At 38.4% G+C, this 223743-nt stretch overlaps 6 protein-coding genes and 1 long non-coding RNA gene across 13 annotated transcripts in view; 2 read left to right on the forward strand and 5 right to left on the reverse strand.

Annotated features, from left to right (window-relative positions):
• The window catches only part of RGN (regucalcin), an 11927-nt gene extending 38 nt beyond the window's left edge, over positions 1–11889 (reverse strand). The window contains exons 1-7 of the mRNA XM_034431399.3: positions 11564–11889; positions 8330–8497; positions 7870–8052; positions 5653–5868; positions 3349–3480; positions 1156–1310; positions 1–264 (exon numbers count right to left, since the gene is read on the reverse strand). The exon at positions 1–264 is cut by the window's left edge and continues 38 nt beyond it. Coding sequence (XP_034287290.1) covers positions 214–264; positions 1156–1310; positions 3349–3480; positions 5653–5868; positions 7870–8052; positions 8330–8492 — 900 coding nt within the window. The 5' untranslated portion in view covers positions 8493–8497; positions 11564–11889 and the 3' untranslated portion in view covers positions 1–213. The remainder of the gene's footprint in view (positions 265–1155; positions 1311–3348; positions 3481–5652; positions 5869–7869; positions 8053–8329; positions 8498–11563) is intronic.
• Positions 11890–21517: 9628 nt separating this feature from the next.
• On the reverse strand, positions 21518–67925 carry JADE3 (jade family PHD finger 3). 2 transcript variants are annotated; one of them, XM_034431398.3, is made up of 11 exons: positions 67486–67925; positions 42141–42200; positions 40443–40525; positions 38980–39137; positions 37820–38010; positions 36174–36385; positions 31584–31751; positions 29258–29374; positions 28155–28625; positions 27364–27481; positions 21518–24379 (listed from the first exon to the last, which is right to left on the reverse strand). In XM_034431398.3, the coding sequence occupies exons 2-11, from the start codon at positions 42187–42189 to the stop codon at positions 23487–23489; spliced, it is 2460 nt and encodes an 819-aa protein (XP_034287289.1). In that variant the 5' UTR covers positions 42190–42200; positions 67486–67925; the 3' UTR covers positions 21518–23486. The 2 variants fall into 2 exon arrangements, with proteins under 2 accessions (XP_034287289.1, XP_060542637.1); XM_060686654.2 differs by lacking the exon at positions 67486–67925 and adding an exon at positions 67161–67179.
• Positions 67926–72272: 4347 nt separating this feature from the next.
• Positions 72273–83819, reverse strand: RP2 (RP2 activator of ARL3 GTPase). The gene is made up of 5 exons (XM_034431397.3): positions 83492–83819; positions 79347–80012; positions 78092–78206; positions 75011–75096; positions 72273–74184 (listed from the first exon to the last, which is right to left on the reverse strand). The coding sequence occupies exons 1-5, from the start codon at positions 83624–83626 to the stop codon at positions 74101–74103; spliced, it is 1086 nt and encodes a 361-aa protein (XP_034287288.1). The 5' UTR covers positions 83627–83819; the 3' UTR covers positions 72273–74100.
• Positions 83820–89691: 5872 nt separating this feature from the next.
• SLC9A7 (solute carrier family 9 member A7) lies at positions 89692–153730 on the forward strand. The gene is made up of 17 exons (XM_034431395.3): positions 89692–90291; positions 113388–113587; positions 116655–116732; positions 118436–118512; positions 119899–120011; positions 120787–120892; positions 121084–121225; positions 121771–121876; positions 123474–123562; positions 125205–125318; positions 131720–131831; positions 134431–134584; positions 139576–139635; positions 144485–144548; positions 146881–146963; positions 147711–147816; positions 153375–153730. Exons 1-17 carry the CDS (start codon positions 90048–90050, stop codon positions 153615–153617), a joined length of 2091 nt encoding a protein of 696 aa, XP_034287286.1. The 5' UTR covers positions 89692–90047; the 3' UTR covers positions 153618–153730.
• On the reverse strand, positions 101491–109964 carry LOC117673775 (uncharacterized). 2 transcript variants are annotated; one of them, XR_004593566.3, is made up of 5 exons: positions 109693–109964; positions 109170–109236; positions 105284–105585; positions 103266–103386; positions 101491–102169 (listed from the first exon to the last, which is right to left on the reverse strand). It is a non-coding gene; the product is annotated as an uncharacterized LOC117673775 (long non-coding RNA). The 2 variants fall into 2 exon arrangements; XR_015734525.1 differs by lacking the exon at positions 109170–109236 and having other exon boundaries at positions 109693–109941.
• A 5614-nt stretch (positions 153731–159344) lies between the features above and the next one.
• On the reverse strand, positions 159345–173742 carry CHST7 (carbohydrate sulfotransferase 7). 2 transcript variants are annotated; one of them, XM_087895322.1, is made up of 2 exons: positions 171064–173742; positions 159345–160709 (listed from the first exon to the last, which is right to left on the reverse strand). In XM_087895322.1, exons 1-2 carry the CDS (start codon positions 172447–172449, stop codon positions 160650–160652), a joined length of 1446 nt encoding a protein of 481 aa, XP_087751448.1. In that variant the 5' UTR covers positions 172450–173742; the 3' UTR covers positions 159345–160649. The 2 variants fall into 2 exon arrangements, with proteins under 2 accessions (XP_087751448.1, XP_034287285.2); XM_034431394.3 differs by having other exon boundaries at positions 170943–173742.
• Positions 173743–187712: 13970 nt separating this feature from the next.
• On the forward strand, positions 187713–216203 carry TUBGCP5 (tubulin gamma complex component 5). 4 transcript variants are annotated; one of them, XM_034431393.2, is made up of 23 exons: positions 187713–188106; positions 189449–189502; positions 189584–189692; positions 191157–191249; positions 191763–191839; positions 192490–192622; positions 194018–194132; positions 194983–195072; positions 195770–195863; positions 197095–197341; positions 197442–197644; positions 199081–199196; positions 200294–200562; positions 204201–204399; positions 205897–206085; positions 206847–207029; positions 207534–207618; positions 207706–207826; positions 211684–211862; positions 212602–212727; positions 214079–214167; positions 215270–215370; positions 215677–216203. In XM_034431393.2, the coding sequence occupies exons 5-23, from the start codon at positions 191795–191797 to the stop codon at positions 215721–215723; spliced, it is 2631 nt and encodes an 876-aa protein (XP_034287284.1). In that variant the 5' UTR covers positions 187713–188106; positions 189449–189502; positions 189584–189692; positions 191157–191249; positions 191763–191794; the 3' UTR covers positions 215724–216203. The 4 variants fall into 4 exon arrangements, with proteins under 4 accessions (XP_034287284.1, XP_034287282.2, XP_034287283.2 ...); XM_034431391.2 differs by having other exon boundaries at positions 187714–188106; positions 191153–191249; XM_034431392.3 differs by lacking the exon at positions 187713–188106 and adding an exon at positions 188199–188826 and having other exon boundaries at positions 191153–191249.
• Positions 216204–223743: the final 7540 nt, after the last annotated feature.

Consider the following 223743-nt stretch of genomic DNA (forward strand, 5'->3'; position numbering starts at 1 on the left):
AGAAAGGAAAAACATTTTTTTACTTAGCTATAATAAAAAAGCAAATTGGGCACAATTCAGATCTGAATTCATGGCTTGGGAGTTTTTTCCTGTACTTGTTGGTCGACCATCCTTTTATAGCTTCTAAAAAAGAGACAGATAAACTGTGCAGTGATGCAATGCTGTCATTTCCTTCCATCCTTGTTTTGATACTTGCGTCTTCAAGGGTATGTATTAACCTGCATATGAATATGGTGGGATTCCTTTCACCCCAAGGCCAGTAATCTGTTTTTAAAAAATGAGGATATGAACATGATACTTTCAAAATTGTCTCATCTTTCCTAATAAACACAAAGCATTTATTTCAAAAGCAAATATTTGCCTGCATATGTTCATTTGTTTAATTAGATTTGGAGAGTTTCTGACTCCCAGATAACATTTTATGCCTTACATCCAAGGACAAGACACAATAACACAGTAAAAAGAAAAGAAAAAAGAACCACACAAAACATCCCAAAAATCCAACAAAATAACCATCAGGAGTTCAACAGCCGTTCTAACCCTAAACCCAAAAGCAAAGCTAGGTATCTAAAGACATAGCATTGAATCTGAAATGCTCAGTTTGATTCTTCACAATACCCAAGCTGCTTCTTTTTTATATACATTTTTTAAAAAAATCATATTGGAACTTTACTTTTGTTAAATATACTTTTTTTAAATGAATGCTGTTTTTTTTTAAAAAAAAAAAAGAAGAAGATGTTAATGGAAAATTTAGCTCTTAAATCAGTCAGTTACAGAGATCAATAGAAGAGAATATTTGTAAATCAGGGTTGAACTGTGAGGTCCTTGACTCTGAGCTTGGTTGTTTTCTTGCAGACTTTTCACTACTCAACTAGTAACATTATCAGCGCTCTCCCCTCTGCCCTCTGCCTTAATGTACTGATGATGCCTAGTTGTGTAATGAAATCTCTGCAAGAAAACAACCAAACTCAGAGAGCACCAAGGACCTCACATTAAATCAAAAATGCTGGAGGTGGGAATAAACATTATTAGAATAGCTGCCATCTTGACTTTATTGATCCCCAGATGCCCCTTGGTTAAATTAATCAAATGCTGCCCCCCAACCACCGTATCATGCATATCATGATTTCAAATGCACTGTAGCTCTCAGATTACCTTGAAAACACCACCAGCCTGTGGTTGATGTATGAGAGACGACTCATCCAGTCCAGTAGAAGCTGAAGTGACAAACAGTTCTGAATAATCATATCCACCAAAAGCACAAGAAGTTGTATTGTCTACAGGCAGCTTCACTGTCTGAATTCTTTTTCCTGTTAAAATAAATCAGGTTGTTTCCTTAACAAAGGGCAGCGGGTCAGCAGAGTGGAACCAGTACATTTCCCTCCTTAAATTTGGAAAAAAAAGTAAACACCCATCCACCATAAATGAGGGCGCAAGAGCCTCAAATGGCGAACAAATCTGCAGGTTACACACTCCATCCTAAAGAAATAAAAGATAGGACCTAATGCTGGAAAAAAGAACTTCATAGTCTTTGCAATTTTTCGAAGGCAAAATACTGATTGGATTCATTGTGCATGAATGTGATCCATTTGTAGGTCTTTTGAATCAGTTGTCTGATTGTTCTTTCACTATGGAAGGTAGGAATATTGTATGCTGTATGCCAGACTACAGAATGGGATAACTCACCATGGACAACTCGCCACAGGACAATTTAACAATTTAATTTAATTATTTAAAATAAATAAAAAAATATTTTAATTTTTGACATTATTTTATTCCGTCCTTCCTTTTGCATTGTCCCTTTAATGATTCTACTCCACCATTTCTTTGATATTAGTGTAACTCTTGTCCCACAGCGAGTTGTTCCATGGTGAGTTGGCTGGGGCTAGTTGTCTGCAGTGAGTTGGCCATCGTGAGTTAGCCACAGTGAATTGCATAGACCCTCAGACAATTTATTTATTTATCTGGCAAAGTCTACAGAATCTCACTGGGCACAGAGAGGACTTTCAAATTCTTTGATCCTTTTACCTGGCGATGTCGGGGATTGAACCCAGGGCTGTTTGCACCTAAATCTAGCTTCTGGATCACATGCAGGAAGGCATGACATTTGTGGGATGACATTATCACACCAATCACTGAAGGTTTTCCATTTCCATTAACAAGTAAACTAAAGTATGGGCTACTTTGCATTTCAGATGAGATAAGGTCTTTTTATACATTATATGTTATAATCAGAGGTGGGTTCTAATTTTTTTTACTACCGGTTCTGTGGGCGTGGCTTATTCTTGGGTAATGTGACTGGGTGGGCATGGCCAACTTTTTTTTTTTACTTTTACTTTTAAAAGCATTTTTTCTGCAACCTCTTCAGAGGTTGTAGAAAAAATGCTTTTAAAAGCTTCTGACAATCAGGCAAATCTGCTGGGATCGCCAGAGGCTTTTAAAGGGATTTTTTTTTCCTACAACCTCTTCAAAAAATCCCTTTAAAAGCCTCTGATGATCCAAGCTGTTGCCTAATTGGCAGGGGCTTTTTTTCTTTTAAATGGCTCTGACGATCCAAACTGAGTTGACTAATCGGCAGAGGCTTTTTTTCTTTTAAAAGCCTCTGGTGATCCCAGCAGATTTGCCTGATCGTCAGAAGCTTCCAAGAGTATTTTTTTCTGCAATCTCTTCAAGCTTCTGCCGATCAGGCAACTCAGGATCATTAGAGGCATTTAAAAGAAAAAAAGCTTCTGCCGATCAGGCAACTCAGCTTGGATCGTCAGAGGCTTTTAAAGGGATTTTTTGAAGAAGTTGTAGGGAAAAAAATCCCTTTAAAAGCCTCTGGCGATCTCAGCAGATTTGCCTGATCGTCAGAAGCTCTTAAAAGCATTTTTTCTACAACCTCTGAAGAGGTTGCAGAAAAAATGCTTTCAGAAGCCTCTGACAATCCCAGCTGAGCCGCGCGATCATCAGAGGCTTTTTTTTTTAATTTTTAAAAGCATTTTTTCAGCCGTGTAGAAAAAATGCTTTTAAAAGTAAAAAAAGGAAAGCCACTGATGAGGTGGGCGGGGTACGTGAGCAGCAACTGGGCCGGGGACCGGTTCGGGGGCTTGGCCAGCCAATCTTATTACCGGTTCTCCGCACTACTACAATTTTTTATTACCAGTTCTTGCGAACCAGTGTGAACCGGGAGCAACCCACCACTGATTATAATATATAAGCATCTCTACATGAGCAAAGGAATGTTCTGGAACTAATAAAACACACATATTGTGTTTGCTCCAGATCCCTTACACCAAACAGCTTGATCTCAGGGAAGGAATGTGGACTATCAGTGGATTCCCCAGCCCACTCCCCACAATTGCTAACCTGTTTCAGGATCTATACGGATTACCCGTCCTCCACCAAAACAGGCCACCCAAAGCTTCCCCTCTGTATCAATACACATCCCATCAGGAATGGACTCTTCCTTTTCCAATTTGTACATGCTCCTGCGGTTGCCTGAAAAAAGCCATTGAAAGATATTACATGCTAAGCCACACATTTGCCAAGTAATATTTTTACAAGAAGAAATGCAAAGGGAAACATCATAAATTTATTTATCTTGGAAGGAGTCCTTGGGCTCATGCTGGAGAATATTCTAAACTGTAAATCAGAGTCTTAGGGAACCAGGCTTTTATTTGTAATTCAATATTGTAGCAAAAAGATGGCTAGAGGTCGACTTCTCCGAATTACTGACATTATCTTCCAGCATGTATATTTATTTTAAATGAGTAAGATTAACTGAACTATATAGTTAGGAAAACAAATATGGATAAGAAACATGTTTTTGGATATCAAGTTCAATTTAGCATGGATGTGCTGTATCTATGAAAATGGATCCATTGAGCTGTTCCTGAGATGGGGAGATCTAGATGAATGTTTTCTCCTCATAGCTATGTTATTTATTTGTTTGTTTATTTAATTCTGATGCCACCCATCTCTGGGTGGCTTACAGACATGTTACTGGGCTCACACAGTAGAATCCCAACCCATCCACCTAAAAGAGGATAGAAGTTTTTTTCCTCATTTTTTGATTTTTTTTCCAGAATAATTTATATTGGTACATTTGTTTTGATTTTTTTACATTTTTACTTTTATAGTACAGAATTTGTACTTTTTTACTTTACGTTTTTACTTTTATACTACAGAATAAAACAATGTTATTATTGTAAGCAATCAAAAGATAGAGACGGCAAAATAAGACTTATATTGATTGCTATATTAATAGCAAAAGAGGGAGAAGAGATAGAGCAGACATGACACCATCAGCTCTGAAAGGGAAAAAAAATAGAGCAGTGATATTAGTGCTTATTGCTTTCTTTATTAAAGAGTGCAAGTTTTATTATGGCTGCACCAAGCATCTTAAAGAGGCCTATCACAAAATGCATAAGTGAAACATTCCTCCTCAAAATATTAAAACACTGAATCTTCTGAAAGGCTCAGAATAGCTGCTTCAAAGGCTTCTCCAACTGTGTGCATGTGCATGCTTGCAATGACACTCTACTGTGGCTACCAGTGAAGTGAAGCCATTGGGTGCATGAACAACCAGATGGCCACAGCTGGGGAAACCTTTAGAACCAGTCACCTCACACTTCTGGGGTTAAGGAGTTGCAAGCAGATGTGTGTTATGTTGTGCTTTATGTTAATGTTGTGTGGTGTGTCTTGTAGTGTGGTGTGTTAATACACACAGATTATATTTCATCCCCTATCCTTTTGGGAACAGAAAACTATGTTGCTGAAACTACAGTCATTTGTAATACGCCCAATAAAAGTTAAAGCTGTGTTTTAAACATGTAAAATCAATTTGAATTTTACCTAAAATTACTTGTGACTCTAGGCATTCTACTATAGTAGAATGTGTGTATTATGCAGGGGTGGGCTGCTGGGGGTTCACAGGGGTTCGGGAGAACCTCTAGCTAAAATTCTGTGCAGTTCAGAGAACCCTCAAATCCCACTCCTGGCTGGCCCACCCTGCCCCACTCCACTCCGCCCTTCCCACACGGCCTGTTTTGGATGCAGCTAAGTGCAGGGCGCACATGGAGGCTGGGGGAGGGTGAAAAACGGGCCTACCAGAAGTTCAGGAAGGCCAGAAACGAGCCCATTTCCGGCCTCCAGAGGGCCTCCGGAGCCTGGGGAGGCCGTTTTCGCCCTCCTGGAGGCTCAAAGAAAGCCTCCAGAGCCCAGGGAGGACAAAATGCCCCCCACCGCCATGGTGCAGAAGGCTGACTAGGCCACACCCACCATGGCCATCCCCACCCAGCAACCAGGCAGAGAACTCCTTGCTATAATTTTTGAAGCCCACCCCTGGTGTTATGTGGGTGCACGTATGTGTGCACACCCCTTCAAGTCAGTGCTAATTTCTGTCAACAGCCTGGATTAGCCCCTACAGTTTTATTGACAACATTTCAGAAGTGCCTTGCCACTGCCGCCTTCTTCCTCGAATGGAAAGTGACTGGCCCAAAGTCACCTGGTGGCTATGGGCCTAAGACTACAACCCATAGTCTTCCAGTTTCTAGTCTGGTCCCTTAACTACTACACCAAGAGTGGGAGAGAGAGAGAAAGCAACAATTTTAAAATGATGATCAAAAATCAACTTTGGTACACATTTCAAAACATGGAAAGCAGGCATACAAAGCTCCCCGGTTTGCAGGTCATAATCAAAGGCATCAACGTGGTACGAAAGGCTGTCGATGTAGAAGAAGGTTCTGTGATCCAGAGACCAATCCAAACCGTTGGAAATGTCCACCTTGTCAAAATGTTTCACCACAGAATGGTCGGAAAAGAGAGTGTAGAGTGAGCCCTGGTGCCGTTCAACCACCGCAGGACGAATCTCCTGAGACATCGTACCTATGAGAACCAGAGAGTTAGCAGAAAAAGATAACAAAGCACCACAGAGACCAGTCAGCTTATTTTCTTCTCAGTGGCCTGTCCATAATAAAAATACAAGTAGTCCTTGATTTACAGCAGTTCATTTAGTGACCATTCGACATTACAATGGCATGGAAAAAAGTGATATATGACTATTTTTCACACTTATAACCAGTGGTAAAATCTAAAATTAGTTACTACCGGTTCTGGGGGGGGGGGCGAAGAGGTTGTAAAAAAATGCTTTCAAAAGGCTCTGATGATCCCAGATGAGTTGCCTGATCGGCAGAGGCTTTTTTTCTTTTAAAAGCCTCTGCTGATCAGGCAACTCAGCTTGGATCATCAGAGCCTTTTGAAAACATTTTTTCTACAATCTCTGAAGAGGTTGTAGAAAAAATGCTTTTAAAAGCCTTTGACGATCCCAGCTGAGCCGCGCGATCAGCAGAGCCTTTTTTTTTTTACTTCTAAAAGCATTTTTTCAGCCGAAGAGGTTGTAGAAAAAATGCTTTTAAAAATTAAAAGAAAAAGCTTCTGATGATTGTGCGGCTCAGCTGGGCATGGGGGGGGCAGGGATTTTTTGCTATCAGTTCTCCGAACCACCCGCCTCCATCACTACCAGATTGGGCATCTGGTCCAACCCGGGAGCATTTCATCCCTGCTTATAACCATTGCAAGATCCCCATGGTCACATGATCAAGATTCAGATGCTTGGCAACTGACTCATATTTATGACGGTTCCAGTGTCCCAGGTTCATGTGACCATCTTTTACGACCTTCTGACAAACAAAATCAACGGGGAAGCCAGATTCACTGAACAACCATGTTACTAACTTAACAACTGCAATAATTCATTTAATAACTGTAGCAAGAAAGGTCATAACCTGGGGCAAAATTCACTTAACAACCATTTCACTTAGCAACAGAAAATTTGGGCACAATTTTAGTCATAAGTTAAGGGCTACCTGTATGCATATGATGTTATCCTTGTACAGCATAAATATGAAAACTGAGCCTGTCTTTTAATCTTTCAATATATATAAAATTCAGCAGTTAGGTAAGGAACAGTGCTATTAAACTGAAATCATAATCAAATTGGAAGACATATTTTAAACTCCACAAATCCAGAGGAGTCTTGTAGTACTTTTTCAGACTGTGACATGTTTTATTAAAAGAACTAAGCTCCCATGAATGGTAGCTCATTTAATCATATGCAGGGATTGGATAAACTACAGGATTTAAACCAGGATGAGGTGGGGAGAAGGGAAGATGGGTTTGTTATACAGAGATAGATTACTTGTGAGACAAATTACAAGTACTTTGTAAATTAACAATTTAATGCCAAACAAATATTTGCTGACATTTTCTGTGGTGCTGGATATAGTCCCTGGTTGAGAAAAAAAAATGTACTAGGAAGATTTTAAAATTAAAAGAACTGATTTCAAAATACAAGCTACAAGCCAGTTAAAAATAAGTTTTTATGGACAAAAGAAAAATGCACACATATCCATTGCTTGGAACTTGGTAGGCAGATAAGATCATATGCACACACCCCAGCAAGTAACTATAATAGGGGGAGGATTGATACAGCTCCTGAACATCAGTGTGAGATGATCAATGAAATTTGCAGCAAACCACAGTGACACCAAAAGGATGTCACAATGACATTTTCCTAAAACGTTCAGTTATATGACTGAGTCTTATAGTCTGATGCAAGTACATAAGCCACAACATTTGACTTAGACATTGTCATACATTCTTCATCATTTGCCCATCCCATCCCTCAAATAACCCAGGTGCTTAATGGTATGGAAGTATAAATGTAGGACCTCATTTTATCCTCAGTAAGTCAGCCCCCGCTATGGAAGGAGCAGCAGATATCAAGATTCTACTACATGGAACTAGAAACTATCATCTTACAAAGGATACAATTTGTTGAGAAAAAAATGAATATTTTTTTTATAGACTGAATTAAGACCTAGTTACCTGCAACTAGTCTTCCTGCAGGATCCACTTTCCCATCATTGAATCGGTTGTTGGGTTTTTCGTTCTCCACATCAGTAATGGTGGTAACGGACTTCTTTTTCCAGTCAAGAGCTGCAAACTGGGTTCCCTGTGTAATAATGTAGCCACCAGATTTACGAAGTGATATAATGCTCACGGGGGCATCTGGAAACCATATTAAGCAGATTAGGAGGGATTAAGGAGAGAAGAAACGGTAGTAACAAAAAATAATAACTGTATACCTAACAATTTTGATAACTTTCTTTTGAAAGTTATCATGTAGTACTTCAAAACAGCCAGCCTGATCCTCTACTCACGATACCATGCTGGTTTTTAGTGGTATTCAACTTTAACATGCTTCTATCACTTAAGCTGTAGAACATTAAATATTCAAGAACAAAGGTAAACATTTGGCTTATTAAAATGAAACAGTTTTACTTACCCACGGAAATACTTTGCACTTCTTTAGTGAGATAATTCCACCGACAGACCTTTTGGCCAGTTATATCTACATAATGAAGGGAATTTTCCTTTTCCTCCCATAGAGGTGATTCTCCAATTTTGTAGTTCACTGGCACAATGCATTCAACTTTGACAGACGACATTGTGTCTTGTTTTCCAAAAACAATCAAGGAATAAATGCAAATGTTACCTTAAATTGGCCAAAACTGGATATCCTTATAGACTTCAATAGCAGCTAAATATAGAAGGTCTAGACTTTTGGTTGTTCAGCTCAGCAGAATTTCAATCATTAATCTGGTGAGTTAAAGTGCAATTCCAAAAGTTTACCCAATCAGTTGCCTCTGCTTTTCCCTTGCTTCCAAAATCTCCCCAAACTTAAAGCAGCTGGTATTGCTAATCTTTATTGGCAACTGTATCTTCACAGTTAAACATTGCCAAATTCCTGCTGAATACACTTTTTGTGTGTGTTTGTCTGCCTGCAAATACTAACAAGTAGGTCAAACTTCAAAAGATCTTTGGTCAGCATTCTTTTCAAAATGCTTGCCTGCTAAGGAGAAGACAGAGAAAAAGAAAGTATTGCATACTGTTATGATGTTAGTTCAGTGGAAATGTTCTGTGTAAACGCATGAAAAATAACTTAAAAGAGGCAGCAGACATTGCACTAGAAAAAATGGCCACATGTACTGCAACATCTAACACTACTAACTATGTGATTTCATTAAGCTCAACATGTTTGCTTTCTCAATAACACTTTAGCATAGAAAAATTACGGGTAAAAACTTTACTGTGTCAAACGTATGTGGCAAAAGCTATATTGACAAAAAAACACTGAGCCAGAAGGATTTTGCAGAGATCAAGATTCAAAGGGCAAAATATTATTCTGAGTACATTGAAGTACACATGTAGTGTCTTATAAGGAACCACCTAAACCAGTGTTTCTCAACCTTGGGAACTTTGGGAACAGCCAACATGGGGAATTCTGGCAGTTGAAGTCCGCACCCTTAAAGTTCCCAAGATTGAGAAATACTGACCTAAATCAAATGTGTCTTTCACTGGGGTTATATAAGCATCCTTGGGGGCCAGCCAAGGATGCTCAGGGAAAGTGCAGCTAATATGTTTATTATATGCACTTTGTTCTGGGCCTCTGTACAGACCTACAGTATTAGCGAATTGTTCAGTGTGTCCTGAGATCCTGATCTATGGATTGTGTTATGGTTCCGAGAGTCATGCAATCACAGAATATAGGACTCTAAGATATGACTATGACTAGATGTAATGCAAATATGAGAGTCACTCTGTTGCAGAGATCGGAATGGGACCTTCAGGCTCTAAAATCAGGAGACTCAAGAGTTCTAGTACTGTATTGGGCACAAAGGGTGACCCCATGATCAGTCACTTTCTCTCAGTCCTAGGAAGGAGCCAACTGCAAACCACCCCTAAAAATAAAACTGCAGGAATCCTGGCAGAGTCTAACAATCAGGAAGTGTTAGGTATTGAAATAAGTATCTTAAACTAGTTGCTGAAGTTCTCACTTAGGTTCGCTATTGAAGGTGGGGAGGGAATACTTTGTTCTAATTGGTTGGCCAGCTGACAGCCTCCTATAAAAGGAGCCAGGCTAGTAGTTGTTGTTCTAAATAAAAATTTAGTTGTATGAACTGAATAAAAAGAGCTTTGCTGAAATCGCTCTGGCTTCGCTTCCATTCTCACCCCGAACTTAACACTTTTATATACACTGCTCAAAAAAATAAAGGGAACACAAGCAGAAGACATCCGAGATCTGAATGAATGAAATAACCTTATTAAATACTTTGTTCTTTACATACAGTAGTTTTGTGTTCCCTTTAGTTGTTTGAGCAGCGTATAAACTACTGTATGTAAAGAACAAAGTATTTAATAAGGCTATTTCATTCATTCAGATCTCGGATGTCTTCTGCTTGTGTTCCCTTTATTTTTTTGAGCAGTATATATGTAACAAATATATACTTAACAAATATATATATAGACAGGCAATCCCAACAGAGTACACATGCACAGGGCTACACTGATATCGTTTTAATGTATTTGGTATATCCTGCTCGGGAATTCTGCCGGGCAGGAAGCTTAGAATATATGAGCGCTCTAATAAAAACCAGGATTGTTTTCCATGGCTACTAAAAAATTAAATACATCGGTTCGGGCTACCATATAGCGCTGAAATCCCAACGATCAGTAGTAAGCAAAGAGGTACTTAAAACACGCGGTTTTTCTTGCCCAGCGACGGTAGCCAGACAATCCGCTCCGAAGGGGGCAAAAACGTGGAGCCCAAACATTATACACAAATATGTACATTGGACTAAAGTCTACCCCTTTAGTTCCTCCGGGGAATTAGGAGGTGTTCTAAATTCAATTATTTCTCTGCACTGCGGTGAATGCTCGTGTTGATGCTTGCCGAGAGAGAGAGAGAGAGAGAGAGCAAAACGCTGTCCTTTTTAAACCGAAGCTTTTATTCTCCGCGAGTGGGAAGCCACATAAGTGGGAGATTTTAATGGATTGTTTTAGTAGTTATTTTGATTGTTTTCATCGTTGTTTTTCTTGTTTTCATCGTTTTAATTTTTGTGAGCCGCCCCGAGTCTTTTGGGAGAAGGGCGGCATATAAGTATAATAAAATCAATCAATCAATCAATCAATCACTATTCCCGCTTTTCACTAGCGACAAATACACGCGGAGTACGAAGATCGTCCCTGCTTCAACTTTGGGGAGAAAGCGAATTGGAAGTCACATTGAGGATGGGACGCCCACCCTATCACCCATCGACCTCCAGGCTGAATCTACAGGTGAAAAGAAAGCCTTGAAGCGCCTTCCTTCCCGGGATCCCGGAAAGTAGGAACAGATGGCCTAGTTCAGGGGTCTCCAACCTTGGCAACTTTAAGACTTGTGGACTTCAACTCTCAGAGTTCCTCAGCCAGCAAAGCTGGCTGAGGAACTCTGAGAGTTGAAGTCCACAAGTCTTAAAGTTGCCAAGGTTGGAGACCCCTGGCCTAGTTAGGAGAGACTTGTGGACTTCAACTCTCAGAGTTCCTCAGCCAGCAAAGCTGGCTGAGGAACTCTGGGAGTTGAAGTCCACAAGTCTTAAAGTTGCCAAGGTTGGAGACCCCTGGCCTAGTTAGCCTAGGAGGAAGCGCAGAGAGGAGTCGCCGCCTTCGTTCTGTGCTCCCCGGGCTTCCCATGACTCACCCGCGACGAGGCTGCAGTGGTGATGAAGTTCCGGATAATCTCCGAGGACAGCGCCTGGGGAAGGCCCGACCGGCTCTCCTTCTCTGTAGGCGCTGTTGAGTTATTTTTGTTGCAATGACGCCTGGGAGCAGAAAGTATCGATTTTCCAACGCCGCGATTTCAACTTTGGAACTTATTCTTACTCCCGAGGAAGAAGTGACTCTGCTAAAGTGCATCAAACTGTGACGAAGGTGGATCCCGACGTTTCCAATCTCTGTCCCCGTCCCTCTTTTCACTAGAGACAATTACATGAGTACGAAGATCGCGCCTGCTCAATTTTGGGGAGCAAAGGAATTTGACGCTGATCCTATCACCCATCAGTCTCTAGGCTACTTATAACTTGATAGGCTAGCACATTTTTAAAAATACCGGTTTGCCAACACAATTATTTTCACCTTCTTAATTATACTCCTTAATTATACTCCTTAATTGGTTCCCCTTTTTAATTACATTATACTATATAATATGATTATATATTATATTTGGGCGGGAAAGGATCGAAAACCCAAGAAAGCAGGGGCAAGTTTAAGCTGAAGAGCTGTAAACTCTTTTGACATTTAGAGCAAAATCTTAGCTCATCATTTTGTAGTTTGAAATGCATAAATATGTCCATAATACTCTGGGTTGTGATTGTTAAAACTCCGGCTGGTAAACAAGACAACATCCGTAAGCTGCTTACTTATCCTTTATTTGGTAACCATCCTGCAATTTTTTTAAAGCAGCTTTGCAATAATTATAATGCTGAGTAGATTATATTGCGATTGTATGACTGGATAAACAAATATATTTAAGTAAATTTGCTTGCTTAAATTACATTTCTGTATTGACCAAGTTCAAATAATGCACTGAGTTGAAATCAAATGTACCCCTTAAGTGAACTATTCCAGCGATTTGCCTTTTGCCCCATTGAAAAGGGCCTGGTGGCTCAGCAGACTGATAGCATTGTGATTAACACCAGCTGTCTGCAAATATTGTCAGCAATTACTGTAAATTCGAATCTCACCAGGCTCAAGGTTGACTCAGCCTTCCATCCTTTCTAAGGTAGGTAAATTGAGGACCCAGTTTGTGGGGGCAATAAGCTGACTTTGTATAAATATACAAAAGTATGAAGGCTACTGCTTAACGCATTGTAAGCCGCCCTGAGTCTCCGGAGAAGAGCGGCATATAAATCAAATTTTAAAAAAAAATTGACCAGATTGGTCCATTATGCTAAGTAATGGTGCCTTCAATTGTGATTCAATACACTCCTCAATTGTTGAGTTTGCATAATAAAACTATAAACCATGATTTAAAACCATACTGTTTCAACCAATTACATTATAGTTTAGGAAAATGTGTAAACCAGGTCACTTAGCTGATTTCTAGATCTAGACCAAGAGGAAAACTGAAGCTAAATTAGCCAAAATCTTTTTTTCTTTCTTGGAGGTGGAGAAAGCATCTTACGGATAGGCCAAACTTGCTTGATCTGCAGCATTCCCAATAATTTTTGTACCCTAATAATTATGCAAAGAAAGCCAGTACCATGTTTAAAAGAAGGACAAAATAAGTAGTTTCCCTAAATCATTAAGCTTGAGTTAAGCATTGGAAATTAATGTGGCATACATGTGTTGTTATGCTACTGCACCTACTAGTGAGGTTTGGTAGCTTACCTGGTGCTTATTGTCCACGCCTGAAATGACTGACATTTTGGATTTGTGAAACTGGAATTTGAGACTAAGGCATGTTACTGTTCTGACCTAGCTCCCCAAAAACGACAAACCCTCTGATGTGAACTCAAAAGATTCCTTTATTAGGAATGCCGGCAGTCCCAGCAAAAAGTTTTTCTCGCAGGATCACACATCTATTCATCTCTGCCCACTGCCTTTTATCCCCAGAGCTAGAGTGGAATCTTGTTAGCAGCGGTGGCTTTTCCTTCCGCAGGATTGGCCCATAGCTTTCTATTGCTCTCTTCTTCTCTGCCTTCTGCACAGCTGCGCATCAGACACTGGACTCAGCTGTTCTTCTTCTTCATCATCAACTACCTTCAGACTTGGGGGCTGTTGACTCTCCATCTGAGAGATGACGGAGGTCCCAGACTCTGCTTCTCTCTCTCTCTCTCTCTCTCTCTCTGCCAGCTCCATTCCCTCTTCCCCCTCGGAGTTCCCAGGTTGCCCTGATGATGACCCTGACTCCCACGCCTCCTCCTCCTACTCTGATTCGGTTCTAGAGGGCCTGGCAGCCAACAGGCCGCAACAGTTACATGGAAGAGTGTGAGATGGCTATGTGCATGGTCCTAGGATTAGGATGATTTGAAAATTAGCAATCTTTTCACTGCGCGTGTCATTAAAACTATTTGGGTTATCTGTAGCTTGGGATGGACTTAATGTAACATGAGGCTGGGACATCTGTAAGTTCTTCTGAAACAGGAAAACAGGCAGCAAACTAGTTGATAGTAGATACTAAGAGGTTTGATATTAGTCTTTCTTTATACAGGATGAATGTGCTCCCCTGTGATATTTTACAAACCATCTACTTTGAGACCTGAGAAGTCTACTACTGGCTTTAAACTTTCCATTTCCAGTAACTTTTGCCAAATGGCCAATGAGAAAATAACCTGAGAGTTGTATTACAGCAGTAACTGTAGAGTCACATGTTCTTATCTTTGTAGGATACAACCCTTCCAAGGTTAGAATTTGAGAACAACTGCACCGCACACACTTCCAGAAAATTAGTCAGAAATCATTCAAGAGTGCAAAATTCAACATGTTACTAACCTAAAAACCAGAGATCAGCATTGCTTGTGTTGTTTGTTTTTAAAAAAACAACCCTCACCTCCAATAGCTGCTTTATGCACCATTGAACTGTAACACAATTTCCAATTTCTTTATTCTGATACTATGCATTTTTTCCCCTTAGCATGAAGTTTCCTTGGATAGAGCCAAGTGATCAGAAAGAGAGCAGTCTGAACTAGCAAAAAGAGCAGATTTTTATCAAGTAGCCCATTCTAGTAATTTAATACTGTATTACACAACTGTTACATATAGACACAATGTGTACTGTATGTGTAACCAAGTTAGAAGAAAACTTCTAATTTAATGCAGGAAACCACCAGAAAAACAGAACAAATTACAAATATTCTGCTTTTATTTCCATTAACAGACTATTTATTATTTATTTATATTTCATATTTCTAAATGACCCATCAGCCTCAAGGTAAAAATTAACATTAGAAATTAAAAATTAAATTAGGGTTAAAAAATTCAAAATTAAAAAGACTAATGACAAAAATAAAAAAGGGGGTGGAATACTAAGATGGCCATATGGTGTTAAGATTATTACAGGAAGGGGGACTCTGAGGGGACTAACCAGCCCCATGGTTGCATAGCCCTCTGTACTCCCTGCGCGAGGCCACAACGTGTTTTGACCCTTTGCGAAAGGCCAAGTGATTGGGGGCTTTTCTCACCTCTTGGGGCAAGATATTCCACAAAGCAGTGGCAGTGGCAGAGAAGGCTCTCTTCCTAGACACCACCAGTCAAAATTCTTTGGCTGATGGGTCTGTAGCAGTGGTGGGTTGCTACCGGTTCTCCCTGGTTCGCAAGAACCAGTAGTGGAAATTTTGAGTAGTTCTGAGAACTGGTAAATACCACTTCTGCCTGGCTGGGCCCTCAGTCTGTTGGCTGCCTCCCAACACCCAGCTGATCGGCTAGAAGGAAAAAATCAGGGCTCACTTGACAAAGAAGAGGAAAAAAAACCAAGACACAGTTGCTTTAAATTGAGAAGCCTCCCAACTGATCGCTTCTCAGCCAGGAGGTCACTTGGCAAAGAAGAAGGAAAAATTAAAAAAAGACGCCGTCGCTTTAAATTGACAAGCCAAGACGCAGCTGTTGAAAGGAAGTTTTTGCTTGCAGAAGCGAAGTGACATTCAGCAGTTCGTTTCTGGGTCAGCTGAACCACAAACTGGATAAGAGGAGGGATTCTTATATGGTTCTATGTTTTTGAAGTTTTTGAGGTTTGTGCAACATGGGCTTTGTGTTTCTAAAAAGGTTTGGGCGATTTCCATTGTGAAATATCGTGTCTTGAATGAGTTTTCTGCCTGCTTGTAAATGGAGCCGAACTTATTTCTAAGCACCGGTAGCTGTTTTCTTCTTATAAAGTTTCCTTTATGCAGCTGGCAGGAATGTGGAATGAGTATCAAGCAGGTTTCTTCTTAGCAGCTTGATTTTTCCTTGCTTTTCTTATGAGTAATATTTTATTTGGGGAAATGAAGAGTGGGGAGTTTGATTCCTTCCCAGAGCAGGTTAGTGGGGTGGGGAGGGAATGGGGATTTTGCAGTAACCTTCCCCTGTCACGCCACGCCCACCAAGCCACACCCACAGAACCAGTAGTAAAAAATTTTGAAATCCACCACTGCATAAGTCCATCTTAATATGCTATTCCTGGTATGTGATGTTTTGTATACATACAGAGAAAGAAGCACTTTTAGGCTTGTTGTCAAACATCAGCAGGGCCGGATTTAGATGAAAAGAGGCCCTAGGCTATTCCACTTATGAGGCCCTTTCACCTATAGTGAAAGTGTAATTTTAATTTTGCTAACAATTTGAATGTAGGCCCCTCTTGATCTTGAGGCCCTAGGCCGAAGCCTAGTTTGCCTATAGGAAAATCCGGCCCTGAACATCAGCCATAATACTAATGACTGTTTTGAACAATAGGCAGGTTGTACTACACATATGGCTATTTTATATGTGAAATTATGACTGAAATATTTCTGCACCTATATTAGTTCACACTGTCAGGAGGTTTCTCTTTAGTTTTAGGTTGCTTCCCTCTTAGTTCAGTTTCCATCCATTGCTTCTTGTTTTGCCTTCTGGTGCATTGGAAACTACATTGCCCCCCTTCTTTCTAGCAGCCCCTTAAAAGCCTGTTGCCTATCACACTCTTGGGCAAAGCATGTGAGCCATTTCCTCCTTTCAGTAGTCCATGAAAGTGCATCCATAGTGTGAAGATAATAAAGTTGAAAAAAGGTGAACAACATTTTTACAGAGTCAGGGTGTGACAAGGAATGGCTGGGAGGGGAGGGGCCAGGTGAGGCACAGCTTGATGTGAGTGACATTGAGTTGGCCATGCCTACCCAGTCACATGATCATTAAGCCATGCCCACTGTCATATGACCATCAAGCCATGCCCACAAAATAAGCCACGTCCACAGAACCAGTAGTAAAAAATTTTAGAACCCACCCCTGGTCTGTAGCATACCTTCCATGCTCACCAGCTAGACAGGCTGATGAGGTTTGGCAAAGCCGGTTTTGTAGGTAGCTTTATAGGTGATGGCCAACATGTTGAATTAGACTTGGAAGCAAACTGGTATCCAGTGCAGTTCACAGAGCAAGGGTGTTATATGTGCCCTTATTTGGGCACCCAGGATGACTCATGCAGCCACATTCTGCAGCAGCTGAAGCTTCCAGATACTTTTAAGGGGTAGCCTCGGGGGTGAAATCCAGCCGGTTCTATCCGGCTCGGGTGAACCAGTAGCGGCAGCTGCGGGAGGCTGCGCCCACCCACGCAGATGTCATTATGTCACTTTTTTGCAACATTTTAAGCCTCTGTGCATGCGCAGAAGGGTTTGCACATGCTGTAAGGTTTGCATATTGACAAACTGGTAGGGAAGGTAAGTAAATTTCACCCCTGGGGAGCCTCATGTAGAAAATGTTGTAATAATTCAATCAGAATATGACTAGGGCATGAGTGACCAGATATAAACTCCCAGTCCAGGGAAGGATGTAATTGGACACAACATGGAATTGGGCAAAGGGCATCCTGGCCACAACCACTTGTTCTTTGAGCAGGAGCCATGAATCCAAGAGGACCCTCAAGTTAAACACCTGGTCTGTCTGGAGCAATGCAATCCCATTCAAGACCAAAGATAATAAACTCCTGGGTATAGAGGGCCCCACCCACAGGCACTCTGTCTTATTGGGGTTCGGTTGAAGTCTGTTGTTCCCCATCCAGACCTCTATAGCCTTCATACATTTCAACATTTATTTCACCTGGGACAGAGATATATGTAGATGTGTATCATCAATGTATTGGTGATATGTCATCACCAATATTTCATATTTCATGCACTGTGCCTGTAACAGTTTTTTAAAAATAAAACTGCATCTCTATAGGAGTGCCTCAAAAGATGATCGTAGTATAAATGCCCACTTCTGCTACATTTTTCTCCTTTCCCCCAGTTCACTTTGCAGGATGCAATATTTAACTGACAGAACTTTCCTAATAAAAAGTGATGAGTAATCTATTTCACTGTTTGCTCGTCTCACATCCCTGTTAATGTTTACTGTCTGGGTAAAACTGCCTGATGCAGCTGCTAGTCAGCCTTGCAGAAAGGAAACCTGAATATTAGCACAGCTCTTTTCCCAACTGACAAAGACACCAGTTAAGGTACAAAGTAGAAAAAGCAAGCATTTCTTCCACCATCTTCCACATATCAAGGTTATTATCAGCCTAGATCATCTTTCCCAAATTAAAAGTTTCCAGATTAGTATCTCCAATTATTTGTAACCAGCGTATTTATTGGTTACTACAGTACAGTGGTGGTTTGCTACTGGTTCGCACCAGTTCGGGAGGACCGGTAGTGGTAATTTGGGCTGGTTCACCGAACCGCTAGTAATCGCTGGCTGGCCACACCCCCGAACCCGTTCCCGCTCACTCGCCCCACCTCCCTCCACCCAGTCACTCCTCACTTATACTGTGTGGGTCCTCGCAGCTTGCCTGCCTGAAGCACTGCGCCCCAACTGAGCAGCTCTGATCTGCCTGCCAGGTAAGCCTGTGAGTTGCAGCCTACCTAGCTGCCCGTGCCCCCCACTGTCCCAGCCTGCTTCTCCTACACCCTTCCCCGCAGCCCTGCCATGCTTCCCTGCCTTCCACGCCGCCTTCCCAGTGTCCCCAGCTTGCGAAGGCAGGCAAGCGGGCCTGGCCATGGGGACTGCCGGGAAGGCAGGCAAGCATGGCAGGGCTGCGGGGAAGGAGCTAGCAGCTTACTCCCTTCCCTGAAGCCCTGCCATGCTTGCCTGCCTTCCCCGCTGCCTTCCCGGCATTCCAGTGGCCAGCTTGCGAACCCACCACTGCTACAGTACTATATTTACGTACTACTGCATTAAAACTGTTGTTTTCTATTGTGCCTATTACAATTCTGATATACTAATAACTATAAAAAAGAGAACATCTGAGAAAGATCTCAGTAGCTACATGTAGTTCTCAGAAAGTATATAGAAAACAAAGGCTGGGGAAAAAGAAGCAGGAATCATATAATTGTAATCCTATTTTCCAAGGATCCTTTGGAAGAAAGTACAATCCAATTAGTATTGTCTTGCAAATCAAACCTATGACATCCACGTAGTGCAGTGCAGACACCCAATGTTTTTAATGTAACTATGACTAGTCAAAAACTGAAACTAATGTTTGGCAAATCATTTGATCAGTTGCAACAAAACAAAACAAAACACAACTGTTACTGCTTGAGAATAAAGACTGTAGCTGAACTCTTGATGCCCCACATGCATAGCTATCTTAAAAACCAGATCCTTGGGTTGCATATAGCATATGTTAACAGAAACTATTTCACATACTTTGTTTAAATTAGGATAATGTGAATTCTAATGCTTCTGAGTCCAAGAGGGGTTGGAATCAAATGATCTGAAAGGCCACTTTCTACTGTACTGAATTTGTTGTGTGCTGCATTTAACCACCAACCCTCTGTCCCCTGTAATGCATCTTTAAAAGTCTGCAGAAGTATCTTTAGAAGTATCTTCATACAGGTGGTAATATTTTATGTTAGAATTATATCACCTGCTCTTTCTGTCAAATTTAGGAGAGCAGTACATTATTATTATTATTTATATTCTTCCTGATTTGCAAAGACTCTGAGTGGTCAACAAATTATGAAAAACATTTAAAAACAAGAAAACAACATTAAATAAAAAGGAACAAAAATGGCAGAAATAACAGATCCAGATGGGAACAAAGGAAAAGAAGAAAAGGGGCTTAAATCACACTTTGCCTGGGGAAAGAGCCAGGTTTTCAAGGCTCTTCAGAAACACCCAAAGGTGTGGGAGTCATTCAAATCTGGAGTAACCTAATTCCAGAGTACTGCTACAGAGAAGGAGTGCTTCCAGAATCTCAGTAGATTGCATTGTTTTAATCAAGAGAAACCTGGACTGTGCCAACCCTGACAGATTGAATCCGCCAGGCAGATACTATGGAAGACAAGTAGTCCTTCAATAAACCAGTCCAGATGCCATGTAGAGCTTTATGAACCAACACCTTGAATCATACCCAGAAGCAAATTGGAAACCAGTGCAGCTCATGGAGAGGTGTTACATGGCATGCTGAGGCATGCCCATCATTGTCTGTGCCACGGCATTCTGGATCAGTTGAAGCTTTGAGGTGGCCTTCAAGGACATCCTTTGTGGGGCACTTTGCAGTGAAGCTGTGAAGTGACTGGATCATGAATGTCTAAGGGTCCCCAATCTAGGAAAGGGCACAACTGGTCCATCAGATGAAGGTGTGCAAAGGACTTTCTGGCTAAAGTTGCCACCTGTTCATCAAGCAGGAGCTGAATCCAGGAAGATCCCCAAATTGCACACCACTCTTGAAGGGGTAAATGATATCTCATTCAAGGTCAAAACTGGAATACTCCAGATCTTGGTGATCCATACACCCATAGCCACTGGGCCTTGGATCAAGTCAGATAGTTCCTTTCCATCCAAACCCACACAGTCTCCATTAACACCTCAATGATCAATTTGGCCAGGCCAGAGTTAAAATACATAATTGGTCATTAGTGTACTGATGACACCAAACCCCAAATCAGTAATCTCTCACCAATTTCACATATATGTTGAAAAGGAGAGAGAAAATAAACCCTGTGGCAGTCCATTCTTTTTATTTAATATATACTTTTTATGTGTGGTTTTAATCAGTCGTTTCTTAGGGCATTATAACTGACCTATTTTATATTTAATATATTCCTCTTTTTTAATCAAATATTTAGCTTACTCTAAATTTAGAAGCTATCTGGGGATCCCTTTGTTAGGCCAAAAATGTATGTTACACATTTCCTAAAAGAAACAACAATGCCATGAACTTAAAACTAATTGCAAGAAATAGTAGTATGTAGTGCTCCAACATTCCAATGTTAATTGTGTAAAAGCAAGCAAATAAAAAGTACTGTGCTAAACTAGGCAAAAAGTTGCATGTTTTTCTGGAAAAAAAAGTTATCAAAGACTGTCGTAAGAGGCATTCCTACTCCCCTTGTCTTATATAACATGGGATGCCTTTGGTCTAGTAGTTAAGGCACCAGGCTAGAAACCAGGAGACTGAATTCTAGTCTCATCATAGGTATGAAAGTCAGCTGAGTGCATTTTGGTCAGTCATTCTCTCTCAGCCAACCTACCTCACAGGGTTCTTGTTATGCAGCAAACAGGAAGAGGAAGGACTATTAAGTATATTCACCACTTTGAGTTATCAATATAATAAATGCAATAAATAAATGTTATTTTCTAGGGTAAGATATTGTTAAAATGTTTGATTCAGAACTTTTGTTTGATCCCCATACTGATTTAATAAAGGAACAAATTAATCAAATGCACAGATTCATTAAAACTCATACAAACTTATTTATATTTATTTAATCTGATTTTTAGTCCTATAAAAATTAAGAGTCATACATTATCAAATCTTTATATGGAGACTATCCTGGATTATGTGCAAGTTCTTTAAGATCCTCAAGGCCACTTACACACACCTGGGGTTGCCCATGTGCTTTTTTTTTTTTTTTTGAGGAATGTTACTAGTCCTTCATGAATTAACTAAAGCACTAAATGCAGTCTTCCTAAGTATTACAGTCTCCAAATGATCACAATGGAAAAGGTAAGGTTAGCAGTTTCATAATTTAATGAAAAAAAGTATTGTAAAAAGGAGACGTCTGAAAAAGACAGTCCATTTTTTAAAAAAACTGAATTTGGGTATGCATATGTGTCAAAACAAGAAAACAAATTATAAGGTAACACTGCAAAATTAGCTACTGAACACTTTGTGAAAACTAGCAATTATATTTTGGAGACAGATACTTGAAATTATGAAGTTAAAAAGTCCTTTGTGTATCTGTGGAAATCATATAAAAGTATTAAGGAAAAACACTATTGCCTGATGAGATTTATTTTAAATCATCAACCTAAAATTTGCAAAACAGTTGTAGCTTGCAGAAGCACCATTTCTCTTTTTCTCAATGCATGAGTCATTAACTGTAATGTTTTCTCCCCCTGGCTGCTGAAAAATTGTACCCCCAATTATTCAGAACCAGTATGTAGAGAAATAAATTTTCTAGCACCATTCTGAATGGCTCAAAACACAAAGGCTACCTTTTCTCAACAAACTTAAAATGAAATACAATTGCATATTTACACTAAAGGAAATGCCTTAAAAATACATCGTTTTAAAGACAAAAAATAGATACAAAAGTTGACAAAGCAATTTTAAATATGCCTAAAACAAAGAAGCACAGACCTGCCAAATTTATTATATAACTTTCATGAGTCAATTTATTCTTCCTAAGTAAATTGAATAGTATTAAGGCTTTCAAGGACATCAAGGCCCTCATTTGTTGTTATTGGATTCCAAATGTACAGCAATTATTGTTGTTTCACATTATGGCATTACATTACCAAACTAAATATGTGATTGCTCCAAAAATAAAATGATTTTTATTCTGATTAAAAATCGGATATGCAGCAATGTATGCAGCAATGAACAAAATAATAAATTATGTAATGATGTTATGTGTGTGCATTTTATAATATTATGTTAGTTTTAAAAAAATTAAAGTAGCTATGAAGATGTTTGGGAATCAAAAATACGTTATGATTTTTGATTATTTAAACCTAGAATTCAATGTACACAGACCTTTGCATAAACTGATTTTAAACATTTTGGCTCAGAAATCTGAACATATTTGTTAGCTTACAAAAAATACTAACATGTTGGGAAGGGGGTCAAGTTTTAAGAATATATGGGAAAATTTGGCATCACCGGTGATTGCCTGAATATGTTAAAGAAATTAAGTACTTCTAGTGTTAAACATTATCCACACACCAGCCATTTTTATTGACTGGTTGCATAACCTATTTTACAGGTGCAATGCACAACAAGTTACTATGTACAAAGGGATTAAAAACAATTTAAAAATACTAGAAGTTAAAAGGTATTTACAGAATACAGCAATTTATAATAATGAAAAGGAACACAAATTTGAGACGTTTACTATTGGGAAAAATCTAGAGGTCAGTGTGTGTTTGGCAGCATTAACTGTGGAGTTTATAAACCTTCCTCAATAGATTAGGAGGATATATGATATATTCTGATGATATATAATGTTTATTTGAAAGTAAGTCCCACTGAGTTAAAATCGGTCCTACTTCTAAGGAGTTAGGCTCATATAATTTGTTCTAATATTGACTGAGAACATGATTTTTTTCCCCTAGTAGTCACTTGACTCAATTCAGAAAAACACTTTAGCAGACATTATTTCAAATGTGACAATTCTTCCAAAAGCTGAGCTTGAAGTGTTTTCATGAAATGAGAATCTATTGCAGCTGCAACAAGAATTATCTAGTCACTTTGTAGATTGTCACAGGATGATGAAAGAGCTTTTTGAACCCGGCCCCCCAAAAAAAAACAGTTGGGGGGGGAAGCAATCTCCTCAAAAGAGCAAACCATTGTAGAGTTTGGAGAAACATTGTCACTTCCTTGAGGACCCTGCACTCTAACCTGGAGATTTCCCAAGGTTTATAATCATTACTCTTAGATACCCACAAAGCTGAGCTATTTTCATTTTCAGGGATTTCTATCACCTTTGCACTGAACTATGAGAAATCAAGTTTCTTTTCTTTCTATTTTGACAATCTCTACTGAAGTCTTTATTCGGGCTTTCTCTGCCTGAGCTGCTTTTCCTCAATCTGATCTGCCCTTTATTCTCTTCACTCTCTGCTTCAGAATCACTGAGTTCCAGATCAGGGCAATACCCATCATTGTCTTGATAGGGGGCACTCCCCATTTGATATTCAAAAGTCTGCTTGCCCCATGGACGCTCTCTCATTGAAAGCTTTCTTGAGGGTTTTTCACACCTGAGATCTTCGGTAGTTCTCACCAAACTGTTGGTTGCTTCTTTGAAGGACCTGCTAAAGTGTTCCATTGTGGATTTTCTGAAGGTACTCTGGCTAGCCTGGTGGGCAGAGAGTACAGACTGTTGTTCATATGTTGTTTGGCTGGAGCTGTCTCGCTGAGTGATATCTCCAACTCTGCTCATTAAGCCATTAGATTTTTCTAATTTAGAATTGTATTGAATTTTCCCATTCCCAACAGAAGACTGTCCATGCAATGCAGCTTGAAGTGCCAGGGGTTTGCCAGATGATTGCCCAGGATGGAAAAGTTCTGATAAGTTATCGGACCCAGAATCCTTTGCTACAATTCTAGCTTTTGTAATGCCTTCCAGTAAGCCATTGCTTCTGTTTTCATGCTGAAATCTTGAGTAGGACTTCATATTTGAAATAAATGTTTCCTTGGATAGTGAAATACCTCTTTTATTATAAATCATGGCATTGTTATCAGGAGAAAATGTTTTGGTACCAGTTTTTAAGTTGCTTTTGCAATCTCCCAATGATTTTGGCATTTTTAATTTTAAAGTGATTCGAGGAGGAGGGTAGAACAATGTATTCTCTAGTGCACTTGTCAGGGAATGACCTGAAAGAGATAAAGATAAGAGAGAGATATTTAAGACCCAACCTTTATCATGAAAACTTGTATCCTTTATGAAACTGTTACATATACAGTAGCAACCGCACATATTTATAATGTAAATTACATTTTTGAACATTCCCTTTTTTTCTTTTTTTAATTATTTGTTAAATTTATTTGCTGTCTATCTTGCTTTGGGGGTTACTCTGGGTGGCTTGCAACAATAAAAACAGAGGAATTAAAAGTGTAAACATAACAGTAGCAAAATAATGGAACAATACAATAAACAATGAAAAAGAAAACAATGAGAACACATGATATGAAAATAAAAGATGGGTAGGTGAGGAAACAAGAAGCGAGGGGTGGGATTTGCAATCAATCTGGTAGCCATCTCCACCATAGTAAACCCCCCTCCTAATTGTGTTCCTAAGCCAACCAGCAGAGCCAGGTCTTCAGGCTTTTATGGAAGGATAGGAGGGTAGAGGCAGATCTCACCTTGGAGGGTACAGAGTTCCAAATGGTGGGTACTATGGCAGAGAAGGCTGTTCTATTGGATCCCAAGTTCTTTGACCGACGGGATCTACAGTAGGCCCTCTGCCAGCACAAATGGGGCAGGCTTGTCTTAGTGGGATGAGACAGTTCATCAGGTAGCCTGGACCTATGCCATTAAGGGCTTTTTAAAGGTCATAACCAACACCTTGAACTGCATCCAGAAGCAGACCAGTAGCCAATGAAGTTCAAAGAACAGAGGTGTGAAAAAGGGGCATTCTAAGGGCCCCAAAGCCTGCCACACTGAACCAGCTGAAGCTTCAGAATGGATTTCAAGGGTAGCCCCATACAGAATGCATTGTAGTAGTCCAGATGAGAGATGAGGGTGGATCTCTCATTTCCTCTCAACACCAATTGGTCTGGCCTTGTCTAGCCTCAACTTGCATAGCCGGCCCAAAAGGAGACCATGGTAGATGGTATCGAAAGCCACTGAAAGGTCAAGGACAGCAAGAATGGTTGTACTACTCCCATCTTGCTCACACCACAGATTGTTCATAAGGGCAACCAAATCTGTCTCTGTTCCACAGCCAGGCCTAGTTGAAAAGAGTCCAGAAAATCCGTTTCATCCAAGACCCTCTGAAACTGCCAAGCAACCTCCTTTTTTACCATCTTCTCTAAAAAGGGAAGATGGGAAACGGGAAGAAAGTTGTCCAGATATGTGGGGTTGAATGATGGTTTTTTTAAGGAGAGGACAAACCAAGGCTTCCTTAAAAGATCCCAGGAATGTCCCTTCCTGCAGTGAGGAATTTATCACTGAATGAACTCACCTGCTGGTCACCATCCTGGAGGCTTTCACCATCCAGGACGGACAATGATCTAACTGATAGGTACTTGCACTGACAGCACAGAGGACCCTGTCCACTTCCTTAAATCCAACAGGACCAATTGTTCCCAAATTACAGAACAAGACATCTCCCTAAGCATGTCATAAGGACCTGTACCATGCATGGGTTCTAACTAGAAACGAATCTAAGCAATTTTATACAACAGGCATTCAACAAATTCTTCTGCACGGCCCTGAAGATGATAATTCAAACTCGCCTGGCCTAGGAGGGATTAGATGATCTGGGAAAGGGCCAATGGGCAACACTGTAGAAGCAATAAGAATAGAGAACTAGCATTGTTTTGTCATTTTTATGAGATAGGCCTTAATAGATGTCTAAATCGTGTCCAGCTGAAGTCATCATTCATTTTTCTCCAGTGACACTCTAGGCATCTCTTAACCCATTTCAGAACCCTCAGTTCCTCCATGAACTATAAGAAATGATGGATGCAAAGAGTTGAGAGTGGTCACATAGGCACAATCCTGTCCAAATTCTCAGTGGCCTTATGGTTCCAAGCCATTACTAAGGCTTCAGCAGCACTGCGCAGCAAATATTTAAGGATATCCCTCGGTTCCTTCTGGGACCCATTTGGGTTCATCAGTCTCCAAGGGCAGACTGCTCAAATGAGTCCAGTCAGAGTGGGTGGTGTAAGACAGCCTCAGGGATATCAAGGAGTGATCTGACCATGGTCTTTTTGCTCTCCAAATACTGTTTATTTGCAGGTATTAAAACTGTTCAGTTTTGAGAACACAAATGTAATCCATAACAAAAAATATTATTTTAAAAAACCAAATACTTATGTACTGCTTGTACAATTGAATGTAGATTTCTGTTGGTATCTGGACTGCATATGGGAAAAATTACACTGTACAATCAAACAAAACCAAATTATTATACTGTCTGAACCTGATGGTATAGTGCTGCTAGGGGCTGTTAGGAGGCTCACAGATTACCAACCCTCTTCTGATGGCTAACTACTACAACTGCCAGGACAACATTCTTGTGTGGCTTTTTTTCTTTACTTTCCCACTGTCTTTAGTTATGGCTTGCATTACAAGCAAAAGAAAAATCCAGATGTAACAGTCAACTGCTTTCTTTCTGTTAAGTTCTAGTTTAAAAGCTAAAAGACTAAAAGGATTGATGCCAATGTAAGTGCCATTTAATATTATTTTATTTATTTTTATTTTATTAAATTTTTATTTTATATAATGATTCTGGGGGTAATTATGCAAAAGGAGAATATAGATTTGGATAAACTTTGAATAAAAGAATTAATTTGAAGAAATAATTAGGGCCAAGCCTGGGAAAAACAGTAAAACAAGGTAAGATTCAGAGAAAAGGGATGATTCCATATCCAGATGTGGAATCCTATAGATTCTCTGAAGCAATGCAAGCTTCACCAGATGTCTATTCACACATTCTAGTATGTGCTATAATCATCCAGTTATTTGCACAGTGAATGTATTACAATTACATAAACTGAACTATAGCATGTAAATATTATATAACTTATTCTCATGAGAAAGAATTTTAAGATTACTATCCAGTGAAAATAAGGTTTTAAAGGTTGAGAGAGATACTAATATATAGAAAATAAGTCTGTTATGCATTCATTACCTGCAGCAATTTCCTGATTAATAAGTTGGACTTGTAAATTGAAGACCTGTTCATGTGCTTTGCTATGAGAAAGTTTTATTTTTTCTCTTCTGCTTACCATGTAGCAAAGATTCCTTACCTACAGAAAACACAAAATCAAGCACCTGAAAAAGCTTGCAAAGTATTTTTTTAAAAAACCATTAAGAATAAATTCCTTGACAAAAGTTTATTTATATCTGTATATTTCATTTACAAAAATGAAATCTAAAGATTCAAATTATATTGAATTAACTTGGCTTAAAACAATTCTTTTTAGAATTCCAGTTGTAACTAACCATGCATAAAAAACTGCTTCACCTGACAATGGACACCCATCTGGTTACAGAGGACTATAAGAATCTCAGGAAGATAACTTTCATTCATCATCTTTGCATCTTATCTTGCAGTTAATGTTGTATAGTTTTATGTTCACCTGAGCACTTTATGATCCCTTTAAAATACTCCAATTTTTCAAAGTATTCCCCTTTATAACTCTAATCCCATTTTTACTATCCATTCACAAATCATTCTTTTGGATACTTTAAATGTCCACAATGAAAAGATTATCAGTGGCCATCATGTCTGAGAACCAGATTAGTCCCTTTCCTGTTTATTGGAGGTAGTTTTTAAAACTAGAGTTAAAAGGGAAGTCTGTAAAAATCTCATCAATGATGCAGTATCTTCCATTTTAATTATTACTCTATCCCTCATTCTCCAGTACATTTTTTTTTCTTATTGCAATAGCTTCATTTATAACAGCATCAATTACTTACCCTCTCTAAATCCTGTCTTAAATGCATAAACATTCTCATTCGAGTATGAATGCTGTCTTCTTTTGGCTGAACCAAGCCATTTTCTTCATCCTCCTTGGGAGGAAATAATGGTTTATTAAAGTTACTCTTCCTTTTTAATTTCCAGTAATTAAAGGTCAAGTCCACAGTGAGTTTAGGAAGCCCCAGTTCTGCTGCAACGTCATCTATTCTCACAAGTGAGTAGAACTCTTCCTCCAATTCCTGAAGTTTCTGAGCACGCAAACTGGTTTTCTCTCTCTCAGATTGCTTCTGGTCTACTGTGCTCTTGAGGTTCTCTGTATCAGGCATCAAATTTTGCTTGGTTTTGCTATGCTTTAGACAATATGACTTGAACTTGACTTCATCACCATCATCCAGGATTGTTTTCATTTCTAAGCTATGCTCAAAGGCACATGTGACATGAAAGGCAGTGATACAGCTCTTCACAGAGCACTGTTGAAATGAAAACAAATCAAGCATCAACAGACACTGAAAATCCCCTTAATAAAGCTCTCATAATTATAGTGGCCCAATGTCCTCTATTACAGAAAAAAACTCAAGAAACACTGCTTCCAGCAATGCGCTTGTATCTCCCCCACTCCCCCAAAAGCCTTTGACTATTTCTGGAGTTCCTCCTAAATTGTCCTTCCCAAAACTAGACCATCTAAACAATTCACCACTTCCTGACACACAGTTAGTAACAATTCAAGATATTAACAGAACTTTTAACCTCCTTAAAGAAGTTACATGTTTTTCTGTATGTGATCCACAGATCCAAGAAAAAAGCATGTACCAACAGTGAAACGTATGCACCCATGCACATGACAAATTTCTCCCCCACCCCCATCAAATTGGAAACTTCCACAATCCTACAAATGCCTAATTATCTTGTTTAATGTCTACTTTTTTATCCGAAGACCAAAGCTTTCTAAAAACTGTTTACCAGGGAACAAAGCAGCTGCTAAACTTGTATTCTTTCTTCATATTATGAGGAAGATATTTTATACCAATCAGAATGAAATATGACTAATGAACCATTTCAATTCTTTAAGATCAAAGATTACAGCATAGAAATCAGCACATACCTGGATACAAGCACCAGTTTTCACTTTGCATAAACTGCAAACTAAAGCCCATCTACTTGGGGGAATGTGGGACACTTTTGTAATCGGTTCCATCCTTTCTGGACAAGCAATGCTTACCTACAATGTAAAACATTTAATTAAATTTCTGATAAGGTTCTCAGGATAGCTAATACAGTAAAAATATAATAACATACTATAGCTTTTTTGCTCTGAAAGAAGCAGTCACAAGAGGGAACTGATGGAATAATAATCATGATACAAATAGCGCAAATGCTATACTAGCATCAAACTACAAAGTTTCCAAAGATGGGATTTGTATCATGATATGACCTGCACTGTAAATTTTCATCAGTATGGCTCTCTAGGTGTAACACTGGTTTTTAAAGGAAGTTGAGGTTTTGAGCATCACATGTGTCCAACAAAAGATGAGGTTGGTTGAGTGTGGCTAGCAGCTGGAGAAGACCCCAAGGTGAACCAACTGGACTCACCCTGACCCAGGTTTTTTTGCTGATGTCTGTCAATTACTTTTAACTAATATCCAACTAATTGGGCAGATTAATAATAAAAAAGATGTCCAAGAAGGGCAAGTCTCAAAATGGCAAAGGAAGTACGGCTATGAATTGAAGACTGCTGAGTCAACCCTGAACTAGTAGTAAAATGATGGGAGAAAGAGGAAAATGCCCCATATTCTCTCTAAATCCAATCAAATGCAAAAATCAAGAGATATACTTGTAAGGGTTGTATTAAGGTAAAAGAAAAAGCATAGGACTAAAAAAAAAAAGATAAATTACAATGGAGACAAACTCTTCTTTTTCCAAGATAACAAACTTGTCACACTACAAAGAAGAAAGGCGTTCAAACCTCTAACAGAAGAATTACTTAAAAAAAAAAAAAGATAAATGGGAGGTTACTTTCATGCCAACTGGATTTCAATCACAAGGAAAATAGTTAGTTTTATACTCTAGAGATTAAACTGTCTTAATAAACCTAAATAATGCTTCATAAAATTTAATAAATAACAAGCTATGAGGTTTAAAAGATTCATGTAACTTGAGAAGATATGACAATGGAATAATTCAGTTTATATCACTCATAAATTGGTTGCTGTTTGCAACAAAATTATATGATATTGTTTATATTAGTTGGCAAATACTTAAGATAAAATAGAGAGGATAGAAAAGTATTATTTGGAAGTTAAAATAAATATTTGGAAGTTAAAATAAAGATGAGTTGGGAAGAAAGAGATGAAAGGTGAGAGCTCAACATAGCACTCACCGTAACTAGTTAGAGCAGGGCTGTCAAACTCGTGGCCCATGGGCCGGATGCGTCATGCGCTGGCCATGCCCACGCCCAGTTTGGTGAAGGGGGAAAAAAGTCCCGATACATCACATGATGCCGCCGTGACTTTGACATCCCTGAGTTAAGAGGATCTGATTCATCAACTCTGAACTCTATTCACTTGTGTTCTGAATAGTGAGGGTGGGAGGAGTAAGTGGAGAAGGAGATTGGGGGAAGCTGTGAAAGAATAGGGGATGAAAAGGACAGCTAGTCAGAGTAGGACAGTTGGGGTTTCATTGTTGGTAAGTTGTTTTGTAGGAATGATAAAGAAAACAAGAAGTATAATAGGAGAACAATAGGATGGTTTCATTAAATGCTAGGGGATAAGCTGTTTCAATAAAAAACTATAATTAATAAATACTAAAATCCTTCAATTTAACTGAAATTGTCTTACAGGAAATATATATCAGAAGAATTAGGATAAATATATTGGAAAGAACTATAGAGGTGGCCATTCTAATAAAGCAGAAAAGATTCAAAAAAAGAGGGAAGATTTACTTTTATTAAAGGGAAGCTCAACAATTGGAGTTAGAAATCTTAAATAAAATTAGCCTGGGAGAATTTTGTTCTAGGAGATTTAAATATTAATGTAGGTACAAATAGAGCATTCAGAAGATTGCAGGCTTGGATGCAAATGCATCAAAGAATTGCTCAAAACTGGAATATTCTAGATAAACGTTCACTGAGTAATTAATGCACTAAAGTATGGCCAATTGCTCTTATGAAAAAAATTGCCAATAATATTCATTGCCAATAATACTGACTTCTTAGGGAATTTTAACTGTATCTGGAAAGATTATATATGTTTTAAATAAGTTACACTAATAATTTCTTTTGATAAATTGCTGAAATTGTTTCTTCCTGCCCTATAGAATATTAAAAAAGAAAAATAAAACAAAACAAAAACTAGGGTTCTTGTATCACAGAAATTTTTCCTTGTATATTAAAGTGTAGATAAAAAGACAGCATGTAATTAATATAATCATACCTCTGGAATCCAGAGAGCACAACTCACATGTGCCCACTTAGTACCCGTTCTTGTGGCTTTCATAGCTCCACCCCTCTTTGGACACAAGAGACACTGAGGATGTATACCTAAAACACAAGTACGGCAAAGCCAACTCCCCTCAGGAACCTTTAGGATGCCATAGCATGCCTGGAGATAAAAAAAGAAAACACTGTTTTATATAAGAAAGAAGTATATATTATTTACCTTTATCCATTTTAACTACAGTAAGTTTTTACACAAATTTATTTTCAAAGGAGAAAAACAATGATCAGGAAAAAAAAATCACCTTTTCATTAATAAATTACATTTTATTTTATTTTATTCTCAGTGATAAAAACAGAATATCCATCAAGGGCACAGGTGTGACTTTTCAGAAGAAAAGGGAACTTGGGTAGCAACTTTTCTTCACTCCCAGCCCTTTTTTCAATTTAAATACATACAAACAAGGAATAGACTATGAATATAATGAACAATTCCTTTTGTAAGTATTATTGATTTAGGAAAAGAGCTTTTTGACACCTAACGATCTTTTTTACATGTTTACACCATTTATAAAATAACTTGGGAAAGTACTCTGATTGGTCTTAGGAGTAAAGAATCTCAAAAAGACTGTTTATAGGTAGTTGTATCAGGAATGTACTATTTTTATCCAGTAGGGGGAACTCTTGGCCAACCATAAGTTTTAAAAAATGAACATCCGTTTTCATGAGTGCTCTAGTGTTATTAACAAGAATCATTCTATGGTTTAAAAACTCATTGCTTTCTGTCCTATTGCTTTCTCATTGTTCATATACCTTTTTAGAAGATGATTTTCCTTAATAACTTTACGAATTCTTAAAAATATTAATAGAATCAGACATGGAAATCTAATTTCTTATTCAATGTAAGAATTAATTTAAACCTTCTCCAAGAGATGGCTCCCCAGCCTCTACTTGAATGCAGACATCTCATATGTGCAGCTAAGACGCATTCAGAAATACTCTTCTTTCCTCTGTGACAAGCATAAGATTGATTATTACATTGGCTGCATTCAAGATTTGAATGCCCATCAATATAGACAGTGCAAATCTAGGCATATCTATTCAGAAATCCTGGGTTATTTCCCAAAGCACATACTTAGAAGAGGCATTTAGCGACTTCTCCCCAACCCTAAAAAAAGGACAAAATCTTGTCTTTTTAGGTCTGATCCAGTTGTGGACTGTACTCATCTACCCTAACATTCACGGGAAGAAATAATGGCTATTCAGATCTCAATTTCTGGGAAGAGCTAAAGCAAGACACAGAAGTACTCTACTGCTGATTTCCAAAGAATGCCTTCTGTGACTCTTCTTGCTTGACCCTTCTCCTGGGGCCTGGAAAACATGTAATGCTTTTTACAAGTTGCATTGCTAGTTTAGTGACTAATACTAAAATAGGACAAATGGCAACTGAACATTTGTACATTACTCTGCCACACATTCTGGAATGTGATTGGTGGACAGACAATGCGGAGTGCGAGGACACTATATGCCAGGGAAGGAATCTTGAACTCAGTGGACCATCCAGTCAGAGGTGCGGCAAAGGTTAAATTGTGGGGAATATTAAGGTAAGATGTTTCTGTATCAGCATATTTTCTATCCTTTCAAGGACGGAAGAAAAAATATATTGCAAAGGATGTGAGAAGCAGCCATTTGACTCAATTTTAATACTTCTTTTCCTCCCCCTATATCAGGGGTGTCAAACTGGCGGCCCGCAGGCAGGATGTGTCACACGCAGGCCATGCCCACCCCAGATCCGCGAAGGGAAAAAACATTGTGATATGTCACGTGATGGCAATGTAATGTGGCAATTTTGACACCCATGCCCTGTATGAGGACCTGAACTGCAGACTGCACATAAAGTAAGATAACGTGCACATAGTAAGATGAAATTATTACTTCCAATGATGGAAACGAGAAGTTCTAGTGAGGTAACTGAAAGTTGGATTTGAATGCTTTGTTTGAATACTTTGAATGCACTATTTTTTTTAGTGCCATCTCCTGCTGAAACAGTCAGCAATAATCAATGCTGTTTGTTATTTGATGTTTTTGTCCAAAAAGCTGTACTTTTGCTTAACCATGGATGTAGACTTTTTTTTAGCTAGGATGTTGGTCATTTTGATATTTTATACATTATACCCTCAGCATGTGCTTTTCTGTACAGTAATACTTAGTTCAGAGATTTTATTTATAATAATTACTTTTATTGTCTTCTGATTTATATTTAGTCCACAAATTTTGATTAACATTTGTAAACATTGCTCAATATTTACTAATAAAACAGTATCTGAATAAATTATTACTGTATCTTCTTGGCATGCTTCTGAATCTTCTTTGAAAATAACTTCAGAATGTACCGTATTTAAAGATCAACAATGGCAATGCACATTCTTACCACACATAATCTCTGAAATAATTTTCTTCTTTTTCTTCAACTTTAAAAACTGCTGTTTGTTTCCAATATAAATTCATAACGATGCATGTGTCTCTACTATCCAACCCTGTCTTTTTCAATATATTTAGTTCCACTAAATTAAATGCATTTCCATACAATTCTCAATACAAATAAATATCCACTTTCATATCTCTAAAATGTTTTACTACTTTTTCATATGCTAAAAAGAACATTCCTGCTACCTAATACATTCCTGAATCCAAGTTATCAAAACAATTTCACATTTCTGAAAAATCCTCTTGTTTATGTTTGGAAGAACATTTAAAAATATCACTCACCAAGGCTATCATAGAGATTCGTTACATCTGTATGTTTGTCTTAGACTGGACTGGCTTCCAGTGTGCTCACAGATACAAGTCAAGGTGCTGGATCTGTATGGCTTGGGATTGGGTTATTTATCCAATCTGGCAAGGGATAGGCTTTGGGTACCAATAGCTGAGGAATTTCAGCTAGTGGGGTCCAGGCAAGCCTTTTCTGCTATAGTGCCTGCCTTTTGGAACATCTTCCCACAAAGATCAAATTAGCCCTGACTCTGCTTGCCTTTTGTAAGACTTTGAAAAGTTGGGTTTGTATCTGAGTGTGGAGTCCCAGGTGTGTGAGGGAACTAGTTCTAGTTATGTTAATAGAAGCTGCTATGTGTTTCTATTTTTGTATTATGTCTTTTATCTGTTTTATTGTAAAATATCCCAAATGTAACCTATATAAAACAGCTAAACAAACAAACACAATACAATACAGTACAATACAAAAAGTTATTCCAGGTATATTTCCAGGTATGTAATATATTCATAGTTTGTGTATACTGTAATTTCATTTATTTTTAATGCATATATTTAGCTTCCAATATTTCAGTTTCACTACATCTATCACTTATCAATTTTTCTTTGCACTTCAAATTTTTCTCCTGACTTCTCCTGGTACATTTTTGAATATTTTCACCTGTTTTTTGTTTTTAAAAAATGTGATTGTTCCCCTTGTTCTAAAATTTTGTTTTGTCATAACATCCCTTCTTTTATGACAATTTACATCAATGATTTACTGTAAGTTTTCCTTCACTTCATTCATGCTGTTGTTCATATTTTTCACGTTTCATAATAATCTTTATATTTTCTATGATAAATTTTGGATCCTTGGAGTCTTCTCCTTTTATTGCTAATATTTTCTTTTGTCCTCTATCAGAGATATTTCCTGATGGCAGATTTCATCAGAATATATTTTTACGTAAAATTGGAAGTGTCTTGGCGACGTTTCAATGAAGTCTCATTCGTCATCTTCAGGCTGGTGTTCTCAGCTTCGTGCTTCCAGGAGCAATGTGAGATCGCAGCTGTCTCTTCCTTTTAACTGCTAGTGGGGGTGTGAGCTGATTGGGTGGGAACTTGGCTGTGTTCTGATTGGGTGGAGGTGTGTTCTGATTGGTTAGGGGCTTGGCTGTGCTCTGATTGGATGGGGGGTTGGTTGTGCTCTGATTGGCTGGGGGTGTGTTCTGTTTGGGTGGGGGCTTGGTTGTGCTCAGCTTAGTCTGAGTTGCAGGGGGATTTGAGCTGGTGAGCTGCGTTGTTGTTGTTTGGCTTCAATCAGAACACAGCCAAGTTCCCACCCAATCAGCTCACACCCCCACTAGCAGTTAAAAGGAAGAGACAGCTGCGATCTCACATTGCTCCTGGAAGCACGAAGCCGAGAACACCAGCCTGAAGATGACGAATGAGACTTTGTCAAAACATCGCCAAGACACTTCCAATTTTACGTGGGAGAAGACCCGAATAACCAAAGACCTACATACAAACACCCGCGAAAACCTGAGAAAACATATATATTATTTATTTGTTTGTTTGTTTGTTCAATTTATATGCCGCCTTTCTCCGAAGACTCAGGGTGGAGTAACATTTTGCTAATGTTACCATTAACTGTCCAAAGCTACTGATTCAACAGAGCTTATACTGTACCACTGTATTATACGTAATGGTCATCTGACTACATAACAAAATCTCATGTTTCCTTATACTTAGCATATTTTCAAAAACTACTTAAAAATCCTTACTCTGAAAAAAAAAGGCTGAATGTTGCATTTATATTGGCAAAGAATTAAACCTAACAAACCTGATGCACACAGATGTTACATTTATCACAAAACACCATATCATTTCCATCTTCACTATCCGGAGATCGGCATACATCACAGATTACATCTTCATCATATTCTATACCAAGCCCTTCCTCTGTTTCAATGGCATGGTTCATATTTTCATGACAGTGACGTTCCAGGACTTCTACCATTTTCTCCATGGTATTTTCATCAAGCTGCCCATATCCTGCCAAATGGTAAAAATTACCATTAAAAATGGTACATTGAATATTGCCCCAATTAAGTTTCTTCAAATCTTTCATTTTTGAAGCATAATGATGCTGATTTTTACTTTAACATGAGCTTATCAGAGTGGTGTTTTTCTTAAATATAGAATTAGTTTTGTTCTCCACCATAATCATGGGAAGAAAGGTAAAAAACCACAAACAATGCCAAAAATAATAAAGAAGATATGATATCAGGGAAAGATTTTTTTAAAAAAGGCAGTAGAAGACAAAGGAGTTCTATCTTGAGCCAAACCCCCCCAATACACAATATTCATGATATTTCTTTCTTTTTTTAATTTGTAATCTGACCTGATCAGAGATAATTCACTGTTCTATGTTTCTAACCAATAAACTAAGAAACTTCATGTAAATAATAATAAAATATATGGTTCAAATTAGGCCAATCTACATTTAGTAGATATTTTCTAAATTCCACTTAAGGGGTTCAGCAAGCTTACATTCTGGTTTTATAAAAAGAGATGACTCCCTTATACAAATCTTATTGTGCCTTATAACACTGCCTTGAGTCCCAAAGACTTTTCCAATTAGGAATGGAGGAAAAAGGGCCGTTTGTGACAGATATAAATGCAGGTAAATTTAGCTTTAGTCAGGAGGCAATCTCATTAAAATAACTTGTCACTAACAGATGCAAAAATCAGAATTGTGCATTACTACGTCAGTTTGCATTATTGCAAACTAACGAAATAGGCTTTTAAGCACATGACTGTAAAGAATTATGATGTACTCTACTGGATGCCACTAATTTCAAGCTAGATGATATATTATTAGTACAACTTATCCTAATTTTACAGTTCATGCTAACATCTTTACATATGAAACAAATTCTAGATCTATATACTACTAAACTATCATTTCTGTAACTATTAACTGGGTGAAATGGATAAAATGTTTTCAACCAAGGTACTTCATATGGGCTAACTTACAGAATGTGTCAAAAATCTGGGACCCATGAAGCCTGTGGAACTGAAATCTGGCAAATTTTATAAAATATGTTATGTTCTAAAAATTATCATACAACTGTTTATGACACAATACAAAATGTCATAAAACATTTCTTGTGCTGTTTGGATGTGCTATACAATTCAACATGGACTATTTTCAAGACAGATACATCTCCAAATATATCCCAACTTTTCCAATGAGGCAGTACAACAGAACTTCTGTTATTACTGAAGGCATTGAGGAATCTGGTAAGGAAATATCTCTGAAAGGATGACTCAACAGATCAGAAATTATCCAGTATTCTTTAAAACTCTACAAACCTATAGTACTGGGAAAGAATGATAGAACCAAATATCAGTGTATGTATATTTTATTTCAGAACATTTGTTACATTATCAAATGTGAACAAATTATTACTTTTGCTTTCTCACCCATTTCAGCAAGTTCCTCATTTACTTCCTGAAGCCAGATGATATCCATGTCATCCAAGTCATATCGACACATTGATTCTGCCAATTCTACAATGTTGATGTACCCAGGTTCAGCAGACTCTTGGCTTGAACAACGGATGTACTTTCTGGGCCGTGTATAAAGTACTTGCTTTACTTTTTCTGCTACAATTCTAAGCAGCAAAACACTATAGTGAGCTACAAATCCTCTGGTGGAAGAATTTTTGAAAATCAAGTAACAATGACAAGGTATTCAATTTCTTAGGACCCTTAAGTCAAAGGACAGAGTGTTCACAATTTTAAATTTTTCATAATATTGTTATTTACCAAAGAATCACCTATGGATAATTTATTTGATCGGGAACAATTTGTTGGTTCATTCAACCAGGACCAGTAATGGTGCTGGTTGAATGACAATAGTATGCTTAAACAAAAACGTAACATAAGCAAAATCAATACTGAATTACCATAAAGAGAAGTACTTCCTAAAAATCTGCCTTGAATTATGGCCATTAAATACATACAAAAACATTAGTTCAGCTTTGAAATAATAAAATAAAGGATTGTAATGATCTGGTGTTGGTACATCCTAGCATCTAGAATTGTTAAGTCTGTTTAGGTGTCATCTGTCAAAATAGAACTACCCTGGCATGCCTAGATGAAATGGAATTAAGACTAGCATTCAGAGGTTTTCTGGATATGACTGCAGACCAAACTGGTTACAAAAATGGTTTTTTAGACATCCATAGGCCACATGCAGTAACAAGGTGCTTGGAGCCAACAGCCCAAAGATTTCACAAAATGCTTTTTTTTTTTTTTGGAAGCACCAGAAATTCTATCTGACCTAAAAACCACTGCAAAAAAGACCTGCTGAAGTAAACTGTATAAATTGCTGCAGTCAGTTCTGCTTATCAGACAGCATTTCTCGGCACTCCCTCTGGGTTAAAATTTAAAAACTGCATTCATTTATTTTTTATTATTTTCTGCTTACTAAAAATGGAAGCAATACATGTTTTATTTCTACAAAATAGAATATATCGCAGCTGATAACCATCATAAGATAGTAAGATGTTAATATTACTTTGGGATGGAAGCACAAAAATTATGTGCTTTATTAAGGCACACATGTTTAACAGAAATACCTGAGAGAAGGTTGGGGAATAGTTTCTGGGCTTGCAGGGACTTGCACACCCTTTTCCCATTCTTGTTTCCATGTATCTGCAAACAAGTAATATTCATCTGGGTTAATATGATGAGAGTCTGGGAGTTTCATGGCACTGATGAGGTCTTTTCGAAACACCTGAAGGCACAGTGAAAAATAAATAACCCATTAAAACTTCATTTTTTAAATTTAATGATAAAAATCTACTAATGTATTACACAAAAAAGCCTTCAAAACCACATGATTAAGCTTGTGGCAAGCATGGCATCCTAATTAATGTTTGTTTGTTTTTTACTATCTCTGCATTACAATTTTAGCACAAGAAATATAACTACCATATTTTTCGGAGTATAAGATGCACTTTTCCCCCCATAAAAGAGGGTGAAAATTTGGGTGCATCTTATACACGAATGTAGCCCCGCCTACCCGCCAGCCCCCCCCGGAAAATGGAGGGTGCGGAGGCGGCAATAGGCTATGGCAATCCCTGCAGCCTGAAACAGCTGATCTTTAGGAGGCCGATCCAACTGACAATCAGCTGCTTGTGCTAATCAGGATGTGCTGAACCTGAAATTGAAACGGGCTGTTTGCTGTAAGGAGGCAATTTGCTGTGAGGCAGAGACAGATTTTTTGTTGTTGTTGTTTTCTTTCCCCAAAAAGGTAGATGCGTCTTATAGTCCTGAATTTCTTATACTCCGAAAAATATGGTAATATTTATTTATATTTTCATAAGTTGATCCAATCTATGGGCATGCAACCAGAAAAATAAAAAACCAAAAGTAAACAGGAAATAATTAACCATCCCAACACAATGCATGGAGATGTGGTTCCAAAACAATCAATCTAACAAGATTCAAAGCACAGTGGAATAAAACTGTTTTGGCAGCTGTACAAGGAATGGTGTTGCACAGGCCTCAAAAAAGAACAATGTGCCATAACATGCAAGCTCTTACAGACAAGCCCTGCTGTCTTGCCAAGCCCTTGTGAATTTTCTATGGGAGAGGATTTGCCATCATCATAAAATATTTTTACTGAACTAGCAGATTTTATTTGATAAGGCAGTGCCTTTTATCCTGTGCTTGCCATTTACTTATAATCAGAACTTTGAATTAAGCCCAGAACTTTACAACTAGCAGATAGTCCTCAAGTTACAACTGTAATGGAGCCTGTCCATTAAGGTTAGAAGTCATAACCATCGCAAAATGGATTGGTCCCGTGACTGACCCGATTTTATGATGATTTTTGCAGCAACTATAAACCAATGTCTTTCATTTAGTTTGGCATACCTGTCAGTATCCTGAAATAAACTTTATAAATTGTAAGTCTAAATAAATTGATCGTTCATTCATATTAATATATATTCAACAGTAAACAAAAATATTGGGATATGAAGAAGCAAACATTTAGGTATACTAGTAAAATATTATGAATCAAATAAAACCTTACCTCAGCAGGCTTCTTTTGTTCATTTGTTGGTGTTTTTGATTTGCTTCTGTATTTAGAACAAAAGGAGAAAGAAGTAGAAGGACCTATATGAACAGCAAAAAAAGGAAGAGAATGAAAAGGAAGAAAATTGAAATTTGACCACAACAGAGACTGTTAAAGCAAAATTTATTAAATATTTGTTTAATAAATCATAGTAACGTTTGCAGATAAGAAAAAATGTACTGCCTTCTTTGCTCAATTTCTGATTTTTCATCTAGTTTTTGTAGAAGTACAAAAGCAAGAATTTCTAAATAACCCAAACATATCAAAATATCAATTTATGTTCGCTGAAAAAAGGCAACACATATCTGACAACACATTTCCCATACCCTGGGGTATATGGGAAGTTTTCTCAAATATAATTTTTGCAGACATGTATATTTTAGATGACGACAATATGTGCATAATTTTTATTTATGAAATGGGGGAAAGGTGATGTTTGTGTTTCTGGATACTTTTAATGGAATATGCATTTGTCTGCATTTTAAAGGTTTATTCTTCCATGAGATTTGTGATTTTTTTTCCCTAAAATATGTTTGTGAGGGATGATGTTGTGGTTTGTTGCAACTATGTGTGAGGGGCAAAGATATTCATATTCATTTATACTTTTCATTCTGTAAACCGGGCATTCTGTTCAGCTTTGGCAAGGCATGCATATATGCCTTCAGATTTGGAAATTAGGGGCCTGACTCTTCCTTGTATTCAGAGGAGCAGAGCAAGGGGGGAAAAAAAAAAAACATCTCAAGAGGAAGAGCCAGAGAGCACAGTTCAGCCTTTTTAAATTTTTTGGCTTATATCTCAATTGACTGCCAAGAGGCTTGAGCATTCCACAAATCAGAAATGAGTCATCGACCAGCTTCAGAAAGCAAATTATAATAAAAGAAGCCTTGATTGGTGCATCAAACCTCTATTTCAAACATTGGTATTTTGCCAGAACTACACTACAGTTCATTGTCCGAAGTGAGTTCAAATATTCAAATAAATTAGACAACAAAAAAAATTGTGTTACCGTTAAATGTAAATTAGACCAACATATACTTAAATTTCCTAAAATTATCGGAAATATGCACCATGTTCTAACGATGTTGTCTGCTGCAATCATAACTATTTCCATTGTTAGGAAGCAGATAAACAATTAGGTAAAAGTTGCCCTAAAATCATTCTTTTGTTATAGATTCAAGTGGTAAATGGCTAGTGAAAGGAAATATTCTATAGTTCCAAACTAGCAATTCTTGACTTCCCTACATCTTGATTCATTAACCATAAACAAGAATATCTATAATGTACTGTTCTGGGTATATTTTGGGTATATATATTTCTGGGTAAACCAGCAAATTTCCTTTGGAAAACAGAAGCTTCAGGATTACATATTAGAAAACATGCAACCTGTTAGAATTATGCAGCTTTTTACATTCTACAAAGGCTCTGAAGAAACTGTATTTAATAGTTACATTTAACTTCACTTTGTAATGTTTCTAATTTTGTTTTGATCCTCTCTGATATTACTAAATACCACAGCACACAAAAGGAAAGGAAATCGGACAAAAAATGCAATTCTCTTTATAGCTGAAGAAAAAGTATAACAGTTTGCCCTCAAACCAAAGAAAGAAACCACAGGAAGAGTTACAGATCAAAGGAAGATTAGATCACTTTATTTACTTTCATTGTCTGAACTGTCACTGCTGCTTAGATGCCTGTGGCGTTTCATCCTGACGCATCCTATAAAGAGTGAAAACAAACAGTTAGCAAAATTCTTCCTGCAAGGGAAGTATGCAGCCAGATGCCTTAATTCTGCACCCAGAATTAGTTTTGCTGTGCAATAAAATACAAAGATATCTTATTTATTTATCACATGTATACAGCTGCTTAATAACAAAGTAACTGTAGTGTACAGTATTAAAATCAAATTAAGAACAATAAGGGAGAAAATAGTAAACATTTCAAAAGAATAAAAATATTTTCTCAATCATACTGCATAGCCACAAGGGACTCATCCCCCAATCTTACCGAACGTTTCAGGAAAACCCATGTTTTAAGGTTCTATTTGAATGAAACCAAGATAATGGTAATGCAGATCTCAGGGCAGGGGGGGAGGGGAGGGAGGAATGCTGTTCTAGAGTCCAGGTGCAACAACAGAGAAGTTAACATTCTGGGTCACAAGAGATAACATTGTTTACAGACACTGTCCAGGCAAACTGTATTAAAGCATCCATTTAAACCAACTGCATCAGTTAAAATACACATTAAGATGAAGTAAATTCCCCCAGATTCCTGTTAATAACAATTATTTCAAATACAGATTTCCCCCCCTTTTCCCCCCCCTCCTCCCTAACCCCCCTCCCCCTCCCCTCCCCCTGTGGCTTCTCCAAAATAAAACCCAAATTAGTAACAGATTATATAATACTTTACCATCCTTTTTACTCCACCCCCCATATGCTGACCCTTTCTTTCTAACAATATTATTATATCCCCCTTATACTATACATTTCAAAGCAACATTCAGCTGTAAAATTATATAATAAATCCTGATTTAGCAATTTCTACTCATAATCTATCCATTTCCTCCTCCCCCATGCATATATCTCTTAATTCAAATCTTTTACGTATATTAATATAACATAACATCCCTTTTCCTAAACTAAACAATCAATAAGCTAACCTATCTCCACCCACTTTCCTACAGGTCTACCATACATAATATTTTCAATATCTTTGTTCTTCTGCCCACACCACTAAAAAAAAATATTTCCATATATAAATAAAATCCTCAAATGACTTTAAACTTGTAATCCATATGATATCTTCTGTAATGTCTTTCAACTGGATTGTTAATTCCATCACCCATGTTAGGGTAACATCAAATTCTAATTCCAACAGTATGTTCGGTATCTTCAATTACCATCTGCTCCCATCAATAATAAATGTTTTCATATATCAAAAAACCACCCGAGTGACTTTATATTTATATTCCATATAGTGTCTTTTGTAATGTCTTTCATCTAGATTATTCATTCCAACCACCGTGTTAGGGTAACAATCAGATCTTCTGCATGCCCCAATCCCATAGTTCTCTTGCCTTGTAGCTCAGCATAAACGTAATCCATTTGTCAAAGAGTCCAGAATAGAAAGTTCCAATCCACTCAATTTAAGGCCATCTTCCACATCCCAAAAGTACAGCACTGCAGAGATCTGTCACTCTCCTCAAAATAGTATAAACCAATACTTTGCCTCAGCTATATTTTCATGTATTTAATCGTCTCTTAAGTAACTGGCATTACACTGTTGTTTAGTCTAAAAGTTTTTATTTTTGTAGGACCTGCTTCTTCTCTTCTTAACTTTTTGTGGCTTAGATCTCCATCCTGGTTGCCTTTCTATGAGTTGTATATCAACTGATTGATTTCCATGCTGGTCTGTAACTTGATAAGTCATCACATTAGAATCCAAAGCCGCCTCTCTTGTATTTATAGGTAATCCAACTATAACCTCTGAAGGAGAATCCAAAAGCGGCTCATCCAAAAAGGCCTCTATAACTTGTTGTTTTTCCATTACCTCCACCTCCATCTGCTTAGCCTGGGTTTCAATCTCTTGTTGATTTTGCTTTTGTTTATTCCCCGCATGTGTTATACATGGAGATGTTGAATCCATTTTAAGAACCTTATAATAAAATTCTTCCGCTTTTTCAACGGTATTTAGTTGATATCTTTCTCCTTGATATCTCAATATTATTCCAACTGGAGCATCCCACCTAAATGGGATTTTTTGTTTCTTTAGCTCAGTCACCAAAAATCCAAAATCCTTTCTATCTTTTAACATCTTGGGCGGCAGCTCTTTAAATATCCAAATCTTCCTTCCATGCATTTCAAGAGTGGAGTTAAAAGACTTTTGCACAATATCATTTCTTATTCCTTTATCGGTAAAGTAAATCACCACATCTCTAGGCAACTGCCTTTGCTTTGCCAACCAAGAATTTGCTCTGTAGGCCTTATCAATCTTACAGGATACCTCTTCAGGACTAACCTTTAAAATCCCAGCCAGAACTTCAGCAGACATCTTTCTCAAATCTTCTTTTTTATTTTCCTGTATTCCCCTAATTCTGACCGCAAATTCCATAAATCTGAATTGCATCATTGTGACTTCATTTTCAATCCTTTGTTTTATATTATCTGCATTGTAAGTCTTGTTGTCAGCTTCCTTTATTTTTGACTCTACTTCTGAGCTATTTTCTTGAATCATTGTTAAATCATTTTCAATTCTTTGTATTTTATTATCCAAATTATAAATCTTATGATCAACTTCCTTCATTTTAGACTCTATTTCTAAATTAATCTCTTTATCCATCTTTATCATTGCGTCTAAGAAATTTATCATATGTTGCTTGAATTTATCATACTTTTGTTGAACCAACTCTTTAATTTCCTGTCTAAATTTTTCAAGATTCTGGTTCACAATCTCATCATGTCTTGCCATCTCCTCCAGAACAAATTGCGTTAGATCTTTAAAGCCATTCCTCTGCATCTGCAAGCTCAAAACTTGTTCATGTGGTTTATAAATGGGGGAGCCTCCCCCCCCACAGCTTGGTTGTCTGGCTTTGTCAGTTTTAACGCCATCCTGCCACACAAGCAGATTTTTTTTCCCTTTAAAGAAGAAAACTTCTCTCCAAACAATATCAATATCAAGTCTCTAAGAAGGAAGAAGCATGAAATAGGAATTTTTCTCTTCACTTCTAGCCAGCGCTGTTGTCTCAATTATTTTGTAACATATTGAACTAGTCAAACAGAAGGACTTTCGCTTTCGGCTTTCTTCTCAAGCCTCAGCCAGTCGCCATTTTAAACTTTCTTTTTTCCCCCCTTCCACTCTTCTTTACTTTTAAAGTCAGTCTTAGGGTTATTGGAAATACTTGCAATTTAGGGTCCCAGGTCGGGATTTCATCCTACTTGTTCAGAGAATCTGTTAGTTTTCGTTAGTTGGTCTGGTCCCATCGCCTGGCTCTGCAAAGCGCAGAGTTCTCTCGAAGCCCGGAGCAGTGGCGAGCGAAAATAGGGAGCCTCATCCTGCTTCCTCCCCAGAGACTAATAACAATTATTAATTCGGTAGAAAAGCGAGAAATCAGACTGTATAATTACTAGGAATAAATTACACATCTCTTGATTCAATTTTTGAAAATATTCACCACTTAATCCACATTTCAATAATTGTTCAGTAGTTATTTACTGCTTTCTCTTATTTAACTAGCTGCCTATAAGAGGATCTCTCCTCTTATTCCATGATGCTATTTTTTAAATCAGTGTTTTCGAAAAGCGTTTTGAAAGTCCAAGCAAGCAAGCACATTTCATGAGTGTGCTTCATATTTCAAAAAATTCCAAGAAATTAGCAAGGTTGACTCAGCCTTCCATCCTTCCAAGGGGGGTAAAATGAGGACCCAGATTGTTGGGGACAATATGCTGAAGGCTGTAAAAGCACTGTGAAGCAGTATATAAATCTCAGTGCTATTGCTATTTTTGCTAATCCCAATTCATTCTTAGCAGAAGCCATGGTAATTCTTCTACATTGGTATTTTTTTGCTATAGGCCCATTAATTTTATAGAAACTAATGGTTTTATAGTTTACTTTAAAGTGATATTCAAAGTACCAGTATTCGTTTCCATTTTTTAAAATCAGATTTCAGTGGACACCTAGGCAGATCTTAGGGTTATTATATACTTTCTGTTAAAAGATCAGTGGTTCTTTTATTTTAATAATTTAAGAATTCTCACATGATACCACATGGTCTAGCATTTTTAAGATCTTATCCCCATTGTTACACTTAATTTCTTGGATTTGTTTCAAGAAACTGTTCAGAAAAAATATCTGGTTGCTTCTATTTTCCTTTCCAACAGCTGAGCAGGCTTTCTAGATAGCTACATGTTTGTGATGCATTTTTAATTGTTCAGTCTTTGGGTTTCTTTAAAAAAAAAAATTTAGATCTGTTCTCATCTGCACACAATATGCTAATGATACTCAACTTTACATCTCCATCCTGGTGACCCAAATGATGCTCCCTTCTTGCAGTGTTTGGAAGCTGTGGGGTTCTGCATGGGTACAGACTTTGGCTGAATCTGGTTCCAAGTGGCTTTGGGTACACGGAGCTTTGGGATCCAGGATTTTAACATCTTTAGTTCTGGATGGATGTAGTTGCACTGCCCCAGACAGACCTTCTGCACAACTTGAGGGTTCTCCTGAACTCGTGACTCCTGTCAACAAGCAGGTGGCAGTCATGACCAGAACAGCTTTTTGCAACTTTGTGTTGTGCACCAGTTGCAACTCTTCCTGGATCAGGAATCCTTATACTAAAGCCCTGGTCATCTCATGCTTAGACTATTGCAATGCGCTTTAGATCGGGCTACCCTTGAAGAGTATCCAGAAGGTAAAGCTGGTGCAGAATGCAATGGTGCAGACAGTTCTTAGAGCCCCTAGAGTGGCCCATGTTACTCCATTGTCCTATGAACTATATTGGTTGTCAGTTTGCTTCCAAATCCAATTCAAGGAGTTAGTTATCACCTTTAAAACCCTTCATGGTATGGATCCAGGTTATCTGAGGAATTATCTCACCCCAATGGGATTGGCCTGTGCTAGCATAAGGAGCATACTGTAGACCCTGTTGGTCAACGAATTCCAGATGGTGAGGTCTAGGAAAAGAGGCTTTTCTGCTGTGGCTCCTGCCTTTTGGAATATTGTGCTTCCAGAGGTGACAGCCATATCCATCCATCTGGCCTTCCAAAAGAACCTGAAGACCTGGCTTTGCCAACTGACCTGGGACCACAATGGAAGCACAGTATTCTGGAGGTGGTTAACCGACTATGATAAAAACCACACCTCCCTGTCATATCATCTTGCTCCCTTCCTACCCATCTTTGTCAATTTTAAACTAAATTAATGCTGCTATTTATTGTTTTAATGGGTTTTAATGGTTTTTAATGACTGTAGGCAGCCTAGAGTCACCTCCAGGCAAGATGGGCATATAAAATGGATAGACGGATGTGTGGCTTTTTTTGAGTAATTAAATGATCATATAAAAATAGACCAGAGATTTTTTTAATCTGCAGATAATAACATGGATTTTTTTAGGCTCTACTGTTTAACAAATTGGAAGCAGCAAGTAGAATATTTCCCCCTAAAATAGAAATAGGAAATAAAATAACATTTCAGCTTTACATTAACTTCATAAATCTGTGAATAGGATAGAGATTTCAACCAGATGGAAGAATAGTAATGACAGAATAACTGTTCATCTAGATTCTAGAATATCTGAAGAAACATGAATATGACAAATTGGAATTCTTTATTTGTATTTACATCCCAAGCTTTGAATATCAGACTCCAAAATTCCAGCAGTTGAATCAATCTATCTATTATAACTCAGAAGCCTGAATAAATCTCCATTTGTAAAGCTTACTGTATTTATCTGCACAAGACAGATATCCCAACTATTCTGTCATAGTTCCATACCAGTTATATTGGGAATTTAAAATGCCTAACCAAAAATTAATTTTTATGGGGGCAACAACCGTATAACTCTTTGCAAATTAAAATCTTTAATAAAAACTGTGCCTGCCTGCATGTGAAGTGTTACATGTGCAACAAGGAAAAATGTTTAGTTCTGATCAGTTAGAACCAATATCCAACAAAACAGGTCTATGCTAATAAGTAGACTATCAAGTGCTGTGCAAAGATTTTAAATACAGATTCAGCAACCATCAACCAAAAGTAATTTTAGGCAAAACTAATACTATTAAGCAAGCTAATTACATTCTTTTGAAGTATTATAGCGAGCTCTCTGATCTTACATGAAACTTCCTGCCATTTCTCAACTAAAGAGACAGATGAATATGTTGACTACTTTAGAACGTGGAGATCACTTGATTAAATTACTGTTTAAAACTTTGATGGTCATAGCCAAAGCCTAAGGAAATCACACATTAAGAGCAGATCATATTATATATAGTCATATAAATATTCACAGTACTGTATTGAAAATACAGTAATTTGCAATTATTCTTTTTGTAAAAATGTAATAGATCAGTTGTTTTTACAGCAGATTATTTATATTCACTATGTGATTTAAAATGAATTACATTAATCCCACTTTCAATCATACCTTTCACTGATTCAACTTTTTAAAATTTCTCAGATTTTCCAATGTTTTATCTACTAACACTGAAGCAAAAAAATAAAGCCAAATTCTACTACCTCCTCCACCAGGAAAAAAAAAAAACCTATCCTAGTTTTATCATTACAGTTCAATAATTTTCTCTCATAACAAAAAATGAAGAAATTCTCATGCTTACTTGGAATCTTCTAATATAAGTACATGAGTAAATGAGAATACACCAATTTAATATAGTGGTTAAGATGTTGGCCTAGAAACCAGGAGACTCTGTTCTAGTTCTGCTTTAGGCACGAAAGCTGGCTAGGTGACTTTTGGCCAGTCATTCTCTCAGTCCAGCCCACTTCACAGGGTTGCTTTTATGGTAAGGTGACGAGACGTCCCGCTTTTGGCGGGACAGTCCCGCTTTTGAACAATTTGTCCCGTGTCTCGCGGCATTTTTAAAAAGTCCCAATTTTTAGAAAGAATGCAAGGCGCAGTGGTGGGTTGCTCCCAGCTGCCTCCTGAGTTCCAGCTGATGGCTAGAGGAAAAAAAACTGTTTAAACTCTTGCCACAGGGCTTCAAAGGGCCGCCCTACATCTGATCAGTGTTAAAAGAAAACAAATGAGTAGACAGATGCCTGCAAAAATAGAAAAAACAGCCCCTTAAAGCTTCAGCATAGGTTAATTAGCACAAGTTGATTAGATCGGCTTCCCCACTCTCAGCTGATTTGCTCTCAGCTGTTTTGCTCAGGGCTCTAGTTGCTAGCTGCAGAGTGCTGGAGATTTTTTCCCCCTAACTATGCTTTAAAAGCGAAACTGAAAGTAAAGAAGGGTCTTTGCTGCAACGTGGCAAAATGCGGCAGAGAGAGATTTCTTTTTCTTTTTCCTCACCAAAAAAGGTAGGTGCAAAACTGCAAACAATGGGAAATTTAGGGCAAAAAAGGAGAATTCAAGATTTTAAAACACAAAAGAAAAAAAGCTCTATTTAACTAGTGAATTGTAATAATTGAGATACTACTAATTGTATATTGTGTTGAAAGCAGGAATGGTTAAGTTGTGGTTGGAGGAATATATGGGGGAAATTATTTGGTTTATTATTATTGACAAATATAATTAATTGATTTGTAAGAAATTGGATTGCATGGAAATAATTGGAATATTCATGTTCATATTGATTAATGTACAAAAAAGATAGTTATATAACTAATTGATTTATATTAAAATGTTGAATTTGTATTAAACAACTGTATTACATAATTACATAATTAACCAATGTGAGGATGGATATAAAAATAGATGACAATGGGAAGGGGTATAATATAGAATAGAAGGGAAAAATTGAATTTGATTAAGATTAGAGATGAGGATGAAGGGTAATATTGGTTTTTTAAAAAAATAGATGAGGAATAAATATGGCAAAAAGGAAATATAGAAATTGTAAATTTAATTGAAATGACTATACACTGTTTAAATTTGTGAACCAGCCAAATATTCTGTTCAAAGAAAATACATTGTATGTTTGTTTGTATGTGTGTTTCTAATTATTGCTATTTATTCATATTTGTTCTCTTTTATTCTTTAAAGTTTAACAATTCATTCTTTATCTTAATATCTTTATATTTGTTTGGGGTTGGCTTTCTTCTCTTTCATCTTTTTTTTTGTACAGCAATCTTTCTCCTCAAACCTACCACCTCTCTCTTTTCTTTCCTTCTTACTTTCTCTTCCTCCCCTCTTCTTCTCCTCCCTACTTCCTCTTCCTTTCTCCTTCTCCTCCTCTCTTCCTCCCTCTCTTACCCTCACTCCTCTAATTTCCCTTCCCTTCCTTCATCCCTCTCTATTGCTTTATCCTTTTATGCATATGGACTACTCAGAGGGCTGAAAAAGTTATTTTTGACTGGTCTGGTCCTCACACTTTTGACCAGTCCTCGAACTTATGACTGTCCTCACCTTTTACGTTTTTTGCCCTATCTTATCACCATGGTGAAGAGAAGCAGTTGTGAAATGAGTGACATGGTTGTTAAGAATGCTGCACGGACATAAATGTAAGGATGGTCATAAGTGTGAGGACCAGTCAAAAGTGCGAGGACCTGTCAGAAATGACTTCTTTCTATACACATAGCCATGGCCACCCGGTCACATGACCAGCTAGCCACGCCCACCCAGTTACATGACCTCCAAGCCACGCCCACAAAATGGTGGGTGTCCCGCTTTACCAATGTTAAAATCTGGTCACCTTATTTTATGGGGAAAATAGGAGAAGGAAGGAGTATTATCTATGTTGGCTACCTTGAATTATTATAAAGTAATAAAGGGTGGATAAAAATCTAATAAATAAAATTAAATATCAATCACATTAAATTTAAATACTAATCAATTCAAATATCATTCTAAATCAGGAGTGTCAAATTGGCGGTCCATAGGCCAGATGCATCATGCACAGGCCATGCCACCCCACCTTTGCGAAGGAAAATAATATTGCGATACGTCACATGATGGCAACATGACGCCGCAAGTTTGACACCTGTATTCTAAATTGTAAATATCATTTTAAGAAGACTTTATTTCATAAACACTTCTCGTTTGAAAATGCAATAATCATATGAAAGCTGAAGCCTTGTGCTGAACAAAATTTGAATGGAAACCGAAAACAAATAAGCATCTCTTTGCTACTGCTCATCTAGAAGCTCAAAACAGCCTCTTAGCAATGATCTGCACATTGGTTTTCCATTATGTCTGAAAGCAGCTGCGCTCTTATTCATTAAATGCAATGTTTATAGTTAAAATAATAAAATTACCATTTCAGTACTGATAGTTAGAATCTTCCTATACATATATAATAAAACACAGTGATATTTCCACATGTTGACTGAATGAGCGTCAGGTTTCAAGACTAAACACGAACTCACAACATTTGATCCTAGGTGTAAAAGAAGGCCATTAGAGGAAAAAAAAATATCTATGGCAAAATCCATCTGAAGCAAAAAATACGTTATCAAGATTAAAACACCTTCTCTTGAATCTATCCAATGATAATATATCTTTATGTTATATTTCACATAAGTTATAATAAAAATCAACTCAAATCTTAGAATATTTTGAATAAATGAGGGAAGAAATAGCCATAGTCAAATAAATGATTAATGAGGATAATAATACAAAGATATATAATAGGTCAATGATATGAGAATTTAGGTAAACTGTAAATTGTAAGCTATGAATTTGGTGAATGATGCACAAAAGATTTGTAACCAACTGACACACTATTTGCAATTGAAGATGGTTTTATGTATGTTTTTAAAAAAAATTCAAAAAATAAAAAAAGATTAAAACACTTGATTTCTTTTTACATAGGTAATTGGTACAAAAATACCAAGCATCTGGACAGATTATGAAGACATAAGAATACATATATATATCACAGTAAACCCAAATCTAAATAGAGAAAGTAACTGTTACAACTTCCTCCAAGGAAATCTATGTTTCTGCCTTGAACTCTGGAGAAAAGGATAGATATGAAATTGATACATCAATATGTATCCTATTCCAAAAGTGAAAATTGTTCCATTAAAAATTGATAAGCCTTGGAAGTACCCTCTTGGTCTCACAATAGCTTAAATCAGTGATGGCTAACCTTTTTGCCATCGCGTGCCAGGAGAGGGGGTGGGTGGGGGAGGCTTGCGCATGCGTGTGCCCACACCCATAATTCTATGTGCCCTGCCCTGTGCGCGCAACACACCCACCCACCCACGCTCCTGGCACATGATGGCCCAGTAGGCCCGTTTTTCTTTCTTACCTGGCTCCAGATCCTCTCTATGTATCTGCAGAGGGCGAAAACAGCCTTTCCCACTCCCTCTGAGGCCCTCCGGAGGCCTGAAAGGGCCCATTTTCCAACTTCCAGTGGGAGAGGAAGTGACATTTTTTGCTGTCCCCAGCCTCTAGAGCCTCTCTAGGAGTCTCTGGAGGCTGGGGACAGCAAAAAATGTCACTTCCTGTCCCACTGGAAGTTGGGAAATGGGCCCTTTCAGGCCTCCAGAAGGCCTCCGAGGTAGTGGGAAAGGCTGTTTTCACCCTCTGCAGATACAGAGAGGATCTGAAGCCAGGTAAGAAAGAAAAATGGGTCTTCCCCACTCCCCTCAGGCCCTCCAGAGGCAGGAAACAGCCTGTTTCCCTACTTCTGGTGGGCCCAGAAGGCCCAAAAATCAGCTGGCCGGCACGCACATGCGCGCCAGAGCTGAGCTGCTATGCCCACTGCTATGGCTACGTGTACCACCTGTGGCACGCGTGCCATAGGTTCGCCATCACGGGCTTAAGTCATCTATCCTATTCATATTATGGATATCTGCTTTAACTAGCCTGAGTATGTAGCTGTAAACTTCAGCCATCAATACTGAGGACCTCAGGTACCAATGCTGAGAAGATGAGCATTTCTGAAGCTCATCAGAAGTAAGCACAGGATCTGTGGATGGTGGGGCCCTAAAGTTTCCAGTCCTGGAAGGCCCCAGCCACCATTCCTTTGCTCCACCTTCTGGGGCCCATTTCTCCCAGTGGAGAGAGAGACAAATATCACATTGATATTCTGCCTTGAACTCTGGAGAAAAGGATAGATATAAATTTGATACATCAATATGTATCCTATCCCAAAAGTGAAAATTGTTCCATTAAAAAATATGGAGACAACACCGAGGAGTTGGAGGACCTCAGCCTCTTTTTGGCCTCCCTCCAGGAACAAACCAGTTCCCAGCAGGCGGAGGGGGAGCTGCTGGCTGTACGACAAAGAGGAAGGCCTGTGAAAGAATACATACGAGAGTTCCGTCGTCTGGCAGGCAAGGTACGGGGTTGATAGTACACCCTTTCAGGGAGGGGTTAGACCGGACCCTATGGCAGGCTTGCCTATGCCAGGGGTTGCCTCCCCGCCTGACTGCTTGATACCAGGCTGCTACGGAATTAGGGGTGGAGTTCAGGGAGGACCAGTCAAAGGGGCCAGTCTAGGATCAGAAAGCCCCGTTTCGTCCTACTGGCTTCACTTCAAGAAGCTAACCCACGGCTATAAAGCCCCAACCGATAGTGGAACCAAGCCTGCCTGCGCCAGCTAGGCCACCCCTGATCTGCTTCAGATGCGGAAACCGGGCCATCGAGCAGCTGAATGCACGGAACCTGGGCAGAAAAAAGCAGAAGGAACCCGCAGTGTATGGCAGGGGATGGCCAGGAAAAGTATCAAGACCACGCCAGAAAAATTACGGAGGGCTCAACAGGCTGTACTCGTGACCCAAGCGATGTGATGCTAAACCCAACTGAAGGACCAAACAGCAGCAGCGAGGGGGAAGCGGAGACGGACCCAATGGTATGCCCATTAAGTCTTTCGTAATCCTGATCGTGGTAGAGGCCCAGAGGTGGAGAAACTGTACCGCTTTAGTGGATACAGGGTGCACCCACTGCTTGATAAGCGCGGGGGTCTCCAAGAGTTTGGGTGTGGAACTCAGATGGCTGTCTCATCCCATAAGGTTCAAACAGATGGACGGGTCGTTGCTAGGAGGTCAGCCAGCCACCCATGTTACGATTGAGGTGGTTTTGGAGATGGATGCCCATCGGGAGACCGTGATTTGTGGTTGTACCAAAAATAAGTCTTGGGCCGGACTTCTGGTGGCTCCGCAAAATGCCGACGGAGCTCCTTTTAGGAGCTCCAGCCCCGTGACTCCGTATAGCCGCTAGAACAGCGAAAATCAGCTGTCTAGAGGCTTAAAAACTCTCCCCCAGGGAAAAGGGGGAGAGAAGAGCAGAAGGGTCTGGGTAGAGCTCCCCTAGACCCCCAGGCTTTTTTTTTTTTAGCCTGGGGTTTGCAGAGTGAGAGTTCCCTGAAAGCCCTTTAAGAGCTCCGGAACCGGGATGAGTCTGCTTAAAAATAAGCAGACTGAAGCGTCGCGATCACACCAGCAAAGTAACTAGAAAGATTATAAAGAATTTGGACTATGGATTTTGGATGCTGGCAGAGTTAATCCAGAAGACTAAAAATGCAAGTATTGTATGTTAACTCCGTTTAAAAAGGGAAAGATGGCGCCTTAGGGCGTGAAAACGAAATTTATAAGTGAAGTGAAAGTCCTTGTTAACATCAGTAATATTGGTAAAGCTATCAGGTTATTCAAGAAAAAGATTTAAAGTGGAAGTGGAATGGAAAAGACTGTGGTATTGATTTTAACTAACTTACATCCTTAATTTGCGTGGAAAATAATTGGATTTAATGACCTGACAGCCGAATTAATACAAACATAAAGAGACAATTGAAAAATGGCTGAAATTAAAGATGGATTATATGAGTCAGCAAATTTACAAGTGGTAACTGCGAAGGACTTAAAAGATTTTTTAAAATCTTTTACTGTTAAGACAGATAATTAAAAAAAACTATTCAAGATTTTAAATTGGGGAATAATAATGATTTGCTGGCTGGAAAAGAGGAAGAAATTAATCAGGCTAATGTGCCTTTGGAGGATAAAAGAGACATTGCTGGGGCTAAAATGGAGATTATTATATCGAACAGAGGTTCTGGAAGAGGCTTCCATTCAATTAATTGAGAAACAGCAAGAAGACTCTTTACTGAAGGTTGATAAATATTTTGACAAGTTTTGGCTCTATAGACAGAATCAATATATAAGGAACGAACTGATGGTCTACAAATGCAGGAAGAGTCGAAATGGGGGCTTCAAATTAAAGGAAACAACCCCAAGAAGAGAACGCATGCCAAAGACACATCAACTACAATCTCAAACCCAAAAATTTTTGAAAATAAAAGCAGAGGGAGGAGCAAAGCTGAAGAAGAAAGTATGATTGAAGAAAGACTGGAAAAAATATAGAAAGAAAGAATGACTGGTTATATTTTGGAGATTGTCTCATGATGTTAAAAGATTTAATTAAAGTTGGATAACTTCTGAATTTTATGGTAGTTTTAAAGTATTGAAGTTTAAAGGTGGATAACTTAAAATTTAATGGATAACTTTTTGAAAGTTTTGAAACTTATATTTTGGAGAATGTTCTGCTAATGTACTAAGAGATTTTAAAATGTTTAAAATAAGATTATGGGTTTTTTTTGTTTTTTTTTACAAATGTGAAATGTGATAAGAGAACTTATAAAAGGAAGGTTGAAGTATAATTTTTAAAAGGGGAGTTAACAAGTGTGAGAGAGTTTTGAATTCTGTAATAGTTAGCATATTTTAGTCAAATGCTATATCCTGTTTTTGCTCTGGGAAGTCGGGGGGGGAATTGGGGAGGGGGGGTTGGGTGGGGATAAAATGATGTATGATAATTGATTGTGTAGTGTTTGGTTGTTTGAATATAAAAAATAAAAAAAACTTTTGTCTTAAAAAAAAATAAGTCTTGGGCCTAGCCTCGCTGGACCAGTGGGGCCTGCCCATTTGGTGATGGGGGGGGGTTGTTGTAGACACCCTAGGATAGGTCTGGGGCCTATTCCACCAAGGCATGAAGAACAGCCTTGAGCCCCGACCGCAGACCAGGGTGCACTGGAGGCCATAGCCCAATCACAGGAGAACACAGAGTTGGGCTATCCCGGGCTATATGCAGATCTGAAGGAGGTATTCAGTGATAAAGAATGTGACTCCTTGCCTCCCCACTGCCCCACTGATAGAGATAGAGATACTCCCCGGGCTGTATTACCAAAGCCCAAGATGTATTCCATGACCCCACCAGAGCTGAAGGAGGGCGTACATCGAAAAGAATCTGAAACGGGGGTTTATTCAGCCCACAAGATCCCAGCTGGCCACGCTTGTCCTATTCAGAGAGAAGATGGAGGCTTGCTATTATGTGTAGATTTCAAGGGAATTAATGCAGTATGCATGGAACACCTGTACCCCCTTCCGTTAATGAAAGATATGTTGACCTGATTGGCAGAGGGACAGGTGTTTATCAAATTGGATCTCAGAGAGGCATATTACAGGGTACGCATAAAAGCAGGGGACGATGGAAAACCACCTTTAATTGCCCCCTTGGTAGCTAACAGTTCAGAGTAATGCCCTTTGGCTTACAAGGTGCTCTGTGGTGTTCATGCAGCTTATCAATGAGGTTCTGCATGAACACCTGTACAACGAGGTACTAGTATATCTCAATGATATACTTATCTACATAAAGATCTTGGAGGAGCACATCCCTCTGGTACACCAGGTCTTAAAGAAACTGTTAGCCGCTCACTTGTATGTGAAACTATCCAAGTGTGAGTTTCACTGGACTCAATTGTATTATCTAGGCTTCCTTATCTCACCAGATGGGGTGGAGATGGACCCCACTTTCAAAGCGGTGATAGATTGGCAAGAACCCAAAACTCAAAAGCAGTTTCAAAGCTTTCTGGGTTTCTCCAACTTCTACCGCCAGTTTATCCCATTGTTTGCCCAAGTGGCCCTACCATTCACTGACCTCCTAAAGACAAAACACCTCCTTAGGAAACCCCATCCAGGTTATCTGATACAGTGGACTCTCGAGTGCCAGGAAGTGTTTGAGTGCCTAAAAGCACTGTTCGCGAAAGAACCAGTGCTCCAACACCCAGATCCGGCTAAGCCTTTCGTGGTGCAGGTTGACGCGAGTGATGTGGTGGTGGCTGCAGTCCTCCTACAAAGGAATGCAGAGGGGAGATTGCAGCCATGTGCATATACGTTACCAAATTTAATGGATACTGAGCATAACTGGCCAATCTGGGAGAAGGAGGCCTTTGCGGTTCTTTGGGCATTGGTAACATGGCAGAACTTCTTGGGGGGTGCCTTTTGAAGTGTGGACAGACCACAAGAACCTGGAGACCCTCCAAACCCCCCGACAGCTGTCGCCAAAACAGGTGAGATGGGCACTTTATTTCAAGAGGTTTAATTTCACCTTAAAATACATACCAGTGGGAAAGAGCTTCTTGTATTTCAGAATCAGAGACAAACTAAATATAAAAATAGCAGTAGTTCTAACAGTGATTGAAAAAAAGTGCCATTTTTGCAACAAAATTCAGCAACTGCTTTCACTTCCAAAAGAACACAATAAAAACATGAAGTGAACAGTTTCAATGATTGCCATAAAGAAAGTCCCAGTTTCCTTTTTGATCATTTTCCATATCACTTTTCTACCAAAAAGAGTTCTTGTAGAACAACAATTTAGAATGTTCTGTTAAGTTGCTTTAAAACTCAAAAATTTCTAATCATGCAATTGAATTATTTCAGTCAATAGCAGATTTGTATCCAATGCCAGTATGTAATTTGGTGCTATCTGAACAAATTTGGAACACTAATTTCTTCCCTTTTCCACTGCAAATCATTCTCTACTTTTTTAAATTTCTGGTAAACCAGAGCTTACATCTGCAATTAAACTTGAAGATTACAAAAAAAAAAAAAAGAAAAAAAAATACTGCAATACACAAAGAAAGGAGAAATTCAAGAACTCAAGTTTTTCTATGTTCAAATTATGAGGCTGCCTGCTTCCCTAACCATGAAGAAAGATTAAAAAATCATAACACATAAAAATCAAATGAAGTCCCATATAACAACAGGGCTAAGTCACATACCACAAATTAACAGTTGATGCAACTTCTTGACCGTGTGCCAAAAAGAACCAGGTCCAAATCTTTCTAAAGGCTAGCACTACTGGTGCCATCCATATTTTGGGGGGCATGATGTTCCATAGGGCAAAGACTGTAGTAAAATAATTGAGAAGGCGTGCTATCCGAGTGATGTAAAATGTTTGATAGATGAGTCTTGGAGCGTGTCCAATCTTGTTGAGTAGGCAGATAACTTGAGGTAGCCATTTCTTGGCCCTGTGCCATATATGGTTTTAGGGTGATCACCAGCACTTTGAATTGCACCCACAAGATCACTGGTAACTACTATGGCTTGTGCATTAGTGGGGTTATTCATGGGGTTCCGTAACTACTCACACTAATGTGCTCTGGATCAGTTATAGCTTCTGATCTTCAAGGGCAGCCCCATGTGAAGCACACTGCAGCAATCCATATGAGAAGCAATCAAGCGATGATTAACTATGAAGAGTGCTTCCTGATCTAGAGAAGCAACCAAGCGATGAGTAACTATGAATAGTGTTTCCTGATCTAGGTATGGGCATAACTGGCACACAAAATAAATTTGTATAAAAACCATTCTAGCCATCCTACTATTATCTCTTTGCGAGTTTAAGAGGATTTCCAAATTGCATACCAGTTATGCTATGAAAAAAATATGATCCCATCCAGTACTAACCTGAAAGATTTCCAGCACCAGTTCCCAACTATCAATAATCTTCAGTCTTGCTAGGATTGAATTGGAAGTGTATTTCTACAGTCTATAATAGACACTGAGACAGAATCTTGATGGCATCACTTGGGCAGAATTTGATATAAATAACTGAGTGTCATCAGCATACTACTGAAAATATCCAACCCTAGGCCACCAGATAATTTTGCCCAGTAGCTTCCTTAGTTATAAGATATATAGATTTATGAAACAAAAATTAACTCTTTCATTTTTCAAGTTCTCTTCTACAGGCTGTCGTTCACTTATAAGACTTTGTTTAAAGTGACATGACCATTTTTCACTCTCATGATCATTGCAGCATCCCCATGGTCACATGATTTACATTTGGATGCTTGACAACTGATGCATATTTATAACCATTGCAGTGTCCCGGGGTCACGTGATCACCTTTTACAACCTTCTGACAAGCAAAGACAATTGGAAAGCCAGATTCACTTAACAACCATATTACTAACTTAACAACTTCAGTGATTCACTTGAGAAACGTGGCAAGAAAAGTCATAAAATGGGCAAAACTCACTTTAACAAATTTCTCTCTTAACATAAACTTCAGGCTCAATAGAGGTCGTATGTTTTGTAGAACAAAATGTCCAAAAAAAGAACTACAGACATACATACCAAAAAATCAACAATAACAAGACAATTAAAACATTTAAGATATATAATTCCAAAATCCATCTTGTTAAAAGAAATAAAGTGGCATATTTTTACAAATTCTACTTTCAGTTTATCCCGAGGTGAAATCCAGTAGGTTCTGGAGAACCGGTAGTGGAAATTTTGAGTAGTTCAGAGAACCAGCAAATACTACCTCTGGCTGGCCCCAGAGTGGGGTGGGAATGGAGATTTTGCAATATCCTTCCCCCAGGAGTGGAGAGGGAATGGGGATTTTGCAGTATCCTTCCCCTGGAGTGTGGTGGGAATGGAGATTTTGCAGTATCCTTCCCCTGCCATGCTCACCAAGCCAAGCCATGCCCAAGCCATCCCCACAGGACCAGTAGTAAAAAAAATTGGATTTCACCACTGGTTTATCCGAATAGGGATGTAATAAATTATAGTTATAACATTGGTTTATTTTAAGATCTGAAATTCTATGTTGCTTTTTGCAGAAATAAATTGCAGAGATTTCTACACAATTAAATTGGGCCAATTTTATTTCTAAGTCACATTTAGAAAGTAAATAAAAGAAACAGAAACAGATAATAGCCAAAAACATTTAAATGAAAGAAATTCATTTACTTTTAAAATACATTGTTTGGTAAAGTACAAGGCAGTATGAGAATCACAAAACAGTACAGCAATATATTTCACAAAAAAGCTTAAACTACTGCATAATTTAACTATCCCATTGAAGTTTCCAATTTCTAAAGAAGAAATTGCTTTTCATAAAAAACTTCATAGCACCCACAATTATGCTTTTAAAGAACAAAATTGAAACATAGTATTATATTTTAAATATTTTATTAAATTATTACATAGCTGTTTCATTAAATAATTATTGAATGTGAGATAATACATATATTACTCTATCTTAATAAGTTGTGATTTCGATGAGACAACAGATTTTATTATTGCTGTTGTTTTGTGCAAATCTAATTTCCATTTTGCTCTGACACCTTGCTATATTTTAGACCTGAAGTGACCAACGCCAAGAATTTACCAAATAAATTTAAATTTGTAAAATATCCCCAACACCATTTGCATTCAGAACACAATTGCAGCTAACAGAAATCAAATTAGTACATTTACATTTTATTTAGATAGCCATACATTGTTTCAACTCTGTTGTTTAAATACTTGACAATATTTACATTTGTCTTTGGAAGAACTCGCTTTTCATTACCCCTTCTATTCAGTTACATGCTAGAAAGAAGGACTTCTCTGTTCATATCCTTCCGGACCAAAGCAAGTTAACACTGTTCTTTTTTTACTCCTATGCTGCCTTTGAGCAGACATCCTTTCAATGAATAGGTACGCTGTATCTAGCTGGTGGGAAAGCTGTGGGGAATAGCTAAAGAAGCAAAATGATTATTCCTGATCCTTGTCTGTTTTTACTGCAGTCTGCAAGGTCAGTAACAGTTTCCATTAATTCCTTTTCTACCAATAATTATATAAAGTATTATATAATCACAGACATGCTTGCTTGAAGAGTTTATGAGAAAATTTTATTCAGTTCAGAAACATTTCTGAGCATGTTATGCAGGCAAATAGAGAATTCCCACAATGAAGGCTTGAGAAAATAATTTTAAAATATAGAGCATATTAGACCTACAACAAAAGGGAAAAATTGGGATATAGATTTTGAAAACAGACACCTTAAAAAGTGCATTGCACCCATTATACCCGTGATGGCGAACTTATGGCACGCAGAGCCCTCTGCGGGCATGCCAGCCATTGCCCCAGCCCAGCTCCAGCAAGCATGCACACGCGCCTTCTGCTAGCCAGCTGGTCTGCATGGTGCATGCAGGAAATGCACACGTGCATGCACATGGGGGCAGGGCACATGCGCAGGGGGTGCAGGCGGCTTTCCAGGCTCAAAATGGGGTGCGGGGGGGCCTTATGCACCACCCGTGCCCCCATTTTGTGTTCCAGGTTGGTGCAGGCGGCTTTCCAGGCCCAAAACAGAGCGTGGGGTGCACGCGCAGGGGGGAGCACGCATTGCATTTATGGGATAAATATAGAGTTCAGATAGAATGTTTAAAATAATCATCTAGTTTTTGCTTTATGAAAATGTAATTAAGATTGTTTATTTACAATATGAACTTTAAAGTAGAATTTTTAAAGGAACGTAAAAAAAAACCCTGCCTATTTTGGAAATACTTCAAATGCATCCACTATTCTCTTATTGTCTTATCTATTTTCTGCCATAGAGATGCTTTGTGAAAACTAAGTAAAAATCAGCTAACTACATTCCTTTATCTTTAATGGCATTTTGTTCTCTGAAAGTTTACAAAGAAATGCAATAACCATTATTCCATATCTCTTTGAAAAGTATAACCATCTCCAAGCTTGCCCTTTTAATTCTTTTTTATGTGCTCTAACAATATATTTATTAAAAATATTTATACCTCCCACAAATATTTATTCTAATTTCTTAATTAATCAATTCATTTATATTCTACTTCTATATTTAATAAGATCTTCATAGATTTTAAAAAGGGAAATGAAAAGCAATGTTTGGAAAATGAAGAGGACACACCAAAAGCTTTTCACTTTTTTACATAAAGGTTTCTTGTCATCATAAATAAGACCACTAAATCTCTTTTTAAAAAGGAAAACCACCTGCTATAAAAGTATACTGCCTTATAAAAGGTAGGAATTTTCTCCTTAACTAGTCTAGATTTTTTTCTTTTTTCTGCAGGGTATAATACTTCAACTTTCAGGGCATACATTTCAACTATGTTTTAGTTCAGCATTTCCCAAATTAGTTTTTGGAGCTTTAGTGTTTCCCAGGAATGTAAGAGGTTTTCTATAGGGGAACCCAAATAATTGATTGCCTGGTTTCCTAGCAACTGGAAATTCTGAGTGGATGACTGACCAAATGAGATGGGGTATCATATGATTTTAACCTCCAAAGTGTTGTTCTTGCTTTAACAGGCTGAAATTTTCCAAATGGTAGCTATTTTTATTTATTTTTGATTATTATTATTTTGTCTCAAAAAGGAGATACAGAAATCAATTTGATGCTCTGTGAAATATGAAGATTCAAATTGTTAACATTACTGTGAATATTAAGCAGATTTGTTATCAACAAAACTGAAACATTATTTCCATTAGAGAACTTTGCTGAAGGAATAAGTAGTCAACATAGAGCAATTTTTGTCTATAAAATAAAATGGTTTTTGCATCGTGAAATGTATATTTTTACTGACTCAGAATATCAACTTTTTAAAAATTATTACTATTTTTTTAAAAAAGATTTGTGCTACAGTATGACTATGGGTACAGTCTTGTCCCTCATTCAGACTATCAATTCACACCCCCTACAAGGAAGTTCGGGCTCTAATGTCAGATGTTCTATATGTATTCTGAAGCAGAGATTATGCTGGTGAATTAGAAAGAGATATACTCCACTTCTTTCTTCTGCTAAAGCCGAGGAGTTTTGGGTTTTTTTTTTTTTTTTTAAATAAGGAGCAAACTTGGGAGCAACTCCACTGAAGCGTGGACCAAGACAGGGAAGAGATGAAACTTCACGACACCCAGTAGTTTCTGATAAATAGCGAGAACTTTCCAAGTAGTGGTGAGGTCCAAATGAACAAAGCAGAGCCACTGTTTTAGAATATTTATATTTTACAGAAATAGATAACATTAATCTCCAAAAAATTATACTGAGCTTTAATTAATGTTTTTTCCGTGGTACTTCAGTCTCATTGTCTCAGCTTCTTATTTGTCATTTCTCTGTATCAGTTACAGAATTGTTTTGATTCTCACTTCACGGGCATTCATAATTTTTTTTAATCACATTTTTCCTTTGGAGTTGCCTTATGATTTGTAATATACTGAGAACTTTTTTTTTATTTTTAGCAGACCAGTACCTTCTTGTGAACTACTTAGAACACCGCATTAACTTTTGAATATTTCTTTTTAATCAGTATTTTGTGATCTAGGCAGCTCTGAAATACCTTTACCCAACACTTATTTGCATTTTAATATTTAAAGCTTAAATTAATATTTACATTTTTTCCTTTTTTAAAATAAGGATTGTTTTTCTTCTTTTGTGAAAAGGCTTATGGCTCTAGAAACAATTCCTCTAAATTCAATGGCCAGGACCAATTTACAGTCAGGTCCATAAATGTTGGGACATCGACACAATTCTAACATCTTTGGCTCTATACACCACCACAATGGAGTTGGAATGAAACAAACACAATGTGTGTTAACTGCAGACTGTCAGCTTTAATTTGAGGGTTTGTACATCCAACTCAGGTGAACGGTGTAGGACTTACAGCAGTTTGTATATGTGCCTCTCCCATGAATATACATAGGGCTTTACAGGAAATATCCAGCATTTTGAATTGCTTCTAGAAACCTACTGGGAGCCAATGCAGCTCACATAACAGCAGTATCATATGAGTATACCACAGTATGCCCAAAACTGCATGTATTGCTACATTTTTTAATTTATTTCTACTTTTAATAGTTACTAAGGTAGCACAGGATATGAAAATTCTGTCTTTCAGGTACACTGGAAGCAGAGGCTCAATGCCCCTGGAACAGGAGTCAAAGTGGCAGCCCATGAGCCGGATGCGTCACGCCCACCCTGGCTCTGCAAAGGCAAACATCACGATACATCATGTGATGTGATCGAGTTTGACACCCATGCCCTGGAAGATAGCTGAGGGCAAAGAGGACTATCAAACCACTACCCAAAGCAGAAGGCAGGATCAGGACATGGAAACAAGATGATTTCTGGAAGGCCTTCAACTTTCCATTCTACAATCTCAGCTATTAATTACATACAGTCTAATAATATTTTTCAATATCACTTCATTTTTCTGAGTTACTATTTATTCAAAACTCCTGAATATTCTATTCAATTAAGTCTACTAATTTGCTTTAATTAATGTAACTTATTTTTATAGAACAAAAGCAAAATTTATACTCAGGTTTAGAGCAAAATTTCCTCCCTAAGGAAAATATTTTCACCTTATATACAGTAAATGCAGTTTTCTTGAATCTAATCTTCTTCAACTATATATAATATAATATAGTTATTTATATATAACTATATAAATTTAATAAATAAATAAATAAATAATACATAACTGCCTTATCTCCAATAAATATCTCCAATAAAGTTATATAGATATATAAAGTTATATATATATATAGACAATTCGTATAGAATGATAGGTAGTTCCAATATGACAGTGAGTTTTAAATCTTCCGATTCTATTTTTAAAAAATAACTGCACCAGTGATTCTCAACCTGTGGGCCGCAGACTCCTGGATGCTGCAATGTCATCACAGGAGGTCCGCGAAGGCTTGAAGAGATCTTATGATTTAAATCTTGAGTTAAGTCTTGGGGGTCCAGGCCATGGTCTGTGGTGACAAAAGATATTTAAAGGGGGTCTGGTGAAAAAAAGGTTGAGAACCACTGTTCTACAGTGTTGAAAATTAATATCAAAAGGAATATCTTCAATATTCTGTAATATTTTAGGAAATCTCTAGTCACAAAATACTTCAAATCCCCAATTAGAGTTTTCATTATTTTTTTAGATATTTAATATGCTGTCTTTTCACACAGCATTAGTAAATTTTAATCTTTAAGCATGCATCTCAGTTAATGTATAAAAGCTTCATTCTTCAACAATATACATTTACAACTCTCATACTTTATTAAACCTGAGCAAACCATTCCTGATGGCTTAAAAGATCAAATAAAAATCAAACCTTCCACAATTATAATTAAGTAGTAAGAATGGTTTTATCAGACAGGTAATATTTTTATTCTAAATATCCTTCTTCACTGAAATTAAAAAAGGAATTTAGCTATTCCAGTTCTTGACCCAATTAGATTGGTTTTAGTGGCAATCTTACATTATTATTAGCTTTGTTTGCTGCCCATCTTGCTTCAAAGCAACTCAAATTTAAGAGATCCAATCTTACTCTATTCCATTTAGGAGCTTTATGCTAAAGGAGATCTACTGATAGCAACTTCTAAAAATGGAACTGGGCTCATGGATAAGCAGAACCAACTCGGTAAATATTTCAACTGTTGTATGATACAGTAAGTTACATTAAGATAGTAGACAACACCAAGTAAAAGTTATTCTAGTTCTGCGGTAACTGATATAATCTTTTACAAATGGACTTTCTACATACACACTAAAAAAAACTTAGTAGCTGACCAAATATTTGCAACCCAGATATGGTAACCCCAGCTGCATCTGCTTAAATTATATTTTAGATATGATACATTCACTTACCAAAGCACAGTAATTTATTTTCTGATCATAGCACACTGTGGCTTTGAATATATACGTGGTTGGGAGTAGCAATTCAAGAATTCTTATCTCATAAGACTATCTCTCTAATAATGTCTTCTTTTGCTTGTACACAGAAGGCATAGCAATCAGATCCTATTTGGCACAAGCCAACAGGTCCCAGCAAAAATACTAGAAATAAATCCAGTCTCTCACTAGCTAGCAAAACTAGGAATGAAAGATAAAGCTTAACTCAACTGGACATTTAATACAGAAATAGGAATTATTGCAAAAGTGCCAGACGCATGTGAAATGTGTCTCAGAGGCAGGTCTAAAGTGGGAAAGATGGAAGGAAAAGAAACAAGAAGAGCAAGCAGCAAGGTGGAGCGATTCAGTTACAGCAGCAATGAGTGCAAGGCTGGAAGGGCTGAAGAACCGGGGTAGGGATAGATCACCATGGATAAAATCTATTTATGTGGTTGTTAAGTCTCGACAACAACTGGAGGACAGGAGAACAACTTGACGGCACATAATCTTCCTCCTCAATTGAAAAAAGGCCAAGGGAAGCTCAAAGGATAGTATAACTCAAAACATGCTGGCTTGTTTTACGTCAAGGCAAGAGTTACTGATGGTGATAAAATTAAGAGTTACTGATGGTAATAAAATTACCGGTATATCCATCGAGTCACCAAAAAGTTGGAAGCGGCTGAACAACTGTATAGAATAACAGCGGATTTCAACTCTCTGGATTCAAGCTACTAACGGGACGGAAACTGTCTCTGGGCCGTAGCGGATTCAGAAAAGCTGAAAATCACGGTTACAAATCCCCAACATGCAACCGTGAAGTGGGCGCTACAAAGTCATTCATAGGAGCTACGGCAGAACCACAACGGAACGAATCGATGGAACTCATTTCTTGCGCGCGTTCATCTGGCAACCTAGATGAACGGCAACAATTTAGTAAACCACGGCAGACGTGTAACTCGGCCAAACGCAGCGTTACGGTAGACCCGATGGCAGAAAATAAAACATGGCAATAATTAAAAAAATAAATAAAATAAAAGCAAATCAGAAACTAAAGGGAAGGGGGTTCTACATCGCTTGTGGGCATATCGATTCTGAATGCCCACATAAATGGAAGGCCTGAGTCGCTGCGCTAAAGCCGCCCCCGCCCCCAGCCGAGGAGGGGGCGATGAAGCGAGAGGAGAAAACTTATCCCTCGCCCCCCACCTCACCCTCCGGGCCGGGAACAGCCAACGACCACCCGGCCGACCACGTGTCCCCTCCCAAACACGGGCAGCGGTCCCTGAGGCGGCGCTTAGCACGGCGGCTCCTCCCCTTCCCCGCTCACCTCATGGAGGCTCGGCCCCTTCCCGCCCCGCCAGCGTGACTCCAGCGGCCAGGCCTTGGCGCCAAGCGCCGCCCGTGCGTGGGTGGGTGGGTGGGGGCGCGCGGCGCGACTCGGTGCAGCGGCGGGATCGGCAAATGTGGGTAAAGCGCCACCCCGAGCTCGGCCTGGAGCCGACTCGGCCCTTCAATCGCGCCGGCCAGGGCCGGGAGCTGCCTTTCGTTCCATCTCTTCGGGCGCCCGGCGGTGTTTCCGGCGCACTCGCGACAGCCTCGGCCCTACCCGCAACCTCGCCGCCGCCGGGGGCCCCCTGTCTTCCGCAGCTCACCTTGTGGCTCTGAGGCAGGCGGCGACCACGGATTTTCGCTCCGCCAGGCCTGGAGTCTCGCTCGGGCTGCTGCTATCTGGCGTCGCTCATCGGTGTCCTCTTTTCAGTCGTCGCGGCGCTGCCCCGGGGCCTGCCTGTCCTGACTACGGCCCGGCAACATGCCGCCTGCTTCCCCCCTCTTTCCTCTGGCGCTGTGGGGGAAGCGGGCCCTTGTCCTTGTAGTCTCCCTCTTGGCAGGCCAGGCGGCGGTACAAGAGCCCTATTGTATTATTGACACTACTGCTGCCGCCACCACCACCGCCGCCTCTCAGGCTCCGCCTCTTCCCCTTCCCTTCTCTCCCACCCTGCCGGCAGTGGCGGCGGATCGGCTCTTCTCTCGCGGTCGAGTCCGGTCGGGCTGCCTGGCACCTGCATAGCAAAACGCTCCGCCGCCCCCGGGTTTCTTAGCATCCCCCAGCAGCGCAAAGAAAACTTTCAGAGGCCCATTACCTGCTGTTGCTTTCCAAAGCTTGGGTAATTTTTGTTCTTAAATTCCATTTTTTTCCAACCTCAAATTGTTGGGAAAATCGGTATATGCCCACTGTCCTCACTACACTCTTGGTTTTTTTTTTTTATCACGTTCTACCCACCGCGTAAGTTGAAAATAAAATGCTTTCTTCCACCAGAGAAATTTTATCATACCTATGTACACGTTACAATTAATATAATGCAAAACAAAACTACTTAATATATACATGGAAGCGGCTAACCTGAATAAATGCATTTGTTTTGCTGATAAATAGCCGTGGAATTCACCCAAAAATATTCAGGCAATTTTGGAAAGAATATGCACCATATGCCCAGCCAATCGTAGCTAGTATTTGAAAGTAAGCATATTTAGTCCTACACTAGTTACGGTATTATTTGGATGGTTGGGTGGCATGACGACTTTAATGTTACTGTGCCTGAGAAAGTGAAAAAAATCCAAAAAAAGACATAGTGAACCTCCTGTGTAACATTGCTAAGAAAACTGTATGGATGTAGTCACCAGGAGTTGATCTTTGCTTGAGGTTATCTTTATGTAATTGACAAAGAAGTAGAAAAAAATGGTTAGAAAATCAATAAATCTACCTTCAATCTCTGAAGTCACATTTCATGAAAGGAATTTTAGGAAGAATCAGGATGAGTTGGGATAGAGCAAAAATTTACATGTCAACTAGCCAGGTCATCCACAATGGGAATAAGGGCAGGAAATCTTATTTCAATACAAACAATACAATTTTCTCTGTGACAATCATATCATTTCTACAATTAAATGGTGTGCAAACCATCGTTCTTATATAAAAATGTTTCAGATGCTTTCAGTTATAAACCCATATAACCTTAATTTCATTACCAATTCAGATCTAGCATAGGTTTTAATGAAGTTTGTATGAAAATAATAACAAATCCAGAAAGTCTGAATAAACAAACCATTTAATATTGTAGCTGATATGCATTATCCTAATACTGATGAAAATATATTGAACAGCCTGATAGTCAATACTTGCACTTTTCTGTTAACACAAAACTTAGCACAGTTAGGGAAGCGCTATTATATCCCAATACAATGCAATTTTGTCACATAATCTGTGTGAGATGCTAGAATAGCTTGCAGCATGGTGCCAATTTCATAATCCCCATTTTGAACAAAAGTTACGACATGGAAAAGCTGCTGATTCAATTATTTGTAGAAAAGGAGACTCCTATGTATGAAGTCACTTCATGCATAAGGAATTTACAATAGCTGAATAATAAAAATACAGCAAATTTATCAACCTAATTTGGAAACTAGATAAAATTAATCCTGTTTGATGTATGGGCAATTAAACTGAAATAACACTATAGAACTCTGAAAATGAAATGAAACTGGTAGTGATGGAAGACTTTAAGTGAGGCAGAAAAACTATCCAGTATGTGCTTCTCTGGCTAGATACATAAAGCAAGACGACAATGGCAAATCACTTCCAAAAACACCAAGAATACCCTATTTTACCAGGAGTAAATACTGACTTGGACACATTCTCAAAGCCATGTGGATACTTATTGCAGTATTGTTTTTGTATTCAATATCCAAAGTTGTAGAACTTAATGTGGAAGAACCATTTTCAACCTAGCAAAATTCTCATGATTCTCAGCCATTCTGAGTGATGATTGATAAAGAAGAGCTGAAGCTGTTTTAACTACTTCCCCATATGGTAATTTTTATACTTTCATAAAATTGTATTTGCAGCTTGATAGCATACAACTAGTGTTCCTGATAAACACATAGTTCTATTCATCATACCATAGTGCTACTATTAGAGCAAATATACCATGTTGAGATCACTTTGATATAAAAAAGAGCCTTGGTACTACAGTGGTTTAAAGCACCCTGTTATTAACACAGCTGCCTGCAATTTACTGCTGGTTCGAATCTCTCCAAGGCTCAAGGTTGACTCAGCCTTCCATCCTTTCTAAGGTAGGTTAAATGAGGACCCAGTTTGTGGGGGCAATAAGCTGACTTTGTATAAATATACAAAAGTATGAAGGCTATTGCTTAACGCACTGTAAGCCGCCCTGAGTCTCCGGAGAAGGGCGGCATATAAATCAAATTAAAAAAAAAACATAAAAAAAAAAATTTACTAACCTAAATGTGAATGGAAGTTTAAATGCCAAAAGGAAACAGCCAGATCAAAGTAAAAGTCTACCTACTACAGCTTTTGCTACACTACTCATCTAGGAAACAGTATATATCCATGATGGCGAACCTGTGGCACGCGGAGCCATATTAGTGGGCACGCCAGCTCAGCTCTGGGGCGCATGCGCACGCGGGCCAGTTGATTTTCGGGCCTTCTGGGCCCACCAGAAGTAGGGAAACAGGCTGTTTCCTGCCTCTGGAGGGCCTGGGGGTGGGGTGGGGAAGGCCCGTTTTTCTTTCTTACCTGGCTCCAGATCCTTTCTGTGTATCTGGGAACGACGAAAACAACCTTTCCCACTCCCGTGGAGGCCCTATGGAGGCTGAGAGGGCCCATTTCCCCACTCCCGGTGGGACAAGAAGTGACATTTTTTCCTGTTCCCCAGCCTCCAGAGACTCCTAGAGAGGCTCCTACAGACTCCTAGAGAGGTTCTGGAGGCTGGGGACAGCAAAAAATGTCACTTCCTGTCCTACCGGGAGTTGGGAAATGGGCCCTTTCAGCCTCTGTAGGGCCTCCAAGGGAGTGGGAAAGGCTGTTTTTGCCGTTTCTAGATAAACAGAGAGGATCTGGAACCAGGTAAGAAAGAAAAACGGGCCTACCAGGCCATCATGTGCCAGGAGCGGGGGGAGGGGGTTGCGCACACATGCGCATGGGCATGTGCGCATGTGACCCTCCCCCGCCCCCCCTCTCCTGGCACGCGATGGCAAAAAGGTTAGCCATCACTGGTATATATCCTCAAACAGGATATAAACATGGCAGTCATCTCCCAATCATACTTGCTGGTAAGTAAATTGTAGGACGATATATCACCAGCGTGAACTTATCTTCCATAAATCTAACCAATCTATTAAAGAAATATAAATTGGTCTCTAGTTAGGCACATGCAAAACAACTAGCTCAGACTGTCTTGTTTGAAGTTTAAAATACTCAACACATCCAGATCTAAAATACAGTAAGTTTTTATTCTCTCCCCTGCATAAAACTCATTGGTTTTGTACCATACTGAGAAAAAACCATCAGAGGATTATTCTGAGTGCTATGTTCACATTGTCATTTTATTAACTAATGCTAGGAAAATTAAGAGCTGTAGTACCATTCTGTTGCTTTTACCAAGTTGAGCAGAGATTTAAAATAAACTGATGTTCTGACATAACCTTGATATCTACCTAGTAAATTCATTGCTTTTTCATTTTTAGCTTGGGAAAATTAAATGAATAGACAAGACTATAATTTTTTGCTGGCTCATATGGTCTGAGGACTTTATGACAAGATTATTGAAGTACAGATAGCCCTTGATTTACATTCATTCATTTAGTGACTTCAAAGTTACAACAGTACTGAAAATAAGTGACTTATGATCATGTTTCATACTTAGACCTTTGCAGCATCTCTATGGTCATGTGATCAAAACCTGGACACTTGCCAACTGGCATGTATTTATGATGGTCTGTCCCAGGTCATGTGATCACTTTTTGTGACCTGACAAGCAAAGTCAATAGGAAAGTCAGAATCATTTAACAATTGTGTTACTAATTTAACAACTGCAGTGATTCACTTACCAACTGTGGCAAGAAAAGTTGTAAATGGAGGCAAAACTCACTTTACTACCTTGCTTAGCAATGGAAGTTTAGTGGTTGTAAGTCAAGGATTACCTAAAGTCATTTTCCCAGTCTCTAAGGAGCTTTAAATCTCTGCCACCTACTCATCTTCCCATTAGACTTTTTGTAAGTGAGATTATCAGCATCAGATCCAACAAAATCTATCTAAAATAAACACAATAAGATTACAGGTAGTCCTTGTTAAAAAAACGGTTAAATGCCCCTTGGATATGCTGGATACACTTAATGGCCCATGTGGTGCGCTTAACAACCATGCTGACTCACTTTACCACCGTTGTAAAAACAATCATAAAATTGAGCCCTGTCACATGGTTCCTTGATTTACAACAGCAATGACTTACAACTGAAATTCTGGAGTATGTTGTGATCATAAATTGAGCCTGTATAAGATTAAAGATTTAGGAATTAACCATGTGCAATACTGACCACGGTACTTTTTTTAAAATGCAATATACCATAAATAAAGGGAAGCTTTCATTTAAGTATTTATTATAAAACACATTTCACAAATGCTAGACAAGTTGTATATAAAAGCTATAACATACCGTATAAATTTTTCTTAAATTCTATAATATGGTACCAATAAATTCAATTCATAAACAATATCAAATACATAACAATTCAGAAATTAATTCGTGAGTCCTTCCATTTTGATAATAAAAAAACAAGTAAATGTCTGTGATGCTTTCATTGATTAAATTGACTGCCAATGCACAATGCAGAAATTTTCTCTTTTTCCTCTTACCGTTGTTTTCTGTTAAAATGTACAAGTAAAAATTCTATACACAGTCTTTAACCAACATAAAGTGCTAATATAAGAAACCAGTATTTACATATCAAACATTAACTATACCAAAAATAATTTTACAGTTGTGTAACATATCAAACTTTCATATACCAGTAAATTTGCAGTATAATCCTTAAACAGCAACATTTACTCTATTTAAAGGAAGCTCCTAGGCAGCTACAGCATGGCTAAAAGCCATTTTGCTACACTTTGAACAAGTGATAAACTGATTGCATTATTATTTTTTAATTCTCATAATCTATATTTTACCATTCTAAACCACTTCAATGGTACATAATATATCTGAGGTACTGAGAAAGGATTTGTGTAGGCGCTTCATTTTAACCATTATTTATTAAACAGGAAATTTGTGAGGAAATTTTGAAGTGGCCTCTATTGAGTTGAAAGGATCATGTTATTCAATTATGTGTATATGGGTTTTGGGTGAAACAGGCTGTGTGATATGCCTATATTTCAGTTTCTTATTTGTTAATGAGCGGATGTTGATATTAGAGTTCCTCTGTGACCTGTGTTCTGCCTTACATGTCTTCTAAGAATCGCCATTTTCTTAAAAGTTATTCTCAGTTTTTTGCAGTCAAAAGCAGTTTATGAGCTCCACCACTTTCCTGTATTTGGAGAGGAACTTGGCATGTAAAACAAAGAAGAAATCATTTGAGAAAATAAGATAAAGTTCAGCCTGGGGAGAAATGCTGTTCTAGCTGTTAATGCCTTTCATCTCTGGATCAGAAAAAGACTTGTAAATGGGAATCAGACCTACAGGTAACATCCATTTCTGTAAGATCTGCATTTATGAATTGAATATATTTATAAAAAATATATACAAAAATCTGAAGCAGGACTCCCAGAGAAATACAGCAAAAGAACAATAAAATCCCCTATGTTGGAGATACTCATCAGAAGCCATAGCAAAACCTTCCCTGTTTCCACAAGTGCTTTTTCTTGAACTGTTATGTCATTCAAGCATAATCGAACAATTGAAAGTCACTCTTGGACTGAGAGCAAAAGTTAAAATAACTATTTTTCTCATTGTTGCTAATTTTATAGTAATGAGACAAACCAGCCAGAATTAAAATCTTTTGAATGATACTGATTTCATGTGAAGTGTTTGGAAATTTCAGGACATATTAATTGTTAGTAATGCTTGTTCAATGTTATAAAACATGCCATTGTCAAAATTGAGTTTATGCTCAAAGATACAAACATACATAAAAAATCTTCAATATGCACCAGCTTTCTAATATCTATACTTCCATCTAGTGTACCATTATAACTGAAAATGTTATATTATTAAAATATAATATGCAGGAAAGAATCACATTACAGTTAAGAGGGATTAGAGTTACTTCAATTTTATAGTATTACTGAAAAATCAGTATTATAAGGAAAAAGGCAAAAAAGGTAAAAAATTCACTTAATTCAGAGTGTTGAACAAACCTAATGCTCAACTCAACTATCAAGGTAGATATTTTTCAGTAAGGTGCTTTTGTTTTTTTCACATTCCCATCTGCATATCAGCAAAATTATAGAAATTGTCTATTTCTCTTGAAGCAGACAACTTGTCCTCAGATACAAAAACCTGTATTTTAGGATAAAAAAGAAAGCACAATTAAGATTTAGAACTCAAGTGCTTTATTCCAGAATTTTAATTTGTTTTTTTAAATAAGCCAGTCAACCGGTTCATATTAGAATGCTAATCTAAAACTGCAAATTGAATGACACAAGCATAATAGAAATATATTCTCATTGTCAAAAGATCGTTGAAATTATATTATCTGACTCTTTAAATGATATAGACTTGGTATCTTCTAGCTATTACATAAGATAATTCAACTCAAGAATTCATTTAACAATTAAATTAATTTGGGGCCCAGTAATTATGGGCCCACAGTTAATTGAATAATACTGACACTCACCATGTATTTATTAAAAGTATTTACATCTAGATTCATAAAATATATAATAAAAATGCAAAACATATTAATACTGTAAAAATTTAAAACAAAATTTTTCATTGCCCCAGTCACTAGGGCATATTGACAATATAGATCAGGGATGTCAAACTCGCGGCGTCATGTCGTCGCCATATCGCCATGTCGCCATGACATATGACTTTTCTTCCCTTCACTAAACCAGGGGTCGGCGTGGCCAGCGTGTAATGCATCCGGCCCGTGAATTTGATATCCCTGATATAATTAGGAAAACATATGTGACTTTGTAGAAGCAGAATGGATATATCTTTATTTATTGCCATCACCAAATAGAACCATACATGTGCCCTAACTTTTTCAAGTTTCTAGAGAAAGGACAGAATTAATTTCATTTTTAAAAAGTAAAATTCTGTGGAGAAAATAGTACCCTAGAAAAACAGGCTACAATTTCCAGAAAATCTCCACACTACTCACCTGAGCTCCACTGAAGACATTAACAACACTGTCTTGACAGGCTGCTATAGAACCATCTCCATTAAACTCTAAAGCAACAACAGGACCTAGAAAAGGAATAATGAAGAATTAGTATTTTGATATTGTCTTCAACTCTGTATGCCTCTGAGTACAAGAAACTGAACAAAATAATCCTTTCTGCATTGCAGACTTCTCCCAAATCTGCTCTGGAATATTGGGAAAATATACCAGGTACAACCCTTTATTTTTCTGATGGATCTATTAACTTTTCATATTGTCAACTATGGTACCTTTCTGAATTTCATAAATTGAGGATACTGTGTTAACTATATCTGACTCCTACTTGCATAAAAAATATTAAATGGCTGTATTTCTGATTCTGGTAGATCTGTTGTGGAATGTCATAAAGCACTAACTTAATACTATTTAACATTTATATGAAGCCACTGAGAATAATCTTCAGGAGCTTTGGAACCACACCTCATTAATGTTACTTTATTTTAAATTATTTTTATGACTGCCAGACTTGCAAATTATTACTTGGGGACAACTTACATATGCAAATTTATGCTTACATCACTACAATGTAAGTGAGGTTTTCCTTCCATTTGACCTAGAAGTGACAGTGATGTAGATTGCAGTAATCATATTGCTGAGTAAGGTGTATCATCTTGTAACTTCTGCTGAAGCAACTGAATTAGAATCTGAACCAAGTGCAGCGTTTTGCTTAAAATGTATATGTTTGGACCAGAATCCTGACACCATTAGTGTTACAGATCTGATCAAATGCTGAGATTATGGGGGAGGTTCTGCTATGTCTGCCAAATCCACGGTAATTTTGCATTCTCTCAGATGGGCTTTTGATCTGGTTGCACCTACACTATAGAATGATCACCCCTGGAAGTTTCTGAGGCACTCATTTTACAGTACCAAGACATTTGTTGAAGAAGCTCTCTTCACAAAGACCTTTTCTAGTTGACTTTTGGAAAAGTGTGAGGGTTTTTTTTTTTGTTTCCACTTCTGTTTTCAATTCCCCTGTCACTTTTACATATATAATTTTATATGTTTTATTGTATAGTTGTTATTGAATATTTTATATTCTGTAAATTGCTCAAATATCCTGTATATAGCACAGGGTGAGAATTAAAACATTGTAAATCCCTCATGTCTGTGAAAGAAAAAAGAGACTAATTATAAAAAGTATATTTACTAGTAGGAACCATGTCCTCTCCCCCCAAATATTACCTATACGTTGATTCTACAGTCACTGAGAATAAGCTATAGCTGAAATTGAGCAAATGGGTAGAGAGTCAAGTGGCTGAAGACATCAAGATCAGTCTTTTAAGATAACCACCACTTGGAAGGGGCTGCTTGCCTAGTCAATTTAATTTTTCCTGTAATGCTGAAAGATGGCATCTTTTTTTCCCTTCCCTATCCTTTTCTATATCACTATCCAGTTTTCTTTCCATCCGGCTTCTCTTTGGTATGCATAGTATAGTTTATTGAATAGCCCGAAGGCCTTTTCAAACAAAACAGAAAAGAAAAAGGGAAAAAGATAAAACAGTTACAAAAATAGCAATCTAAAAATATATGATAGATGACATTAAAATTTTACCATATCAAATTTCAATAGCTAAGTTGCCAAGACTAGAAGACTAGATAACCCAAATAGGATAGCTCCTCTCTAACTGAGCTCATCTTTCTTACAATCGATAAAATTTTCCTTGATATAACTGGCTCGTATTGCCGTCAACCTTTTAAGGTATCGAGTGATCGCTCTTACCAGGGGAGGAGAGTCAGCCCTCAACAGAAATCCTAATTTTTGGCTTATATTCCAGTGGGGAAATTTATTTATAATTGGGGACAGATATTGATTTCTAACTTCCTGATAGAGACTACATTCGAATATTATATGCGCCGTGTCCTCCACGACGTTTACCCCACATATGCATATTCTTTTGTCATACGGGATTTTCCGATAACAGCCGAATCTAACGTTGGTATCTAGAAGTTCGAATCTAAACTTAACAAATAACTGTCTCTCCACTGATGGCATTTCTCCTACCTCCAGGTAGCTTTTTCCCCATTTTATGATGGAAAGAGAATGTGACTGCATATGAGAATATTCCATTTGACAATATGATTGTATAGTTGGAGGAATCTATTCCATAAATAATGAACCTTATTCTATAGACCTACTGTATTTTTCGGAGTATAAAATGCACTTTTTTCCCTCCTAAAAGAGGCTGAAAATTTGGGTGCATCTTATACTCCGAATGTAGATTTTTCGAAGCTTTTTTTCAGCCCTAACGAGGCGCTAGCGATCTCGGTGCTTTGCCTGCTCCCACCGACTCTCAGCTGTGCTTTAGAAGCTTTTTCAGTAAAGCGATCTTCTGTGCTTTGCCTGCTCCAACTCTCAGCTATGAAGTTTTTTTTTCAGCCCTAACGAGGCGCTAGCAAGTGAAGCGATCTCCCTGGTTTGTCTGCTTTTCTCATTGCTTCTCTTTCCAAAGATCAGTTGTGCTTTAGAAGCTCTTTTTTATCCCCAAGCAGGGGATACAAATAAGCAAACTAGTGTGCTGAAGCTGACCAGACTAAGGACACTAGCCAGATACCTGGTAGGCAGAATTTTTTTTCCTATTTTCCTCCCCAAAAACTAAGCTGCATCTTATACTCTGAAAAATATGGTATATAAGTAGCTATTTATACATTATTTTCTTGACTTGGGTTTTCTTGGAATGCAACTTCTAGCAAGTATATAAATGGAAATACATGTGTACGTATGCCTGTGTACACATTTGTTGAGAGTAGTTCTCCATAAATTATTTCAGCTAGAGTTGACTAGCCTAGCTTGACAAAGTACAGAAAGTGGACATCATACTGGATATTGTCTGTTTATACTTATTCCCTGCTTACTTTTTTGATTTGGGAAGCAAGTGAAATGTGCCACTTGATGACAAGGCGTTTTTAAAAAGATTTATGTACAGTATAATTTTCATTGCTCTCTGCCTTAGGAATTACATTCAGATTTAAGAAAAAAATTTAATTTTTCAAGGTTTTTAGTTTTTCAAATAATTATACCTTTGTCAAGTAATGGGATGAATTCAGATGTTCTTTGCTGGAACACTCGTTGAGCATCATCGGCTTTCATTGAAACTTCTTTTGTCTGTATCAGCCAAAAGCCTTTGCCAGTCATCTATTGAATTTCAGTAAGAATTGGAATACATATGAAGTATGTAAAATTTTAATAAACATATGGAAATAGTCCTTAAAAAAACCAAAATATTTATTTTTATGCAAATGTTTCTTCCTGCACAGCAATTTCCCCATTATATAAAGCCATCTATATCTTCTAAATCATAATAAATTGGGGGGGGGGAGACACACACATAACACTGAATCATATAAAAACTCCGCATCATTATGTGATTCAGAAATAGCTTGAATGGGACCTACGTCAAGAAAATGAACGGTGAGAAAGATTAAGTCCAATGGAAAATAATTTATGACAATGTATAACAATTCAAATTTAAATGCCAGATGATTTAATTTGGATTTTGTCATAAGCAGGATGATTAACTCAATGGAAATTTCCAATTCCTTCTAGATCTTGAAATAAGGATGCACAACTTCTGCTGGTCTGAGGTCCATTCCTGCTATGTGTAAAATATAATGTAACCTAACAAGCAGCATCAAAGCTCTTTCAGGAAAGAGATTTAAGCATTTGCAAAGGCTTAAGTATCTATTTTGTGCCTTAAGACTCTTTAATAGGCAGTGAAAATCCAACATACAGATCCTCCCACTCTGGATGCTAAAGAAATTTTCATGTGTCTCCTGGACTCTTTTTCTTTTTTGTACTTCTGCCCTAACAAAACACACTTTCCTATCCTAACAAGATTCCTATCCTAACCGTAGATCAAAGAATTGGCTGGACATTTTTTGCACAGCCACTGATCTTTTCTGAATTAAAAATGAGATATAGAAAAACATTTACCATGAGGATATTACAAACACCTTTTTACAAGATTCTCTTTAATGCTGTACCAGCAGACTTCAATTTATGAAGTGGGATTCTTCTCCCTCTGCAACTTTCATGTGTATTCTCAAATTTTACTCTGGATTATTCTCCTGTTGCATCCTACAGGGATATTTTCAAACTGCAAAGCATAGGCAGTCATATAAAGGAACACATTTCAAAATTGCATTATGTCAGGATTCAATTATGCCTTATAAAATCCATTTAAAAGCTACAGATTTGTAATACTTTAATTTCTAAAAAGGTAAAATAGTTTTCGTTTTAAACCCAAAACATAAAGTATAGCAAATTGCTTCTTACCTCATCAATTAACTTCCTTGCATTGGCAGTTGTATAATCTCCAGCAAAGAACACTACTAAGCAAGATTCCTCACTTTTTTTTGGTCGTCCTCCCAGGGTTATTGGAATTATGCTCTTGTTGACATCAGTTGAAATCCTCATGGCTTTTAATTCTTCAGTAGTCGGCAATGGTACATAGTCTTGAACTAAAGCATCCTCAGCTAGAAGACCCCAATTATTTTCTTCTGAAACTGGTGTGAAGTCATGGATATTGCTCCATGTGTTGTTAAAGATGCTTAGCCCAGCATCTTTAAACTGCAAAGCCAGCTCTGGATAATAGTATTGGAAACAACCAAATTTCATACCTGTAGAAGATTCAATAATGGGCTGGGTGGTACAGCACAGAAATACTTCTATCTTTCGGCAGTCTCGAGTACGAAACTGTTGGCATGCCACAACACACTTACAGTCTTTGCAGTCACGCAAAAACACACTACCTTTTACAGGTCCTAGAAAAAATTGGCAGTTTATACAGTCGTCAACAGTGATTGTAGCAGAATGATCAAATATATAAATATTGCAATTCTCACAGTCCTGAATGACAAACTGTTGCCCTGCAACTTTCCCAGGTAAACGTCCAACTGTTTCATTCTTGAGTCCAGAAAACATGTAATCTTTCGGATCAATCTACAACAAAAGCAATATTTTATAGTCAAGATATATTCTTAAAACTTATGAAATGTTCCCCATTATTTCAAGTCTGGGAAAAATTTAGAATCAATATTTACTGTACTATATTATGCAAAGTACCTAGTATCAATGTTATTTTATTTCCTCTCTTAAGATAGTCACCATTTCTATTCCATTGATGAAGAGACTGAAGGAAAGGTTTTTTTAGTCAGAGAATTTCTATTAAGAGCTTACAAATTGTTAATCAATACAGAACAGTATTCTGTAGGATAGTTCAAATATGCTATTGATTGGTGAAATACTATTCATTTACAAAGCGACAACACAGCATAAAAAGAAAATCAAATATTTTGTAGAAAGCATGGGAGAACCTGGAGGCACAGTGAAAAGGGGGATCATCTTAGAATCCCTATGTAGCCACAAGCAAATTAAGTCCAATCATGCTTAAGTGCCACTTATTTATGTCTAACCAGTGCTGACTGTTAGTTGAGAAGATTCCTGTGCATAGGCTTTTAGCCATAAATCACTTTAACTGAACCTTCATGTGTGAATCTGATCTTTTGCACTTGTCATTTCTAGTGGTTTAAGTTTACTGATATCAAAGATTTCTTGCAAGATGGTAATAGAATTATACTTCTGAATATAATATTGAAGTACTGCATTAAACATTTACATTTAAAAATATGGATTTTATCAGAAAAGCACAATTTGTCTTAAAATGTGTTATTTGATTTAATTAAGTAGTGAGCCATAGTTACATAAATATATAGGTTCTAGACCAGGGGTGTCAAACTTGCAGCCCATGGGCCAGATGTGTCACATGCTGGCCATGCCCACTTCAGTTTTAGCAAAGGGGGGGAAAGTTGTGATATGTTACATGACATGATGAGAGTTTGACACCCCTGTTCTAGACAATGCACATAAGTCAGGATATGTCCTCATATATGTCCTCATATAAGTCACATATTCCTCATATGTGATATGAGGAATCATATCACATATTCCATTCCTAGACAATACTGAAAAAATATTTAGCCAGATAAAAAATAAAATTTATAGTTTCTTATACTTTATTGCACATCCAAGATATAAAACAGGAAAATAGTGGGTACTAATTAAAATTAAGCCAAATGGAATTGAGAAGCTGTGTCACAATTGACCTAATCTGAAAAAAAGTTGTTCCGCTAAACTTGGCAGGATTGTGCAAATAATGATAGAACAGTATAATTCCACATGCTATCATCTTTGAAAGCAGCATTTCAAATCATCTTACCGTAGCTTCCTCGAACGTCAAAATGTTCCCCATCATTTCAAGGGGAAAAAAACCTAAGCACACCTTCAAATGATATCACAACCAAAGTTAAATTATCCATTGTATAATATTTGTAGTCCCCATTAAAATGTTTTATTATAAGGCCTCATCTAACTTAATTTCAATTCTTCCTAATGTTAGAACAAGTTAAATTTATTACTTGGCATAATCCATTCTAAAGCACCAGCTGATACAAAATGGCATTTGAAATATAAAAATTGAAAGTTATAAACTACTTAAAAGATACAATTAATTCTGCAATTTGTTTTTAATTTTAAATTCATTTATAAATCTAAATATTGATATTACATCCATAATCAGGGCCAAGTGTTTAAAAGTTACCGGTAACATGTATCATATAGGGAAAATAGGTGGCAGCCAGTTTAAAAGGATTTTGTTAGAAAATCAGAAAATACTGTATTTTTCAGGGGAGTGGGAATCTCATATTTCACTTTTAAACATTCTGCGCTCCCACAATTTTAAAAAATAGGTGAAAGAAGTCACTTAGCCTTGAAAATTATGCCTTATGTGGCCTGATTGTCCCTGGAAAGGAAATCACCGGGAAATCCCAAGGTGATATGTTCAATTCAACTCAATGGAGCAAGCAACTCATAAATACAAGTAAAGCTATAACCCCACCCCAAAATGCAGATGGAAGTCCCTAAAAGTTTCAGCCTTTGGTCATTGCAAATTATAGAGAAGTTATTTTCATAACTCAAAGGAAATGAGTCAAAAAATATTTCAAAGTTTCCTTAGGCACCAAATGTAAAGGACAATTGAAGGTGGTTCTCTCTTAAAGGGGAAAAAACCTCTTGGTTGTGTTGTATATTTTGAAAGGGATGCTTCATACAGCTTCACTTATGAAAAAAAAGAGAGAACCCTCTGGGAATATTAAAAGCTTGTTTCACTACCTGCAGTCTCATTCTTTATACACAAGAGATACCTAGATGGAAAACAATGAAAGATCATTATATCTTAGATTATGTACACAAGAATAGATTGATGTGCTGTGAACTATCACTATCAGGTTTAAATATTTACCAAGTCCAACACAGACTAAATTATAATTGATAAAACAGAAGTCAACAAGAAAGGTTATGGCAATGCTAAACTAATTGTGATAGTTTCACCAACTTGCCTACACTTCAGTAATATGGGCTAACACCCGTTTCCTCCAAAGGCTTCCTGAATTTTTTTTTATTTTTATTTCAATATCTTACAGTATCTCTAACTTTGCAGCTGTATTGATCTATGACATCCATGCACCAATACATTGTAATAATCTAATTTAAATACTATTTATCTGCCCAAGGAAGCCAGAATCACTGCTTCCAAAGGCTGGAAAGCTCCATACCACACAGAATTGCTCACCACAATTCAAATTCACCAGGATGGTTAAAGGCTGGTAAAGAATATCTAACCACACATCTTTTGAGATGACAGGAATAACCAACCTCTCAAATCTTGAAGAAGCTGCAGATAATGCCTATTCGCCACACAAGCAACATCTGCCGTTTACAGAAATAATCCGACAAGGCCAAACGGGCAAGCAAAAACATTGTGAAAAGTGATGGTGGGGTATCAGATGGGCCAAAAAGCAAAGTTCAACACCCAGAATCCACATTCAGCATAATCCAGAGCTGATATTTTTGAGAGTTCCACTCCCAACAAAGCTAGAATGGTATCCGTTTGAGTAAAACCATAGTTAGGAAAATCTCCTTGGAACGAGAGAGGAAACAGTTTCTGGAAGAACAGGACAAGACAATTCTGCTGGATGATGTTACCTAGTCTGGTAACGAAACGTTCAGAAAGTAAATTGAAACAAGCTTGGAGAGCAAAACCAGTGCCAAAATCTAAAACCCGAGCTACAAATATTTCTATTATTTCAAAGGAACGGTTGGGTGTTTGTTCTCCCATTATACTGTCTCGCAGGAAACGGGATTAACTCAACTGATTGGGTTCACACGATACACTGATCCGTGATCTAGCCAAACTGGCGAGGGCTCGCGCAACACACCACCAGCCAAGCTCCACGTATCCCAATGTGTTGTGCAAACACAGTCAGCCAAGAAGAGGAAGTAGCCTCAGCAGCGCTCAGCAGCGAACCCCCCCACCCCACCCCACCCCAAGGACAGCCGCTTTCAAAGGAGGAAATCGCGGTTACCTTGGCTCGCTGGTCCCAACTATACTGTGGCTGTTTGTCGGCCTCGGCGGACAGAGACCCATTCCGATCTCCGCTCTCCGCGCCAGCCTTCGCCTCTTTGGCCTGCTTCCGCCTCTTGGAGAAGAAGCAGCCCATAATCTGTTCCTTCACCTCAGAACACCAACACCCACGCACACAACGGGCGCCGCAAACACCTTCCCTTCGCTGCGCCTCCCTCCAGCCCAAGCAGCCCCAGCGGCTCCCGCGGAGGAAATATAACTGAATACGCCCCACCCTCTACTTAAAGCGCCTGCTTCCGGCTTCTCCCTCACCCGTCTCCCATGGCGACCGCGGCTCCTCCCTTCCCGGCATTTCTCCCAATCAGCATCGCCTATCAAAAGATTTCCGTCAATATGGTTCGCTGACAAACAACGAAGCGCGTCGTCGGCCCCGCAGCTCGCCGTGAGCCCCGTGGGCTGGAAAGCCGGGAAAAGAATTGTGTGTGAAAAGAACGGGGCGTTGTCGCCATTCTGCGCGCGCTCCCAGATATGTTGCTTTTGCGCGAGGGGGGGGGCGCTCCAATGAAGGAGTTGAACCGTAATGTCGGTGCTGAACTGAAGCCTCGAGTAGGGTTTTCACACAGGTTGTTCAGTTGTTGTGCTAATGCACAAGGAATATAGTGTTACCAGCAGGGGTGAAATTCAAATTTTTTTCCTACCGGTTCTGTGGGTGTGACTTGGTGGGCTTGGCAGGGGAAGGATACTGCAAAATCTCCATTCCCACCCCACTCCAGGGGAAGGATATTGCAAAATCTCTATTCCCACCCCACTCGGGGGCCAGCCAGAGATGGTATTTGCCGGTTCTCCGAACTACTCAAAATTTCCGCTACCGGTTCTCCAGAACCTGTTAGAACCTGCTGGATTTCACCCCTGGTTACCAGCCTTAAAAGATCATCTGCACGTGAACCTACGAATCCCTTCTTTTCTGGGTGTAGTAAAAGTATTGTGGATTATGCTACTAACTGGAATGGTCGGCTATTTTATCATATATTTATAAGCATGACCTGTAAAGATTTAATCTTTTGTCTAGAAAGTACCAGCAAGTTTTTTCTTACCAAGGCGGATGTTCTGTTCTGGTTCTTAAAAGTATAATATTTTACTCTTTAAGACGAATGTTTTTTGTAATTACACAGGAAAAAGCAGAATACTGTCAGGAGAAAGCTTTTTTATGCCTCCTTACTTGGTAAGAGGCTTCTGCTGAATATGATGGGACTTCTAAGGAAATATACAAAGTTGTTCTATATAGATTAAAATAAACATTCCCCCCCCCCCAGTTCTCACGAGGCACAAATGATCAGGATCAAATTATCCTACTTTGGCCCATTATGTGAAGACCCAGCTCTCTGAACAAGGTTATGTGCTAGAAAAAGTGGAAGCAAGGAGATCATCATCACCAGCAGTAAACTGAATGGATTCAGTTACAGTGGTAATGGATGGAAGATTGGAAAGATCAAGTTAGGGACAGATCATGGAGAAGAAGCTAAGAGCTAACAATGACTTAATGGCACATAATCACTCAACAGGAGCATAGGTTTTAATTTGCTTTGTACCTTCAAGTCAGTCTTGATTCCGGCAACTGGCTGGACAAGTCCCTCAAGTTTTCTTGGCAAGATTTTAAGAATTGATTTGCCCTTACTTTCTTTCCATAGTTCACAGGGTGACTGGTACAAAATTTCACCGCTGGCTTTGTGCTGGAGGCTGAACTGGAACTCACTGTTTCCTGCTACTCTAGTAAATCTACAGAACTAAAATCCCTTGCGCACACTTTATTTAGTCAATAGCATCTGCCAATATTTTGCTAGGCAGCTGAGATGATTGGACAGTGTTTTATTTATTAAATTTGTATGCTGGTTAGCTCTCAATGATTTTGAAATATGAAGTGCCTATTAAAAGTGTGTGAAGAGTTAAGAAAGCAGTCCTGTGTATACTTAGCCAGAAGCAAACAAAGTAAAAGCCTTAAGCTAAATCTCAGCTGCTTATCACAATCTAAATATATCCACACAGTCTTCTTGCTATTTCCTTCTCCAGAGAAGATTTTGTTCCCTCTAACATATGTCTCTAGCATTTCCTGGTGGTCTATCATTCAAGTACCAAGCAAGTCTGATGGCTCACTTTCAGTTCAAAACAAGTTATTAACCATGATAAATACATCTGAATTCAAGATGTATGTGTGTGTGTGTGTGTGTATGTATTAAAAGAAATAATTGAAATATTCACATCTGCTGTGGTAATTTTCTACCTATTTTTTTTGCATGTTGAGAAGACTAACATGAAAAATATATTTGAATCATATTAATGCATTAACTTTTAAAAAGTTGTTTTTAATCCTTTTCTTGTTGCAGAACAAATTACAACATCCTATATGAACAGCATACAATTTATAATTTAGTCCTATTAAAATCAAGGAGAAGAAAATTGTAATAGCTCTTAAGTGCAATATTAGAAAACTGGTTTGTGTCAAGATACCCCTTCTCTATGATCTACATAGGTTTTCTTTTGTAAAGCAGCACCTTAAATAAATAAAAAAGGAGATGGTTTGACTTCCAAAGCCAAAGGAAGAAAACAGTAATCCCAATCTCATGGTATTGTAGTCCCAGATCCCACCCTCTTTAGTCTAATCCCATGGCCCCCAACCTTTTGGATGTTGTGGACCGGTTCCATGGAGAAGTTTTTCCACAGACCGGGTGGGGGAGTGATTTCATCATGGTTCCACATGTGCATGGATGGGGGCTTTGCTAGCTTGTGCAGACTGGTTCCTGGCAGTCTGTGGACCAGTGCCAGTCCATGGACCAGGGGTTGGGGACCACTGGTCTAATCGACATGTTCAAAGGATGTACCGGTAACTAAATATGCTGATTATTCCCTTTTTCTGTGAATTAATTTCAAGATGATCCAAAAATGCGAAGTTGTTTTTAATAGAAGGAAATTGTCTCTTGATTATTTGTGACCTTTCTGTTTTTGAAATTAGAATTCCACTGCAGCTGTTGAACTCAGTCAGATTGGATTGAAGATGTAGCCCTGGTAATAAATACTTTATGCTTTTGTGTTACATGTATTATCTCATGGTGCCAAGTATGTGATCAAATATTTTAGCTTCTGAGGAAAAAAAAACTGCTAACCTTTATGATACACCGTAGCATAAATCCTTGTGTAATTAGGCAAATAAAAAACAATTATTCCAAAGACCATATAAACCTATTTTATGCATGTTTAATAAGTAAATGCTACTGGATTTAATTTAACATATATCAAATAAATGTACATAGGACTTGTGGCAGTTGATATTGGATCACTGTATTAAGTCTTTATTTCTTAATTTTGCACTTGCTGGCATTTATAGAATTTAATCAATTTTAAATGAATAGATACTATATTCAAATTGTATGGCTACCATCTCACCTAAGTAACTCTGGACAGTTAAAAACCACCAATTAAAAACAGGTTAAAACATAAATATAACACACAAAACCAATAATCACACTAAAAACAAAAATAAATATGATCAGCAGCAAAATCCCATCTCAACACACACATTGTAAAAGTTCCCACCAATTGCCAAACCTCCATTGCCAAAGCCATGTCTTAAAGGCCATCAGGGTTGCAGCCAATCTAAGATATGTGGAAATGATATTCCAAAGGGTGGACACCACAGCAGAAAAGGCTGTCTTTCTGGATCCTGCTAGATGACACTTTCATAGATGGAGCCCATAATATGCTTCTCCTGAATCTGATGGGACAGGTGGATGCAACTGGGGAGGGGCAGATATGAAGCTGGCTATTTCCAGCATACTGATAATACCTCATCAAATGAGTTCATATAGATCAAGGGTGTCAAACTGGTGGCCTGCGGGCTGGATGCATCACGTACCGGCCATAGCCACGCCAGCTCTGCGAAGGGGGAAAACATCACAAATCACATGATGGCAATGTGACACTGAGTTTGACACCTGTGATGTAGATGTTGAACAGGAGTGGAAAGAATATCGAATCCTGAAAAATCCCCACCAGGCAGGGGATGAAGACGGGACCTCTCATTCTCAACCAACATTGATTGGAACCAATCCCAGAGAAAGGAGGGAAAACAACACAGGATACCCAATACAGTGCTACACATTCCCAATTCCCAGAACTGGTTCAAAAGTATGCCATGGTTTGAAAAGGATGCCACGGTATCAAAAGCCACTGAGAAGTCAAGGAGAATAAGGATGGAAGTGCTATTCCTATCCTGCTCATGCCAGAGGTCATCCAAAAGTACAACCAATGCTATTTGAATCCCATACGAATCATAGTATGATTCTATTGCTTATTTGTACCCTATGACTATCATTAAGTGTTGTACCTTATGATTCTTGATGAATGTATCTTTTCTTTTTATGTACACTGAGAGCATATGCACCAAAGACAAATTCCTTGTGTGTCCAATCACACTTGGCCAATAAAGAATTCTATTCTATTCTGTTCTCTAACCAGGCCTGAAATCAACTGAAATGGGTCTAGATAATCAGTTTCATCCAGGATCCTCTGAAACTATTGTGCAACCTCCTACCCAATAACTTTCCCTAAAAATAGAAAAATGAATACTGTCCAAAAGTATTTTAGTTAGTTACATCTAGCAATGGCTTCTTATCAAGAGGGTGAATTTATATTTATTCCTGGTTAATATGACTGTTTTCAACAGACAGGGAAGTAAACATTATCATTCTTCTCAAAAAAATAAACCTCTGAGGAATTAATTATACCAGCTGATGATAATACAAAATAATCAAGAAGTTTAAAATAACATGGGAAAAAAAAACTAAATCTGAACTAGCTAAATTTACCTAATGGTGGTTCTATTTACACTTACCAGAAAGCAGACTCAATGATACTTATCTCAGAATTGCAATCAAAGGAGTGTACTATGAATAATATTTTCCATTTGTCTAATACTTCGAGTGTTTAGATGTCTGATAATTATTATAGCAAAACTCTTGGCAATTATATCCTCTGAGCATAATTATTCTTAAGTGGTAGATCAAGACTGAAGCTGAGACAGAATAGTTGAACCAAACCCTTTTCAATAACTACTTGGGAGTTTCTTCCTTAATGGAGTATTTACTTTCTCATCACAGTTGGTATTAGGAGAAAACTTAAGATATATTATGTGCAGTTAGCATTGCTTATATTTACTTTTCAAGGTACTGCTGTTTTGAATAATTTTATTTACAATGTTAATTTGTGTAGTTATGTACGCCATTTAATCATTTTAGCCATTGTCTATCCACTGCAGGGTGAAGGCTGCTTCTGCATGTTTCCAACCAATACAGTCCTGAGCTTTCTTTTGCTAGTTTGTTTTAAATATATTTTTATAAGCCACCATGTGAAAATACTGCACCTGAAAAACAAGTTAGAAAATTTCCCAGTACTTTGAAGAGACTTAGTGAAGCAGAGACCTCCTTTAAGGACTGTAGTACACAAATCTATGCAGCAAAATCCCTTTTATAGAAGTCTTAAATGTTGCCTACTCCCAAGTGAACGTGCTTGCAAAAGGGACAATCTTGTGCCCAATGGTGATTCCTATTAGTCTCCGCCACTAATACAATACTAATTGCATTCACACAGCCCGCTTGCCCAGAATAAACCATGGTTTTCCACAATATTTTGGGTTTGACCACATAGATTGGATGAACACGCAATGAAATCAGCTACAGCTTGGTAGTCTAACTTGTAACTAGGTCATGCAAACACAGTCATGGAGCAGAAGAATTGGAGATGACCAACTCTTGTTTTAAGACCTCGGCTTGAGGCTGGGTTATTAACAGTCCCAAATTGAGCTGCCGTAATTCCCTGGTTCATCCGCGTCTTTTACTTTTCCTTTGTAATTGGGGAAAAGGGCAAAAGCCGCAAGAACAGAATCCCCTCCGAAGTAGCAGGTAAAGACGAGTCTCATTCGCAGCCAGCTTATTCCGAACTAACAGAGCTCCGTCAGCCGAATAAAAGAGGTTTGGTTGGGGGGGGATTCTATTTTGAAACGTGACTACAATTCTTTATGTAATGCAAGCGACCGGTGGTGCAACGATCGAAGAGCCCTTTCTCGGACTCGCCTTGTACTAGCATTCCAAGTAATCATATCGCTTTGAAAAAAGGGATCCACCTCTCCCGCAGCCTGCAATGGTGCAGCCCACTCTATCGCCTCTTTCTGCTGCAAGCACAGACCCCGCCCCTGTGCAGTGGGAGGGGAGGGGGGCAAGGGGGGGAGGCGGCGCGCTGCCCTAAGCGTGGCCAGCCTTTAAGAAACGAGGCGGGAGAGAGCCTCTCGGCAAACTTAATGCCGGAGCTGCGACGCCGAGGGGTGGAGTTCGGCGCTTCTGCCTGCCAGAGCCGCGTTCGCCTGCCTTGCCAGGAGCGGCGACTTGCCTGAGCGCCCAGCACCGTCGCCCGAGCGGAGCCTGCCCGGCTGCTGCAGTGGCTGCTGGCAGGAAGCTCGGCGCGCCGAGAGGACGCAGGCGGGCACGAGCGGTGCTCCAGGGGAACCTGCCATGGCGCGTCTGCGGCTCCTGCTTCTCGTCCTCTCCCCGGTCCCTGGGCTGTGCCTGGGTGAACGGAGCAGCAGCGCCATGGAGGAGATCGCCACGGAGAAAGAAGCGGAGGAGAGCCACCGGCAAGACAGCGTGAGCCTCCTGACGTTCATTGTCCTCCTCACCCTGACTATCCTCACCATCTGGCTTTTCAAGCACCGCCGGGTCCGCTTCCTCCATGAGACCGGCCTGGCCATGATCTACGGTGAGTGAGTCGCAGGCTCTTTTGAGAACCGCGGCATCTGGGCATTCCCGCTGCTGCAGTCCGGCTCTTCAGGACCGCCGCTAAAACCCGGTACCAGTTTTCCATTTAAAAGTAATCAGTGCTGGGCGGGCATTTAAATACATGTGCGCACGTCTCTCTGTGTCTCTAGAAAGCCTTTCTTTACTTCCTTTCCCCCCCTTTGGCTTATTTGACAGATGGCAGGGGACAAATGACAAACGGGGTTTTTTTTGTGTATGTGTGTGTGTGTGTGAAATGCCGGTTCACGGTCACTCCTGTTCCTCCCCCAAACACTTGGTGTGGCTTCATTCTTCACTGATGACTTTTCAACACATCCATCCGTATTAATTTCAAGATGAATATTTTCCAGTTCTACCTGCTGTGTTCGCCTTGCCTTGGCCTTTAAATAGGAACTGCCAATATGATCTCTAACAAGGGAACGGGGCAACCCAACCTCTTGCATCTTTTGCTTTGTTATGTGCACAAATGTTTTATCTGTCTGTATTAGGAAGATTAATTGAGATTAATATTCTACAGGAAGGATAAACGTTTCTCATGGTCACATGATTTTCCTCTCCATCTTTACTTGGAGATTAAACTCTTCCCTCCACACCTTTCTGCTACAATTCATTTAATTCACTTGCTGCATCAAACGCAGTTTGTTCCTGTTCAATATTTGGCTCTCTTACAGGTTTGAGAAGAGGGTAGAATGGCCTAAAATTTGGGTATTGCCAGATGTTCTTTTGCTCAAGAAAACTCAATGGCATGATTTTTGCTGTCATTATTGGGTGTCATTTCCCCCCCCTTCCAATATGTGAAAGGTTGCTCTCTCAATGCATATTCTATTGTTTCTTTCTTATGATATTCATTTTATATTATATCAAAGGATCATCATTCTTTCCTTTTACATAATAAAAAGTAATATGAACTGTATCTTTTTGGATGCTGTTACTACTTAGTTAATCTTCTTATGGATGTGTTATAGTATTCTAAAATATATCTATATTGAATTTTCAAGTCCTATCATGAAGGTTGTTCATTAATGGCACAAATAAAGATGTGGGGTGGAAGTTGTTGTTAGTGCCTATAGTTAATATTTGAATTGTGGCTTGTGATATGCTGCTTTTGACTACCATGTACCTTATTTCTGTACCATACACACGGAACTTTTTTTTTTTTTGTTATTGATACCTTGAAATTTGTAGAAGGTGAAACAAATCTTTCAATGGGGATGCCTTTTTCTAGATCAACTAGCTCTGTGTGTTTATGTGTTACTCTTTGGCTTTTAGTGCTGTTTTTTCCCCCTCTGATTGTACTGGAACTAGATACTAGGAAAGATTACACAATGTATCATAAGTCCATTGTGAGTGATTAGGCAACCAAATAAACAGTGTACCCTTCAAAGGGTTTCAGGATGCACGACAAAGTAAAAATGAGACCAGGGATTTATTTGTTCCTGCCATCTGAAGTAGCCCAGGCTTGTGATCAGTTCAGTGCCCGCCAGATTTGATTAATGAGTGGTGCAGAGGGTTATATGTGAATCTACAGTGACAGCATGTAGCCTTATGATGATTTGCTCTTTAAGACTTACTTGCAGTATTCAAATTTGGGTCACCTTTTAAGTTTTGTGTTTAATGTTGGTAGCTGGCATAGGAAAAAAAGACCTAAGAATTGGCAACTGTCTCCGTTTAACTTTCTCTGATAGAGACGCATATTCTGGTAAAGATCCACCAATGGATGTTTACCCAGAGCAAAAAAGCATGTTTCTTTTCCAGTGGCTACTCGGTGTCTTCTTAAAAGTTAACTGCTTGAAAAGTTATGGAATTTTCCTCTTTTGGAGGAAAATTTCTCAATTTTGACTGTCTCCTTAGTCACTTCCTTGCTGCATTGCTGTATGATATTGTAGCTGCTTTTTTTTTTTAATGCCCCAGATCCCTGCAGATCTTGAAAGACAGATCAGAACCTGCTGTACACTATAATTCTGCCTTATTTTGTTTTAGAAATAAGCACCATGAGCTCAGCAATACTTTTCTTTTTATATAACCATTTTCATCTCTTGTTTTTCTGGCTTCGTGTGTACAACTTTGTAGAAAACCACATAATTAAATTATTCATGCACTGGATTTATATCCCATTTTTCCTCAGGAGGTCAGAGGGCATATGTAGGAATCCCTTTTCCATCATGATCACCGTGTGGCTGAGTTGAGTATAACTGACCCAGTGTCCCCCACTGAGATTTTAGGGCTGAGGGTGAACATGATCCTAGTCCTTAAGGTGATTGCTTCATTACATGGACTTCCTATAATGAGCAATCGCAAATAATAAACTTTTTTTCTCCTCCATTGAAGATTGGGGACCTTCTTAAAATTGCTTTTTTGTCCATTTTTTAGAGAAGCTGCTCTTCTGGGATCTGATTAGAATAATCTGCAACACAAGCTGCACAGCTAGTAAAGGAGAAAGGGCCACTTTGACATTTTTTAAAAATAGCAGTGGGCTGCAAAGGAATACCTGTCACACCGATCAGCTGTTTTGGTGGCTAACACAATAATGGCAGCACTGGAGCTAGCAGTACTGGTAAGTCCTGGAGGCATTGGATGTGCTTGGCAGTATGTCTTTCAGAGCAGTGGCAGATCGTGCTTGGCAGCAGTAATATTTAGTGGCAGCAAACTGAGTTTTTAAAAAATACTGGTAGGCTTCCCAAGGCTTTTTGGAGGGCCCCATGTTATGCAGGCCTAGTTATAGGTTTTATTCTACACAAGAAGTTTTGAATTTAGTAATATTTATAGAATGCACAGATAGCTATTAATAGGCTATATATTGTGGGTATTAGTCTATATCTTTACTGAATTTTTTTTTGAGTTTTCTTCATGATTATAACACACTCTTATTATACTGTCTTTTCTAACATTTTTTTTTTGTTAAGCTTTTATCATTATAAAATCAAGAAAATTGGCAGGTGCTTTATATTTTCATAAGGAAAGGGTTGCAAACAGGAACAATGTTCACTTTGTTTAGGTAAAGCCTTCAGAGTATATTGTACTTTTAAATTACATAAACAAAAACATGTTTTGTCCTGAGGTGCTTCAACCTAAATTGACAATAATATCAGGAAGGCAAGTGAGCAGGTGCAGTTATACAAACTTAAGTTTTGTGTCCATTGTAGACCAAGAAACTAATTCAGCCTTCCCCTATAAAATAATATCTAGGTCAACTGGACTTAATTCTTTAGCCGTTATCAGTTATGTGATATACTACAATATCAATATCAAAATATCTGGCTTTCACTGTAACATAAATGTACAATTATTATGATTTGAAGCTTGAAATATAGTTAATGTCCTCTTTCAACTGTTTGTGCCAGATAAAGGATCTCAAGATTGTGGGTTGCCTTTCTTGGGAACTGGATGGCCACTGAAAAGTTGTATTTACTGGTATGTGCATGATAAATCTATACTGAATCACAGGCTCATGACTTAGCTTCAAATTGACTCATTCACTTAATTAAACTAACTTTGTGGGTCCTTTTTCATACAATTATAGAATAGGAAGAGAACTGCAGAGTTCAGCTACCTATCCTGCCTGTTTGGTACAGGATTTGCTAGAGCATTTGGGATGGAAGGTTATCCAGATTTTATTTGAAGATCTCCAGTGACAGGAACCTATCACTCCAGAAAGCAACTGATTCCAATAGTGATATGTAAGAAAATTCCTCCAAATATCTAACCCAGGTATACTTTCCTTTTAATTTCATCCCATTTGTCCTGTCACGTAGGACAATAGAAATCAGGTTAACTCCTCTTCTACAGATAGTTATCGACTTACAACCATAATGGAGCCCAGGATCTCCATCATAAGTCATGACGGTCATAAGTCGAAGCACCTATGTAACCAACTCATTTTTATGATCTTTTTTGCAGCAGTCATAGAGTGAACACAGTAGTCCGAAAGCAAATGTGGTGTCTATAAAGCAAGTTCATTCCTATAATTGTTTTTTCTTTGCTAGAAACCAGCCAAAATGGCTGGAATTTGGAAAAGAACAGTGTTAATTATGCTCATATGACCATGGAACACTGCAACTAGCTGTAAAATTGAGCCAGTTGCCAACTACTCAAAATGGAGTCATGTGACTGTGTGTGTGCACATGTGCACATGCCACTGTCAGAACTCCACAACCAGGTTGTAAATTCAACCTGGGGGATCTGTCATAACTTCCGTCGCAAAGCAACCAGTAGTTAAGCAACCTGTACAGGTAGTCCTCAGCTTACAATTATTCATTTAATGACCATTCAAAGTTACAGCGGCACTGAAAAAAGTGACTTATGACTATCTTTCACATAATCATTACAACATTCCCATGGTCACATGATCAGAATCTGGTCACGGCAACTGGCATGTATTTATGATGGTTGCAGACTCCAAGGAATCATGTAAATCACCTTTTGTGATCTTGTGACAAGCAAAGTCAGTGGGGAAGCCAGATTCATTCAATAACCGTGTTACTAACTTAATGACTGTTAAGTGATTCACTTAACTGTAGCAAGAAAACTCATTTTAACAACTGTCTTACCAATGGACATTTTGGGCTCAATTGTGGTTGTAACTCAAGGGCTAACTGTATATCGGTGTTGCTCAACGTTAGCAACTTAAAAGGTGCTGACTGAGGAATTCTGGGAGTTGAAGTCCATACATCTTAAAGTTGTCAAGGTTGAGAAACCCTGCTCTATAGGACAACCATTTAAGATACCTGAAGAGTTCAACAATGTCTTTCCTCAGTCGTCTTTCTCTTTTGGTGACTTAAGGCAAGCTCTAATTCCATTTCTTTGTGGGGAAATCTTTTGTCCTCCAAATGTTGCAGCATTATAATTCCTACCATTTTTATAGTGAAATGCTTCTTGGAGCTACTGTCAGTGTAGGTCAGCAATGTCCAGAGGGTCATAGGTTATATTCACCTACACAAATGTCTAAAGCCATGATATTTTGGTGATTTGAGAAATGTTATATTCTATTGTGTAGTGTTTTCTGGGCTGTATCTTGAGCATGACAATAACAACTCTCTTGGTTTTGAGGCACTAAAAGGCTTTTTTTAATTGGCAATCAGAATTAATGTTCCTTGTGTTATAATTCTAGATATGATTTAAACAGTGAAACTAAGCTTGACTTCTGTAACTTCATGGACACCACTGAACAGTGTGTTTGCAACGTACAGAAATAGTTGGTCATTTGGTTCTTTGTCATGTTTGAAAAGCACGGTTTAGCCTGTAGCCTTGGACTTTACAGATGCTTTATCATCCTGGCAGAATCCTACTCAACTTTCTAGATCAGCCAGCCGATTAGGTGTTGCATAGAATAAATTTCTTAAATTTACTGTGGCTTGCCCCTGCATTTTAAAATTGCTTTCCCATTACAAGGGAACAGCAGAAAGCACAGATTCAACGGCCACGAGTGTTCATTTATTTATTTGAACAAAAATATTTTTTTGAGTAAACGTAGTTACACAAGGCCAGGGCAGCTTTTATATTTAAAGAAAAAAACTGCTAGGAGACCTTAAAATAATTCCTTGTTTTCTAGTTTATTTGGCAGCTTGACCTTGTTAAAAATGTGTTGTTAATCTCGCTTGTTTTACCTTGATGTGATATACACACCCACCCCTTGTGGCAACTAAACCATTGTTTTTGTTGGAGGATGGGCTCATCTCTTATGTTAAACTAAAGCCAAGCACCATGTTATGGATTAGTGCCATGTGTAAATCAGGTTTTATTCTTACTTGTTAAAGACTTAAGGTATTAAAAGTATTCAGTTCTATTTTTTTCCCTTTTAGATTTTAAACTCTGCAGTTTTCTTCAATAGCTCCCTGTAACCCCAGTCCCCATCTTTAAAATACTATACAAGTTTACATCTAGGAATTGGAAATATTTTTTACGGTAATAATGGGATAAGAAGATTGAAGGCAAAATATGATTTATTTTTTCAGGATTAATAGAGAAGACTGGGATAATAGTTGGCTCAATTCCATGAAAACCATGACATTTGTTAAGATAACACTGCTAGCTTTTAGTAAATGCCTATAGAAGAGAAAGCAGTGCCTGATGAAAAAGCGGCTGAAATCTCAGAATTGCAGAAGGCTAGAAGATAGTAGAAGTTGGAAAGAGCTGTCAGGGTTGTCTGGAGGAAGAAATGTGAAGTGTTATTTCTTTTCCCTTTTCTTGCTGTTAAGGAAGAAATGGTAACACTTTTCTCTGCAAACAACCAAAACCTGATATTACTATTATGCTGACTGAAATTCAAGCAGGAAGACTTGCCATTCTGATTAGTGGTGCACAGTTGCAGCTGGTTAACTTACACACGTTCATATCATTACTTTCCTATGGGACAATCCAGGTAGTCCTAGACCTACAAGTTTATTTAGTGACTGTTCAAAGTTATGAAGGCACTGAAAAGTATGTCTTATTACCGTTTTTCATAGTTACAACCGTTGCAGCATCCCCATGGTCATGTGATCAAAATTTGGATGCTTGGCAACTGGTTCATATTTATGACAGTTGCAGTGTCCCAGGGTCATGTGATCCCCTTTTGTGACCTTGTGACAAGCAAAGTCAAGTGGGAAGCCAGATTCACTTAACAACCAGGTTACTAACTTAACATCTTCAGTAATTCACTTAACAACTGCACAAGAAAGATCGTAAAATGGGGCAAAACACACTTAACAAATGTCTCACTTAACAAAAAGTTGGGGCTCAGTTCAGTGGTGGGATTCAGCCGGTTCGTACCACTTCAGGAGAACCGGTTGTTAACTTTCTGAGCAATTTGGCAAACTGGTTGTTGGAATAAATCATTAGGGCAGAGAAGCGGTTGTTAAATTACTTGAATCCCACCACTGGCTCAATTGTAGTCGAGGACTACCTGTAGTAGACAATTGATTGTTTTTATTTGTCTTTGAGCTTACATAGTATCCTAATGAATATATCTTGGATTTAGCGTGTGAACATTGCACACATTAATGGTTAAATGCATTGCACAGTTCCAAAGGAGGATGGTGTAGAAATGTATCTATTTCCCAAAATGTGATTCAAAGTCACAACCAGGACTGATAGTTTCCATTTTTCTCTTCCTTGCAGGTCCTCAGTATGCACTTTGCTGGCGATATCACACTCACAATATACCAATGCAGAAACTTGCACGCTTCATATAGGGGTTAGGTAAGTCTGAATCTTTACACCAATATTGTATTTTTTCACTTCTCTTAATATTCTTATTTTATAGCTTGTCCATAAAATAAGAATATTTTTAAAGGAAAATATGCCATATTGAACAGCAATGCAAAAGTTTCATTTATAGCTATGAACAGGCATTCCATCGGTTATTGTTGAGGGTGTGATGTCGCCAGCAGAGTGCATCCTGGGCTGGCTTGGCCTGGCCAGTCACTGAGTACCTGGAGATTATGTTGAGGTCTCAGTTTTGTGGACATTTTTGAGAACATTACATTTATGAGAGGGAGAAGGCAAAGGTAAGTTGCTATCATAAAATGCCACTTCAACCTCTAGTCTTTAAGCATTTTCATTGCACCATATTGAAAACCACTAATTCTAGTGTGTAGTGTGATGACTCCCCTGGACATATCCCCAGATACCTCTCCAGGTGTCATTTCAGAGGAGGATGAACCAGTCCCAGGTGTATCAGGATTGGAGTTGGTCAATGAGAAGCTGTCTGAGAAGGATTTGGCTAAAGAGCAGCTGCAGCAGGGCAGCCCTCTGGCTTCAGGTGCAGAAAGTACACAGCTGCAGCCAATCTGATGAGGAAGAGGAACTGCCTTCTGCATCTGATCCAAGGGCAGACAAAAGGCAGGAGCAGCAAAGGTCATCCTGATTACTCATGAGGAGGCAGCCTCATCCCTCTTGATGGGCTGTACCAGAGCCTGGCTATTTAGCACAGCAGACAGAGGGAGACGATGGCGGGGACAACATGTTCATTTCCTAACTGCGTGTTTCCTGGTTGTTGTGATTCCTGCCTTGCTTTGGATTGCCAGAGTGCCCTGATTTTGGAACATGTCTTGTGATCTCTGGATTTTTCTTGCCTTGTGAATCCTCTTGTGTTGTGAATTTAATTTTACCTGGTGGATTTGTCTTGTTTGGGAAACTTTCAGATGCCTTGTGGCCATTGCTCTGTGGACTAGCATTGGTCTACTTTTGGCTGGACTTAACTGGGACAGTTCTGGGTGAAGGGAATTGCTGGGAAATATTAATAAACTTACTAAATTGTTATGTGTGTGCACGAGTGAGCAGGACAGCACATGGACTAGCTGTAAACTCTGAAGCAAATAAAGAAACGAGTGCCAAGATCTTGGGAAAATAAGTTTCTTAACCTGTGTTTTTGTTCGATGTGACCAAATCAAGTAGGAAGACCTATGAAGGGGAGCTGTGGAGAGTGAGAGGAGAGATACTTAATCACTCACTCTCCTATGATCTCTTCATTGCAACTTCTTTCTTTCCCTAACCTTTCCCTCTCGGGATATCTTATCTGCCTTACTGATTGTTCTGTTTTTAAAACTATTTTTTTCAGTGAAGTAGTTGGTAAGGAGAAGGATTGAATGGAAAAATTAAGTATCATCCATCTTTTTACAGCTAGTCCTCAACCTGACCACAATTGAGCCCAACATTTCTATTGCTAAACAAGGAAGTTAAATGCGTTTGCCTCAGTTTATGACTTTTTGCCACAGTTGTTCAGCAAATCACTGCATTTGTTAAGTGAGTCACGGCAGTCAGTATGCATATCTGGCTTCCTCCGTTGACTTTGCTTATCAGAAGCTGTCGGGAAGGTTACAAATGGTGATCACATGACCCCAGGACAATGCAACTGTCATACATGCCAGTTGCTAAGCATATAAATTTTGATCACGTGACCATGGGGATGCTGCAACGGTTGTAACTGTGAAAAACGGTCATAAATCGTTTTTTTCAGTGCCGTTGTAACCAGTGGTGGGTTTGGAAATTTTTTACTACCGGTTCTGTGCGTGTGGCTTAGTGGGTGTGGCATAGCTTGGTGGGCATGGCTTGGTGGGCGTGGCAGGAGAAGGATACTGTAAAATCTCCATTCCCACCCCATTCCAGGGGAAGGATACTGCAAAACCTTCATTTCCTCCCAATCAGCTGGGACTTGGGAAGCAGAGAATAGATGGGGGCGGGGCCAGTCAGAATTTTTACTACTGGTTCTCCGAACTACTCAAAATTTCCGCTATTGGTTCTCCAGGACTGGTCAGAACCTGCTGCAACTCACCTCTGGTTGTAACTCTCAACAGTCACTAAATAAACTTGTAGGTCGAGGTCTACCTGGATTGTCACATAGGAAAGTACTGATATGAATGTGTGCAAGTTAACCAGCTGCAACTGTGCACCACTAATCAGAATGGCAGTTCTTCCTACTTGAATTTCAATCAGCATAATATTAATATCAGGGTTTGGTTGTTTGCAGAGAAAAGTGTTACCATTTCTTCCTTAACAGCAAGAAAGTAAGTGTAAAACTGCTCATAAATCACTTTTTTCGGTACTGCTGTAACTTCAAATGATCATTAAACAGATGTTTGTAAATTGAGGGCTATCTGTACTGTTTCTCTGCTGTAAACACCTTTGTCCTGTTCCTCTTTTTGCTTTTGTGGGGGAAATTCTGGGGGAAATTTCATATGAGCTACATAGTATTTTGTTTGCTTCTGAAGATGGGCAGAGTTTCGGTACAGCTAGGGACATGATGCAGGGATCTGCTATACAAAATCTAAGTCCATAATCTTTGGGTTGTCCTAAATCATCTTGGTTGTACAAAGTGAACTCTGATTTTTAATTAAAAAACTTCTGACAAGGAATGGTTCCATTTTCAGTATACACTGTATGTTTTTTCACATGAATAATATTATCTCATCATTTGGTTTGTGTACCCTAATTACGAATGATTGTTACAGATAGTCCTCAACCTTCAACCATTACGCCAGTGACCATTCCAAGTTATGACAATACTGAAGAAATGGTGGTTACATGGAACTGTCCTAGCATCCTAAATGGTCATATAACCATGATCTGAGCTTGGTAACCCATTTGCACTTACTACTGGTTGCCAAAAACTCCACAATCATGTGATAACCATTTGCAATCTTCCCTTCTGGCTTCCCCAGTCAATAAGAAAGTCAATAAAAGAAAGTCAATAAAAAAAGTCAGTAAGAAAGCCAGCAGTGAATGCCACAAGTCACTAGGATAGCTCTTCCCCTACCCACACACTGTTCCCCAAATCCTTCTGTGCTTGAATTGTGTCAACCACTCACATCCCTCTACACACCCTCCTCAATCCATGCAGAGCCTGTTGTACATGGTTACACCTGACCCCTACTTCTCATACATCCCTCTCACCCTCATGTACCCTCCTTAACACTTCCCTGCATCTCCATGCACCTCACTGGTTTTGGTTGTGGGAAGTCTCCTGGATGTTGCCTCACATAATTACTATGCAATTGAGTTAACAATGGCAACCGAGACTTCAGGGATTGCCATCGCCAAGTGATGCAGTCAGATCCACCAGCTTCGGCTTGGCGCCTTGCTGGCATTCTACCATCCATCAGGGAAGGACGAGGGGAACAAATGGGCAATAAAGCTGTATGCCTTTATTATGGGAAATTGGGAGGGGGGAATTGACAGTTGAGGAAGAACAGAGCATTTTGGAATCCAGTTTGTGCTGGTGTGCTGGCATATTCAAGGCCATTTGCCCTGAGAGTAGAATTTCACCAACCTGATCACTTCAGTGTTTCCCAAAACATCTTGGCAGTGCTGGATTTTCTACACATGGACGAACCTCGGGGGAAGGACTAGGGAAACCAGGGGTTTAGTTCTGTATTGACATGCAGGAATTTTAGATTCCGTTTGACTTTTAATAAAAGTGCCTTTTATCTCTTAATAAAAGTGCCTTTTCACTTTAACCAAATGGAGTCAAGAGTTTTACTTCCCTCAGGGATCAAACTTGGGCAGGTCTGACAGATGCAGTTGCACTTTATAACCACATTGCTTATGATGGAAATTCCAGTTCCAATTTGTCCATAAGCCAAGGACTACACATACCACCAAATGATAATGGGAATTACTCAAAACCCCTTTTGATTTCATGGCAGAGGACAGAGCAAATAACATTTGAAACAGAGATGACAACTGGTTACTTATCACTGAAATTACAATTTATCTTTTTCCAGACAGAATTCTGGATATTTTAAATTAGTCTAGTACGGAAATAATTTCCAGAATACTGCTTTTTGAAGTGTAGGCTTCCTTCGGGAATTACACTTGGCACTGTTTGACCATTTGGAAGAAGAAAGGAGCCATTGATGAGAACAGCATCTGCAAAAGATGAACTAAGAGTAGGAGTGATAGAGAATGGCAATTCATGAAAAGACTGATTGTCTTGTTGTTCGTATATTTAGTTGACAATATCTTGCATATTCAGTAAGAATTAAGTCTCATATACTTGGACAATTTGATAAACTTAAAATAATGGACTGCATTTAGGATATGTTGTTGAGAAAAAAAGAATTTTTTGAAATGCAGTATTTCTTCCCCTGCCCATCACTGGCAAATCTAAACAATAATAGAGTTTGCCTTGTGTCCTTGTAACTGTATGTTATGCTGCTGTTGATGTTATCCATTCAGTTGTGTCTGACTTTTGGCCAGGTCTCACCACATCTTCTGATCTTGTACTGCTTCTTTACGTTGTTCTATGATTTGGCTGCTGTCAGCTTTGATGGTGACTAATAACAACTATATAAACTTACTGTATGTAAACCATCAATGCACTAACATGGTGATAGAGCACTTAGGCCTTTCAGCAGATGTCCAAACTGGAAGAGAATGAAAGAGAATAAATAATGCATCATTAACTTTTCTTGCAAGCATCTGGGAAAGAAATTTTAGGTAATTTCCTCCTTCAGTCTCATTCTTAATCAGCGAAGTGGAAGCAGATAATATTTCTGTAAGATCTCTAGCTGTAGAACACAGATTCTCTCAGTTTTCAGTTTATTGGCCTAATGAGAATTTTCCCACTTAGAAGGGATATTTGGAGAAGGTGTAAGCAGAGTGGGCAGCTCAGTGCACACAATTCTATATGTAGCAACAATTTTAAAAAATCCAAGTTTCTTGCAAGTGAAGAGACAAGATGGCATAAAGCACTTCTTCAAAAATATGTAGTGCATTCATTTGTTAAATGGGCTATTCAATAGTCATTTTCCCTGCAAAGAAAAGATCGCCATTTGGCAAATTGTACCTTGAGGGGAGGGAAGCAAAAATGAACTGTTATACAATGCATACAAAAAAGTGACTTATTAAAAACTGCATACCTTAGACCAGGTAGGCAAGATGCTACAGTGCAAGCTTGTGGTTATGCTAGGCTTCCCAGGGTCTCCCCTACCCCTGAGCCACCCAGTGCTCCACTTAACAACCCAAACGGTCACTTAAAAATCACAGTGGGGAGAGCAAGGATTGAGGTCATTAAGCGAGACAATCACATTGGTACCTTGTTTAATGACCAGTATGATTTGTGACAATAGTTCTAAGGCTCCATTATGATCAAAATTGAGGACTACATGTAATACGATGTCAGGTTCTTTAAGATAACTCATTCCCACCATCAGTAAGTGTACAAAGTTCACCCATTGCCACAAGATGCAGTGAGGGTCATCAGTTTGATTTGACTAAATCCATCAAGGTATAGGATGTTTAAGTCATGGCAATGTTCTGAGTCAGTGTATGGTTTGAGGGCAAGTTGCTGCAATACAGACTAGATTTCCATTTTGATTTAACTATAATTAACTATGAATAAACCATACTAGGACAGGAATGGGCAACCTTTTAATGGATAAGGGACATATTTTGGTTTGGGGGAGCTGCAAAACAGATAGGACTACATAATTTCATTTAAAAAAAAAGAACTATGCTTACTTTAGGGTTTGCTGGATAGCTTTTATGTGAGCTTAAATGGACTCCAGAGGATGGTAGAGGACAGGAAGGCCTGGAGGAATGTTATCCATAGGGTCGCGATGGGTCGGACACGACTTTGCAACTAACAACAAAAAATTCAAAATTATAGAAACTGAGATCAGCTTGGTGAAGGTGCTCTGGGTATTACACATGCAGCACTCTTGTTCTAAGACATGATCTGCTCCTTTGAATTTGGCTTCCCATTGTAAATCCAGCCATAGGGCACTGTGTAGCTGGTTGACCTGAAGCTTTTAGGGTTCTGTTTGCAAACTAAAATAATAGAGTGGATTGGCCCAGCATCTGTGTAATAAAACATACAATGCCAGGAGTGGTTAAATATTATATGTTGTTTTAGCAGGTGTTCAATAGTTGTAATATGGAATGTATACTATTGAAACAGCATTATTTTAAGTAGATGATAATGGAATGAATTAAAACTGAAAGTACTTTGTGTGATTGACATATTCCTTCAGAACAACCACTCTATGTAAGTTATATTGACAGTATTCAGGTTACATATACTTAACGCATTAATGAATCTCTGCATTTTGTTGTCCTTGGATAGACAGCTTTCTAGAAGTTTCTGTACTATTGAATCTTTTGCATAAGTAGGGATTGAAACTGACAGATAAAAATTGATGAAAATGTGTATTCCATTATGTACGAAGAAGATTAATGATATGCTTGAGATAGTTTCCAATAGTTTATTACTGGACAGTGAAATATTTTGTTATAGTGCTATGCTTTTACAGAATGAAGAAGACACTGACTCATATCGGTTTTGACACACTTTCTTAAGTATTACCATGTTTCCCCGAAAATAAAACCTTGTCTTATATTTTTTTGAACCCTGAAATAAGCGCTTGGCCTTATTTTCGGGGAGGTCTTATTATTTTGGGGTGAGTGGAGCAAGAGGGGTGTTCCTCTTGCCGTCTTACCTGATTTCCAGCTCTGTCTCTAACCCTAACCAGAGGAAATGGTGGGGACCGGCTGCTCATGCCTTTAAATATTTGCGGGAAGGGCTTATTTTTGGGGGGGGGATTTTTTTAGCACATGCGTTCAAAAGCTCAATTGGGCTTATTATCAGGGGATGCCTTATTTTCGGGGAAACGGGGTAGAGTAATTAGAATATTAGTAATATTATATTGTGGTATTAATGTTTTTAAAAAGATATGCTTGAGAGTCAATGGAACATGATTCATATAAAAAACTTGGGCCAAAAAGCTGAGGAGTAAAGTGTTTTCTTTACTACTACTTCTGCCACTGCCCTATGAATTCTAGGTAAACCTTCCCCTCTTTAGTGCCCTCCAAGAGTGTTGGGATCTTCAAGCAATGGAAGAGGCAACTTGCCTGATGCAACTTGCATCGTAACATTATGACACTTAGATACGGTATATGTATTTATGTCCAACATCAGGCTGCAAGTACACAAGGTCCTATTTGCATTTGTGACAGTTGTTTTTTTTTTTTTGTCATTTTAATCATAAAATAAAAAGGTGCTTTCAATTGAAACTACAACTCCCAGAGCTTCTAGATGAAACGAAATTCAATACCAAGAGTATATTAGCTTCGGGAAGGAGATTCATAGCACAGGTATTCCTCAATTTACAAAGTTCATTTAGTGAACATTCAAAATTACAATATCATTGAAAAAGTGACATATGACCATTTTTCACTTGCAACCGTTGCAGCATCCCCATGATCATGTGATTTACATTTGGATGCTTGACAACTGACTCACATTTATGACGGTTGCAGTGTCCTGGGATTATGTGATCACATTTTGCGAATTTATGACAAGCAAAGTCAAGGGGGAAACCAGATTCACTAAACCACCATGTTACTAACTTAACAACTGCAATGATTTACTTAACTACTGTGGCAAGAAAGGTTGTACAATGGGGCAAAATTCAACAGATGCGTCGTTTATCAACATAAATTTTGGGCTCAATTGTGATTGTAAGTCGAGAACTATCTACCTTTCTGGATCACTTTATAGAATTAGACGTTGGTGGCAAAGGTTTTTGATCTGGGTTCATATGTTCTTAGAAGATGGAGATTGTACAGTAAAATTTGTATGTCTGACAGAATTCAAACTTGATCCAAGATTTAATTGTTAAAACTTTCTAATTTGAGGAAAAGGAAATCTTCCTTTTTTTCTGAGATCCACTGTCAGTTGGTGATTCAGAGGGCCAAATTCAAAAGAGCACGAGGCCACCCTGTTCTCTTCTGGTCTATTCATATGTGCTCTCACTTTCCATAGATTAGAAAAGGAGATAATCTGAGAAAATAAGAGATTGGGATCAACAAAGGAAGGCAACAGTCTCACATAGAAAATGTCAAATAAAATCGCTACAACCTAAGCAAGTTACATATATCTACTTACTGAATTTCAGATTATATTGTAGAAAAGTTAATTGTGATTGGGCATACTTTTCTTCAGTTTTTCATCCTTGTGAGAGCAATAGTTTTAGTGTCATAGAACTTAGGGCAAAGACTGTCTCTTAAGAGACACTAGCTGTTGTGCTACTCAAACATTGCAGTCTGCAAGTTTAGCCACAAATAAAAAAATGTATTGACTAAAGTATTCTATTCATTCTGTATTTGAGTCATAAAGAAATACTTGCAGTTTTCTTCAGATAAAGTACTGCTAATTTAATAACATAAATTAATTCCCCTGTGTTCCCTTATAATGGGGAACATAGGTGTGTTCTGATTTATTAAGTATTTCCAACTCAGGGCTAACTTGCCCAATTCTAAAAAAATATCAGTATATTAGGGTTTTTCATTCTCTGAGGATATAGAGGTCTGATTGCCAAATATAAAGACAAGTCAAAGGAAAATAGTATAAATAATATTAGTCAAATGGTAATATAAATAATATTAACCAAATTGTAGAGTGCTTTGATTCAGATTAGATTTATCTTAAATTGAGTTTTGTAAAATAGTTGTTACATTTCTAAAAATATCTAAATAAATGGATGTCCTATTGATTCAATTCATGCAATTAAAATGTATGCTTTGAAGAAAGAGAGGGCCTAACTATTCTTTAATCTTTCTTAGTTGCTGTTTGTATTAGAAGAATGCCTTCAAGAGAATAAGATCCTCTTAAGGTTTATTTGTTTGTTCTGTCTGCAATAAAGACAGGTATCATTTAAATGTTTGAAATGTGAGACATCAGATTTAATCTCCGGGCTAACAGAAGACTCCTGCTTGATATTGGATGAATCATTGATGGATTTCCTAACCCATCTCAGAGGAAGGTTGCTGTAGAGATGAATGCTGATAGGGAACAAAATGAGTTGCTCCAAGCCTTGGAGGAAATCAGGAGTAAAGTTCAAATTACAGCTGACACTGTGGACAGCAAATTCCAAGTTTCATTACTTTTTAAAAATAAAATGCTAAGATTGCATCCAGCTTTGTTAATGGATCCTACTCTTGAAAATAATGAAATAGATCTAAATCTGATCTTTTTATAAATGCTGTATTTATAAATGCAAAAATGTTTGCATTGTGATATATCAATTTAAAATCTGTATCAACATTGTGATAAATTTGACAATGATAAATTACACATATAGGGACAAAATAATTTAATTAGGCTTAAAGTTTTGTACTCTGACTTGATGCTATGCCAGCTACAAGTAGTCCTCAACTTACAACTGGGTAACAATGGTTCAAAGTTACAACGAACTTTGAAAAAGTGACTTACAACCTGTACGGTCAGTTATGAGCGTCGCTCCACCCTCATGGTCATGTGAACACAGTTCAGCACTTGACAACCAGCTCGCATTTACAAGTGATTGCAGTGTTTTATGGTCACATGATCACAATTTTCACCTTTTTTTTTGTTGATTTCCGCCAAAAAAAAAACCCATGGGAAAGCTGGATACACCTAAGAACCAAGGGATTCCCTTAACCACTACTGTAAAAAGTATTGTAAAATCAACTTTGACTTATGGCCGCAACAATGGAAATTCTGGTCCCAATTCTAGTCATAAGGACTATCTGCACCTTAGATCTTTCCTGAAAATGGATTAGAGATCAATTACATTTAGTCAGCATGTAAAACAAAACTAACCGTTTTATGACTAATGCAATGTGTAAATGCAGCCACTTACGCAGTTTTCTTGGCAAGACTTTTGAAAGTAGTTGTCATTGCCTTTTTCTTAATTCTGAGAGAGGGGAACTTGTGCCTAAGGCGGGTGGGCAAATGTGGCCCTTTTACAACCTGTGGACTTCAACTCCCAGAACTCCCTGAGAGTTGAAGTCCACAGGTTGTATAAGGGCCACATTTGCCTACCCCCTGTCTTAAGGCATACCTAGAAGTCATAACTATCTGGTTCCTATTTCAGGGCCTTTAACAATTATTACAAGCTGGTTCTCCAAAAAAGTACATGCATGGTGCTTACTTTTTTGAACAATGTTTATTTGCATTTAGAAAGCCATTGGTAATTGAATCTGACAATAAATATATGTGATTTGGGTGCTTATAGGCGCCCAATGCACATGCATTTTACTGTTCCAATATACACTTGAAGTCCTTGTTATGTGCCAAACTCTCTTCATAATGCTGGACATCTACAGAATATATCAGTTATGATATTGAAAGAATGAGGGTTTATTGAACCTGTGGTCCTACTCTTTTGCCCTGGAACATTTTATATTATACTTTTAAAATGTTCAGGGTCTTGAGCCCTTCTCATTAATCAATTTACATTCCAATTAAAATGTTCAAGGAAACCTAGATAATCAATCTGGACCTGTATTAGGTTTTGCTCCTGAATAGACACGACAATGCTACCAGCAATAATTATTTTCTAGTTTTGGAATGATCTCAGGTCTCACCTGAAGTTTATTTTTAGGCAGTTGAGAAAAAAGGGAAAAAAAACATGTTTAAAAAACTAGAAAAGCAAGTATATATACTATGCACTGATTGTGAATACTTTTTTTTTTAAAAAAAGAGGAATGTCAGTGGAAATGTCTGTATAGTCAATAGGGAAATTATAGCTTTAGTATGTTGAAGGAACATAGTTTCTCCTTGACTAGAGATAAATGGACCTGTTCTGATAACAGGTTTATTTCAAAAGTTATTAAACCAGTCAAATCTCCTGGGTTTAAGCATGACCGCACACAATCTCATCAAATTAAAGAAAAAAAATACAATATGGGGAATATGGAACAAGGCTATATTACATCATTGGCTCTTTCTCATATGGTTAGAAAGGCATCAATAATGTTTGAAGATTATGAGGTTAGTGTGTTCCCTGGTCTTTGTAGCAAGTGCTCTGTTTTTTCAGCTGTATGGTCTTTTCTAGCAATTTTGCTTTGAATAGATATGAAAGGTAGATGAATGGACCGTTTTAAGTATTGCTATGACACAAGTTAATTAGTTTAACCCTGTGCACTGAGTCCATTTTAACTGACATTTAAATGAATTGAGTCAATGGATCCTTTTTTAGTGACATCATCTTTTCATCTCCCTTTGTTGATTTAATTAGGCATCTTATGGAAAGGAAAGTTTTTCACTTTGGTAGAAAAGGAAAATGGGTTTAAGAGCATGATATACAGTATGGCTAAGTGAAACTTAAAGGTGGTAACAGACATCAACCTCTGCAAGTGGGAGGAGGTGGGAGTGATGGTATTATGACATCACACAATGATATGGATTATGTAATATGAGCAAATTACAGAATTTACATCATTTGTATGGTGATGACATCACAATGGCTTGCACCAGACACCTGTTAGATAATAGATAAGCAGTGCATAAATTCTCTGGTTTAGGTTTTTCAGAATTTTGCAGTTGTGACTAATGTGTTAAGACTACCAGAAAGAAAGAAAAACAATGTTAAAGCCATTTACCCATGAAATTCAGAGGGCTGGTCACTGTCTTCTTCCTCATCAGGGTGTTGCAACAATAACTTACAAACTATAAAGAGAAATCCTTGTGTGTCACTTTGAGCCTCCAGAAGAAAGACAGGGTAAAAATACAACAAGATAAATAATTGCTGCTCTTTTTCTCTACTTTTACTTGGATCGTTAGTTTCATAAGATGGTTGTTATTTAATAAAGCCCATAGAAATATATTTCCTGTTATCCTTTGGAGAAATCCTAATACTTCATGGTTTTTTACATTGCCCCTTTTTAGATATGCTTTTTTTAAAATGTTTTTTAGAATGAAACAAGTTCCTTATTGATTGGTTTCTGTTTACTTTAGTGCAGACAGGGATATCAAGCAAATGGAAAGATTAATTCCCTTCTGTACATTGCATCATCCTGTTGTCCTTGTCATTTACCTTTCCTGCCTCCCTCTGCTTCCCATATTGAAGACCAAATACAAACAAAAAGACCGGTTGAACAGGAGAGGCCATGAATTCGAACAAACCTGCCAGGTTATGCATGGGTAGAAGCCAGTCTCTTCTCTGTCAGTTCAGCAGAAAAAAGCCTCAGGTGCTGCAGAGAAACAAATGTTATCTTTTCAAGCACTGTTTGGATTTGGAAGCAAACATTTCAAAAGGATATTCCTTCTCTTTGGTTGTTCATTTCTGAATGTGAATAGGTCTGCAGACATGCTGGGCTAATACTGTCATCTTGATAAAGCCCCCCTGTGTCACCAGAGGGCTGCTGTTTGAGCAGAGCAAAGGCTGCCCTCACTCTATATATAGGGTTTCCCTGTGGGAGCTTGATTGGCTGAGACGCCTTTGTTCTTTATTATGTAATCACACTTCTGCTAAAATACCTATGAAGGTAGGCCTTAAAAATTCAACTAACCTAGAAACCTAGCCCACATGTTGGAAGTGTGCAATTAAAGTGGCCTCTTACAGTGGCAATTGATTGCCTTAAGAATGCTTGCCAATATGATGAAACAGGGTCAAACTAGGTAGAGTTCCATTATTCCACAGGGCTTTATATGAACAATCAGCGAGTCCCTAAAGAAGATCAGAAGTGAACTTCTGTGCAGATTCTAACTTTCATCCTCCCACGCTTCAGTCATTCATAACCACAGCCTTAAGGATTAGCACCATTTTTCTCATACCTCTCAAATTCTTAGCTTCAGCATGCCAGCAATAATTACAGAAAAATTCTAAGTTCAAAATATCCATCTGCAGCTCATGGTTTTTTTCTTTTTCTTTTTCAGAATTAGGTACTTTTGCAAAATAATAATAATAATAAAGCAAATATTTCTTTTCTTGCTCTCCAGCTTATAGTTTAAAAGCTATCCACTCATTAGATGCACTAATTATTCTACCTAGGTTTTATTTTTAGAGGCAGAGCTTTTCTGGATTTATGTTTGCTGCTAATTCATGTGAGCAGTTTAGCAAGAAAGTAGAACAGGATTGCAATGCATTTCCCCAACCGTTTTTAAAAGGGTTGTTTGCACATTGGATTGTTGAGGTGTTGTTACCTTTTTAGTAAATGTAGCATGCAAGGAAAATGCAAGCTCTCTACTGACATTCTTTGAATCCATTTAGATTATGCATTTTTAAAATTCACTTGACTGAAGAAGTCTTTCATACAAATATAAATGTCTAAGATGAGTGTTTTGAATTTTATAAAATAATTTTATAAAAACCAAAGCTCATGTCAAATTATTGAATGGGTGTTATCCTTTTGTAACAGGCATTCTTTTGAAAAGCATTGTTCTCTAGTTAATTCTTCTGATCTCAAAACTGCGCTACAATAAATAGCCTTGTGATCCAAGCTTATGCTTTCTCTTGACCAGGCTAGTGTCTTACACTGTTAGAATCCTATGTTTTCTTATCAACTATGGTTTTTAGAAATATAATCCATGTTGGGTTGTTCTATATTGGTTATTCCTAATTTTTCATATGTTATGTGATTTCCTTTGGAACTTCTATTTCTTTTCTCTATTGGTAATAATAATAATAATAATAATAATTTTATTTCTATACAGCCCTTCTCCCGAAGGACTCAGGGCGGGGTACAGCCTATTTAAAAACACAAGACAAAACATCGATTAAAAATTTAAAATAATTAAATAAATTTGGCTCAATTTAAAACCCCACAAATTTAAAATACCCCAGTTTAAAATTATTACGTTGATAGCCCAGCCTGGCGGAACAACAGGGTCTTCAGTGCGCAGTGAAACATCCGGAGGTCGGAGATCTTACGTATTTCCGGGGGCAGTTCATTCCACAGGGCTGGGGCTCCCACAGAGAAGGCCCTCCCCCTGGGTGTCACCAGCCGACATAACTTGGCTGATGGCACCCTGAGGAGACCCTCTCTGTGGGAGCGAACTGGCCGGTGGGAGGCTATTGGTGGCAGAAGTCGCACTAGATATCCAAATGTAATAAATACTTTAAAGATATATCTGATAACATGATTTATCTGGTACTATTGAACTACTTTGCCTAAATGATCATAAAAATTTGTAGTGCGATTAAGAGAATTCTGTGTTTTGTTTTGTTTTTTTTAACAAATCTTACCTTTTCATTCTCTCCAAAGTTCAGGTCTGATATATGGTACAGCTATTTTCAAAGATCTCATGTCAATAATTTATCAATAAAAGTTTATGCCATAATTAGCATGCTTATATTTTCCTCTGTTTTTGGAATAACAGATTTACTCATCTCCTTTTGGAATACTGCTTATTGGCTACTTCAGGACAAAAAAAATTGTCTCTAGGTGATTTATAGTACAGAGTGAAATTAAATATACAAATAGCAAATACAATAAAAACAGATCAGCTCTAACTATCTTTTGAGACACTCAGTTATTGGATGTTAAGGAAACAAATTTCATCTATCTCTACCTGCTGATAATCCATGTTAGGTGAAATATGTTCCTTGGAAAAAATGTTCGGTCAATCTCTATGGCATAGAAACTGGACTTTGATCAAATGGATTTAGATATACTTGTTTTCAGTAGAAACTGGTTACTGACTTTCCTGCTGTTCTTGATCTTCTGTTATTGGAAGTATTAAAGTATCTCCTAGAAATGTACCACCCAGATTTGCTAATTCTGTATCTAGTTACAGTTTTTCTACATTTAAATTCTATTTATGCAGTATCTGTATGTGAGTGAAACAAATGCAGGATATCTGTTTGTTTTGTATGTTCTGTCATATTTTTCTAAGAAATGTATTATTTTGGCTTAGATGTTACTATTCTCTCCTTTTATTTGCTGCTTCTGCAGGTGCATTTTTGTGATCAAGTTTTAGAAGCAACTATTCAGAAAGTATACTGACCACTCTTATATTCAGTATAAATATATTCAAGTCAAAACGTAGACCTATGATGAGATTTGTTTTGCTTGCTCTTCCTGTGTAGGGTTTTGGCAGAATGTTTAACATGATGAGAATGTCACAAATAACAAAACCAAATACATTTGGACTTAGATTAAGGGCTTTGTGAAATTTTTAAGTGAGCAAACTGATTATTTAATCCTATTTTACAATACTTCTTTAAAACAAAAAAGTGGAATTCATTTTGAGGCTGGAAACTTGTCAAATCAACCTGCTGGTTACTGCAATCACTGCAGAACCCAAGGTGCTAAAGAAAATGTATTCATTTCAGTTTCCAAATTGATGTTTAATTGCTCAGTGTGTTTTGGGCTTTGGCCAGTGAATTGCTCAAGCATAAGTCAAATAAAGATAGGACATTTTAAGGATCAAATACTTGCATTTTATGTGGGTTTTTTTTAGAAGTTCTGAATGGTTTGGGAGGTCATCAGAAACTGCTGTATACTGAATCTAAGAAGGGTGAATGACTCCCCGCATAATGTTTTAGAAAAAAATCTAGTATGTTTATGGACATGAGATTATTTATAAATAGAACTTCCTCATTTTCCAAATAGGAATTAAAATGTCAACATATGGCAGTACTGCAGTTCTAAAATGATGCCCCACTGAACCTATTAAGCTTGCTTTGCACAATGTTGTGATTATAATTGTACTTACAATGATGAGAAAAATATCTGTATACCTATCCTCCTTGTGTAGAACACAAAAACGAATATAAAAATTTAATCAGTCAATGACAAATCCTTCTTAAAAATAAAACATGTAAAAGCTTATATGGCCCCAGTAGGATGTAACTCGTGGTCCTATTTGTTTTTCAGGGTTGATTGTTGGAGTAATCTTGAGATATGGCATACCTCCTGCCAGTGGTCATGACAAGCCTTTCAGCTGTTCTCAGGAAGACAGGGCTTATTCCACTCTGTTGGTCAACATCAGTGGGAAGTTCTTTGAATATACTTTAAAAGGAGAAATAAGCCCTGGAAAAATACACAATGTGGAACAGAATGATATACTGCGAAAAGTGAGAGCTGCCTTTTGTTGACTAAGGTTCCTTTCTTACTGAACTATACTATTTGACAAAAGATTTTTTCAAAGCTAAAAATGTGAAATGCTGTGTAATCTTTCCTAGTAGTAGGATGCAGTTTGTAGTGTTGTTCAAATACATAACAACCCATCTCTTCTGCATTCTGTGATCCTTAGACATGATTATTGAACTTTCCATAGCAGTTTGATAGTTTATTTTCTCTCCTCCCACCACCTAAGGTACTTTCTTCAGATAACCTCAAAATCTTAGGGTGTGTGCAACATATACTATTAAATAGTCAAGTCATGATGTGGCTTGCTTCTTCTGTTATTTTTTTATAGATCAGGAACTAAATGTAAGGGGTAGATTATCTAAAACCACTTACCCCTTATCCATATCCTTGTCCCTAATAAGGATATGAATCCAAACTTCTTCTTTTTTCAAGTTCTTTATTTTATTTTACATATACATATCAATGTGTGAACAGTGTGGCACCTGGGTGTTATACATTTTAATACATATAAAATTAGTAATATTAATCATAGTTGTTATATTCATCCATCTTATGTATTTCTAATAATAGTACACATTTATATTAAGTTATAGTCTTTCATTATTAAATTATTCTATGTTTCAATATATTGTTCTAATGCCAATCACCATATTATTTAAACATAATAATACCATTCAATTTCTAAACTTCCCTCTTGTTATTGCTTTCATTTTATTATATAAAAATGTGTATATATGTGTGTATATATGTGTATTCTCCCTTTCTCTTATTTCTATCTCTATTCTAACTTTTAATCATATCACTCTTATATTAAAAGACGTTTTCTTTCTATCCAACATCTCTCACCCACTTTGGTGCGGTTCATTTTTAACTTATCTCCCATATTTCACTCTTTGCATCTATTTGTATTAAGATACAATCATTCATTATTTCATTGTTCAATGTTTCAATACACAGTTCTAATACCAATCACTATTATTTAAACATGCAAGGTTATTCTAATAGTATTCTTTACAATCATCAAATCTATATAATTCTGATAGTAATACACATTTTACATTAAGGTATGTTCTTTCATTTAATTGCTCAATATTCCAATATATTATTTCAATGCCAAACGCAATATTATTTAAACGTTCTTAATAATACCATCATTCAATCTCTAGTTTTCCCATTTTATTATTGCTTTTGTTTCATTATATAAAGGTGTGTGTGTGTGTGTATATATATATATATATATATATATGAATGTTCCCCCATTCTCTTATTTCTAATCATGCCACCATTCTAAAAAAGGAGGGAAAGGGAAAACAACAACAACAACAAAAACCCTTTTCTTTCTATCCATTATCTCTTCCCTGCTTCAGTACTTTGATTCTTACTCTTTTTCTAACCTGCCTCCCATATTCCTCTCTTGGGTCTTTATCTCTATCTGCATCTACATCCTAGTTATTCAGTCTAGGTGTTTCTCCCATCTCTACCCTCTTCTACTGCCTAGCTTTCAAAATATTTGCCTGGAGCCCTATCTCCCTTTCAAAAGTATCTTTCTGTGTCTCCAATTCTCTTTTTAACTAAAAATATTTTCCCCCTGGTTAATTTCATCAGTCATTGTTATTTTTATTATTATCTCCTCCTTGTCGTCTTCTTTTGTTCGCTGGTTCCTCGGTTCTGTCTTTTCCTCCATTCCTTCTGCTAGCTCCTCCCTTTTCTGGGCATCTTGATTTTTATTCATTGTCCCTCGTATAATATTTTCCATTTTTTCCATAATCTCCTTAAATCCTTTTTCCATAATGTCCTTTGTGCTTTGAAAAATCAACGCCATCTCATTCAAAGGTCCACTCATTTCCTCCTTATGGGGCATCTTGTTTTGTTTTAAGAAGTCCCACTTTTGTCCAGTAGTCCAAGAACTATTTATTCAGACCTAAAGTTGCCCTTCAAGAAGTACATTAATCACAGTTCTTTGTATCCCATAGGTAATCAGTCAGTTCCGTTCAAATAGTCCCGGGAGTTATCCAAAGCCTCTTTGAGTCCCCTTTATAGGTTCAATCTTCTAGCATTACATTCAGAGGTCACTTTAATTGAATATCTGCCTTGTTATTCCTTGTGCTTCCGGTTGACATTGCAGTGAGATTGGACACAAAGAGTGGGTCTCCGCATTCCCGTTCCAAGTTCTCCCCATCAGTGGGCTGTGAAAGGAGCCAAAGCTGCCCCGTAGGGGCGGTGAAGCAAAGAGAGGTACCCTGTGAGGTTGCGGAGAGTCGCAACTCTCCTGTCTGATCTGGGGTTCTCTTTCCCTCTCAGCCACGACGAGGAGAAGAGGCAGCCTAAAGATGGCTGCCACAAGACTGGAACAGCCGAGGAATAACTAAGGCTGGTGCTAGAGTGAAGTAGGCGAACAGTGACTGGAACTGGGGGAGAGGATTCCTTTTTACTTAAAACCTAACCCCAAGGGATAATCTAGAACTATTTGCTCAGAATTATTTCTTAAAGTGGCGATTAAGCATTTTGAGGAGAATATCAGACCAGAAAGAAAAGACTTAAAGACAGAAAAACAATAAACTTCTAAAAATACCGAAAATTGGACTCTTAAACTGGGAAGACGTGGTAATGGGAAGGCATTTTAAAATGCTTAAATTATTTATTAAAAAACTTATCCTGCTTCTATAATTGAATTACAATTAAAATTATGATTAAAATAATTAAAATCAGACTGATTAGTGGCAACACTGAAATTTGAGAGCACCACCTGCTGATGAGAGGAAAATATACAAGTCTGGGAATACTTATTTGAAGGACTGTGAAAGTCACCATTTTGCTATGTAGGTTAAATGAAACTTTTGTTGGGAAAGATAAATGGTCGCCTGAATCATCTTGCAAAGTGGAACACACACTTGTGAATTAGAGCGATGTAAGAACTTCTTGCAATAAAATCTGTTTCCCGAGGCAGATATCAAAGTAATAATTTCAGAAAAATTGAAAAATATGTCCTGAGAAACTATCAAAAATATAGCCACATAGGCATAACATATTCTCTCTCTTTTTCTTTTAAAGGTAACTTTTGACCCAGAAGTATTCTTCAACATCCTTTTACCTCCCATTATTTTCCATGCTGGCTACAGTTTAAAGAAAGTAAGCTTCAAGTATTCCTATTTTCACAATCTGGATTTTCATCCTTGTGTTCACATAAAACTGACTTTTTCTTATATTATGTTCCAGTTTGTAGGATTTACTTTTGGAAACTACTGAAATGCTAGAATAGCATGTTCTGGAGGAGAAATTGAGCATGCTGGAGTTCACAGGCATATTCTGTTCTTTAATTTGTAACTTGTTCATATCCCTACTATAAATTAGTCACCTAACTATCTGGCCACTCACTTAGATCCGGTGGGCTGATGTGCAGACCTCAAAATTTATTGTAATCTCAAATAATGTTCTTTAGGGTATCAACCAAGATCTTCCAAGTTTTAGAAGGTTGATTGGGTTATATGGGAATAAGACACTCTTGGGAGGTTTTCAAGCTACATAACTGATATAGAATTTTCCATATAGTCTTCATGATAAAGACCATGTCTTACACTGAAAGTCCTGTAGTTTATTTTCAGAAGAGTAGTTCCACTTAGAAAATAAGGCAGTCATCTTCTAAATAGCATTCAGAGAGATCTAACATGGCAATTGATACCCATTTTATTTTTTTCTTTGTCTCTTAAGTAAGATGTGTGTTTATAGTGTACAGCTAAGAAAGCTGCTTAAATAAAATAAATGCAAAAGTCTTTATTATTTTTTGTGTGTGTGATTATTGTGAGAGTTCACTATAATCAGTGGAAATTAGGGCTTTAAACTCAGCCACAGCTGGATTTCACTTAATAATTTCTTTAGTTTCTCCTTTTACATAAAAGCCTGCCATGCTTTTTTTGCAACTTGGTAGGTATGATAACTACAGATGTTTTGTGTACATCTACATTTATGATTTTTTTTAGCCCAGAGATAAAATTAGAATGATCAGATATCCATTGAAATTGGTGGGCCAGATTTCTTGACTATTAAGGTAAAGTTAAGGTAGGATATCTTTAGCAAGGATGCATTCTATATTCTCATCTAGATTACTTGCTTTGTTCTAGTCATAAAGGATGAAATTATAATATTGTATTTTGGCCACTCCAGAATGACTTGTAAAGCCATTTGGGATTGTAAACAGCTTGTTGGAATGATAGGCCTGCATTCAAAGTAGATGAACCCTCGTGGCCTGTAAAGTGTTGATAAATATTCCTCTACAGCAGTTTTCTCCACCACGGATTCAAACATGACAAAGTCATTTTCAACCATTTCTTAAATACAGAGAAGACTATGTTAGTAACTGGAGTGTTGTAATTAACTTGCATGCTCCATTTGTGTGAGTGATGTGTGTGTGTGTGTGTGTGTGTGTGCTCACCACTCGTGCAAATGGAGCTGTACTTGCTCTTGCTCACCACACAAGCAGAACCATTCCTTCTTCCCCCCTCGCCAATCTGCAAAGAGAAAAAGGTTGGGGAACTCTGTTCTAGAGGGTTAACTTATGAAGCAAGTGAGAAACTATGCACTTCTCCATCAAATAACTTCATTTTTTGACGTAGCCTGACTCAGCCAAACCAGAACCCTGAATGGACACCCTGTTATATTAGATAGACCTCCAAAATGATTCAGAGATGATTGATGTTCTAAGTAAAGCCATTCTGTTCTTTGGCCGACATTTCCACACTCACATTACCAAATGTACTTTTTTTTTTTTTTTAGTTTAGCAAAAATTCTGAAGAACTCTTTCTTTGCAACTAATTCACTTTTCCCTCTCCCTACAGAGGCACTTTTTCAGAAATCTTGGATCAATTTTAACTTACGCTTTCTTGGGAACTGCAGTCTCTTGTTTCATTATTGGGTGAGTTGAGTATTGCAATACTTTTTAGGCCTTGTGGGAGATAATTTTGGAATCAACTGATTCAGTAAAAGAGCATGCAAGACAAGATATTTGGCAAAACTAATAATACAATTTTTTATCTTTATTTATTTTTTTTTGCTTTCATTTCTGCAATTTGGTTTAAAGCTTTAAAGTAAATTCTCCCCCTCTCTCCCCCCACCTTCCTTCTTCTTTTTCTATGTGTGATGTATATGTGAAGAATCAAGGCAGGGGTGAAATGCTCCCGGTTCGGACTGGATCACCCGATCCAATAGCGATGGTGGAGGGTGGTTTGGAGAACTGGTAGCAAAAATCCCTGTGCGCCCCCCCCATGCTCAGCTGAGCCGCGCGATCATCAGAGGCTTTTTTTTTAACTTTTAAAAGCATTTTTTCTACAACCTCTTTGGTCGAAAAAATGCTTTTAAAAGTTAAAAAAAAAAAGCCTCTGACGATCGCATGGCTCAGCTGGGATCGTCAGAGGCTTTTAAAAGCATTTTTTTCTGCAACCTCTTCGGCCAAAGAGGTTGTAGAAAAAACAAAGCCTTTAAAAGCCTCTGGCGATCCCAGCTGAGATCCCAGCTGGGTTGCCTGATTGTCAGAGGCTTTTAAAAGAATTTTTTTCTGCAACCTCTTAAGGTTGTAGAAAAAATGCTTTTAAAACTAAAAAAAAAAAAAAAAGGCCACGCCCACCCAGTCACATTAAAAAAAAACCCACCAAGCCACCCCCACAGAACCGGTAGTAACAAATTTTACATTTCACCACTGAATCAAGGGCAATGTCTCTTCTTTTTTATTTGTATTTAATGAAAACAGAGAAGTCATGAATATAATCTCAGGCCCATCCCTTTCATTCATGTAACCATATATAAATTAAGTTCAATACTGCAGTGGTTAGAATGCAGTACTGCAGGCTACTTCTTCTGACTGCCGGCTGCCTGGAATTTGGCAGAACAAATCTCACCAGGCTCAAGGTTGACTCAGCCTTCCATCCTTCCGAGGTCGGTAAAATGAGGACCCAGATTGTTGGGGGCAATATGCTGACTCTGTAAACAGCTTAGAGAAGGCTGTAAAAAGTATTGTGAACCGGTATATAAGTCTAAGTGCTATTGCTATTACTTGAAAAACAAAAATAGCTGTATATTTTTAAAAAACACATAACAGACTAAATCTAAAATAATGTGGTTTGTGGCCATTTCATTGTTGTTTATATTTAATATTTCTCTATACATTTTATGTGTTTTGTTATATTTTATTGAATTTCATGTATTTTTAATTCTGTGTAGGGCTGGAAAATATCTAAACAAGGCCAGAGAAATAAATGAAAATACTGAAAAAAATAATGTTTCCTTGCATCCTCTTATTCTTCAGGAATCTCATGTATGGTGTGGTAAAACTAATGAAGCTGGTGGGACAGCTTTCGGATAAATTCTACTACACTGATTGCCTTTTCTTTGGAGCCATAATATCTGCTACTGATCCAGGTACAAACTTCAGTTTTTAAAATTAGGTTTATACATGGTTATAGTTGTTTTAATTCATGATTCAATTACATTATAATTGGCTGGGTTCCAGGGGTAAAATCCAGTAGGTTCTGGGGAACCAGTAGCGGAAATTTTGAGTAGTTCGGAGAACCGGCAAATACCACCTCTAGCTGGCCTCAAAGTGGGGTGGGAATGGAAATTTTGCAATATCCTTCCCCCAGGAATAGGGAGGGAATGGGGATTTTGCAGTATCCTTCCCCTGGAGTGGGTTGGGAATGGAGATTTGCAGTATCCTTCCCCTGCCACGCCCACCAAGCCACACCCACAGAACCGGTAGTAAAAAAAATTGGATTTCACCACTGCTGGGTTCATACAATGTACAAGGCATAAAGCATACTTTACATATGCAGTGGTTTCACAAACACACTAATCAAAAATGTGTTTGCTTACCACAATCAAACTTTGTGTCTGTATGGTTTTGTATAACTAATAAGGTATAGTGACTTTGTAATAAATTTAATACATACAAATCAAGTTAAATATTTATTATAGTCTTAGACCAGCATAATTCATGTAAAGTAAATATAGAAATTACAAAAATGCTTGTAAGTCATTTCACTAACACTCAGCCTGGCAACATCTTTGACTACATGTTTGTATTGCAACATGAAAACCTTTTCCTGCATAGGAAATGTAAAGAAAATGTTTTCTATAAAGAATTATATACAACTCAATGTTTTTTTTTCTTTTACTCTTTTTTGCTTCCTTATTTTAGTCACTGTCCTGGCAATTTTTAATGAACTTCATGCTGATGTTGATTTATATGCACTGCTGTTTGGAGAAAGTGTTCTAAATGATGCTGTTGCTATTGTACTATCTTCGTAAGTAAAATGCTCAGGGGTTTTGCTGTGTTTTGTAATGTCATCACATGGGAATGTCATTGTTCTTGTATTTACCTGGAGAAATTTGGGGATGGATAAATAGGTGAGAGCTGCCTGATGTCTAAAATGATGAATGATGTAGAGCAGATTTTGGGCTGACTGCTATTTCTCTTTCCCTTCTCTTTTTACAGTTCTATTGTAGCATATCAACCCACTGGGGAAAATGCCCATGCCTTTGATGCAGCAGCCTTTTTTAAATCTGTCGGTGTCTTTCTTGGAATCTTCAGCGGTTCTTTCATGATGGGAGTAGTGACTGGAATTGTGACAGCTCTTATATCCTTCTGCTAAAAATGCCTTCCAGCTGTTTGCATGTGCAAACCAAGTCCTAGTTTCCCTTTTTGGCACAGGCAATTTGTTTTTCTCTTCTTCGCAGCTCTTGTCTCTGGAGAATTGTGGTGGGTAGCATATAATCTTCTAAAGCTGCTCTGAATAAGGGAAAATTTTGCACCACAGGAGAGTTGGTTTAGAGACAGGATCTATTGTGGGTCAAGCCTAAATCAAACTTTTCATTCAGATAAGGCTAAAATGGGAACATTATATGCAAGAAAATTTAAGGAGGAGGCAGATAGCAAGATACGGAGGGATGCAAGGATATGAGAGGGATGAAAGGAGTTCAGAATCTGGCCATTATGCAAGCAAAGATTTAAGGCTAATCTAAAAACATTTTTAATCATGCTACATTAGGATGTCATGAGAACCAGCAATTAACTGCATATTTGCTCTATAATTCTTCTGCCTCATCACTAATACCTTTGAGACAACTCTCAGTAATTCTTAAATCACATAGAGTCTTTGTATGGCCTTGACAAAATGTTCACGTGACAAAGTTTACCAAACTACACTGCTTTCCCTTGCTGGAGACAGCCCTTTTTTTCCTGATGTCTTGGAGTACATTCTTGTTGGCTGAGGCTTGTGGTTTTACAGGTAAGGCGCTTTTATAGAAAAGAAGAATCTAAGTAATGTCATGCTGACATAGCAATTCCTATTGTTGGAACCCTATAATTGTTCCTGTCATCAGATGTGTGTGTTTATTTTTGAGATAAGTAAATTAATTTATTTTTAGCAAGTGTTCCTGCATGGAGTACATACTTGAATAGACTTCTGCAAATATTTTAAATTCAGTCTGGGCTTTGAATCATGTGCAAGAACAAAATCATAGTATTTGCTCTCAGTATCTAAAGGCAGTGATACCTTTTCCCAGAACTGTGTGTGGTTGCCTTAAATATGTTGTGAACTGATACTAGATTTACACGGATTTGCCTGGAAATATTGTTAGGATATTGAATGTGAAAAGATATGCAATCCATAATTTAGTTCCTTGCCCTTATTCCTGCATCCAAATAAGTGCTAAAAACAACAATGTATACTTTAATTGAGAATGACTTTTGCACATTTCTTAACATTTTGATGATGTATATGTTCCTGGACTAAGCTGCCTTAGTTTCTGTCCTTTAGTGGTGTTACAGAGTTCAAAATCAGCTTGCATTGTACCAAAACAGGAATATCCTTGTATATTTTGAATTAGCTACTAGACCATAAAGCAGCTTTTGCTAATCAGATATGCAGACCAACTCCCAGAATTCTAAGCCAGCATGACCATTATTGAAAATCCCGGTAGCTGAAGAGTTTTTATTTATAATATTGAGATTTTCTATTTTATAGATTTGACATTAAAAATACATTTTTAAGCATTATTATAGAGACTATGGCTTTTTGAAAAGCAAACTCAAAAGTTCCAATCAGAGCCAGAAAAGTTGAAGTTGATTCCTTAGCTCTATATTTTGTTTTCATTTAAGTAAGATTGTTAACATTTTTAATAGCCTGAATTTTATATAAATACAGAATTATTTATATTGAACAATTCTAGACAAAATATGATCTATTTATATTCTTTTTGGTTCTAGTAGGCTATTTACAATTTTCTTTATCAGCAGGAAATAAATCTTTAAAAATGTTGAAGCATTGTATAAACTGAAATGTAGCACATCTAAGCATCTAAGCGATAAGTTTCAAATATCATTGAATTGCTGAAACATAGTGTCTAGTTGTAATTTTGTCTTTTGTACCTTGATGGGTGTAGACAAAATGCTTGTATTCTAAAAAAAATACTGATTTCTTAATGCCAGAATGAGACTAGTATTTTATTGCAATCTCACCAATGGTTTGAAGAATCGGAAGCTGTCAAGGTTCTGTCTAAAACATGGAATATATATGATAGTGGGCATCTGAAAAGATGCTATATGGCAGGCCCTATTTACGGGTAGTTTCTTCGTACTCCTGGGAATACAGAACTACGAGTCCAGGACCTATGGTAATATCTTCAAGTAAGATTAAGCTCTGTAGCTTTTCATGGGGATATGTGCCTTAGAAAAGGTTAACCTACCAGGTCCTCTTAGGCAAGCCAGATATTCAATACTTTAGGAATGAAAGAAAACATACGGTACTTAAAATCTTAATGAGCATAGAAAAGAGACAATCTATAGTTGCTTAATGTTTCTTTTTATTGCTGTTTTCTTGACAGGGGTTGTATCTGTTCTTTTCTGTGGTATAACACAAGCTCACTACACATACAATAATCTATCTGTTGAATCAAGAAGCCGAACCAAGCAGGTGAGGGGGGAAAAAAATCTTGGCTTTGCTGTGTAAATAGGCATGATTTGTATTGTTTACATGCATTTATTGTGTCAGGTTGTTCTTACTTAATAAGAACAGAAAATGCTTTTTGCAGTTAACAAAAATTGATGAACTGAAATATGCAATTGGGAAAACAATCAAGTGCAGTCTTCTTTGGATTGTAACCCCAACGGGGGTGAAATGCTCCCGGTTCGGACCGGATTGCCCGATCCAGTAGCGATGGAGGCGGGTGGTTCGGAGAACCGGTAGCAAAAATCCCTGCCTGCCCCCCCATGTCTAGCTGAGCCACACAATCATCAGAGGCTTTTTTTTAACTTTTAAAAACATTTTTTCTACAACCTCTTCGGCCAAAAAATGCTTTTAAAAGTAAAAAAAAAAAAAGTCTCTGATGATCGCGCGGCTCAGCTGGGATCGTCAAAGGCTTTTAAAAGAAAAAAAACCCTTTTTTTCTTTTAAATGCCTCTGACGATCCAAGCTGAGTTGCCTGATCGGCAGAGCCTCTGCTGAAGAGGTTGTAGAAAAAATGGTTCTAAAAGTTAAAAAAAAAAAATTGGCCATGCCCACCCAGTCACATTACCCCCACCACCAAGCCACGCCCACAGAACCGGTAGTAACAAATTTTAGATTTCACCACTGAACCCCGACCTCAGGGTTGTAGAGTTGTATATTGAAATGTAACTCTGTCATGTCCTCCAAAACATCCTTAGGGCCACAGAACTAGGGGGCTGGAACAAAGATTCTTGGCTATTCTTCTACTATAATTTTCCCTGTGCGTGACTGATGTATTACCATCTTTGCCACATGATTCTGCTAGGATACCTTTCATGAGTTATGGCAGGATTGGGACCTCCTTTTATTCTGTGGTTTCAGCTGTGCTGGGACATTTAAGGACTAAAATGATGATAGCAGTGACAACATGATCTGTTCTTCCTATATGACTAAATGATTGTGCGGCAAGGCCCAAACACTGGTATCTATAAATATGGTGATACACTGTTTAACGTTCAGCTAATGGAATGCTAGGCACCTCTTATGCTACTCATTGTAGTATATGAGATGATACATATAAGACTTCTGATTTGTAGTTGGCTTTAGTGGTTTAGTTTTTAAGGAGGTTTGTTTTATGGCGCTGAACAGGAATCTTAGGTGCTTCACATGTTGCTCATAAGATAATTATCATAAAATAGGAATTCCTTCCTGATCTTGCTGGACTACAACTCTCATCATCAGCTGTGCTGCTGGGATTGCTCTAGATGTTGCACAGATGTTGTTCCAGCAAGATCAGGGAGGAATTCCTGTTTTACGATATTTATCTTTACTACATTGGAAGACCATTCAAATTCAATATTTATTAAGAAAAGCTGAACAGATATGAATTTGGGAATTACCTTCTTGACATTATACTATCTCGGGTATATAATTTCAGATAGTATAAAATGATAATAATTGGTAACAAACTGACATATTTAACTTTTAAACCCATTATTTTCTATGATTACATGTATTTTATTTTACTTAGCATAAGCTTTATGGAAGACAGGAATACATAGATATTTATATAAAATGTCAGGTATATTGAATGCAACTGGCAAACTAATCTTTTCACATTTCTCCTCAGCTCTTTGAAGTTCTGCATTTCTTGGCTGAGAATTTCATATTTTCTTATATGGGCTTAGCTTTGTTTACTTTCCAGAAACATGTTTTCAGCCCCGTTTTCATAATTGGAGCTTTTGTATCCTTTCTTCATATTTCAAATGTATGTTTCAAAGGTTTCAGAAGTTTTCTCTGTGTTTTTATGGAGTTGCAATGAGATATTTTTAAAAGTGTACTTCTATTGAAGTTTACTTAGAAATAAGTCCTACAGAATTCATAGGATTATCTCCTAACTACATACAGTATGTTTAGGATTTCAGCTGTATTTTATAGCAGGTTGGAAAACAGACTACAGTAGCTTTTGCTGCAGTCTCTTTTATAAAACCATAGCTTTTGAATTTTGTGTTGCTATAATCCAAACAAGAGGCTGGAGCTTCTTAAACTATAATCTATATTATATCTAGTAGATTAAATATTAGAAAAATCATTATCTCTGTCCATGAGTCAAAGTATTGTGTGGGATAAAAGATCTCTGAAACCTGCATATTTATCAAGGCTAGTATGAGATTTGAGAAACCTTCAGAAGAAGATAGACAACGTGTATTAAAGTCAGATGACAAAAAGTCAAATTCTGATATCTTCCGAAGTTCTCAAGCATCTGAGATTAAAACTGAAGGAGAAGCAGTTTGGCGAGAAGAAAAAAATTCCTGAAATATAATTTCGAAAAATTATATTTTTTCATCTTTCCTAGAATATGAAACTAAAATAACTCTAATGTAATTAGAGTTATTTTAGTTTCATATTCTAGGAAAGATGAAAAAGAAGAACATGGTATTTGCTGAAAACTAGAAAATGGAGAATTATACCTTCAGATGAAAACTGAGAGAGAGGAACTTTATTGTTCCTAAATATGTCATGCAGGAAGAAAAAAACCCCAAATTTAATCTTGCCTTCAGAATTAAGTTTAAAAAATCCTTTTATTATGGTACCTTTGCTGATTCTGTTACACTTCTGAGACTGTGTAGTAAGCCCTAGAGAGAAATTTACTCTAAACCAGAATCTACTTTTTAATCCCTCTCAATCAGTTTCACACAGTAATGGCAATATCTTAAGTTGTACTGATTATTGTTAATATTTATGATGCAGTCTTCAGAGAACTGATACTAAAAGGTTTCTCTTCCTCTTCTTTTTGCTGTTGTGTACTTGACTTCTCCATGGAGAGCATTAATAGTGTCAGGTTTGGTTGTTATTCAGATGAGAGATCTGGAGGAAATCTCAAGAATATAGACTAAACCAGTGTTCCTCAACCTTGGAAGCTTGAAGATGGGTGGACTTCAACTCCCAGAATCCCCCAGCCAGTGCTACTTCCCACCTGACTGGATCCCTACAGGCCTTGGGGCCTGCTTCCCCCTACACTGGGTCTCATACCCTTGGGCCTGCTTTCCAACCTGTCATGCCTTGCTCCACCTACTTCTTCCAAAGGTTCTCTTTAAGAAAAAGAATCATCCTATGTCCCAATCAGCCTTTCTATGTAGAAGCTGCCTCATGCTGTTTTGGAATTGGCTACAATTTTCGCATTCCAAGAATTAATTAATAATTAAATTTCCTTACCTTCTTACAAAGATCTATTGGTTTGGAGCCTGCATAGTTTGCTCCGAAACCTGTAACAGAGGTAGAAATTCAAAGTATTATTTTGTCCTACAGCATTGATGTTTCAGCATGTAAAGATGATTAGGAAGCGTATTTATTTATGGATTTCATAAATTTGCCTTCGGGTTCAGTTTTATTGATTCAGCAACAGTAACATTCTCTGGAGTGTCCCTGTGTCTCTGTTTTCATTGAGTGGACCAATGTCCTTTAGGAAGGCTCTTGTAACATTCACATGTATGCTAGAACTGACAATTAAGGTTGGCTTTATTTCAAAGAGACCTTGTACTTCCTCTTTATCTTAAATCTTCTAAACCCATTTAGATTAGCCTAGTGCTGAACATCTGTGGAGCATCTCTTCCTGTTAACTTTTATATAGAAGCTCAGTTTTAAGTGTTCATAAGCATTCATTAAACACCACTTCTTAAGCACTTGCAAGTGAGCAATGTACATAGGCAAATGAGCACTTGAAAATCAAGCAGGTGAATGCGATATGAAGTATTCTCTGTATGCAAGGATTTTCCCACTTGAATTGACTTGGCAAAGAAGTGCAATTTATCTTCTGCCTGTTATCCCTAAGGATCCATTCAAGTGGCTTTCATGATACGAGCGGTTTCTTAGTGACCAGTGCAGGAGGAAGATTGACTGGCTGTTAATCCTATTTTTTTCTCAATAGCAGCCTTATGCTTACTGCAGATAATGAAGAACAAATAGATAGCAAGAGATGTTGGGTCTCTTAGTATTGAAGTAGAGGCTTCCCTTGTTCAAACCGCACGACAAACAGATTTCAATGGAACGGAGGCTCTCTCGGAAGGGGTTAGGATGTAAATATTACATGTTTAAGAATAAGGAAAGGGTTTGTTACATGAGAAAGAGAAGTTGTAGGATATTTATTCTTAAAGTTATTAAATTAAACTGTCTGAGTTTTATTTATTTATTTATTATTATTTATTGAATTTCTATACCGCCCTACTCCCGAAGGACTCAGGGCGGTGCACAGCCATGAAATAAAACACATAGATATACAAAATTTAAAATCGAATAAAATGAATTAAATAAATTTGGCTGAATTAATACCCAATTTAAAATACCCATATTTTAAAATCCATTAAAAATTTAGAATTTACACTTAAAAGGGAGAAGATTTAGGCGAGGCCAGCTTGATGAAACAAAAGCGTCTTCAACTCGCGGCGGAAGGTGCGCAGATCCGGAATCCTCCGTATCTCTGGGGGGAGCTCATTCCAGATCGTCGGTGCCCCCACAGAGAAGGCTCTCCCCCTAGGGGCCGAGAGCCGACATTGTTTGGCCGACGGCACCTGGAGGAGCCCCTCTCTGTGGGAGCGTACTGGTCGGTGGGAGGCTGTTGATGGTAGTAGGCAGTCCCGTAAGTAACCAGGTCCCAAGCCATGGAGCGCTTTAAAGGTGGTAACCAGAACCTTGAAGCGCACCCGGAAGACCACCGGGAGCCAGTGCAGCTCGCTCAGGAGAGGTGTTACATGGGAGCTCCATGTTGCTCCCATAACCACCCGCGCGGCCGCACTCTGCGCCAGTTGGAGCCTCCGGGTGCACCTCAAGGGGAGCCCCATGTAGAGAGCATTACAATAGTCCAGACGAGAGGTGACGAGGGCATGAGTGACTGTGCGTAACGAGTCCCGATCTAGAAAGGGACGCAACTGGCGAATCAGGCGAACCTGATGAAAAATCCTCCCGGTCACGGCCGTCAAGTGCTCTTCTAAAGACAGCCGTGAGTCCAGGAGGACGCCCAAGTTACGAGCCCTTTCCGTGGGGGCCAATGATTCACCCCCAATAGCCAGCGATGGCGCCAGCTGACTATATCGGGACGTCGGAAACCACAGCCACTCGGTCTTGGATGGGTTGAGCCTGAGCCCGTTTCTCCCCATCCAGATCCGCACGGCCTCCAGGCACTGGGACATCACTTCAAGGGCATCGTTGGGGTGGTCCGGGGTGGAGATGTACAGCTGGGTGTCATCAGCGTACAGATGGTACTTCACCCCGAAACCACGGATGATCTCGCCCAGCGGCTTTACATAAATGTTGAACAGAAGGGGCGAGAGAACCGATCCCTGCGGCACCCCACATATAAGGGGCCTCGGGGTCGATCTCTGCCCCCCTGTCAACACAGACTGCGACCGGTCAGAGAGAAAGGAGGAGAACCACCGTAAAACGGTGCCTCCCACCCCCAACCCTTCCAGCCGGTGCAGCATGATACCATGGTCGATGGTATCAAAAGCCGCTGAGAGGTCTAACAGGACCAGGACAGAGGAACAACCCCTGTCCCGAGCCCTCCAGAGATCATCAACCAACGCGACCAATGCCGTTTCCGTGCTGTACCCAGGCCTGAAGCCCGACTGGAACGGATCTAGATACGACGCTTCATCCAGGTACTGGGGTAGCTGTCGCACAACCACACTCTCAACAACCTTCGCAACGAAGCAAAGGTTGGAGACTGGACGATAATTAGCCAATACTGCCGGGTCCAGGGAAGGCTTCTTGAGGAGAGGCCTCACCACCGCCTCTTTCAAGGCGGCGGGAAAGACACCCTCACCCAACGAAGCATTTATAATCCCCTGGAGCCAGCCTCGCGTCACCTCCCGGGAAGCCAGCACTAACCAGGAGGGACACGGGTCCAACAAACATGTGGTCGCGTTCAATCTACCCAGAATCCTGTCCACGTCATCTGGGGTCACAGGATCAAACTCATCCCAGATAACAGTCTCAAGACCTGTCTCCGTCACCCTCGCTGGATCTATCCCGTCAGAGTCCAGACCTGCCCGAATCTGAGTGATTTTGTCATACAGATATTGAACAAAATCCTCGGCTCTCCCCTCCAAGGGGTCCTCCCGCGCTTCCTGGTGGAGCAGGGAGCGGGTCACCCTAAACAGGGTGGCCGGGCGATTATCTGATGATGCAATAAGAGCAGTAAAATGAGTACATTTTGCTGCTTTTATCGCCACTAGGTAACTCCTAATATAAGATCTTACCAGTGTTCGGTCAGATTCAGAAAGACTAGCCCTCCAACAGCTCTCTAGGCGTCTTTTCCGGCGCTTCATCTCCCTCAGCTCCTCGGTGAACCAAGGAGCCAGGCGAGATCGGCGCCGGGTCAGAGGCCGCAAAGGCACGACTCGATCCAGGGCTCCAGCAGCCGCCCTATCCCAGACGGCCACTAGGTCCCCAGATGAGGCGTGAGCCAGAACCTCCGGGATTGGCCCAAGCTCCATCTGGAACCTATCAGGTTCCATCAGGCGCCTGGGGCGGTACCATCTTACCGGTTCCGCCTCCCTGCGGTGGGGTGCTGCGGTTCGAAGGTCAAGGCGAAGGAGCGAGTGATCTGACCATGACAAGGGCTCGATGACTATCTCCCCTATCTCGAGATCACTCAACCACTGTCCAGAGACAAAAACCAAGTCCAGTGTGTTTCCCCCAGTGTGCGTAGGGCCATGAATTAGTTGGGTCAGGTCCATGGCCGTCATGGAAGCCATGAACTCCCGAGCCACCTCAGACGCCTCACCCACGGATGGCAGGTTGAAATCCCCCATGACCATAAGTCTGGGGGTATCAACCGCCACCGCGGCAATAACGTTGAGTAGCTCGGGCAGGGCTGCCGCCACGTGGCAGGGAGCCAGGTACGTGATCAGCAAACCCATCTGAACCCCATGGCCCCACTTCACAAGGAGGGACTCACAACCGGCTGTCTGAGGTACAGTGGTCTCCCTCGGCCTAAGACCTTCTCTAATAATAACCGCTACTCCCCCACCCCTCCCCTGTGACCTTGGCTGATGGAATGCGTGGAAACCTGGTGGGCACATTTCTACCAGAGGGACCCCTCCCTCTGGGCCCAACCAGGTCTCCGTAATACCCGCCAGGTCCGCTCCCCCCTCATAAACAAGATCACAGATGAGGGGGGCTTTATTTACTACAGACCTGGCGTTGCACAACATCAGACGAAGGCCCGGGCCCTGAAGGTCTGTACTACCTGGAGAACGGGTGGAGCCTTGGGGGCCGGAGCACTCTACCGCTTGAAGACAGCGGGTGCGTGCTCCCTTAACATGATATGGCCCCCTGCTCCCGCCATATCTACCCCTCCCACACACAGTACCGATGGTGAAAGCATAGTCTGGACCAGCTCGACCCCCTCCGGATCCCCCACCACCCCCGCCGAACGTCCTGGCCAAGCCCGACTCTCCCCCTAGTGGGTTATCCCCCAAACCCACAATCCTAATTCCAATCCCACCCCCCTCCCCCCTCCCAGAACCCCTTAAAAGTTTAAACAAGGACAATTTTAAAAAACCCCGCAGCCCCCTCTTTGCGGCATGCCACCTCTCGGGACTCCAGAGCCCGTCATCGAGGTAGGCCCTCGATAGAATGGAGGGCCAAGCCTGCGAGAGGGGGGAGTCTCGCAGACCAAGAAGCTCCGCTGCTGAGTACATTAATCATAATGGGTAACACGACCATATCCTGAGGGTGTATATAAAGGACCGAGGAGAAGATAAAAGAATGGGGGATCTCAGAGACATATTTGCAGGACCAAGTCCCCTGTCCCCTCACAACAGAGGACATAGTCCAAAGCCAGGGCGACCACAGTTCCAGTTTTAGTCTTAATAAGATGTTTTACCATACTATTTTATACTTCTGCTATGTCCCAGTGTTGTTTAATAGCACACATAGATCCGATATTCCCTGCTTTGCATTTGTTTTTTATGAGTCATTGCTTTGGTTTTTATTCAGATTTTGTGTTTTATGCTAGTCATGAAATAAAGCATTTTGATATTTCATGTAATATTTGATATTCTTAAAATTAATGAAATTACTTGGAAATCATACAAGGGATGTATATATATGCCTGTTGGATTCTTAACCAAAAATTGTGGTTAGATAGCGGTTTTCGTGGGACGAGCTGCACACATCTATCCACTCTCTTTCTTCCTAAATTTGGGAAGAAGGCACAAGATCTCCTGGAATTTTCAACATATGATGATGTTTTCAGGTAAATCAATAAATTGAAGCCAATAAAGAGGGTTTCCTTAGATAACAACAATAACAACAATAATAAATATATTATAATATTTTGGTAGTCCTCAACTTAAACTATTCATTTAGTGATTGTTCAAAGTTACAATGCTACTGAAAAAAGTGACTCTTGACTGTTTTTCACACTTATGACTATTGCAGCATCCCTGTGGTCATGTGATCAAAATTTGGCCACTTGACAAACTGGCATGTATTTATGACGGTTGCAGCCTCCTGGGGTCATGTGATCACCTTTTGTGACTTTCTGACAAGCAAAGTCAATAGGGAAGTCAGATTCACTTAACAATTAAATTGTAATTTAACAACTGCAGTAATTCATTTAACAACTGTGGTAATAAAGGTGATAAAATAGGCTGAAATTCATTTAACAACTATCCTCCTTAGCAATGGAAATTTTGGGCTCAATTGTCATAAATTGAGGACTACCTGTATTCATTGGTCATTCTTATTTTTCCCCATTCTTTATTTTGGCTTCTCTGATTTTTTAAAACTTTTTTAACTTCATTGGTTGTTAAGTTTGTACTTTTATTTGTTCTTCCCTTCTCATCCCACCCCATCCCAAAATGAAGAAAGATAAGACCATTTAGGCCATGTAATTTGTGGGATGTTCCCATGGCAATATTAACACAGTTCCAATTGTTTTCTGAACTACATATCATTCATTTCACCCATACTGAGAGATGGAGTGACAATGTATTTCTGTTTCCATTCAAGAAAACAAAATAACTGCCCCATTATACTCCATGAATGCTGTTAATTGCTCAGTAACCACAATTTATTTGCTGAGGTGAACCCAAATAGTGGCAGTGCAGTGATCCTGGGAAATCTGTAGCAGGACACTCTTATGACCTCACACTACTGCTTCTTCTGAAGAAGCATCAGAGTAAACAAATAATTTTAACATTATTGGGAATCTTTATTTTTTAATGGTTCTATGTAATCACAAAAGTAATGTTAAAAGAAAACAATTCTAAGATATTATTATTCTTCCTGTAGCTGGTATATGCTCTTAGAATAATAGAATAACAAGTTGGAAGGGGCCTTGGAGGTCTTCTAGTACAGGGGTGTCAAACTCAAGGCCTAGGGGCCGGATCTGGCCCATGGGATGCTTAGATCTGGCCTGGGTGGCCTCCCTGGAAACAGTGAAGGACCGGCTCACGGTGCCTCTGCCAACCAAAATGAAAGCTCCATTTTCCCTGGCAGAGGGTTGCAGGAAGCCGTCGCAGCTGAAAACGGAGTTCGTGAGCCTGTTTTCTCTGGCAGAGTGCTCAGGCCTCCACAGATGCCCCCAACACGAGTGACGTCGAACTGGCCAGTCCCACCCTGACCACGCCTACCCCGGCCCCCCAACGTCAAACACAATCCTGATGTGGCCCTCAATGAAATCGAGTTTGACACCCCTGTTCAAGTCCAACCCTCTGCTCATGCAGGAGACACTATACCATTCTGAACAAATGGTTTTTCAGTCTCTTCTTAAAAACCTCCAGCACTGAAGCTCCCAGCTCCAGGAGGCAAGCTGTTCCACTTATTAATTGATCTGTCAGTAAATTTCACCTTACTCCTCGGTTGGATCTCACTTTAATGATCTTCCATTCATTACTTCTTGTCCTCCCCTCAGGTGCTTTGGAGAATAGATCAACCCTCTCCTCTCTGTGACAGCCCTTCAAATTTTGGAAGACCACTATCATGTCACCCGTAGTCCTTGTCTTCGCTAGACTAGACATACTTAGTTCCTGCAACACAATGACTCCTGGCCTGGGAAAATGGTTATGAGAGATATTTTGACCTTCTCTTTCAGTAGAGCAAAATTTGGAGCAGGTCTTCAGTATTTGGAATATATGTCTTGGTGTGATTGACATCTTGAAAAATGATAGATCTATTGTGACTCTTCCTGTCCTGTTCTTTGAAAACAATAAGATTTTTTGTTAAAGTAAACAAAATTAAGAATCCTAAAGTCATGTCAAACCTCTAAATAAATCACAATGTTTATCTCTGGCAATTAAGGCAAAGTTCTGGAAATCTGAAAGAACTACCAGAAGGGAAAAAAAATAAGTAGTTAAAAAGTGGCAGTCTCGAGGATTCAACACTGACTTGTATGGACAATACACACAGAGAGATACAGAGACTTAAATATGTCTTAAAAATATATTCCACAGGTCAAATGTTGGGATGTCAACAGCTATTGCAATTTGGGTCCAACTGATAAATCCTTCCTCAAGTTTCATAACTTTGGGCTTTCCCACCATTTACTGTGGGCTTTTTTCCCCCAAAGCTTGATTTTACAAATCACCAATTAAATGGTGGATTTCTTCTAGCTGCTTTGTTGATTGTTGAGAGGCTTGCATAATCTTCAACAGATACATACTGGTCTTGAACAGGATTCATATTTAATCATAGTAACAGGTTCTCTTTCCTGGAGCTGAGAAACTGTGTATAGTTGGTAATTATAGATTATGTCAAGTATTAAGTGCTGGCCTTCTGTTGGATGGAGGTATTCAAAGCATCTCTCCTCTACTGTGTGACAGCCACCATCTTTTTGTCACTGTTGCCTACAGGTCTCCGTGGAGCCATGGCATTTGCTCTTTCCATCCGAGACACTGCAACTTATGCTCATCAGATGATGTTCACCACAACTCTACTTATTGTCTTTTTTACTGTCTGGATCGTTGGTGGAGGCACAACACCCATGCTGTCCTGGCTAAATATAAGGTATCCGGTCTGAATTTGAACCAACTTGTTCATAATTGACTTTTAAAAAAAATCAAATCAGTGTTAACATAGGTATTCAAATTAGGGCCGGTTTGGTCTAGTGGTTAAGACACCAAGTTAGAAAACAGGAGACTGTGAGACACCCTTTCCAAACACTTAAGATTTGTTTGGAACTTTGGGATCATTCTCTTTCTTACCCAAAGGTCTAGGATAATTTTCTAGTCACTCCTGAGCTAAATCATGGATAAAGAAATGTGCTTCCTAAAGAGACAAGCTTTTAAAGATTTGCAGTGTTAACCCTGTCTCCTTTTAATTAAGCTGAGTCTGTCTGTATGTATCAGATAGAAAATGATAGAAGCTGCAGGACATAAAACAAGCCAAAAGGTGGCAGTCATGGGCAATTGTAATAGGAAGAGAAGAAGAGGAGGAGGGATCATAATACTGTAGTGTTAGTTGATTAGCGTTTCAGGCACTGCCAGTTAGTCAAATTAGAGGATACAGGTAATCCTCATTTTACGACCACAATTGAGCCCAAAATTTATGTTGCTAAGTGAGTTTTGCCCATTTTTATGCCACATTTGTTAAGTGAATCACTGAAGTTGTTGAATTAGTAACACGGTTGTTAAGTGAATCTGACTTTCTCATTCTCTTTACTTGTCAGAAGGTTGCAAAAGGTGATCATGTGATCCCAGGACATTGCAACCATCATAAATATGAACCAGCTGTCAAGCATCCAAATCAGGGGTGGGTTCTACTTACTTTTACTACCGGTTCGTATCATGCCTGCGCGCAGATCACTTCTGATGATGTCCGGGTCAGTGGGTAGAGCCTTCCGCCGGTTTTACTACCGGTTCTTGCGAACCGGTCTGAACCGGAGGCAACCCACCACTGATCCAAATGTAAATAACATTACCATGGGGATGCTGCAATGGTCATAAGCATGAAAAATGATCATAAGTCACTTTTTTTCAGTGCCATTGTAACTTCGAATGGACACTAAACGAACTGTTGTAAGACGAGGACTATCTGTACTCTCTCTGCAGTTGGAGGATATTCTAGTTGAGGTTAATAATACTGTACTTTGGCACAGTAAGAAACATAGCCATTACTGATCTTGCTTGCGTTCAGAGGCAATATTCAGAGGAAGGATTCTGTTTAACTGAACTTCTAATTAGAGTATAAGGTGTGATGTGCATTTGAGGATTACTAGTGAAAACAAATGGTACTTGGAAATCTGATATGGTCATTTGTTATCAGGCAACCTTCCAATACAATTTTTGTGTTTACCTTATTCAGTTAGATATCTTTAGCTAGTATTAATGTCCTGCACAACTTTGGCTTAACTGCTTTGAAGATTTCTGAGAGCATATGCACCAAGACAAATTCCTTGTGTGTCCAATCACACTTGGCCAATAAAAAAATCTATTCTATTCTATTCTATTCTTAAAGGTTCTTCATTAGTAATGCTTGAAAAGAGGAAGTCTTTGTTGCAACCATCTTCAGTAAGATGGATGATTTCATTACATTTAAGTCATGCATAAACATGAGCATTTAGCATCCAGTTATCTTTCAGATCTTATGCTGATAACCGCCTTTAGAGAAAATAATGCTTGAATCAGGATATCCTAAACCACTATGATGCAGAAAAGAGCTGATCAACTTGTTTTGCGTACAGTTCTGACAAAGGAAATGGATGCAGCAGCAAAAATGTTTTCTGTAACACAAAGTTTGCTGTTTAAAAATCAATAATTTGAAATGTCTTGTTTTTCTTAATATATACCAGAGAGTCTTACTCACTTAGGAGCAGTTCCAAGAATCTGTGCTAAGCGCATAATATTACCCAGCCACTGAATGGGTTTATGTGGTAATAGTATAAGATAGTGCTGAGCAGTTTACAATATTACAATTTCAGATCATGGCTAAAGAACCAACGTAGGCAAGAATTTATTGTGGCTTATTGTGATTAACTATCCAGCTAGATAACAAAACTAACATGATAGTTTTGAAATGGATTTATAAACCTGGTTTAGTATGATTTAGAATCTTAATTGACCAACCATAATTATTTATGTATTTATTTATTTAAAACATTTATGTAGCTGTTCATCTTATACTAAATTCTGAGTGCCTTCCAATCAATTAGTATTAGTAAATACTTCATTTTAACAAGTTATTAAAATTATGTGCGACTATCTTTGTGCATGCTGCTAGAGACTGAAGGACAAAGTAGATGAGAAAGGGAAAGTACACAAACCACTATCATCTGAGTTTCCCTTTGATAACTATTAATCTTTTTTTTTAATTGAATAATAGTTTAGGCTCTAATTTTATGGCTTGAAAATACTGCATGTCTGAGTTGAGTCACAGTTTCATATAGTTGACGCATCAGTTACTAGCACGTGGTTGGGTAATTTCTGAAAACTTCTGACAGCTGGAACTTTGAAACTGTTCAAGACAGCCTGGCAAGAATTATTCAGTCAGTGAAGAACTATAGGAAAGGCTTGATCCATATTTTGGAACTTTTATTTAGTAATTTTAAAACAAAACATTCCATAATTATAGTTCTTTCTAAGACCTCAAGAATGGTATCTTGGATAGATGGTATAATGCCACATAGGTTTTGCATTGCCCCAGGAACATTGTTCCAGAATTTTGAAAATAAATATAACCTGTTAAATTTTATATGTATGCTATATATTTTTTATGTAATTGGAATTCTGGTAGCAATTTTATCCATAATGATCTACAAGCAATTGTGTGCAAATGAAAAGACAATTCTCCCTATCTTTCCAATCAGTAAACCTTGATTCAGGTATGGCTTCACAAGAGTATGAGTCAAAACTTATTCCTTCTGGGTTTTTTCTCCACACAACATTCCTTCAAAGAAAGCTTCTTAAAAGGAGGAAGATTGTTCTAGAAATGATGAGATACATTGCAAAGGAATGGGCACAGTGGTGAAAAAATTAGCTAAGACATCTGATGCAAGCAGAACTTTTCTTGGCAAAACACTCAAATTACGATCACAGAAAATGCCACAATACTCCCTTGTTGCCAGATGTTTCCATTTCCATAGCGAAAACATCAGGAAAGCGAATACAAATAGTCCTCGAATAACAGCCATTTGTTTAGTGACTATTCAAAGTTACAACGGCACTGAAAAAAGTGACCGTTTTTCACACTTACAATTTACAACTGTTGCAGCATCCCCGTGGTCACATGATAAAAATTTATACACTTGGCAACTGGCATGTATTTATGATGGTTGTCCGGCAAAGTCAATAGGGAAGCCACATTTATTTAACAACCATGTTTACTAACTTAACAACTATGGTGATCACTTAACAACTGGGGCAAGAAAGGTCCTAAAATGGGGCAAAACTCATTTAACAACTGTCTTGCTTAGCAACAGAAATTTTGGGCTCAGTAGTGGTCGTAAACCAAGGACTACTTCTGTAAATCATATAGCTTGGACACATTGTGCTGCAATGCAAAGATGGGTTGCATTCCTTCTCTACATTTTTGGTGTGACTGCTGAACTCTTGAGTCCTGAGTAATAAAATACTATGATGTTATATTGCATCCAAATATGCACCAGCTGCCACATTATAATCAGTCTCTGGATTTTAACCAATAAAATGTAATTCTTGGATGAGGATCTGGCCTGCATGAAATAGAAAACTCTTGCCTTTAATGGTGCATTGCAGGGTTCCTCGATTTATAAGCACAATTGATCCCAAAGCTTCTATTGCTAAGTGAGACAGTTGTTAAATGAGTTTTGTCCCATTTTATGATGTTTCTTGCCACAGTTGTTAAGTGAATCACTGAAGTTGTTAAGTTAGTAATATGGTTGTTAAGTGAATTTGGCCTCCCCATTGACTTTGTTTGTCAAAGGTTGCAAAAGGTGATCACATGACCCTGGGACACTGCAACCACATAAATATGAACCAGTTGCCAAGCATCTAAATTTTTATCACGTGACCGTTGGGATGTTGCAATAGTCATAAGTGTTATTGTTATGGTTATGGTTACCATAACTTTGGACAGTCACTAAATGAACTGTTGTAAGTCAAGAACTACCTGTATTTGAATGATCGTATGAGGGTCCTTCAGCAGTCCAAGCTGAAGCTTCCTCTCCAGGAAGTATCTATTGAGTGACTACTATAAACACAATCAGATTTTTTAAAAGTTCACATTTCACTCTTCTTAGTATTGTAAAGTTAAGGAGAAAACAGTAGAAAGTGCTTTGATGTTGGTCAAGTAGGCATCCAGAGGAAAAGGTTACTGAAGAAACAAATGATGAAATCACAGAAGCAGCAGAAAAACTCAGGAAAGTAGATTACCACTACAGGAAGCAAGGACCTGGAAAGAAAACAGTCACATTCCATAAAAGCATAAAGAGAAGGATAGAAGTGACTCTGAAAAGAGTAGAAACAACGTAGGAATGAGAGGAGGAATGATGGGGAAACTTCTCATTATAAGTACCTCTGATTAATTATTACAACAGGATTTCTATATACATTTCAGCTCCAGTTTGTTTTTTGTTTGCTTAGTAGGGTTGATGAAGACTTGTAGTGTTTCATTATGTGGAAATTTGTAAACTTAAGGCAGGAAGTCATCAAGACTTCCAGCTTTTATCTCCATCCTTGCTCTCCACATTCCATTGGAGCAGAGGTGGGTGGCAGGAAGAGGGGAAAACGAATGAAGGAACCCTGGTTATGGATCAAGGACACTTGAAAGGGAAGGTTTGCTTGGTGCCCTTAATTTCTTTTAATGATAATCATAATAATGCTTGTTAGTTTACTTAAGTGAGTTACTTAATATTATTGCCTTTTTTCTTACTGTTCTTTTTGATTTTCATACTTTGCACTCTGTTGATGATATTTTGTTTCGGGCAAAGCAGTCCTAGAAGAAACAACATGGAAAGGCAATTTCTTTTTTCTTTTTCTTTTTTAATGTATAAGTAAATCAATCCCATTTTTGTGCTATACTAGAGTCGGTGAATATATTCCATCGGTGGAAGAGATGAATGAAAGCCGCTGGCTGTATTTCAGGTGACCAAACAGAATGACCTTTACCTGGTGCTTGGCTTTCTTCATTTTCCTAACCTCAAGCGTGTGCATTCTTTGTCTGCCGTTGCATGTCTTTCTCTTAATGCTGCAGAAGACTTTTTACCATTCTTCGTTTTTCTGCAAATTTTGCTACATGTGAATTGGAAAAAATACTATTGTCATTCTCCATGATGTTCTATCTAGCAACTGAAAAGAGTGCAGAAACTCACAAGCAACCATAAGTGTGTTAGGAGCCAACTCCTTCTTTGAAAATCAGATTGCATTTATTATCTTGTCCCAAAACCCACTTCAACTTTACATTATCTGGCCTTTGCCAAACTGGGCTATTCTTCTAAATCCTGGTGAGGATTGGATTTTACATTTTTGCATGAAGAATTTATCCTTAAATAAATTAAGTCAATTTGTAGGTGGAAGTGGATATTCTAAAGAAATGTTTGCTAGAAATGGATTTGGGAATAATAATAATTCCAATTGGCAGCCACAGATTAAAAGTACATAGGTTGCAGATCTAATTGGTTTTTGAATATCTAATAACTAGATTTTTGGAAAATCTAAGTAATGTTCCACTGGTTTGCATTTTTTTATGTCTGTTCATTTTTTTCTTTTGCCTTAAATGCTGTAGCTCTGGGTTAGTATGGATGTCACACTGAAATTTAAAACCCTGCCAAATGTAAGGCTTTAGAGACTCAGTTTTGCTTATCCTTGTTGTGAGGAAAACATGAAATAACCGAGCTGTTTGAACAAACTATAGTTTTGTACTGATTATAAATAACTATTATATAAATAAAAACATTCTTTGCTTGCCAAGCATCAGAGAAAAGAGGTAGGAGTTTATGATTTTGGAAGGCTGTCTTCCAAATTTTTGCCAAGTATGTTTTACAAGCAGATGGAATGGAGAGAAAGCTCTCTCCAATTTGTATTGGGGGATGCTCTCATTCAGATAACCTCATTTGAATTATGGAGGATATTGTTACTGCTCAAAGTTTGGGTTTTGATGTACAAATAAAACCAGAGTTTTATGGTCCTTGGTTGTGATCTACAATTAAAATCATATCCACCCAGAGTCATTGTATACAAGATGGGCAGCCAATAAATTTCATAATAAATAAAATTGCTAAAAGTATCCTGGAATTAGAATAGAAGCATAGTAATACTTAACAATTGTTATCTTACCAGACACTTTCTCTACTTTGCATCTTCCCCTAAGTAGTTGTACTTAAATATGAATTCATAGAAGTTGCTAGTTTAGGAGGCCCAAAGTGTCAAGACCGTGGTCTGAAAAAAGAGGGTATGTTGTCTTCCTCTCTACAGGTAAAACTGCAGCCTAACCTAGATTAAAATCCATTGCCTGCAGTTGTGTATAATAAAAGATCCTAACTGCTCCCTTGGGCCTTTCCTTGTCAATACAGATTGCCACTCAAGGCCTCAAGAATTAAACTGTCCCATAGATCTCCATACCAGGGTTGCAAGTCAAATGAGGGTGTCTTGCTCTTCAAAGAAGAACCACCTTATGTTTCAGTTTCATGTTCAGTAATTTAGCTGGGTGGATGTGAAACAGTGGAAAGCTATATATGGAAAAACTGAAAATATGGCTTGTTCAAAAGAATTAGGGCGGTAAAATTAATAAACAGAAAATCATAGTGGGAAGTTTTGTTTGTTTGTGATGAGTCATAGAGACCCAGAGGAATATAAGATATATTTTACAATATTTCACTGTATTGTAAGTTAAAACATTACTACAAAGAATCCTCAAGAAAAAAAAAGAATCCTACAAGAAAAAAGTCAAGGAAACAATTGGTCCATTCGTGGGAGAAAGTGGCAAGAAGGTGACAAGCAACAGAGAGAAAGTAGAACTACTTAACTCATTTTTTGCAACTGTCTTTACACAAAGGGAAAAAACAATCCAACCTATCAAAAACAGCACTACAAAAAACAGATTAGGAACACAAGTTAAAATAGGGAAGAAAATGGTAAGTGAGCACCTGTCTAGACAAGTTCAAATCACCAGGACCAGATAGATTACACGCCAAGGTTCTGAAGGAACTGGTAGACGAGATCTCAGAACCACTAAACTATATCTTTCAAAGATCCTGGAACACCGGGGAACTGCCAGAGAACTGGAAAAGAGCTGGTGTAGTTCCCATCTTCAAAAAAGGGGGAAAAAACCAGATCCAGGAAACTACAGACATATTAGCCTGTCCTCAATACCAGGGAAGATTCTGAAAAAGATAAGCAATGAATCAGTGAACATTTAGAAGCAAACAAAGTAATAACCAAAAGCCAACATGGATTTGTCAAAAACAGATCATGCCAGACTAATCTTATTGCATTCTTTGACAAAGTGACAAAATTAATGGACCAGAGGAATGCTGTCGATATAATTTATTTGGACTTCAGTAAGGCATTTGATAAAGTAGACCATAACATACTACTAAATAAAATAGAAAAATGTGGGTTAGACAGCATCACCACCAGATGGATTCGTAACTGGCTGACCAACTGCACTCAACATGTAGTCCTCAATGGAACTGCATCTACATGGAGGGAAGTATGCAGTGGAGTACCCCAAGGCTCCGTTTTAGGCCCAGTACTCTTCAACATCTTCATCAATGATTTGGAGGAGGGGATAGATGGGGAACTCATCAAATTTGCAGATGACACCAAGCTAGCAGGAATAGCCAACACTCCAGAAGATAAGCTTAAAATACAGAAGGATCTTTTTTATTATTATTTTTTTTTTCCAAACATACAAATTACATCCTTTCAGAACAGAGCTTTGATCCAGTCATCACTTTGTTCAATTTTTAACAAAATCTTTAACAAAATTTTATCTATTCTATTTTGCCATAGCACTTATTTCTAAATCTTAAATCACTTATACAACTAATACCATCTTTAAAAAAAATTAAAATACAGAAGGATCTTGACAGACTTGAACATTGGGCGCTATCTAACAAAATGAAATTCAATGGGGAAAAAAAGTAAGGTTCTACATTTAGGCAAGAAAAACAAAATGCACAGGTACAGTATATGTGGTACCTCGCTCAATAATAGTAACTGTGAGAGGGATATTGGAGTCCTAGTGGAAAACTATTTAAATATGAGCCAGCAGTGTGCAGCAGCTGCCAAAAAAGCCAACATAGTTATAGGCTGCATAAACAGAGGGATAGAATCAAGATCATGTGAAGTGTTAATATCACTTTATAATGCCTTGGTAAGGCCACACTTAGAATACTGCATCCAGTTTTGGTTGCCACAATGTAAAAAAGATGTGGAGACTCTAGAAAGGGGGCAGAGAAAAGCAACAAAGATGATTAGGGGACTGGAGGCTAAAACATATGAACAGCTGCAGGAACTGGGTATGTCTAGTTTAATGAAAAGAAGGACTGGAGTGACATGATAGCAGTGTTCGAATATCTCGGGCTGCCACAAAGAAGAGGAAGTCAAGCTATTCTCCAAAGCACCTGAGGGCAGGACAAGAAGCAATGGGTAGAAACTAATCAAGGAAAGAAGCAACCTAGAACTAAGGAGAAATTTCCTGACAGAACAATTAATCAGTGGAACAACTTGCCTCCAGAAGCTATAAATGCTCCAAGACTGGAAGTTTTTAAGAAGATATTGGATAACCATTTGTTTGAAGTGGTGTAGGGTTTCCTGCTTAAGCAGGGGATTGGACTAGAAGACCTCCAAGGTCCCTTCTAGCTCTGTTATTCTGTTTTCTGTTTTCTTTTTTCTTTCAGTTAAGAATGGTATCAGCCATATTCCTTACCTTTGCCTTTACTTGGCCACAAATTTGCCTTGGGTTTGAATTTTTCATTGGGTTCTAAATGTCACTGATAGGGTGTACTACTGCTGACTGATCTTTTCATGCTTACAAGATTTCTACTGCCTTAAAAAAACTACTTGCTTATGGTATATTTTCCTGCAGGGTTGACGGAACTGTTGGCTTTCTATGCAATTGGTTCTTCAGTCTTTATTTCACTTCTGATAACTGAATTCCTCAAAGACGCCTCTACAGAATTGATGTAGTCACTAGAGACTTCCTATCACATTCTTCTAAACTCTGGGGACTGATTTAGAACCATGGTATATGTGCAGGAGATGGGGCGGGATCATGGTGAACAGGGTGAATTCAGTAGAGTTGCTGCTTCTCTCCTGGTTCTCAAACCCTGATAACATCCAGTCCATGCTGTAGGTGGCAATATCAACCCCTGGAGGCAGATTTGGTTCTATGCTCCTGATTTTCACTTTCTTCTATTGATTCTCTACAGCAGGGGTGCCCAACCTTGGCAACTTTAAGACCTGTGGACTTCAACTTTCAGAATTCCCCACCCAGCATGGGAAGTTGAAGTCCACAGGATTTAAAGTTCCCATGATTGGGCACTCCTGCCCTACAGTCTTTCAAGGCCAGATAACTCATTTCCTTAATTAATAGCAATAGTCATTAGAAATTAAAATCCAGATAGGTACTCAGTTGAGGATTCTCTTAACAAATCTGGTTGTTTTATTAAAACAGTGAGAAAGCTGATGAAGCTTTCAGGGTATGCAATAGTCAAGCATTCTATTTCTACACAATTTTGATAGCTTCAGCTTTATGGAGTGGCATTTTACTGAGGTTGTTAAAAAAATACACTACTATCCTGAAATTAAAGTATTAGAGTAGAAGCACAGTAATATTTAACAATCATCATATTACCAGACACTTTCTGGTACTCTTTGCACTATGCATACTTACAGTATGCTACATCTTTTCCACTAGCCTCAAGCCCAGTGGAAAAAGTATTAATTCAGTTAATTATCTCATGCTCTTTGTTTCCCAATATTTCTACAGAGTTGGAGTTGACCCAGATCAAGACCCTCCACCCAACAATGACAGCTTCCAAGTCTTACAAGGAGTAAGTAGTTAACTTTTTCAATAGGTCGGTGATGTTCCTATACAAGCATGTTTGAGCAGCATTCATATTCTACATTCCACCCCCCAAACTTGTGCTTAACTCATGTAGTTGTGAAATTCACAGGTAAGATTCAGCCTTGTATTACAATATACAGGTATATGGGGCAGCCAAGTTCTTTGTTCGTTAGGAAGTTTTTTATGTTTAACCTTCAATTTTGTTTCACCCTATACATACATAGGGAAAGGGAGAGAAAGAAGGAACAATTACATTATAGTGCCTTGTATTCTTTCATTTTTGTCCTCTACTGCTGCACCTTCTCACCTTGTTCCCCCATATCTATTTGATGTATTTCTTAGCAAAGAAGCTCCAATTATGTATGTATGTATGTATGTATGTATGTATGTATGTATGTATGTATATATGTAAGGAAATTTATATTGCTGCCTATTCGCAAATGGCGACTCAAGGCAGCTTACAAGAATATAAAAACCTCATATAAAAACAATAAAACTAATAAAAAAGAGAATCATATAATAAATTAATAAAATAATCTAAAAAGTAGTTCCCCACCCCCCGCCCTGGTGAAAACACATCACACGAGCCATTTAATGGGCTCCATCCTGCTCTGCATTCCCCAGGCCCTCTGCAGAACAAGGTCTTCAGCTCCTCCTGGAAGAGTGTTAGAGTGGAGGCCATTCTAATCTCTGGGAGAATTATGTTCCAGAGAGAGGGAACCACCACGGAAAAGGCCTTTCTTCTGGGTCCCACTAGGTGTATTTCCCAAGGGCAGTGATGGCTAATCTTTTCAGCACTGAGTGCCGAAACTGGAGCACACGCGTGCCAGAGCACCAGAACCCAGAAGAGAGCAACTGGCCGGTGCGCATGCGTGCAGGACCAGCTGGCTGGCATACATGCACACAATGGAACCTGGAAGAGCAGCTGGTGATAGCACGTGCCATAGATTTGCCATCACGGCCCTAGGGGATGGGAGCCACAACATTCCTTGCCTCCCTGCTCTGGTGGGTCAGGTAGATGTGACTGGCAAGAGATGGTCCCTCAGATAACCTGGTCCCAAGACATGAAGGGCTTTAAAGGTGACAAATAGCACTTTGAATTACACCCAGAAGCAAATCAGCAACCAATGCAGCTCCCATAGGAGAGGTGATACATATGTACACTGAGGCCTGCACAAAATCATGCAGGCCGCTGCATTTTGCACCAACTGCAGCTTCCAGATGCTCTCCAAGGGCAACTCCATGTAGAGCGTGTTGCAATAGTCAAGACGGGAAGTGACTAGGGCATGAGTGACCGTGAGTAGGGATTGTTGGTCCAGGAAAGGGTGTAACTGGTGCATAACCCGCAATATTTCTAAATTCACATTTTTAAAATTAGTTTTTACATATCAACACAGCTAAAGCTTAGTTTCCCACACCCCTGACGCCTGGCAGTCACCATATCCATTACTGCATTCACCATGACATATGTGAAGGATTAACTTCCTTAAAAATTTGGAGGGAGAAATGCAACGTTCCTTTTGAATAACCTTACTTCCTTTTCAGATATTTCCTAGGAATCTTTCCTTTTTGTTACCTTCTGTTTTCAACTGCCCTGACTGAATCTTCTAATTATCAGCAATTGTGCAAGCTCATCTAAGGAAAGAAAATCATATAGCTAGTCAAATTATTTATTGAGAATATTTATTTATGTTTATACAAACATTTCTCATCTGATCTTCTCTATAACAAGAATTCCATTTTGACAGTTTTTATTTTGTTTAGAGCTATATAACTAGGATAAAAGGCAGGATGCTATCCTGATACTCATGCCCTAAATAGGAGTAGTATAAGTTACTATACATCTTCCCTTTATGTCGTATGGAGGGACTCCATATTTGTGACTAGTTGTCCTTGCTTCATATAGCTCATATAGCTTAAGTAAACTCTGGATCCAGTTGGTATATTTAGTAATTAGGTTCTGTATTCTGCACATTTTCATAAAATGGACTCCAGTTTTGTATGGATATGGTCACTTCAACATTCTTGTATCAGAAGTTAAACTGGCAAAAAGGACACCCTCTTCCCCAAGATGTCCTTTATTTGACTTTTTTGACTTTCTTCTGGCAAGATGGGCACATTTCCAAACAAAGTGCAGCCCTCATCCAGTTTCCTTTTCTAAACATGTCTGTAGGTGTTATGTTTCTGCCCCCTTTGAAAAGAAAAAGTCGGCTGGAAAATTATTGCCATTGATCAGTTTTGTCTTGCGCACACTCGGGTTATATTATTTCTTTATTTGATAATGTTCTTTGCATAACAAAATGGTCTTTCCTGCCCAGGATGGTCCAGATGCTGAACGAAGGAATCGGACAAAACAGGAAAGTGTATGGATCTTCAGGTTTTGGTACAGCTTTGACCACAAGTATCCTTTCCAGACTTTTAATAGGCAAAATTATATGCAATTCAAGAAGCAATTGTAAAACTGCCAATTCTTGTCTGGTCTGAGCAGGACATGTTTTCCAGTAAAAACAACTGCTAAATGAAGTTTCTATTAAGTTTCTCTTATGCTTCAGAACAGAAATGAAGTAGCCAAATGAATCACTCTTATTGTGAGCAAAAACCAATATGGCCTATCCGTCCAAGTGAAGAATATGTGAAGAATTCCTATTAGAGCAGTGAGCTACAAGGAAAACATTCTGAATATGTTATTCTACATCTTCCATATTTAGTTCAGAAAGTTGGCCCAGGCCATGATATGGTTGTTGACTGTATTTGAGTACATCACCGCTGAATTTAACTATTACACTCCGGATGCCTATATTAATCTTGAAAGTAACATTTATTCTTGGAATTTGATTTATAAATAGTTTTTACAGATGGTTTCTTCACTAGTTTCACAGTTTGTTTTTACACTGGAGATAGTTAATGTGCTCTGAAGGCTTCTTTATTTAATCAGCTCTATGATCTGGCTGATGATTGATTACCTTTTGTCCTGTGAATTCTTCATTTTCCTTTTTCCTTATGATGCCGGATACCTGGTGGCTAGTGCTATTTATAATTCATACTTCAGTACAAGAACAGGCTGAAATTACTATATCTATTAATGGTAGTTTTAATGATTTGCATATGGTTCCTTGATAGGTTTATTTTCCTTAATGAAATGTGCCAGATACCTCAAGCCCATTTTGACCCACAGCGGTCCACCTCTCACAACAACTCTCCCAGGTTGGTGTGGATTGATAGCTCGTTGTTTAACTACTCCCCAGGTTTATGAGGTAAGTGCATTTTGTTGCCTACCAAACTCTTAAGTAGCATCAGATTGAAGGGGGGGGGGAGAGAAGAGAATGAGAAGGATAAATATTCCAAGAAATAACGATGCAATTTTAATACATTTTAATAAAGTTTGCTTGCACATCTGGAAATGGGATGTATTCAGTGGTGGGTTGCTCCCGGTTCGCAAGAACCGGTAGTAAAAATTTGTAGTAGTTCGGAGAACCGGTAATAACATTGGCTGGCCACACCCCCAAACTGTTCCCCAGCCCAGTCACCGCTCGCTTACCCCGCCCACCTCATCAGAGGCTTTTTTAGAGCAGTTCAGCTGGGGCTCAGCTGGGATCGTCAGAGGCTTTTAAAAGCATTTTTTCTACAACCTCTTCAGCCAAAGAGGTTGTAGGGGGAAAAAAGCCTTTAAAAGCCTCTGGTGATCCCAGCTGAGTTTCCTGATCCTCAGAAGTTGTAGAAAAAATGCTTTTAAAAGTTTTTTAAAAAAACGTTGGCCACACCCACCCAATCACATTACCCCCACCAAGCCACGCCCACAAAATAAGCCACGCCCACAGAACCATTTGTAAAAAAATTTAGAATCCATCCCTAAATGTATTGAGTATCAACCCTTTGAGATAGGTGAGGTGGAAAAACAGGCAAGGTAAGGATTCCAAGTTCTTTATTGTTGTAGGGTAGAAGAACAAATTTTGAAAGCCTATCAGAATTTGTCCCTAATCAAAATCAAGGTGAGGTTGTTTTGAGGGTTTTTTTCTCTCATGTTTTCCTCTTTCTCAGGACTGAGTCATATTTTCAGAAACTCTCCCCCTCCCCTTAACAATTCACACCTTCCTTTCCCACTTCCAAAGCCTAGTCTACATTTCTTTCACACTGTGTCTCCCCATTAGAATCATGCATATATTTTGCCCTAGCTGCAAAATCTTTGTTTTGATGCAGAATAGGACATCAGTATGGAAATTACGCATGGCTAATCTGGTACTGTTTAGTTATAAGAGTGTGTCAGTCCAAAGAGTGTTGTTATTAGTGAAGCAAATAGAACCAGATACTTCTCAAGTGAATTAGGAGATCTTATCTGCAAGAATGTAAGGAATCGGAGAGGCCAGGGTCAGGTTATTTTTGGAACATTTTCAAGTCCCCTGGGATCCAGATGGATTGTTTTTCTCTGCCTCCAAAGAATGTTTTGGATTACTGGGACTCCATGTTAAGTTTTTACATGGTTTTTCTAGTTAATATTGAATATGGGAATTAAGTGAAGAATTTAGTGTACATGTATAAAAGAAAAAGATGTCCCTACGATTACACTATATTTGTGAAAAAACTGTAACTTAATCTAAAACAAAACACTTTTAGGAAACTGGAAACTTAATAAAGAATGCAATTTTAGGTTTCCTCTTCATGTAAGTACATTGGGAAGAAATGAGGAGAACAAATTTGCTGTCCGTTGGGGCAAACAAGGAAAGAATCTTTAGATAATAATACAATGCTATTTTTTATTCTTTTTTTTTACTGGGACAGTTAGAAATTTAGCGCATAGAGCATTAATTAAGACATCCTTGAAAATATTTATACTTTGCTTTATCTCATACAATATTGTAGAAAGCAAGGTGCTTGGTTTTGATTTTTGGCCTATAGCTACCTTTGGGGCATGGAATGTGCATATGACAGATGCATATGACAAAATTAAATGACCTAATCTCATTTAATATGATTACAGTACAGGTAGTCCTCGACTTACGACCACAATTGAACCCAAAATGTATGTTGCTAAGTGAGAAATTTGTTAAGTGAGTCTTGGCCCATTTTACGACTTTTCTTGCCAAATTTGTAAAGTGAATCACTGCAGTTATTTAAATTAGTAACACAGTTATTAAGTGAATCTGGCTTCCGCATTGACTTTGCTTGTCAGAAGATCACAAAAGCGGATCACATGACCCTGAGACACTACAACCAGTGGTGAAATGCACTTACCTTCGCTACCAGTTCGGGAGTGTGAGCGCGCATGTGTACGTGCTCACTATGTTCATGTGTGCCTCATACGCAGAGCCTTCTGGGCATGTGCAGAAGGTCAAAAATAGAACGTAATGATGTCCCAGCGGGTAGGCAGAGCCTTCCGCCACTGGCACTACCGGTTCATGTGAACAGGATAGATCCGGCTGGATTTCACTGCTGACTACAACCCTCATAAATATGAGTCAGTTGTTGAGCATCCAAATGTAAATCATGTGACCATGGGGATGCTGCAATGGTCATAAGGGTAAAAAATGGTCATAAGTCCACTTTTTTCAGGGCCGTTTTAACTTTGAACAATCACTAAGTGAACTGTTGTAAGTCAAGGACCACCTGTAACACTGCAGTAGCCATTGACAATTGGTTCTGGGGGGTGCAATGAGTACCAAAAATGAGAGTACCAAACACATTTTTCCCATAAGGGATAACATATTCAGTCACAAGGTAGCCAACACTCACAAGTTCAAGCTTGTGCGTTGCGTACCAAACAAACAATGAGTCTATTTTTAAATGCTGATTTGATTTGATTTTAGTAGGTAATTGAAGTGGCATCTGACTAATCAATCAGCGAATGATCTATTGGCAAGTGTCCTGCCTCGGGCCATGCATTCACAGATACATAGGGAGGTTTGCAAATTTACTATGAAGTTTCCAAGCAAATAAACAAGCAGCCAAAGGAAATATACATACAAACACACCCACACCCACACCAATGAAATCAAGTCCCTTAAAGGCCAGCAAGTTTGCCTTTAAAGTCTAAATTTTGTATCTGTGTATTTTATTTGCTGGCTGTTCACCGCCCCGAGTCCGTCGGGAGAGGGGGCGGTATATAAATATAATAAACTAACTAACTAACTAAATGCAAAACGGCAGGCACAAGAGTGGTCAGAAGTCCAAGAATCCAATGTCATAGCAGGGTCATCAGCCAATCCAGATCCAGAATCACAGTGACTAGATATTAAGTCAAGAGTCAAGGGACACAGAATCTAGGTCAACAAATGGTTGTCTCTAATGGAGGGTCTTGAGTTTGCTGCACTTCTTAAATAGAAGCAACGTTGGTGTAGCTCATATGGAAGAACATTCCTTTCTGGCAAGCTGCCTTGCAGGGCGCCTTTGCTCTGCTCTGCTCATTTCTCTGGAGCAGGGGTCTCCAACCTTGGCAACTTTAAGACTTGTGGCCAGCTTTGCTGGCTGAGGAACTCTGGGAGTTGAAGTCCACAAGTCTTAAATTTGCCAAGGTTGGAGACCCCTGCTCTGGAGTGCTTGCACTGAGTTGGGTGACAGCTCAGAGTCCTCATCTTCTAAGATTGGTTGCAGCTGCGTCTCCTCCAATAGCATAGCTTCTGCTGCAATTCCTCAGGCAGCAATTTGTCAGGCAGCTCAAGAACTGAGTGTTTATTTTTAGTTTCCTCATCATCTGAGGTGATTACGCAGCAACCTCTTTTGCATTCCATTTAAGGAGCTCCACACAAAATGTAGACTGCACTAGTTTAGACACACTAGTTTTGCTGGCTAAGGAATTCTGGGAGTTGAAGTCCACAAGTCTTAAAGTTGCCAAGGTTGGAGACCCCTGGTTTAGGAGATATTTCTGATTGACTCCCTCCAATGACAATTTTCATAAATTCTCTGCTGTTGTAAGCCCAACAAGGTAGACCAGACTAAAAAAAACCAATGCCATGTAGGACAAATTCCTTTCATTTTAATAGTTATGGTATCAGAGTCTTGCCAATAAATCAGGGAGGCACTCTGAGATGTTTTCTCAAGTCCTTTTCTTGGCCTTGCCTCAAGCCACTTTTATCTAACTACTGTCTTGATATTGTCATTTCTTCCTGTCCCTCAGAGTGATTTCCTATCTATTTTCATATCAACCTCTTTTTTAATTTAATAAAAGCCTCATAGAGTTACATATGAATATGCATTTCTGAACAGATTTTTCCACCAAAACTGGTTTTTATCCAAAGGTATTATTCCAAACACACAGCTGGAAACCTCATTTATCCTGTGATTTTATTTATTATCTAAATAGTGATGTTCAAAACAGGCCAGCACAAATCAGATCAGTTTGCTGAAAAAAGACTGAACAGATTATTTAAGTATACATATGGTATCCTCTAGAATGCAGTAGAGGACAAGTATGATCACCTGTTGGTGAACATACCTCTAGTACAAAATATATGCATGAGAATACCTGAATCATAGTACTTTGCAAAATAAGTACAGGTAGTCCTCGATATATGACCATTCATTTAACAACAGTTTGAAGTTATGGTGGCCTTGGAAAAAATTACTTATGACCTGTCCTTGAAGTTGCACCATCCCTACTGTCAGGTGATCACTATTTGGATGCTGGCAACTGGTTCACATTTATGATAGTTGCAGTATTTTGCAGTCCTATAATCATGATTTGTGACCTTCCCAGCTGGCAAACAAACAAAGTCAATTTGGAAAGCCGGATTTGCTTAGACCATGGTGATTTGCATAATGACCATTGCAAAAATGCTCACAAAATTGGATCTGATCATGTGATGACTCATTTTATGACTGCATCGATTGTGGTTGTAAATTGAGGACTACTAGTAGAGCAGTGGTTCTCAACCTGTGGGTCGGGACCCCTTTGGGGGTCGAACGACCCTTTCACAGGGGTCACCTAAGACCATCCGAAAACACATATTTTCAATGGTCAATGGAATAATTTTATGGTTGGGGGTCACCACAACATGAGGAACTGTATTAAAGGGTCGCGGCATTAGGAAGGTTGAGATCCACTGTAGTAGAGGTTTACTATAGATGGAAAATTAAACGAAAAGGGATGTTTATAAGATATGAAGCTACCATATCTATGTAACTTCTGTCATATCTGGGCTGCCAAAATTTTAAAAAAATAATAACTACTAGATGGCAGCAAAGAATTGGGGTCTCTGATGACTTTGCTGACATGTCACTTGGATTTTTGCAGTCCAGATATTATAACAGACCATATTGTTGGATTGGACTCTGGTAATAGTTTTATTGAAAGGCCACCTTTCAATACCATTTAGAACAAAATATAAATCAATAGAAACAAAAATAAATCCCCAAAGGAAAATTCCTCTCAGTAACTGTAGTGGGATGTGAGAAATAAAGAGACCACATGATAGTAGCCAGATAGGAGAAATGGAGTCCAAAGTTGGAATGGAATTTGAGAATGTCTTAGAGCTAGCTGTCTCTAGATTTCTGAGCTAAAGGCAGGGACGGAATAGGTGCATTCAGTCTTTCAAGAATCTTGCTCCAATCTTTTAATAAAAATATTATTAGCATTCAAAACTTTGATTTCCTGATCTGGACTATCTCAAAGAGCTGACAGTATTGACAATACATCTCTAGTTGGTGGAGGGGGACGGAATAAATGGAACTATTAAACAAGTATACTCCAAAGCTACCTCCCAAAATATAGCCTCTTCCATATGAGGGATGTAGCTCCACAAAGTTTCTGACAGTTCTGACAAGTAAGATGCAATGGATGTTTCTGCTGTTTTCCTTAAAAACCTTCTTGAATACATTTCAGAACCAAGAACAGCTTAGAGACGAAGATTCCGATTTTATCTTGAATGACAGTGACTTGACACTGACCTACGGAGACACAACAATAACTGCTAATGGCTCCTCTAGTTCCCATGGTGCTGTTATCAACCTGGATGGCAGGAAGGCAAAGTGTAGCTCTGAAGAAGCCTTGGAAAGTGATCTGGGAACAGAAGCACCTGAGGTGATGAGCAGAGGAACTCGACTCGTGTTTCCGATGGATGCATGAAGATTGCTTGGCATATGGAGCAGTAAAGGATAGGCCCAGTGCCCCCAAATCCACACTATCTGCAGGCCAGTTGTCAGTGGAGACGCTTAGCGAGTAAATTAATGTCTCTTGTACAATGTAAGTTTTTTAAAGTCTCAAGATGCCCTTGCCCCCCCCCCACTCCTGTGTCTTTCTAAAAAAAAAAAAATCAAGATGCTGACAGTTTCTAAAATGGGGTGAATGGAAAATAACTAAGATGTCTTATTAAGGGAAAAACGCAACCTTGAAACGAAAAGCAAAATGTCATAGTTCCTCTAATTCTATGCACTGTGGGGATATTAACCGTCCCGGCGGCTAAAATAATTCTGACCCACAGAAGGCCTTTTTGTCAGAAGTCTTTGGTCACTTTTGTCAGGGACAAAAGATGCAGTGTTGACTTATATGTTGACTTATATGTGAGAAAAAAGTAGTTGGAAGAAAGGATGTAATTTCCATATGAACATTTTCTTGGACTTGTTGCAAAAAAAAAAAGAAAAAGAAAAAGAAAAAAGGAAGAAAAAAGTCCCTTCTCATTTCAAGAACATTCGTATTAGTAAAGTTTGACATTAAATTATTCTGTATCTGAACAAGGAAAGAAAAAAAGCAATATATATATACATTGCTCGTTGGACAACTTTTTGAGACTTTCAGTGTGAGTCCTGTGGTTGCATCACAAGCTGAGCTGTTGCTGTCTAAAATATATGTTTTCTGCCTCGTGCCCTTAATATTCTCCAGTAGACAACTGTAGACAGTAACACTCTTCTATTACAAATATGAAGAATATTGAATGGGTCTAGTGAAGTTACAAACTCTGTACAACTGCCCAAGAAGTATTGATAGAATCTGTCTCAGACTATTGTAATCTTTCCAGGCCGATGTCTTCCAGATGTGTTAAACTACCGTTATTAACATCCCCAATCAGCATGGCCAAGCTAGAGATCATCGGATAAAAGCCATTTATTTGGATTTAAGCGGTGTATCTTTTGTTTAACAGAAGAAGACTACTGTAAACTGTACCTGTTTCTCTGATGTTTGCATCAGAACGAAAGGTGTAATCATAATCAGTTAGAAAGACAGTGTTGGTGTGTTTGTTAGTGGCATATGGCACTATGATCCTGATGTTTAAAAATGGCACAGTGCCTTTTATGTAATAAAGAGTATCATGTTGTGACCGAACTAGGGATACTTTGTCTAAGGCAGTATTTCTCAACCTTGGCAACTTTAAAATGTGTGGATTTCAACTCCCAGAATTCCCCACTCAGTGTGAAGTCCATGCATCTTAATATTACCAAGGTTGAGAAATGCTGGCCTAAGATACAGCAATGCTCATTTACAAATAAGGCATATGCAATTCTAATTATAAATGAGCATCTGCTTTCCATGCTGTAATTTGGCAACTCTCTACAGCTTTCTTTGTCAGGAGGTTAGCTGTTAAAAAGCAAGTTTAATAATACTGTAGTGTAAATGATTCAACTCGGGCACTATTTAAATGGGATGCCCTATAATTTAAAAATGTTTAGGAAAATAAAAATATGCTCTCACATTGTTGTATTTTTGTTTCCTATTCTGAATACATTTTAATTGATTTTTCACTTTTAGTCTGTTTGTGAAATGAAAACTACATTTGAACCTACCTATGTAATAAAGTCTGTTACTTTACCATGACTCTTATGGTGTCACTGATCAATATTTAATTAAGAAGATTCAACTTTTCAAAAAGTAATATTACTTTAAATTATCCTTTTCTATAGAAGTACATATAACTAGATTAGTTGTGGAGAAATCAAACACATCAATTTATGCTGAGTAATAATGTAGAGATTAAATGATTTTCATTTCACAATTCATTTCACATGTCTGATCCTATGAATTATCAGCCCTCCAAGGTAAACCAGACAGGAAACAAGATTAGATGAACTAATTGTACTAATTAATTAGTAGAACAGATCCATGTGCCATACTAGCCCTCTTTTTCCTAGGAAGTAGTTACAAGTTTTATAGCAAGAGAGTGAAAGGTATCAAGCTCACAAAACATAAATGGAAATCTACATTGATTAATATTCTTTACTATTTGCATTTTCTAACTAGAATTAAGGATGTAAAATGGGATATGAGAATGACCTTGGGAGAAAGAAGGAAGAGCTACAGCCTAGACAACCATCAGGTGAAAGATCTCAGCACCCAGAAAGAAAGTGGGAAATATTTAAGAAGAGACCCTCCCTGTGTTTCTGGAAAGTAAAAGTAAGGGCAGGGAGAAGTGTTTTTAAACTTGTAAGTTTCTGTTAATGTAACCGTACAATAAAGTAGTCTTAGTACCCAGGATTTGTGTTTCTTGTTTGGACTGCCTCAAAGGACTAACAGCAGAGATGTTAGAATACAGTTAGGATAAAGATTGCTTTGACTTCCAGTGGAGGCACAGCAAGCTAGACACGTCTCCATGGGGAATGGAGATGACCACAGCAAAGACTAAAGAACCAATGAATAGACTGTTTCCTCAGAACTTCACTGGACAATAAGATGATAGAAGATCATCCACCTGTACTTGGGATGGCTGCGCCACATAAGGAGACTGCAGGACAGTGGTGAAATCCTGCCGTTTCTGTCCAGTTTGTGCGAACCAGTAGTGGCAGCAGTGCAAGGCTCTGCCCACCTGCCCGGACGTCATTACTTCCTGGTTTTAATCAGGAAGTAACCTGTTTTTGACCTTCTGTGCATGCACAGAGGGTCAAAAATTGGATCTGACGGTGGTGTGCGCTTTTCTGAACTGGTAGGGAATGTAAGTAGATTTCACCCCTGCTGCAGGACATTGGACATGAGTACTGGGAGATTAAGAGATTAACACTACAATTGAGGCAGAGCCTTTAAAGGCTACAGAGTTTGTTAATCTTTCTTCTAATCATTTTTGCAAATTGCTTATCTAACCATCTAAAAGTTATTAGAGATTTTCAAAGTGACAAGCTTGAAAACCTACCTGGTAAATGTATTTTCATTTCTGAATAAAAGAAAAATTATCTATAAATGTAAAAATTTTAAGTTAAACCATTTTCTTGGTTCAAAATCTTAAAGCTAAATAAGATTTTGAACCAAGAAAATTATAAACAAATTAAGGGTCCAGATAAGCATAGAATATTGAAACTTTTACAACAAAATTATAGAATAATTTTGAAAACCAGAATTACTTTGTCTACTGTAGTCATAAAACAAATTAAAAAGCTTATAATTTAATTGAACACTAAAAGGGATTAGAGATTCCAGATAAAAAGAACAAAATAACTGCCTTTGCTTTTAATTAGGATCTGTAAAATAACACAAAACATAACATTTGAAATATTAAAGGTCTTTGAAGATGAGGCCAGAAATTAGTAACCACAAGCAATGACAGATGTGAAACAAATAGTGAAAGTAGTGGAATCCAAAACATTGGATTAACAAAAAGTGGATTATAAGCATGAATTTACGATGGTTGCAGCATCCCAGAGTCACATTATCAACATTTGCAACATTCCTAGCGGCTTCCAACAAGAAAATTCAATGGCAGAAGCTAGATTCACTTAATGACCTATGATGATTTGCTTAACAACCGTGGCAAAAAGGTAAAAAAAAAAATGGATGCAACTCATTTAACGACTACAATGCTTACTGATGGAAGTTCCTGTCCCAATTGTGATTGTTAATTGAGGATTACCTGTATAGCAATTATAAGACCAATCTAGATACATCAATGAAATAGAACCAGCCTCTAAAACAATAATCTCTCAAAAATTTCCTGGCTATTCTGTTATGGTAATTTTATAGAAACCATATCTGTAATGCCCCACTTGATGCTAGTGCCAACAACATGACGCAGAAAATAGAGAATGCATGTGGCCTGTGAACATTGTTTGAAAAGTCAATAAATTTGCTGTTTCTATCCCAAGAATGCTACCAAGCATTTTCAACTCCTCCACTAGTTTCAAGCTTGCCACTGCTTGGTTTGCTACTGTACAGCTGATTGGCACACCAAGTATTTGCAGCCTGCTCTCTGGTATTAAGTATTCATTGCACATTTTATCTTGCCTTGTTTCCAGTGTATGATTTCCAGATAGTAGTAGCCACCTCTCTGTCTCAGTTTAGCTCAAAAGGTTAACTCTCAAATGGAAAGATCCAGGACCTGATAACTGACATTCAAACAACTTTCTAGTCACCTTCATTTTAGGAGGAAGGGGAGTTCTCAGCATAATTTTGTAGCTTTACACTATTTTCTTCTCATTCTATTAAGTTCCTTTCTACTAGAATTGATTACACGCAGTCTCACAAAAGTGCTACTATGAGGTAGTTGCTACGTAAAACCACAACTGTCTTTATGATCTTACTTTGTTTTTTAATTGATTAATTTGGTGCTGATTGAGAAGAAGCAAAGTTTGATCTGCATACAGCATATAAACGTTGGTAAATGTTGGTCTCTAGTACTGTAATTAAAAATAACAGTCTCTCCTATAATAAATTTTACATGAACTTGCTTCTTCGTAAGTACAATTGTGCATCAAATGCAATATAACAGATTGACTGTACCTTAAACTTTGTTTATGAACTTTGTCTCAACTTTCTTGCAAGAACATAAAAGGACAGTCTAATAGAGATAACCATGAAAAGGCCAGCTAGGAAAACTCCTTTTTTGTAGCTTAAAATATCAAATATCACAGAATGAATTTAGGGATTAAGCCAATGCTGCACTACACTCAGTCATCATTGTTGAAGCTACAATTGGGTTCACAGATTCCGTGTAAACCAAACAAACATTATTATGGTTCAACACACAACCTGTGATTATAGCCACCAAATACGACCTAATTCTCTCAAAAGATTTCAGTGTCATCCCTGCCTACGCCACCTCTATATTATGCTCTTACAGAATGGCTGGGTTCATGTATTGCTTCGGTTGGATTTGACTTATTATGATATGGAAAACTACCAATTAGAAATTAAAACTTTCAACTTTAGGCTATGTTAAAGCAACACACAAAGGAGCCCATAATTTACAGACTTCAGGGCCTAAGGCAAAAGTACAGAAAGCTTTTTATTATCTCATAAAGCAGGACCATCATAATAGTTTGTTTGGCTTAGGTTTGAATATAGCCATTTGGTTTGCAATATAACATTTGTATCACATGATGTCTACCCACCATTTTTATCATATTGTGTGAAGGCAGCATTAGATTTGAAGTTGGTTTTCTTAGTCAAGATGACCTCCCTTTCTGGTTACAAAAGTCCCCACTCCCTAACTCCACCCCGAAACCCTGCCTACGATGGAGGGCTCCAGCTGCATTTTTCTTGGGCTAGTACTTAGCCGCAATTAGTCCGGGGCCGTCGGGACCGTTGCGCCGGGGATATGCTTGGTAAGCCCCAATTAATGTTATTGTAGCCAGCGTGGCATCTGCACAGGCGTGGTCCTGTCCGCCTCTCAGCTGAAGGACGGTAGTGCATCTGGTGGTACTAGAAGGGATGGTGGCCCTGGGAACAGTGGGCAGAAGAGGGATCCACCAGCCGTCATCAGGAGGAAGCAGGCGGAGACAAGGCAAGGCTTCCTGGGTTGGAATGTGGGGCGGTACGACCTGTTTGCCTCCGTCCCCGCCGGAATAGCAGCCCGGCAAAGTGGGGCTGACATGAAGTGTGTCAGTTTAATCCCTTGCCACAATTTCTGTAGTAATAATAATACTATTGACAATAAAAATCAGTCCATATTTTAATTTATTGAACCAATGGCCATTTTCAGACTTTAAAAAAAAATAGTTGAAATTAAATTCAATACAGAGTGCATTTTCTTGTATTATATGATCAATTTCATTTAAAACAATAAAAAGGCACATCTGCTGCTTCAAGTCATCAGCATAGTAACAGCAATAGTGTAATCTTGTTGATGGTAAACTTTTAAGGAAAGGAGAGAATCAAATGAGAGAGAAGAAATGGTAAGGGAGGGCTTTAAAAACAGCCAGAAGATATTATTTATCTTATACCTTCTTTAGTCAGAACTCTTCCATGATATCAGTCTAAGTGATGCACTAACTAGGGCTGCTTTGAGGGCTTTCTATGGGCTTTTGTGCATGCATGCAGAGAAAGTCCTTCAGTCAATACTTTTGGTGAAGTGAAGTGGTCCATCTCAGGCACTGAGGCAGAAGCACCTTGGCTGTGCCTTAAAACAAATTGTTCTTTCAATTTAGTTTGATGTGGCTTCAGAAGATAGCACCATTTTGCACAAGTCTAGAGTTGAGGCTTTATGGTTATGAAAGAAGGTACAAAGATTTTGATATGACTATTCTACTAAAATCTATATACGTTGGGACAATTTCCAAACCTCTAGGTAAATTGGCTTACCCCTTATGAAATCAAAAAATGAGTCAGACTTTCTTTCTACTCCTCCACACCAGTTTCTATTTTTGATACTGGAAATTTCTGTTCATTGTATTAGCTCAAAAGGGGACAGATGCAGGGACAGCAGAAGAATGTTTAGGTCCAAAAGATACAAGGTTCATTTATTCCCAAGCCACACTCCTGATTTGGAAAAAAAAATACATATAAATATAAGTATGCTATTACTTTGTAAGAATATGCATTTGTTTAAGGAGAAAAACCAGAAAAGAAAAATGATGACATTTTTAAGGGGAAAATGTGAGAGGAGTACTCAACAGATCTTTAAGATTTCTGCTTCTGTTGTTGACAAGTCTTTCGATTGGTTGAAAAGGTCAAAAGTCATAGCTGGATTGCCTTGCCTGAGATTCTAAGTTCCACTCTTGTGTTTTTACTTGGTATAGTAGATGGTTTGACGGTCGCAAGTATGATAAAAACAGGTAACACACTTGTTGACCGAAGATAAACACTTCAAAGCCTAGAGGGGCACATATATTGCACTGTGACAAATGTAATATTTAAAAGGTTTTTTCTTCATAATAAAAATAATTTCATTAAAGCTCGTCAGTATTCATTCTGCCATGCAGAATTTACAGTAGAAATTGCAGTTCATTGATGGTTCCAGTGTCTTTAGAAGGCAGAGCTCCATCCAGAGATCTTCTGCCATAAGTGAGCAACTGGTCTGTTAGCCTGTGGTGATGAGAAAAACCCACAATTTAGATTAGGATTTCTCCAGTTAAGTTCTTCAATTTACCTTGTAAATAAAGGCACACATAGGTAAGAAGATAGCATTTTACTCTTAATGATTTTTTTTAAATTAGTTGGTAACACACTTCAATTAATGAATTATATCATTTGCCAATAAATAAGCTAAATCCCTCACCACTCACCCCCAGCATTATAGGGAGAATTATTAAATTGCTAGCATTTTGTAATATTTTAAGTCTTGATAATTTTAAGTTTTTTAAGTTTGATGCAATGGTTAATGCATCAGGCTAAAAACTATGAACACATGAGTTGTAGTCCTGCTTTAGGCATAAAGCCAGCTGGGTGACTTTGGCCAGTCACTTTCTCTCAGCGCGAGGAAATAGACAATGGCAAACCACTTCCAAAAAACCTTGCTGAGGAAACTTCAGGGACTTGTTCAGGAAGAGTTCAAGTGTCAGACACAATTGACTAGAAGGATAAAATAGTCACTTCATGATTCTGAACTAGACCTAAGATGAACTAGCTGTGACTGCATCTTATGTTTCAGTAACTATAGCAGAAACTATTAGTTGCATTGATTATAAACTCTGTAATATGTAGGCAAGCAGTTCCATAATCCTTCCGTAAAGCATTGTATGTTCATCTCCAAGAACTAGACTAATTTTCCTCAAGAAGTAATGCCAATGAGGGCTGCCCATTGGGGGGAACTAAATTAATTCTTTCTATAAAAAGGCACGGGGAAGGAATGGTGATGTATTGGGAGAGGCTGAGTGAGAATGTTTTTTGTTTTTGTTTTTTTAATTGATCTTGTGCCAAGTACATTGGGAAAAAAGAGAAAAGAATATGGGCTGCAAATAATAACTGGGAAAGAGATGTAGGTGATAAAGACTGGCTAAAATATTCTGGCCCATATACCTGATGGTGCTTGGGTAAATTATCACAACATCTATCATCATTATCTACAGACTCCTCACATCCGAGACATACATTGTTTCAACTTCTACCTCAAAACGATTCTATAGGGCTCTGCACACCAGAACAACAAGAGACAAGGGCAGTTTTTCCCAAATGTTGTCACTCTGCTAAACAACTAATTCCCACAACACTGTCAAATTAACCACTAAGACTGTATTACTATTCTTCTCATCCTTACTAGTATCTATCTCTGTTCTGTCCCCAGCCAGCCAAGGGTTAAATAAACTTCTTCAAACACTCCACGTCAGTGATAAGGAACTTGGCAGCAACTCCGTGGCTGCCTGCCAAGAACTTTTTACTCCGATAACACAGACAAAAATACACAGTTTGAATAGTCCAGTTTGTAATTAAATCCACAGCAAATAGGCATTGTGTCCAAAGGTGCAAAGTGACTCGCCAGAGATTAGCTTTGTCCGTCACAGAGTCCGAATGGCCACCACACTCCCTTTTATAGCCTGTGGGGTGTGGTCCAGTGACTCAGCTTAATCTCTGGCACGCCTCCTTTTCTGCTGCGCATGCTTGTCTCTCTGACGCTGGCGTGGGTCCAACCACAATGTTTCTTCATCACTATCCGACGGCTCGGAAACACCTGGCTCCTGGCCAATCTCTTCTCCTTCGGGAGACACCTGAGGCATTGCCATTGCCTGGAGAGGGAGGCCTGGCCGTCTCCTCTCCTTCATGTTCGGAGCCTTCTTCCTCCGATAAGATAGGCTCGGAGGACGGAGTCACAACACTCTCTTCCCACTTATGGCTATATCAGGGGTCTGCAACCATAAACACTCAAAGAGCCATTTGGACCCGTTTCCCACAGAAAACACCCGGGAGCCACAAAACCTTTCCCATGCCTGACTATTTCTTGAGCGGCCACAAAACTAGCAATTCTATTCTATTCTATTACGTTGAAATATTGGATGACATAGATGTGTGGCCTATGTGGCTGATACTATAACCTCTGACACCCACCTCTGGCATCCTGGCTTAGCAGGGATCAATGATGAGGTTACATAGAGGGCTAGAGCATAAGTGGAGATAACAAAGAACATACTACTTGGGCCTATTTTAAGATGCAGGTGAAATCTAAAGAATGTCTACAAATTTTAGTTGGCATAAATGCTGTAACCAGGCTGCTAACTGGTATAGATTATAGGGATCACATGATAACCATGCAGAAAGACTTTCATTGACTGTCAATTCCATATAATGTATCTTTTTCACTAAATGTTTAATTCTTTTAATTTTACTTATTCAATGTCAAGTTTTAAATCTTTTTGTTTTAAAAGTTGTATGCTCTTATAATCATTGTGTCAAGCATGAATTTGATTGGGGTGTGGGATTGTTGATATCCTTTGACATCCTAGTATGAATTCAGCTTGACACAGTTTGGGACTGGAGGGGGATGGAGCCTTCAGTCAAAACATCATTTCTAGCTGATGAGTCAGCCACATTCCACTGTCTGGCTGACCAGAAGAGGAGAAGGAGGAGGAGAGATGTCGCTAAGCAACCAGCTCCCATCTTGGTTGGACAATGTGACCAATGTTTTGAAAACTTGAGAAACTGAAAACTTAAATTTAAGTGAAAAGCCTGGGAACGTTAGTACTGGCTTTTCATCAGTTAGTGCCAATATGGAGTGTCCAAATAAATTTGTACTTTGAGAAATCGGAATGTCTCAGAGTTCGGTTTGTGATGGTTACATTAGTTGGAACCTAACACATTGCTTATATAAACTGAAGCAGAAATTACATTTTAAAAAATGTATGTGGTTACTTAAAAAAAAACAAATTGCTGGATGAGCTCATAGCACCAACTGATTCACAAACTAGTCAATTGCAATTTAGTCTAATATGTTCTACAAATCCAGCCAATGTAGGCTAATTTGAGATTTAATGTACTATCCAAGATTTTTTTGGCAGAAATATTGTTGTTAAGAAAGGCAAAAGGTTTACTCTGTAATGTAAAGGATTGTAACCTGAGGCTAAGGGATTTTGAAAAAATAAAGTTATAAAAGTGAACAGTTACAGGGACACTATCAACTATGTTTTTAGAAGGAAGATTAAGCTAAATTGCATTTTTATTCTATAGTCTAAGGAATACTAAAAAGGTCTGTACATCTTGGGTTAATTAGTGCCTCATGTTTTCTTAGTCTTTGAAAAAATCAGCATATTTAAAAAGGCTGTCTGTGGGTCATTATATATATTTTACTAAAGTTACACAGACTTAAGCATATCTATATATATATTATGTAAAAAAGTAGTACTAGGGGAAGTTCCTAATTTAATATTTCTGGATGTTCCATGATGTACTTTACTATGAAAACAGCTACCGTGTTTCCCTGAAAATAAGACCAGATCTTCTTTTCTTTTGACCCCCCAAATACCGTATTTTTCGGAGTATAAGACGCACCTTTTTCCCCCAAAAAAGAGGGTGAAAATCTGGGTGCATTTTATACTGCGAATGTAGCCCCGCCCAGCTTCTCAAACGGAGGTTTCAGAGGCTGAAAAAAGCATCAGAAACAAAGCTTCAGAAAAGAAGCCCCCAAACAGAGCTTCAGAGGCTTTTTTTCTGAAGCTGTTTCAGAGGCTTTCAGAGGCAGAAAAGAAAGTTTTTTTCTGAAACAAAGTTTCAGAAATTTCAGAGGCAGAAAAAAAAGCAAAAAAAAAAAAAAAAGCAAGGCACAAAACTCAAACCAAAGAACCTGTTGCTAAATTCACCTCTGGGAACAGCTGATTGGGAGTATTCCAGGAGGCCGATCCACCTGCCAATCAGCTTTTTTCTAATTTTCCTCCCCAAAACTAAGGTGCGTCTTATACTCCGGTGCATCTTATACTCCGAAAAATATGGTAAGTGCTTGGCCTTATTTTTGGGGAAGTCTTATTTTTTCCTTATGTACCAGGAGGTGGGGGGTGGGAAGCTGCCCCTCTTACCAGCAGCTTGGTCCGTGGAACAGCTGATCAGCGGGTGACCTTCTGCCGCTGCCTCGAAGAATCCCGGCCAGGCTTGCAGCTGATTTGAGGCTGCAAAAGCAGCAGGAGGCCCCAAGCGCCTTGTGCCCCCTTCAAGAACAGTGTTACCTCAATCGGCTGCAATGGCCTAAGTTCTTGGCATGCCCCAGCTTCAACCTGCCCTGCTTGCTGGACCTGCTGCTGCTGGGACATTTTTGGCCACTGGCAGCCGAGCAGCTGCCTGTGCTGCTGCTGGCCACACAGGGACTCTTCGCCCTCCTGGCAGTGTTGCTTTCAGCCAGCCTGCTGGACTGCTCCTGCCTGATGTGGGGCGAGCTGTCCCAGATCTACCATGACTACCATGGGTGGGGGGGGGGAATGGAGCTGCAACCATTGGAGCTGATGAGTCCAATGATGAGTGAGGCTGTGGCTGTGGCCGGGTCTGGCTGTGAATGGCACCGGCAGGCAATGAGGTGTGTGGCTGGCGTGAAGGCAGGGAGGCGGCGACGGGACATCTGGTCGCAGCGGCGCAGCCTGGCTGACGCCATGGTGCAGAGTCCCGGGAAGAATGGCTGGAAGTGCGTGCACGGCTGCAAGGGTGAACAGCTGATGAGTGGCTGTGTTGCACTGCCGCCGGAAGTCCCGTTGCCACCGTCAATACACTATTCTTTGCACCAGCCGTGCACCTCATTGCCTGCCGGTGCCCCTCACAGCCAGATCCAGCCATGAGAGCAGCCTGCTGATGAGCAGCTGGCCGGTGCTGTCCTAACATGTCCTGACTTCGCTGCTGCTGCTGCCTCCCTCTTCTTCATGCCGGCCACACACCTCATTGTCTGCCAATGCCACTTGCGGCCAGGAGAGCGGCCTGCTTACGAGCGGATGGCTGGCACTGTCCTGACATGTCCAGCCACTGCCACCTCAGCCTCGCTCGTTGTTGGACTCGCCAGCTCTGATGGTTGCAGCTCCGTGCCCACCCCCAACCCCAGGTATGGCGAGCCCCGGATCGGGACTCAACAAGGGGCGCTCGGCTGAGAGGTTGCCTAGTGCTGTAGCAAGGCTAGGGGTGGCAAGAGTGTTCAAAAAACACCTCCAAGAGCCAGAGAGATAGAATGAGAGGCAGCTCCTGATCAGCTCAGCTGATCCGTGGGTCACGATTAAGGGGCCCAGCTGCCATTAGCTGACCGGTGAAGGGAAGGGCTGCCTCCTGTGCTGGCCATGGCTACCCCTTCACTAGGGCTTACTTTTGCGGTAGGGCGTATATTAGGCCCACCCCAAAAAATCAAGATAGGATTTATTTTCTGAATAGGTTGTATTTTTGGGGAAACACGGTATTAAGGAAAAATTAATTTACCTGAACATTAAATACATTTGAATTTGTGTCTAAAAGGCAATAAAAACTTTTATAATTTTAAAGATCAGTACCAGCATCTTACATTGTGCTTGATATGCAATATATAAATTTGACTTTGAAGAAGAAGGATAGAAAAAACATTGGTGCTTTCAATGTTTAACTAGTGTTAAAGAAGATACATGGAAATACTATGAATATCCAAGAAAATGAATACCTAGATCATCAAACAAATCAACCCAGAGTTCTCACTAGTCATATAAATGACAACAGTCAAATTATTATATTACAGATATATTTCGGTATATGAAGACCTCTAATGACATCACCATGCAAATAATAGTGCTATCCTGCAAAGTATTGACTCATGTGCTAAATCATAGTTTGCTCATTACAGTTTACCAAATAAGTGATTTGCAAATCCTAAAGTTGAGTTTATAACGTGCTAAAGCAAACCAATGACATAACCAATCTTTTCTAAAGATATCCTCCAAATAGTACTAAATTTTAATAGTAAACTTAAACTAATACTAATTATACTTTGACCATGATCAAATGAGTTATAGGATTTGAAATCTAATACTTATGAGACCATTACATTGCCATAAACTAGTCTATACAATTATAAGAATGGTTCACCAGTGAATAACTAAAATTAGCCCAACAATTCAGATTATGGTTCAATGAGATTTGTAAAACAACTCATTAAAATTTGTAAAACATGGCATAGGGTCCAAAATGCAGACATCCAACAATAGTTAATTCAACAAATCATTATTTAGCTCGATGTGTGGTCTAGGTTTTAGATGAGTCCTAAAGGGTCCAGAATGCAAGAATAGCTATATATTAAAGAGCTAGCAGAAAATAGGATAAAGAAAAGAAACACAGCCGAGAGAAAAGAGCATTTGTGCGCTCTACTGATAGACTTCACAAAAGTCTGTGTTGTACACAGCACTTAAAAATAATCCTTGGTTAGAAGCCATCAGGAAATACCAGAGTTGTAAGATATACTGAAAAGTTGAAAAACATTCTAGAAGAAGGCAATGGCCAATCACCTTCAGAGCTGTTGCCAAGATCAATACAGAATTATTTTCATGTGGCTACCAGCAGGGCATCTTCACTTTTTAAATAACCAGTCAAAACCTAGCTGCAGACTAAATCATACTGTAGTAGGCAAACAACTCCTGTTTTGTTGGGGGGGGGGACATTTTGTTTTTAAATGTTTTCCCTGCAGGCCTTTCATTACTGGGGCTCACATCCTTGCCCTAAATTTTTTTGGAAGGCTACTTGATAGCCTTATCAAGGAACTCAAACCAGGCCAGCTGCTGATTCAGGGTTAATTTCTTTTTCCAGTTGCAGATAACTGAGCCAGAATGTTTTCTATAGTTACTTCTCAGCCTTATGGATGAGAGTCAGAAGGGCCAGGGCTGTAACATTTTAGTAATGTTCTGGGAGGGCTGTCCTCTACCAGGGGTGTGAATTGTTACTCATTGCCTATTGCTGGCTAATATCATATGCCTTTGCTTTCCAAAAGTGTATAGAAGGTATGCCAATTTGTATATTGGGGGCTGTTAATTACAGAATAAACAAATCTCAGTTGCCTGCCTTGTGTGATAATTAGCTACTTCACACCAGGAAAAAACAAAATCAGCATTTGGCTGGACCAATTCATGATTTGACTATCAATACTGATAGAAGACAGTCTTTCTTTAGGTGTATAATTCCTCTCTTTATTTTAAAACTGTATATGGAAACCAAGCTTAATGTATTTTCAGTTATGTCACCAATAAAAGGTATACTTTCACCTCAGCTAGGTAACTATCAGAATGTAACATTTTGGTGCCTCCTTCATGTGAAAAATGAGTTAAGTCTCTCAATAATATAAGGTTAATTATACAACTGATCAAGTGAAGTCAAGGTCTGAAAATACAACATCTGTCCAAGGCCTACAAAGAAAGGGGATGGATTTATTCAGCATACAAACTTATAAGACATTTATATGAAAGAAGACAATAAATGTTAGGGATGCTAGCTCTGTACTTCAGATTTTGGTAATGTTGTTTCAACTTTGGTATCGAGTAGGTTTATGGCCTGTATGGCTTTTACTATCTACTTCTGCTAGACTGATCTTTAACTCATTATCAATCTGCTATTAAATTCCACACCCAAAAGCTGATTATATATATAGACTAGCATTTAAATAAACCTCATGTTAGTGGCTATATAGGTTTGAGGGTTTGAAACCTTTAGGATACAACCTTTAAGTTAACATTGTGATCTTAATAATAGTTAATTATCTGGTATAAGCCTATATAGATGAGAACTAGACTAAGAAAATATGAAAGGATATTGCAGGCCATGATTAATTCTGTGCATAACTCAATCACATAAAATAAATAGTAAAAGATCTACTTTGCACCAGAAGAAACTGGAGAAAACATACATTTTCTTCTCTTCAGCTTTCTGCACAGAGATTCTAATGTACAGCCCTTCTCTAACTCATATTTCTATTCAATTCTTAAGTAATTACGTGAAAAGTACCATCTCAGCTTTGCAAATCAAATACAATTCAGTATTCAGCCTTAATAGTTTTATACTTTTCAAGATTTATCTACTGTATTTAATAATATACAGTATATAGAAATCTTTGTGTCCCATTTTATAGACACATGTACATTGTTTAGTACATGTTCACTAAGATTAAACAAACCAAATTATGATTTGCTGTCATTTGTGAAGCCAGCCTATATTGGAGATAATGTATTATTATAATATACATAAAACTCTGAAAAGATTCAGTGGAAAGATTCAGAAAATCTGAAATACAGCAAATACTTTTTCACAAATCTATATACGGAATCACTCTCAGTCCTGATATTACTTTTGTGGGCATTCATGTCCAGTAATATCAAAAGTAACATTACTAAGTCTGCACCCACCTAAAAATATCTACTTATGAAAGAGAAATGTGCTGTTGAGATTCTTATCAAGTATACAACTTATAAATGTCTACAGCTGTAGACATTTACAACAGTAATACTAACCTCTGGAATAATATCTGAATGTATCTGCATACAAAATCAGGAATATCAAAAGCAGGACAAGTTTGCATGCTCCTGTTTTTCCTAAACGACAGAAATGGCAACTTCAAGATGTCTAATGCTTGTTTCCAGAATGTTTTTCTTGATTATTTTATTGTTTTAGAAAATAAAACTTACTGGGCCAAATTTCAAACTAAGCAGCGTAACTATTTTCTAATTTTAGCATTGATGTACAGCTTTAGGACTCTTGAGGTTTGATGTGTCTGTACTCAAATCCCAATTTATGAAGTAATCTGTTTGTTTCAACCATGCTTTGTACATGCTTCCACGAGATTTTATGAGATGTTCCTGCAGCTGTTCTTAAAACTATCTGCTCTTCCTTGCAAGAAGAATGATTTTCCCCAGAAGCTGATTTAAGAATACACTTTCAGCAAGAAAGTTTTATAATGGCCTTACATTATAGTAGTTCATTACCAGTCTCTTGGCATTATAATTTTTGGCATTTTAAAACAAGTTGGCTCTCCAGACAAAACAACTCATGCAAGTAAATAAGAAATTCTTGATGGCACAATGCCTTTATGTGGGAAAACTAAGCCCATTTACTCATTAGAAATGAATGGTAAGATAATTTGAGTTTCTCAGGTTTTATGCCAATGCAGAAGTTACATATGAAGCACTTCATTTTCTGTACTTTTTAAAACCTACCCAATTTCAAGACAAGAATGTTGCTGGCTGAGACATAGTGGCATTATAACACATTTGCAAGCTTTTTCTTTCTCTGCAGACCAAAATTATCACTTGAATGATTTACAGTGCATTTCTTGTTTCAAGCATGTAAATAGGGTCCTTTCAACTGGTTGCAATAATCCCCCTTCAGTAATTACCCAAAAGCTCTTTATTATGTTCTGTATAATTGCCACTTTATAAACCAGTTTCTCCTTTTAAAAATCTTTTGGCTGGAAACTTTTGAACATAGCAATCATTAACAGCCAATTATTCTTGGTATTAAGAAAACCTAAAGTGTAAAAAGATACTTGAGGTAGAGAACACATTGAGAGATAAAAAAAAAATTAAAACAAAATTACTGTGCAGTCTCCTATGCAGGAAAAGAAAGTACATAATGCTTCTTTTATGATGGCCATTTACATCTTTCAAGCTTTAAAAAAAGTAGCCTTTCATTCTATATTAGGCCGAGGATCCTCAAAGTGTTTTGTTTGACTATCCATATGGATTTTGTTTTAAATCTGACCATTACGAGGAACCATTGTAAGGATTGTTTAAGACTCAGCTTTAATAACTTGCTTTACAATCTGATTCATGTTCAAGAGACTAAAGTGCTCATTCAAAATACAGGAGTTGGTACTCACATGTCAAAAGTAGGGAAGGAAACAGCTACTAGCATGCAATTCATACATCTTACATCTTAAGTCTCTACAGTGCCACTCATTTTAAATAACCAGGAATCATATAAAAAAATCAAACTGGTATTTCTACCTCCCCTCCCCACTCCGTCAGTCTCTCTCTCTCTCTCTCTCTCCATCCATCCATCCATCCATCATCTGCCTATGGCTATGATTCCTTCTCCAAGCTGATAAATAAAAGAGCATGTAAGGCAGCCTTCTCTGGGCAGATATTGCACCAATGCACCATACTAGCTTGGGTGATAGGTCTTGCCTCAATGGCACCAAGATGGGGAAGACTGAGGCAGAGTAAATACCAGAGTGGGATGGACAACCTTCCTCTTCACTTTAGTGACTTATAGAATCAACGGAAAAAACCTGCCTAATTTCTGTCGGGATGTCTAGGTGCGGAGGTGCCCGCTGTGAGCACAAGATGGGGGTCACCCGAGTGCTCCATTAAGGCGGCATAGACTTCGTTAAGTAGGTTGTGTCAGGAGCGACTTGGCGGCTACCTGGATGAGGAGAAGCGCCGGAGCGTCCCCTAGCGGAATCACGCCGAACGCCCTTTTCGCTGCTCAGCGGGTAGGAGAGGAGCCTCATGGCCTCTCCGCAGGTAGCCTCCACTTGGCGCACCTGGTCCCGGCTGAGCCGCTCCCGCCAGGCGTGGATGGCTTCCCGCGCATCGCGGGCGGAGATGAGGAAGGGGCGCTCTGAGGAGTAGGCGGCCCCGCGGGTCATGTTGAAGACGAAGGCCTCGAGGGCGGGCAGCGCGGGAAGGTCCGCGAAACGCAGCAAGCGGCGCAGCTGGGCGCGCGGCTCCAGCACCAGGTCCTCGTAGCGCACTTGCGTGTACCGGCGGCGTAGCCAGGCGGGGGCCCGGCGGGAGAAGATCAAGTCACGCAGCCAGGCCTGGCAGATCACGTCCAGGGCGCCGCCCAGGAAGAATTCGGCTCGGTGCTGCGGGTGTGTCCGGACGGCTCCACCGCCGACCCCGGCAATGGCCGCGGCGGCCGCGGGCGGGAGCTGCCGGCGGGGCAGTCCTCGGAACTCGGCGTGATACTTGCTCCGCAGCACCTGAATGCTCTCCCGGAGCAGCGCCTGCTTGGCCTTGAGCCGGGAATTATGGACGGCGCGGGGGTCGCGGAAAAGCTGGATGACGTGCAGGTTGAGGTCCGGGTCCCGCAGCAGCGGCAGGAGCGCCCCCAACTCCAGCAGCCTCACGTCCTTGATCACCATCACCGGGTACTTTCGGCACTCGGCTTCCAGCTCCCGCAGCGGACGCGGATGGCAGCTCCGCTCGCAGGCGGCGCTGTCGACGAGGCCCACGTCGGCGCGGGCCCTGGCCGCGTGGGGACAAAAAGGCGCCGAGCAGATCACTTTGTTGGTCCGCCAGCCGAAAATGCTCGCCGTGCTCAGGTTGCCGCTCCCGCTGCCCGACGCGGCCCCGAAGGAGGCGGGCAAGGGGATGAGCGGGTCGCGGCCGGCCGGCGGCGTCGCGTAGAGGCGCAGGACCGAGAAGTCGCAGCGGAAGAGAGAGCGCATCATGTCCCGGAGGGCGCCCTGCAGGCTCAGCGCGTCGCCCGGATAGAGCGCTTGCCACAAGTGCCACATGGGCTCGTACAGGTAGAAGACATCCGGGTGCTGATTGAACAGTTCTCCCAGGAAAGACGAGCCGGTGCGCCAAGTGGCGTGCAAATAGATGTGCCGTTTCCCGCCCGCTCTGCTCCCCGGGCTGGGCTCCCTCCCGGTCCCGTTCCCGCCCTCAGCTTCTCCCGCCGCCGCTGGCGGTGGTGGTGGCGGCGGCGGCTCTTCCCAGCCCCAGTCGCCGAGCGCCTCCTCCAGGCTGGGGCAGTAGTGGGGCAGCTGCGACTCCTCGCCCGCGCGCCCCCTTCTGGCTCCATAATCCAGCGTGTAAGACACGAGCAGCAGGAGCAGCAGCGTGTAGGCGGCTAAACCCAGCGCGAATCGCCGGTGGAGCTGCCATCGCCACCGCCACCGCCATCGCCCCCGGCTCTTCATGGCTCCCTCGGAACCACGCCTGAGGCAGCTGCCCTCCCCGCCGCTGTCGCCCGGTTCAAAAACAAGCTCAAACTTGAGAGGAAGGCGGAGGGGAAACCAGGGAGGTGGTGGCCACTGCTGCAGCGGCCGCCTTCCCGACGTAGAAACACGCCCCCAGATGCCGGCAAGAGGGTGCAAGCGATCGCCAGCCCGCCGTTCCTTCAACTTAGGCTGCGGCTCCGCGCTGCTTCGGGGTGATGCCAACGCATCCCGTCCTTTTAAGTCCGCGGTCTAATTGTTCCGATTACTTGGCGAGGGGGAGGGGGAGGACTGTCGGAGTGGCGTTTTCCCAGACAGCCTGTATTTGCATAGGATGAAGTTGAGTGACAGTTCCCTCAGCATTCAATAACCTCACAAATCTAAATGCAAATTAAGTCATTTAAGTTAAAAAGAGGTTTTTGTTTATTTATGGACTAAAGCACTCAGAACTTGCCCTTATCTCCTTCTCCTTGCCCTGGAGATGAGGATAAGTACTGAAGAGGATAATCCTTAAACCTAAAAAGGGTGTACGCTAAGTATTGATGTGGCAAATTCTACTTTGCCTTCTCACCCTGTAATCCTCAAGGTGAGTGTTGGGCATTCATAAACCAAGACACATAAATAAGCCAATAAACAATAAACATTTAGCCAAAATCCATGATTTGCAAATGACAGCTGAGTTTGCACAATTAGGTAATGGCATCTTTTGAAGTCTGAACCCAACAGCAATACAAACTCTTAGTGAAGGAATAGACATTATTTGATTGGACTGAAAGACTCAATTCCCAATGCTACTCAAAGGAGTTCAGGGTGATTCCAGCTACCTGTAATCTAACCAACTTTATAGCATTGTGAGGCCACAACTAGTAAGTTGTTTTGGGAAGAAACAGGAATGTTTGAGTTCCTTGGAAAAGAGATATCTAGAGAACAGGAAAAAAATCAAGCTGTAGATTTCTCTAAATGGGTCACTTTAACTGAAGATGTATATTGATGAATAAAATAAAGTTTGAATTCTTGGTTTCTGTTGCAGAGAACATCCGGTTCCTTGATTTTAATAAATGTACTGTAATATATAAATAATAAATGCAATATATAAATCATAAATGTATTCCATGAGACAAGCAGAAGGGCAACTTCACTTGGTCACATAAAGCTAAATAGGGCCATATGAGAAGGTTTTTTAAAATCCATTTAGATTTTTAAAAGTAACATTTCTCAGCATTCTGAACTGTACTTGGAAATGCATCATTAATAACAGTCAATAAAGTTTATATAAAATGAGAAGAGATTCTTTTGTCTTTTGGGGAAGAGGATGTCACTCCTGATATACTTTCTCTACACAGAAGTGTTTGCAAGCATTTGGGCATGGTGTGCAGGTACACACACAATTAGGCTTTAAGACTCCAGTGATAATAATGGAAATCACGTTAAAGGCTTGATTCTGATTGTTTAAAGGCTTCTAATGTAGATACAAAGCAGTGGTGGGTTTCAATTTTTTTTACTACTGGTTATGTGGCTGTGGCTTGGTGGGTGTGGCTTGGTGGGCATGGCAGAGAAAGGATACTGTAAAATCTTCATTCCCTCTCCAATCCAGGGGAAGGTTATTTTATTTATTTATTATTATATTTCTATACCGCCTTTCTCCCGTAGGACTCAAAATTATTGCAAAATCCCCATTTCCTCCCAATCAGCTGGGACTCCGGAGGCAGAGAATAGATGGAGGTGGGGCCAGTCAGAATTTTTACTACTGGTTCTCTGAACTACTCAAAATTTCTGCTACCGGTTCTCCAGAACTGTTCAGAACCTGCTGAAACCCATCTCTGATACAAAGTAATTAGTTCTCCCCTACTTTGTAACAGCCCTTCTTTAAAACTGCTTCCATGTGGGCTTTTTAAAACTTCATAATAATGCAGAAGAACAATTTTTCAAGGAAGATTATAGCACTGGTCAGCTCTTATAGCACCCTTTATGAAGATGTAAAATGGTGTCCATTAAACATAATGGATCTTATTTAAGGAGTCTTTCTCAATGATCAGCTGTGGATTGAAGATGCTCAAGGGAAGCTCAAATTTGTGAGCTGACTGGAAAACCCTGCAAGGGCTGCAGATGCCAAAGGCATAGTATTTAATAAAAGTCTGACAAATATTTTGACTCATATAACATCCTACATAAAAATGAGTGTGTGTGTGTGTGGGCAGTTGGTGGCTTCTTTGTTGTGTAAATGAGCCAATGTGATTTATAAACCATGTTTTATCCCTTAGTTATGGAAATTACTATTGGATGCTTTTAGTTACTTTTTCAAGTCCCCTTTAAGTAGATTATTTTACAGTAACCCAATATGGATGTAACTAAAGCACAAGTAATTAACCAGATGCATCATCTATAGGTACAAGTAAAGGTTCCCCTCGCACATATGTGCTAGTCATTCCCGACTCTAGGGAGCGGTGCTCATCTCCGTTTTAAAGCCGAAGAGCCAGCACTGTCTGAAGACGTCTCCATGGTCATGTGGCCGGCATGACTAAATGCCAAAGGCGCACAGAACACTGTTACCTTCCCACCAAAGGTGGTCCCTATTTTTCTACTTGCATTTTTTTACATGCTTTCGAAGTGCTAGGTTGGCAGAAGCTGGGACAAGTAACGGGAGCTCACCCCATATGTGGCACTAGGGATTCGAACCACTGAACTGCCAACCTTTCAATCAACAAGCTCAGCATCTTAGCCACTGAGCCACTGCATCCCCTACAAGCATCATCTATAGATGCTTACTAAAAACTGAAAGTGTATTCATGACTACTGCTATAATTTGAGAAATTCATGTAACAAAGGTCAAAAGTATTCCAGAGCTATGAACCTTGTTTTCTAAGGAAAATACTAGATATCATTTAGAATAGGCAGAACTTTTAATCCTATGGGCCAAGAATATTCTGTCTAGTTTATGTGATGTGTCAGTTTGGCCATAATCAACTATTATTGAAGCAAGACAGAATGTGCTTATCTGCTGAGCCATAGTTACTACCAATATAGTAAACTCCCTGAATGTTGAATTTTGGCTCCCCTAATGAACGTTAATTGGAATAACAGATCTAAATGGATTCACTAAACTACTTACAGCAGGAAATAAATCAAGATAAGAATCTGTGCTGCAGTTACTTGTGATCTCTTTGTCTCCTGATGTAAAAGAGATTAATTCAGGAGATAAAGAGGTCACAAGTAGTTACAGCACTGATTCTTCTCTTGAAAATGTACAGGAATTAAAACATTTACAGTCTGTTTAATACTGTATGAATTTAATACGTTGTATTACTTTTAGCTTACACAGAATGTTCTGGCCCTGTTAAAATTATACAGGAAATCTGGGAAGGTTGTATATATGTCCTGCGAACCATTATATAAATACCAAGTTGCCTTTTCTGCTCATTGCAAAGATGCTTTTTTTTTCTTCAAAAAGCAACTGGACTGTTTTTTCCTTGAGGAAGAAGAAGTTTCCTTTCAATGAGGAGAGAAACTTTTCTTCTTCTTCCTCAAGGAAAAAAACAATCCAGCTGCCTTTTGAAGCAAAAAGCACCTTTGAGACAACTGTGACTTGGGCGACTGAGACTCTCCAGGGACTTTTCTCTCTTGTGATTTAAACGCCATAACACATGAGTTTTTAACTTCAATTTAATAAACTAAAGCTATTTTCTGATCATCTTCAAAGCCAAAATATGCCAATATGTTGCAGCTGAATATCTATCTGCCCAGGGAAGCCTCTTTTAGTATTTGCTCAGTATACATCCCCATCTGATTTTAATACTTCAAAAACTTTTTAAGTTTAAAAATAATCAAATCAAATATTTTTATTACAAGCATTTACAGCAGAATAAAAGAAATAATTTAATATAAAATTTTGTTATTAGAAAAAAAATAAGACAATTAAAATAACATCTAATTAAACATTTTGTGCAATTATATAACTTGATGAAAATATTTGGCCAGCTGGTATGTGAGTGTAGAACCAGCATTAAAAAGCAATAATTGAAAATAATTGAAAATGCAGCATGCTGCAAATCATCTTTACTGACTATACAAGAATAATTCCAGGCTTTATACAAGCCCATTTAGAAAAAATAAAAATTGGGTGATAGCAGTCCAGTGCTTTGTTTGGAAGGTCCCTATCTGCCTAGTGCCCAATAAAAACAGCATCTTCATCAGCAAAAAGGGACAGCAGAAAAATTTGTTGTCATATAAGTATTGGTAACGGCTTATGATTACCATCAAAGCCACTTCACTAATAGACAACGCTTCCATGGTAGCCATCTTGAGAAAATGCCCATAATATGCTTTCAAAATTTTAGAAGTGCTCACTTATCCAAAATAGTTGTCCACTCCTGTGTTAAAGATAGGTACACTAAACTAACTCACAGAAAACTTCCATATGAGAACTCTAGTACTGACAAAAGGTGAAACCTGCATAGAATATAGAAATATTTATTTAGTGAAATGAAAGGATATATATTGTTTGTGGTCTGATAGTTGTTAGTTTGTTTTTTTCCTTTTCCTTTATTACCATTAATCATCTTTATTTGTTAGCATACATTCTTATGTCTTATTAAACTTCTAGAACTTCATTGGCATTTGAAAGCCAGTGAATGCACCCAATGTGACAGCAGATAGTGCTGAAAAGATGAAAGATTGTGTGGCAAACAGTAATTTCTTTTTTAACAATTGTTTTATTTTCTCTTTGTTTTTACAACATCTCTTTAAATACCACTTTATATATATATATCCTTGAGGCTTTCTTATGAACTTGATTATTTCCATTCAGTTTGTGTGCTTTTTTAAGAACAGAAGGTGAAGAAGGCACTTGCTCAATGGCGTGTGGGAGTATTGCTTCTGTTAATACTCACAGGTGCCTCTCCTGTGTTGTGAAACAGACTGCAAATATTTTCCTCAAAATGCTTAACATATTATAAGATTGTAAGATTATAAGATACAATGCTGAGTTTAGGATGGATTCTTGCTTCTTACAAAGAACTATATGTTCCAGAATCACAATTAGTAATTTATGTCATTAATGGAATATGTTCTCAAAATATAATACAATAGGGAACCTCCAACCCAAATGTTGTTCATCATGCCAGACAATCAGCCTGACCTTCTCCCTACAGTGTGTGTATATAGGGAGGGGGCAGGAAAACAGGAGGCTCGTATGCCACTAGTCCTAACCAGCTGAGGCCTCCCAGGTGTGGTGGCATAGGGAGAAGGCAAGTCGACTCGGGACTGGGGGAGAGGGAGGAGACTTCAATGCTGTTGGGCCTACCTGGCCAAGATTTTCTGGCCTGCAACAGATTTCCTGGTGGCGCAGTGGTTAGAATGCAGTATTGCAGGGTCAGGAGTTCAGTTCAGTTCTGACCGGCTCAAGGCTGACTCAACCTTCCATCCTTTCAAGGTTGGTAAAATGAGGACCCAGATTGTTGGGGGAAATATGCTGATATGTTTTCAACTACTTAGAGAGAGCTTTAAAGCATGATGAAGCAGTACATAAGTGCTATTGCTATGTCAACCTCCTGGTGGGTAGTGGGTCTCCCAAAGCTTCTCCCCAACCTCTGAGGCACCTCTGCATGGTCGCTTAATGACTGCAATGGGGAGAGCTGGGATTGGGTCATTGAGCAAGACAGCCACATGTCAATGACACCCTATGACCAAAATTCTGACCTCAATTGTGATCATAACTCAAGGACTACCTGTAGGAGTGAACAATAGTTGTTTCAGGTAAAAACTAATAAGATAAACATGGGCCATGATAGTATGGGTGAACCTGATTCTTGGTCATCCTTGAAATAAATGAGTGGTTTCAGCTGCTATGTTATTTTATTTCTGTTCTTTTTAATTTTGGTTTTTTTTTTAAAATTATGCTTTTATTCTCTTTTTAACTGTTAGTTTCCAGGAATCATGTATATGAGATGGATAGCCATATAAAATAAATAAGATAATGTTTTCCCTTTCAAAAGTCTTTTATGATTTAAATTAGGAGATTGGTGCTAAATATACTAAACGTATAATTATATTTTCAAATATAGAGGTCAACTGATATTTATTTCTATCATAGCAGTCTTATGCACAACATCCTAAAAATAAAAGAACTTCAGAACTTAATCTAATTATTTTGGCATTTTCTCTTATACTCTTAAATTCAGTTTAGTATTTTAACATCAAATCAGTTTTTTTGCTCATTCCTTCTCTCCCACATTTGCCTATCATGCAGCATAAGTAGAAACTTTGTATATTTGAAAACTTGTTATTATTTTCTGAATTGTTGATTGAAACTAATTTGTTACAAAACTGTGAAAACTAAAGAATGTTAAGGCAAATAGAGGAACAGGTCTTTGAATGGAATAATTCTTTTTTAGAAATCTTTTTTAATCACTGTCCTCCTGACTTAGTAATTCATAATGGTTACAAATAAAACACCTTGTATAGGTGACAGAATTACAGTTTTCATGATTTACAAATCACTCTGGAATAAAAGGACAATAAATGCATACATTCAGGTAGAAATAAGGCAAAATCATTTTAAGTGATCACCTAATTCAAGAAACTATTTTAAGTAGTTCCATATGTAAACTGCTAAAATATTATCCAAAATATATTATTACACTTTTATTATAATAGAAGTGGTCTCATATGCAATTAAATGGAACTGTGCTATTTGCTAGATTAAATTTACATCATTCTCACTTTTTTTTACTTATTGTGATGTCAACTTTACATGTTGATGTTTGCTTAATCTAGCTGATTCAATAAGCTATTGTGCCCTAGTTCAAATCTCTAAGCTTCAAATTTTTCTTTTTTAACCACTCTGCATAATGCTGCTTTCATAAAATGAAGCAGCATTTTGCATATGCATACATTTATGAATGTATTCTATATTTTGCATCGACTTGTTCATTTTTTACGTTGTATAAATACCTAAGAGTATAAGCCTAACACTGATGGTCAAATCAATATCTTTAAAAGATCCTTCCCCTATCAAGACTGTCCCAAATTGTTAGTTCAGATTCCAAAGTCTAGTCTGCTTATGATATGCATCCCGATACCTATGGCTAATATACACTCTTAAAATCCATCAAGATAGCCACAGAAGACATAGTCAAATGGTAGCATTTCTTGTTGGGCAGTTCAGTTTTTATTTTGCTACTGCAAATGAACCTATCAGCCATCACCAAATGATATTAACTTTGTCACTAATGCCTCCAACCTACACCAGTCTGAAGGAGTGGTGGAAGTATATTAAGTTGCATTATACTATTTTGAATTCTCTTTAGGGGAAAATAGAAACCAAGAAACTACATCCTCTTAAGCAGATGTTTCCACCAAAGACTCCCTATGTTCTTATTCAAACTCCCCCCCCAATACTAAACAGATTACATGAAGAATTTAGTTTTATCAACAGGAACCAATCTTCTCCATTCTCTTTCCTTCTATTGTAATCAACTGCTTCTGTTGAATTATGGCAATTCCAGCAAAACAAACATCAGTGCTGTCATCTCAGGCAGTTAAACTGCAGACTTCTCATAATACAATACTTTCATGTTCTGGGTAATGGAGAAAGAGTCAAGATATTAGGAAAAGATAATTCATTAGGCCTTTCTAGTTTTATAAATGCAAGGCATATTAAAATAATAACTTGAAAGCCATCTTTACTGCTTCAATCAGAACTGAGCTGTCATCATTTCTTGGAAGAAATTGTACCTCTGAGCATGCCTGTTTACAACCCAGAACTCTTACATACCTCCCAAGAGAAGGTAAAATCTGTAGGAGAGAAACATGTCTTTGAACCTGTTACAGGTAGTAGTAAACATCCTGTGGGAAGGCATCTTGTCTTTGCTATCTCTGCATGAAGATTTGCTAATAATGTGTATTAATCAAACTCAGAAAAAAAATGGTGCACAGGCACAAGTACACTCTCTAAAAGAGAAAAAAGGAGAGAGGCGCTTGCAGAAATATAATACCATAGTTGCTTCTCCTAGAACTCTTAAGGCTGTTGACATCACAGTAAGCCTTAGATGCAAACTGATGTGGGATTAGACGTAAAATATAAAGTAGTAGGATTTGTGTGCAGGTAGACCTTGACTTACGAGCTGTCACTTATTTCATAGTTATGACGGACCCTGAAAAAGGAACTTACAACCCAGTTCTGGAGTTATGACATTCAGTCTTCCCACCTCAACACAGTCTTATGACTAAATTTTGTGTGCTTGGCAACTGACTCACATTTACAGCTATTTGCAGTATTTGTGATCATGTGACCATGACTTAAATTTTTGCTGGAATGGTGTTTACTTCTGGATTTTGGCAAAACTCACCCCATAGCAGGTTTGCTTAATAACTGTGTTGTTCACTTGACAACCATGGCATTCATTTAATGATCACCTAAAAAAAGATTGTAAAATTGAGTCTGGTCAACTGATACCTGCCATAAAACTATCACAATTTATAACCAAAATTGCAGGCTCAATTATTATTGTAAGTCAAGGTCTATTCCATCCATCCATCCATTTTCTCTCTCTCTGTCATACCTGCCCCAGTCTGATTCCTTAGGGAAGAAAAACCCTCGACTCCATTTGATTGAAGTGGAAGGTATTTTTATTAAGAGATGCTGGTTGCAGTAAAGTCAGGCAGAATCTGAGTTTCCGGGGCAACAAGACAAAACTATTTATTTCAGTCCTGTCCATCCTCCCCTTGACCAGTCCAAACCCAGCTAATGCAATGCTGCCAGGATGTTTTGGGAATGCTGAGGGTTTTGTGCTGGTAACTTTCCACACTCAGGGCAAACGGCCTTGAAGATCCTTTGGCATAAACCAGTCTCACAGTGATCTGCTTTTCTTCAGCTGTCAAGCCCCTCCAAAATTTCCACAAAAATGCATACAGGCTTATTGCCCATTTGTGTCCTCCTCCCATGTCTCCCCAAAGTCCTTTGATGGCAGGATGCCAGGGTGGTGACAAGCCAAAGATGTGGGCCTGACACACACATACACACTCTAATCTATCTATTTTAACATCCATCTTACAGAGTGACTCGGATGATGTACGGTATATATGTTATATGGTGTATACATATTATATATATGGTATCAAAAATTTATAGGAATTATTTGCATTATTTCAATTATTTACTCTTCTGGAATATTTTTTATCCTTTTTGTTAAAATTTTTACTGAAGAAGTAAAAGTTGTTTTTCTTTCAAATGCACCCTGTTTTTGAAACATTTTTTAGTGTGGGTAGTGAGTGGCTTCCATGTTAGAACCAATAGAAACCCAGCTCTTCAGACCCTATAATAAGTTTCTCTCTCATATTATCTTGCTAGGAGACTAATTCACAAAATACCTTGTATCTTAAGGGAAATCTATCAAATATCTTTGAGGAAATAGATTGCTGACCCTTGAACCTGACAAAAGAACATTAACAGTATAGAAATTCAGCTTTTCAAAATGGTTATCCATTTCTATTTCCAGACTATTCAATAGGGATTAAATCCAATTTAATCTCTATAAAACCTCCATTGGGTTTGAACCAGGATACAGTCTCAACTTTTTGGCTTGTATGTTCTATGAAATTACATATTTTGTCTTTATTGTAGAAATTTATCTAATTCTAATAGAATAGAATGGAATGGAACAGAACGGAACAGAATGGTACAACACTTAATAATAGTTATAGGGTACAAATAAGCAATCAAATCATAATGCTGTACATAATGTACAGCAATAAACATTTCTTATAGTATATAAGTATTCAACAACAAAATGGGTATATGTTTAGATATAAACGTTTAGATATTGCTGTCTATCATAAATAACAAATCTGACACCTTTTACAAAGGATATTGCCTTTTTATTTCCCACAAAGATGATAGATAAGACAAGATAACTTTTATTGTCACTTTTTTCTGTGAATACATGCTCAAACGTATACATACACAAACATATACACCCACACCCACACCTACTGTATACACCCATACTTATACATGCACATATACATATGCTACACACCAGTGGTGGATTGCCCGTTTGGACCGGTTCTATAGAACTGATAGTAAAACCAGCGGGAGGCTTTGCCCACTGACCCCAACGTCATCAGGAAGCTTCTGCGCATGCGCAGAAGCGCAAGCGGCCCCATTGTGAACCAATAGTAAAGATAAGTAGAACCCACCCCTGCTACACACACACACACTTAGAATACATAGAGGAAAAAAAAGTATTGTGAGTTAACAAGGGTACCAGGGGTGGGTTCTACTTACCTTTACTACGAGTTCGCAATGGGGCTGCGCATGCGCAGAAGCCTCCTGATGACATCAGGGTCGGTGGGCGGAGCCTCCCGCCGGCTTTACTACCTGTCCTATAGAACCGGTCCATTTTAGATCTTGAAATATGGTAGAATCTATAAATTTGAAGGTCTCTACTGTTAATACTGTGTTGTCTAGTATTGTAAGAGGTGGTAGTATGGGAGGGTTTCTCCTAAAGTCCACCACCATTTCTACGGTTTGGAGTGTGTTCAGTTTCAGATTGTTCTGGTCGCACCACGAGGCTAGTTGTTCAATCTCCCGTCTGTATGCGGATTCATCATTGTCTCGAATGAGACTGATCACTGTTGTGTCATCTGCGAACTTCAGTAGTTTAACAGATGGGTCGTTTGAGATGCAGTCATTGGTGTATGGAGAGAAGTGGAGAGAGCACACATCCTTGGGGGTCCCCCGTGCTAATTGTACAGGTATTGTCTGGTGCGCCAGTTGCGCCCCTACCTGGACCGTGATGACCTGCGCACAGTCACTCATGCGCTCGTCACCTCCCGGATCGACTATTGCAATGCTCTCTACATGGGGCTGCCCTTGAAGACCACCCGGAGGCTTCAGCTGGTGCAGAATGCAGCCGCGCGGGTAGTGATGGGAATGTCCCGACATTCTCATGTTACACCCCTCCTGCGCGACCTGCATTGGCTACTGGTTGCCAATGGTGCAACCAGTGGTGAGATTCAAGGTGCTGGTAATTACCTATAAAGCCCTACATGGCTTAGGCCCGGGGTACCTGGCGGACCATCTGCGGCCAGCGACAGTTCCCCGTCGCCCGGTGCGTTCTCACAGGGAGGGACTCCTTGGGGTCCCGTCAGCCAGACAGTGTCGGCTGGCGACTCCCAGGGAGCGGGCCTTCTCTGTGGGCACGCCTACTCTGTGGAATCAGCTCCCCCTGGAGCTCCGGATGGCCCCTGACCTTCGCTCTTTCCGCCGTGACCTCAAAACATGGCTATTTGGCCTGAAGGGGTTTTTAAAGGGGATTGTATTGGTTTTTATATTTGAATACTGAATTTTATGTGTTTTTTATCGTTGTGAGCTGCCCTGAGTCCTTTGGGAGAGAGGGCGGCATACAAGTTTAATAAAATAAATAAATAAATAAATCTGATGTGATTCTGCTTAGCTTCACCTGCTGCTTCCTGTCTGTTAGGAAGCTAATGATCCACTTATAAGTTTAGATTAATGCACTATGATAAATAACTACACTATAGCTTAGACATAGGCTAATTTGACTTCTCTGAAGCTTAATATGATAGGTATGAATCCATCTCCTTTTCCAGATGAAAGGTAAGAAACATGACATGCATAAGAAGCTTCAGAATATCTTCACACACAATTCTTTGTGGAATCAGGTTATGGAAGAAACAGCAGGCCTTCAAAAGCTAGTCAGCTTTTCACGTAAGCCTACAATTTTACTATCAGTTTAATTTAAATGTCACTTTAAATGAACATGTGATGGACAAATAACATAGGTTGTGTTATTTATTTATTTTTTAATTTGATTTCTATGCCGTCCTTCTCCAGAGACTCAGGGCGGCTTACAATGCGCTCACAATGCGCTAAGCAATATTTATTAACTAACATAGTTACTTTGTATTTTAATCTGATTTATATTCTTTCTTTTAAAGTGATGTTCAAGATTTATTAGCTTTTAACATTCCTAAACTGATAAACAAGGTGGAGACTAGCTCCTGATAAGAAAAATTCGTTAGTACAAATTGGGGTCTGGCTTATCTCTTTTGTGAACCCTAAACAACCTTTCTCCTTACAATTTATTCCCCTTCAGACTTCATTTTAATAAACATGTATGCTATTATCCTGTCCAATCAACTTTCCTCTTTCAGATTTCTTTGTTATGTTAACTATAAAAGGGCATGTAAGCTAAAGATCGGGGTTCCCTCTTTGAATGAGGAATCCCCTTTGTCTGAATATTCTGATAAATTGTAATAAAATGATCTTCCTGTCTCGGTTTGTCTCATTGGAAAATATGCACACCAAGGCACAAGCCTGAAAAAGCCATATTCAGCCATCACATGGTACAGAGTTTATTAACAAGAACTGAATAAAAAGAATGCTTAGAGAAGATGGCAATGCTATTAAATTGCAACAAATTGCTGTATTTTAAAAAAAGATCTAGTTATTGCTATTTACATTTTGTAAGAAGCATACAAACAAACATAACTAATAAATTCATGTTGGTAAGCTTTGGTTGACGTAAAAATAGTGAAACCTACTAAAGAACTGCAAGCCAAATGAATATAAATCTGTGTAAAAGGCTGTGCAAGGAGACTGCTAATTAGCATTTATAAAGGTCAGATCTCATTCCCAACAAGGATTAAAAGGCTGTTCTTCAATTTAATCCTCAACCAGAGCTCAGAGCAATTTCAATGATTCTTTTCAAATGTTCAGTATACATAAAATACTGCATAAACAAGACAAGGTCTTCATTTTGCAACACAATGAGAATTGGTTGGCAACATATTTTTTTAAACATAACCATTTCTACAAGCATACTGAGGAAGGGTAAAGACCAATAAGCTATTTGATTATGGAGTCTCCCTTTCCTTTCAGAAAAACTGATCTATCTTTGATACTAGTAAGGAAAAAATATGTGTGTGTGTGTATAGTAATCATAAACTACTGCCCAAGTTCCAGTAAATGCATTAAATAAAAATATTGTGAAATAGAACAAAATAATCATTTTGATTAATAACAGGCAGCAACCAACCAGCATGTAAAAACTAAACTACATTACATAATGGCTGTTTAATTGTAACCCACAATGTTGTTCAGATAAATTTCTAAGAGTGGTTTGCATCACTCACACAAAAAAGTGGTTCATAATCCAAAATGGCTTTATTTATATGACATGCTAAATAAAAACAAATATAGTAGTTAAAATAGTATGGCTTGGTTTATAAAGTTAGTACAACACAAAATGGTTTGTTTAGTTTGTTTATATATTATAGTTTATTAACTATAGTTTATAGTTGCACAAACATATTCCATATTTTAATATATATGTAGATCCAAACCTATCTCAGCCCATGCATTTGCACTACCTTTATATAGGTATATAGTCTTTGGCTTGCAGCCACAATTGAGCTCAACATTTCTGCTGCTACGTGAGACAGTTGTTAAATGAATTTTACCCCATTTTACAATCTTTCTTGCCACCAGTAAGTGAATCACTGCAGTTAGTAACAAGGCTGTATTTGCTTTGCTTGCCAGGTCACAAAAGGTGGGTCACTTGACCCCAGGACATTAAAACCATCATGAGCCAGTTTCCAAGCATCTGAATTTTGATTATATGACAATGTGGATGCTGCAAAGTTCATAAGTGTAAAAAATGGTCATAAATTACCTTTTTGAGTGCTGTCATAACGCTGAACAGTCACAAAATGAACTGTTGTAAGTTGAGGACTACCTGTATTTGTGGCCTCACTACAACTAGTGGCAGTTAATTCCATTGTTTTTATACTAAATGTACTGTATTTGAGTAAAATATTGTTGTACCATAGGTCCTTCATTTGGTTTTAATGAGGAAAAACCTCTAACTATACTTTTCACACCATTGTTTGAATTACGGTAGTATCTTTCTCCTCTAGCTTCTTCAAACTAAAAGGCTCTAATATTGTTTTGGTTTTTTCCCCCTAGAACTGCACTAGCCCCTTTCCTTGCATTTCCAGTTTTACAATTATCATTTTTCAAATGTGGACACAACTATACATGATACTTATTTGTATGATTTGTATTTCAATATTTTATGTAACATGCACTCCTATTTCTCCTCTGTACGGGTTGAGAAAATGAGTGGCCCAAAGTCACACAATTTCTCTTGTAAAGGGACTACTACTTGGAGCTCCTGGTGCTGGACCAAGACTTAGCCATCTCTGTACTGGTTCTCCATTTAACTTTATTTTATTTTTAATTTCCTTATTAATTTCAAGCATAAAATTTGCCTTTTTTAAAAAAACACAATGCAGTGACATTCTCATTACACTGTGATGCTAAGTCTTCTTTCTTAGTGGCATCTGAGCTGGCAATAATTAGAATATTGTACATGCTAATGTACATCACATTATTTTTATGATTTTTATTATGTCATTGCATCTCTACACAACTGACTTGAAAAAATGAAACACAAAATCGTAATATAATCTCTGCTAAACAAATAATTCCCTCAAAGTGTCAAACTATTCACTAAGGCTGCATTACTATTACTATTAGTCTTCTCACCGTTCCCATCACCCATCTCCTTCCACTTATGACTGCATGACTGTTTTTTGTTGCTTGTATCCTTACGATTTATATTGATATTGTTTCCTGACTGCTTATTTGTACCCTATGACTATCATTAAGTGTTGTACCTTGTGATTCTTGGCGAATGTAACTTGTCTTTTTATGTACACTGAGAGCATAATGCACCAAAGACAAATTCCTTGTGCGTCCAATCACACTTGGCCAATAAAGAATTCTCTTCTCTTCTCTTCTTCTATTCTATTCCGCAGATGATCAGTTGCGGAAACAACCTACTCTACAGTAAACATGCAAAGGATCAAAAACACGACCAACCCAGTCTAGTTTTCTCAGTCTAACTTTATGCACAGGAATTATGTCGGACCTCATCACATAAAGACGCCGGCCCTAGTTAAGTTTCTGGATCAATGTCGCCTAAGTGCTGGAGATGGTTTCGACCGGTATATTTCTAATTAATTATTCAATTAGAATAATTGATTGAATAATTAATCAATTATTCAATCAGACACGAAGACAAAGTTTTATAAGCAATTACAGAAATCAACTACAAAATAAACAGCAGCAAAAACCGCAATGCAAAATTATAGACCCTCTCCTCAAACACGCCTTCTGGGAAAAGGTGGGGGTGGCTGAGGGAGGCGGAAGAAGCGAGCGCGTGGGAAGTAAGGGGCGCATGCGTAGACCCTCACGCAAAGCGCTTCCCTACCACGAAAAGAGGAGCATATTCTCGCGAGATGTGAGCCGCACTGGCCACCGAAATAAACGGAGCCTTCGGAATATGACAAAAGAGAGAAAGTACTTCAGCAGCGCCAATTTTTTTTGCCGCTCCCCTCCCACCTCTCCCGGTTTCATCTCTTTTTTTCCCCTCGGCCCGTGATGGCGACGGCATCGTCGGCCACGACTCCGCCTGCTCACTGGAGCCGCTTTGACCAAGAGCAAGACCTAGCGGTACGGGAGCTCATCCGGCAAGTAACGGGCCTGGACGAGCGGAGCCCCGAAACATCCGGCCACTTCCAAGCGGCGCTAAATTTCGCCTGGTCCAACTTCAGGTCCGTTAGGCGTGCGTGCGCGCGCGGGACGGGTGGGGGGGGAAACGGAGACATCTCGTCTCGCGGTAGTTTGGGGCGGGTGGCGCGAGGGGAAAAAAAAAGGTATGCGGACTGTTGGCTTCCACTCAGGGGTCCCCAAACTTGGCAGCTTTTAAGACTTGTGGACTTCAACTCCCAGAATTCTCCAGCCAGTTAATGCCAAAGGAACATAGATGTTTTTATTCAGATGAATAACTTGACTTCTGACTGTTTAACAATGGTCCAGAATTACAATGGAATTGCAAAGGTGGTTTTATGGCCTCTAAAGCACTTCCAACTGTTGCAAAATGTACCACCACATATGACTAGTTGCCAAGCACCCCTCAATCATGTGATCATACATTTGCAATCTTCTCTGTCAGCTTCCCCAGAAAGTCAATGGGAAAGGTTGCAAGCTGTTGCCAATTGCTGAGAAGATTTGAGCTGTGTTCTTGAATCCTGATTTGACCTCTGTTTCTTCACCCTGCTGCAGGAATTCCCCTCCATGCATGTAAGGGAACTCAACCACATCAGGGTGCAGAAATTGAGCTTAAATTCTGAACATTTGAGCCCTATTCTTGTACCCTGGTAGAGGAGTTCCCTTCCGTTCACAGAAAGGAACTGAAATCTTTCATCAAGCATCTCTTTTAGCCAGTTCTCAGAAAGGAAAGGGAACCGAAATCCAAGAGGAGAAGCTGCATAGTAAGGAGAGAGAGAGTGCCTTAGGCAAGTGTTAGGATCTGAAAATCCATTCCTGTATTAGTCTTATATAAATAATAAAGACAGTACATCAAATTGATGTCAACATGTTTGGAGAACACTAGAGTGAGCAAGGCTGCTTTTTACAGGTCGGTCTTATGAAAATAGCCTGAATGCTCTAGGGTTTGTGCCTATAGTAAATAAATAAAAATAAATTTATTTATTTATTTATTTATTTATTTATTTATTTATTTATTTATTTATTTATTTATTAATTTATTAATTTATTAATTTATTAATTTATTAATTTATTAATTTATTAATTTATTAATTAATTACATATGCTGCCATTCTCCCAAAGGACTCAGGGCGGCGAACACAAGTTAAGAAACAAGTACAATAAAATCATAATTTAATCCAAATAATTAATTAGTAGTAAATAATAAAGCCCGGAATCAGTCTCAGCCTATTTGTTTGAAAAGCCAAGTCTTCAAGTCCCGACGGAAGGAGTGGGAAAATGAAAGCCCATCCTTTGTAAAAATGCTAAAACAATACACTTATTGAACAAAATACAAGTTCATTTCTGACCCATGATCCAAAAGATAATACTGTATTTTTTTTCTAGATTTCATCAATTTCTTGATGTCAGGAGGCACAAAGTGGAGAAAATAATGGAAGGGTAAAATTTTTGTGTTTCTTTTAACATTAGATTAATTATTTTATTCTAAAAGATTAGTAAACATTCCATATTTTTACATAGAATTTATGAAAAGCTGGTTGTTCACTCTGACCTTGTTAAAGCTGGAAGTTGGAGGAGACTAACAGAAGAGTTTCTGAATTTGTCTCTTCCCACCACAGAAGGAACAAAGGTTTGTGATTTTTAGAACATAATTGAATGCTATGTTTTTTTGTCTTTATATTTCTTTTAAAGCTGATCATTTTTTAATGGAAATTTATATATGCATCAGAAATTTATAAATATTTTTTTCTTTTCTTTTTTCTTTTCTTTTGATTTTATTGCATTCTCAGACCTCTGCATATAATTGTCATAAAACCAGTTACCTATATAACATGGCATGTAAGACACTTGCAGTAACTCTATTGGAATAAATTTGATAGGCTAGTAGCACTGTGATTTAGGAAGACTATTATAATGTTCTCAGACATAGTTAATTAAATCACAAAGAATAGTCCTCTGAAAAGAGGATAATTGGTGAAAATTAAGATTACTTTGTTACCTTTAACACTATAGTACCAGTAGTTTCAGAAAACCTTCAACATTGCTTTTATGCGAACATTTTATTTATCTGGTAAATTTACATGCTGCTCATCTCTCCCAGAGGTGACCCTAGACAATTTACAATGAATGAAAGCAACAAGACAAACTATGAGCACATTAAAATAATAAATGTTAACACTAAAATTGACTTTAAAATTAAACAAAGATGGCAAGGAAGGGAGCAAGATGCACACATGAAAGAGGTGAGGTCTTATCATAGTCCATTAATCACCTCCAAAATGACACCCGTCCATCAGGGCCCCAAGCCAATTGGCAGAGCCAGGTCTTCAGTCCCTTTCAGAAGGCCAAAAAGGTGGGTGTGGATCTCAGCTCGGGTGGGGGCATAATGTTCCAGAGGGTGGCAGCCATGGCAGAAAAGGTTCTTCTCCTGGACCCCACCAGTCGGAATTTTTGACCGATGAAGTCTGCAGCAAGCCCTTCTCCAGTGCATCTGGAGTGGGCCAATCTCATGTCCAATGTTCATGTTTTTATGCTCTGATTTGTAAGTGAATATATGGGAAAGATAGGGACAATAAACAAGTTGTTTTTGTGTGTATTTATATTTATATTATTATGTTATGGCTTAGGGTTAGGGTTTACATTTAAAGAAAAATGCCTGGATTTAAAACAGTGAAGAAAATCTGGAACTGGAAATATATTTTTGCCAGTCAGTTAAATTTGTGCCTAGGTTCATCACATAACACCAAGAATAAAAACTTCTGCTTTCTTGCCAAAATGAATTTCTAACACAACAAATAGTAAACATCTGAAGTGATTGTTCTGATAACTTCAGAACCATAAAATGTACCATGAATTTTTTTTTACTTTTTTCAGCTTGTGAAGATAAAATCTCATATTTGAAATAAATAACGTGATAAATAGAACTATACTTTTATTTTGTACGTACGTATTTCCTGCCTTAATTCTAATCCTATTTAAGATGAATGATAAACTAAATTTGCTGTTTTTCTCTTATATTGGATTAGAATTCTAGTATCTTCTTTTATTTTGCTGTCCTGTTCACTTAATTACTTGTTTCCTGTGTTTAAGACAGATGCACATTATGGCATACTCTCACTTCTATTATGCTTGTCTGATTCTCCTTCCAACGCCTGCTATGCAGAAGAACCAAGAGAAAAAGCAGTCGGTAGGTTGAGAGCATCCAAGAAAATATGAGGAATTGAAATCATACTAACCTTATTCTATTATTTTGATTATATATTTTTCAATTTTGTGTTGTCCTTTTTAAAAAATAGTTATGTGCTAGGAAGTTGCACATAAGCAACAACATACAGCAGATAGATTTTCTCCACTAGGATCTGTCTGTAACCTGGCCTTTTAAGACTTCAAACATTGCACTCATTACCACTGTAACTGACTATTATATTACTGGTAATATTATATTTACATGGCATGACATTACACATAGTATATGACATTACACTTTTTATAGTAGTATGGCATTATGCTGAAGCTTTCTCAATACTAATTTTTTCAAAATCTCATAGCATGGCAGCATGGCGCAACACATACCGGTAAAAAAAATAGGGTATAAAACTAATTAATAAGCAATTGTACTTTTTCCTTAGATGAAATATATCAAGATCGTAGAAGAAATAGCTGAGAGTATATAAATATAATTATTGTGCATTTTCCATAGAAAAAGAGAAATTTGATTGGAGAAAATATTTAATGGAAGATGAAGACCTGGACTTTGTTCCTGATCTAGAATCACCAGTAAGTAATAGTGAATAATAATTTGTACTAAATAAATAAATAATATTTAGCATTTAGTCAAGATAAATTTCTAAGGTGAGTGTTGCCATGTCGAAATAGATTTTCCATTTTCTCAGTAAATTCTTTTATCTATATTATGATTATATGGTTGGTTTTAGTAAATTTAGTTCAACCTCATATTCTAGCTTTTTGCTAAGGCAGATGTAGGTCTCGGTTTCAGTCTTTCTCTCTCTCTCCCTCTCCCTCTCTCTCTCTCTCTCTCTCTCCCTCTCTCTCCCTCTCTCCCGCTAATAATAGAAACAGTGTAATCATTGATGACTTTCTGCCAGCAAATTTTTCCCTTAACATTCCCACTTTCCCTTAAGAGAATTAGAGAATTGCTCCAGTCTGTTACCTCTGTGGTCTTAAAAAGCTAATGGTATGAACAGTGAAATTATTAAATTGAGCCTTGTTTGTGGTGATGTCATAGTGGAATTCATAGTGCATTGTTTATGAAATGAGATAACATATTGAATAATTATGTTTTAGATACTATATTATATAGTAATATTTTAACCTTTTAATGCCTAGTAAATTACAAAAGTCCATTAAATTTCCACTGTGCCATTATCTTAGAGTGAAGTATATTTTGTGCTTTTAATGTTTTATAGGAGTGGTCAGATGTAAGTGATGAAGAGGATACTGAACCTTTGAGCAGAGAAGATTCTGGCATTCAGGTAGATAGGACACCACAAGAAGATCAGGATCAAAATAAGAAGTCAGCATCTCTTGCCAACTGGAAAGGTATGTTTTCTGAAGCTGGTCGTTACAATAGAGTGGGACTACACCAGTTCTTATCATGGCCTATTTATTTTACACTTTATGACAGTTTGTAGTAGTATGCTGTTAGCAAATGTAAATAAAATGCATGTTTTGGGGGTATTTGGACAAGTTTCACATTTACTTTACTTAGTTGGTTTACTTGCTGATTATACGGCTCATAAAAATTCTGGTAGAACTCTGAAATTGTTAGCAGTAACTGCGCTTATGCTGATTTAAATTATCCTCATAGTTGTTGGAATAAAATATATATAATATGTTTTTAAAAATAAATTATAAAAATATAAAAAATCTTTATTTCCCTGCTAATCTTATTTTGGCAATTTAGCAGCAATTGTGTGTTCTGTGTTTGTCTGTATATATAAATTTAAGCATAATCCAGCATTTGTAATACTATCTCAATTTTGTTCATGTTTAGTAGAAAACATGAATATACAGTATATACATCTTACATTTCTATAAGAGAACCTCAGAATAAGCTAATATTTGCACAGGCTTTCTGAGTAAGACACCATGCAATTTACAGCTGAAAACATAATTATTTAGTATTTTTTTAACCTGTCTTTTGAACCTGGAAAGTCTACAAAGGTAATTAAAAACTTTCAGAGCTAGTGTTATGTAATGGTTGAGATGCTGGACTGGGTAGTTGATAATATGGTCTCTAACCTTCTTCATCTTGCAGTGGATTTGATATGGGCTGAAAATTTACTGAAAAATAAAATTATTAATATGTGAATATTAATAATTATTAATATGTGAAAAAGTAAAACAGAAGCAAAAGAAATGATTTCTTAAGAAAGCAATTAATTAGAAAAATCATCTCTTAGAAATTTCTAATAGTTTTAAAAAATATAACAGTAGTCAGTGTCCAAATAGCTGTCCAAATTAGAGCTTTTTCTGTAAAGAGTTCTGCCAAATAAGTAGATATTCTTTTTGGGAAATATACTCAAACTATGAACAAGTCTCTTTTCAAACCATTGCTTGCCCCAAAGTCACTAAATAAAAAGTCTGTGCAAAGTACTCTTGGGGATTATTCAAGTTGTTACATCTTATTGTATAGTAGTTTGTACTGAGTTTTCTTATAAAAAACAAAACAAAAATGTTGTTTTCTGAGAAAAAAAGTGCAAGAAGTAATTTCCTCACTGAAAGTGAATATTTGTTTAATTTTGTGTTGCTGCTTCTGGCTTATGAGGTTTTAAATACACCCAAGTGCTTTTAAGATTAGGATTTCATTTGGGCAAGCTTCCACATTTATTTAATGATAAATTGATTCAAACATTATTTAGCTCTATATATGTGGTGGCTAATGAAGAGTTTTTTATAGAGGCAAATACACTTATATAACTCTTTTCTCTCTAGATGAACCTGATGCACGTACCTGGTTAGAGCAACATGTAGTGGCTCAGTATTGGACTGGTAGAGTTGTTCGTTTTTCCCATAGTTTGCATTTTCATTCCAATTTAGCTTCTATATGGTAAGTTGCCAAACACATTTGTAAATTATTACAGCTGTAATCCACATACAGAACTATACTGAGTTCTTTATGTTTCCCTGTACAAACTTTGTGATAAATTATGTGTTGTAGAACTATACAGGTAGTCCTCGGGTTATCACCAGTTGCTTAACGAACATTCAAAATTACAATGGACCTCCCCCAAAGCTACTTATGACCTGACTTTGAAATTCCAATGCTGCCCTTCCCCCACAATCACATGACTGTATTTTGGGTGCTCAACAACTGGCCAGCTTTTATAATCATATGACCATGATTTACCATGTTTTTGCCAGAAACTAGCATTTATTTCAAGCATCCCTTCTCCCCCCCCAAATATCAAACTCTAGGTTTGCTTAATGGCTGAGTATTTATTTAACAACTGCAGCATTCACTTTACAACCACTGTGAATAAGGTTGTAAAATTGAGTCTGGTCACATGGTGATTCTTTTATGACTAGCATAACTTACAGCTATAATTGACAGGCTCAGTTAGGGTTATAACTTGAGGACTACCTATATCCTTATTCGAAGTCTCAACTAAGAGACAATAAGCAAAGATTTGAAGGGTTACAAGGTTCTTGGATTAGGTAGTATTAAATGCTTTAAAAATCAAAGCAAGTTTTGATTTAATACATGAATAGAATTTTTGAAATGAATATTTTTCAGAATAGGACTATAATGCAGTTTGATTTTTCAAGTGTTACCAGTGATTTGTTGATGTAGTAATATAGGTTTATTGCTCCTATAGGGGAAGAGGATGAAATAAATAATGTTGAATGTTCTTTACCAATACAATCAGTTAAAAGTATTAAAGTCATTTTTCTCTTAGGGAACAGCATTTATATAATAGTGATCCATTATATGTCCCAGAAGAGAGAATTCTTGTCACTGAAACACAGGTCATTCGTGAAACAATTTGGTAAGAAATTGTCAGAGAAAAACCACTTGAAATTTGTTTTATGTTGAATAATATATGCTATCTTTAAGTCTCTATGGTTAATTTTAAAATTCAGAAAATACTGTGTTTTTATTATTATATTAATATTACTACTTCTAAAGCAAATTGTGCTAATCAGAATGAGAAAAATAGTATTTCTCAAGGCAAATAATGCTATAACTTTGATAGCTTACATTAATACTTGCTTTTAATTTTTTCTCAGTAAACAGGAACTGTAATAAAATGTTTTATTTGGAAGAGACCCTCCGCCCCTATCATTTCTGTTTTCAGAAATGGGTGGGTTTGTATTTATTATATGGTACCATTTTGCAAATATATAAGGCAGGGTTGTCAAACTTAGGTCACCACGGCATCGTCACATGACATATTGTGACTTTTCCCCTTCGCTAAACTGGGCTTGGGCATGGCTAGCGCATGAGACATCCGGCCTGCGGGCTGTGATTTTGACACCCCTGATATAAGATATGAAATATCTGTTGAAAATCAAGGATTTTTACAGTTTCAATATGTGATGGACACCTTTCCAGAGTCACTTGTTTTGTGAGATGGACAGCTATATAAATTTGAAAAGTAATTGAATGAATAACGCTAACTTCTGAATGTATATTTTGCTTGTATTTTACAAAGGGATATGCTGAGATCATTTTTATTTTTTCAGGCTTCTTTCAGGTGTAAAAAAACTCTTTATATTTCAGCTGAATGATGGAAAGATAACTGTGAGAAATGACATAACAGTAACCCATTTGACACATGTGAGTGAAATGATCAGTGAATCTAAAATCAGCAAATATAGCAATCCAACAAATAAAAAATAAGATAATACTGATAACCCTTGCTTAATTACCATCTATTTAGTGATCACTTGAAGTTGCAATAGCCGTGAATGAATGAATGAGTTATGGCCTATGCAGCACTTCTGCAATGTCAACTAAATTTGGGTGTTTAGCAATTTCCTGGCACTTTAACTGCAAGTGTGGTTCAACTACCCCCATTTGCCTATTTCCCCATATTTTCCCTTTCAGCTTGATGGTGGTGATGTCATTGTTGCTGGGGTGGCCCACAGCCTTCAGCAGTCTTAGCCAGTTGTCACTATTTCTGGATCTTTACTTCAGCTCCAGTGCTGCCACTGCTGCCAAAGAGTGCCACAGTGGCCAGCCCTCCATCCCCAGCAGCACAATGCAAACCCCAGTTGCCATCCCAGCTGACCTTCAATATCTTCTGCTGCTGACAAGGCATGCCTGGCCAAACCAGTTCTTTTTCCTGAGGCTGTCTGTGCAGGCCCTTCTCCGTATTGGACGCTGCCCTCTTGCAGTGCTTCTGAGATTTTCCGAAATTCAGCAGAGGACCGTGCCCATCCCTCTTCAAATTGTACACTGTCTTCTTATGATGATTTGGAAGGTTTTAGAAGCATCGTGACAAGCATTGCACTATTTGAAGAAATGTTGCTGCCTGAAACGCACATATGAGGGAAATAGGTGGGTGGGGAGAGTTCAGAAGGAGGCAGTCTACTTACCTTTACTACCGGCTCGCAACAGGATTGCGTGCATGAGCACGCTTTGCTCGCGCACCTTGCTTCTGCACATGCACAGATCGCCGATGACAACATCCAGGGCGGTGGGCAGGACTTCCCGCCGGTTTTACTACCGGTTCTTGCAAACCGGTCCGAACCGGGGGCAACCCACCACTGAGGCAGTCTCTTACCTTGCTGAGGCTCAGGGCTGGGAAGGACCAAGCTGGGAATAGCTTGGATCAGGGTGTGTCCTTGTCTAATGATGACAAATTGGGCACAGATTGTCTAGTATAAGGATAAAGGTGGCATGTTTCCCCCCCCCAATAGAATAGATCATACTTTATTTTAATTGTGTCTTGAACTACTCTGCAAACTTTTCTATGTAGTATCTGCATTTTGTAATTTCTATATCTTTTTTCTGCTTTCCTTTCAAAATAGATAAATTAAAAAAAATAAAATCTTTTATTTTCTAGAATTCATTAAGATCAATGCTGGAGCGCATAGCTGCCTATGGGCAAGTGGTATTTAGGTTACAAAAGTTTATTGATGATGTCATGGGTCACAGCTCAGAAAGTGGAATACATGGAACCATATCCACTCCCAAGAAATCTGTGGAAGCCCCTTTTAGAACCTATCAGGCTTTTGTGCGAGCTCTCTATAAATATTTCATTAATTTCAAAAAAGAACTTACGGAAATTGAAAGATGCATAATCAACGAAGGTAAAATAATTGCATTTTAACTGAAATTTTTGTTTTAATGTTCTGAAGTGCAAGCTTTCTATGTATGATCTTAAAAACATGAATCTATACTTTTTTGTAGATACTACAGTTACCCTTTCCATAGTCATAGATAAGTTGTCACATCGATTAGCGCAGCTGAAAGTAATTCATAAAGTTTTTAGCACTGGAGTTGCTGAAGTACCACCTGATACCCGCAATGTTGTAAGAGCATCTCATTTGCTCAATACCTTGTACAAAGCAATTCTTGACTATGACAATATTGGGGAAGCCTCTGAACAGACAGTAAGTATAAAAAAACTTATTTAATAAATAATAAATTATTATTTAATAACTATACTGGAAAAATGAACTACAGTTTCTATTCAAGTTAAGTCTGTAATTCATTTGGTTCATAGATGACTGTTCTAGTCTAATGTCATCTTATTAGTCAGGCACATATGAGTTCAGTTAAGTCTCTGCCCCAAGTGTAAATAATTGTGTATCACCCATTTTTAAAATAAATCTAGCTATCAATGTATTCTTTCACAGAATTTCCTATCTGTGTGAGTTAACAAATGTTGATTCAGTGGCAATAATTCAGCTATATACCATACACAAATAACAAGCTCTTATAAACTCTAATGAAATAAATTGATATAAATGACAGATAGACTTCTCCATAGCAACAAGAAAAAAGTTCTACTTTAAGTTTTCCTGTTTTAGAACTTTTGATGTTAAATTATTTGAAGTTCTCAAATTCACAGTTTAGATCCGTGTATTTTTTCTTTTTTTGACAAGTGATAAACTGTAGAGTTAAAATAATCTGAAACTCAGTTTTATAAAATAGACTCTTCTTCAGTCAGATATTGCAATACCCTAATTAGGATGTGTATAAATTGTAGAATGCTGCACAGGAACACAAAGTGGCTGAGTTGGAATAGAGATAACAATTTCTTTGTGAGTCAGTTTAACTTTTTGTCATAAGGATTCCATAAATAATACAATTCTATTTTAATAGTGTAAACAATGTATTGCCAGATAACTATTGCTTAAAACAGTTGCTTCTAGTTTTCTATTCAGAATGTATAACCATTTGTGTGTTTATGTGCGAAGATATTATAAAAGTGCATTTTTACAGACAGGAAATTCATTTGTAAATATATTATTGATGCACAGCTCTGTTAAACAATGAAGAGTCACTCAGATGAGGCCACCTGAATATTGCTTAAATATTTTGTTGTAAATTATTTTTAGACTTGGCTGGGAAACAAATCCATATGTGTGATATATTATGACCACAAAGAATATAGAGCAGCTGTAGCACTATTTTTCTATTCTCCAATTCTTATAGCAGCTTTCTAAATTAGAAGTTTGCTAGAATAATATCTTCCCACCATATATCATGTGGGGAAAAATGGAGCCCAGAATATATATTGAATTTAAAATTTACATAATGCTTTGTATATACAAACATAAGAATTATCCCTGCTGGTTCAAGCCTTAGTTCAGCATTTTGTTTCTCTCACAGTGATTAATCAGATGCCTCTGCTAATAAGCATCTTCCTTCTGCCATTGTTTCTCTGATCTTAAAGGCATGCTTCCCTAGACCTTCAGGTTATAAGCTTTTCTAAATACTGGATATATTTTATAAATTTTCTACTGATGCTGTTGTTTCCTAAGTCATTTAGTGTGTATCTACTCTTCTCTATTCTCTATAATTTTTCATAATTTCATTTCAGGTCTCTCTTTTATTTTCTCTGTGGGTTGAAACAGTAAGACCATACCTACAGACAGTGGATGAGTGGATTGTCCATGGTAATTTATTTGATCCTGCCAAAGAATTTATAATTCAAAGGTAATGATAGTGAACATCTTGTGGATATCCCAGAGGTGCTTTTTCAGGAGTTTCTTGTTTTTTTCTTTGAGGACATTACACTTCTCATCCAGAAGCTTCTTCAGCTCTGACAGGATAGTGGGGAATGGAAGGATTTATATTCCTTGCAGACAGCTGGTCGTTTGCATCCTTTTAGAGGGTCCTTGAAGCATTTGGGGGTTTATCTGTATCCTCAGGGTCACCTGAGTAGTGCTCCTGGTTCTGCAATTTTATTTTCTCTGGAAATCCATTCCTACTCCCACACCATTGAAAGGGTGTTCATCCCAAATTGTATAGCTAAAAGCCTGTAGAGATTCTTAGTCATCCAGGTCATGGTTATCCCAAAGGTGGCAACTGGAGGCAACTGGACTTTCTTCAAAGAAAAAACAAGAAAGTCCAGTTGCCTCCTGAAAAAGCACCTTTGGGATAATCATGACCCAGTGACTGAAAATCTCTACAGAAACGTGGGTATATTGATATTTCTAGGGTGTAGATCATTGACTTTGTGATGATAGTGGTGGAGCCAAAAGAAACCATGCATGTATACTTACATATTGCTAAGTATCCATATAATGCGCAGTTAGAGATTTAGGTAATCCACCAAGAAAAACTAATTTATTGTAGGCTGCAATTGCAACTTTAAAAATTGACATATTTCTGGGAGAATATTTATAACTGGATCCAGTGCTTTAGTTATTTTATTCCTATTTTGTGTGGTGAAATATCACTATTATTACAACTAATTGAATTCGGAATATAAAAATGTAAGAAACTTCCTATTTTGGCTGCTGACATCTATATCTTAATTTTAATCTCGGTGTTTTCTTAACCAGTATGCATTGTAGTATGCATGTAGAGCCTTTGAAATTTTAGTTGGCTGTGATGAGCCTTCAAATCTCTTTTTTTGCCCTGAATCTTATCCTTAACTATAGAACTGAAATGCAGATGGTGGATGAATATTCTTCTCCAGTTATTTGAAAAACCTATTTTAGATTATTATTGTAATTATAAACACATGTAAATAAATATATGCAATTTTCCAAGAAATTTCTGACAATTGTCTGTTTTTTTTTCTGCAGAAACAAAAATGTTTCTGTAAATCATAGAGACTTTTGGTATGCCACTTACACATTATACAGTGTATCAGAAAAATCTGAGAATGAAGAGAAAATGAGTGATAATGCTAGTGCCAGTTCTGGCAGTGATCAAGCACCATCAAGCAGACAGCATACCATGGTTTCCTTTTTAAAGCCTGTATTAAAGCAGATCATTATGGCTGGGAAGTCCATGCAGTTGCTAAAAAATTTGCAGTGCAAGGATGGTTCTCCACAGCCAGCTGCAGCCCGAGGTAAAAACTGAATTTTTACAAAATGTTCCTTATTATGTAATGTTGTATGTATTGATTTTTAGAATTCATGTAGCGCTGCATGACTTGCTTGTAAATTTTAAAAAATGAACTGTTTAGATTTTTATATAGATATTTCTGATAAACATTCTACAGTTCCTGCCTAATTGATGCTTACTTAATTTTAAGCCACTTTTAAATATCAGTGATATGACAAAACATTTGATAGGACTTTTACCTGACTTTAAATATAGATAATCTTCAATTTATTAATATTGGTTCAACAATGGTTCCAATGGGCTTGGAAACAGAATGCCTGAGTTTAATCCAGAATAATTTTTATTAAGATATTTTAGTCCACTTAGAACATGTTGTCATGTTTCTTAATGTAAATCAGAATTAAGACAGTTGGTGTGGGATGATGGCCTGAGATTATAGAATTTCTAGTCCAAAATACTTAAAATTCACTAAATTGCCCATCCATGGAATAAATGGTAATCTGAAATTTATTTGATCCATCTTCATGGAATGCTTAGAAAATAGTATTATCCATCTCAAATCAGAGACTATTTGTATCTCAGGCAAGATTTCTACCATCAGTTAATTTTTGGAGAAAAGGTAGAAGGAGCTATAATTTTATTACTTTTTAATAGAATAAGATGAAATCTATAGGCTAGTAGTGGCAGTTGAGATAACAAAGCCAGCCTAGCTTTAGAGTAATAGATAATTTTTAAAAATCTGTTAGCAGGAAATTTCAAATTTATATGTTTATACTCTGCTTCAATCCTACATGCCTCTAAGCAGTTTACAGGAACACCTAGATCAGTAAACCACCCACAATTAGATTAAAATAATAAAAATCTTTAAACCATATTAAAAAATGAATGTAACAGTAAAATAAATATAAAGCCAGGTGTCACGACCCAAATGCCCTGTGGAAGAGTTCTATTTTTGCTTGCTTCTGGAAGGCACCATGATCAGAACTAAGCTTCAAAGGGAAGCCATTCCAGAGACTTGACTCTACTGCAGAAAAGCAGTTTCTCTGGCACATCAGTTGAAACCAGCAGGAGACCTCTGTAGTGACAGCTTTCATCTGCTATTTCAGCAAGAGCCACGAGTCCATGGGGGACTCCTAATCATACATCTACTCCTTCATGGTAATGCACACTTTTTATTTATTTAGTTACAAAATGAAGATGGTTGTCCATCTCACTATGGGGAATTTCATTGGCTAACAAGAAATTTAACTCAGAGTAATTAAAAATAAATTACAAGACCACGCTTACAATTAATAAACAACAATCATCAAATAAAGCAGACTCACTGAACACCCTGTCCCAAATGGCTAAGGGAACAACTGAATCTTTTGCCCCTTGGCTTCCCCATCTGGAGATACCATTGGAGCTGCCAGAAAACCCTGATGACCAATTAGTAACTCTTACCTTGCTAGGACTCAATCTTACCAGGTTCTCTTCATCCTTGATCCTCATAGACTCCAGATAAGATAAGATTTCAGTAGCATCATTATGTGAACTTACTCCATTTTGGATTTTTATACTGTAAAGCATATTTATTATTATTATTATTATTATTATTATTATTATTATTATTATTATTATTATTATTAAAATTTATATGCTACCCCTCTCTGGAGACTCAAGGCGGCTCACAATACATTTAAAAAAAACCTATTCTAAAAACATTTAAAAGATTAAAAAACATTAAAAACCTTAGAACGCATTCACACCATTCATGGCCGGATCTCGCCAGATCGCAAAGTGAGGTCAACGGCCCCAGGCCTGCCGGAAAAGCCAGGTCTTCACAGCTTTTCGGAAGGCCAGTAGGGTGGGGATGGTCCGGACCTCAGGAGATAACTGGTTCCAGAGAGCTGGGGCAGCCACAGAGAAAGCCCTCCCCCGCGGGCCCACCAGCTGGCATTGTTTAGCTGATGGGACCCGGAGGAGACCAACTCCGTGGGATCTTACCAGTCGCTGGGAGCTATGCGGTAGAAGGTGGTTTCGAAGATAACCTGGCCCTGAGCCATGTAGGGCTTTAAAGGTAATAACCAACACCTTGAATTGTGCCTGGAGACCAATAGGGAGCCAGTGTAGCTCGTGGAGAATTGATGTAATATGGGTGTATCTAGGTGCACCCACAACAGCTCGCGCAGCTGCGTTCTGGACCAGCTGCAGTCTCCGAACACTTTTCAAGGGTAGCCCCAGATAGAGCATGTTACAGTAATCTAACTGTGAGGTGACAAGGGCATGAGTGACTGAGGAGCGCCTCCTGATCCAAGTAGGGTCGCAATTGGTACACCAGGCAAACCTGTGCAAAGGTCCCCCTTTGATGTTAAAGCAACATCAGTTGTCAGATGTTGCTTTAATCTTAGCTGTGAGTCTAGGAGGACACCCAAATTGCGAGCCCATTCTGAGGGGGACAATTTCTCACCCCCCAGAACCAAGGATGGACAAGCAACATAGTCTTTAGGAGGCAATACCCACAGCCACTCGGTCTTGTCTGGGTTAAGTCTGAGCCTGTTGACTCCCATCCAGACCCTCACAGCCTCCAGGCACCGGCACATCACATCCACTGCATCACTGAATTGACGCGGAGTAGAGATATACAGCTGGGTATCATCAGTGTATTGCTGAAATCTCACCCCGTATCGTCGGATGATCTCACCCAGTGGCTTCATGTAGAAGTTAAATAGCCTTGGTAGTACAGGGGTTTAAGGCACCCTGTTATTAAGCTGATTATTAAGACCAGCTGCCTGCAATTACTGCAGGGTTCGAATCTCGCCAAGGCTCAAGGTTGACTCAGCCTTCCATCCTTTCTAAGGTAGGTAAATTGAGGACCCAGTTGTGGGGGCAATAAGCTGACTTTGTATAAATATACAAAAGGATGAAGGCTATTGCTGAGCACATTGTAAGCCGCCCTGAGTCTTTGGAGAAGGGCGGCATATAAATCAAATTAAAAAAAAAAAAATAGGAGGGGAGAGAGGACCGAGCCCTGAGGCACCCCGCAAACGAGGGGCCTAGGGGTTGACTTCTGTCCTCCCACCAACACCGACTGTGACCGACCAGAGAGATAGGAGGAGAACCACCGTAACACGGTGCCTCCCACTCCGAACTCCCTTAGTCGTCTCAGAAGGATACCATGGTCAATGGTATTGAAAGCCACTGAGAGGTCAAGTAGCACCAAGATGGAGGAATGGCCCCCATTTTGGGCTTGCCAGAGATCATCCATCAGTGTAATCTCCATGTTAATGGGATCAAAGCAGGCATTCATACTGAAAAAGAACATACAGGGCAAAATTAGCAAGCCACTGTCTACTCCTTAAACATGTTTAAGTGATTAGGGCTGTTATAAAGCATCTGCAACTCGTGACACCTGAAAATGAAATGAAAACATTCTAGACACACTGTATCACTATTAGTTGACATAGTGTATTAAAATCTTGTTTTATTATTATTACTGTTGCAAAATCAATACTTCTAGTTCAGTTTTCCCCACATGTTTTGTTTGACTAATTAGATTTCATTGTCAGTGTAATCAAAAACTTCAAGTGTGTTGTTTTTTTCTGGTTTTTATGAACAATTGCCTTGAAGAAGCAGTAATCTATGTTTCAATATTCAATTCAGGTGCAGAAAGGAAGAGCTTGTACATGTTATTTTTGGAATCTGTGCAATTGCGTCTACGTCATGGAGATGAACATATTCAAGATACTTTAACAGAACAGCAAGCTACTAAAGAAAGCCTAATAAAAATGCAGTCCATTGCAGAAAGACATTTAGAATTGGATGATATTCATGATCCTTTACTAGCAATTAATTTTGCAAGGTAATGTAAGAGATTTAGAATATTTTTTGTCCTTTCTAATTTTTCAAACATAGGTATGATTCTGCCAAACAAATACAAAAAGTTCCCTGCTATTCCTGTAGCATGTATGTGATTTGTAATACAATATTCAACAAGTTAAATCTTTAGAAGTCATACATTCGTAACCTTTATTATGCTAATTACTGTCTGCTGTATCAGTTGTCAGGATATTATATGCAAAATATAAATATATAGGATAATACATTGGTTAAAGCAGGGGGCAGCAACCTGCAGCTCTGGAGCCGCATGTGGCTCTTTCACTCCTCTGCTGCAGCTCCCTGTCACTCAAAATATGCAACCATCAATGTGCGACACCCACCGGCACACAATTTATTGAGCTTTTCAACCCCTGGTAGGCCAGCCAAGGATAAATCCAAGAAAGAAAAGTTTCAGAAGAAAACATAATGGAGTTTGCTTAATGTATCAAAATTGAATATAAGAGAAAGAACTGTACCAAACTCAATAATGATCCAGTTTCATTATAACTGAAAATGTAATGCCAAACCTAATTATGCTAGAGATTGGAGCTAAGAACGGAAAGAGTTTAGTCCAGAGTTGGGTTAACACCAGATAAAGAAACAAGCAGAAAATAGTACCCTAATCAAGCAGCTATCCAAGAGAAAAACCACACCTTACCAACACTGACAGGGCAAATTTTTGTATATAAACGGAGCACACACCACATTCACAGATGATGTTATGTAGTTGGATAATGAAACATCTGCAAGAAAACAAGCTCAGAGAGCATCAAGGATTCTATAATTAAACTCTTGAGTTCCATAAATTCTCTTCTGTAGTCTTTTCCAAAACATAATTAAAAAAAATATTTTATCAAAATGTACATTTAATGTTAGAATAAATACAATAGAACCACATTTGTATATTATTATATTTTCAGGAGCAGTTTCTTATATGTCTACTTGTCTGATTTCTTACATTTTTTAAAAATGGCCAAATGTGAAGATTAGGGAGACTTTATTTATCCTATACAAGGGGTCTCAAACCTGCGGCATCAGTGGCATTACGTGACGTATCGCGACTTTTTTCCCCTTTGCTAAATCAGGTGTGGATGTGGCCAGTGCATGATGCATCTGGCCTACGGGCCATGAGTTTAACAGCCCTGTCCTACATTGAATGACTGTCTCAGTTTATGTTAGATGTATTGAAATAATATGTCTTCAGGAAGTACATTTTTCCTCCTTTATCACCAAGCAGTCGTCATGGAGAAAATCTTATGTGTTTGCTAAGTATTGACAATTTGATGTCATGCTCAATTGCTAAACAAAACAAACAAACAAACCAGCTATAGAACCTGTGAAAATCTGTCTCTCAAAATTATATTTATATCCTTGTATTTTCTGTATGGTTTGCTTATCTGTAATATATTTGTACAAATTCTGTATTAATTTGTTGGAATTAATATGAAGGACCTAAAGTTAATCCCCCCCTTTTTTTCAGATTATATTTGGATCACGGCAACATACATGAGACACTTTCTGCTGGTGATGTTTGTGTAGATAGGTCATCTGAATCAGTTACATGCCAGACATTTGAACTGACCCTGAGATCTTGTCTTTATCCTCATATTAACAAACAGTATCTAGAATGTTGTGGGAATTTAATGCAAACTTTGAAGAAAGATTACAGGTAAGAATTTACATAAATTGCCAGTTTTGACATGTAGCCAATATATATTTTTAGCATCATAGTAGATACTTATTTGTTCACTAAAATCCTTCTTGTACTTTCTTCACCTGGTAAAAGAAATATCCTAGTAGCTATGCGTATGTACTGTTGTGATGGATAGTTTCAAAGTGAGGACTAGATTGCAGTTTTCATTCCTCATTGCACTTGCATGTGGCTTGTGCTGGCTTCCCCCTGACTTGCGTACTGCTTGCACTGACCCTCCCTCAGCCTTCCCTGACCCATGTGTGGGTTGCACTGGACCTCCCCTGGTCTCCCACACCCTGCCTGCTGCATTACTGCACTCCTTATATGGGACTTCTGCTTCTTCTGTTTAATGCCCATGTGTCACAACACAATCCCAGGCCTAGTTGCTGACATAACCCAAGAACTACTTGCAAGCTTAAAATTATGACTACTGTCCAAGTTAGAAGTAGATGACAAGAATTTGAAATAAGGTGAGAAGCTTGTTGCAAGGAAACATAATTGATAAACAAGTTAGTTGATGGGAAGAATGTTGAGCAAGCACCATAAGATAATTGAATTCTGTAAAACATGACTATATAAATCTGAAGTTAGGTCTCTTGAATACATAATTCATTGAGATTTATAATTGTTAAACATAGTTTGAATTCTATTATACTAAATGTCTTTTAACATCTATATCTTCATTGCATATGTGAAGAATTAAAATGTAAATTATGAAATTTGTATTTCTTGTTTAGGCTGGTAGAATACTTGCAGGCAATGAGAAACTTTTTCTTACTTGAGGCTGGTGATACAATGTATGACTTTTACACATCTATTTTTGACAAAATACGTGAGAAAGACACATGGCAAAGTGAAGCATTCCTAAATGTCCAGCTTCAAGAAGCAGTTGGACAACGTTATCCAGAGGATAGTTTAAGGTAATAAAGTAATTATATCTAGAAGAGGAAGAAGGATTTGCCATAAATGTGCCACTTCTATTGTAAAGGAATTTAAAACATTAATTTAGCATATTCTATTTCTATGACGTTAACATAAACTAAGTTAATGTAATTTTAATGTGACAGAAGCCTAATAGATAATGTACTTAGTTGCAATTTGGCTCTTATTTAGTATGAGTGAATTTTTAGACGTTAAAATTAAGTAACGTTTATATGTAATAATTAGGTGACCACCAATTTTAAATTATTTGAAGCAACCACTAATTACATCAGTTTAAAAGCAAATGTAATTGTCTAGTTTAGAATTGCTGTGATAGCTAATATCCCACGATGAAATCAAATTTCCCATTACAAAGTTTGAAACAAACTGATTGTAGATGGTAATCTTATCTGAAAACATTTGTGTTGATTTTATTTCATTAATTGTATAGTTATCTGTCTTGGAATACACCGTTGATAATAACCACATATTTTTGTATATAGGTTGTCAATTCTGTGTGAAAATATTGATATAGGAAAGAAGAAGTTGCCTGTTCATACACTAGATGGCTTAATACTGAGTTACAAGGTAATACTTGCTTGTATTGAAATGAAAGCTTTAACATTAAAGCAAAAAAGGATACCAATTTTTGTTTTGTTTTGTTTTCCTATTTAGGTCCCTTGGCCAGTGGATATAGTTATAAGTGTTGAGTGCCAAAAAATCTATAATCAAGTTTTCCTTCTGTTGTTACAAATAAAGTGGGCCAAATATAGTCTGGATGTGTTGAGGTTTCATGGTAAGAGGATTAATTCTCTGTAATGAAAATATAATTCTAAAACCTACACTACCTTCAGCTTCTACAGAAGTATAATGCGGAGAGAGGAGAGGGGAGGGAGGGAGGGAGGGAGGGTGGGAGAGAGATAGAGAGAGAGAGAAATGTATGAAAAGGAAAAGATTGAATAGAACTTTATTTTTCTAAATCACCATTCAGTGAACTTCAAATTTGGTTTGCAATATTTTATTTTAGAGTTTACCTGAAACAATGGACATTTTAATGGATTTGTGGGAATGATGTAAATTACCCATGTGATGTTAGCATTGATTGCATAATTATTTACATAACAAATTATGTCAGATACATACATTAAGCTTGGGTTTAATAGACATTTTTTAAAGATATAGTTCTGTTGCCTAAATATTAAATAAATGTTAAAGTTTTACTGCAGTGTAAAAAGACTTTAAATTCTAAGATCAGTTGAACGGAAGGACAAAAGTAATGTTGCAATGCAGTCGTCATTCTAGTTAGCTGTCCTTTTACCAGGATACTGTATTTTAATCCCCCTTTCCTCCTTCATACACCTAAACTGTCAGTTTTCATCAAGCAAGGATACATATTTACTATTGCATTCTTTTGGGGAAGATTTCAAAAATTCATTAATGTTTATTTATTTTAGTAATTAGCAATATTTTTGTACTGTCCCAATCAAATTACTCTGGGGAATATAAAGAGTTATCACAAAATTATTAATACCTTTTTGTGGTGCACAGATTACCTTGATTGGGCTGCAAAAGGCTGTACTCTCAACATACATGTTTGCCACAGAATAATAGATATAATTAGTGATAATAATATAATCTGCTGATAAAGAAGTAATCTGCAACTAAAAGAATCAGTAAATATGTTATGCAAATTTTGCTAATTTGTGTATCTTGCAGAGTTTATTCTGTGTAATTATGAGAAAATCTAGTGAAATATAGAAGGCCGGTATAAAAGGGTGAGAGACAGATACCTCAGTCTATATCAGTGATGGCTAATCTTTTTGCTATCGCGTGCCAAAAATGGGGGGAGCGCACATGCATGCCCATGCCCATAATTCTATGTGCCCAGCGCATGCGCGCATGACCCCCCCACACTCCCCTTGCTTTTGGAACATGATGGCATGGTAGGCCCATTTTTCACCCTCTCCAGGCTCCAGAGGCTTTCTAGGAGCCTGGGGAGAGCAAAAATGGCCTCCCGCCCCGGAGGCCCTCCAGAGGCCGGAACAGGCTGTTTCCCTTTGGGAACCCCATATCAAAACCACTTATCTTATGTGTGGCCAAAATTTGAAAACAACATTTAATACAGCACAGTACTTGAGCAAAATAGTTGAGATCAGCATATGTGGGACTGATTGGGGTAGATTGTAGAGGTGACACTGAAATATAATTTTATCATATTTTATTTATCCATATATTAATTTATTGTATTTTATTCCACTCATTTTAAATTGTATTTTATTCCAATTCCATTTTAAATTGTTTTTATTGGATTTTAGTAATAATTTGTGTTTGGAACTCTGCATTTTGATATGGCCCATCAATAAAGTAAACTAACGAGAAGGCATTAGTGAAGAAATTACAAGTCCCTGCCTGAAACTCAAACATTTATAAATCTATAAAAAGAAGTCTCTCTCTTTTTTTTTGTAAAGTTTTTTTTACTTTTTAAACACATAAACAAACATACAATACATCTTTTCTGAACAGAATATTGGCCCGGTCTTAAATTTGTACAGATTTTTGTTCAACATTAACACAATTTTATATGTTCAATTTTTCTCATAGCATTTATTCTCTCTAATTTTAAGAAACCAATATTACCCTTCATCTTAACTTCTCATCCGAATATAGTTCAATTTTTCTTTTCCCTCCTTAAAATTTAAACCCCTAAATTTAAATTCACATAACACAGTGCAATCCCCAATTATTTTCTTAAATTCTCTTATTCTAATCACCAATTATTCTTTTATAAACTATTCCAAATAATACAATTCAACATATTAGTAAAAATCAATTCAATATATATATCTTAACCCAAATGTTCCGACTACTACAATTTCATATATTAAATTTCTTATTTCTGGATCTTATTTTCAATTCTTAAACATTCCTACGTTTTGTCATTTCTTCATATTGACTTAAATAATTCATTATTACTATTCTATTACTTTATCAATTATTTATATTCTTATCTCTTATTTTAAAAATAATCCAATTATTATAATTTCACTAATTAGTTAAACATATTCAATAAAAAATCAATTAAGTATCAATAATTTAAATTTATATAACATAATACAATTCCCAATTATTTTCTTAAATTCTCTTGTTCCAATCTCAAAATAATTTTTTCTTTATCAACTGTTCCAAATAATACACTTCAACATTTTTATAAAAACCAGTTAAATATATCTAATTAATTCATAATCCAATATCATTTCAGCTTTCTTTTATTTAGTTAAGTTCCAAATATGAAATTAAGAATATTCCAGTTATTACAGTCCCCTTCATTAAAAATATTCCAATTATTATATTCATCATACATCCATATAGTTTAAAATCACTTCATTAAAAATAAATTTCATCTTTTTTCTAGTATTCATTTCATTTACCCCTCTTCCATTTTTTTCTCCCTTTCTATCTATTTTATTTTATTTCCCCTTCTTTCCTTTTGTACTTTAAAATCCTGAACTCTTTTCCCTTTTTCTTATCTTTCCACTGTTAATCCCAGTACAATCATTTTGATTCTTAAGATCATAAACTCTTCTATTTTGCTGTGTCTTTCCCATTTTTTTCCATCCCATTTTCTTTTTTTCTCACTGATAATCCCAGTGTAATCATTTAAGTTTTTTATATTCTTTCTATTCCACCTTCTTTTCTTTCTTTGTTTCTTTCCCCTTTTTCTATTTCTTCCATTATTAATCCCAATGTAATTTTTAAAGTTCTCCAAAAAGAAGTCTTTTTGAGAGAGACTTCAGGTGTCGTCCACTGCATGGTATCATACAGTTATACCATTAAGTGGTAATCAAGTCTGCGTTGAGAAACTCTATGAGAAACAGACCATTGCCGTGGTTGGGGTTTTTAAAGACAGGACATTCTTCAAAATGTTTAGAAGAAACTTTCCTTAAAATATTCAGAACTTTGTAATGCCTAGAATTGCAAACTTCCCATTAATTTGATTAAAGTTAAATGTTCATTATGTTGGCTTTTGTTTTTCATGTTACAAAAACTGGGAGAGTCCTAACTTTGGCATAATCCCCATTACTTTTTATTGACTAAAAATATATTGTTTTTTAATGATCACAACCAAGTTATTCTGTAGTAAGATGGGTGGCCAATAAATTTAATAAATAAATAAATGAAAGTAAAATTCAATGATTAAAAGACACTGCATGAGATTACATTAAGATGTTAATGGGATAAACAATTATTGTATATTTTAATTTAATAAAAAGTTATTTGAAGTTATGTTATTTACCTTATAATTTAAAAGTCCCTTAATGCTATGTTTTCATTTCTTATGTTCTCAGTGCCAATTAAGTAATAGGAAGGAAGAGCATGCTATTGTGCTTAGGTACTGCTTATGAACTTCATGTTGAATATGTAGAAAGAAAGTTGGGGTATGTGAATTCTTGGTCAGATCTTTCCTGGCTGTTGCTGTATTTTAATTATCTTGGGTTTTTTGCCATCTTGCCATCATGTCATTATTCTTTGACTAGGTATTAGAGCAGTATATTCAGAAAGTTGAACCTAAAAAAAATGTGTGAGAGGTGTTGTAATTTATATTGTTTTGCTTTTCCCCCTATTATTTTCTTTTATTGTACTTTTCTTCTTAAGAACTAGTCACAGCAGCAGAAAAGCTCCAGAATAATAGAGGTATGATACTTGATCAAGAAGCAGTTCTTCAATTTGGATTTCAATCGGAGCCCATTAAACAACAAACTCACCGCATGTTCCTTTTAAGAATGAAACTCATGCACTTTGTTAACAGCCTACACAACTACATTATGACTAGGGTATGTGATATACAATGCATTTCAATAAGATTAAAGTAACTTTTTGTAAACAATCAGAAGTGATTTTAAACTGTTTCTTAGTGTAGCAAAAAGACTGCACATTTTTACCTGATGATATATGATTGTCATTCCCAGCTTAACAGCTGTTGGGATTTTAAATAAAAATTCTGCTAAAATAAAATGCTTTCAAATGCATAACTTCTTCTGTAATATATCTCTGCTAATGCCAAGTACTGCAAAATTAATTTATTAGTCATGAGAATTCAGCTTTGGTTTGCATTCTAAGCTATTCCAGATGTATTGTTGTTGTATCTGCTTAAAGGAATATAGAGGGAAAACCAGTATTTATTCTCCAGTATAATAACAACTTGTATCCTTCCCAGATAATAGTTAGTTAGAAAGAAGACATTCAGATTTTTACTTAGAGTCATACTTACGGACAAATATTCAAGTTTACCTAATATTTCAGTCTCTGGCTGAATTTTAGGGATTCTTTCTTAGATGTGGTTCCCAATTATATCATCATTTTTAAAAGGGGGTTAAATTCTTTTCTGAATCTGTTTTAATTTAAGAAGTGCATACATTACCTTAATTATCTAACTGCCGTTCATTATATTAGAAATGTCTTGTATTCTGTAAATTGAACTCTCTGAAGATTTCAGTGCAAAGATTTTTAGAGAAATATAGAGCAAAGAAATTTAAATTTTGGTTCATTATACATTTTGCCTCCTTTTATAAGATCCTTCATAGTACAGGCTTGGAGTTCCAGCATCAAGTAGAAGAAGCAAAAGATTTAGATCAGTTAATCAAAATACATTATAGATACCTTTCTACAATCCATGATCGTTGCCTCCTGAGAGAAAAGGTACATCGAATATTACTTATATGGAATCTGTATAATATTTGCAAGGGTTTGGGATTATTAATGTCGAACAGTTAAACTATAATGGATGAAATATTTGGAATGTTAATATTTAGATGGTCACATTGACTACACAGAATAATACTTTCAGTCTGTCCAATACTTCAATAGAAAAGTTCATTGGTGAAGACTGAGTACCTATCAATTCAGGATTATAAATCAGATACAATATATTTTTTTCCAGCAATCTCTTTGACTTCATCTCATCCATGATAATACAGAGTTCTTCATGAACTGGCAAATTCTAAATTTTCAAAAATATTAATATTTTCAGTATTATTCCCCCAAAATTTAATAAACTAATAACCAAATTTTATAATTAAGATAGATTTGCTTAAACTCCAGCAAGAAACAGAGATCAAATGACAGGCCTTAAAACTGACGAAGTTCATTACCCCATTTTCATAGGTTTAAATGGTTTTCCATCCTCTAATCCCGTGATGGCAAACCTATGGCACGCGTGCCCAAAGTTGCCCGCGAAGCCATGTCGCCTGGCATGCGTGGCCTTGCCTGTTCGTCTTGTGGGTTTCTGGTACACATGCATGCACAATGATCAGCTGTCCTTCACGCATATGGCAGTGCTGAAAACCTGTGTTTCCATGCGTGGCGGCCAGCTGATTGTTGGATGCGCATGCGTGCCAGAACCTGGAAGTTCAGCTTTTCCGGAGAATGATCCCTTCATGTGCGCGGCAGTGCCAAAAACCGACCTACGCATGCTTGCCAGTCAGCTAATTGTCGGACGCTCATGCATGCTAGAATCTGGAAGTTTGGCAACCCCGATGAGCCCGCGTATACATGGGCAACATTTCCACACAACCTTTCGCTATCACTGCTCTAATCTAAACTTTACATGTAGATGCGTCTTCCTTGGGGGAAACCCCCCCTAGTTTTCAGGATTTTTTGCTTCTTTGGGTTAGTAGTATGGCATATTTAGTATGTACTTTGGTATGGGTCTCTGATTAATTCTCCTATAAATGTAATTGGAATATGGGTATTTCCTGTAGTGTGATTATCTGCCTTATTTTACTTTATGCTACCCATTCCTAAAGAGTCTGGGAGCTAACAATCTTTTTTGTGCTGTAAAAAGAAATATCTACAAAAATGTATTTCCTAAATAAAAGTAACCAACTCGCAAGATATAATTGTCCAATAATATATTAATACATTACCAATATATTAACACACTCAAAATTTTTCAACTTTAACAACTAAATGAAGAATGAAATATGTGAATCTACTTTGAATCAACATAAATTTGTGACGGTAGCTGTTGCCTGTTACATTTAATTTCCAGGTTAGTTTTGTGAAAGAAGCAATAATGAAAGTTCTGAATCTAGTATTGATGTTTGCAGATCGTTGGCAAGCTGGTTTGGGAGCCTGGAAGTAAGTACCTATTCAATCTATGCATCACAATTGGTTGACAGAATTGGGACTTGTTTTATTGACATTTGTTCTTTGAGTGAAGTCTTATGAATAAGATGAAGTATAGTGTTGACAGATTAATTGTGTAGACCACAATGGAATACATTTACATTGGGTTTTATCACTTCTGGACAGATGCTAGCTTCACAATCCGTGTGTCTTTTTAAGTATAATTTTCTAAATTGTATATTCAGAAAATAAATTAGACATAATCAGCAATAAAAGGAATTATATTGTTGGAGCCCTGTTCTGTATAATACCAGGTATCGCAATTGCTCTGATAGTGAGAAATCTTGGATATCCTGAAATATCATTTGAAGTATTTTCAGCTGGTGAAAATTAGAGTTTATCAACTGTCATTTAATATATTCCTGTAAAGATGCACAGGCATCTTTCTGGCATCAAATAATTTGATATCGTCACTGAGTATTCGCAGGAACTACTGTAGATATAGTGCTGGGAAAAAATAGCCACCAGCTGTATCCAGAGAAATACATTTTTTTTCCTGATATTGCTTGCCTCAGATGGTAATTCTTAAGAATAGTTTCAGCAATGATTTGTTGGTTTCCTCTGAGCAACCATCATGACTGTGATAATACATTTACTTCATTAATGGGGCATCTGTGAAAAACTGTACAACATATGATGCAGTATAGCAATAGAAATATATCCCACCTCTACTGTGAACATACGTATGAAGTCATCCAACCTGAATGCTAAAGTTCACATATTTAAAAAATATGCATCGTGGGAAACCTAGCATGATAAGAATAAACTTAAAGTTTACAGGGTAGCATGAACTATTCCACTAAAATTTCAAGCTGTAGGTTGTTGCAAGAGATAAAACCTTAAATGATTTGTATGGTACAAGATTGAATATGGTACAAAGGATAAAAGATACAGTTAACAAAGTGATTACATCTTTGTAATAAAAATATTTTCTGTTCAAAGCTTTTTACTACAAATACCTTGTTTTTGCTCAGAAAGGAATACCATAACAATGTTTCCCAAATCTTGATTTTTGCTTGTACTGTCTGTCTAAATTATCTTTCATTACTTTTAGGATGGAATCCATAACAAAGATGGAATCAGATTTTAAAAACTGTCATATGTTTCTTGTGACAGTTCTAAACAAAGCAGTCTGTAGAGGCTCTTTCCCACATTGTGAGTATTTAAGGAAAAAAGTATTTTTTAATGTTAACAATTTGTTGTTAAACATTTAGAATAATGTATGCAATATTACGTTTGTAATACTTGTAGCCCTAAATATTTTTAATCGTAATTAACATACTATCAGGAAATAGTTATATCCTATATAATTGGAGGTATATATTAATTAGAATTGTTAGAAATTTGTGTTACTTGACACTAAGGAGTATATCATAGTTTTATCCACCTCTGATATGTTTTGTTCAAGAGACAGTTTACTCTATTTTGATCCTAAATACTTTACTTGTTTTTGATTCACAGTGGAATCTTTAGCTTTGTCACTCATGGCTGGAATGGAGCAAACTTAACATGACATCCAAGTATGAAATTATACTCAAGTAACAACTTCTTTGAAACATTGTGATGTTGGCTAAAATGTCCTGTGATTTATGTGGCAGGCATTTTGTTTTGATAAGTTACAATACCTCAGTCCTAGGTTCCTCATATGTACAATTGTATAGGTATTATGCTTGAAACTGTATAAATATAAATACTGAAACTATCATTAATTTTATATGTGAAATGTTTGTCTGACCAAACCATATTTTTATTTTCCTCTGTGAGGCACAAACATCAAAACAAATGATGTAAAACAAACCTGTTTAAATATTTCCATTAAGATTACTAGTGCATAAGTTATCAATTATACTTAAATGTAATACTACTTTTGTTGGATTGAGTTTTCTTTTCCCCTCTTCAGTGTATAATTATTTCTGATTAAATTAAATTCACAACTGTAGTTGCTGTGATAAATATCAGATTTCAATAAAATTGGCATTGGAAAAGTACTTTATGAGTATCAATTTTTATACTGCATACAGTTAATATTTTGGCATTTTAATAAATATTATTGAGCTTTTAAATTTTGCAATGACAGGGAGACTTAGTTTAACAACCATTCATTCAGTGACCATTTGAAGTTACGACAATGCTGAAGAAAGAAACATATGATGCAATGTTGAAGTAGGAAACTTAACAAAGAATCCTCAAAGTTGTGACTTTTGCAGTATCCTGCTGTCACTTGACCACCACTTGTGACCTTAACTGCCAGCTTCTGATAATCAAAATAAATGGAGAGCATGACATTGAAGGGGTTATAAACAGCAGTCACATGACATTGTGCCTAGTGATCATGTGGGAAAACAGTTACAACTATAATTGCCATTGTAAGTCGACACAGTCCCATGATATTGATGCAGGATCCAATCTGGATCAGTCACCGGGACCAGATTGTGCTAGACTCGGCTAGAGAGAAGTTACCTGCAACATTATCCTGGGACACATACATTTGTTTTCATTCTTGACATGATATTGAGTTTTATGACCACACTGCTTGATGATAGAGTTCCTGTTCTGAATTATCATTGTTAACTAAAGACTACCTGTATCTGCTGTTGATGTTAGTTCACAAATAATGTGAATATAACATTTTCCTTACAGTACAAATATACAATTCCTCCAATGATTATGGCATAAGGGTTGAAGACCAAAAAAATCCCCCCTCAGAACTGATCCCAAATTGGTCATTCTGCAAAAAACAACACTGATCACTTAATGATCTGCTGAAAAATGTAGCTGAGTGGAGTGTTCATAAGACCACAGTACAATATTGCTTATACAGTGGTAATCTGAATGGAGAATTGGCAGAAAGAAACACAAAAGTAATGTTCTAAGATACATAAAAGAAAACTGAATAGCTGAAACACCTTGGAACAAAATACTTCAAACTGATAAAGCTACACTGTAGTATTCAGTCAGAACTAGACAAGAAAAAAGGGTGCAATAATTTAAGAAACTTTGACTTCTTAAGGATTAAGGATTAAGGACCTGTTAAGGATATGGATAGTTCTGTTATGCTTTGGGGGTGGGGTAACATCCAGCAGCACAGCATATATTTTGCAGATGGAAAGGGGGATAAATTCAATTAAATATCAGTATATTTTAGAAGGTAATGTCCTATCATTTTAGAAATTAAAGCTAAAAAGAGGGTAGATATTTCATCAGGCTGCAATCTGAAACACTGCCAAACCAACCATGAATATTTGCAAGAAAGAAAAGTTTTGGAACATCCTTCACATTCCCCGGAATTGATTATCTGAGGAAACACCTCAAACACCTGATGCATGTAAGGAGACTCAAAAATATTTGTGAACTAGAGCAGTTCTGCAAGGAAAAAGGGGAAAGGTTCTAAAAGCAAGAAAGCAAAAACTATAGGAATGTTGCCATTTCTGGCAAAAGAGATTTTTCAAAGTCCAAACTTTTGCATTTGCCACATTCACTTGTTTTTAATTTACACAACTGCACATAAAAGTAAATATATGCAACTGGACCAGGTTGCCAAAACTTCTGTATGCAAATATATGTTAATTAGTTTTGTATTGGCTGTCACATTCTGGAAAAATTGTAGGGGAAATACAAAAGTTCCACAATTTTGAGCACATACCATGACAACTTTCATGGCCATAACTTCATGACCGGAAAAAGACGTAAGTTTTTGTTCCTGTTTTGGTATTAGAGCTGAACTAAACATGTGAGTTACAAAGTTTGCTGGGGTCAAATTTTTCTGGGACAGATTTTTGGGAAAGATCTCAGATTTTTTTTAAAAAAATCTATTGTCAGGCACTGCTTGGACAAGTCCCTGCAGTTTTCTTGGCAAGGTTTTTCAGAAGTGGTTTTTCATTGCCACCTTCTAGGGCTAAGAGAAAGTGAATGGCCCACAGTCACCAAGATGGCTTTGTGTCTAAGGTGAGATTACAATTCATGGTCGTCTAGTTTCTAGCCTGATGCCTTAACCACTAAATTGACCCTCCTAGATACAAATGAATCCTAAATATAAAAGTTTAAGGCTTATAGAGCTCATGAATGATACAGTCTATATTGTATGATTCCCACTATTAAGAAGCCTCCTGCGCATGTCCAAGATGGACGCTCCTTGCTGAGCGGCGGTGATACCTGGGGGAGATTCCCCGGCTTTTGGGGGTTTTCGGGGGCCGGACCAGCTAATTTTGCCCCATGTCTGGTGAGGGGAGCTTCCCACCAATCGGATGCTGTCTTTTTGAGAGCTGGCAGCTTTCCAGAACGCGATGGTCGGGAGGAGACGGAGGCGGCTGCGCTGCAGTTTTACGAGCAGGGAGAGCGGCTTCGGCGTCTCCCCGCAGCTGCCGGACCAGTGGAGTGGGCGGTGGCGGCGTCGGCGATGCAGTTTCTCCCCGGAGCTCCGAGGGGACGGCAGGGGCTTCCCAGCGATGGATGGAGATTTTTTCGAGAGCTGGGATCGTCGGGCTGGCACTTGCTACAATACTGGGACGAGCGGCTGTGAGGGATGGCACCAGAGGGGGCGAAAAGGAGGAGGAACTTGCTCGGGAGCGCGAGGAGCCTCTGACCACAATATACTAGTAATGTCAGTTTCTTTGGAACTGCTATTACAACTTAGATGGGAGGCTTACTTGGAGGGAGCCTCTTCTTGGCTCTCCCAGAGGTTTTTCCCCCCCCTCCCTTATGTGGATGGGGGCGAGCTAAAAACATTGCTGGTTCTGATGGTTGGAAAAGACCTGAGGCCAAGCTCTTATGCCCCACGTGGTTTGTTAGCCTCTGTGAGGCCACTTATTATCTGGAGGTTCCTCTGAACAATAGGATGATATTTGCCTCCCATGGACATCTACAGCCCCCTGATTTGCCTCCTGATTCGTGAGTGAGATATCTCAGATTTCAAGCCTTGTATGGAGCCGGACGATGACTGCGGTTTCTGGCCCTTCCCAGCTTTCGTGAGAGGGCAGCTGGTGTTAACATCTGGCCTCAAAGTGGCTTAAGACTCCATCCACTGCTGTGAGAGAGCAGTGGGATTTATTGGATTTATTGACTTTATTGACTTGGAATTGACTGAATGTCCCTCCCCAGACCTTGGACTATCTGGATTACCCCCAGGCCGTGGACTTCCCCCAGCTTAATTAATTAACTGATTGATTAGATGTATTCACCAACAGAACTTCTTATTCTGCGAGACTCCCCCCTCTCGCAGGTGTGGCCCTCTACTTTATCAAGGGCCTACCTTTATGACGGGCTTTGGCACCCCGAGAGGTGGCATGCTGCAAAAAGGGGATTGAGGGGTTTTTTAGGGAAACTTTTTGATAGATTTTTAAGGGATTTTAAGGGGTGGGAGGGTTGTGTGGGTTTGGGGGTTAACCCACGGGGGGAGGGGTCCGGCCCAGCTGTTAGTGGGGCCACGGAGGGTGCAGATTCCGGGGGTAAGGGGGACATTAGAGTCCATTCTGTCGAGGGCTTTTCTATCAATGTGTTGAGTGGGAGGGGCAGATACGGCGGGAGCAGGGGGCCGCATCATGTGGTGGGGGCGCGCACTCGCTATCTTCGAGCGGTGGCGCGCCCCGGTCCCCATAGCCCTTCTCGTATCCCAGGCAGTTCAGACTCTCAGGGCCCGAGCCTTCGGCTGCTGTCGTGCAATGCCAGGTCCGTGGTAAATAAAGCCCCCCTCATTTGCGATCTTATTCAGGAGGGGGGAGCGGACCTGGCAGGTATTACGGAGACCTGGTTGGGCCATGAGGGGGGGGTTCCCCTCGTGGATATGTGCCCACCAGGTTTCCGAGCATTCCATCAGCCGAGAGCTCAGGGCAGGGGTGGGGGGGTGGCGGTTATTATAAAGGAAAGTCTTGATCCGAGGGAGACCACTGTTCCACAGATAGCCGGATGTGAGTCCCTTTTTGTGAGATGGGGTCGTGGAGTACAGATGGGCTTGTTGATCACGTACCTGGCTCCCTGCCGCGTGGCAACGGCCCTGCTTGAGCTGCTCAACGTCATAGCTGAGGTGGCGGTTGGTACCCCCAGACTTCTAGTCATGGGGGATTTCAACCTGCCATCTGTCGGCGAAACGTCTGAGGTGGCTCGGGAGTTCATGGCTTCCATGACGGCCATGGACCTTACTCAGTTAATTCATGACCCCACTCACATGGGTGGACACACTCTGGACTTAGTTTTTGTCTCTGGTCAGTGGTCGAGTGGCCTTGATACAGGGGATATAGTCATCGAACCCTTGTCATGGTCTGACCACTCGCTCCTTCGACTGGACTTTCTAACCGCTGCACCCCGCCGCAGGGAGGCGGGACCGACCAGGTGGTTCCGCCCCAGGCGCCTGATGGACCCTGATAGGTTCCAGATGGAGCTTGGGCCATTTCCTGAGACTATGACTCACGACTCGGCTGAGGACCTGGTGGCCGCCTGGGATAGTGCGGCTGCCGGGGCCTTGGACCGTGTCGTGCCTTTGCGGCCTCTGACCCGGCACCGAACTCACCTAGCTCCTTGGTTCTCCGAGGAGCTTAGGGAGATGAAGCGCCGGAAAAGACGCCTGGAGAGTAGTTGGAGGACCAGCCGCTCCGAATCCGACCGAACACTGGTGAGGTCTCATATTAAGACCTACCTAGTGGCAATAAAAGCAGCAAAATCTAGCTATTTTGCCGCTCTTATCGCGTCATCAGATAATCGCCCGGCCGCCCTGTTTAGGGTGACCCGCTCCCTCCTCCATCTGGAAGCGTGGGATGACCCCTTGCAGGGCCGAGCTGAGGACTTTGTGCAGTATCTGTATGACAAAATCGCTCAGATTCGGGAAGGGCTGGCCTCTGACTGGGTATGTCCGGATGGGATGACTGAGGCAGGTCTTGAGAGTGTTATCTGGGGGGAGTTCGATCCTGTGGCTCCCGAGGACATGGACAGGGTCCTGGGACGGCTGAATGCGACCACATGTTTATTGGACCCGTGTCCCTCCTGGTTGGTACTGGCTTCCCGGGAGGTGACACGAGGCTGGCTCCAGAAGATTGTTAACGCTTCTTTGAGTGAGGGGGTCCTGCCGGCCGCTTTGAAAGAAGCGGTTGTGAGGCCCCTCCTCAAGAAGCCCTCTCTGGATCCGGCTGTTTTGGCTAACTATCGTCCAGTCTCCAACCTTCGCTTTGTTGCGAAGGTTGTTGAGAGTGTGGTAGCACAACAGCTTCCCCGGTACCTGGATGAAACTGTCTATCTAGACCCGCTCCAGTCCGGCTTCCGACCTGGGCACAGCACGGAAACGGCATTGGTCGCGTTGGTGGATGATCTCTGGAGGGCTCGGGATAGGGGTTGCTCCTCTATCCTGGTCCTGTTAGACCTCTCAGCGGCTTTTGATACCATCGACCATGGTATCATGTTGCACCGGTTGGCGGGGTTGGGGGTGGGGGGCACCGTTCTGCGGTGGTTCTCCTCCTACCTCTCTGACCGGTCGCAATCTGTGTTGACGGGGGGGCAGCGGTCGACCCCGAGGCACCTTGCTTGTGGGGTGCCACAAGGGTCGGTCCTCTCGCCCCTTCTGTTCAACATTTATGTAAAGCCACTGGGTGAGATCATCCGTGGCTTCGGGGTGGAGTTCCATCAGTACGCTGATGACACCCAGCTGTACATCTCCACCCCAGGCCACCCCAACGATGCCCTTGAAGTGATGTCCCAGTGCCTGGAGGCCGTGCGGGCCTGGATGGGGAGAAACAGGCTCCGACTCAACCCCTCCAAGACCGAGTGGCTGTGGCTTCCAGCGTCCCGATATAGCCAGCTGACGCCATCGCTGGCTATTGGGGGCGAATCACTCGCCCCCACGGAGAGGGCTCGCAACTTGGGCGTCCTCCTGGACGCACGGCTGTCTTTAGAAGACCATTTGACGGCCGTGGCCAGGGGGGCTTTTTATCAGGTTCGCCTGATACGCCAGTTGCGCCCCTTTCTAGATCGGGACTCTCTACGCACAGTCACTCAGGCACTAGTCACTTCCCGCCTGGACTACTGCAACGCTCTCTACATGGGGCTCCCCCTGGGGTGCACCCGGAGGCTCCAGCTGGTCCAGAATGCAGCCGCGCGGGGGATTATGGGGGCGACGAGGCGCTCCCATGTGACACCTCTCCTGCGCGAGCTGCACTGGCTCCCGGTAGTCTTCCGGGTGCGCTTCAAGGTGTTGGTGACCACCTTTAAAGCGCTCCATGGCTTAGGGCCGGGGTACTTACGAGACCGCCTACTGCCACCAATAGCCTCCCACCGGCCAGTACGCTCGCACAGAGTGGGCCTCCTCAGGGTGCCGTCCGCCAGACAATGTCGGCTGGCGACCCCCAGGGGGAGAGCCTTCTCTGTGGCGGCACCCGCCCTCTGGAACGACCTACCCCCGGAGTTACGTATAATAACAGACCTCCGGATTTTTCGTCGGGCCCTGAAAACTTATTTATTTCAACTAGCTGGGCTGGCTTGAGCTAAATTTTAAATTGGTTTTAAATTGGGTTGTTTTAATTTACGGCCAGAATATCTAATTATTTTAATACTGTTTTTTAAATTTTGTATGTTTTGTTTTTACTTAGGCTGTGCACCGCCCTGAGTCCTATTTGGAGAAGGGCGGTATAGAAATTTAAACAAATAAAATAAATAAAATGTGATTTGCTTTTGCTTAGCATGGTATGCAACCTTGCCCCACTTGCAAATCAGAGTTCACAGTTAATGTAGTTGTAGTCCATCAATAAAACCAAAAACAATATATTACGGTTTTGGCAGGAGTCATTCTGTAGCCTGGATACAGTTTATGAAGAGATTCCTTCTGGATTCACAATCTACAGGTAGTCCTTGACTTACAACAACAATTGAGACAAAATATTCTTTTGATAAGAAAGTTTTTAAGTTGAGTTTTGACCCATTTTACGACCTCTTGCCACAGTTGTTAAGTGAATCACTTAAGTTCATAACATGGTTGTTAAGTGAATCTGACTTCCCCATTGACTTTGCTTGTTAGAAGGTTGCAAAAGGTGATCACATGACCCCAGGACACTGCAACCATCTTGAATACATGCTAGTTGCCAAGCGTCCAAATTTTAATCACATGACCATGGGGATGCTGCAATGTAGTGTGAAAAAATGGTGGTAAGTCACTTTTTTCCCGTGCCATTGTAACTTCAAACAGTCACTAAAGGAATGGTTGTTAAGCAGGGGTGAAATGTAACATTCGTTACTACGGGTTCTGTGGGCATGGCTTGGTGGGTGGGTGGGTAATGTGACTGGGTAGTCGTGGCCAACTTTTTTTTTTTTAACTTTTCAAAGCATTTTTTCTAATGCTTTGAAAAGCCTCTGCAGATCAGGCAAACTCAGCTGGGATCGTCAGAGACTTTTCAAAGCATTTTTTTTACCACCTCTTCGGCCAAGAGGTTGCAGAAAAAAATGCTTTGAAAAGCCTCTGACGATCCCAGCTGTGTGATCATCAGAGACTTTTTTTTTTAACTTTTAAAAGCATTTTTTCGTTGGAAGAGGTTGTAGAAAAAATGCTTTTAAAAG

The sequence above is a fragment of the Pantherophis guttatus genome, chromosome 5 (assembly GCF_059756535.1).
Source record: "Pantherophis guttatus breed Tessera chromosome 5, ASM5975653v1, whole genome shotgun sequence".
NCBI classification, from domain to species: domain Eukaryota; kingdom Metazoa; phylum Chordata; class Lepidosauria; order Squamata; family Colubridae; genus Pantherophis; species Pantherophis guttatus.

Coding starts and splice junctions, on each gene's coding strand:
- JADE3 (XM_034431398.3), bottom strand. CDS start 42,189: ATGAAACGCCACAGGCATCTAAGCAGCAGTGACAGTTCAGACAATGAA. Junction 40,526..42,140: donor TGACAGTTCAGACAATGAAA/GTAAATAAAGTG, acceptor CTGTTCATATAG/GTCCTTCTACTTCTTTCTCC. Junction 31,752..36,173: donor GTAACATCTGTGTGCATCAG/GTTTGTTAGGTT, acceptor TTTTATCTCCAG/GCATGCTATGGCATCCTAAA.
- RP2 (XM_034431397.3), bottom strand. CDS start 83,626: ATGGGCTGCTTCTTCTCCAAGAGGCGGAAGCAGGCCAAAGAGGCGAAG. Junction 80,013..83,491: donor GTTGGGACCAGCGAGCCAAG/GTAACCGCGATT, acceptor CTTTTGTTGTAG/ATTGATCCGAAAGATTACAT. Junction 75,097..78,091: donor CATCCCATTACTTGACAAAG/GTATAATTATTT, acceptor TTCCTTTTCTAG/GTCCTGTTGTTGCTTTAGAG.
- SLC9A7 (XM_034431395.3), top strand. CDS start 90,048: ATGGCGCGTCTGCGGCTCCTGCTTCTCGTCCTCTCCCCGGTCCCTGGG. Junction 113,588..116,654: donor AGAATGATATACTGCGAAAA/GTGAGAGCTGCC, acceptor TTTCTTTTAAAG/GTAACTTTTGACCCAGAAGT. Junction 121,226..121,770: donor CTGGAATTGTGACAGCTCTT/ATATCCTTCTGC, acceptor CAAAATGTTCAC/GTGACAAAGTTTACCAAACT.
- CHST7 (XM_034431394.3), bottom strand. CDS start 172,449: ATGAAGAGCCGGGGGCGATGGCGGTGGCGGTGGCGATGGCAGCTCCAC.
- TUBGCP5 (XM_034431391.2), top strand. CDS start 187,934: ATGGCGACGGCATCGTCGGCCACGACTCCGCCTGCTCACTGGAGCCGC. Junction 200,563..204,200: donor ACAGCCAGCTGCAGCCCGAG/GTAAAAACTGAA, acceptor TATTCAATTCAG/GTGCAGAAAGGAAGAGCTTG. Junction 207,030..207,533: donor TATCCAGAGGATAGTTTAAG/GTAATAAAGTAA, acceptor TTTTGTATATAG/GTTGTCAATTCTGTGTGAAA.